This window comes from Anas platyrhynchos, chromosome 13, assembly GCF_047663525.1.
Source record: "Anas platyrhynchos isolate ZD024472 breed Pekin duck chromosome 13, IASCAAS_PekinDuck_T2T, whole genome shotgun sequence".
Lineage (NCBI taxonomy): Eukaryota > Metazoa > Chordata > Aves > Anseriformes > Anatidae > Anas > Anas platyrhynchos.
The window spans coordinates 7624913-7868705 of record NC_092599.1 but is presented as its reverse complement, the minus strand read 5'-3'; the positions used below and the strand labels follow the sequence as shown (position 1 = coordinate 7868705).

The 243793-nt window shown below is 48.4% G+C and overlaps 3 protein-coding genes across 14 annotated transcripts; 1 reads left to right on the top strand and 2 right to left on the bottom strand.

Annotated features, from left to right (window-relative positions):
* The first annotated feature begins 923 nt into the window (after window positions 1–923).
* CEP15 (centrosomal protein 15) lies at window positions 924–31155 on the top strand. 5 transcript variants are annotated; one of them, XM_072044202.1, is made up of 5 exons: window positions 924–1049; window positions 2235–2314; window positions 3022–3145; window positions 26782–27149; window positions 27715–31155. In XM_072044202.1, the coding sequence occupies exons 2-5, from the start codon at window positions 2262–2264 to the stop codon at window positions 27818–27820; spliced, it is 651 nt and encodes a 216-aa protein (XP_071900303.1). In that variant the 5' UTR covers window positions 924–1049; window positions 2235–2261; the 3' UTR covers window positions 27821–31155. The 5 variants fall into 5 exon arrangements, with proteins under 5 accessions (XP_071900303.1, XP_005011453.1, XP_012947419.1 ...); XM_005011396.6 differs by lacking the exons at window positions 26782–27149; window positions 27715–31155 and adding exons at window positions 7715–7789; window positions 10443–14752; XM_072044203.1 differs by having other exon boundaries at window positions 937–1049; window positions 2230–2314.
* FEZF2 (FEZ family zinc finger 2) lies at window positions 18857–23383 on the bottom strand. Of its 2 annotated transcripts, XM_027467986.3 has the most exons (5): window positions 22413–23383; window positions 21171–22012; window positions 20911–21045; window positions 20672–20804; window positions 18857–20234 (listed from the first exon to the last, which is right to left on the bottom strand). In XM_027467986.3, exons 2-5 carry the CDS (start codon window positions 21954–21956, stop codon window positions 19972–19974), a joined length of 1317 nt encoding a protein of 438 aa, XP_027323787.1. In that variant the 5' UTR covers window positions 21957–22012; window positions 22413–23383; the 3' UTR covers window positions 18857–19971. The 2 variants fall into 2 exon arrangements, with proteins under 2 accessions (XP_027323787.1, XP_027323788.1); XM_027467987.3 differs by lacking the exon at window positions 22413–23383 and having other exon boundaries at window positions 21171–22093.
* Window positions 31156–32278: 1123 nt separating the features above from the next.
* Window positions 32279–228759, bottom strand: CADPS (calcium dependent secretion activator). 7 transcript variants are annotated; one of them, XM_072044196.1, is made up of 30 exons: window positions 228182–228759; window positions 194377–194490; window positions 190888–191220; window positions 162050–162130; window positions 157962–158198; window positions 155976–156097; window positions 140343–140454; window positions 135802–135941; window positions 133491–133557; window positions 125205–125313; window positions 124150–124362; window positions 113542–113678; window positions 108081–108268; window positions 97709–97810; window positions 96731–96794; window positions 95972–96095; window positions 93504–93572; window positions 92628–92645; window positions 84646–84752; window positions 78973–79129; window positions 77795–77936; window positions 71284–71430; window positions 68009–68164; window positions 64957–65104; window positions 59795–59869; window positions 58672–58755; window positions 54540–54572; window positions 51646–51753; window positions 35274–35378; window positions 32279–33629 (listed from the first exon to the last, which is right to left on the bottom strand). In XM_072044196.1, the coding sequence occupies exons 1-30, from the start codon at window positions 228635–228637 to the stop codon at window positions 33450–33452; spliced, it is 4128 nt and encodes a 1375-aa protein (XP_071900297.1). In that variant the 5' UTR covers window positions 228638–228759; the 3' UTR covers window positions 32279–33449. The 7 variants fall into 7 exon arrangements, with proteins under 7 accessions (XP_071900297.1, XP_071900300.1, XP_071900298.1 ...); XM_072044199.1 differs by lacking the exon at window positions 71284–71430 and having other exon boundaries at window positions 228182–228758; XM_072044197.1 differs by lacking the exon at window positions 92628–92645 and having other exon boundaries at window positions 228182–228758.
* Between the last annotated feature and the right edge of the window lie 15034 nt (window positions 228760–243793).

Sequence of the window (243793 nt, the reverse complement as noted above, 5' to 3'; positions counted from 1 at the left end):
TATATGTCACAAAGTGAAATGTGAATTTGTTCCAGAAATATAAAATTAGGGAACAAAAAAGAGATAAAGCTGAAGGATCAGAACAAAAACCTTCCGATTAGCAGTCAGGAAGGCCTGCCATGAGCCATCTTAAAAGGATTAGATAATATTTTAGAAGAAGGCAGTGAAGATGAGCTCTTTCAGAGCAACTTTTAGGTATAACCTGCACCTTCAAATGTGCATAGATCTATCAGGCAACAATGCAGAAAGTGAAGAAAAAATGTACTTTCAATTGCACTTCGGCTCACAATTTTCTGGTTTGTGTTTTCTTTAAAGATGTTCACAAGAAGTAGAATAATCGGGCCTTTTTATAAAGTACATTTTGTCAGAGGTTTGAATAGAAGGCCAAGTCCGCCTCAGCAATTCTTTGAGCTCTGAGGCGTGGAAGAAATTCTGCTCTCAGGCAGAGGGCAAGCTCTCACCACAGGATTTGAAATCCCATGCCAAGAATCTGGCTGTAATTTACAGTATGCTTTCTGGGCCAAAAATCTGATGCTATGCCTTGCGTAGGCAAGTAATATTTGCCTCAAACACACAGGTACGTCACTACAGATCCCGGCGCCGGGATGAGTAGGCCCTGAGGAACAGGCAGTGCTAACCCACGGCAACCGCTCCGTGCCACTTTTGGGCTCGCTCTTCCTTGCCATACTCGGGCTGCGAAGTCTATAAAGTTTATTGAAACTGCTGCCGAGTGTTTCACTCGGTGGATATCGCCGGACAGCGCCCCACACACGACGACCCGATCCGCTCACCCTCCCGCCTCAGTGTCCCCTCAGCAATAACGGTCACTGCGCGCGACCGCTCGGAACCGCCCCCTCAGCCCGCCCGCCGTCCCTGATTGGCCCCCGCCCCTGTCACTCTTCCGATCCCCCAGTCAAATGGGGAGCCGAGGGCCGGGGCGCGGTTCCGCCTTTCCGGCCGTTTCCATGGCAGCGGGAGGGGGGAGGCCGAGGCGTCGCGGAGGCCATGGTGGGTGGTTGCTTCGCTTTTGGAAACCGCCAAAGCTGAAGGTAACCGAAGTTCGGGGGCTTTTTTTCTCATTTTCCCTTGTTTCTCGCCTTCCCCTCCCGCGCTTTTACGGAGTGGCACATGCCGACGGGCTCTCGGATCCTCCCCCCTACCTAATGGTAGGGGCGGCTCCCCCTGAGGCAGCGCCCTTCCCGCCAATTCTGGGCGCCCCTCCCTCCTCCCCCCCCCCCCCCCAGGGCAGCTCCTGAGGAGAGAGGGCCATGGGGGGGGGGGGTGCGGGGGGATCATCGCCACAGGGCGGTGTCTGCTGAAGTTGCAGTCCTCATGTAAATAACTTGCTCCAAAGCTATGTGTGAACCTCTGGCAGAGTCCCCTAAATGGTCAAATTTCTTGATCTTTTATCTCTCCCATCCTTCATGTGGTGGTTTCTCCTCTTTAGGTTTATTTCCATGACAGAAATGTGGTCACATCTGAGGGGGAAATCATTAATTGGCTGTAAAACGCTTCCATCCTTCTGAAAAGTGCTGTAGGCTCTTGACTTGGGTGTGGGCTGGGCACGTGATCTCCTTTACACCTCAAAAAAATCATGAAGTTGTAAAGAATTTAACTTTATGTTCGGTCATCTGATGTACTACTACTGTTACGTCTACCGTACGGTCATCTGCCTTGCTGAAGAGCTGAGCTCAAGGTTTTCCCTGTTTTTTCAAGTACTCAAAAATGAAACTGGTTTACTAACTTCAGTTATTTGTCAGTACTTTCCCATATTGCCCTATGAATAAGGCACTGAGTGTGTGAGAAGTTGCTATAAACATTAATTAAAACTCCAACTTTGTGTTTGGAATAACATGACAGAAGCCAGAAATCGCTGTTGTAAGGAGTAATACACGAATTACACAAGCACTAAGTTTGCGTGTGGTTGTAAGCAACTGAAACTCGGGACCGCTTAACACTAAATGTGAAACCTGAAAGCCAAATTTGAGTTACCCCAAAGTATTAGAATTCCACAAGATTTTACTAAAATGTGTTGCGGGCACTAGTAGTGTGTGTATTCAAACTACAACGTCTTGTGGTGGGCATTAAAATTTATAAGCAGATTTTATTTACAGAGCTGATAAATTATCTAAATATTGTGCATGCAACTGTTAACTTGGAGTGCTTTACTACTGAAAAGTAAATGTTGTGTCTTTGGAAAACCTGAATTTCACTTGGTTTTCCTTTTAATACAGTGATAAACGGGGGCAAGCAACCTGAAAATGTCTTCCTATTTGGCTCAGGAGGTTCACCTTGCTAGAAGACACGAAGAGATGTAAGTAATGGCTTCAGTGGCATGGCAGGCCTCAGGTCAGTTTGCCTTGTGGTTTTAGGAGGTCTCCCCGGCCATCCTGTGAGCATCAAATCGTACCTTTAGAGAGCACAGCAGTATTTAACAAGGGGTCGGTGTTCCAGGAGGTGGCACTCTTCCTTCATGAACTACTGGAATTAGCATCCTTGACTGCTGTTATGAGTATTGAGATTGATGAGGTTTTTGACTTCCAGTGGTGGTACTGGTTTAAGATCTCTCTTCAACCTCTTATCGCCATTGAATTCTTAGCTGGTTTCTGTCACTCTGTGCCTCAATTACAGAACTGCTTCTTTGTTGCCCTGTAAATGCAGATTGTGAAGCGAATACAGTAATGATTCAGAAAAATCTGCTTTTCTTATAACAATTAGCACTTGCTGATGAGCAAGAGTAGTACTGATCAAGTCACCCCAACCCACCCTGTCTTTCCTGTTCTGAGAGATTCGGTGCTTCTAAGCACCTTAGCATATGAGGACTGCTGGTTGCAATGCTATAGCTTCATGCAAGCACAGCAGGTGGTGTCTGCCTGTACCTTTTCCCTCCCCCAGCACACCCACCCTACAGCCGGCTTAATTAGCCCCATAGTTTTGAGAAAACTGGGTAAGGTAAAAAGGTTATTTTCTAGCTCCTGAGCAAAATGTTCTACCCACTTAGCAAAATGTTTTCCTTTGTAGACTGTCTCAGAGATCAGTGCTGCTACAGCAGATGGAGACTTATCTAGGAGACAAAAAGACTAAAAAGACATGGCAAACTCAAGCAGCTGATGCAGCTCGTAAAAGGAATGCAGCACTTTTAAATGTAAGTTTCTGCAACTGAATTGAAATGTCATAGTTTTGTAGCTCAGAGAACTGAAAAAAGAAAGTGTTTGCTCCATTGTTATCATTAGAGTTCCTTTTCTCGAACTTGACCCAAAGTACGTCTCTATTATCTGATGACACCACTACCTGTTTTACATGCCCTTCTTATATGAGCCTCGCGGTGGCAGCTGCTGCTATTTTCTTTGAAGTACACATAAAGATCCAGCACATGCTTACATAGATGTCTGCCTAAGACAGCCTCTGAGTCTTGTCAGACTCAGAGCACCTTTACACCTTTTACCCAGTTCCAGAGATGGGGATATATTTGGGAATCGGGGCTGACCAATCTAGCATGCTGTTAAGCCAGGGTAGGAACCTGGTTGTGTGAAGCTGTGGGAGAAGATCAGTTAGATGCTGGCTTTAAGGAGGTGTAGAGTGACTTCAAGAATCTTACCTGCAAGTCTGTAAAAGCTGTGTTTGGTATTCCTGGCTCTTCCTAGTGGTGATACTGTTAGTAATGTTAATAGCTGTTCTACGTACCAGTTATCATATTTAGGCAAGATTTGTTTCCTAGGTAAATTCAGTGGATGTTTGAGAATTAGCAACTAAAATATGTGAGTTTGATGGCAGGGCCTAGAATGCTGAAACCTCTTCTGCAGCACCTCACTTACGCATCTGAGTTGCGTGTATTTTATCTCTTGAAATTAAAAGTTTTACTCTAGAAAATAAAAAGACTTATTTGAACCTTCAAAGATTTTGTTTCTTCATGCAGAACCTAGTGAAGGTTAAAAACGTTCACATTTCAGCTAGGTACAATTCTGAAGCAAGTGCTCTTTGTATTTAAATGGCAGCTATATTTAGGGAGTGGCAGACGAGGCAGAACACACAATGTGGGATTTCTTCTTACCAATTGTGTGATGAGGAGGATGTTGCAGCTTAGGCTCTGCTAAACTGCTGCAGACTGAGCTGGGGCAATCAAACTCCTCTGTGGGTATAGACAAGTGTGGGTGCTTCAGTGGGAGGCTGGGTAGAAGGAGATGGCTTGCTTATTTCTTTGTTCCATAGTTCGTGTTTGACTGATTTAGTAATCTCACCTAGTATAACTAATGTTTTTCTATGTGCATTTTATAATTAAAATAGATTTATTTTTCACATATGTAGTTTTTCATAAACAAGTTGTATCTTACAAATGCAGTCTCAGCTAACATACACAGACAAACATAATAAAGGCAAGATATATTTCTGCATGCTGAAAGCTTGTTGTATTGGAAATGTTAACAATAGCTTAGACATATACAGAGTGTAAATATTTTTGCAGTTACACAGATATTTGCCATCTTCTGTCACATCCTCAAAATTGTTCCTTTCAAGTGTCAAAAATGTTGGTGTTTGTACAGGAAAAAAGCAAAAACATATGTATCAAAACAAATTCTGTTGCAGGATAAAGTAGCATAAATCAGTTTAAATCTATTAATTTTATACTGGTTTTAACAGACATGCATTCCTGCAGATGCTTTCTGATAACAGAATAGAAAAGAAAAAAAAAATCTATGCAGAATAATATATGAGAAGCTTGAAAACAAGACTGATTAATGTGCCAGCTTCAGAATATTGTTCCTGATACCAGGCACTGTACATTTCACAGTTACCATGTGGAGAGTTGTTGATTTGGCCTACTCAAAAATACATGGACATGATGAAGTGTTATTTTTTTATTTGCATTTCTTTTTTTCTGCATGTAAGCAAAATCAGTTGTTTTCAGTATGTGATCATAGCAAAAGACGTTTTTGTTTCTCTGTGCTAGTTGGTATTTATGCACAGGAAAGCATTTCAAAATAAATTAATTTTCTAATCGGTAGGAAGCAGGGAACTAAACATTTTTTAATTAAAATTTTAGCATTATAAGCACTTGTTCAGCATTTTAACATAATTACCAGAATATTTTATTGATGCAATTAGGTTGCTATAGATCAGAGAAATCTGTGTCACTTGGTGCCCATATAGTGTTATCATAAAAGCAGAAATTCAACCAGAATTTCTAATCTAACCTATGAGCTTTTTTGTCAGTAACATTTCTTGTGTTTAGATATTTTTTTTGGTATTACGGTGCACCATCTTATAGCATATGCTTTATTTTCTATTTCACGTTATTTAGTGGTACTGACTATATAGGTAACTTAAACTGAATTTGCTTTCCTGTACATCATGCAATTCTAGAATTATTTAAGTGGGATTCAGCCAGGCTGTTACCAATATAAGTGACAGCTGAATTTGGTCCCCTAAAAGTGATGCATGTGTCATGCCTTCCATTTTACCTCTAGGGAAGGGTCTTGAACTGTTTTTGTTCCAGTCCTTGTAGTTTCAGGGAAAGCGCTGTAAGATGCTCTCTTTTTTTCCCTCTATGCTGTGACATACTAAATTTGCTGCTTTTATTTCCAAAGTTCACACTGCTGATGTATTTATTTTTATATTGATGATGGGGATTTTGTTTCCCTACAAAGTTTACCAGTTGCAGAGACATGAAAGAAGTGCCATCTAATCTTAGTTATTTTCTAAAGCGTCCTACACCTTCCAGCAAAAATTTTGTTCACTGTCTGTCATTAAATCGGTATTCTGAATGACAATAGACTGCACAACATACAAACTCGAGTGAGCAACAAAAAGACACGTCCAATATCTAGGCTATGCCAAAGTGACCTTTTCTACTAAACATATATGCACAACTGCTGTCTCCTTTTTTTGGCTGAAATGCATTAATTTCCTGTCACCATAAACATTCCAATGCCTTAACTGAGTGGATGAAAAAAAATAATGATTTTAATTGATAGTCTTCCTTCCTGTGAGAATTTCTATGGGAATTAGGAAGAAGGGGATCAAAAGGGGGAAAATCCTATGGAAGGATGTGAAATGAACGTTAGTGATTGATTCTGCTCTTCAGTATGGTGATAACTTCTCCAGGCTTGGTATGAGCCATGCTGATAAGAGTTTCACTTGGTGCTATTGAGGTTATATCTGCTCCAAGCACATGCAACAGAAAAATACCTTACTTAGGTTAATAAATTCAGTATTGTCTTCTGTTGTTTTGACATTATGACTCCAAACTGCTTCCAGTTTTGTTCACATTTCCCCCCCCTGCTAAGTTGATTCCCTTTTACTCCTCTCTCACCTGAAAAGAGGCAGCCACTTGCTACTTGCCAGGATTTGGATAAATCCAAGACTGAGCTTGCTCTTTCTCAGACATCCCTTAGCTTCCTGCAAGGATGTGCCCTTCCCTGCAGGAAAGGGGGGAACAGTTTTACCTAGATAAGATTCTCCTGAAAGTTATTACAAATATAGTCACGGTATAAAAAGAGTTCGTGAAATAGAATTAAGATGAACATCGTAGAGTGACTGAACCAAGTGCATCTGTATTACTAAACTGAACTTGAGTTAGCAGTAAGGCTGTGTTTTGCTTTTATTAATCATATCTGACTGAATTTGTGCCATATTTGTCCAACTAAACTTGAGTTGAGCGCTGTTTGCTTTTGATATATTCAGATTGGCTATTATTCAATGCGAGTAATCATGTTTGGTCTCTCTTGTGGATATGCTCCTCCAGAATCTCACTCTTCTTTTCGGCAGCAGTGGTGGTGAATATTTGGGAAGTCCCTTTGGGGAATTTCCTCTCTCATTTAGTTTTTCTGTTGTACTCTTCACACCCGCTCTCTGCTCCCAACTCTGCCATCTGCTATACTTTCTTTCCCCCTCCACTCTGTTCAGCTTTGGCTTCTTCACACCCCACTCCCACGTCCCTTTCTGTCTCTCTTCATCTGCCCACCACTCAATCTCTTCAATGTTTGGGTATGGAACTAAGCCCACAAGGATGGGTCAGAACTTTAAAAGGGGAGGGGGGCTAATTTGGCGTGGTGTTTTTATTTGTTTGTTGCTGCTGTTTGCAGTTTTTAAATTTATTTAGGCCTTTGTGAATCCAGCACGCATCCACTGGACAAGCAGAAACCCAAATACTGATTTTTGTAAGAAAGCTATGTGAGGTGCATTGTCATCCAAGTTTGTCTGGTGAACAGCTTGCTGCAGCTCTACATTTTTGTGCACATGTTATGCATGCATATTAGCAAGTCATCTTTGTCTTGAGGAGTAAAGATCTTGCACACAATTTGCCTAGTTACTTTACAGTTACAGTAGCTAAAGTACAGACTTCAGTTTCCATGCAGCACAGAGCAAACTATTGTGTCATCTCCCTCCCCATTTTCATAAGTTACAGAGAACAGAATTTAACTGTAATTTATACCAGTGTCCAGGGAGAATAAGTTATACAGCAACAGACTTATGCAGTAATAAAATGTATTCCTGTATCAGAAAGTTACAGTGAATGTATTTAGAAACAATAGGATATTATTCTCACAAGCTGGATTTCAGAATGACTAAATAAAGGTTTGAACCTCCAGTGTTGTTATGTGAATGCTGTTTAAGCTTAATGTTCATTTAATTAATTTAAATGCCTTTATGTGAGTGTGTATTATCTTTTTAATATTCCCAGAGTGTTTTTAAATGTGCTTTGCCTGTGTTTTAGGATATAGAAGCAGCAGAAAAAAAGCTGCAAGAAAGAATGTGTTTACTTCCACATCCTGATACTGTTAACTTAGAAGTAAGTCCTAGAACTCTGTCTTTTTGTTTGCTGTTTATGAAACATTTTGCTTTTTTTTTTCCCCCCCGAAGCATGTTCTTAAAGTGAAAATAATTGATTTTAAAATCCAGTGACTGGTATAGCCAAAGGCCTGTGTACTGTGCAGCAAGCTGAACCTAACTTCAGGGGCAAGGTCCCTAGATTCTAGAGCACTGTGGTGGAAATATTTTGCAGCTTTCAGGTTCTTATAAACTTAAAATTTATAATGAAAAATACTAAAAATCGAATATTGTGAATATAGAGACTACTCTATGTCAGTGCTACTTTGTTTTATATGTTCTTGGGTATGCTGCAGAGCGTCATCTTGACATTTCAGAATCAGCAGTTGATCAACTTGAACAGAGAAGTTTTTACTTCGGTTATTTTATCAGATAGTACGGGATCTCAGGGAAAGTAGCACTAAACCAGGAATTCTGCTTCTCACCTGTAGTCCCTGGAGCATGATTTAAGGATATCCTTAAAGGATATGATTTAAGCAATCTTGAAGAATCGTTGCCTGAGAGCTGAGTATTGTCCTGATCCAACATATCGATTTCAGTTCCCTGATCTAAGGACTGTTTTCTCAGTGTTATGCAGTGATGAATGAATAAAGAGGACAGGAGCAGTCCTGGAAATGGATATAGGGACACAGCTCTGATACAGACTAAGCATCCAACCACAAGGCCACTGAATCAGATTCCCGCTTGTGTTTTTTGGACCAACAGTTTGTGGGTGCAACACTGCATGGTGGTTTAGTTTCCACAGGCAATACAGAATGCTCCATGCTGATCTGGGTGCTAGGGTGCTGTCAAAGGATGGAAAAGGCATGAATTGTAGCGGATGAGGAGAGGTGTGTTGTATGTTGTTCTCACACCTGCTGGGCAAGTGTTTGAATACTTAGGCTGTTACTTAAATGAGAGACATCACTTCTTGGTTTGGTTGCTGTTAAAAGTTTGTCATTGTATTTTGTAAATGGCTTCCTGTCACTGTCACAGGGTACGTGCTCAGAATGCTGTCAGTGTTTTTTAGAGGTTTTAGAAAAAAAGCATACATTTTTCCTAGATACCTCTATGTCTTGAATCGTGCTGAGAAAGATGCCAAGCTACTTGGTTGAGCCTGTTTTGTCAGTGCTCAGAAACACTTCTAGACTCCTAGAGGACTTTCAAGGCACCTCTATAGATGTCTGGATCAGTTTAGGACTAGGCAATTTTGCTTCTCTCTGTCCTGTGTTAGGTGGCTAAGCTGCTTACGGGACGTAGACCAAAGTCTATGCACACTGGAGAGTGCAGAGCAATTGCTGATGGCTGCAGAGATCTGTGCTCTTCAGCAGTGGTGGAATTTTAGAGAGAATGGAGTTACTATTTGAAGCAGAAGATCCTATTTCAGCCTTTTTTATACTTCTAGTGCAGAGTGCTATAAATAGTAGAAAAAAGAAAACTTTCTTTCATGGTACAAAATTCTGGTGCATGCTTTGCTCCAAAACACTTCTGAGCATATTTCACTCAGCCATCTATGTGTCTGTATTAATATACTTTGAAAGTTATGGCTATAATGGATCCCCAGCTTGCTAAGTCAGAGTAGTTTTGTGTGACAGCACATATGCTTGTCAAAAAAGATTCTTTGAGTAAATCTGTTGAAGAAAATATTTTTGTAAATCTGCAAGAGCTGTAATTATATCTGAGTTACATGTAAGGATCAGAATGATTAGCCAGGAATCTAATTCTCTGTAGAGAGATGTTCAGTTCTGTGGTATACTACTTCTACGTTATATATTTAAACAAGTAAAAAAAAAAAAGGTTTAATACATATGTACCGTACATGTTTTCTACTATAAATTACTTTTTTTTCTGAATGAGCATAGGTATCTAAAAATACCTATACTTGGTTTAATCCAGCTCTTGATCACAGTATTTGGGGGGAAGGGAGGAGGAGGTGGCACTTTATAATTTCTTCTTCAAAATTCTACAAACAACCAAGTTATCCTTAGGATACTGACACCACAAATCATGAATGGTATTTCCATTCCGCAAATAAAATGGAAGTCAAGTTTCTTTCTTAGAGGTACAAAGTAATGCAAAGTGTTAGATAAAACAGATTTTTTCCGACCACAAGATAACCATATAGCCTCTTTTCCTTTCATGATTCAAATACTGGTTATTATTTTGAATAGTAACCTAGTGGGTTAGCACATAAATTTTACTCAAAACAATTAATTGCCTTATTGCAAACTTTCCCAGGAAAAACAATTTATGCAGCACTCCTTGTTTATAATATTAAACGTTTTTTTTCCACTTTAGAATTTTAATGTCACTGACTTACATATTTAAATATGAAAGGTGATTTGGAAAAGCTTACAGTCACAAAGTATTTTTCTTAAAGCTGTGGTGGGGATTTAAACTAATCTGTTGCTTACCACAAGAGGGCATATTCAGTCACTTCGCAGTTTATGATACAGAATGAAATCCTTCCAGGCTGGTGTTCTGTGCTATAGGAGAGACTTGAAATTTCATGCATAAGTTTGTTCTTTTGTGGATTGTTTCACTTATAAGGCAAGACTTAATAATTCATTGTCTGTCTATATTGTTTTTAAACATGTGGTGCAGATTAAGTTAAGCTGATTTTTTTTCTTTCTCAGACTCTCTATTGGGCATCAGTAGAAGAGTCTCTTCCCAAGTGGGAACAGTTCCTTTTAGGAAGAGCAGAAGCTCCTGTTGGTTTTAAGAAACTGAAAACTACAAAACAGAACCTAAGCTACTCAGAAGAAGACTCACAAAATTAAACACTCTGACTTTGTTTTGTAACTTCCTGCTGATGTGGGCAAGATTGTCCAGGTTATATAATAAAACATATCACTAAATTGTAATGTACATTACTTATGAAATGAAAATGAGGTACATGGGAGAGTTTGCTTTTGTCTCGTGCCTAACACTTTACATTTAAACAGTGTTATTTTTGCTTTAGGAGAGCTTAGACTAGCATTCCTTACAACGAGAGAAGCAATCCTTCTTGAAGGGACTTTGAGAATCAAAAGTGAGAAACACTGGTTAAGAAACCCACTGAAGTGATTACTTCTCAGTGTAAGAAAAGTCTTAGGTTATTTGTAACCCTCTGTTTTTCCACGTAAGTGTGAGAAGTAAAGACAAATTCATACATTATCTTTCTTCACTCTAGTCATCTGTGCTGTGTGCCTCTTTGTGGATCAAGGAGAAGGGAGGAATTCACTGTTAACAGGGGAGGCAGGCTCTTTGCGTCAGAGTAGTCCCAGTTTAGCACTAGAAATCTGTGTAAAAACCTTCATGGCAGCAGATGTAGAAAGAACACCTTGAATTTGTGCTTTTTGCTTTCCCTGATTTTTTTTTGCAATTGCTACTTTCGTTGCTTCTACAGCTTGCTCCAGTAACCGTTTCTGCTTTTCCCAGCCTCTTGCTGCCTACTTTATATTTCCTGTCTAATGGGTTGTTAAAGACAAGAAAAAGTAAACAAATATCTAGGCTATTTTTTGCTACTCCCAGGCTGCTCTTAGTGCTATTTTCTTTATGTTGACAATCTATAAGTGAGATCTCTTACTTAGGCATGAAAAGTTTGAAAGAAGCGAGCAGAGAGGTAGCCTGCAGCAAATGTCAAAAAACCCAAGCATATAGAAGTCTCGGAGATAACACTTTCTTTCTCAGCCACTGAACTGCTCCTCAGCATCCTCCTACAGAGGTGCAGTATTGGTGAGTTCTGACTGTACAGTCAGCTAACTCTATGCAGCTTTCACTATTCATGCATGTGTGCTTTTTAAAGTACCAGTTCAGTGGAAGATTCTTCTGGGTGTGTGACTTGGCCTGAAGGAACTGCACCCTTCTGAAGCAAAGGATGTCTAGGAAAAAAAAAAGTTTTGCATTAAGAACCTCAGCTGGAGTCTGTTAAATTTTAATCTTACACACAACATTCTCCTACCTCCTGACCTGGAAAAGGAAGGGGAAAAAAAAAAGACCTTTGCCAGTGTTTGAGGGTATCAATGTGTAGTAATTACTAATTTTACTAGGCTCAGAGATGCAGATTATTTTTATACTAGGGATGTTTGAAGGACTTCTTGAAACTGAGGTAGTTTTTAGCAACATTAATAAGTGTCCAGATTGCTTCAGATCTATGCACTTAAAACTGTGTTCACTTAATTAAACATAATTGAATTATTCACTGATTAGCAGGTGGTGGGGAGTTCATGGTCCAGTCAAAGCTGGAGAACAGACTTCTAGCTGGAAACTATAGGAAGTCTGGGTAGCCTCAGAGGATCAACATCTGCAGCCAGTGGTCTTCCTGAAAGTAGGCACTCAGTTTTGTCTGAATTTAAATTAGCTGAAGTATCACTCACAAGAAAATAAATAAATAAAAACTTCATCTCTAATATAAAAATGATTTTACATTTTCAACGGGAATATTAAGAGTTCATTTAAAACTTTTCTATTGAAGTGTCCATTAAACTGATAAGTTTTTACAGAAACTGCCATCTTAGAAATATCCTGTTGAGTGGGTGTTGGTGTTTGTAACAATAACGTTGTTTTCATAATATGTGATGGCAGATTAGCACGCTTCTCTGCAGTGTTGTTAACAGTTGTAATTAAGGAATAAACAGTAAAGGGTGTCAGTCCGATGACAATTTCATCTATAGTGTCACAATACAAAATGTCACAAAATATTAGAACTGTTATATAACTACAAAAATATCAAATTAGGCTTTCATCTTACAAGCAGAGAGCTTAAAAAAACCTGGCAGAGAGACCATTGCAATTTTATACCTACTCAGTGTTCTGTCACAAAGACAACTTGGTAATATTTTCTTCTGTAAGATCACAATGTGGTACTCGGTCTGATTTAGCGGGAATGTGTATGTATCTCAGACTTACAGAGCTCAAATTTAAAAAGGAAATAATTGGAGCCAGTTGATCAGACAAGAAGGATAAAGCACATGCAGTGCCCCCCTCCCAGGGGATGGGTGAAAAGGGATGGGTGAGCAGTTACTTGCTGACAAAGACTGGGACTCATCCCGGTCTTCGCATCCAAAGGGAAATCACTTAAACTGAAATCTGGGCCCCTAAGTACTTTCTACGTGTGAATAATCTGGGTCTTTATCTCTTTGGGCTCCGCCTAAACACTAGGACACAATGCAGATGCTTGCATCTCCTTGCTGCTTTTGATTTTTCCCATGGAAGGAAAGCAAAGTGTGGGCTGTGGGGGCATGGCAGCTTGGTGCAGGAGGATTTTATGGTGTGCAGTGGAAGGCACCTGCAGGCAGCGTTGGTCTGGCTGCTGTGCCTCTGTTTAACTGCTGTGAAAGTGAAGACAAACACTTTCCTTAGTCACAAGTGTGCTTTGAAGGTAATTGTATCAAACGTTATTAGATAATCAATACTGTATTTCTGATATTTTTTGTTGTATTGGGCTGAGAGGTGAGGATGAAAATCAAATTGTCTTCTGTTCAAAGAAGGAAATTATTTTTTCCTCTGTGTTATAGTTGTAGAAGCAATAGGACAGGTAGTGCAATGAAAATTATATATGCCCAGAAAAGCGAAATGCTGCTGAGTGAAATAAATGCAATTGCATATGACTAAAGCAGCAACGTAGTAGGGCATGGAGGCATACAGCAGAGCCGCTAAGGTAGAAGCTTGTGTCCTGATTAGTCACAGACCTTGGGGCAAGCAGCAGCAGGGTGCATAATTATGTGGTGTCTCCCGTTACATCTGTCAAGTGCACAACTTCTACTACAACTTCTACTGTGACTGAGCTAGCTTGCCACCTGCCTTTTGTATAGATACAAAATTGAGAAAGCACCTTAATGTTAGCTTAAATGTGTTTAAACCCAAAGCAACAGAACAAAAAACTGAGTGATACCAATATGGTTTAATACTGGCATTAAACGAGATCTTGAATGGGTATTCTTCACTGAGTCAAAGCTGTTACTTCAAAAATACAAATTCAGTGCAGTTATCCCCCACCTCGTCCCAGTTTGTTTGTTTTTAATCGTATGTAGTTTCCTACCCATTCCTGGGTGCATGTTTTTTCCTTTATAACATAACCCGTTACTCTGTATTCTTGACTTGCTGCTTGCCCTTTTGTGCTAAAGTGTGTATGTGTGCATAAGCTGCAGTGGTCCTGCCTCTTGCTTGTTGTGCTCTCCTGGTGGGTGGGGGAAAGCAATTGAGAGAGGAGCAGTGGGGGAAATAAATGGCTTTGCCTTTATGTAAGTTAATGCTCGAGTATCTTAGAAGAAGAGCTAATTAATCACCCTTTTTTAGGTTTATGCGCAGATGAGTAACCACCGTACTAGCCTAGGAGCACAGCCTGTTCACCCATCTTGTCACCTCTACCGTCACATTCCCCAGCTTTTGCTTTCTCAGTTATTCTGGCTGTGGGGGCAGTAGCAGAAGGCATGTTAGTTTTCCCAAGGATAAGAAATTTCTTACTCCACAGAATCTTTCTGAAGCCTATTAATTTCATTTGAGAGTATATATGAAATAGAAGGGCTTAGAGACACGATATTTGACACTTACTGGAGTGTCCTCTTGAATGCATTTATTCGAGGTCATGTTTTCACAGGAGTTGGGAGCTAGATTAAAGATGAGTTTATGGTTCCTCCTTCCTTATTCATTCACATTGTGTAGTCAGGGATGTAGGTGCTCAATTTGAGCTTGTTGATACTGAAAAATAAGACAAAATATTAAATGGGATGTAGTTTGAGAGGTTATGTCTGAAAGAAAACATTATTTACTCCATAATGGTAAGTTTCATAATATTTTAATAGTTGTGTTCAGATACAACTTGACCTTAAATACCACCCCAAATGCAAGCTGTTTTAACATATTTGTAATGCTAAGATCTTCATTACTGTAATACTCTGTTTGCTCAAGGATTATTATCCATTGCTATAACGTGTTACGGCTGAAATAAAGCTTTGATCTTGTATTCACCGACTCTTGGATTTTGGTGTTAGATTGCACGGACAAGTTGTGTGTGAATTGGTGCTCGCTGGAGCCAAGTGTGTGGACAGCGAGTCTGTCGGTGGTAGCTGCTTCGCTTAGGTGTGCTGTTTATTTTTTGTCATTTTCCTGTGACACTGATCTGAAATATTAATCTGCTGAGTGAAGATTAGAATCCCAGAAGTTTATCGCTGAAAATTGAAACGTAATAAATCCTCGGTGGATTATTTGCGCTCTTCCTATTGTTTCACAATAACCGTGTGCTAAATTACTCCAAATACGTGATTACTAGCAAGATATGGATAGAGAGAAATCTTAAGCCCTTGCAAAGGAAATATAGGTAGGGAGAAGGGGGCAAGAAAGGTTATTTGGGGAATTCTCCTGCTGGGTGAGCTCTTTGTCTTTGTGGTAAATAGGGTCATTTAATTTGGGAATTTGCTACTTCTTAGAAACATGGTTGAAATAGCTCTTTAAAATGCCCTAAACTGCATCTGCGGTGTATGTTTCCTCCCAACTGCATCTTTTTCGTTTGAGTTACTTTGCATACGTTTGTCATTACTGCATACAAATAGGACGTATGATCGTTTCTTCCCATAAGTTTTATCACTAGTGATGATGATCTTAAAAATAAATGTGTGGTGTTCTTTCTCCTCTCAGTCGTATCACCTACCAGAAAGCCCTAATAGGCTACAGAACAGTGTGAGACGGTATTTACATCACACTTTTGAAACAGATTCAAGCAGAGCCAGCTGCCGTAAGATTATTTTACAAATATATTGCAAATTAATAAAAAGAAAATTTCACCGTCCTGTAAGTAAATTACAGTCTCCTTGACTAATACCTAGCTTGAAGCCCCGGTAAATTAGCACCTGCCTCACGGCGGTGCTGGAAAACATAATTTCGGTTTCCAGCTTAGCATTTCTTTGCCCATTTATGTTGCAGGTGTCCCCCGTGCTCCGAGCGGTGCCCGGCGGGAGCTGCCGGAGGCCGGGATGCTGCGGGGACAGAGCTGCTGCAGGTCGGGCTCTCGGCGTGAGGACAGCCCCAGGCTGTGTGGCAGGGAGGAAGGAGGGGGAAGAGCAGCCCTCTGTCGTTTTCTGTTTTTGGGATGGGGTCGCTCTGGAGGCACAGAGCCTCACGCGGCCGTAGAGGGACACGGGGGTCGTTTTGGGGCGCTCGGGCTGGCGGCGTGAGCTGCAAACCCTTGCAAGCGAAGTTGGACTCCTGAGAAACATTCCTAGTAGTAACCGGGAAGGTGGAAAACCTACCCGTAAATCCGCAGGGGAAAGGGGCGGTGTGTGAACGAGACGGTCGCATCCCCCCCCCCCATCAGTTGGGAACAGGGTTTGGGGTGAGCTGAACCGGCTTGAGGTGCTTTGCCCTATTTCTCGGACGTTTCTTTTTGTTAAGTTTCTGGGTACGGTTGGCGTTTTCCTCTGTAATCAGCTTGCTTTTGCTGGATTCATTCAGTTACGCGATAATCCAATGTTGGTAATATCTCAATTCATTACCATAATGAATCAGAAGGAAGAGGCTGATTATAAACCAGAAAGCTTCTATTTCTGTGAAATAGCTTGGCAACTGGCGCCGGGGAGGGAGGCGGCAGGAGGGTGCCGGGCACCTCGCGGGACTTGGGGACGGGGCTCGGCTGCTCGGTGCGCATCCCCAAACCGAAACCTGGAGGGACAAACGGGCGAGATTTGGGGCTGTAGCCCCTGCTCCCTGCCCTTCGCCTCCGCCTGACAAAACTTGGCAGGAGAGAAGTCAAGTTTTGTGGTGGCTCGGGTTTGTCATCCCCATGCTGGGCTCTGGGACCTGCCCTCCCTTTCTCCGCGCTTTGACGGCGTTTTGGTCCCGGCCATGCCGGGGGGGAGAGCTGGAGGTGCGGGAGGGAGCAGAGAGGTGCCAGGGGCTGGGGGTGCAATGTAAAGGGCCGGGGGGCGACACGGGGGGGTGACACTCCCCAGGGGACCCCGGTGGGCGACCCACGGGGCTGACAAGCCCGGGGAGCGCGGCTGGAAGCAGGAGGAGGAGGGCACCTGGGCTGGGGCAGGCATGTGTCAATTCAGCCGGCGTGTTGACTTAAGCGAAAGTGCTAAGCCATTCCTAAGGCTAAGTCAATACAGACTTAAGCCAAAATTGTTATTAACGAGCTCTAAGCTGATTTAAGAGCCCCCGGGCCAGCCGTGTCTACACGGGAGGGTCGGGGGCGCGGTGCCCCGGCAGGAGCCGGCCCCGCTGCGCTTCCTCCACGGGAAAACTCCCCCAAAACCCGGCCCGGCTCGGCCGCCTCGGTGTCCCCAAGCCGGGCCGGGGCCGGGACAGCCCCGGGCTGTGCAAACAGCCCCGGGGGGCCGCGGGGCCGGGCAGCCCCGCTCGGCGGCAGGGGGACACGGGCACACCGCAGCGCCTGTCCCGGCCCGGCGGGGCAGTTGAGCCCCTGCGCTCCGCTCTCTCTTTCCCCCCACCCCCCCGGCGGGGGCCTTTCTTTTCTTCCCCACCAGCTTTGAGCAGCCCTGTTTCAGATTGGCCTTTTTATGTTTGATATAAAGAATAGTTGTTGGCCAATTCCATCTTTTCAGCGCTGCTCTCCAGGCCCGGGTCCAAGCGGCTTGTCAGATGCTCATTAACTCCCCCTTTGGCTCTTTCCAGTGTGTCTCCTAAGCTCATTGTGCCAAGAACTAGCGCTTCTTTCTCTTTACACGGCTCCCTTTCTCTGCTCCATCAGGGAGACAAATTACTTTCCAAAAGGGATCGCCAGGGATGGTTTAATGAGAATTTCTCTAGGGCTGGCCGTGGAAATCAATGTAGTTAACATTCGGTGCACTTAATTGGACTTTTCTCTTCTGCCTCCTTCAAAAAAACTCTGAAGCTATCCTGTTAATCTCTCATTTGTAATCAATTGTGTTGACTAAACAAAAGTCTAGGTCGTCCTTTCTTCCTGTCCCAGACAATCCTTTGTTGCCTCTAAATGCCTCATTCTTGAGTGCTCCTGGTCGTGTAGATGGGTTCGATTGTTGACAGTTCATTATTGCGCTTTTGTCCATTTAATCTCCCTCGCTGTGTTTTGCATGTGCATGCCTTAATGAGCTCCGTTGGCAATTAACATGTTTCTAGCAGCAAACTGGTTGCTCAGACGTTTGGAGAGCGGAGTGCAGGGAAAAGGGCAACGCAGCTGCCTTTGGCTTGGTCGCTTCCCAGTGCCCGGCGCCGTGCCTGGCCCCGCCGGGACGCACCTGGGCGAGCCGTGCCGGGCTGAGCCGAGCCGTGCCGAGCCCCCCGTCCCTCCCTGAGCCCCCCCCGAGGCACCGGCACGGCTCAATCTGTCGTGTGCGCGGCTGCGGCGCCGGGAGAGGGGCTGCGTGCGGGTTTTGTGCTCGCAGTGAGGCTTGCTGGCAAGAGTGCTGAAGTGTGAGCAGTCGTGGACAGCAGAAACATCTTGTGAGGGAGAGGATAATTGGAGTCTCTGGCGTGTGTGTGTGTGTGTGTGTGTGTCTGACAGAGCCACCCTCCCCCGCCATCCGCCGCCTGGGTGTGTGCGGGGAGCCGGGGGGCGGGCAGGGCTCCCCCCTCCGCTCCCGGCCGGCCCGGGGAGCTCTGCCCGCCGCCCCCGAGAGGGCCGAGGGGACAAAAAACTCCCCCCAGGACCGGCCGGGGCTGCCCTTTGGAGCGCGCCGAGCTGCGCCGAGGCTCCCGCTGCCCCTCCGACAGCTCCGCAAACACCAGCGAAAACCCCGAAAAAAAAAAAAAAAAAGAAAACCGCATTCTTCCTCGGCTTTCGGCCCCGTCCCGCAGCCCCGGGGGTGGGGGACACCCCGCTGTCCCCGGGACCCTCCCGCACACCCCGGGGGTCCCTGGCGCTGCTGCCGCCCCCCGCACGCCCCGCTCCGTCCCCCGCACGCCCCGCTCCGTCCCGGCGGCCGCTTTTTGCTTGGGGTCGAGCTGCAGCCCCTTTCCTCGGGGACGGATCAGCCCCCTCCCAGGTCCCCAACCGCGGTGACTTACGGCGACGGGGCTTGCTTATTTTTTTTTTAATTCCTTTTTAACCCGAAACTCTCCCCAAATCTCTCTTTTTTTTTTTCTTTTTTTTTTTTCCCCCCCCAACAAACGGTACCACGGTGCCGGGCTCGCTGCGCGTCGCTTCCCGCGCCTCACCCGGCCCCGAAGCGTCAAAACTCTAACTTTTGGCACCGCCAAAATCCCAAAGCCGAGCAAGGACGAAAGCCCCGCGGTGGTCTGTGGGGCCAGCCAAGCTCTCTGGGCTCCAGCGTCGCCGCCCGGTAACGAATCCCAAAAGGCGGTGCGAGGGGTCGGCTCCCGTCCGTGCGCTCGGCGGCGAGCTGCGCTTGTCCTCGCCTCCTGCCGCGGAACGAAGCGGGGAGAGGTGAGCTCCCGGCACGGCGTCCCCGGGCACTTGGGGCTCGCTCCTTCCCCTCTTCATTGGCAAGCCCGGCCCCAGCAGCACGCACGCTCCCGGCCACCCCGGTCTCGTTTCTCCGCTAGGATAATATTGTTCCTAACGACGTGGCCGGAATAGACACTTGCATATTAAAGGTAGGGGAAGGGGGGAGCCGAGAAGGGGATATTTAGTGTAATCCAAGTGCTTGATTATCCATATTCTGATCAAAAAGAGTTTCTGAGGCCTGCTGGGAGTGATTAGATTAATGTAATGCGCTTTGAAGGGTCTGTGTTTTCTCTCTTAATTTGGGTCATTACTCGGAAAGCAAGCGTGAGATCGTTTCATCTGCATGCAGGGAAGGACGGGCACTCGGGAGCGGCCGAAACACGCCGGAACGAGCCGGGCCCTTCGGGGGGGCTCCGGGCCCTTCGGGGGGCGCCCCGGCCCTCCCCGCCGCTCCTGGGGGGCCCGGACAGCGCCGTGCCGCCCGCTCCCGGCTCGGAGCCGGGGCCGAGGAGGGAAATGAGACACCTACGAAGGGCCGGTTTATTGTCCCGGGCTAGGTTAGATATATAGATATATTCCTCACTTATTCGAGCGTACATTTAAAGTGGAGATTTACAGACACGTATAAAGAGCGCTGTCCTGGCGCCGGCCCCTCCTGCAGCTCGGGGGGCTCCTCGTATGTACAGCTGCGGCCCGGGGCCGATGGCTGCCGGCGGCTGAGCTCGCTGGGGAAGAGACAGAAGCAAAAGGCTGGCTCGGATAAATAGTGCTGGCCCGGGGAGCGGGGCCGAGAGGGGCCCTTAGCTCTGCCCGCTGCGCGCAGGGTCCCGGGGCGGCGGCGGCGGCGCGCTGGAGACGCTGTCGTGCAACTTTCGGACGTGCTTCTTTAAATCAAAGTTTCTGCAAAATCCTTTCCCGCAAGTGACGCACGTGAAGGGCTTCTTGTCGTTGTGGGTGTGCATGTGGAAAGTCAAGTTATAGATCTGGTGGAAGGCTTTGTTGCAAATCGTGCACTTGTACTGCTTCTCGCCGCTGTGGGTCAGCTTGTGGTTCTTGTAGTTGCCTGTGGGAGAGGAGAGAGGGGGACGAGGGGGTTACCCGAGGGTGCCCGGGCACACAGGTGAGGGGGGGGCGGCAGGAAGCGGCCCCCAGCTCCCCCCGGCCCCCTGTCAAAGCCGCTCCGCATCACCGCGGGGCAGCGCGCAACCGGCACGGCACAAATGAGGGGCAGGGGCGGCGCGGTGACCCGCGGCAAATGGAGGGCCCGGGATTAGGACCGGGGCCCGGCACCTCTCATTTAAAAAGCATTTATAGGGACGAGCCGCCGGCGGGCCCTGGCGATGCGGCCCGGGGCTCGGGGAGAAAGTAATTGGGAACGGCGGCGGCGGCTCGGCCCGCGCCCCTCGCATCCCCCGGCCGGGCAGGGCTCGCCCCGCTTCGTCCCCATAAGGATGGGCGAGGGGACCCGACCCCGGCCCGGCTCGGCTCGGCCCGGCTCACCTTTCTGGTGGAAGCCCTTGCCGCAGAACTCGCAGACGAAGGGCTTGTAGCCGGCGTGGATGCGGATGTGGGTGTTGAGCGTGGAGCTCCTGTTGAACGCCTTCCCGCACTGGTTGCACTTGTGGGGTTTCTCCTGCACCGGGGGGCGAGAGGCCCGTTAGGGGGCTGCGGGGAGGGGTGCAGGGGGTTGGGAGGGAGGGGTAACCGCCCCCCCCGCGGCCCGGCTGCCCCCCACCTACCTGCGTGTGGATGATTTTGTGCCGGCACAGGGTGCTGGCCTGGCGGAAGCCCTTCCCGCACACCTTGCAGACGAACGGCCTGGCCCCCGTGTGCACCGGCATGTGGCGGGTGAGGTTGTAGTGCGCGTTGAACACCTGCGGGAAGCGCCGGCACGGCCAGGTTAGGACCTGGGGGGGGACACACACCTCTCCCACCTCCCCGTATCCCTCTCCTCAGAGCCTCGTCTCCCCCCGGGAACCCTTTTCAACCCTCTTTTTACCTTGCCGCAGACCTCGCAGGTGAAGTTCTTGGGCTTGCCCTCCGCCGCCCCGCCGCCTCCCAGCTTGGCGTGGCCTTTGGGGGGGCCCCCGCGCTCCGCCGCCTCCTTCATCACCTGGTCCAGGTGGCCGGGCAGCCTCTCCTTGTGCGCCAGGGGGGGAGGCGGCGGCGGCAGCTTCTCGGCCGCCAGCCCCGCCAGCTTGGCGTTTTCCAGCAGGAAAAGCTTCTGGTGAGCGGAGAGCCCCCCCGGCGGCGGGGCGCCCAGCAGGCCGGCGGGGAAGAGCTGTCCGTGCAGCAGGTCGGCCGGGTGGTACGCGGCGTCCAGGTAATTGAAGTAGTAAAGGGAGCGGGGGGCGGCCGGCACGGCCCCCGCCTGGTGGATGACCTGCGGCTTGATGAGCCGGCCGCTGGGCTGGCCCAGGGCGAGCTCTGCCTTGCAGCACACGCCGCAGTTGGCTTTGCAGAGCCCCCCGCCGCCCCGCAGGCTGCTCTTCCACAGCTCCGAGTAATTGAGGAGAGTCTTGGAGGGCACCTCGTAGCCCAGCGGCGGGATGGGGATCACGCAGGGCAGGGGCGAGCACAGGCTCAGCGGCTTCTTGCCCGGCTCCGGCTCCGGCCCCGGGCCGCCTTGCCTCTGCTCGAAGGCCGGCTTGGGTTCCGACGTCTTGGCCATGATCCGCTCGATGGAGAAGGCCAGGCTCTTGGAGGGGTTAGCGGCGGCGGCCCTGCCGTCGTGCCGGGGGCAGGAGGAAGGCATGACCGTCTCCAGCGACCCCGAGCTCGCCATGGCGCTGCGCCGCCCGAGGACTCGGGGTGAGCAGCCGCTCGCTCCTGCGCTCGGCTCTGCATTCCAGAAAAGCCAGGAGACAAATCAATTTAATAAGCACCTTGTTCTTCCCCCCCCTCCTCTCCCGCCCCCCCCCCCCCCCACCGGCACCCCCTCCCTATTTACATTCAAATGAACATATCCCAGAACAATGGCACGTAGGGTACCAGATTACTGCTCATTAAGCGGAACGCGCTAAAGTAACATGCGAGCTAGACCTTGTTAGTATTTAAAAGAAAAAAAAAAAAAAGGGGGGGGGAAGGAAAGGAAAGGGGAAAAAAAAAAAAAAAAGAAAAGAAAACCCTCCCCCAGGCATTGCCACCCTGCCCAGCCCCGCCGATGGCTGCGGGAGACGCCGGGGCGGGGGGCACGGCGAGGGGCAGGGGGTCGCCGCGGGACCGGTGGCCACTCACCTACCTAGCCGTGGCTAGCGCCGGCGAGACGCATCCGAGCAGCGCGCTGCGGCCACAGTCACATTTTGACGGCAAACATCTTCCCGAGCGCCAGCTCCCCGTCTCGTACATTTAAGGCTGACATCACATGAAGTCACTCGGAGCAGAATGACACGGGGATGCCACCATGGAGCTTCCCCGAGCCCCGGCGCCGGGCTGGAGCGCGGTGGGCTGGGGCAGGGAGAGGAAGAGGAGCCCCCCCCCGCCCCCTCCACGTACAATTTCCTTCCAGTTTAAGACGCACAAATCGCTCGTGTGCGAGCTGTTTTTTTTTTTTCTTCTTTTTTTCCCTCTCTCTCTCTCCCTTCTTAAAAAGCAACTTGCAAAGCAGAGGAATCGTTTTGCATGTGGCAAATTAGAAGGCAAGTGCGATTCACAAGTTGGGTGGAAAAGAGTGCTCCAGTTCTTGCTGGGGTTAGAAGAGCCACTCGGAGTGAGCGTGAGGATTTTTTATTTTTTTTTTTTAAGAAGGGGGAGAATGATTTTTTTTTTTTCCTAAAGCAACTACCACGCAACCATGCTCGAGTTATTTTGGCAACCCATCTGCAATCAGCTCCGTTGCAACCGAGCTGGAAGATAATTAATAAATTGTCACTTATCTGCGAGCCTCCCCAGCATGTATAAATTAATAGCCAACCCATTAATTAGGACAGTGTATTAATGTTAATTAAACTAAGTTTAATTCCACCCCCCTCCCCTCGCAGGGTAGCTGGTGATTAGCCTTAAATAAACGCGGAGGGAGTCGAGTCCGGGGCTGGGTTTTCTTGGAAAAAAAAAAAAAAAAAGGAAAGAAAATGGGGAGAAAAAAAAAAAAAAAGGCAGCCGAGCGCTGCGATCGGGAGTTTTGCGGCTTGTCACCCCGCGAGCTGCCCGCTCCTCCGGCCGTGCGGGCGGGCGGCTCTCCCCATCTCCCGTCCCCTTTTCATCCTTTTCGTGCCCCCCTCCGGCTCCCCCCCCCCTTCTCCAAACAGGAGGCTCCGCATTATCGCGCCCGGGTGCCGGGGTTTCTCCCCTGCCTGCCTCTAATTAAAACGACTTGGTGCGGGAGGGGAGGCTTCGCAGGCAGCTCAGCTGCGGGGACGCGGTAATTGGGGGAGCCCCGTGCCCACCTGGGTTTTGGGGGGGCCCGGCCGCCGCCCCTCTCCTGGCCCCATTCACCCCGAGCAATTTTCCCCGGCGATTCAGGGCGCTCGCTCCTTTCACTCGGAGCCACTATAGCGCTGCGTGAACCTGGTTTTGTGCGTCCCTAAAATAAAGGGGAGGATTAGCCGGGGGAGGCGGGGGAGCGGAGGGTTTAAGATTGAGCCTGGCCAGAGGTAAAGCAAGCAATGAAAAGGCCCCGATATATTATTATTTTATTTTTTTTTCCGCCTCCCTAGCACGCCTAAGAAAAGTTTGGAGGAATTCGGCGGTTTTGTGCGGCGCTGACAAAGCCGCGCCTCCTCTCCCCGCCGGGGCAGCTCGCCGGCGGCTGTTTGCAGGCAGGCTTTGTCACCTGCGAACCACAACACGCTGCCGAAACTAATTTGGGAATTTGGGGGAGCCACGGAGAAGGAGGAGGGAGCAGCCCCCCCCCCCCCCCTTCTGCGCCGCGCTCCCACCGCAGGTGGGCTCCGGGGAGGGGGACCCCCGGCCCTCGCCATCCTCCCAGCGGGGCAGCGAGGGAACCCCCCCCGCTTTTGGGGAGCTGGAGGGGAGGCGATGCCGAGCGCACCGGCACGAAGCACACCCGGGGTTTGGCTGCCGGAGAGCCCGGCCGAGCCGTGCCGAGCCGAGCCGTGCCGAGCCGGGCAGCGGGCAGGCGGCGGCTGGGCTCCCCGCTCGCTCCCGGGGCTCGCCGGCTTTAGCAAAGTATTTAATTAGCCTCCACAAACTTCTTTTTCCTCGCCTGCAGATTATACTGAGTGGAGGGTTGGGAACTATTTTACACCTTGCCACTCACATGTTAATTAATCTCTATCTAACCCTAATTGCAGTTTATTCAAGCACCGCTCAACAGCTCACCCACACAATAAACACTGGGGCTGCTTTTATCCATATTACTCCCCGCTCACACGTTGAGTAATTAACTCCAGTACCAACTAATAGTGCAAACAAATATTTTCTGTAAACGAGATGATTTCGGGCGGGATAAAAGAGGGCTGCGGAGCCGGGGCCGGGAGCTCGCTGCCAGCATCCCCGCGCCGCCCTCGCCCTGCCCGGGCTGCCGATGCTTGGCCCGGCTGCTTTCTGGCCCGGACCAGGGGGGTCTTGCAGACCCCCGGGAGGGGCAAGGATCCTCGGGGAGGACCCCCCAGCAGCAGCCCCAGGGCCTCCTCCTTCCCACGGCCCCGCAGGGAGCCCCCCCGTGCCCGGGTGCATCCGTGCTTTGGGCTGGCGGCTCCGAGCCGCCCGGCGGAGCTCAGGTTTTAATTGAAATCGCAGGTTTGGGCACAGCTGGGGGCTGTCTCTAGCGATCCCGCTTGTGCTGTGCCGGCAAGCGTGGTGGAAATGACTGGGTTTGGGACGGCTGCCCCAGCCGCAGCACTGCCCTGGGAGCTTCGGGATGGGGCTTTGAGAGGTTTTGGGGCGATTGGGCTGGAAGCCTTCGCCCCCCAGCTTCCCCCCCCGGCATTTGCGGCAGGGAGATGCTCCCAGGGCCGCTTTTTCCTGGCAGCACCGTGCCGCAGAGCCGCTCGCAGCGCACCCGTAATCACTTCTGCAGGTTTTTCTTCATTTTTTCCCCCCAAAAAACGAGTCCGGGTGCCCGTCCCGACAGGACTCCCCGATCCCTTGCGCCCCCCGCGTTTCCTCCCCCCATTTTTTTACCCCAGCGCCCACCTCCACCTTGGGCACAAGGCGCACCCGGCGACCCCAGCCCCAAATCCTCCCGGGGCGCTGATATCGAAAACCAGCCGGGGTTCCCCCTCCAGGCTCCGATAACCGGACCCCCGAGCCAGGGGGCTCCCGGGGGCCGTGCCGCAGCCCGGAGTGGGGGTTTGGGGCTGTGGGGAGGGGGCCCGGACCCGCTGCCCCTTGCCACCAGCCCCAACGGGGCGGCCGGGAGCTGGGCATTCCCCCGGTGCTCAACGAAATCCCTGTCCCGCACGGGTCCCCCCATCCCCGGGTCCCCTCGGCCCTTGTAGGGGGCACTGGGCGGCTGTGGGGCGCCGGGAGATAACTTTGGGCTCCTCCTGGTTATTTAACGTGGCAGCTGCTTAAACTCCCCAGTGGAAGCTGCCGAAAGTTGTTAGCGTTACGCTGCGGTCTCCCTCCCTCCGAAATGGTGGCTTTGATTTCTGTGCTGCTTTCTTTTGTATATCCATGTGTGTATATAAAATGCATTTTTTTTTTTTTAATATCAGAAGTTGAGGGGCAAGCGGGTGAACCCAGGCAGTCAGGATGGGGCTGCCTCTACAAGCCAGGGGCGGCTTCAGGAGTGGGGTCGTGGTGCTTCCTGATCTCTGGCCCCATGACCAAGGGCTCAGGGCTGGCTTGGAGCAAGGCGGCGACTTGGGCAGCCCGAGGTGTGTCTCTGCAGCTCAGTTTGCAGCCCTCAGAAACGCTCTTTTTGGACAAAATGGTGAGCAACGAATGGGGAAACTGTGAGAGGAAGATCTGGGGTAAGGCAGGCTGTTACCTCTTTGCCTGCTTCCTCTTTGAAACCGCGGTACCTTGTGTAGCAGGGGCAGCACACAGCCTTCCCGGGCTGTCCTCCCATCCTGTAGGGCCCTGAGTTTGGTGGGATGACCCCACAGGATCCTTGGGTCGCTGGGGTGACCCCGCTGCCACCACTGTGCCGCTGCAGGCTGAGGCCACCTGGGCTGGAGCAGAGGCGCCGAGTCCCTGCAGACTGTTGTTTCAGCCCGTTCACTGACTCATGCACACATCACTGCGTATACGTAGGCAGATATATTTTTTTTTAATTATTTTTTTAAGAAAAATAAAAATTGGCGTATTGAAGCACTGTACTGTGGAGCTAGGTTTTGGAGCACTGAATGGGGCCCGGAGCAAACACAACGGGATTTTGGGCACGCAGTGGCCCAGTGTCCCTGCATGGCTCTGCTGTGCAACTCTGTCAGTGATGGCAGGGGCAGCACTGACATTTTTAACCCGTGTCTCATTTTAAGAGCCTGAAATGTTTGAAATGTAGCCGTACTGAAGAGCAACCAGTAAGGCTCCGTGGCACGAGCTGCCCGAGGAGTGCCTCGATGGCAAGCAGGCTGGTTTATGTAAGTCTGAAAACGGCACCTCCTTGCTTGCCACGTCCCTTTCTGTGCACGCAGAGTCCTGCAGAGCTGCCAAACAGAAGCAATTGAATGAACTCTTTTCTCTGCTCATTCTTCCTTCCGCAGCTCGGAGAAAGTGAGCCAGAGCCTATTCTGGTTTGCCTGTCAACAGGAATGGCAGCGGATGGCTCCGTCCCCACCGGGCTTTGTGCCCCCAAGGCGCTGCCTGCCTGCGAGGCATGGCAACCTCACCAGAGAGACCAGGTCCTGCTGCTGGACCGCTCTGGTCTGGGAGTATTCAAGAGTCAGCAGGGTCCTCATCTTACCCAAAGCCCCTCGGCCACCAAGGCAAGTGAGAAAATGCTGAAGGGGCGGCTGCAGTTCTCCTGCCTCGCTGTTGGAAGCAGCCAGTCTTCGCGTCGCAGCGATGGAGCGATGCGGTGTTTCGTTGCTGAAAACCAAACCCGAGAGATGTCCCTTCTTCCTGGTTTGAGGTGGTGTACTTCTTCATTTTGAAAGAGTGGGAGCTCTCAAGTTTTTCTGGTTTTGTTGTGTGTTTTTTTCTTTTTTTTCTTTTCCCCCTTATTTTCTATTTAGGAGAAAAGGTGGGAGGAAGTAGAGAAGGAGAATATAATGGGGGGATGGCCTTGTTCTCACTTTCCTACTGAAAACATTTCAGAAAAAGGAGCAAAAAGCAGTGAAAATGGGTAGAAGCCCACTTCAGTTTTGCGTTCCCATTCCTTCCCTTTTTTGCTTGAAAGAAGGATGGCCAAAAAAAATAAGTGGGACAAACCCCACGTGTTTTGAATTATTCTCTTCTTAATGAGTTAGAAAAACATCTCATTTCCAAAAGTATGTGCTTTTTCCGTGAAAAAAATCAAATAGAGGAAGAACCTTTCCAAAGCCAATACCATTTGCCATTCCCAGTCATTTTACAACTCCCCACTCAGTGTTTTGCCATTTTTCTGGCTATGCCACGGCTCATATTGTTTGATGTTTGCATTTATCTTTGCTTGAAGGACATCATTTTTGTAGACATCTTTGTTCTCTGCAGAACAGGACTCCGCGGCGGTCTGCAAGGTACTGGGGGAGCAGTGGACGGCAGCACGTCACCTCCTTCCATCAGGACAAACCAGAGCCCCTCAATGCAAGAATCCCTTTTTAATTTTTTCATTTTATTTTGTATTTTTATGATTTCAGCCCCAGAAGATGCGATCTGAAAGAACCACTAAAAAATCCTCCCAACGATCAGAGCCCAAACTAAAAAGCCAGACCTAGTTCTTGCAGGAAAAAAACTTCCATGCGCGACCCAAGTATTCCCTGAATGTTCAAGAACACCCACAAATTCTATAAAAATAGCTGATAATTTATTTATTTGATTTAATTATGAGCCTAGCTTGTGATTTTGGGGTGGGGACGGGGGTGGGGCTGGAGTTAGTGATGCTGAAAAAACACTTTAGAGAGAAACCCAGGCGAGTCGTCAGCTCTGCGGTGCCGGCGAGCTGCCCGGGCTCCTCCCGAAGGCACGCAGAGCTTTGTGGTGCCCACCGAGGGCCCTCAGACCCCTTGGGTGAGGAGGTGGCCACTTCTGGGTGAAGCTACGTGTCTTTGGTCCCACGGTCTGTGGATGAGGCTGGTGTCCCGTGGCCGGCATGCTTTCGAGGGACGGGCTCATCTGTCCCTGCTGGTGTTAGTGAGGGTGGATGCATGGCAGCGAGCATTAGCCCACTGGGCTGTGTGGCTGGATGAGCCCTGGCACTGGAAGGGGGCTGTGGGACATGTTCCTGACCCTTATGGGAGGGTCTAGAGAGGGTCAGGGTACCGTGTGCTCTGCCCCCAGCATGTCACGGGACCAACCCCTCAGTCCTCGCTGGTTCAGCGGGATAGGAAGAAATACCAGGCTCAATATCTCATCGGCATTCCCAGCCCTGTTCACTTCAAGCCTCCGAGCTCCTTCTCTCCTCCTTCCTTCCTTCCCCCAGGCTCTCCTGTCCAGCTGAAAGCCGGCGACAGGCCCCGACATCAGCTGCTTTCGGAGCCCCCTCTCTGCCGAAAGCGCTCCTAAATGGTGCGGCCTTTGTTCCCCCCAGCTGTCGCATCCTCCGGGATCGGCAACAAGTCCTCGCTTTGCAGACCCCGTCTTGTCAGTCCCCAGGCTGATCTGACCACCTGGTTTGTTTTTGAAGCGAGCGCTCGAGTCATAACATTTCTGTTTATTTCAACAACTGTATTCCTTGCATAGGAAATGAGCCAAGATGGTCTAAGGCGGGGAGAGCGACGCATGTCGTGGTTGTAATTGCTTTTGCTCTCCCAATATCAAATTTTACGGTATAATCAAAATCTTATTTTTGTACTACTGGACTCTGTTATTGACTTAATCTTCTTAAGTGCTCCTATTATTCCAGTGATTTCATCGTTGCATGTTGATTTTAATCTTTTGATCTCCATATTAGCTACTGCCTGCAACTAATTTGTTGCTCAGTGTTTTTCTTTGTTTTGACCTGTGAGGCATTTTCCTCATGGCACACAACTCTGCTGGCAGATTGCATATAATCTCTGCACTTTTTTTCTCCCATATTTTGCATAGTTACAACAAATGCAGATTTACAACTTGAAACGGAATATGTATCTTCTGGGGAGGCTGAGCAAAATGCCACTTAGCGCCTTCAGCTCGGGAGCCCGAATGCGCTCGACCAGAGGAAATGCCACCGGACGCAGCTCACCGGAGAGAGGTGTCGCTCAGGCTTCCGAGCCAAACAAGTTCAGAGCTGTTGGCACCTGCAGTATTTGTAGCTTAAATCATACGCAGTCAGGTACCAAACAGTTTCTGGAGGCATTGCAGGGTGAAGAGGAGGAAGGCTGGTTTTTGTGAATGGTTTAGCTGGCCTCAGCTTGGCATGGTGGAGGCTCTGTTGCATCCTGACACCACGGAGCATTTTTTACAATAAAAACTGGTGGCGGTGGTGCTGGTGCAGTCTTGAACTTCACAAAGTGCAGAGGGTGAGATACGGCTCAGCTGTGTTTCGTTTGGCCGCTATACCAGCCCTTTTCCCTTGGTAGCTGCTGGTTTAACCTGTGCTGGTTTACTGGGGGCTTTGTTTGCTTTAGCTTCTTCTTTTAAAGCTTCGAGGAGTAATTTTTGCCTTAGGTTTGCCGTGACTTTTTTTTTTTTTTTAAAGAACACAGACTGAACACTGACAAAATCATCTTTGCTTTGCTGCATGCCTATTTATGCTTCTGAAACCAAATTGTCTCCTAATATTTTTGACGTTTTGGTCACCAGAGAGGCAGAAAAGCAATTTCTAAGATGCCTATGGGCCAGGAGACATGCTTTACAGCAGAGGGGAAAGAATCTGTTAGTTGCTGAGATATAAAACAAATTGGATGAACAGCTGCTGACACTTGTCAGTCAAATAGTTGATAGCATTTTCAGTCTCCATGCCACATGCTTTAAGTAAGTCTGTCAAAAAAAGGATATTTTCGCTGGACTTCCCTGTAAATATGAGAGAAGTTTTGGCCTGATCTATCATTTAAAATTTTGCTGGCAGAGGAATGAAATTTTCCTCTTTTCCCCAAACTGATTGACATAACTGTACTGGCAGATCCTTCATCTAGGTGCAGTTGTACTGGCAGGAAGTCCTTTGACTGTTGGAGCTCGTTCCACTGCAGCAGCGGGTTGAAGTGAAGCCGGCAGCAGCTTCAGCAGAGGAGACCTTTGCGGCTCCTCGGCAGGGTTTGCCAGAGCGCTCCTGGCCACCAGCAAACCCTTTCAGAAGCTGCCCGAGGTGTAGCTTTGCCCTACGCGAGCCCGAGCCCCATCCAAAGGATATCATGTGGCTGAGGGGGCTGTAAACCCAGATTTGTGTTGTTCAGGCAGCACCAGACCATTTGGGGTGATTCCTGCAGGATTTAACCAAGAGGGCACTCGGTGCTCCTGGTGCAGCACCCACAGGGGACGGGGTCAGGCTGCCAGCACCACGTAACCATCTGCAGGGGGGCTGGGGGTGCACCAGGCTCCTTCTCTTGCCTTCATGCTGCAGGACTGGGAGGTTCAATCCTGCCTTGCAGCTTCGCTTGTGCACGAGTTCTTCACACCAAAGTTTGTAACTCGACGCTCATTTGGGTCCAAACTCCCAAAAAGAAACGATCTGCCTACTGCTGCCTCTCTTAGGACACGCGGTCAGGCCTGGCAGAGCCTCAGGGCTGTTACAGAGTCCCTGAGCTGCTTTGCTGGGGTCTGAGGCCATGTGAAAAGCTGTCACGGGCTGCAGGGTCGCTGCTGCTGACAGGGAAACTCCGAGGAGCGCGGCCGTCCCCGCCGCTGCAGGGCGGCACCTCGGCGTGCTGGTGGTGCGCCGCCAGGGCTCAGCTCCCGAAGGCTGCGCCCACACGGCTTCATTCAAAAAACTGAGCAGGGCTCACTATTTTGAAAGGTGGCAGGTGGAAGTGGGCTGTGTTTTCACCCAATAAATATTTCATGTTAAAAAAAAAAAAAAAAAAGGGGGAGCCTGTTCCAGAGCGGAGTCAAGCTGTTTCTCTAGCTCTGCTCTGCCTGACGGGGAGCGGAGCTACCAATTTGGGTTTTCCTCGGTGCTTTTTTGCTCCCACCCTGGTGCCCACCCCAGCTGAGGCTTTCCCAGTGCCCTCCTCTTGGAGGTGTTGCAGGTCGTATCTGTGTCTGGGGCAGGAGAGGGAGAGGAAGATGAGGATGTGAGCGTGCATATGCATAGCTCAGGAGCCTGGCTTCTGGTTGTGGCTGCAGGCTCCAAGCACAGAGATGTCGGGATATAGGAATTCTTTATATATATCCCACCGACAGGCCTGCAGAGGCACCTCCCCTGGTCTCAGAGGACTTAACTCTGCCTAAACCATTCAATTGCTGCCTCCATTCCTCTGGGGCCTTAGGACCGAGCACTTGCACAGCTGTAGGGTGGGAAAGAGCTGTGTCGGTGGCCACATTTCTGCCGAGGTCCCCAGAGGCTCCTCTCCCTGTCAGTGCTTCTGCCTACCAGCACTGTGGGCTGAGACAGGAACCAAGATGTGATCTGCAGGGTTACAGTAAGGGTTCGTAGCTTGCCTGTGCCCGTGCATCAAGTGGCTTACACAATGTAAAGGGTGCTAAATGTGCCCACCACCCGCGTCTAGAGCAGAGCCCGCTGATGCCCTTGGCTCACCATGCGTACACGATGGGGCTGCAGGGCACCTCCAGAGCCAGGGGATGAACTGCCAGGGTCCCCAAATCAGGCACTGAGCTCCCGGCTCTGCAGCCATCCCGGGACCCAGCACCCCACCCGGGCTGTTCCCAGAGCCCCCCCTTCCTTCCATTCCTCCCTTGGCTTCTTTGGGAGAAGACAAAATAAAACTGAAGCCTTTTTTTTTTGCAGAAGGCAAGTGTCGGGTAAAGCTAATTGCCGTGTAATAACAGGGCTGTACCAGAGCAGGCCATCAATTAGATGCCCAAGGCCAGCTGACAGGGTGCAGTCCCAGATAGTGGTGGAAATGAGCGGGGCGATGACAGCCCACGTGCCCTTGTACCTGGGGAATGTAGGGTCCAGGCCCAGCCTGACCTCTGGGAACAAGTCTGGAAACCAGCTTCTAAATTAATAAACTGTAAAAACACCCATGAGAAAAGAAAATGCCTTTATTCTGAGAGGTGGGGGCTCTTACATCTCAGCTTGTAATTTCTTTTTTTTTTTTCTAAGGCAGACATAAAAAGACTCCATAATTTATTCTTAGGACATCTGAATAGTTATTTATTGAGAAGCCACAGTTCTCACACTTTTACAACTGTCGGCTTGTATAAGGCAAAAAAAGCAAGATGGATCACTATTTTACACAGAAAGTAAAAGCTCTGGAAGGGGGACTGATGGACATGCAGTTACCGGTCAAAATGCAATGTACATGACATATATAAAAACCATTGTGAAACAGAGGAATTGTAAATTATGGTTACAATCTACCGAAATAAATATTCAATATATTATTATAAACACATTTGTATAGTCTAAGATTGTAATTAAAGTTGTCTTTGTACATACACGGTTATTGGAAATTTGAACAAAAATGTAACATTTAGAGGAGCAAACGTCAACATAAAACAACTGCTTTGGACTTGTAATGTGGCATGATATATCCATAATGATAGGATTAATCTGGTGTGGCAATTAGAATGACTAATCCTCTGGGATGTAGCCTCTATGGAGTTAACTGCATATTGAAGGGAAGAGCCTGATATATTAACAGGGATGCAGAATGATTCAAACGGCTGTCTGGGTTTGTTTGTTTTCTGTTTTTTAAATGAACAGAGAGAACAAAAAAATCATTTGTAATTGCCTCGTTTTTCTTTTAAAAACAAAGCTGTTTTTTTAATTAATTTTAAGCAGTTGGCATCCACAGAAGAGAAACAAAGAAATGAAAGGACTCGATTCACTCATCTTCACAACAATTTACCATCAATGTATATACAGTACATTAATGAAGCATTGTTTAAACTTTAATTATAACAGGGACACACCTAGTATGTTTTCTATGTAGTTCTCCAGTAACAGTATTAAACAACGGTGCTCCATATTGCTTATGAACATATAGATATGAAACCAGGAAACCAATGAATCAAAGAGAGGTGCTAACCTTATTACCACACAGCTAACATGGCATTTGTATTGGTAAACTTCTCATGGGCGTTTAGAGCTGACAGAAAAATTCCTAATGTGGCTAACTGAGTTACAGACGAGGTACATGCACGGACACCAGGCGAGCCCCGGGCGGTCCTGCAGGCCAGCTCCCCTAGTCCCCTAGTCATCCTCTTCATCCTCCTCATCGCTGTCCTTCATGGTGATGCCCTGGAGCCCTCCGCCCTCGCTGACCGACGCCGTGGCCTCCTCTACCGTCAGCCGGTTCCGAATGGTCTCGTAGGTTTTGCTGTTCAGGGTGGAGTCCAGCACGCCTTGCAATCGGAAATCCCGGTAGGTTTTCTAAAGCAGGGGGAAGGAGGAGACAGAAGAGAGGTCAAGGCTGGTTTGGGAGCCACTCATGGAAGAGGCTGGGGTGCCAAGGAAATCCCAGCCTCACTGGGCACAGCGCAGAGCCTCTGTGCAGTAGCAGGGGTCCCTCTAGGGCAACCATGAGCCCCCTCAGAGCAACAAATTGTGTCTGTCTGACAGCCCTGCCTTTGTGGGACCTGCAGGTGGGCTGGCTGCAGGGCTGCACAGGGGCTTCAGAGCAGTGAGGACCAGAGAGAGCTTCAAAAAACGTATGCTGGGGTCTAAAAGCACATCCAAGCAGCAGAGGGAGGCTCTATTGGACTCACTTTCCTGGCTTTAGATGCATTCATCTGCCTGCAAGCGAAGTTATTTTTCTTCATGCAGCAGAATGCCTATCGCCTGTAGCTGTGGACATGATTACACGTTCCTGGAACGCTCTGTGGTAAATAATCCTACCTACAGGATTGGGATTAAATACGCTAAGTCCGGGATACGGGAGAAAATTGTTCATGTATAAAGATAAGCACATGGCATGTATTTCTTAAATCTCTTTTTCTTCACCTGATTCTGAAACTGGAGTTGCATTTCCACAGCTAGCTGTACTTCCCTTGTTATCACGGTTAATTTCCTTGCATGTGAATTTATGTTTAAAAACTTCTTGACTCTGTGTGATAAAAACTCTGGTCCCATAGTTCATGTAATTGTGCTCTGTGCTCTGCATGGGAACTATTTACTGTTCTGCTGTTTCAGAAAGTCATTGGATTTGTTGTAGCTGCTTCTGAAAGTAATATTGGTTTAAATAAAGCACAAGGAAGAAAGCTTTCCTCAGCTAACTGACAAGTAGAAATAATTTGCCTGTGCCTGTTGTTTTCAGTTATGAAAAGCACATTTAATACATTTCAGTTTTAATTTATTCATGCCTTCAATGTGTTCACTGCGCACAAGACCATAAACATTATAAAATACTAGACAAAAAAGCATTAGATAGAACCTAAAATGATCAAAAATATATTTACCCCCTTCTGTGATCTTATTATTTCATGTAAACCACTGTGATTTCACACTGAAATAATTATCATTAGTCCAAGGCATGCACACACACACATATACACATACACGTGCACTCGTGGAAAAAAATGTTACTTTCAGGGTATGTTATCTCACCTTTGGGATCTCTTAGAGTTGATTATACACACCCATTGTAAAGGAAACAACTTCAATTAACTACGAGAACAATCCTCATTTGCATTCTGATGATAATCACAAGCCAGAGCTGGGCTTAAATATTTCTAGTAAAACAGTGCTAAAAAACTTCTGGTTTGATTTAACCCATTTTAACACGAGTTCATGGGTGTGATCGACTGTAAAAAGGCTAATTTTGGCGTGCTTATTGTACAGGTAGGACTGAATAAACAATATTTCCCCTTTTTTTCAGGCAGGTAGTTACTTTCTTATTTACACATGTACTTTGCACCTCTGTGCATTTTAAGTTCCTGTTTACCCATCTGATAAAAAGCTTCATTTTGAAGCATTTCAGTGAAGGGCTGAATTTATTTGCCTAGGAGGACACGCCGCACACATGCACTCGCCCCTCTCAGCAGCAAGGCGTTCGCGAAAAACCCGGCGGGCGATTACCTTAACTATCCTAATGAGGGTTTTCAGCTGGTAGATGTGAAGCTGCAGGTCCATGCGGTCCGTCAGCCAGGTGCAGACGACATTCATCGAGCTGGTGTACCATTGCTGCAAGAGAGACAGGACTTCTCCAGCAACCACGTTACGTGCGCGCACCGTGCCTTGCACACGCTGGCATGCGGTGGGACCAAGCTACCCCCCGGTAATGGGACGTGGCAGGCTTCGGGGGGGAGGCCAGCACCCTCTTTTACGCAGAATTTCCATGCACGAGCCTCTAACTTTTCACAACGACAGCAATCTTACTCGGAGGGGTCCCGGCCACCGGCGGCGCCGCCAGGTTTTTGTAATCCTGTTTTGCCATTGACTTGACTTGGCAGCCGTGGCGGGAGTTTTGGCCTGGTCCAGCTTTTAACCCGTTCCCCGCCCCAGTGAGAGCACAGCCCTGCCTTTAGCACCACACTCGAACTACTTACCGGCTTGAAATCAAACGCGACCGGCCACGGGGAGAGTCTGCTTCGGGGCAAGGGTTGGCTGCGGGTGAGGATGCGCAGGCGTGAGCACCCACGGGCGCTGCACTGCGCGGGAAACGCTTTGGTTTCAACCTCGCAGTTAGGAAAAGATGGAAAAGCAGCAAGCGAATGAGCTCGTTGCAAGCTGCCGAATTCGCAGGGCCCCTCCAGGGGCTAGAAATTTTGCTGCTTGCCTGTGAAAAAGGCTTGCAGCTGTGTGGCAGCAGACTGCCAGCCCTGCAGCGCAGGAAGGCTCCGGCGGGCTGCGGATCAGCGCCCTGCTCACGCAGGGCTGGCACTGCTCGTCTGACGCCACGGAGCGAGGAGCGAGCCCTCGAGAGAGGCAGAAGCAGGGGCTGTGTGCGGCGGGGGATCACAAAACCTCCCTGCTGCACTCAGCGCCACGGCCGAATCCCGAGTGGGTCCAGAACCCCATCGTGGGCTCAGGCTCTGTGCACAGGCACAGCATCTCGCTTGGTCGCTCCGGTTTACTCTTACACATGCACAGAGCAAAACCTGTGCTGTGGAAATTTATCTAAAACCAGTTAAAGAGAAAAAACAGCCCACAGATCAATTTATAAAAACACTGATCGAGCCCCATCCAGGTTAATCTGCAACACAGCTTCCTCCCAGCAAGACTAAAACCTTGCATCTGTCAAACTCAGGTATTTTTCCTCTCTCCACCACTCCTTTTTTTCCTGGGCACCAGCATTTGCCATCCAAGCACACGAGCTGACACGAGGCTGAGCGAGGCAAACCCGCGTGTCCGAGCTAATGGCACACAGCGTAACACCAACGGGGGCTCAGCACAGATTACCCGACCATAAGGCAACACAGCCAGGGGCTGCTGCCCTCCAGCAGGACCCCGCACGCTGTCTGGGGAAGGGTTTAACCCCACTGTGGTACTTCATGGTGTAACAGCGGCGTGCCTTATCAGCCTATGGCATTACCAAGGGTATTGCAGTGGTATAGGACCTGGTCATCGTGAATGGTCACGATGATAAATCAGTATTAAACTCTTATTGCTACAAATGCTGTTCTAACTGTGCCCAGGCACGGCAGGCCAAGTGAAACCTAAATAAAACACGGGATCTGGACACCCAGAGGAAGCAGCCGCTGCTGTTTGCTGCTTGGTGCTGTCAGGGGGCTGTGCCCCGGGCACAGCGGGACAGAGCGAGGCCACACATCCCTGGAGGGAGAGCTGCAGGGCTGAGCTTGGCACCGGCAGGGGAGCAACACCGAGGGCTCCTGCATCCCACAGCCCCTTTCCAGAAGTCCATGGACTTCACTGTGTGGCTGGGGAGGGTGAGGAGGGCAGCTCCTCTCCTCTCCTGGCTGCTGGGAGGATGACAGCAGAGGGCCGGGCGGCCTCTGCCAGTAATCACTGCAGCCTGTTCTGGGCCAAGGGACGATTCAGTGAAGATGCCCCTCTACTGCTAGCTCTAGAATAAGTTCCAGATCTTAATAAAATGGAGGAAACAAAGGGATGGAAGAGTCACCAAGTAAATGTCAAGTGGTGATCTTGTGCTTGAGGCTTACACCTTGGGCAACTTGTGGCAGAGACTGGCCCCTCGCCTCCAGGACAGAGGTCTGGCAAGAGCTAAGAGTGAAAACAAAACTAATTTGGACAGGAAAGGAGCTCTGTCAGTGACAGAAATCAAGCTCGGCTACGGTTAGCTGTCCCCTGGCCAAAAGAGCAGCCAGGAAGGCCCAGTGGGACCCTGTGCTGGGCCGACCGCTCCAGGTGGCCAGCCAGGAGGGTCACAAAGGGACTGCCTGGGGTCTTTAAATCAGAACCCACAGAGGAACAACGCAAAGGTGTGTTGCAGGCCCTCTCCCTTCCACTGCTGCCTCTCATCTTCCATGAAATGACCTGCTTCTGGGTGCCTCTGCCTCCCCCGGCTGAGTGAGATGAGGGCCGGGCCTGCCAGCCCTGTGCCATGCACACCTGCACTGCTGTCCTACAGATACAAAATAGAAATAACACTTTCTGCCCAGAGGTTATCAGCAAGGTGACACCGAAATGGTCACGCCATGGCCTGTGCCCACTTCAGCAGGGCCAAGGGAAGGCACCTGAGGGAGCTGCTTGCACACAGCAGCGCCACAGCAGCACGTCCCGTAACTCCCATCAGCCCTAATAACGTCCAGCTGCCTTTTAATGAGCACACACAATTCTGCCGCTCTGAGACCTTCAGCTTCAGCTAAATTAAACGTTTGGTTGTGTTTCTGGTAGCTGAACTGTGGGGAGATGGGCTCAGCCGCTTCGGGACCGTGGAAGGAGCGCTCCTCCCCAGGGCTAAGTTACTCCAAAGACTTTCTGCTTCATGAAAAAAAAAAAAAAAAAAAAGACAAAGTGTAATTCATTGATCTTGATACACAAAACCGTCACGTCACTTCATAGAGCACACACCAACTGCTGAATTTCAGCCCTGCATATTCATAAAAATAAGTTAGCCCATAAATTAAATGTTCCCTTTAGCTAGCACTAGTGTTGATGTGCTATAAGACGCACGAGCCCTCTGATTCATGACTAACCCACCAAAGAGGATAACATTTGCATATGATTATATTATTAAAAAAAAACAACAACAAAGCCAAATGCTCCCGAATGGGAACGTGATCGCTTCAGACAAAAGAGCGCGGCGCGGTCCTGGCGTGACACCCGGCGGCTCTGCCCTTCCCAGAAGGGCCAAGGGGCTCCTCGGGGCTTGTCCCCGTGCACAAGGTGCAGCAGGCAGGGCCCTAAACGTGCCCACAGGCTCTGCCACGGGGCCACAACACATCTCAGGCACATTTCTGGAGTCTGAGTGCCAGCTGAGCTGTGGCATGGGCACACTGAAGTAGCTAATAGAGATGTATTTTCTCAAAACTCATCACACCTGGTTATAAAGAACCTCAGCACTGCTCCCAGCTCCACGGACCCCAGCTTCACATATTGCTCCCCGCCACGCACACATTACTGAGGGCACCTCACATCCCTCCCAGCCACCCACGGATAATCTGAACTCACTCAAAGGGCACGGGGCAAGGGATAGCACAGCATGACCTGGGTAACAGCTGGGGAAATGCACACAAAGCTCTTAGGATGGCATCAGAGCCCAGGAACAGTAAGCAGGCACCCTATTCGCACAGCTAGGGATGAAATTCCTCTTTGCTGCTGCTCACCTGGGGGGACGAGGTGGCCATGGGCAGCTGGGATGCTCCTGGACAGGCCTTAGAGGAGCAGAAGCACACCGTGGGGCTGGGTTGAGGGCTGCCCATGCAATGCCCCAACCAGAGCCATAGGCTGGCTCATTCTTTTTTTCTTTTCTTTCTTTCTTTTTTTTTTTTTTCCTTTCCCCTTTCTTGAATGCAAATGCATGATCAATAAGTTGCTGAAATAGCAAGTTTATCTCTGAATATATAAATTGCAAAAATTGATATGAATAAATCTGCAAGTAACACACTGAGTGTGGCACATTTCAAAGAAAAAAAAAAAACAACACAAAACACCCAAAACCAAACCCACCAACAAAAAAACCCCCCGTGCTGGGTTCCTGCGCTTTCCGGGAGGTGGTGTCATTACACATACCCAGGAACATCTGCAAACCCCCGTCTTCTTTGGTGCGAGCTGAATGGAAGCCTGACCTCCTGTTCCTTGCCATGAACCTGGAGTTCACACTCATATTTTCCATGTTACAGGAAGCCGCAGCTCACCCCAGGGGTGCTGCAAACAGAATCTCGTAAGCCAGATGCAACACTGCTTCTTAAGGCACCTGAAGGAGCTGTGCTCTGCATTCAAAAGCTTACATACTAGTAGCTTAAGGTCACTTCAGCTTTTGTAAAGAGCGGGACAAAACCAGGAATGCTTATAGGGCTGGGTTGTCAGCAGGGTAGCAGAGGGATTACAAGGAACCTGTGACTCTGCCTCTTTCTGCCTTTACTGGTAGTTTTTTTGTGTGTGAACAAGTGCCATACAACAGATTGAGGCTGGTATAAAGGCCTGGGACTGTGCAAGAGCACCCCGCTGAGCCTCAGCTGTGCTTGCAATTAGCAATAGGCATGAAATGATTATTGTTGTGGTGGCTGATGGCAATCTGAAGTGACAAGTTTTATGGGGGAAGTTGTAGTAGGGATGTTCAGCAAGTTTCTGCAAACCATTAATCGAAGGCTGCTGCACGGTTTAGTCAAAGCTATTTTATGTCACTGCAAAGGTCTCCCAAGGATGCTGAAAGAATATTTTGCTGTTCTCAGTGCCTCGGAATGGAGTTTTTCTAGGTCAGGGATTCTTTACTGCCCTATTTAGTGTCAAAAATACCCATTTGCCTCAAATTAGCAGAAAGCTTGTAGTTAAGGGCTGGAGATTAGGCATACAAAATTACTCAGCAGGTGACTGCTGGGTGGATTTGGGGGTTGAGAAGTCTTTAAAACTGACTACAAGACATTATATACTTCTGACAAAAGAACATAGTAATCCTACCTGCTTGCTTTAACCACTGTTGTTTGTCTATTATGATGTGCTTTAATGCCCATAAGAGCAAAACTACTGGTGATACTACTCAATTACCATAGTAACTCTCCCCTGTGACCTCTCATTTCAGCCCTCGCTTTCCAACCAGAACCAATCCAAGCAGGGCAAATCTATTTAAAACTGTGACACACACGGCACAAGGGAACTCCGAACGCCGGCTGGCTCCCTCTCTTTGTCTGGGACACCGGCTTGTTTTGAAACGCTGAAAGGGAGCTTTGAAATGAAGCCTCGAATCCAAGGTGTTTCGAGGTACGCAGCTTGGTGCTGGGAGGCCGCCTCTGCCGCAGCCCCAGCCCGGCCAGCACGGGGCAAGGGGGAGGAGAGAGCAACCTGTGTGCTCCTATGGGCCTCAATTCCCCAAGGAAAGCTCAGTCTGCTCTCAGGCAAGAGCCCTTTCTCAAAGCGACTTGATGGGAAAGGAAAAAAAGTAAATTAGAAGCCACCAAACCTCGTGCCCCCTGCCCACGGGCCAGCAGCATGGCTGGGACGCGTGGTGGGGCTGCACCTACAGCTGCTGGCACACGACAGCTCACCGAGCCGTGTCCCTCCCGAGTCCAGGAGGCTCTGGGATCAAATTTGGGATTTGGTGTTGTCCAGGGATCAGCTTAGCTTGCACACATGGTCGCCAGCTCTGCAGTGTCCTGTGTGCCTCACAGCCGAGCTGCTCTGGCAAGGTCTGCCCCTGTAGCGTGTCCCCCGCTCACACTCAGCCTCGCTGGCACGCACGGAGCTGCCCACGGGCCTGACGTCCAGAGCCCAGGCTGCCTGACAGCAGCACTGAAGGACCTCTCCTGTCCCTCTGGAATTGTGTGACCACCAGGGCTTTCCTCTCCACCTTCCCTCAATGGCTTTGAGGCTGTTGCAGTCATTGCAATCCTAAAGACCTGGGAATGACAGCAAGGAAGAAGCGCAGAGACTCCCGGCAAATAGTTTCCTCCTCCTTTCTTTAAAAAAGGAGAGGCCAAATCTCACCATACACTACAGTGCACACAATCCTGACTTGAGAGCCTCCCAAAAACTTGCTGAGATGCCACAAGAGGATGACAGCAGTGGCCAGCCCCATGCTAACAAGGTCCGTGATGGCCCCGCAGGCACAGCCCCGCGGCTCGGAGATGGGCACAGCCCTTCTGCCACGCGAGGAAGGAGGGAGAGGCACACTTCTCCCCGGCAAACATATGTTTTCTGGATGGAAAGCTGAGACCTGCCCACACAGCGGTCCCTGCCACACTTGTTCATGAACTTCTCTTTCCACAGCTCAAGGAAAACTGCGCTCTGCTCCGGGCATCGCTACGCGCCGTCTGCGAGGGGACCCCTGAGCCTGCTCCTCCACGAGGCAGGACAAAATTTTGGCTACAAAATCTGCTCTGGCACAGGGGACCGAACCAGCCCCACAGGCTCAGCGCATCCATCTGAGTCGCATCCTGCCCATGTTGGTAACAAACCAGGGACTGTCCTGACACGGAGGTGCTGAGGATTTGGCCCACTCTGCCACATCTTGTACGGCCAAGGCTCAGGGACGCCGCCGGGTGCGCCCAGCCTTCCCCAAGCGAGGGCATCAGCACGGCCCCGCCGCGCTACGGGCATGAAGTTTGGCGGCACACAGCTAAACAGAAAATACGCCATGAGTTAATATCACGGGCATTGATCAGCTAGTCTTACAATTAATGCTTCCAATAAAAAAAAAAAAAAAGCTCCCCCTTTTTATTCAACAGAATAAGAAATTAAACACTTGTGGGCTCATTCTAAAGAATGAATGAAATTGAATAAGCTACCTAGCACTTGAGATTCCCAGCGAGTGCTTGAATAGAGCAAACCTCCTGAGTTGAATGGATTGCCTTTTGGGACCAATTTGTCTCTTTTCACTCTTTATTCCTCCTTTTTTGCTGACAGATGTACAAAGGCGGAACTGCGCTGTGCAGCTTAGCTACATGCACCCACAGCAGCTGTCACTTTTGTCGAGCAAGTTAATCAAGCAAATGCCACCATATCCCACTTTCTATAAGGAACAACATGTTATAGACAGTAGTCTTGGGAGACGGGGAGGGAGGGAGAGAGACTTTATTTTAACTTTGAGTAGCTGTTTTTTTTTTTTTCCCCCTCTGTGTGTAAAAAAAAAAAAAAAAAAAAAAAAAGGCAGCCAAACCTGGTAGCACAAGCTGACACTTTTGTTTTCCCGGAGAACAAATATTTAATATGATTTTAACTCTAATTTGTACTACGGGGAGAGCTGTCCGGTTTTAATTAAATTTAAGGGACTTAGGGGACGCGGTTGAAAAAGAAATGGAAGCTTTTTGTTTGTGTTAACGCTTGTTGATAATAATATATTGATTGTCAATCGCTAAGCCCAAAAGATTAGTGGAGCAAATACTATTATCTGAATGCCACAAGTGAAGTGCGAGCTTCCCTTCCCTGCTTGTCCCTTTGTGCGGCAGTTTGAATCGCGGCTTGTTATTTATACATTTTCTTTGATAAAACCAACTTGTGTGGCTGATTTTTTTTTTTGAAACCCTGCCTCATTAAGTGCATAATGGCATTTACGTGTGGGGCTTTCTGCTTTTTAGCCCGTCAGGCTTAAGCTGATATTCCTCTCTCACGAGCGTGTTTCAAAACTTGGGATGCTCGCAAACAATCGGGGACGCAGCAATATTGCAGCTATCAGCTGCTCTCCTGCCACTGCCACGGGCTCCAAAAGAGCAGAACATTATCTGCAGGGCGTAAATAAACAAGCAGGTATCTTCCCGCTATGCCTGACCGTAACGGGGCTGCTCGCTGGGTAGTTTTTCTGTCGCAGGCAAGGCTTTAAGTGGGCACACTTTGGGAAGTGTGCCTTCCCGTGCCGCTCTGCCGAAGGCACAAGGCGCAGCCCCGAGAGGTCTGCTGGCAGCCCGCTCTGCTCCTTCGAATCCACAGACTTCAGAAAGCATCTTTTCTTTCAGAAAATAAATCTAAGTTTTGGTAACAGACTGCGTCGTGCTGATTTAACATCCCTGGAGGGTCTTTAGTGGGGTTTGTTCGGGCGCAGAGCGCACAGGGCAGAAGGGTTTGGGGTACGTGAGCTCCCCAACACACTCTGGACCCGAGACCCCCAGGAGCAGATCCTCTCATCAGCACTGCTCTGGCACGGCTCGGCGTATGGGGGGCAAACGGGCCTCACGGGGGCAACATGCCTCCTATTTTCTGCATCAAAGCTCTCTATATTAAACTCTACATTAAATTCTAGAGGTCTAGAAAAGTGCTAACAATTTAATTAAAATCCCTTGAAACCCAGGATCTTAAAAAAAATAAGTATGTGTATATATTTATATATATATACATACATTACTTTATTCTGTTAAAACCTCATGAATGTGTCTGTAGTGCCCCAGGTCAGGAGCACACTGAGCTGTTACCGAAATAAATGGCTGTACATTTTTTCCAGCGTGACAGACTTCTACTCTGGCCCCGGATTTGTCGTGTCCCTGTACTGGTATCGGTACGGGCGCACGCAGCGTACTGAGCATCCGCCCAGCCCTGTGATTTCTGGATGCCTTTTACTCTATACTATATTTGTTAACCGTGAAATTTCATTCACATTGACAACGTAGCTATACGAGGGAGTTACAAAGTCAAAGGGGCTCGATATTAAAATAATCTGTAGTATTATTTAATAATGTCACAGTCCCAGCGTTGCATAATAGGGTTAAGCTGCTAGCCAGAGCGCCTCATCATCTGTCTAGGATGCAAATGGCATCACCGAATTACATTATCTTTTTTTTTTCTTTTTTTTTCCCCTTTCTCTTCCCAAAAATAAACCACAAAAAAACTTTGAATCGCGTAAGAGCTCTGCCTTCAAACAGAGAAGAGAATTCAGAATGAAAGCAGACCCGGGCGCGCCGAAGTGCCGCACGCTTTTTGCAGTACATATGGTACCTGCGCTCACCCACTGCTCGGGGATGGCAGCCCCAGGCTGGCGCTTCACCCTCAGCTGGAGCCACGGTGGGTGCGAAGGGGCTCAGGCACGGCCGTGCCACGGGGGCCAGGGTGCGGGTCAGCCCCTCGTGGGTACGGCTTCAGGCTGCACACAACTCATCCTGCGCGCTGCTCGCCGCAAATTTCTCCCCGCTCCTAACCCCGAAGCATTTTATTCCTTTCTGGGGAGGAAGAAGGAGGATGGGGCATCTGTGGTGCCAGTGGGGCCAGGGTCTCCAGCAGAGAAACAAGCCCAGGGACGGCACCTCTCGAGCTCCCTGCACTCGGTGCCACGCAGCACCAGGTAACCCCAGACGTGCTCTGCACAGCCACAACCCCACGCACCCGGCTGGCTGAGGGGCTGCTTGCTCTGAACACCAGCACTTCATGCTAGGAAGAAGAGCAGCCCCGTGCCTGCATGCATAGGACCGGCTCTAAGGGGACCCACCTCCACCGGCTCCAGGTGTGGGGCTGGCACTGGGGTCCTTGGTTCCCCCTCTGCAGCAGTGTGCCCCGCGCTCGCTGCAGAGCTGTCAGCCAAAACCCCAAACCTGCTGCTGACCTCAGTTTTCCTAAATAAAAGAGCTTCTGCTGAAAAGTGTCAAAAGCAATGCAAAGCCACTTCTGTACGGATGCCTGTGCTCAAATACTTTTTTTAACCTGTAAAATATTCTTTGCTTATTTCCATTTTTCAAAAAAGAAATGAAGTTGACATGTTAAAATCCAGGTTTCTATATAAAGAAGCGCGGTATAACACCGTATCCACACAGTGTGCTGCTTTTTTTCTGTCCTGATTGCAAGGCCTTAGGAGTGCAATGCTATCCCTGTGCCGCTGCGTGCAGGGCTGATCAACAAGGTGCACTCCGGTCCTAAAATGGAGTATTTTAATTACACCTGTTATTAGGTCAAATCAGAAGCTGTCCCAAAGTGGGATGTGGGAAACTTCAGCTGGCTCCTTCACAGCCTGCAAACTCCCCAGAGCAGCAAGTGGCTGCCCGGGTATCTCAGCCCTGGAGGCTTTGTGGGCACAGGAGGGAGCAGCTCTGCTCCCGATGGAGGGGACCTGCTCCCTCCCTGAGCCTTTTGCTGACAGCATAAGCCCTGGCTGAGGGCGAAACAGCACAGGAAAAGGGAAAAGCTGCAGATCAAGAGCAGCAAAGCGACCTGCAACAGCAACTAATCCCCCAGGCACCGCTGCCTGGTGCAGCAACAGCAGGGGCTGCGTGGGGCCGGGCTGCAGAGCGAGGAAACGGGAGCATGGGGCTGTTTGCACTTCCCTGTATGCACAGCTGGTCCCTTTAGGCAAACGGATGGAGGGTGCCTTCTCCCTGCAACACACCTCTTGCCCTAAATCTGCCTGGGGTACTCACTGCCAGGGGGGAGTAAATGCCCTTGCGCTCCGTGCCTGCCCCAATGCAAACAAGCCGAGCTCTCCGGTGCTCTGAAGTGCCGTGCGGATCATGCCAGCGAGCCTGTGCTGACCTCAGAGCAACGGAGCAATCAGTCTGCCTTCTTAGAATGATTAATGGAAAATCTCCTCTGGAAAAGAAATCAAATTAACTGTCTTCAACCAAATGTCTATTGGAACAGGAAAAGCTGTTCTGATAAAGACATTTAGGAGGAAAAAACCCTTACGAGCATTTAAAATCCAGTGACAGATCTAGGACTTATTTTATTAAGACTCTCCCCACAATAAATTACACGGAGCCTACTTAAAGGAGCACTTCATAAAGGAAATGCAGTGACGGGGATGTAGGAGAGGCCACTCGCAGCGTGTGCCTGCTGCCAGGACGCTCTCGGATGGGACCGCACGGGACAAGGGCAATGCAGGCGGTGATGGCCACACTCAGCTCTGCTCCAACAGGGACAGGGGAAGAAAAAGAGGCAGCCAGAGCAAAAGGTGCGTGCTGTGCTTCCTCACGGCAAAGGGAGTTTGTCCCCCTCCCTGAAAATACACAGAAAATCGCCATCACAATTTCAGAGCCTTTTTTCTTCCAGCAGCACAGGTACAGGTCCCTGCCGAGACCCGGGGAGACAAAACGCTGCGCTTCCTCGAGATCCCTCTGCTAATTGTCTTCGTTTCACAACTCACTCGGGGGAAAGAAAAAAAAAAAAAGGAAAAAAACAGTGAAGAAGAAGAAATAGCTCAGTGGAGGCCATATCAGGATGGGAGTGGGAGAGAGTTAGTGCCCTAATGAGCAGTCGAGCTGCGTAGGAGGGAAGCGGGTTGTTGTCTGTCTCAGAAAGCGCCGAGCGCGGCTGCAGGCAGCTCTCAGATGAGAGCCGAGCCCAGCGCGCAGCCTGATATCCGTTCTTCCCCTGATCCTGCAACCCGTCCTCCTATGAGTAATCCTAACTCACAGTGAGTAGCTCCGCTGACTCACGGCCAGGCTTTTGGGCTCGAGGACGGGAAGGCGAAGGTGGGGCGAGAAGGGCGCTCTTCTGGCATGTGGCTGTGCAGTGCGAGGCTGATGCACCGAATAAACGCCATGATCCTGCAAGCACTCCCTGAAGGAGCTGCCAAAATTCGAGTGGGTTACCCCGCTGAAGTCAAAGCTTTGATTTTAAGACCAGGCTAATGCCTGGCTGCCTGCACAGGGCTCGCTGGATTAACTGATGTAGCTGTCAGCCTGTGTTGGGTAATTTTCCTGGATGCTCAGGTGTGATATCAGCCTCCAAACAGCGGGTACTGAAACGTGCTGAGCTGCTGTGAATCCTCCAGTGAAGCAGCGAGAGGTGCCCAGCCAGCTCCCCGGACATCTGTATAAGGATGCTGTTGCAGACCGAGGCTCATGGGGCTCCCTGCATGCTCACGGCCTCTGACATTCCCAAGTCAGCTCCCAGCAGACAGCCTTGAGCAGTGACGGCAGGACCAGTGCTCCTGCTGGGCTCTTGGCTGGGGAAAAGCAACTGAAAAGCACTGGATGTCACCCTGGGAAGTCACCGCTGCTGCCTGAACAACCCTGCTGAGCACAGCACCTGCCCCAGCCTCCACCTGAGCCCTAGGGGTGGGACCTGGCCAGCGCCCCGGCTGGATCCCACCGATGCCACCCCGACGCCGAGCTACAAAACCGCCTTCGTCTTGCAGACACAGAGGGACCTGCTTGCTTGTTTCATGCGAACTGCTCCGTCTGCTATCCCGGCTGTGACACAGACCTTCGAGGAAGCAGAACATACACAGTGACAGTGAAGTGGTAAAACCGCCTTCTGCAGAAAGCAGCGCGCTCGGCGCTGCAACTCCTGCCGCCTCCCCGGGCGGTATCAGTGCTATCAGTGCGTGATTAAGTTCTTACCAGACTTTTTGGTAAAGGCAACCTCCCTGATCTGATAACTGCCAAGGACAAGCCAAATACGCAGGGTCAATCTATGCACGTTTAATCCCCAGCAGGCAGATTAAGTGTATAATTGACCCATATAATCCATGTATCATCTCCAGTGAAATGTTTTCTATGTCCGGTTTAGGCAGACGTGAGGCCCATAAGAAAGCTATCAGAGGCACAGAATTACCATGGCAGTGGATTTCATCAAAGTTGGAGATGGCTTTTTAATCACTGATCTCAGAGACTGCTAGATTTAAGCAGATGAACTGGCACTAAGCACATCTGTTTTAATCCTTATCTTCTACTCAGGCTGGTGTCTTCAAGAAGTACAAGGAGGAAAGAAATAAATTAATTTTTTTTTTAGGTCCTTGCAATCTTAGGAGCTTCTCTGGGTGTTTTGATCTCTCATATCAAAAGCGTGTTTTTGTTTTTTTTCGGTAAGATATTGAATTAATCATCAGAGAGAAAAATGCCATCTGCGCTATTTCGGGACTGCCTCGGGATGCTGGAATTCGCAGGATCTCGGGCAGCTCGCGCAGCGCTCGGTAGCCTTTTGCGTACACGATACTTGCCTGCGACCGGGTAGGAGCTATTCTGCTCTGGTTTACAGTAGTGTTTACCAATTTATCAGGAGGGAAGGTTGGCATTCACACTAGCTACTAGTCAGTCATTCACTCCCTGGATCACATATGTTCTGGCGGGCTGAAATCTATCCTGCGTGCACCTCAGGGCATGTGTAAAGGCACACACACGTACGCACGTATAAATAACTTCTACTAAAGCGAGCCTTTACAAGTGAAACTCCTGCTGCTTTCAGCAAAAATTATGGAGGCACAAACTCTGATCCTACCAAACATGAGTGCCCACGGGGAGCTGGATTTTGCAGGATTGGTCTGAAGACTCAAAATCCCTCTGCAGGCATTTTTCCAGGTTTAAAATACACCTGCCTGCCCCTGTCCGATCGTCCCTCCGAGCAGCCACATCCCGCATGTCAGCCCCCATCCTTCTGGGGAAAAAGGGATAAAATTGTGCTCTCCATCAGGCACTAAGGAGAGCTGGAGATCCGTCTGTGCCGCATGCAAAGCCTCGCAGTGGTTCAGATCACAAAGCACACAGACATGCACAGAACCACGGGGAAGGGACGCATGCCACGATGCTATTCTTAAACTCTTCTGTTACCAGTGCTCCGTACCAACGGGTCTTATTACAGTGTTTTAGCTTTAAATGTTATCAAATTAGTGAGCCAGGCCAAGTAAATAAGTCATGTTACTCTGCAGTAAACAGCACTGCCAAAAAGCTAGTTAGGTTTTGATTACCAGCAGAACTCCACGATCAATCTGTTCGTTCAATGATCCCAAGAATACAGATTTTTTAAAATTAAGATGATGACTCTATTTTGGGGGGATAAAAAAAAAAAAACCAACAACCAACAACCCTGACTAATTTGCAGAATTAAGAGGATTAACACACAGACCACACAAAAATACTACAATAATCTTCCCCAAACACCGTTATCCTCCAAAGGGCACAGTCCTGTACAGCAGGTGCAAAAAGGGGAAAGGGTGTGGGGAAGGAGACAGAGCTTCTGAGCTAAGAAATGCTATCAAATGCCAAAAGATATGCATTAACCCAGCTTCTGCTGGGAAATGGCCTGATGAGCACCCTGCAGCCTCTGCTGCGGGGAGGAAACAAAGAGGGGAAATGAATGGAAATGCTGAGCAGGGCTGTGGAGGGACGTGGGGGATCGGGAATAACCTGGGACTGCAAACCCCATTGAGCACACAAGAGGCAACCTCACCCTGCACAACGCTGCCCTTCCACTACTCTAAGCTAAAAAAAAATCAGAAGTCTTTCCCAGAGGGCACAGAAAGGTGATTTAGCCCTATGCTGTGACCAGAGGAGCCTTCTGGAGCTGTTTACCTGCCGCTGGAGCACACCTTGCCAGAGGACATCCCGACAGGACTGGGGTAAGCAGCACCGCTGCACTATGCCAGCTGGGGAGGTGCCCTCTGAAGTGCCAATAATCTCATCGCCTGGAGAAACTCCTCAGCTAAGAGGATTGCTCTGCAGCTACGCAGGAAAGAGCAAGAACAACCCCGACACAAGTCTAATTCAGCATCCTAAATAGCATTTTTGGCCATTGCTCTGCTCTTTCTTATTCAAAAGATAGCTGGTGCCTAAAACCCCGTAGGGAAAGGAGACCTACAGAGCTTGAGGGCTCCTTGGCTGCATCCCCCTCCCTCCTACAAGCCAAGGGCCCCCAGCCTGCCCCGCTCGAGGGAGCACACTTTGTGGGTAAAACACCTGCAAAGAGGGAGGCTGGCAGCACCGGGTCCCACCTTGCCCTGTCTCACTCCAGGGAAATTTGTGCGCAGCAGGGAGGGAAGGAAAGATTTTGCACTTTTCGCTTTCCACCAAGGTAGCTGCTCTTTTTTTTTGTTGTTGTCAACCGTTAATTTGCTTAAAACGCGCCTTGGTAAAACTAAGGACTGATCAAACTGAAACCAATATTTGCGCTAATTACAGCTTTTGGAAAATCGGCAATAATGGCCCAAAGGGTATAAACACACCAACTGTGAATCACAGGAAACCGATGAGGGAAAAGGCAGTGTGGGCATTGAAAAGAACAGTCCAGATGAGCTCTGGAAATCGAACTGCTCGCGGAATAAATTTCCCCACAAACGAGCAGTGCACTCGCAGGCCCGCTGCAGATGGAAGCGACAGTCTTTTGTTTTGTGTTTTGTTTTGATTTTTTTTTTTTTTTTTTTTGGTTTTTGTTCCTCCCCGTGCCTGCTCGATGGGTGATGTGCGGCTGGTGCTCAGCGCTGCGAACTCTCCCGAGAGGGGCCTGGGGAGGCAGCGGCGTGCTCCGTGCATGAATGAGGCGTTCTCAGTGGATATGGGTCATGCTAGTAGATGTACACAGTAAGATTATTTGACTCTAATTCATGCCACTTGATATAATGTGATAAAACATTTGACATGAGAGATAAGTTCCATTTTAATCCGATAGGGTGCGGAGGAAAGAAAGAGTGGGAATTAAGAAGGAGGAAGAGGTTTCCGAGGGAAAGGGGATGCGCAGAAAGAGAGGTTTTGAGTAAAAGAGGAGGTTGATTGGAAGGAAAGCAGCTTTCCCTACACACTGAGGAAGCAAACGAGCGAGTAGAGAAAGCGAGTCAGATTGTTACAGTGCCAGAGCCGGGTGCTGGAGATGGCACTGCTGAGAGATGAAAGGAAGGAGAGTGGGAACAGAAGCTGCTTCGAACAGAAATCGCTATATGGACAGATACCCTAAGAGAGACTGAGACACTAATGCTACAGGCTGGCCATTAGCAGAAAACCTTGGCTATAGAACAGCTACAAGGACAGAAAGGCTGTAACACAACAAGAGCAGCAGAAACAGATATACTGGTTAACATGCATCCAAATCCAAAACAAACAGGCAACACAGGTCACTGTTCTCCTAGAGTCCAATTCATTTATTTCATGCCAACAAAAATAACTTTGGACCTTTAGGTCAGCCTCCTGCCACGCCATTTTTGCCAAGGAGACCATGTTTGAACTTGACCTTTGGTGTCAGGCACCATCGCATGGACCTCTGGAAATGTGAAAGTCCATTCCTAACCAGCTCTGTTTTGGTTAGTTTTTAAAATTTACTATGCTTTAATATGCTGTCAGCTTTGGAGTGCTTGTCAGTGACAAACATTGCAAAATGTGCAGAGGAGATGGTCCTCAGCAAATGCATCCGCCAGAAAACTGGCTTAGATTTTAAAAACGAGAACAATGACCAAGATGTGTTGTTAACGAGAGATTTTCCACAAGCTTAAACATAGTGAGGGCTCTCTTAGAAGATGCTGTTCCCTTGAAATCCACGCACAGACAGACCAAGACACAGTACACTAGAGTAGAGATTTAAAGCAGGCAGAGAGCAGATACGAGCCTTAGTCAGAAAGAAAGGAAAGATTTATTTATTTTTTAAAGCTAAAACCAATAAATTTTCTCAAAATGTGACTTATCCTCCTGTCTTATTTTGTCACATTTTGGGTCTCTCCTGCTTGGTGTCCAAGGAGGAGAAGGCATTTACTTACATCAAATAACCTTTCTATATACATCTCCTCATTGACCTTATCACGCAGGACATCCTGAGAGTGGCGGACAAATGTCACATAGGCATCAGCAACATCCATCCCCGGCTTCTGCATGGGGGAGAGAAGAAGAAGAGAGAGAGAGAAACGTGAATAGGCTGCAGGAGCAGCTCCTCCGTGTACCCTCAGCGCTGCTTCTCCTTTTCCTCCGTCTCTCTCCTGCCGCCCTCGTGCAATTCACCCCTTCCTTACCTGCCGTGGTGAGAATGGACACGGTGTGCCCCGCACAGCCCTGTGCCCAGCACAGGACCACGCAGAGACACTGTCTCCATCTCTTCTTTTGCCTAGAGTGCAGCAGTCAGAGCACAGCTCTCCCTCACCACGCTGATGCCAAGAAGCTCTCCTGCTACGCTCGGTGCCGCTGACCTAATCAGCCCAACAGCCAGGCTGCAGATCTGCTGCTTGCTCCTGGCACCTGCCACACGCGAGCCCTCTGGGTTCTGAAGGCAGAAAGCCCAGAGCTGCCCTCGTGTTTTTTCTCCCGAGGTGTGGGGATGTGAGCAGCAAGCAGCTGGCGCTGCAGGAGGCATGCCAAAATCCCACCGCTTCACCTGCTCGGACCCTGCCTTCAACTCACACTGCTGCTCTTGGGGATAAATTGGGTAAATGTCAGGGATTTACGTCTACAGCAATGGTCAGGGCACTGCTAAATGCCAGGAATTCAGCTCTGCAAGATCAAGGGGATAGCAGTGTTTCTACACGGAAAGTGGGAACTGAGGCAGGCTGCAGGGAAAACACTTAAAAACAATTCCTGTTCGAGTTCATATCGCCTGTTACATTGAAATCCAACTTACCTCAAAGGAAACCCATTAAAATACTGTAACAGGAGTCATTACAAGAGCTGCCACAAAATCTTAAATTTCCATGGCACGTTGTAAGTTTGTTAATAACTAGTGTCATTAGTTTCCATTACTGTGATTTACCTCAGATCACAGAGTTATCGTTTCTCTGCAAGATACGATTGTCAGCCGCTGCAAATTGAAGTTAGTTAACACATCTGTGTAATTTCCAGGGTGAAAATGAGGACAGTTTGGAAAGCAGTAGGAAGGGAGTTTTTTAATACAAAGCAAACAATTATCAAGCAAAGGGCCAGTGCTTGGCCCTTGGGAAGCTAGTAACATTTCTTAACACCTACTGAAACAATGACAAGGTATTAATTTGAAAAACAATGAGGACAACACAAATGTGGCAGTAGTCAAGTGTTACACTTTCAAGCAATTTTCAGCACGCTGATCGTGCCCATTGCGAGGTGGCAGTGAAGGGATTGCTTTGTGGCAGGCAATCGCAGGAGTGCCTGGGGAATTAGATTTAGCCGGTGGGCATCTGCTCAGCCACACCGTTTCCCCTCTTTCCTCTAAAACGGGAACCCAAAGCAGTGTGACACAGCTTGCTGGCTGTGGGGTGGCCTCTAGCAAAAGCCTGGGAGTTGTGTGGGGCCAGCTGCTGATTTCATAAAAGCAGCGTAAAAATTCAGGAGAGCGAGCGGCTGAAAGGCGCTGTCAGTGCGAGAGGGGCCACCTGGATTTGGCATCGTCTCCTGCGATAGATACATCAGAGGAGGCCACGTTTGGCACAAAAGTTCCTTAAAATAGCTGTTCTGTGCTCAGGCTCCTGCTGACGAAATATTTTAAAGTCACTCACACGACCAGGAAATTCACCTAAAGGCTCTCCACGTTTTTCTAGGGTGAAAAATGAACTCTGAGCCTCCCTCTCTAATGCTCTCAGTAACTTGTTTGTGCTGCTCAGACATATCTCTGCACTGGGACATTTCAAAGCAAACAACACCTCTCACTTTTCAAGAGTTTGCCTTCTCCAGGCTGGACTAAAGGTATTTTGTGGGAAAAGTCTGTCTTGGGATAAAGGGATGGAAACACGGAGCGCAGATGACGCAGTCCATGATGTCCAATACATTTGTCAGGCTGTCATGTGGGAACATGCCGACCAATTGCATCCGCATTAAACGCCTGTACATTACACGTACAGGTCACCAGACACAACCCAGCTACTCTCCATTTAAATTGCCCAGACTATCTGAATGCAGGATTCGGTGTGGGATATTAAGGATTACTCTTTTTTATTTGTAATTTATTTGTAATTGCCTCTCTGCCCGTAACTGTAACAGTAACTCCCTATTCCATCCAACACTCACATATTACATTTCAACTCCATTTAGCTGTAAATTTCTGGCAAGTTAAGTGCTCTGTCTAAGGACATTAAGGGCTCTTTTCTCTGTGAATCAAGGTCTAATTAGAGGAGACGATGTACAATTTTCCTATACCAATTAGAGAAAAAAAAGGGGAAAAATTTCATTAACAATTTCCCAAACACATGTTGCTAACTCATCGCCATTTCCCCAAAGTAATGAAAAAGTCATTTTTCTGAGAGAGTAAAATAAACCAACAATTAGAAGAACAAAAATAAAATAGATTAGCTAATGTGTTAGATGTGTGTTGGCTCAGTTCTAACATGTCTGGACCTTTTTGTTTGGAAATTATTCTGTATTTGTACAAGTCCAAATGAAGAATTAACAGAATGAACTGCTCCTGTTTTTTTTCCTTTTTTTTTTTTTTTTGATGTGATTCAAGCCAATTGCATAAATGTGGTACTTTTTTTGACACCATCTGCAAATTATTGCCTTAAGAGCCTCGTAGGTCTCCGCAAGAGGGTAAGTGCTGATTATTAGCGTCATGGAGACATTCTTTCCAGTTCAAATGTTAGAAGTGCGAGGGCCCACGGTTCAATCTTGGCTGTTAATGCATAATGTGGGTTGCTACACATGCCATAAAACAAACCACGAAGCAAATTACTATGACAGAAGTTGTTTAAATTGCGCTTACGGGTACATCCACGTATTTGGAAGCAGCCTTCACCTGTAAAAGGAACAAGAACAGAGTTTCCACCGTCAGTACACTTTCAGGCTTTTCCTTTAAACATCAGCAGCAGCTTCTGCACCCGGACCCAGGGCAACATGCTGCTGAGTGGGGCAAAAAGGGCGACAAAAAGTACGTTTCCCATCTAAAAGAACAAGCAAGGGTGGTATTTTTGTTGTTGTTTTGGAGAGGTAACTTTGCTGCCGCTCAGGCTCTAATAGCAACAGATGATAGTGTGGGAGTTGCGCTTCTCCCTCTTCTCCTTAAGCGAGCGGGGGAAGACGGGGCTCATCAGGAGACATCGCTGCTTGCTTCGGAGGCCTCCTTCCCCACCTAACGCCACGTGTCGCCCCGGCAGCCCGTGTCTGTCCCCTGGGGAGCCACAGGCCAAGGACCGCGGGGACGGCCCCACCAAGCACCCTAAGGACCACGCTTCCCTTTGAGGGCTGGCACCGGTGATGGGCTCAGGGCACCTGTGCTCATCTTGGCTTAAAGATGTTATTTTCGGGAGGGTACCAGGGTGGGTGCAGCACACCGTGTGTCCTCACAAGCCCATAACCCCCGAATTTATGTGGTCTCTGCTTTGCCCCGGGGCAGAGCCCGCTGCCTGGCACGGAGGCAGGCGGCCCTGCCGCCAGGTCCAACTTTTCCAACTGAGCAGCTCCCAGCTGGCCAGAGAGACCCTTTTACCACTGCAGCAGAAGGCACCGTGTCTAGAAAGTGTACGGCTGGGATTTTCCACAACGCTTCTGCTTTTAATTAGGGTAAGCGTTGCCGGCCATCTTTGTTTGGGTGTAAAAGCTCACCTGCTTTTAAATATTTCTAAAGCTACCATTAAAACAGCCTAAATATAACACGCACACAGTTGCATCTTGGGATGAATAAATTATGTGTCCCGAATGAGAGAATGAATGTATGTGTGAGACAGAATGTGAGAGTGGGTGGAAGTACTCATATGGTGTGTGTGGGGGGTGCATAATTAAGCACAATGAGGCGATACAAAAGACCAGACTGGTGGTAATTGCCGAGGTGAACGCTGCGAGCGTTCGCAGCGCCCGGGCTGGAGGAGCAGAGGGGAGGGCAGGAGGGCGGCGTGGTGCTGCCTGTGGGCACAAGGGGCCACAGGGGGACGGGGCAGGTCCCCAGACACACGTTCAAGAAGCAAATGACAAAACTGATGCTGAGCCTCAGCTCCCCGTGAAGAAGCGGCGCTCGTCTCGCCTCCAGGTACCCCTGTGCCCAGCTGGCTGGATGCCTCGCCCTGGTGCTGCATTTATCCTCAAAACTCCTCGCCAGGCATTGAAGTGCTGTCCTTGCTCCTGCAAAGTGGGGGCAGAGCAGCCCTGTCCTCCCTGCATGAAGGAGCCCGGCCAGCGGTGCCAGCTCTGCACCCGCTGCCCCCGAAGGAAGGAGCTCCTTCCCTCCCGGACAGCACTGAGAGCACTGAAGCTCTGCAGCCTCAGCACCTCAAGTCCAGGACCACAACTGGGGCAAGCCATGCAGCCCACAGCTGGTGTCCTCAAGCATCAGTGTGCAAACACCACGGCTGGACCCTCACTTGCCCAGTTCCTGCAGGGGAAACCAGGAACCCGAGCGCTTTGGGTCCAGCTCGGTGCCACTGCCTCTTCTTCCCCCAAGCCACCAGGCAACAAGAATAACTCAGGCAACTTCCTGCCATCTCCCCCCACTCCACCCACAAAAAAACTGAGCTTCTTCTCCTGCCCACTCCCCTTTAATCAGAATAATTACTTGTTTTTCTTTAAACTCAGATTTGGCTACATTCAGTGAAATTTCCAAACTGCCGGATGTTGTGTGATTTTTGCTAGGCTGCCGTTTTTCACAAATTATGTGACTTTGCCATGAAACGTCTCAGTTTACCATACAAATTTTGTGCAGAACAAAAATAAGATCTTTTACTTCTGTCTCCCTCGGGTAATATGCAGTCTTTAGTTTTAATTACCGTAGGTGTAATTCTCCGCCTACAGAGGCCATCCAGATTAAAGGGAATTTTAGCAGCTGTCATTCCTGTGACTCAGTGGAGCTTCACATGCAGACACCCATCCAGGGCCTGGGCTGCTGCTGCTGAGATGCACTTAAATGTAGCAACAAACAGAAAAAAAAAAAAAAAAGTCTGGCCAAATTTAGAAGGGTATTTTCCTCCCAAAGTGCTCTGCAAGGAGAAGTGGCTAGTGAGAATTTATTAGGACAACAGATGCATTAATTTTATCTCGAATTTCGAGGCAGGAATTGGAAATGAGGATAGCCTACTAGGTGATAAAACTGTCTGTCACAAGACCCCCGATTACATGTCACTTGCCGAGAGCCTGGAAAACATGCGATGAAAGAAGTCGGTAGAAGGGGGTGGGAGACTAATGCTTTCTAGATCTCGGAGGCTTGGACCATAACACTTTGTTGTATTTGTTCAGACGGGGAAAACGTGGGAGGTGGTGCAAGCATGCTGTAACAAGAGAGAATTTCTCTATTTATCACTGCAAAGACTAAACACAGCGAGTCGCATTACTCCTGCAGGGAACGGTGCTGCTCAGCAGAGGCTTTCTAAGCCCGGCACTGAATGTTTTTTGGGGCTGTTTCTCAGCCTCCTCCTGCCCAGTGCATCCCAGCTGCCCTCCCAGCAAACACTGGGACCAAGCAAGAGATGTCCCTTGCCTGGCAAGCAGCAGCCCTGCTCCTCTGCAGTGCGCCACGACCTCTTGCAGGGGTGAGGGCTCAGCACTGTGCAGAGAGGGCAGGGCATCCTACAGCTCACCCAAGCAGGAAAATGTGGTAAATACCGTGCCCAAGAGGGAGGATGAGTGACCCCCATGCACCCACGTGCTGCCTCCTCAGGGGTGCTCAGAGCCTGACACGAGGTTGGCAATTGAAGGGAGCAGCACGGGGCCGTGTACACAGCAGGACACAGTGGGAGCAGCGCAGCAGCAGCTGAGGAACAGCTTGGCTTCACCGAGAAGGAAGGGTTGCACATCACTGCCTGCCCGGGCTGATGCTGGTATTTCCAATGCCTGAAAAGCTGCCACCTCCACGTCCCCTGCTGCTGGCACTCGGGCACCTCCTAACTCCCCATGGCAGCCACCCCAAGGCCTGCCCCAAACGCCCATGCGGCAATGCTGGGGTTATCCTGCAGAGGGGCTGTGCTGTGGGTTTGTGTGGGATCCCTCCCCTGCCTCTTGCTCTGGGAACAAAGTGCCTCCCGCACAGCTGAGCATCTGGGGTGCTTCGCTGGAACCCAGCACCCGTGGCAGAGCAGGTACGCAGCCAGAGCCTGTGCACAAAGTTTCTTGCCTCAGCTGGAAAGTCTTCTGACGTCTATCTTCACCACCCCTGCTTCCAAAGGGATGCTACAGAACTGCCTCACACCCATCAGAAAGCAGCCAAGAGCAGCCCAAGAACAACAGAAAACTACAAGGAGGTATGAGAACTCCTGAGAGGGGTTTTGGAAAGCCCTTCGAGCTTACAGAGCAGCGCCTTCTGCCTCCTGCCTGGTCTCTGAATGAGTGAGCACACGACAAGGCTGCACGTGTGAGGCCAGGCCAGTCAACAAGGGTTTTAATGCAGCTTTCCAAGCAACCCCAGACCCATGCATTTGGGTGCTCACCTCTTTGTGAGCCCAGATGAAAGAAGTCGGGCCTGCAAACAGGTGCTCTGGTAAATTCTGGGGCATTCATTCTCAGAAGGCCTCTGGAAATCAGCTGCTGCGTGTTTGTCCTAAGAAACTGTCAGGAATATTTTCTGGAATAAAGCTCAGATTGCTAAACTAGGGGAATTGGATTTACAGTGTTTTTTTTTTCTTTCAGCTTCATATGCTTCCTCAATAGGATAAACTCCACCAGCCTGAGTGATGACTGACCACAACTTTACACCGTGCTACAATACGATAGCCTATGCTTCTTGGGTGTCTGAGTACTGTGTAAGCAGGGTGTTTGCTTGTTTGTGTGGGGGTTACAGTGTCCAAATATCATAGAATAGCAGAATTATTATCATTATGTAGCTTCTCTAGTCCTGGGAGAGCAGGAGATTATAACTCAGAAAAAAAAAAAAAGAAAAAAAAAAAAAAAGAAAGGAAGATATGGTCTGTACTTACAGTAAATGACAGGAAAGAAGAAAACAAAGTTCCTTCATCGTATCTAGACAGTTTGGCCAGGACTCCTTCCAAAATGGTGACAAACTATGAACACAAAAAACACTGCAATTATTTTTAGTAATTGAACAAGGGTATAAAAACCAGCCTTGGCTTCAGGGAAGTGGAGCTCTCTGCATTGCCAGAGGAAGGGACAACATGCACCCAGCAGGCTGGGGAGCAGGGAGAAAGGAGCACTGCCTTTTGGGTGCAATGGGGTGCAGTGCCCTCGGAGTCTGGGGTGATGCTGGGGTCGGGAGGTGGGTGCAGGGGGTGTGGGAGCCAGCACGGCCCCTCCAGTGGGGGAAGCCGGTGGTCCTTGCTCCAGCACGCAGTGTCAAGCACGCAGCTCGCTGGGTATTCTCGCAGAAGAATTGAACTGGCATATGTTGGCAGAGTATGTTTAAAGGTCTCCACTGTATAATAGGGATGACTTGTTCTCAGAAAGTTTGAAACTATAGGAAAAAACACCCCACCATCCTTCTCCCTACCTCCCAGCTCCCCGTGTGTTAGCACAACACACCAGACCTACACAACACCCCTTGGGAAATGCTGGCAGCTGAACTAGAGGAGCTGAGTCTGATAAAAAAAAAAAACACACAACAATTTCCAAACAATTAAACCTGACATTTGGGAATGTACTTCCCACTACTGTCGCCTCTAAATTAATTTCTTAAGACGAGCATATGGTGATCTTGAGCAAGACAAGCTATTTTGTCCGCGCAACCTTCGGCGTAGGAGGGGTGACCACCTCTGAGCGCCACCCCAACGTCTACGCAGCCGCGCTTTGTAGTGCCACCCCACTGCAGTGGGGTGATGCTGGCCACGGGGTTGTACCCCACAAGCATAAACCCAATTCCTCAGTACCACTTCTGGCCCAGTGTGTCAATCCTGCTAACAGCGTACTGCATTGCATGCAGTTCCTAATCATCAAAGAGTCACCATGAAAGAACGGGGGGATGTATGATCTTTCCTGTGAGAAACGAGAAGCCAATTCACCATCTTAATGTGTCACATTTTAATGGAAACGCACGTATTAAAAAAGCAATGTTAACAGTGAATCACTTCACCTGAAGCTGAAGGTTACCTTTGCCACTAGGAGTGTTATCATTTCTTTGACGGTTTCCTCAATTAGTTCGTCTATTTTTGAATGGTACTGGTGCTAAAGAAAAATAAAAGGAGAGGCGGAGGAAAATATTAGCATTGATCACAGGCGAGAGCTCTACGGTTGTCAGCCTCTTCTCTTGGCAAACTACGCTGTGCAATAGTATTAATCTGAAGAATTACGCAGCTCGTTACTGTGTGCTCCACCACAGTGGCTGGCGATTACTTACACTCACAGGAGAGCCCTCGAATTCGGGAGAATCCTCCATCAGTTGGTGGAGCGTGGGCAAACCCTGCCCTTCTTCTGCGTGCTTGCAGCTCCAGGAGCCACAGCCACACACCGGAGGGGAGGCTTTTGCCACGCCTGAGAGCAAGCCCCAGGATGCTACAGATCCTCAAGTGCTTTTGCTTCCCCATCCCTTGCCTAGGGCACCATAAAACACACAGCCCTTCGGAAAGGGAGCAGAGAGCATTTTCTGCACTGGGGGAGTTTGCAGTGGGCTGAACCCCTGGGGAAGGCGCTCTGCACTTCCAGTCTGCTTCAGCAGAGCACCCAGAGGTGCGTTACGCATCGAGTTTGGCGGGCACACGGTTAAAATTAAGCACGTGTTCAAATGCTTTGCTCAGTGGCTCTAAAAAAGATCTTAAAGAAACCCAGCAGACTCGGATCGGTCTTTTTCCTTGTGCAGAAGATGGCAGCCAGCACAGCCCCGAGCCCTGCGCGTTAGCAGGCACCACGGCACGCGCTCAGCACCGCTGAGCACCGCCGCTGCCTGCAGCAGCAGCATCGCTTCTGTCTGCAACCCAGTCTCTGCACATGCCAAACCCTCCTTAGCTTGGGAGCTCTGATGCAATCAGCTGCAATATGGCTAGAATAGGTACTAAAATACAGTCTTCTACTAATTTAGAAAAGACCTGTTTCCAATACAAGATTTAATTAGTGAAAACATACAGTATATTCTTATTTTCAATGGACTGAGAAAATACTGATTATGACTGCTTTCCAACACAAAACATTTGATTTTTCAGTCAAACATTTCAAGCACTGGTGCTAGTCACTATATTCATTACCACTTGGCATTAATATTGTTTTAAAATGTTAACATCAAATCACATTGAAAGAGACAAATCTGCTTTAAATACTAATCAGACTTTGGGAACGAAGACTGCGAGGGCTTTACAAATGCTAGACGTTGGTCTCGGTGTCTGATCAGCAGTCTGAGCTGCTCTCTGGTTTCTTTTTTTTTCCTACGACAACAGCACATTAACACAGGAATTAGGAACAAAGAAAAAAAAGTCGGACACACTTACCCACTCTTTAGCAAACTTTTCAGATGATTGGGGACAGAAATAAAGAGGAAAGTGCGAAAGACAGGAAAAAGAAAATATGAAGATAAACAATAAATAAAACAAAATCTTAAAGAAAAGGGGGGACCTTTTAAATGTGGCTATGATAACAACAGCATCACGCACAGAAACAATAAGCAGGGGGAAATGAAACGTGATCAAAACCTCCTCTCACTGTAACGTCAGAGCTGGCTGCCTGTAGTATGTGCAGCAAGGAACATGGGGAAGGGGCAGGATGTTAGCTACCTGCTGGCAGACCCCTGAGGCTTTCTCTTACTCTGAAGGGGAAGGAGCCAGGTGGGTCCTACAGCAGGGCAGGGGCATGTGGTGCTGCCCCCACGTCCCCATGGGGCAGGACAGGAGTCCCTCTGGCCAGGCATGCAAACCAACAATGTTTGCTTTTGGAGATCCCCTTTCCATGTCCTGCTCTGCAGGTCCAGACGTATACGAGCGCCTTGCAGCAACCCCAGTTGTCTGTGGCTGAGCTCTTTAATGTAGGGTCAGGCCTCATCAGCTTCCAGATTGCCCTGGCACAGCGGGAGATGTGGCCCCCGGGTGAAAAGGATGGGTAACTGCTGGATATGGGGGAAGCCACCAACGTCCTCAGCACACACGGCCAGCACCTCCTAAGGAAGATGATGAAGGAGCTGCACGCATTGGGGTTGTCGTTCCCATGGGGTTTTCCTTCTGCAGCTACATTGCTGTGCGTGTGGGAGACCTTGGACTTGGCTGATTCCCTTCCCTGGGAAGCAGGCAGCGGGCAGGCAGATTGGGAAGACGAGGAGGAGAGGAAGAAAAAAGCAGGGCAGCTGAGGGGCTGCTGGGGCTCCGGGATGGAGGAGAGAAACGCAGGAGGGATGGGAGAGGGCTGCGAGGTGGCTGCATAGCCAGGACGGCCTGGCAGCGCACGCACTTTTGGAGATGGTTGCCCATTGTAAAGGACAATTTATGGAATCCAGAGCAAAATTCCCCTGACTCAATATCAAGTTCCATATTTTCCTCCAAAAGGATGCTTAATTCATTAGAGGGCATTGCCAACTGGGGTTTTTACATTGGATAAATCATGAGTTTTAACACAAAAATAGCTGGGTACATGCAAAACAGAGCATGAAAAGCCTTCACCAATGCGTTTTCACTTAAAAGCTTGTTTAAAAAGCAAGTAAGGGCACTGATGGAATAAGCAAGCATCTCTGAGAGCAGGAGAGGCCCTGTGCAAGCACCATGGTGGTGTCTGCAGGGCTCTGACTGCACCTTCCCACCAGGGTGCAAAACCCCTGGGGCAGCCCCGGGGCTGGGGACCCTGCGGGGTATGGCCTGAGCGGCCCCAGCTCCTTGCCCTGGTGAAAAGCAGTCCCTGCTAGGATGGGGCTGGGAGGACAGTGGGGTGAAAAATGGTGCTTGGGGGGGCATTCAGAGCTGGCTGGCTCCAAAACTAGCGGTTCTAGCAGCTCCCTCTGCGTCCCCTCGGAAAACACCCGGGGTTAAAGATCGCGGAGCCGGGTTGCTTCGCTCGGCGCAGCAACCGCTGCTGGTGGAGTTCATCACAGCTTTCTATTAGCTCGATTATTACAATCCCTAATCAGTGCACTACAATGATTCAACTTGACTTTATGTGATGAGTATCTTGCCTTGTCATGTAACAGATTGTGTGTACGTTGTATTTCTCTAAGGACCATCTGACCTTAGATATTAAATAGAAACATACTAGACCAACTGAGAAACATTTAATACATACATTTATCCCCTTAGATGTATTAAAAATTCAGAGGAAAAATAAATATTTAAGATGGTAAAGTATGTTTACCAAATGTTTTAACAGCTGCCTTTAGAGACAACGAAATGGAAATGAAATGATGGGTGTTTGTTTCACAGGGTACTGCTCTCAAAATGCATTCAAGTGTCTGCTGAAGTGCGTGGAGCCGAAGGTAGGCTTTGGAGAAAGGCCGTGGGGTGGGAGGGAGTCCCCGGGAGCGAGGTCAGATGATGCGCCAAGTTTGTCTTTGCCCACGTACAGCACTGACAGGGAGAAAAATCAGGGGCTCATTTCCCATCAAAATGTCATCCTTGGCACGGTCTGGGCAAACTGTGATGTGGGAACGGCGCCGCGGACAATTTTAGCCCTTTTTGCTGCTTTTGAACTCCCTGCAAAGGGACCTCGCCTTGCGGGAGCGTGGCTGCGGATGGTGCTGGGTGAAGGGGTGCAAGGTGCGCAGCAGCCCTGGGGACATGGGCTGCTGGCTGCGGCTCTGATGGGGGCTCCTGATGGTAAGGAGCATCCCTGCCTTACATCCCTGCCTCAAACCCTGTCTCTCATCTGTCTGCTGTCGATCTGTGCCATCGTTTCCACCAGGACTGGAAGAGTTGGGGTGGCATTTTGTCCTTCTGGCTGTAGGGAGAGCTCTGCTCCTGTACCACAACCCCCCAGCCCCCAGCCTGAGCATCTCATGGCATGAGCGAATGGAGGGGGAGGTAGGAACACTCATTAAAAGGAAGAAAAGAAAAAGGGAGGGTGTATAAAATGCTGCAGCCCTAAACGGTAACTTATGCACCGATAATTTACATCTGCTTTGCAACTCTGTTAGTTCAGTTATCTGTTAAAATCCTCGTACCCCAGCAAGTGCTGCTTGCCACTGGAGCTGCGCTCGCTCAGGGCTGCTGTACCAAACACCTCCTGGAAGCAGCCCAGGCAGATTTGCAAAGATGAGCACTCAGCCCTGGCACAATTGAGATGTGCCTGTGCTGCTGCCTGCTCTCCTTGTGCTCGCCACCCAACTGTGTGCACAGTGACCGATGCTCAAAATTTGGAGGAAGCTATGGGAACCCCCGAGCACCACATGTAGATGCAGTGAGTGCCTGGACACACGATTTACAGATAGAGCTAACATCAGCCTCCTGCCATCCTAATACTTAACCTGGTGATTTTCTGAATGCCACAAGCTTGCTCTGTCACAATACTGCAGTTGGTTTGATCTCCAAAACGCCGCCGTAAATAAAGCAAACCAGTAACTTGCAAGGGCTGACTGTAAAACCTGACCACTCAAAGTTGTACGAGAGGGCTTACCTAGCAAATGCTGACAAGCAGCAGGATAGGAGAGCCAGACAGTATTTGTGAATTTATTCTAGGCTGGTTTATGAATATTTAATTTGGCTTTGAGCCACTATAACAAAATGATCATTATGATGCATTTAATCAAATCCAATTTAGCGTGTCTTTCTAATTCACAGAAACTTCAACCTGCAGCTATGGCTTCAGAAGAAAAACTACAGCAGTGGTTAATTAAAACAGGTTTGTTGTGGGGAAACTTGAATCATTAAGAACCTGGAAAGCCAGGATCATCAGGCTTGCTGATTTTAGCCCATATTCGAGGAAGTTGAATTTCAATCTACTTTTGTAAGTCTTTTCTTTTCCTTACAAGAATCTCAGCAACAACTTGGCACTTCTGTTTTCCGTGTTTGTCTCCAGAAAACAGTCATACACAAGAAGTCTGTTGCCTACACCTGGCTCCAAAATGTGGTTAATGACTTAATATATGTGGTCAGCACCCATCGAACAAGCTCTAGAGGTACCTTATGCACACCACAGCCCTTGCAAAAAATCTCTCCTAAGTGGCTGGGATTCTGAATGTTCATATTCATTGGGTTTATTTGAGAGCAACACCCTGCATATTCATCTGCACGCTCTATATGGAAGGCTAAATCCACAAGTGCTAACATGCCTCTTAACTTAGCACAGAGCAAGATAGGAAATTTCATTACATTGCCTTTAAAAGCTGTGAAAGGAAGAACCTGCATTTTTACCTCTTGGCCCATTTCCATGCTGCAAAGCTTTGTTGACTGAGCTTTGGCATCTACCATGACATTAAACATGGTGCATATTGATTGAGGGACTCGGAAATCTGTTGATCGGCTGGTTTTTTGCAGTTTTACTTCAAACGCAATCCTGGTTCTGTTAAGGGAAGTAGAAAAAGATGCTTCAGTTACTTTTTAAAATACTGAAGCTAATAATAATGTGAAACACACGGCTCCGAAGAGTTCAACAAAACAGAAAGCTGAGTGCTACTGGGAGCGTTCCAGTACAATTGTTACAAACGTGCTCTTACTAAAAATGATTCCCCAGTTTAAAAAGAAACGCGCTCCCCAGAGTACACACTATTTATAAAGTGTGCAACGGTTTCAGAGAAACTATGACTTTCTCGTGCTTGATAAACAGTGTGATGATGTTGCAAACAGCAGTGTCAATGTACACCTATAATTTGGTTGCATTAGCTGATTTGTAACCACAGGCAAATAGCAAGGCTGGTGCGTTCAAGGGAGCTCCTATTACTCCCTAATACCCACTACAAAAGCCAGGAACTACTTCATTGCTCCACTGAAAGGACACCAGATCATTGTGGGTTTAGGTCTGCACAACTTTCTTTGCTTGCCAAAACTTTCTGATTGTCTCGTAAGCTCACAGGAGTGGTTTGTCCAAGGCACACACACTCCCCACAGTACATCTGCACCACGTGCACACATGCAATCGTGCATGGGTGAACACACACATTGCACGAGTCCACACAGAGCTTTTTTGGAGCAAAGGCTACAGAATGTGATCCTGTGTAGTATTTATAATACTGAGATGTTTGTAACTCCAGCGTTGGGAAGCTTTGCAGATCAGTGGGCACTGTCTTGCCTTTCTCTTGAGCCCCTCTGCAGATTCCTGAGGTACTTCTCTAACCTAACCTAGCACAGAACAATTATCACATCCGACAGAACCCGCCAACAAATTAACATAGGAGCTTCAATTTAGAAATAACAAATAATATCAGCTGCAGCTCAGGAATAACTCTGATCTTGAAAGATCCCCCAAGGGTTATGCAAATGGAAACTAATTTACAAATGTGAAGCTCCAGTTCTTGGGCTCAGATCCGGGCTGGTGCAGAGGTCCTCCTGCCTGGATGTATTAGCAGAACAGGCCTGCCTTGCAAGGGCTGCTTTCCTGACAGCCCCGAAATACAACCAAGTGTGGAAGGCGGGGTGGCTCCTCCATGGCATTCAACGGTTCAGAGACAGACGCGAAGAAAAATGTTGTGTCAAACTGAAATTGCTAAAGAAACCTTAGCCAGGCCCTGTTTGCAGGTGATATAAATAGGGAAAGCAGCATATTGGTTTACATCAGCAGTGGCATTTGAACTGATTTAATTACCAGTGCCAGATTTAGCCTGGACTCGGGGACTAGAATCTTGATAATTACTGAAAGGACCAAAAGTGACTGGGATTTTCCATCTCCTCGCAGAGATGAGCATGTTCCTACTTACTTATGCTCAGAACCATTATATATAGTCACACCATCGCAAGCTAGGCCAGGTTTTTGTAGAGGGGCAATATATTTGTAGAAAGGTTGGAGCAGTTGGGAAAAAAAGCCAGCTTTCAGGCACAAAAACCCTTCTTCAGATGTACCTGGAAAATGGCTTATTTTTCCCTGTTATCTCAGCCAACCTAACCCAGTCTCATTTCTGCAGATCATCGCAGCTACAACTGCACCACAGGTGCAGTAACAGTGTCCAGTTTCAAGTGTTTAAAAAAAACAGAGAAAAATCAGTATTTTGCTAGCGGTGCTGGGGACACAGTGGAGAGCAGAGCTCCACTGAACACGCTGCTGGCCTTCAGTGAGGCTGGTGGAGGCAAAGCACTGAGGAGCAGAGCCCAAGGACGCCGCCGATCACTTCAGATTGCAAACCAGCACCTGTGCTGCTGCAGGAGGATCCCTGCACTGCCTCACCTGGAGCATTTGCAGCTTACAGCACTGCATTTGTTTTTAAAGAACGGCCTGGCAGCTGGAGCTCAGCTGCCGTGCCAGCCAAGGACATCACGGCCATCTCACTGCACTTCCAGTGCCCAGGGTTTTACCTCAGAAGGGTGCCAGAGCAAGCCTCGAGCTGCCCGCTGCCAGCAGGCGAGCCTACTGCCTCCATCTCGGGGACCAAACGTGCCTCCTCGTGCAGTGACGTTGAATATCCAGCCTGCGAGGACGTGCGAACAACAAATCCCAGCTCGCGCTTGCAGAGCGGCCAGGCAACTGCGGTACAGAACAGCCACATCGCACATTGCGGCTATTATTAGCATGTACCAGCTGTATTTGGCACTCATTTTTCCTTTGGTCTGTCTCTTTGTCTATTAATTTTTGCACGATGGAATGCAAAGTTCATTTCTTCCTCCTGCCTGAACAGCTCTGACACCAAATGAACATGAATTGCTGTGGGAAGTTTGACAATTTAACCGTAACATTTTGTTTTCAAAGTGACGGCTGTCTGTATGTTTGCGAGTTTTTAAAGAAACCTCTCTCTTTTGTGAGATCTGCAGGTGAGTATCCTGTGATGATACGGTGCCTTTTCTCTTTCAACAGCAGATGTGAAGCCTGTGTGCCAAGCTACACTATCGACCTTTTTGGAATCGCTTTTTTTGCTTGTTTATTTTTTTCCTGGATCTGTGTTTTCTGGTTGCTTGCTGGGATATGCCTTGGGGCTGTGCCTTCAGCACTCGGCCTCGCTAACAAGAAGCTGATTTTACAAAGATTCAACCTCAGGTGCAGCATCAACAATAAGCTGACAGTCCATAAAGCTCAAAATAGTGGGTGATTTCCTGCCTCAGTGCGAATAGGCTCTCCCCAGAGTCTCACAAACAGACAAACCATTGGGTGGGAAGCCCACAGTTCGCAGCAAGGAGGTGGCTTTCCACCCCGTGTGTGCTGAGCTGGGGCCGTGAATAAATGACGGTGGGAGTGATGCTGAAAGGCAAAGCACAGCACTGATACCGAGACAGAGACAAATGCTGCCCCCAGTGAGCTCCTGCCTTGCTCGCGCACACGTACCTCTTCACGCAGGACTCGATCATGTCACTTGCCATCAGCTTCAAGCGCTGCTCCAAGTGTTTCCCAAACTCCTCCTCAGGCCAGTGCAAATCCCGAATGAAAGTCTGTAGGGCGTCCAGCTTCCAGAACAGATCTTCCGAGGTGCCTGATCCATTGCTGGCAGGGCAGAATGAGAACACAAGTCATAAGCGGCATCAGACTCTTTGCCACCTGATGTGGAGACCATTCCTGCAACAAGTGTGGAGCAGACAGTAGTTTCATACACAGGACAACGCTGGCAATCTCCACCATCAGGATTTTGAGTTTTACCATACAGTTGCCTAATCTACCTTGCTGTCATAACCCACGAAACTCTCCAGACCAGATGAGTAAGACAACATTATGAGTTACACATATTAACAGGAAGAACGTGTGTATGGTAAAAATCAGCCTTAGTTAATAACCACATCAACGCATGTGGTTATTAAAAATTAAGGCCAGGAATCGTGGTAGAAAATCCTCGACCAGTAATAACTACCATACTGGAATGTATGCAGTTATTAAGATTTGGTTTCATGCAATCGTCCCCCCTCCGAATTGTATCTTTAGGTGGCCTTGTCCCTCCCGCCGAGGCCCCGGTTCCAGGGAAGGGACAGTGCTAACAAGTGGTGAGCGAGGACACGCGTTAGCTCTTGAACAGCTGGAAAAAAATGGGGGTAAGTCAATTGAGCTAAGGGCACTGGGCATCTCACATCCAGACCTTCTGGCTGGATTGACTGCTGCACCTTTCCGCAGAGCTGCCTCTTGCAAAGGCATCTAGAGGATGACAGATTTCCATTTTCCAAAAAAAAATGATTTTACAACTTCTTTGGTCTGTCACAAAACTCTGAATTTCTTTCCAAAGCTTGCGTTCTCGAACCCACACCCTTGCCCAGATGGAAGTCTTTGGTCCTGCAGTGTGTAGCTACACCGGCTCTTTTCACAGTATAATTATATCCCAAACCTCCACTGATGGAATAAAAATACAGAACTCGATTGTGCTCCGCTTGTGCAGAGAAATTTATGCATCCATAACCCTTTTCTCTCCCTCTCTCCTTCTCCCTTTTTTTTTTTTTTTTTCAGAACAATTACCAAGGGAGCTTCAAGAGATCCAACCCCCTCCTCGCGTACCACTAATGCTAACACGGTAATTTAGAAGATATTTAACACACCATGCATTACCACTTGTGCCGACATCATCTATAGAAACAGGTGAGGGAGGGTGTTTCTATTGTGACAGATGCCAGCTGCATTGAGTTAATGCTAGAGGAGACCGGAGCTAAATGCATACACGTGGGCTACTGCGAGGTGAAAACCGTGTCCCCAACATGCCAGGGGCCCTGCGGGTCCTGTGCCAACGGGGAGAACGATATCAAGGATGGGTCATCTCCATTGTAAGAGAAACGAGTCTGACACTAAGCGACAGGTAACACGTCCTCGATGGAGTGGGAAGGGTGAGGAAAAGGAAACCAGGGAAGTGAAAAGATAAAGAATCAGGCATTTCCTCTGACCAGGGGACAAGTTGGCAGAAGTCTCCAGTGCTGCTCCAGCCACCAGTTTGTAGCTTCTCCTGGTTCAAACCTGTGCTTGGGTATAAGTAAGCTTTAACAGTCTAGACCCAGTTTTAGAAATGCAAGAATTTATGTCTGAAATAATTAAATACGTGCAAATACAGTAATTGGTATTTACTACAGCAACATTATGACACCCATTTGCTTTCAAAATTTCAGAATTATTATTTTTGGTCTTTTTCTCACTTTTGATTAGGGCTTCAGGCGAGTAAACAATGTATTAGATTTATTTCCAAGTTGCACTGTTAATATTTTGCTTGTGAGCACTGCACTTAGCTCTAATCGCCAGGCAGCTTGCAATACACCATTTATGTTCAAGTTTTCAGAGGGATTATCCAATTTTCTGTCATGACATGATTCTTATCTTTTCAAGGGTAATACCACAAAGCATGCACAGAGAAAAAGACTAAAACTTTCAAGTACTCTTTACAGGCAACTGCCTAATCTAGCCTTTAATACAGCTATCTTAGCATGAATATGAGTTGTATACTTTGAAACATAAATGACCGTGATAATAGTTAAAATGTTTTAAAACTCTATAAAAAAATAAATATTGGTGTTTTCTTTATTTCTGGTTCATTACCATTGCTCTGCAATAAAGTCTGGGCATGGCAGAGGCATTTTGGTGGACCCCAGGTGTAGATGTAATCAAGGGTGTTTCAGTAACAGTGATGGGGAGAAAAAAAATGTGGGAGGCTTCTTCGGTTTTATCTTTTAGGAGAGAGGGGGTAGTAAGGAAAAAACAACACAAATGTGCAGAACTGGCTGAGACCATCCCAGGATGGTCTTAAATGGCCCAGGGGAACGGGGAAGATCTCAGGTCCTGTGCTAGGACATCTTGTGAGACCTGCTGCCTCCAACGCAGATTGGGATTTAGCCACCTGTACCTCTCTTTGCATTGCTTGGTGGCTGGGACTTGTAGGGGGAATCTGCTCAAAGAGCTGACAGTGCCTGATGTGTGCTCAGCTGGGGATGTGCAGTTCCACCCTCCTGAGCACACACCTTGGTCTCACACGGGGAGCCTGAGATAAGAGCCCGAGGCTCCTATGGAGCGACTGTGCTGACACAGTGTCTGATTTCTCCAGCCACAATCAAAAGCTCATGCTGAAAGGATCTTTCTTTAGTTGGTCATGGGATTATCCAGCCTGTAAAGATGGATGTGGAGTTTCAAATGGGCCTCCCACAACCCGAATAAGGATCATTGCAGGGTGTTTCTCTGTGTTAAACTGTTTCATCAAAATCAAGACAAAATTATTATCTGGGGAATGAGGAGCTCACATTAAAGAAAATTTACTTTTAGATCTACATCTGGTCCACAGAAATTGGTTGACTGGTATTGAAATTGGTTCATCTTCTCTTTTGGACAGAACTCTTTGCTGAGACACAGCAGCTCACATTAAACGCTCTGCGGTTCATATGTTGGCCAGGCCGTGTCCCGCTGGTGACGGCTATTTTGTAAAGCAATGTACTTGCTCAAATTCTCAGTGGGAGAAAGAAAATTTTTCAAGATTTATACAAGACACCCTCAAAATGCACATGCCAGAAATTCACTAGTGTCTCATTCAGAAAATGTCTAATTAACTGTACCACTCTTTAAAGTTTTATATAATGCAGAAACAAACAATACATATCCATGCCAAGATGACTTTAAATTTAAATGAGATCTAATTTGAACTGAATACACACTCAGAATCATAAATAGCAGCCATCCATGACGGTGCAGAAAAGCTAGGCATTTGTGGGATGCCTAGCGGGATGTTAACTGGTAGATTTGGTACTTTAGGGAGATTCACATTTGGTAGATTCACATTGGGCAGATTACTTGTTAAACTCCTGTGGAAGAAACAGACAGAAAGAAAAAATACCATAACAGTGACAATGCAGATGTAGCAGAAGCACATGACACTCATAAACAAATCTGCAGAGTTCACAGCACGACGACAGTTAAAAAACTAAAGCAAAACATTTCAGAAAGAAGCATGGGTATGGAAGCTTAAGTGTACTGTTTTGCAGTCTGCAATAAAAAGCAAGTTACTTAAAGAAACAGAATGAAAGAAGAATCACAAAGTAGCAAATTAGCAGAGTACTCAAACACCCACACAAAATAAATTAACCTTCAAGTCCTGATACCAAAGTGCAGAGAGCAGCCTTTGCTTGTAAAAATCTACCTCGTAAGGAAGCGAGTCTCGGTTCAGCATTCTCAGGTTGGAGGGATCCATGAAACCGCTAAGCTAAGCCAGCTACTGGAAAAGTCAGGGAGCTTTTTTTGGAATCAGGACTCAAAATAATACACATGGGTTGAAATTCTAGCTCTGCTCAAGCCCTTAACAGTATTTGCCACCAAATTCAATGGAGTCAGGATTTTACTCCAAAAACTCTGTTTATCTTGTGCTGTACAAATAATAAAAGTGTGCTAATCGGGATCAACTGATGGGTTCTTCCTAAATGAAGACTTGTGTCCTGAGCCTGCCCTTGTGTTTCTGTATGGAGTCAAAATGTGTCCCTGGTCTACGTATGTGTAGTGAATGAGTTGCATTCAGTAAATCCAGGACTGGTGTGTGAATGTTGTTTAGCTGGAAATGGGCCGTGGAGTGATTAAGATATTCAAAGATTAATTTATGAAGCAAGTGTACTTGGGCATTGTGACTTTAATAAACATTTTCAGATATGCAACTGTTATGCAGAAGGAGATCTTTTAAAAATGGGCTAATGTATTAATTTAATCCAAAATCTTGTTTCTCCTGAAACGTGTGGTATAGCAACACCGCATGCCTAAAGTTTTCAAAACATCATCTTTACCGGACCATTGTTTGGGCTCAGTAAAAATAGAATCAGGACTTCAGGATTTCAGCTTCATCCTGTACTGCTGAAGTTCCTGGAAGTTTCTCTGCTGATGCACAAGGACTCAACTTCAGTGTTCAAACTTCCCTTGGTCCTGATGACCATACCAGAAGATGCCACCTTGAAAGGTCTCCCCCATTCCCCTGGATGAAATTAGAAGGTGCTGTACAGGCAGCTTTATCAGGAGTCTTGGAAAACTATCAAATTGCATATTTTGTGTTTCAAGGAATGTTAAAATTTTAACAACTTTTTCGAGTCATATTTTGAGGTGTATTTCTTAAGTTTTATGCATAAAAAATCCAAAGTAATGGAATTGAGCTGGCTATACTGAATAAACGTTTCCTAATGCAATAGAAGATGTGAACTCCATCTCCACAAGAGCTGTTTGTCTTTGGTGGCAACTCTTAGGGAACAGACTGGGACTTAGAACCTCATTCTCCCTTTGTGAATACAATCCCTTGTCTGGGAAAAAAAAAAATCTATATACTTTTTCTAGTGAAAAAAAAATGTATGTTTTTGTTTGCTTTTGTTTCTATGCCTCTTAGTAGATTTGACTTCACTTTATCTGCTTGTTGTCTTTGTTAGGCAGCAAGGACATAGGAGAATTTACTAATGCAACAAAGCCATCCATTGTTTCCATTCATACGGTGTCTGCCTATTAAGATGGTATGATTGCTGAATGAGACACAGACTCCACAGTGATTGAGAGAGTGTTAAATCTTCAGAAATGGCAGTGCATGTGGTTAAATACTGATATGGAATAAATAAAGAAATAGCAAGAGGTGGACAACATATAAATGTATAAGGGAAAGCAACTTAAATAACTTAGCCAGATGGTAAATACATAAATCAGAGGACCTTTGGTTTTAATATTAAAATTCAAGAAGTGACAGTGTTATATTAATAAAAACACTGTATTAATAAAATATGACTTCTAGAGTAAACAGTATACTATATTCACACGGAAACATATTTCTTTTATACAACACATTATTTTGCTGATGCAAGGATATGTTGCAAGAATAAGTTAGTACTCTTAAAAGAAAACAAAACAGCAAAATAATGGAGTATAATATGTTAACATACAGTAACTAATTTTAAAAATATTCTCCTGAATTGACATGCACAGTTTTGCAGGTTCAACTGATCTAATTATCTGACTAACAGTTGCAGTGAGACCTGTAAAAAATGATTAATATTACCAACAAATGTTCCAGCCTGCAGTTGCTCAGACCATAAAAACTACAGGTCCAAGATGAGAAACTGTTTCTAAAAGCCAGCCGTGCCTATTTAATATAGACGGCTAAATATAACCTCAGCCATCAGGCAGGGAATGTGGGCATTTGGATCAACAAGATGAGGGCTGTCTGATTTAAGAAGCTTTGGGACTGGCTCCTGATACGTTTGATAAAAGACGTACGCCCTGGAGCTATACTGCTTGGTTTCTTGGTTTCTTCTCATTCACCCCCATTTGTGTCTGATGGCGATGTAAATGGCTCTCACCTGCACTGCCTGCTAGGAAATTCTTGGTGCAAGCAGACTGGCAGCATCCCCACACTCATGCTGTACCATGGTACTGGTCAGAGTTGCCCCAGTACGGGAAGGAGGGCAGAAAAATCACCGTGTTTTTACTGGGGAGTCTCCCGTTTCAGGACAGAGCTAACCGAGAGCCTGGTCTGTACTGAAGTGCTTGGTTCCTACGTGATCCCTGAGATGATTTACTGATGGCAGAGGCAGACGCCTGTCTCTTCCATCACTAGAAATGCTCGCTACCTTACTGCCTAGGCTGAACAAATGCTCGAGAGCAAATCTTTTCACAAAAGCCTTGATGGGAAGCAGAGAGCTTGATAGTGAAGTAGGCAGTCAAATCTGTGTTCTTCCTCTGACTGACACCCAGAATAGTAACAAAAATACTCATGTTCACTACACCAGTGCTTCTTGTAAGGGGAAACGTTTTTCACTAGCATCTTATAGCAGTGCAACCTCTTCAAATGGTTAATATAATCACACTGTTCAATTTCTTACATCTTAAATGAATGATACGTTTATAAATAGTTTGCAAAGGGTTAGTGAGCAATCAGTCGATGTTAAAGCCAGGACTACAGTGTGGTAGAGACAGCCATAGGTCAGTGAGTAACTTCCTAGTCAAGCAATTGAGACTGGTTGTCGCTGCACCGGCTTTAGCATTTGCTCAGAAAGATCTTTCAACACAGACACACACAGAGAGACGCACACACACACGTACGTGTCTGCTGGCTGCGAGATAAATCAGCGTTCTCTGAGAAGCTAGCACGAAAAAATAAAAAAAAACACACCACCCATTGCACAACCCTACTTTTCCAAGACCTCTCAACTCACCAGAGAACAGACCTGCTCTGTAGCCTCCGTACTTGGATGACTGTGCGAGGGACAAGTGTTCCACGCTTCTCGGCGTGGATTCATGCGAGCACACCAGCTGCTCTAGCGATAGGGCAAGGACCCCCTGCAAATTCAGCAGCTCTGCAGAGGCAGCTTACAGAGCCCTCATGAGCACATTACCTCGGTGCTTTTTCCCCCATGTTTTCAATACTTAACAGCATCTCCCTCGCTGTTTGTGATTTCTATACCTAACTCCTCGTAGCATAAGGTGCAGAGTATTCAGCAATGAAAATAGAAGAAATACATGCTTGCAAACTGCCATCTGGTCAGGTTATGGAGGGCTACGTATTTCAGCCTTGATTGCAAGCATGAGTGCAGAGAAACCCTTTCAAAAGACTCTGTGCTGTGGAATAATTTCCTGCCTTAGAGGAGATAATGAGACTTCTTCCTTCTTGCAGTTGACTGTAATGATCCACAGTGGGACAGCAGCAGGCTCAGTGGAACAGCCATCCACGACGATCTGCCTTTTCGGGCCAACCCGAAGGCCTTTCTTCAAAGCAGAGGAAAGCCGTGGAGCCACATGCTGCGGTGTGCCCAGTTCCAGAAAAGCTCGGCTGGAGAGCCTGCAGAAGGCCGTGACTTGGATAGGAATTGGCTGGTCCAAGATATTTGAGAGTCAATGGCCTAAAAGCTCAACTGTGCTGCAGTCGGACACGTAGGGGAAGAAGGAAGCAGATACAGGAGGGCAGATCAAACCGAACACGCCTCTGACCTGAGTTCGTCTGCAAGTTCACTGTAGATCAGCCAAGGAATAGCAGGTGGTCTGCCCAGGAGGCAAAAGACGAAGACGCCTTAACATTTAGTTCTGAACAGTGCATCAACACCGTCATATGAGCGACTCCCCTCTTCTCCTTCACACAGCATGTGCCACCCTCTGTGCATTCGCCGGTACCTCCCTGTGCTGGGTCTGATCAAGTGAAGCCAGCATTTGCAGCTCGCACTTCTGTGTGCGAGACACAAGAACAAAATACCGACTAGTGAAAAAAAACCCAGAGTGCATCTTTTCACCAGATGGACACAAGCTTCTTGTGAAAAGCACCCACTTTCCTGCTGGAACAAATTTTGTAAATTCTCGGGTCTGTACGACATCTAATCATCTAACCGTAACCCACCCCGGGCTTTCGCTTGAATCTGTGATGCTCAAAGTGCTCTGCAACTGAAGCTCCCCAAAGGGCAAAGACACTAGAAGATAACTAAGAAAAGACGTAAAAAGTATCAAAGATAACTTGAAAATGATAGATTTTGGCATACCCTGAAACAAGGCATTTTTACAGGCAAGTACCACAGCCAAGTACTCATGTACGTCTATAGTTATGCCACGGAAGTCAATGAATGCCAAAATAATATCAGCTTCTGAAAAAAGAAAAATCAGAATGAATTGATTATTGACTGCCCGACTCAGGTAGGCAGTTGCACTGAGTTCACTGCCTCTGTTTCATAACAACAAGGAAATACAAACAGATTCATTGCTAAAGCAGAGCTCTGAAACTCGAGTTAATGCTAACTTCGAAGTGCAATTCTGCTTGAAGGAGTGGCTGTAAAAATGGCATTCTCCTACTCGAAAGATCTATTTCTTCTATGTTTTCTGGGTCACATCTGCTTATTTGAAACAAGATTTTTTAGGATTTTTAATCCTGTTAGCCTGCAGACCAAAGACAGCAAATGGAAAGTGAGAGAGACTCCTGAACGCCAGCCACTTAACCCCACTCAGAACAGAGGGGATGATCAGGTGTCAAGAAAAGGCCCGCGATTTGGCAGGCACAATCCTTATGGATGCTGAGGATGCACAAGAAAGAAAGGAGAAAACCTGGGTAATCAGATTCCAGGTTGCATATGGGAGGCTGGCTGCTGAACAAATTCTCTTTTCCTTGTAAATTGAACATATTTGGTGTGAAAAGCCCTGAAAGACCACACGTTCTTTTACACAGCAACCTCAGAGCGCAGTGCCACTTAACTTTGCTTAGAGAATGAGGAAAAAGCAGGGAAAATAACCTCTATAGAAGCCATCTGGTCAAAATCCCTGGTCTGAGACACTGTCAGACTCACTGTGCTTGCACAGAGTCAACCCTTCTCTTTTAAGTCCTTTATTAGAAGGAAAAGTTGGTTCTTTTCCTTCATAGGAACCGACTTGGGCTTTTACAGCAAGCACAGCAGGGTTCAGCAGTGCTTCAAAACCTGTCAAATAACAACAGCAATCTAAAGCAAATGTCATGTGTTCACCATCCACTCGCTCTTGGGTTCAGTATGGGCTTCTCTCAGGCTCCTTATTTCTCGCTGGCCAACCCCTAGTCCTCCACATCTATACCTGATTCTGCTTCATTCACCTCCCCTAGGTCTCACTCGGGTTTCTGCATGCTGGTGGCCTGTTGGGTCACCACGTCCCCGCTGGGCTGCTCCCTGCTGCATCTCCTTGAGCTGGTTGGGGTTGGGACCCCTTCGGGCTGCCCGGGGACACAGCCCACAGCCACCAGCCGTGGGGATGATGTGCCATCCTTCCACGGGGTGGGTGGAAAAAAATGAGTACGGGGAAGAATAAATACAGCAATGACTCACTCAGGTTACAGGGCTGGACTGAACGCAGGAAAACAAGGGTTTTGTTCTGAAAAGGAGCTGTTTGAGTTCAAAAGCAGCATCGGGGAAGGCCTTTTAGGATGGGATCCAAAAAGCCATGCCAGCTAAGAAGGTTTTCACATTTTCATGCTTCCATGTCCAAAGGCACACGGTTTGAACTGAGGCAGCAATGCATTTCAAAAAGCAAATACCATTTCCTTCATTAACTTGAAAACCCTGAAGAGATCAGGCCTTCTATTTTTAGCATTCAACTAGAAAATATAAAGCACTTTCTGCACGTCCAATCTAATGGTTGCTAATTCATCTCTGCATGAATCTCCATCCATTTGCACCCAAATTCCGATTGTATCAAAGGAGGTTTCCTTACTTTACTGGCTCCCATGACTCCCGCTCAAAGCCCCTGTGAATTGACTGTGCAATTGAGGACTCCATCAGATCGACATATCTAACAACAAGTGGAGCAAACAGGTCTTGGAGGTGTTTGTGGAATTTTCCATTGCACAAATTATCTAGAATAGATAAATAAAAGTATAGTAAGAAACTACTGTTACTAGAAGCTCTGTAACAAGCCACAGCGTGGCACTTCATCACACAATGAATTTGTCAGCACACAGAAAGAAACTCCAAGAACAAAACAGGAGCTGGCATCAGGCACTGATGCTCACGACAAAGACAGGAATGGCTTCTTATTCAAAACAAGTAAACAAACAATGAATCTTCTTTTCCATTAATGTCAAACTTACAGGTTACAAATACATTATTACTTCCTGTGAATAAAATGGGTGTAAGAAATACAGCATGGCAAACATTAGGACTTTGGCAGGTAGGAGGATCGTTTCTTATTCAGTTACTCACTACCATGACACTGGAAATTGCTTTTGGAGGATAAGTCCCTGGCTTTTTTATGTGGTGTCAGAAAGCTGGTGGGGCCCTGGCCGAGGATGTAAATCAAGGAAAGAGCCAGCTCAGCCACCAGCTCCCCGGCAGCAGTCACACCACCCTGGGGAGTGCCAAGTCCCCAAGGGTTTTGAAGGTGTGAGCCCATGTGTGCTTTGAAAAAGAGCCTTATTTCACAAAGCACTCAGCTTCTGAATTACTTTATGCTCTCATTGACTTTAATTTAAATCTTTTCCTCCCTTCAATAAAGTCTTTTAAAAGCAGGGACTGGTTTACTCCATGCTAAATAAATGCAGTACACACATATAAAACAACACACACATTTAATGACAGTGAGATAGGGTACAAAATTCCCTGCTTGTCAGGCAGCCATTACCAAGAGACTTGAGAAGATGAAGCCAAATAAAAGTTCAACTTCTCACCTTCAGCTGGGGCATTTGATTTAAGGGGTGTTTGTGTGTGCATCAGAGAATTGCTTTTTTTTTTTTTTTTTCTAGCGGAAATGGAACAAAATCAAGCCGATGCTACAAGAGGCTGTCCTGTGCATCTCTACCCATCTCAGTTCTCTGTGCAGTGCGGAGAGGCTGAAAGTGTTAGCAGTAACCTGAGCTGCCCACTGAAAAGAAACGATCAAAATACAATACATACAGTCACTACGGAGGAAATCGTTTAGAAGCTGAAAGAGCGGGAAGCTGTCCCATGTGTCTGGGGGTTGCACCTCTAACGCAGCATCCATATCCACTGCAAACAGTGACAGGAAGGTCTCCGCGTGCTCGACCATTAAGTCTGACCACCAAGCAAAGGCCTTCAGGGTTGGTAGAAAAAGATAACAGAACAGTATGTTAGTTCTAATAAAGCACAGTCAAAGATGCTAGGCCACATACCTTAAACAAATGTGCATCCCCTGGAAACTACCTTTATTGTAAAGAGAACAGTGCTTTGAAGTGCTGGCTGCACGTACAGCGCTAATCACGGGAATTAGGCACTGCTGTTTTCATACAAAGGCTTCTTGCAGAGGATCTATTCAGAGCTCCACCGTAAAGGCAGGCAGTTGTAACATGGCCGAGAAGGTTTCATCTGTTCAATTTACAATAAATGACTTAACTCGTCTTTAGTTATGCTAATTATCAGAAAGATCAACTAATCGTTATTCTGAAGTACAGAAATTGGGGACTTTCTTCACTATTTGTGGGTTTTCTGCTGTGTTTTTCAACAGTTTAATTTTTATTTGGATTCTCTACTTCTATTTGTCTTGAAAAACTAGAAGCCTAAGACATTAGGATCTGTCCTAAATCTTTCACACTCTTATTTGCAAATATTTCAAGCATCACCTGTGCGAGTTATTAGAGCACTGTTCATTTTACATGGTCAGCTACACACACCCATCTAAACACACTACCACCTTCGTTAACGCTACTTATCAGGAAACAAAGCTCTATCATCAACATGCCAAGATAAAAAAAAAATCTACAACAAGCCTGTATTTTCACAGAGGCAGGAAAAAAATATATCTAATCTTGAAAGCCAAAAAATATCAGTGAAGTAACTCATTCTCATGCACACGGGTCCTTAAAATTCACTGGCCGGGCCCTGTGACGTGACATTCACATCGTACACGGCTCAGATGTGAATGTTCCCGACGCATGCATGCGTGTTTAGTAATCACTTCTGGCTGGGCACATGCAGTGTGAGAAGTGCTGCCGTTAGGGCCATGTGCTGTAATTTGTAAGGGAGAGGAAATTACTCAGTGACTTAAAGGATCTGAGAAATGTCTTTCCAGCACTCTGCAAGAGAAGGAAACCTCTAGCATAGGGACGGGACTAGAGATGGAAAGGAAAAGACTGAGAATAAAGAAATCGGTTCAAAGAGGAATTGCTGGTCAGGAGGGGTATTTTTTGCCTCCTGGAAGGAAGTTTTTGGCAGACATGAATAAGCAAAATGGACTTCAATTTTCTTAGGGTTCAGCTTTGATTCACTGATGTTTTCCTGCTGATGCTGATGACAACAGCAGGATGCCTTTGATGAATCCTGTTATAGATGGCTGCAGAGAACAACGCCAGCTCTTGGTTCTCCTGGCCATGGAGAGGGATGCTGGCAGGAGGACTTCGGGACTAGTTCCACTCCTTTGCTCCCCCAAAATGCAAAGCAGGCTGACATTATCCTGCTATTATTCCATGAGTTGATATCAACTGGTGTTGAGACATGCAGAGGTAGGATGCGACACAGGGCATTATGCATCCAGTGCACATCCAAGATGTAAAATAACCAAAATAACCAAATAACCCCCAAGGAGGCACAGCTTTGGAGTGCCCAGCCATGGAGGTGCAGGGGTGCCAGGGCAGGCTGGGCCATGCTCTGCCCGGAGAGGCAATGCCACCAGGTTACAGCATCCCTGTGGTCATAGCATGGGGGCGAGGTGGGTAAGTTGGGCTCCTTCATCTACAAACCATCCCCAGCCCCACGCACATGGAGGAAACTGTCAGGCATCGCTGCAGCAATGCCTCCCCTGGGATGCTTGGACAGCCCAGGGGCAGCTATGATGGAGAGTTTGTTATTCAGAAAAAGCCAAATTTGAAGCAAGGGAGTCTGACAGGGCTGCGGGCATGGCAATGCTCTTCAGTGCTTCCTTCTGCATCCAGCCCAGCCCATGTACATCTGTGAGTGCTGTGACAAGAGGTGTGGTGTCCCTGCGAAATCACGCAGGAACCAAAAACATCAAGAATCAGGTCTGCTTCGGATGCCTGCCCAAACCTCCTCCCCAAAAAATGTTGGGAAACGAGTGGACGTTGAGAAATGTGGCTGTTGAGGGTCCTCTGAAAATTAGCAGCTTTTGTCCATGCTTTTGAAGGAGGGTGATGAGGCTGTCCTTGCACAGATGTGGTTCTCTGGCTGCTCCTCTGCCTGCCAAGAGCCTGCCACGCTGCCTCCCCACGTCTGTGCCCAAAAAGCGATCACTACAAACGGCCAGCAGCAGCCAGTATTTGGGGAGATGGCAAAGGGGAGGCCAAAGAGTATCTTCTGCAACAAATCCCACATAATCACTGCAGAGTCCTGCAATAAAAACCTGCTTCCATGAAAAAGGAAAAAAAAATGCTATTTTAAAAGAATGAGGAAGAAAAGCATATGATCATTTGTGGAAAAAAAAAGCCCAAACCAGTCATAGTTTCCCTTTTGCTGGAAAAGTAAAACTTTAGCTGCACAAGTCTGTAATTAATGCCAGACTCCTCAACCTCCTCCTCCCTACTCTCAGTGAACAGGACCTTCCTGCAGTGGGAGCATAACACCACGCTTTGAGGAACTCCTTCATGATGGTAACATTTCCTTTATTTACCATCTACTTACCTGCTTCACTCAGAACACGATGTGAAGGCAAAACAAAGTGTTCTTTCTAGCCAAACACACCTATTAGTGTATGTTTTACACATGGATACACATGTATATATGTATGACCTCAAGGAGTTAAAATACATATATACATATACACATACGTATACATAGAGAGAGAACACGGGTTCCAAAAGACTTGAAGACCACGGTCTCTGGCGTGTGCCATCAGTCATCCAGGGGAAGGAGAGCAGAGCTGGAGACATCTGAGCAGCGAGGTGACACACGGCAGAGACCTCCTGCTCTACACAGCACCTACCAAGCACCACTGATTCTCCTGCATTTTTGTCTCTGCTGCTTTGCCTCTTTCTGATGGGTGAGGCAAACCCAGCTGACAAGGCACGATGCTCCTGCTCTAATGGTTTTTGACTCCATGCTCTGAGTTTTGGTTTCTGGGTCCCCATTTGTGTGCCTGCCTGGATGGCCATGTTGGGAAAAAAGGGGTGTGTTTTCATTGCAAAAACTGTTGGTTTTCAGAAAATAAGGCATTCCTTCAGTAACCGATGCCATTTAATTCTGCTGAACATCCAAAGCAGACCGGAGAGTCACACCTTGCAGGCTGAACTTTTTCACCCCCAGGTGAATGGACAAGAAGACAAAAAAATCTCACCTGGAATAATATATAAAAAAAAAGTGCAGTACCTCAGCGATTCTCATTGCACAGGAACAGAATAATGTGGCCATGACGCATAATAAAAACGATGTGATAAATCCGCCAGCCTCTTGCCTCTCTGCTCCTTTGGGTGCAATTCCAAGTGTGCAGAGAGCTGGCCAACTGCCTGAGCACTGCTGAAGTGCCACAGAAAGCCTCGGGACAGGAATTCAGTAATGTTCTGACAGTATCCGGGGCTTTTGGACAGAGATGAATTTCACCCTTCCAGGTCACCCTTCGGAACAAGGGACCAGGAAGCCTCCTATCCCTGTTGGCATTAACCTTCTGTCTCTAATCACAGCCTTGTGACACTGAAGATGCTGAAGAACAGCTTTAACATTTGTCCTTGTGGAGAGCAGCACAGCTGGCTGAACACCACGGCCCTGTAACTGCCTGCTTCAGAAGTCTACTGTTTTCAAAATTACTTGTACTTTAAAATCAGCTCTTTCCAGGCTGGTTGCACAAACAGCCTGTGCTGGTGATGAGTGGAATAAAATACTCGTTAGCCTTGGGCAAGTTATAGTGGTGCTCTCAGGCACCTCCTCATTTTTGCAAAAAAAAAAAGAAGTTTATTTCACTCTTCACCACGTTTATTCTCTCTCTACATATAAATACTGTATATCCAGTACAAGGCACATACAGACAAAACCAGAGGAAGAACACTACCATTCTAGTCACTTGTGTAGAACTCAGTCCATCTCCACCACAGTGTACTATAGGTCGGGTGAATGCAAAACAACAGAGGTAACAACAGGCTGAGGAGAGATTCCAGGCAGGTAGGGTTGTGTTGGGATGTAACTGCAGCGCTCGTAAAAGATACCCATTGCTACATGCATGGACTGGACTGCTACGCCACATTGACCCTCCTGTGTAAGGCTACCAGCTCCACAAGCAGCCGACTGGGAGTTGCTGTTACATTCCTCGGTTAAAGTTACGGAAGCGAGGGCAACCCAGGTAAAATCCCGGGAGGAAACATGGCACTGAGAGGGCATGCACGAAATATGACAGGAGTGACTCGTGTCATTCAGTTTAGTCACATACCTCTTTCCCCTGCCAGGATCATCCAAGATTGAATGAACAGTAGAAAAACAGGGAGGAAATTTAAATATGCAAGCAGGCATTAGTTGGGTGTCGTGGATTGTTGTGTATTATCAATAAGTTAAGTTATACTGCAAGTTTAATATACACTGGAATGATTTTTAGGTGATTGTGAAATTAGTTATCAAATGCTTTTAATGCAAAATATAGTGAGTATATATAAAAATGGGAAGGAAAAGAGAAAAGAGTGCATGAGTGTTACAATACCTACAGGCATAAACAATAACTGTTCACTCTGAATTTTAGAAATGATTCATTTTCCAACACTTAGCCAAGAGCACCAGATTTACAGAGAACACAGGGCTCAATCCTGCAAACACTCACACAGGTGGGCAAGTCCCCATGGGTAGCCCCGTCCAGGCGTGCTGACGGCGAGGCTATACCCAGCACTGCCAGCGGCCTCAGGATCAGTGTTTCCAGGATCAAGCCTCAGGATTTTCTGAAATATACCTGACTCTAATATAGTTTCAGTGTTTTTAAAGCACGATTCTTTCCATTAAAGTGCTCTGAAGAGTTAAGAGTAGTTTATCAGGCATTAGGTACCTCAAATAATTAGTAACAGAGAGTAATTCATTCTGATCTCCACGCTAGTAATTGAAGTATTCCCAATAAACCAAGACAGAAGCGGCCAACAGAAAACCAAGCGAGCTAAAACAGCAGTTTATCATGTACCACAGGGGCAAAGGGAAACCCCTGGAAACAACCTGAATGCTCAGGAAGGGACCAAAAATCCTTGTTTTGCTTTGTGATGGTTTTACTTGCCACAGCTCTCAACAGCAGGAGCGGTTTGCTGCTGGCAGTGACCGCTGCTAATGCTGTCTGGAGGTACAAACTCAGGACATTTGGGGCAATACGACCTTTCTCAAAAGTGGACGGGCTTGGTCTTGCACGTAGCTGGTGGTGAATATATTGGGCTCTTGCTGGCACTGCATGAAAGGCTGCAGACTGATGTAGACGACAGCAGGATTTAATTCATTCCTCCTTTAGCCCCCCCTCCCCTCTGAAAAGCAATCTTCCTGACCTGTCCCCGTGCCTTCAGCAACCCTTTTACCACCACTATTGGCTTCTAAAAAAGATAACCCAGCACCTGTTCGGAAGACATCCCATAAGTACACAGAGCCACCAGCAACCGACCAGACCCTGCTCGAGCCCTGCGGGGCACAAGCTCGCAGGGCGCCGCTGCTCACCTCTGCATGGTGTTCTTCGTTTTGTTGGAGGACTTCAATTACCAATTCTGCCAGACGTATTGTGTCTTCTAACTTTTTAGCTGGTGTGACTAACCGGCCTACATTTTCTGTAGTACAAGAACTCGAGTTAAAAGGCAGGCAGAGTGAAAAAGCTAGATGCACAGTAAGTAATTTTAGAGGTTTAAGAAATCCCATAATATTCTACAGCTTTAAAGATCTTTTCATGCATATGTTAAATGCTTATATAATTAGTACTGAGCAAACCAGAAAGCCACATTCGTTATAATACTATGAAAATACAGTGCTCCAGCTCCAAATCTCACAATACTGTCAGAGTTGTTTTGCGTTATGGTGAGGTGGTGGCACTTTATTAGCTCAAATAGGAACATTACATTCCCTAAAGACAGCATCTGGCCACTAATGTATGAACAATATGTGTCCTTCAACGTAGATGATGCATTACAAATCACGTCTGCACGATTTTAACGTTCTTTTAAGATCAATTTAAACAAATCTCTCTGCACTTTTAATAAATCGTCAAACTCGAGCAATTTAAATGTCACCTGCTACTGAAAGCAAAGACTGCAGGTCTGACCTGCTCCAGGATTTAACTTCACAAAGGTCAAGGAGTTACGCATGCTGGAGGGAGTGGAAAGTGGTAAATCCCACTAGGTGTTCATACCAAAGATTTATATGGGAAAAGAGATGCAACTTTACAGCAAAAACCCCGCAAACAAACCAAGGAGTTTAAATCCTGGAGCTTGCTGTTACTTTGCAGCATTTTCTAAAGATTTTTCAGAACAACCAAATCATATTCTTCCAGGTAACATATTTCTATTAGCATATTAAACATCTGAGGTGCAAACAATCTGGACCATGTAGAGTATTTCAATAGAAATAATAGAGAAAAAAAACACAAAATAGACACATTTTCATCGAACGGCAGCTTCCGCAGAGCTGGCTAGGTGCAACCAAGGAGGCTCCTGTGACCTGACCCCGTGGCTCACCTGCACTGGTCACCCTGGGGAGAAGCAGAGCAGCAGCCCTGCTTCCTGGGGACCCACCTGTGCTGCAGTGTCACCACCTGCAACTACAGATGTGTCCCTCTGGCTAACGACTGGGTACCAAACCTGGCTCTAGCGTAGCTAGGGGGAAGGAGAGGATCACACTTCGGTGCTACATCCTCTGGTTCATCCCTCTCCACCTATTTATATTTTGGTCTGTCCATGATATTAAAGCTGGAGACTTTGCAAATAGGTGAAGTACCAAAAAAAAACCACAAAAGCCAAATCAGTCTGCTGCAATTATATAGTATACAATAGACTGTTTGAGCTCAACAAAACAAAATGGGAGACGTGCATGAATTAAAGCTCCTTTACTAGCAAGGTGTTCACCTTGGGATGCCCAGAGCTAAGCCCAACAGCTTGGGTTGTGCTGCAATGCGAGGCAGCTGCGCATCTTGCTCCAGGCTCCTGCATGCATTAGCATTTTGTTAGTGCTTAGATTTTCCTTTCTGACAGAGCAGAAACTTGGGGTTGCACACAGATGCCACCACTCTGCTCTGCTGGGTCCCACGCTGAGTACCGGGGCAGAAATCCCTGCCTTGCTGAAGGCTCGTGAACTCTGAGGACTCAGCTCTCCACCTCAACACCATGCCTGCTCCTACTTTTCCCTGAATGTAATTCTACAGGCAGTAATTTCCCATGAAAAGGCAAGGCATGTTTTTCAGAACTGCCACACTCTGGCTGTGTGAGGGCACACGGTGCTGTTTTCGGAGGAGCTGAGCAGCCAGGCCAGCTGAAACCTGGCACTGCAGGTGCTTTTGGCTCAGCGGAGAGATGCAGCATGGCATTCACTCTACATTTTTCCTGACTGATACCATGGACAGGGGCTGTGAGCTCTCTTCTCTGCCTTCCATCTCTTGTATCACTGGAAACAAAAAGAAATCCAGGTTCCCCTCATCCTACTCTATTGGGCAAATACTGATACTGGTTAACTCGTCCTTCCTTCTATTAAAACCAGCACCTGGCTGGCTACAACAAAAAGAAACTTGTTCCTTTTACGCAAAGAGAGTCCCAAGGAGTGTCCCTCAGTAAGCTCTGGTTGCTTCTGCACCTCCAAAGCCAGGGGGAAGCTTTTCCATTGATCAGAGCAGCATCAGACCCATTCTCATTTGCAACACTGATCTGCTCTCAAATACAACTAAAAGACAAAAGTGTTAATAAGAACAACTGCTCAGAGATGCTGTCTTTAAAGAAAATATTGATGCTTATACAACTTTGGCAGCCAGCAGATGTCAATCTTAATTTTTTTTCTTCTTATTTTAAATATTTCCCTGGTTAAGTTACTATACATCAGAATATTCTGCTAAGATAGCTGGAGCACTGACAGTTACATCAAACGTATACGATATACTTATCAAACATTTCATCCAACATCATGTAAAGCTCATACATATTTATAGTTTTCATGCAAAATGTTATGCAACAACAATGTTATTTTGTGCTGACGTTGATATTTGAAAATGTTGCATATGTCAGACATTGCTAGACAAAAAAATGTGGACATTTTGAAATAAACGCTACCTCTAAATCTCTAAAAACCTACCACGTCGCGCTAGGTGTTTCGTAAAGCTGCACATGAGAACTAGCTCCCTAATGCTAAACAAGCAACTGCTTAATACTAAACAAGCAACTGCTAGACTAGGAAAGCACTGAATAAAAGGAAGGAAGACTATTACAGTACTTGGCGTCTGTTTGGCCATGCCTTTGAGCATATGATTTATCATGTTAGTCTGCGTTTGAGGAGATGACGGTGGCCCAGCCGGTGGCTTAGGCTTGGATGGACGGGCTGCTTGTGCGTGACGGAGAGACGCCAAAAGTAAAGAGACAAGGGACGTCATAAACAGTGACAAAAAGATGAAAACTTTTGACAGGAACATAAGCAGGAATGGTCAAATACACATGGAATAAGCTGCTGGGTTTTTGCTCATTGGTACTCGAGGTATTACACGGGAATGACACCGTTTAACAACAAATATCCTAGAAGTCAGAAGGTTCTTACATCCTACAGCAGTGTGCAATCAGAAAGCTAAAAACTCAACACAAGTGTGGAACTGCCTTTCGTGCAGCCACGTGACAAACCTGACTTTGGGCAATCCAGCTAAAACTCCAGAAATCAGAGCAGGTGACTAAAAACCATCGCTTTAAGTCAGCGCTCCAGTGCTTAGGTACATTTAGCAATAGAATAATGAGCCACATGAATTAATTGCTTTACAAATATCAATTACACATTTTAGAATTAAACGTCACTGTTGGTTAAAGGGAGCTATAAAATATTCTTGTGCAATTTAAACATGTAAAAAAATCTGTCACTTAAAAATGTGTGGTTCCTGATCGTTTCCAGCTCATTTAATTATTTTCAACTTGGAATTCTAGTGGCTTTTATATTCTGGGTTGAATCATATATAAAAACTTGCCAGCTCTATCAAATATGTTACTTGCTATTCCAAATGTTAGAATACTGCAATCAGGACTTGACCCATCTGTCATATAGTTTACAATATCAGCATAGGAAAAATTCAAAGAAAATAGCCTTTCCTTTTACATACACTCAGAGAATAAATTACATACTGTGCATATATTAACACAATAGTTTCTATTACATTTAATATCAGTTTTTAGCAGCATTGTGACTATTTTTAATAATGCCATTTGCAAGGATTCTGGCATATTTATCTGGACATTCTATTGCCAAAAGTCCTTGCCATTTTGATTGCATTTTCCAGTGGAAAAAAAAAAAATCGGTTGGCTTGTGCAAAGTAGATTTCTGATTGCTTTTAATTCTCACAGAATTACAACACTTATCAGAGTGTAATAAAGAATATTCGAGTAAACCCTATGTTAAAGAGGATGAGTTAGGTTTGTTGCCTCTCTCCATACACAGAGGTACACACGTACACGAACACACACACAATGCACAACTGTGCACACACATGCACACACACACACACACACACACACATTTTTAGTCTTTTAAGCTGTAACGATTTAATTCAGACTCTTAGATTCAAGCCACTGGCTTCCGGCTTTCTTTTTTCGTTTGTTTTGTTTTGTTTTCTGCTAACAAGAAAAACAAATCTATTTGCTTATCTCTGGAGTCGCCCTGATCCTTGTTCAATGTTTACCCAGGGTGGCTTTGTCCCCAGAAATTGTACCTCTCAGCCTCAAGTGACAAAAACACCAGCTTTTTGGGCATTGGCCTAATGACTTTCAGTCTCATTTAAAACATAAGCAAGAATTCAATTTGGCTACTCGCTGACGGCTCCTGAGCCCGGCACATAATGGTTCGGAAGGATTTTTTACTGCTCACCACTAGGACGAACAGTTTGTGCCACGGTCCCAGCGCGGGCAGGGGTTGTGGCACATCTCCTCCCACCTGTGTGTGGCAGCCAAGTGAGAGGAATGCCTCCCAAAAGGAATGCCAGTCCTGCTGGCTCTGATGTTGGGGAGTCCGAGAGGGAGAGCTCCTCCTAGCAGTGCCAGAGCCAAGGAAATCTGCACCCCATCGTGGCTCTGTGCGCTGTGACCCTAAATCGCCCCTAAATGCGAGCCCAGCCTCTGCATCGCCAACCACTCATGCTAAGGAGGGGGGTGCCCATGCAAACCCTGGCAGAAAGCAGATTTCAGTCCTCGCTGACCCCCAGCTCCTGCAGCAGCCTGACCTGTGCAAGTGATTTCTGTCCTGGGTAAAGCCATGAGAGGTGAAGGATGAGGAGGAAGCAGCAAGAGATGCAGCACCTCCGTAACTTCAACATTCAAAGGGGACAGGGCACTGGGGCAGAGGCACTCCTCTGGGAGTGATGCTGAGAGCTGTGGGCAGCACACCCTGTCCTGCCCAGCTGCTGTCCTGATTGAGATTTATGTGTGTCTGGAAGGGATTTCAGTGAGGATAACACTTTTTTCTCCCAAACCAAGATGCATTATCTTCAAACTAAGACAAATTCACGGATTTTTTTTTTTTTCAACTCAGGAGACTCGACTCCAGCTCTCAAAAATTCAACATTCTGCAAAGAAATCTGATCTCCTGACTTTTTATTATTTAGCCTCGTGATTATTTAGCCTCGTGAAGAATTTTTGCACATCTGAATTACATCTCACGCCTCAGGCAGCAAGTGGCTTTGCAGTTGGTAAGAGCTCTGTGGAAGGGTAAGGGCACAGTGCAGAGCATCGTGTAACAACCTCAACACTGCTCCGAACACCGGCTTCTAAAGGACAACAGGAAATTTAGGAAGCTGCGTAATGACTCTGCCAAACGCAGCTGAATGCCACTTCAAGGAACGAAGCAAATAACGCAGCAGTTCAGCAAGCAAACAAACACAGGTTGCATTTACATCTGAGTTACAGTCATAGTAAAGTAAATGATTTATTAATGACTTCAGTCTCTGTTCCTGCCTCAAAGACTGATGGTTTCGTATATTTTGCACCCCTGTTTATTTGGGGAATGTCATTTGATTTTCTTGATGAGCTCTGCGCTTTATGGCAGATGCTGGGGGTGATTGCGTAGAGGTGGCTGGGCTAATAAATCCCACGGGACCTCTCCTTGTCTCAGGTTGGATTAATAAACAAGCAGCTGAGCCCCCACGGCTTCGGTGCGCTCTGTAAAGATGCCGGGTACGCGCACGGAGCTTCCCAGGCTGAGATCCAGAAATAGGCAACGCGAGTGACGTAAAGTGAGCGCGGGGACTGTGACAAGGGGCAGCACGAGTGCCTTGACAAATACCACTGCTTGTCAGCAACCTGCTGCATCGCTCCGCTCACACACCGACCTCTCCCGCACCCGCTCCCCCAGCCCAGCACGCTTTCTGTGCCTGCCGGGGCGAGCGCTTTGCTCAAGATGCTCGGTGCCAGGGATGAGAAAAAAATCGCATTTTTGGTCCTAAAATGGCCCAAGACAAACTGATTTCCCCTAGGGACAGAGCAATGGGATGTCACTGGGTCTATCTCAAGTTGCTTTCTGCCTGCAGAGCTGCCCTGCTGGTGGTCCTTGCCCCGTGCACCGAGGCACCAGCTGTCCCCAGCCCTACATCTCCTTCACTTCTCATCTTCATGCAGCAGCTCAGGGGGACCACGGGAAGCCTCTTTTTTATAGAGGCCAAAACCAGGTCACTACATGAGATATAATCTGAAACCTAAAGACCAAAAGTCTTACACTAAGCACAATGAACGGCCACACTGACAGCTATCACTGTGGCTGGCACCAGCTCCAAAGTTGCCTGTACTCAGCTCCAGCAGAGCGAAGTGGCATTTGTGTTCATGGGAATGGGATCCCTTAATGCCACCACCCTCAAACACAGTGCAGTGCATTTCTCAATTCCTGGGCATAAGGGACAGAGCAATTCTTTTCTAAAGGAAGGATGGACTCCCAGCTTACATAAATATGCCTTCAAACCCTTATTAAAAGGTTGCACTTATTAATGTGAGTGTTAGTAGTTTTGTGTGATTAATAATTAAAACAAGCCATTAATCTTTAATTATTGTAATGTTCTGTTTAGCGTTCTATTTTAAGTCCATATTTTTAGGAGACTACAAGCTTCTCAGGGGAAAGGAGAACGAGGGGTGACATTTGGGTGTTTAAGAAGTTGTTTTCAATATCTTATTTTTATTCTTGCTTTTGGCAAAATAAATAAAAAGTCAGGCCAAAACCCAGTCACTTTTGACTCCACTTAAGCTGAGGAACTGATTTCAAGTTGAGTCCTGCTGCACTTGCCTGAAAATTTTTCGTTTAAGACACTGGTAGGGTTGTGGGCACAAAGCAGGGCAGTCACGGCTCGCTGTGTCCTCTTGCTCGCTCCCAGCATCCAGAACCAGTTTTATTTTTAAACGAGCTGGGCCAAAGAAACGTCCTTCTGAGTTCCCCAACTTGCAGCACGTGACAAGCCTTTGCCAGCAAGAGCAATGCCCAGTGCTTGCATTGTGCTTAACGCACAACAGCATCATTGGAAATAGCTGCACGTGCTGTGGTTACGTCTGCAATTTGTGTACCTGCACCTCTCGCCGCTGTAGGGAAGAATTAATCTCTGTTGCTTAAATATTGCTAGTCAAAATTGGTTTTAGTGCCATGCTCTAGATCCTGGGCCAAATTTGAGCTGCGGGAGCCTGGGGAAGCCTGGGCAGAACAAGCTTGGTCCCTTTTCTGCTTTAAAAAAGCAATTTCCCTTTGCAAACAGCTGAAATCAACTGAATCCTGTTATTATTATTATTATTTTTTCCACAAAACATAACAATCTACTCACAAAAAGAGATGAACAGTTCAGGTTTCAAGGACTTTCAAACCAGGACTCTGGTGTACAACAGAAACGAGAACAGGGGGCTGCAGACCTCCGAAACCCCTTCTGAAGAGACAGGCACTTCGGGCATTTTGGTCTGCGCTGAACCTTTGCCTCATCACATGTCACCACAGGTTATAAATGAGAGACAAACACGACTTCTGTCTGACCGGATTGTTTGTCACACATTAACGAAAAAATTGAAAATAAAAAAAAAAAATTAAAAAACCAGTCCTCCCAATAGGGCATAAAACAGAAGATATGAAAAACAAAAATGAACAGTAGTTTCGTCATTAATGTGCTTGTTGGGTGTGTTAAATTAATGGCCAGATCACCAACATTTCTGCGCCAAAAATGAGCCGCAGTTCTTTTGGAAAACAAGAAACTTTCTCTTTCCAAAGGCCAGGTTCTCCATTAAAACTGTCTCTTAAGAAGACACTCGATTTCTATGAGGTATTTCTAATCTACACTCTATTCTAAGGAAGGAGGCAAAAGAGGTTACGTAGACAGCACAAATTAACTCCTTAAGTATCAATGCATCTCCATTTTCAGCCTGAAGGAGTACATATCTTAAGGAGCTATGAAAAAAAAAATTAAACAAAATAAATATAACTCAACAGTCCTAGTAATTTATAATGCATATACAATAGTTCACCTGCATCCTTTTGATTCTCTATATGAAAGAGAGAAAGCGACAAGGAGAGAAAAGAGAGAAACAAGAACAGATAGGCAGGATTAATGAGCAAGTGGACCGCACAGCCCCCCAGTTATGCGTGATATATGACATTTGAAAAGAAGAAAAGTTGCCCCGTCTCGCCCCCCCGCCCAGCAGCATGGTGTTACCAAAAGAAGCTCCTTTCAAAGAGGTGAAAGAAAGTGCTGCACAAATAGAAAATCGGAGAGCGCGAGCTCTGCGAACGTGCAGGGGCTCCCCAAGCGGCACCTGGGCTCCTGTGTCCCCTCCGGAGCTCGGCGGAGAGGAGCAAACCAAAAAATCCAGGAGGAGAGCAAGTACAGCGCTTCCGCTCGAGAGAACGGACAGGAGACATGTAAGATCTGATGTACAGAGGAAGGACAGCCTCACAGGGTCTTATACACAGGATTGGTTACAGATCGTGTACGCAGGAGAAGGGACGGCTTTTCCCCGCGTCCTTTATCTGACCGCTAGCTCGTTTCTCCCCGGTGTAGCTGCTGCCCTTTGATTGTGTACCAGTGACAAGCACTTTACAAATTGGGGTTACACGGAAGCAAAGTAAAAATGCATTCAGGTCACAGACATAAAGAGTAACTGAAAAAACTTACAGACAGTCTGAGTTTACCACAAACAAATGGCTAAATTGTCTAACCTGGTTTAGGCTGATAAAAAGTGACTGGACTTCTCACACTGGGTTTCACAGACAGAAGCAACAGACAAGCCAATGCTAAAAGACTTGAAGCAAGGAGAGTGAGTTGGTTTGGATCTGGACTTTCTTGAGGTAATGAGAACAGAAAGAGTGAGGACAGCATGGAGAGGAGGGTGGTAGGTACTCACGAATGGTTAAATCCATCACTTGAGAGGCCAAGCAGAAGACAGGATGCTCATACATTTCTCTCTTTTTCCCTATAAAAGAGGATTTGGGCATGCAAGAGGCTTAGGTCAGAGGTAAAGAGGTTATAGGTTATAGGTCAGAGGAAAACTTTATATTAGGTTAAAAGGAAAATAGCCGTAGAGTATTTTGGGATACACACAGGATAAAAGGAAAAAAAAAGGGGGGAGAGGGAAAGGAGGGTTCAAATCGGAGGTCTACTGGATTAACCATTCAGCATGCCCATGAGTCACAAGAGAGGTTGTGACCATGACTCTAGAGGTTTGTTCGGAACTGTTTGCAAGAATATGGTCAAAACGTCATGAATAGAGGAAAATAGATTTTCATTAGTTTAAGGCTCCGAGATACTAAGGATTTCAGCCTTCAGTATCTAAGGCTCTTGCAGGTATTTCTTCATAAACATAGCCGCAAGCACTGCCGCCACTGATTTTGTTTTGCATCTCTGAGAAAACTCTTTTAAACGTGGCTGTTCAGGTATCAGCGTTTGAGAGCAGGATTTCAAAACCATGCACGGCACATAGAGATGCACCTTGCCAAGGCAAATTTGTCCTTTGCTCTTCTAAGGAGCTATTTGAACGCGTAGTGGACTATGCTCATGAGAGAAAACCTGATGCATGCAGCTGGCGGATGTTGGGTTGTTTGAACTAACAAGCCCAGCATGCTTCGAAATTGGTGTTACAACCACTTTTACAGAGATAGGATAAAAAAGTGGCTGTGGCCAATCACGGATAAAAGAGGAGAAAAGCAGAAGAGAGCAGGTAGTGTGGAATGAACTATTTCTCTGAAAAGGTAGCTGGAAAAAAAGTTTGTTGCTTCAAAGTATTCCCAGACCTACAAGTCACAGTGCAAAAAGAGGGCAGATAATTAACACAACCAAGAAGAATTGAGGCACAAAAGGAAAAGTACACACTAACTGTTCTACTTTGGAAATGAATGCATTTTTACTTACAGATCATAAAGTTTGTTTTTGCATAGATTTATCTGAAAGAAGAGAGCAAATCTTACCAACGAGTTAGTGATATTTACACAGAGAACCTAAGGGAGCCAGCACTGGGTAGAAGCATCCATCACAGAAAAGCTGCTTTTGATTCTCAGTCCTTCTCCAGCCTTGTCAAGTATATTTAAACATTGCATTTTACAGAATACACCAATTAAAATATCCTGTGAAGTTGAGTACTTCGATAAATTGCCTGATAATACAGTGCTTATGAAACCTTCGTTCCTACTCTATTTTTGTCACTCATTACCAAGTCAAGAGTTGATAAACATCCTTTTAGTGCCCAATTCTTAAGTGTTTCTCACTGGATGCATAACAATGAATTCATTACCACTGGTACACAATTTGCATCGTTAGACAGAAAAAAATGGAAAAAGAGAGGACATGTCATGTACAGAACCTGGACAATTTGTCATATAACAACCCAATTTTTCATGTAAACAAGAACTATGAAAAGATCAGAGGGAGCTGTTTTTTTTTTCTCCTCTCAATATTGTCCTAGAGGCATACAATGATAATCTCAGCTGTAGGAAAGCTTCACATCACACATGACAGAAACCCAAACTCTGGAGCAGAACATACCATTCATCTGGAACATACGGGTTTAAGCAATTGCAAACTTGGATACAGTTGGGTAGGAGTTTCAAGTTGGGGACAGCAGCCCACAAGGTAGCAACGTAAACTGATCAACATGTAAAGAGCTACTGGATCAGAGAGCTTCAGCTAACACGTATCCTCCAGCAAGCTTTAAAATGTCTTTTTGATGGCTACATGTGTCTCTGGTCACTGGTTATTATTCTCCCATAACTTAAAAGGTCAATAATATCAGCTGTGCCGGATTTAGAGTGACAAGAAAGAAATCTGATGCAAGTATGGGACCGACTGATCGATGCCTGCTATGCAAAGTGCAAAGACAATGAAACACTCCCAGAAAAAGACATTTTAAATTGGCTACAAACGATTAAGCATAGATTAAACAGTTTTTCAGCTTCTTATTTTTCATTTGTTTCCTGAACTCCACTGTCACAAGCAATTAGCTGCGCTATACCTTCAGCTGCAAAGATGACATCCCAAGTATTTTTCAATTTGTTTTTTAAAACCACGACATGAATCTGAATACTACACCACTGGCCAAATGCACTAACGATCAAATGAAAAAAAAAGAGAGAGAAAAAAAAAAAAAAAAGCTACAGTTCCTTTTAACTGTTTCCTCTCTCTTATCTAGAAAAAGAAACGTTTTACATAGCTTCCACTCTTTACTGCTTCAAAAGCCAACACTACAAAAATGATTCATAATCACATCAATTTTATTGACAAGTGAATAAATCATAAATGAATTTCTCTCAAATAGCTCCCAGCCACAGTTGCCACCTAGAAATATAACAAAATTGTAATTTCACAAAGAAAGAGCCTTACCTTCAATTTTGGCATACTCTGATAGTCGAGTATAATTGACTAGAGCTGCTTGCTCCAAGCATTTACGGATGACTGTTTTTACCTCCTCTTGAGGGACTGGAGTAACTATGTCTTTCATCAGGACCTTGACACAAGAAAATCTGATTTGTTGTGGCATCAGGCGCACATAACTGTTTTTTTTTTCTCCAAGCCCAACAAACACAGCCATTCCTACTCTAGCGCTGCATGGCTCTCGGGGTAAGCGTGCAATAGGCAGGATTTGCAACAGGGTCACCTTGGCCAGCCTGAGACGTGGGACCTACCCCTTCCCTAGTGCTCTCTGTATCCACAACCTATATGGCATGCCCCAAAATCTGTGCTTCCCATTTCTTAGGGCAAGACACTAAGACCTATTGCAACTTCCCCAGGGCTGGGCAAAGTTATGCCATTCCCAGGCTCTGCTGATGACTTGGGTTTGTGTCCGGGCTGGGCTGTGCTGCAGGTTAGCAGCAAGGTATCACTTTACGAAGGGTCTGCAGTGCCAATGCTTGTCAGTGAGGTAGCTGACCCATAACTCTAACACAGATAGGCTGTGCTGCTGTTTGTGCCAGGCTGCACCTGGCCTCCAGGCTGAAGCAGGAGAAATCAAAAGCCCCACTTAATATTCCAATATTAACTACCACTGATTACATATAAAACAGTAGTTCTTTAAACTCTTCTGGATGGAAAGACACATGACTGCAGGTAATTTCAACAACTCTTTGTTATTCTTATGCTTACCCTTTCCAGCAGCGAGAGAGTAGCTTTTAGAGCACCTTCTGGACGGCCAAATGGAAAGCAGTACCTAGAAAAAACACATCCTGTTAACATTAGGTGCTTGTCAATATGACTTTCCAGTCCTATAAAGATCCTTTCCTGAACAGGACCAAGTGATTCTCTGTTCCCTCTGCCTGGTATTAGCGTTCTTTCCATGAGGCAATTTTCAGAAAGGCTCTGATAAGGCAGCAGAACAGAGTAAGGGGCAGTTGGGAAGGTCAGCCAGTTTTAGCTTACTAAATCTGGGTGTCACCTGGGGAGTTTTTAGGTCTGCTGGGAGAGAATTAACCATCATCTCTTCACAAAAATGAAACAAAGCCCCCTGGAGAGGACAGCACCAGTTACCTACAGCCAGGGACCTGGTAATGCACAGGGCTGAAGCAGCCACTGTCCCAGCAGGGTGCAGGTCTGAGAGCCACAGACCCTCCATACAAACCCATGTCACCCACCTGTGTGCACGTGTGCGTGATTCACGTAGGGCCAGGCTGGTGTGCTGTGAGCAGCTCATTTTTACGGGGGCAACATCCTTTTACATCCTTTTTACGGGGGCAACATCCAGCATTTCTGTAGTTATGTCACCCCCCCCCCTCAAAAAAAATGCTGCCTATCTGTATGCTAGGAAGCATTAAAAATAAATGGGTAATAACTGAGCAAAGAAATAATAAGACAAGGGATTTCTTTTTTTTTTGGGTGGGGGGAGTTAAATTTCAGAAAAAATTCACAGCATTACCGTGCGTATGGAAGCAGGAGTTCTGAAATACCCTTTAAAGGTTGTTTCTTTCAAATCCTTTTTCAGCTACAAACACTGCCCTGCTTAGATCTGTGCCACTCATGCAGGATTCCCGCATGCATTCAAAACCTGCCTTTTGGCTTTGCTGGTTATAGGAGGGAGTTTGGAGGAAATCAGTCCTCTCCCCTTCAGCCTGGGGTCTCTGCCTTTACCTAAAATGCGTGATCTGATTCTCCAGAAGCAAACGCAGCCGCTCCTTGATCTCTTCGAATCGCTCTTTCTCATCTACGGTTACCGTTCCTATCCCGTCCGGCCTGAAGGAGAAATGCCGTGAATGACTCAGGCTCCACCTCACGACCCTGGGAAATCATCTGCACAGCAAAGCACATGCTGCAGGTTGGGACGCAGATGTCACCAGCCATTAGACCCAGGACAGGGCATGTGCCAAGCCGAGACGCGGCGGTCACAGCAGCATGACCGCAAAGGTATCAGAAAGCAAGAAAGCAAGAAACAGCCCCCCTCTCAGAATGATAATCTGTACGTGGATTCCCCCCCACACCCTCCTCTTTCTTTTATTTTTATATTTTTTTTTTCTGTGACAGGAAAACCTTAAAAACCAGAATCCCCTCTTAAATGTAGGTATATAACAAGGAGCACAATGCCAGCTTCCACCGCAGGATTGGGCCCACTGCTGGCAAAATGTGGACTTCATTTCTGCAGAAAAATTCAGCTGCTAATTTAACACAATTCACAGTGTAAAGAATATCGACAACAGCCTTATATATGAACAGACTGTAAAATCCTGCGCTCCTTCAGAACCACTGAATCACCTTATTACAATAATTTCCCGAAGCGAACCATCTTCAATAGACTCTGCTGAAATGCACCTAGAGAACGGTGAGTATTTGATACCTGAAAACGCCTTCTCATTCATTTCAGCGTGAGGGATAAAAATCAACACGCGATACCACCGAATTTCAGGGAGTACGAGTTACTACTCTCTGGCATTTGGTGCGTGCACAGGAGTGCATTGTAAGACCCCAGGCTCCGCTGCCTCGGGTGCTCCTCGTCCGTCACCGAGCACAGTGTGCAGCGGGCGCTGCCGGGGCCGTGACGGGTGTCCCCGTGCTCCCACGCCCCGTCCCTCCGCCGATGCAGCCCCAGCCGTGAGCTGAAAGCAGCCGTGCCCTCCTTCCCCCCGCAGCCCCACGGCAAAGCTCACTGCAGAGGAAGGCAGGGAGAGGAGCGCGCCTAATCCAGCCGCCAAAGGGACCGGCGAGCCAGACAATCGGCAGCGCCGCTCCCCATTCCCGACGAGCAAAGTCTACGGATTTGTGTACTCCTGGGCAACTCTGCTGGCACAGGCTCTCCGTAGGTAATGTAAGGCGTCTTAAAATTGAACAAATGTTCTTACTTAAAGGCCTCCTCCAGTGTTCAGCCTAAGCTGCATAAATCCTCAGCACTAGACTGGTTTGGTTATACAAAAGACTTGGCAAGGGATTACAAAGCTTCTAATGAACCTCCTGTCAGGGGTTAATTGGTTGGCTTTATTTTCCTCTTAAAGAATCAAAGGCCCTAAACTTAGGAGGAAAAAAAAAAAAAACGATAAAAATGAAAAGCAATAAAATCTGTACAATCACTTCTCCTTGACCCTGTATTTAGTAAGCTCTCAATATCATAAATACAAACTCTGGTATTCCAGTACAGGTGAATAAATGATTAAAACATTTCAGGAGAGTAACTAGCAAACCTTACACGATATTCACGGCATATTCTTAAATCTAAATATACATTAAATAAAACTTACAATATGGACATAAAAAATACTTGAATATCAGGGGATGTATTTAAATTTAAATAGCATTTCATCAGAAATTGTTATTTGACTGTTTGCCAAATTCAGTTGTGCATTAAGAAAAAAAAAAAAAGGAAAAAGATTTAGGCTAAAACTTAGATAAAATGTCTTATCTAGGGAATACATTTCATAAACATTTTTGGAAGTATGGATCTGGTCTCATTAGTACCTAATTAGGACCGGTTATTTTGAAGAAATGAGCAAGCCACAAGAAAAAAATTAAAAATAATAATAATAAAAAAAATTAGATATTGAGCAAAATTTAATGTCTGAAGATGCTTAATATATTTTTTTTCCAAAATTCCATAAGATATTTAACACTCAGACAGATATGTCCCTGCCTTTTGTTATGCTGTGCACCTCGTAGCGCCGGGTTTGCTGCCAAGCAGAGGAGCAGGTAATTCAGGACAGACAGCGATAAACGCTGTGCACCAAGGGGCAAGGTTGAAACCCTCATTTGACTTTTGGCACCCGGTTCTCGCCCCGTACCCGTAACAACTCGCGGTGTCACTGGGTTAATTGTGTCAGCGCTGACAAACGAGGCAGTGAAAGCCGCCTGCCCTGGCAGTGATTTGCTGGTGGACTGGAAATGGTCTGAAAGTTGTGTTACCCTTTGCAGGGTCAGCAACCTCCGACGGCGAGATTTACTGACAGGCTGGAGGGAGCTGCGGTTACCTACGTGGGTCTGGATGAAGTCTTCTCCCAGAGAGGACAGTAAGCATCCAGGCTGCTTTTAAAATCATCGTCAGCTTTAAAAATGTATATTCAAGGGATTTAATTGAAAGCAGTGTGCAGTGGTGTGTGAAAAAAAAAAAACAAAAAACAAAACACAAACAGCTCTGTATGCAAAGATCTGGGCAACTCACTGCTGATGCTGATGAAGGCAGGATCAAGCCCATATCTGACAGCTCAGGTTGGGTCACAGCCCGTCCACCCAAATCATAGCTTCTCACTGTTATTTAAGGGCTTCAGTTTTGTCAGAACTGGCTATTAGCACGTAACAAGTGGTGTGGGGCACCTGACGCCTGCTGACATACCACCATGGGCTGTGTCGGGGTTGAGCGGTGTGGCTCTGGAAGCACTGGTTTTAAAGCACTGACCCACACAAAGAAGAAGGAAGGGTTTGGGGAATGAAGTCCCGGCCAAAACAGCTCTGTCACCACGTCCCTCCACCTTCACAGAGATGCAAACCCAGCCCAGGCAGGCGAGCGGCCTGCTCCCCCCGCGCTCAGCCCACGGCCGCCGGCTCGCCGTGAGGCAGTGAGATGTCCAGCCCGGTGGCCCTGGCCACCTCTCTGTCACGCAGGGCCTGCCGTGCGGTGTAAGTGGCACGCCGCCCTCCCGTATCATGCTCCTGCAAAGTTGAGACAATCTACAGGTCAGCTGTAGCCATTTTTGGAGCAGCGCGGATGTCTGGAAGGGCCTGCCAACCGAGAGCCATCACCACTGCAAGGACTCCCTTTCTCACCCAGCTGTGGACTATATTGCATCTGACATGATGAGCATCTCTTGAATCTACCTTTCAAATTTTCGGCAAACCATTTTCTCACTGTCCTTCACAAAGTTGACATTTTCGGCAGCATGATAGGAAAGATGTCATGTCGGCTGCTTTTCAAGTTGTTGTCACAGTGGTTAGCACCAGTTCTGTCATCTCTGCTTTCCTCACAATCCCCCATCTTGAGCCATGTCACAAATAATAATACTTCCCATGTTTTTGTCAAATTTCAAATACTATAACCCAGCTGCACATCTTCGGATTTACTAGTTATGTTAATCTTTGTTGCTCATCTTCCCAGAAGCTGAAGCATTAGGGACTCATTAATTAGTGACAAATGCAGGATATACATAGAACTGGAAAAACACCACCAAAAGCCTTGCACTTAATTTATTAGCTGGATAATTTTGAAACCTAATTAAATATGCAAGTCAAATATACTTTGAAAATGCAATCTTTTTGAGGGAACATATTTATTTTCCCTTCGCAAGAACACAAAGGGTATATAGCTTAGCATTGCGATAATTTAAGATTCACTTCTGTGCTCTAGACAATTCGAGTACATGGCTGATAGGGCTGAAAAAAATCTGCAAGAGAAGTTTAGGTCTCACCAGCTCGTCCTGATGCTTACTGGTGATTTTCTTTTCAACAGAGATCTCCAGCTCAACTTTTCTATTTGATACTTGATCTGGTGGGCAGCCTCACCAACTCCTCCAGCAGGCAGCATTTCTGCGGCAGGCTGGCTCGAACGCAGCCACGGGAAACGAACGTGCTCACACACAGAGCACAGCCACGTCCTCCTAGCACTGGGCTAAACAGTGATGGGCAATGAGGTAAGAGCAAAATGGTGAAAAATAGCTCTGCTCTCGTACGTGGTATGTGCAGAGGCACAAATGGGTCTGGGTCTATGAGCTCAGGTCCACAAACAGCACAAACGTCCCCATCTGAGTGGAGACACCATTTCGTCTGGTTATCTACAGCTCCTGTTCACGGACACTTGAGGTGCACGGCATAAGTTGTGGGCAGAGAGGAAAGCAGAAGGGCAAAAAAGGCAAGAAAAATAAATAAGGAAAATTTTAATTATAAGTAAACAAGTTTCAGATCACTCCTTCTGCTGCGGATTCATTATGTTGGCTCAAACCTAGTCAACTCAGAACGTAAATATTTCATATGAAAACTTTTAAATGCTGCTTTCCTAATCCCTCCTTGTTTTTAAGTTTTAAGCCACGAAAACAACAACATCAACAAAGCAGGTGGTGAAATTAGAAAAGGGGTTGCAATTTAAACAGCGAAAACGATAGTCCTTGTTTAGCTTGGATGGTTTGTGCAAATTCCAGGGTTAATTATAAATTATAATTAGGACCTGTGATCCTAAGGCCACTGCTTTATTCTACAAGCCCCGCCTCCCCCCATGCCCTTTTCTAATTATACCCAGTGCCCCCAGGGCTAGTTATGCTGCTAAAACAAATATATCAAAATGATTTTTAACAAAGACTAATCTATGAAGCAATAGCATGCATTTGTATGCAATTATAAATATACAGTATAGCTCCAGTGGGTTAATCTCTTTGACATAAGCCTGCATGAAATACCATGGCGGCTTACAACTGAAAAGACAGATCATCTTTTACACCTTTTATGTTTAACTTGTCTACACTTTTTCTACTGGGGAAAATATTGCTTACACGTAGCAAACAGATCTTTGCATGCACTGTGAGCCCTGGCATTCAGAGCCAACGAAAAAAAAACAATGTCAAAAACTGATGCAAATAATTTGATTTTTTAAGTAACAACTCAAATATAAAACACGTGCTGCCTTCAGCTCCCTTGCCGCTTGCCAGGTGCAGCACATATGAGCTATACAGTAAACATGGATGATTAGTGCCTTGGACGGCGTGTGTCAGGAATGGCTTTCGGAGGCTGCCTCGCGGGAGGACTCGCCCGCGCCAGCCCCACCGGCCGCACGGGGACCAGTCCAGCCGCAGCACTGGCTGCACTGGGATGCGGGTGGGAGCACCCTGCCTGTCCTGCCCTCCTTCATCACCCCGTGCAAAGCTGATCTGAACGAATCCACCTGGTTAGACCCCTTGAAAACGCTTATTCAGCGAACACCAGTTGTGCCTGACGTCCCTTTCTTCTGGGAATTCACGCCGCGCGCCCAACGCCGGTTGAAAGCCCTTTGTTAGGCTCAGCCCTCCGCCTGCTCTCCTCGGGGCTTCCCTTGACGCTGCCCAAGGTGTGAGCCGCTTTGCCCAGCCATCCTTGCCTTCGTCCCGCTCCTGCTCCCCTCCACGCCAGCGCCGAGTCACGGCTCATCGCTCCTCACGTGCCATCCACAGCCCTGACGCCGCGCGGCTGAACCGAATGGCTTCTGAGCACTGCCATCCTACACCTATTGCAACGAATCACGTCAGCCCGAGCCGGTTGTCTGCCGGTCGCGGGCGATGCCGGATTGTATCCGACAGACGGCCGCAACGCATGCCGTGTCATCACGGGTCTGGCTGCGATACGGAGCCGGCACCTAACGAGGGGTTACGGCGCTACGCCCCGCGAGGTCTGCAGTCAGGGCTGCTCATCTGAGCGCAGGGACGTGTTGATGGATTTATCACTTCTTTTATAGGACCAAAAATACCCCCCCTCCTTTTTTTTTTTTTTTATGTTTTTTTTTTTTAACTAGCTGTATGGAAATCTTGCCTTTATGTGGAATAGCCAGAGAGGCAATTAGAATATAAAAGGAAATGTTATAAATACGTTATGCAGACTTTTCAATTCCTCGAGGTCTATGACAATGATATTATTTCTGGTGGCTTTCAGCTGATGAAAACTAAGGGGGGCTCATGCTAATGCTCACTAATGAGAGAGCTATTTCTTGAAAACAAGTTTTATGCTGCAAAGCATAACACAGCTCAGAGGGCAAAGGGCAGGTCACTGACATACCAAGAGACTTAACAGAGAGATCGCAGTTGTTCGCACTTTGGGCAAAAGTCACCGAACAACTCACAAAGAATAATGCTATCAGACTTCAGGGGATCCAGGCTGGCATCCTGATTTTGATAAGCTCCATGTCTGCTAATACTGCACATTCTACACATTCAATATTTTCGAATTATTTTTAAAAGACTGAAATTAGCAAAGATGGAAAGAGTCTCTTTTGGTGCCAACTTGAACATTTAAAGAGAAAGCAAAATGGCTAAATCCAAACAAGCCACATGTGGAACCAAGGTCACCCCCAGGTGACATTGCTTCCAAAGGGACAGAAACGGAGGTTGGAGGGCTCAGCACTGACTTGGGCCTGGGAAAGCTGAGCTTGGTTCTCTGCTCTGTAATGCCTCTCGTGCACAGACAGGGAGGAACAAGGCTCCTCCACCATACCAGCTCCATGCGTGTCAGACGGTGCAGGAGCACTGCCGTCCCCCTTGAAAGCCAGGGAGGAGACGAACATGGAAACAGAAGGCAGAAGACCTGGGGGTCATGTAAACCCTTTCGTTATTTTAGCTAAAGCTATGTCTTCTTAAAACCCTGCCTGTTTTTGCCTCCGCTGCTTTTTTGAGGACTGTTGATAAAGGCAAGCGACAGCCTCAATACTGTCGTAATGGTACCAGAAGCACACAGACATCAATAAACACACAGCCGGTGCTGTTGGGTGTCTGAATGCTACGTGTTTCTTGCCTTTCGTGTAGGTACAGACATCAGAAATCCTAACAGCATAACAGCAGAACTTTCAAAAAGGCAGCCAGTGATACCTAGTTGAGAAAACCCTTCTATGAAATCGCCGGTGGCCACAATAGCGAAAAGCCTCCAGTTCTTCAGCTTTGGTAAATAGCAAGGAACTGGGACCAGCAAATTGTTCAGGTATTTAGCAGTCTTGGCTTGCTCACTGCTTGCCCCTGCCCCTCCAACAGCCTGTGCATAGCACATGCAGGTACCTGCAGGAGGTAAGGCTCAGGAGAAGCAATTTCCATTTAACCACGTTTTTTACTCCGAAAAGGATGAAATGAACAGAAAAAATAAGGGGACTGTGATGCAAATGGCAGTGATTTACAGCCCCCCCCTTTTTTTTTGGAGAGATTATGTCAGGCTTTCAGGGCTCTGAATAAGCTACAGGAGCCCAAAGGGAGGGAAAGAAAAAAATAAATCCTTATATCTAAAGCACCAGGGCTCCACACCAGCCCCAAAATCTTGCTTTGACCGCATCACCTGCCTCGGCGGCGGGGTCAGCCTGAAGCTGGAGGTGCATTTCCACCAGCAGCCACCCTGCTGCCGTCCCGGGTGCCGCGGTGCCGGACAGGCGAAGCAGCGTCCCCGCGCTGACGCCTGTCATCCTGTCAGCCCCGACCTCCGGGCTGTCCCCGGCATCCGAGCGCAGCCTCCCCGCACCTCCCCGCTGACTGCGAGCGACTGGTGTCTGGCCGCCTGACCTTCCACAAACGCGATGCAAACAGACAGCCCACCTCAGCTCCATCACTGTCTGCCGCTAATACCGGAGATTGATAGCCACATGGAGTGCTCTCCCTGCTCGACCTTCGTTACTGGGTGGCATATTCTGACTGACAGCCAACCTCCTTCTGGAGAAAGCTGAACTACCCGACGTTTGTGGGTTTTGGTTGTTTTGTTGTTTTTTTTTTACTGTCGAAAAGTGGAATAACTTCCTCTTATGGAGACAATCAAATCAACACTTTCTTGGGTTGGACAGAAAAAAAAAGAAGCCTTTGTTAAACAGAAAGACATCTCCTGACTTGAATCTGCTGGGAGATGCTGTCGGATGCGGTGCTGGGTGCTGTCCCAAGCACGGGCACGTTCCTGCGTCTACAGAACACATGGGAACTTTTCTGCTCTGCAGTGAGCTACACGTCTGCGGGGCAGAGGATGGCCCCCAGCTAGCCCTAAGGTGATGAGCAATGCGTGGACGTGGGAGGTGGGAGAAAGGGACGCAGTGAAAGTGAGCCCAGCTTTACGCACACCCCACAACTGCCCATGAGCACCGCACAGATAAATACTGGCTTCCCTGCGCTCTGCCAGCCAGCTCTCCAGTGCATGATGCAAGTGGCCTAAGCAGCTTTCCGAAAAGAAATCACGACTCTTCCACTTCGCCATTCCGATTTCTATTAGTAGAAATGGAAGACACGGAGTCACATTTTCTCCTGCAGACCCCCTGCGGTTCTTTATGGCTTCCTGGTGGCAGAGGCCAGGAAGCACAGCACCCCGCTGCCTCCACACCAAACTCTTGCCATGTGCGCCCACGGTCCCGGGGAGAAGCGCAATGCTGCAGCCCCACAATGCTCAGGTCCCGACCGAGAGGGAGCACGTCCCTTCAGCTTTCTGGCCTGGAGTCAGCCAACGGCTAAAGACAGCTAAGTCAGGGTGAAGCACATCTTTCTTTTTTTGGAATATTTTAACCAAATTTAACAGCCCAGCTGTCCATTTGGAAGCACCTGGCTGTGTCCCAGTGAGGCACAGCCCCCACCCACAGCTCCAGGGACCAGCACAGGCACAGCACTGGGCTCTGCGCATCCCATGAGGCTGGAAGCAGGACGGATTCGCCAAGCTCTCAGCTCTCCAGCCCCAGTGGGAAGGCATCCCCATGGCACCACCAGATACCTCCTGCCACTGACCCGATGAAGAGGAGGCTGTGGTTGTGCTGGACCCTGTGAAGAGGCACACGGGGTAGCTGTGACCAGCAGCCACCCTCCTCTCCATTACACACTCCCAGAAAGTGGGCTTTGAACCAGGTGGCATCCCCAAAGCAGCCTCCCTCCTGACTATGGATGGGAGCTTTATGGGCGGCCAGGTCTGCGCACAGTCCCCTGAACATGCCGGGAACACACTGGTCCCTGGTGCCTGGGGGACAAGGGCACCCAAAGGCGTCCCAGCAGAGGCTGACCCTGGCTGCTGCCGCCCCGCAGCCTGCCCAGTGTGCTCGGTGACCAAGGAGCCCGGCGCCAGCTACAACGCACTGCTGTGCACTGCGCGCTTCGCTTACCTTTTCGGCTCTGGATTCGGCTGGGATTTGGAATCTTTCCTTTTTTTGGACTCCTTTTTGGAATCCTTTTTTGTCTCCACTTCAGCGGCAGAGGCATGAGACACTTTGCCCCCCTCACCGTCTGCGCTTGGCTGTGACCCGCCAAGCAACTCTGCCATGTGGTGGCTTTGGGGAGTGATTGGGACAGGCGGGGGGAGGCCAGCAGCAAACGTGGAAGAAACAGAAAAAAGCATGAAATAAAAAGCACAAAACAAGACAAAAGGAAAATAAACCAAAGGCAAACAACTGAAATCAAAGAACAATTGGCAAAGAAGGAACAAACGAGCAAAAGAAAGTCATAACTAAAAAAGAAACTAAGGAAGCAAGGACTCGGTTTCCATGACAAGATGTATGAAACTAACTGCAAAGCAAGCAGCAGCCTTGCAACGTGAAACCTGGGCAATGCGTGTCATAAATCAGGGTGCTATTTACCACAGGGCTTATGAAAACACATAATTATTTTATAACACTCCTTTCTTCAGCAGCATTTGCAGGATAGAGAGCAATATCTCCAAGTGTACAGTGCAACTTAGCAGAAAAGACAACAAAACCAAACCAGAAAAAGAAGCTGCAATACATACCACAGCTGTCAACGAAATCAATAGGAAAGGGAAAAGCATAGCTCCGCTCCCTACCACCAAAGATTTGCCACATTTGAGAGAAAGGAATAGGCTGCTTCTGGAACTGGAATTCCTTTGCAACAGCAGCAAGACAAAATTTCCAATTATGCCTAAGCATAATTGCATAATGCCCAAGGCTGACGTCAGGCCGCCTGCCGAAGAGACAGAGGTGCCCGAGGGCTTCGAGCACTTCTGTGCACTGAAGTTTGATACTACTGAAAATTTCACTGCTGCAACTTGTCAGCTCCTCTCACGCAGCAATTAAATCAGCGCAGTATATTGTTTACTTCCATTATATTCAACCCGTGACAGTCACATGTACGTCAACTCTAGTTTGCCCAGAACTGCATCTAGCAGGTGCCTGGGTAAGAAAGTTAAAAACCCCGATTTCTGGATCCCCTACGTGCATTTTTCTTGCTTACATTAAACAAGCCACGAAACAAACAAACAAACCGACTATGCCACTAGAAGCGCTGCTGCCAAACATCCAATGTGAAAACAAATTGGGGACTGTTGTGCATTATCCAAGGAAACCTATATCTGACAAAGTCATCCCTTGCTGGCAGGGAGCTGCTAGCCAAAAATAATTCCTTACCTGTTGCCATGAACATGTGATGCACAAAAGGCAAAGCTGTAGTGAAGTAAGGTGGGGTCAATCATAGCTCCATTTTCTGCGCGCTCTAGCAAATCTCTGAGGTAGCAGAGATGTCTGTGACAGCCTCTCACTCCATTACGTGCACAATACTCATCTAGCACAAAGACCTGGCCAGGACTAAACCAGCCCTGTTTAGAAATAAAGAGACTTGATTTTAAATATAGGTTATTAAATACAAATGCTATCAGCTGTGGAGGTGTAGTGGTCAACTGTTCTAATAAAGAAATACAAACCTAAGGCTACATTAAGGAAAAAGGAGAGAGGTCACTCTTAAACAATACAGTATGCATATCATCACCTAATCACAGCATATACTCAGTGCAACTGTTAACAGAAATACATTATGCTACCATTAACACAAAATGTCATTTAAAATGCTGAAAAGTGAGGCCAGTTCATGTCAGTGTCTAGCAAAAAAAAAAAAAAAGGAAAAAAGAAAAAAAAAGATTCACACCTTTAAAGAGATGACAAAGATTTGATTATTTAAGCAACATGAAACAGTGATCTCATTCTGGGGAAGGGACTGCACATTTGGCCAGGACGGAGAAGAGTGATCTGGGGGAGAACAGGGAGGATTACACTGAACAACGGCTTCTCTTGCATCTGGCACGTAGGCACATCCTGAAGACGGAGGAAGGCAGCTCCACGGCATCACACGGGGACGTTTCACATCGTCCTTGTTGTGTACCCTCGGCGCTGCGCTCTGAGATCGCCCACCAGCCGGCAGGTCAGTGCTCCTTGGTGTCGCAGCAAACATGAGCTCGGCTCACGAGCACGGTTTCTTTACACATCCTGAAACCTCCAACGACTGCTGTCTGTGAGTCCTAAAGGCCTGGTGACACACGGTGCAACGTCCATGCTCCCGAGGAGGACATGGTGCCCTGTGAGGGGACGGCACGGCGCTCCGGCGAGTGTCCCAGGACAGCTGGGGCTGAGCGCGCCTCTGCCTTCAGCGAAGGCGCTAGTGAGAACGAGAATATTCTTGTAGATCGTAGATTTTCAAAATGCTGCAAAACCGTCAATATTTACATGGAAATTTGGGTGCTAAACAATTGCTAAGACGCAGCTCTGGAATGCATCAAGCTGCAAAATCTTTCATCGTTTAATTGAAAAGTTCCTGCAGCGGGCGGGAGAGTAGTTGAGGCAGAGCACTGCCCCTATAGGCAACTTCTTTGCCACCCCATCTGTTACCCCAAATGCTACATCTTAGAAACAACACTGCTGTGAAAGATTAAAATATATTTTCTACCACTCAGATGACACCAAATCTTTTCTAGATGCCAAAATAGCTGCTTTGAAAAGAGTTGAAGAAATATCAATTAAGAGCTCAAAGACATAGAGAAGGATTTGCTCATCCTTATTGGGCCAACTCCAAAACAGATTGAGAAAAGAATTAAAATAATGAGGGGAAAATGATAGATATAGGGAGTAGCTACAGTTCTGGGATCACTGGAAGTGCACATTTCAAAATGAAGACACAGAACAATGCAGATGGGACAGCACTCTGGAAGGCTATTTTTTGGGAGGGGTATATTTGCTTTCACTGCTTTTAGTGATATTTTTGTTTGCTTTTTGGTTAGTGGTATTGTGCTTGATTCTGGACTTCTTTATGTTGCCTGTTTGCTACATCCTTGGACCTCCTCTTCACCTTGTGTCTTTTCACACAAGTCTTTGGTGATTTGGTATGATAAAAATATAGAAATGCTGCAACTGCTCTGAAATAAAAAGATGTGTGCATTTGGTTACTGGGGTAGAAATGAGGTTTAAATTCTTCTATTCACATAATATATATACAAAGGACTTTGTCCTTCCTACAGGGTGAAATCTTGGCACCACTGACATCAGTGGGAAGGCTGGCACTAACTCCCCTGGAGTCAGGCATCAAGCCTGGAGTTTGGGGTGAAGGAAACAGGACGCTACACCTGGTGAGCAGGAGTGCTTCTCATTGCTCCCCTGCACCAGGCTCTGAGAAGTGCTGCTCCTAGGTCGGACAGAAGGGACTGGGGCAAACACTTAAGATCGCTCCCATGGCTCAGCAAAGGGAAGCCTGAGCAGAAGCTCAGAGGTTCACTAATAAACCTCATACCTTGACACCTCATGAGAGCACACCCAAGGAAACTACAAGTAGATTTGGAGCCCAGGAAGACCAGAAGGTTTCCTTTTGCATGGCAGAGGTATGAAATAAAAATCCTGAACAGAGCTACAAAGGAGCCATAAAAACTGCTCCCCATGGACCCAGAAAAGAATTTAAGGTTTGAATAAAAGGCTGTATTCAGACAAATCCCCCACATCTTTAGGCAGATCCTGGCTCTTGATTAAGATTTGCCTGGCACAACCAACTGACAACCAGCCAGTCTGGCAAACGCAACTGATAGTGACGCACGGGGTGTTTCAACCCAACACAGCTAGGTGTAGCTCAGTTTGGGCTCCCAGATGGTCTTCAGTGGCATGGAGAAATGTAGAGGGGACATTGGAAGAAGGCTGTAGAGTGCAGGGAGCTCAGCTGACTGTTTGAGAAGCTGATCTGCATTGAGATGATGCCATGTGCTCCTGGCCCCAGTGGGGAGTGCAGTGGGAGCTTTTCAGCTAGGTAAGGCAAGACTTGGTCAATCACTGGAGATTTTTCCAATGCAAAATGCAGTTTCTGTGAAAACCAGGATTTCTGAGAAAAAAATTTCACTTCTCAATAGCTGTATTTTCTCATTTACCAGGGGAAGAAACAGACAGTATAATTTTGGTAACCTGCTTTCTGGGCCTTTTCATGTGACCCCTTCACGCATCATCTCTGCTAGACCAGGCTCTCCAGAAGACCACCTCTTGGTAAATGCGGTGTGGTGTGATATGAATCCCACAAATACTGACACATCGTGGGAAATACTGCTCCAGTAGGCATCTCGTTGCACAAGCCAAATGCTGGCAGTAGGTTGGGATGTCTTGGGAAGAGTTGAAGGGCAGTCTCAGAAATAACACGAGTGTCCAAGCAGAAATCCATGCATGTGTGGGGTTGGTATTAAGCTGGAAGAGCTGCACACTCCTTCCCGATCAGAAAGTCCAGGAAGAGCTGTGAAAGCAATTGTGCATTCAGCTTGAGGATGATGGGCAAGAGCCTCGGAAAGCAATGCCGACGACGCTCTTCCCCTTTCCCAGCACGGTGCTCTCTGCCAGCAAACATCACTTCTGCACTAGCTGAGATTAGTCAGACAGCCTGTTTGTTTTCATAGGGATGCCTGGCTCAGCCAGCGAGTGGGCTCACAATAACATTGTTTAACCTGGTTCCACGGAAAGGAGGCAAAGCTGAGCTATTCTCTGTGTCAGGGTAAGCCACCGTGTCTGGCTAAGTCTTCCCTGGCACTTCCATGTCCGCAGCAGAAAATAAGACGTGTGACAAGACAAAACTCTTCAGGACCTTGCATGTGAACATCCTGTAGGAAGAATAACAATCGCCCAGCAGCACACAGAGGGGACAAGGCAGGCTTACCACAGGCTCCCAGCTCATACAGGCAAGCCAGCACAAGGGTATCACCAGCTTCCCACAAGCACCTCAAGAGCAGAGGGGTTGCACTCAACTTGCAGTTGCACTCAAATTTTGTGGTCAGTCTGATTTAGCTTCAAAATTAGGACAAAACCATACTAAAATAGATTAAAGAAGCAGGTGAGATCCAAGAGGCGGTGAGCACAGCCCATTATTCTCTTCTTCACAACACTCTGTAATGGGTGATTTGAAAGAAGACGGTTAATTGGTGATGCTCTGCTCTGAGGAGGCACAAATCTTGGTGCTGAGGGGAGCTCCTTCACTCCAGTAGTTTCTAGCAAGGGTCTAAACATCTTGATCACAAGCAGAAGTATGGCTGGTGGGTGTCTTGAAGAGAAACATTATTAATAATTTCCAGTGGCGGCCTCGTGACTCTCCTTCAGCCATGACTTTAATTCAAAGGCCTCAGCTCTCCCACCAGGCCCGAGGCTGCACAGAGACACACCAGCTGCAAGCCAACCTGTCAGGCATGCATGGATGGGGATGGTCTTCCTAGTGCCAGCCATGCGTGGGAAGCAGAAGCCGCATGCCAAACCCATTGCCTGCTGGAGCAAAGACCTCGATGGAACCGGTGAGAAACTCGTGGCAGGTCAGCCAATGCTCCCACCGAGCCTACTTGTAGCACCTGGGGATCTGCAGGTCAGGTGCACACTGCAGCCTTCCCCCAGCCCATCCTTACCTCAGGGGACATCCACAACCGCTCCTCCTTGCCCTGCCTCTCACTAGGAAGGTGATAACTCACTGCTGCTGCTGGCATTTACGGGATCTTTCTGAGATCAACCCTTGTGTGCGGTGCAAGGAGCTGAGCAGATGGGAGGAGCACCTGATGGAGGGGCACTTGGAGGACGAGGTTGGAGCCTGACAGGCTTACTGGCTCAGCTGAGTTCTCATTTTGCTGCTTTTAATGTAAAGCCACTCAACTGGGCCAGCTCCAGGAACTGCACAGCTGGCAAAAGGTGGAGACTACTGGCACGGGGTGGTCCTTCTGCTGAAGAAGCCAGTGATGACACCCCAGTGTGGAGATTTCTGTGCAGCATGAGGAGGGCAGCAGGTCGGGATCTGTCCCACGCCTTTCAGGCCTCATCCAACCCCTCTATAAAGGTTTCAACCTGTTATTTTCTCAAAGACTAGGAGTTTCTTCATTCTTCTCACCAAAACCACTGGAAATTCATCGTTCAACTTGTAGTGGTGAAGGTTATTTGTCATTTAAATCCTCACACTGCCTTGCAGCCCCCAAGCACTGCATCCCAGCCAAAGACTACAAGCTTTCCTGGAGCACCTCAGTGCCACCAACATACAGAGCACGTTGTATGGCAGTGGCCTGAGAGCTGTGACCTGTGCTCATGGAATAATCAGGATGGGCATGCGACTGCGTGAGCAAGGACTGACCGCTGGATCCCTGCAGTTATCCACCTAGTCCCACCTGTTACCTGCTCAGGATCCCTGCCCATACACAGACACAAAGCTGGGCCATGGTTATTCCTGTAGTGACTCCACTAACATGGGAGGTGGTACCAGACCTTCATCTTTCCCCTGCAATTTCATCCATAAGACTCTGGAAGGCAGCATGGGAAGCTGCAAAACACTGCTTCTGCTCTCTACTGCACGTCCCCACACAGGAGTTTGTCTTTGCAGGAGGAAACATTTTAAACATTGCAAACAGAAACGATAAAGACAGTGCTACTGGAGAAGAACAGCAGTCAGATCACTGGAGGTAGCCTCCCAAAAAGAAAATACCTCTGGCCCAAATTCAAACCTGGTGTAAACAGAAGTCAATCTTCCAGCAACAGGGGGATTAGCCCCCACTCGCACTAGCTTTGACTTTGCTGCTTGGTGTTTATATCACTAGAGACCAAAGAATATACTTGCCAGACAAGAATAGGAATCATTAAGTCTGTGGTCCAAAGTGAGGCGCTGAACCATCTCAAAGAGTGAAGCGTGGTCAAAGTTACAGGGATTGGAAGAGATAAATTCATCCATGCCATGCTTTTGAGCTCTATCTGCATCTGTTCATTTATACATATAGAGAAAGACACCATTTAGAGAGATATAACATATTTCAGTTGACAAATACAACAGAAAAATATACAGTATGAAGCATGAAAGCTAAATATCTCTTCTTCCCTACATTGCCATTAACATTTCTCTTTGCAGGCTACATATACGATCTTCACCTCCCATTGTCAACTTGCATCAGTTATGGACGATCTTATTGCATTTAGGCAAAAGATTTTAGAATTAACATCGTGTCAACGGCTCGTTATAGTGCATTTATTCTGTACTTAAAACCAGAACACAAACCAAATAACTTACTCTGTATCTTACAATGCGCTATCAGTTAACAGAGTTTTGGCTCACAGAAGTAAATTAGTTCCTATTTAGTTAGTTGTGGTTAATTATAATAGATTCTGCCATTCTAGTGAAGTTATAGCTGTAGCATTTTTTCTCTAAATTTACTAGGTTTTCTAGGTATCAAAACATTTACATTGTTCTTTTTCCAAATGCCAATGTTTGCCTCCCAGGGCAATTTTTTCTAACGGCAACTTTAAATGCTACCTCCAAGAAATAAAAAGACACTCTTTTAAGCATTGCTAATAAGTTAAATTGATGTGTAGTTCGTTATCACTGAGGAGGTAACCTGATAGCACGCTGGAGCTGCCAGTCATCCTGACAGGGACACGATTTCCTCTGCTTGGATTACGAGCTGCCATTTTTTTTGTGAATTAACAGCCTCACCGTATTCACACATCTCTGCTTTGGGTGACGTTTACAGGCACTAACTCCTAGGGGCTAATTAATTAATCTCAACATGGTTAACTAAAAATACACCAAATTCACCGGTTGAAATGAAGCCGCCGATGCAGCCTGGGTGCGGCCAGCCGGGACCCCGCTGGGAGCAGGCTTTGTTCCACCAGCGACCGGGGAATTAAAAGACACCTTTCACTCGGTTTTGTCCGTGCTCAGCTTCCTACTATATGGGTTCTTGCCAAATCCTCGACAAATAGAATGGGATTTAAATCCTTCCCCTGTTTATAGCCTCCTAGGGGAACTGGGTGGCCTTGAAACAATGTGGCTGAAAGGACACAAAAATGCAGTTTTCTGCAGTAGTACTAAAAGGTAACTGTATTTGTTTTAAAACAAAATCGCTCTTTACCAGAAGAAACAGAAATCCTTAATTAAAAAGAAAAGAATAAAAGGAGCTTTAAATGATAATGAGATAGCATTCTTTTATGTATGTTTTATTTAACTATTTATATTAATCTGTGAAGGATGGCATGGCTTCCTAATACCTCGTTCATGTCTGTGCTCTCACATATTGCTGATCATTGAAAGCAATCTTTGCATTTTCTGTATAGTCTGTCGTTAGCTATATACAAACTATATAAATAACATCACCCACTGGAAGGAAATCAGACAAATTAAAACATGTAACATTTCAATTAGCTGCTAGCAATACTTAATTCAGCAGTGGCTGGCAATTTTCCTCATTAAAACCCTGCTGAATAAACGCTGTGTATTTTATTTTTTTTTAAAACAGGTTCTACACTTTTTGAGGGTCCTTTCCTCTCTGTCGCTTCATGTAATGGCTCCTGCCTGCCTCCCCTCTGCCTCTCTCCCTCCGGTCCCAAATCCCCCCCTCTGCCTCCGCCGGCGGCTCCGTGCATTCAGTGCAGGGACAGGAAAGCAGCCGGCGGTGCCGAGCGAGATGGCAGCAGCAGGGCTGGCTCTGGGGACGGGGAGAATCTCCCTGGCCACAGCATCACCTCTACGGCACAGACAGTCTCTGGCACCCTTGGGTGGAAGGCATGAAGCCCACCCAGCCCCGGGTCTCGCAGCAGCAGGCCGCATCCTGCCCGTTTCGACAGCTTTCTGCCCGTTATCTCTGCCCCTTTGGGCCAGGATCGATCTGATGGAGCTCCCAAAGAGTTCGTCTCTGCTGCTCCTGAGTCCATCCCTAGCGCCCACAAAATGCTTTAGCAGATATTAAAAATAGCCTGATAATGGATTGTTGCTCTCCCGGGTTCCTCTGAGTTGACTGCAAGCTGACAAATTGGCTGGAGGCCTTAATTTGCCAGCTTCACTCAGAGATTTTATTACTTTTCAATTAGGAGCCCTGATACACTGTCAATCCTCTTGCTCTGCAAGCAAGGCTCTGCGATTTGAGTAAATCAGCTGGAAACGTGAAGAGTCCCCTAGCCCTTTAGCTGGTGAACTTCTCTGAGCAGATGTGTGAGGAAGCATGTTGGAAATGATTTTTTTTAACTCCAAACTAATCAACTTTCCCCACTTTGTGCTCTCAGAAGAAGGCGGACACGGAGCACACCTCTGGGTGTGTGAGTAGGCCGAAGCTCTGTGGTGCTGGTGGAGCAGAGGCTCTGGCTTGTGCTTGCTAAAATCTCTCTGCTCAGGGCAGGAGCATGGAAAATTTCTGGCAATTGCTAAGAACTGGCAGAGCACTTGACTGGCCTTCACAACTGCCCACGCTCAGGGGAAATTTTACTTGTGGGCATCACCGTGTTGGATGCCTGCTGGAAAATCCCTTTTCCCAAACCTCCCCATCTCAGAACAACCACGGAAGAGGGAAGTAGCAGGCATGGCACCGCATGAGCCTGCAACACCAAAATGCTTTTCAAGGAAATATGAGCAAGAACTCTGCTCAGTTGGTGATTTAAAGTGTGGTTTTCTGACATAAAAAGGAAGACAAACAGCTGCAGTTCCCCCCACACCGGCCCAGTGCCACAGATCCCGTGTCTCCAAACCAACTGGGATAAACCAGGCGTGGCTGGAACTAGAGCTATCTCCACAGGACGATGACACACACATGTATTTCTCTTCAATGTCACACCTGCACTGGTCTAGAGGCTTAAAATTCTTAAGAATAGCTAGGAGAAGGTTAAAAAAGGACAGCACTACACTAAACTTAGCTTCTCTTAATTATTAGAAGATAAACACATAATTTGTAATTTATTTTTGCATTTTGATTTTTCTAAGGGACTCACTTTTAAAAATGAAATTTAAATATCAAATAGGTACCAAATTAGGTACCAAAAATAGGCATCAATTTAGGTACCAAAAACATTAAACTTCCTAGAAAACACAAAAAGACAAGGATAGATCTAAATATATTGTTCCTCTACTCCAGACAGCTGATCTGTGATTTAAAATAATCCTGACATCTGCATATAAAATTTTATCTATAATTGTCCTCTTTCAAAATGGTTTGCCCAGTCTCATGATATTTTAAATAAAGTACAAAGTGCGAGTGGCTAATATTCGTACCCAAATTGTACAGCTAATTTGTAAGTACTTTAAATTAATTGTTTCAGTCAAATACAGCTGCTTTTTTGACCCTGTTCTGTTATTCCAGTCAAAAAGAAAGGAGAGACCAAAGAAAGAAAGTTATATGATGCTCCAGTAACTTACAATCCCTTTCCAAGGTGCCGTGCCAAGCTAGCTGGTGCTTCTTTGTTCAGGCCCCAGACAAAATGCTGCTGCAGGCCTCCAGAAGTTATCTTACATATTTAGACAAGCTGCACACAAGTGCAGCTGAAAGGTGTTCGATGGTGGTCTCAGAAGGGAGGCTGCGAGGAGAGGTAAATTGGCAGCACAGACTCCACAAACCTTTCTTCTTGAAAACTACAGACTCCGGCCTTTTGTGCAACACTCGGGGGCTTACATTATTGTCTGCTCTTAACTACTGCCTTTTTCATTTTGTTCATCTTTATCCAGTTTGCGTTTTCCACTGACTCCATTAACTAGCCCTCCGCCAAACACGCACCCTGTGCAAGTGTTTGAAATCAGACCCTTCAAGGTTTGCCAGTGTCGGGAACACAAAGACTGCAACAACAACAACAACAACAACAATGAACAACAAAGGACTGTCCCACCATTTTGTCCTACGTCCTCTCTTCCTCTTTATCTAGCTGTTGTTTAAAAAGGAAGAGACAAAACGGTCAAATATCTCATTCTTGTTTTTTTGTCTGTTTGTTTGCTAGTTTGTTTTTAAATGTATTTCACTGCTCTCTGCATTTCTTTGGCTAGAGTAATAATTTTGGCAGATTTTGCTCTGCGAGTGATGAAGTTAATGTTGGGGGACAAGCTCCATAAAAGAATTCTTGTTATAAAAGGCTGTAGGTAGCCATTTTATTGTAAGAATTTTTTACTCCAGATTTCTTTCTTTTCGTTAATGAATGACTTTTAGTACCAAAGGCAACTTAAAAATCCAGTAAATTTTACGACGTTTGTTTATTAAAACAAAAAACAAAACAAAAAAAAAATAAAACCAAAACCAAACAAGTGTAAATTAAAAGGTGACTTTGTATCTTACTCATCTGGAAAATGTGTGCTTGTCATATCTGCTTGACATTACAAGAATGAAGATGTGGTTTGGACAGTAACAAACAATGACACTAGTCAACCTCATCAGGAGACATGAAATAAAGGAATGACAATGATTGATGGCAGCTATTCATTTACAGATACGTCTAGAAAAGTCTTCACTGGCATGGTCGGGCAAGTGGGAGAAGTTCTCCCGTCCCGGGGGCGAGGGGTGGCGGCGTGCCCACCCTCGACTGGGTGCTCTAAGGGGCGGTGAGGTCCCCTCGTGCTCTGGCTGCCTGCACAGGGCTAGCTACACGCTCGGGCTGCAACTTGTGAAAGACATTCGGAGGGGAAGAGCTTGGAACCTCGTTTTGTTTGGCCGTGTGGAGCGAGAGGCTTTACGAGCAGATAGCGGTGTTCTGGGGGAAAGATAACGTGCTGGGCTTCAACATGCCAAGAGCGTTGCTTACGAGCGAGCTGCTGGCAATGACGGCTGGTGACTTACCCGTCCCCTCCTCGGGTGCACCGTGGCACTGCCACGGCCGAAAGGGGACCATGCGTGTCCCAGGCTGCGCCCCCTGCGCACAGCACGGCGAGCGGCATCGCGGCGAGCAGCATCACGGGGAGCTGCATCGCGGGGAGCTGCATCCCAGCGCCGCCCTGCCAGCAGCCCCGGCTCTCAGCCGGCTCAGCTCGCCCCTCAGCTGGGTGCCTACGGCCTCCTCTTTCATTTTGTTCCGACTTAGAAGGTAGCTTGAGATTTAATCGGCTGCTTGTTCCTTTGTTTTATTGCTTTTCCCCTGCTGCAAACCAATTCCTTCCTGCTCGAGTTGCACTTTTAAGAAACGGTTAAGAATTCCCCTGTATATCACCAGACACACTGTGCACTGAACTGAAACCTACGTTACCTGACGTTTGGTAGTTAAATGAGTAAGAATTTGTACTACGCACTTATATAATTCCTCATGTAGTAAGTTAAAAGCACATTTTTAGAACAGCTATTTATAATAGAGAGCATTGTTTTGCAGCTTTTTTATAACTATTTAAAAATATTTTGAATTGGATGACTGTGGAACCCTGCGAATTTATATTTCATAAGTTAGAGCCCCATGCTTCTTACAGCATGTTGAAGTGATTTACAGGCTATATTTCAAATTCATGCAAGTTGTGTGAGAACTGAAGTAACATTTTAATTCTGCATTCCTGCAATGAAGCCTCTGCAAGTTGACAATACAGAAGACACAGCAGCGTTCTCATGATATCTCTATCTATCTAACAAAAATAAAGCAATTAAAGCACAAAAACAATAAAAAAATCTAACAGGATAGCAATGCATTGTAGTGCAAATACATGTAATGTTGCCAGACCCAAGTTCATTCATTCGTTCACTCTTTCTTTCTTTCTTTCAAAGTGGCAAAAATCTGTATTTCCATCAAATTAAACTTTTTGCGGTAAAGTCTGGTAAGAATCCTCTTTGGAAATCCAAACATTTGAGAAAAGAAAAAAGAAAGAAAAAAGGAAGTGTCTGCTGAGAAGGAATTCTGCCTGCTACCCAGGGGTATAGTTACACACACGCACATACTCACACACAGAAAAAAAAAAAGAAGAAAAAGAAACAAAAGGCGAAAGGAGAAAAAAAGGAGTCTCGATTGATGGCCAGGAGGGATGACACCACCTGTTCCTTCTCATAATTGCATTCAGATACTCTGGATACATATTTGCCAGCTCTCATGACCCACTGATGCTATTCCCTCCTAAGGAAAGCAGGCACTCACCAGGTATTAGAGAAGCAAGCTTTTGGCACCAATAGAGGATTTGTGTATTTAAGTATGTGTTTACGCCTGAACAAAGACTAAAGGGAAGCTCTTTTACAGCACGAGTTTGTGCTTTTAGCTTTTCGAAAGCAGGTGTCCCAGTAGGTAAAGGTAACGATACAGGACAAAATAGTATTTCCTCTGCCTTATCCTTTAGCAAACGTTGCTTTGATTGCTGGCTGAGACCCCGAATAAAAGATGTTTTTACAATTATCTGGGGGAGCAGCAGCAGCCCCTCCGTGCCTGACGTATTTCGCTGCCAAAATCATCCCCTGCTGTGTTGACGTGAGAGGAAACTACCAAACCTGGGTGACTCAGGCTTGCTCTCACAAGGCATGCGTGCAGGCGGAGGGGCATTTTTTGGCTTCTGTGGAGTCCTGCACCTTGTCTAGACCTTGTCGGGCCTCCTGCCCTACCTTGCTAGGCTTTGAGGAGTCCGTGGTTAGCCCCGCACGCTGGTGCGCTGCACCAAGCTTGGCATCGGAACGGAAGGAAAGGAAATTGTGAGAGTGCAAAATGATCTGTTTTCAGGCAGTAAGCAGTCAACTAGATGTAAATTCCATGAAACAAAAGAAGGTATTATTTACAGTTTTATTGTGATGTTAATTGATATTTACATCTCGGAATGAAAAATAGAAATGTTAATGATTGGCTTTACTAAGAGGATCACTTGATGCCAATGTGAAAGCCAGGGAGAGAAGGCAATTATGCAAACATCACATGCATCCTAATTTCAGTATGGAAACTTACATTTCAAACCTAAATTCAGGAAAATAACATGGAAAGTTTGTACTACAAAATCTAAACATGAGAAAGATTTAAGAGAAGAAAAAGCACATTGCATATGTCAGATAATCTAGTCTGATTATCTGAGCTGTGCTAGCTACAGGGAAGCACTTACCCTTGAGTCCAGCTAGAAGTTAGCAGGGTAAGAAGGAACAAACCAGAATAACATAAAGACTAGCAACAAGGCTCAGGAAAGCAGACAGGAGCCCTAACCTAGCAGCTAAATATTTGGGTTCAAGCAAAGAATGAAAAAGAAACTTAAAGAAAACCAAACCAACCAAAAATAAAACACAGCTGAAAAATTTCTTATGAAGCTCAATAAACCTAGCTACTTATTATGGGGGAACAAATCATTAAAAATTCGCAAAACAACCAACTCTTTGTATATGGTGTATATGGTCATTAAATATAAACAGACATTAAAAATGAAATATAACCACAAGTGATAGGTAAGACAATTACTGACCAATCTTCAATGTTAAAAAGAAAACGGTTTCAAAAAAAAATGAATGTTGAGCATGTTTGGGAATTTTGTTCAATGCATCACTAACACAGAACGAACAAAGATTGGTGCTTTCAGACAAGTGACCACTTTTATGAAGCTTAAATATTGCCAAAAGGTGTAGTATGTATTGGCAGCATTATTGACCATAATACTGTGCATGATTTCAACAGTAAACAAGAACAGTTTTTTTTTTTCTTTTATAATGCAAATATTGGAGAAAAGCACAACTTTGCGGTAATGGATTTTTTCTTTCAAATTGTAGCAAAATAAAAAAGCAAAACTTTTCACTCTAACAGGGATTGTTCACCCACATAAAAAGGACTGTAGTCATACAAAAATTAATGAATAGCAGGATCTATTTTTTCAGTACTTCAAACGCAAATAAAATATATTCCACCCTTGTTCGGAGCTGTCTGCTTACTTCCAAGACAAGTGTTGCTATCGGATGCCTGATGAGAATTTCAGCAGTGCTCTGAGTTTGTCTTTACTAATTCAAATGAGGCGGGAACCTCATGAATTCACTATTGCTCCCAGGTTTCTCAAACAGCAAAATACGTTCTTCTCAAGTTTGTTTAACAGACAGCTCCATTACAGGAGTGGAAGGCTGGATTTTCTCTGCATGTGCATGCATGCGCATGTGCCATCTCGGACTGCTACAACATGAATGCTAGGACAACGGTTACTCATCAAACTGCTTAACATTTACTTCTTTGCAAATCCTTCATTTATCACAGCCTCTAATAAGCACAAAAATATGACACATATAAAGATAAACGAAATGTCTTGCAAAAGTCCTTACCTTTCTGCAGGTCGAAAAATAAAAATAATTTAAAGAAAACAAAAACAAAAAACAAAACCAACAAAAAACAGTAACAAACCAAGACCCTTTAAAAATGCAATACTTGATAAGATTGAATTTCAAGACTGAAGGAGCTGAGATGTGTATTTGTGTATTTAAGACTCGTGATAAGCCATCATGTGTGGCATGCATGATTCACTTCTGCTGCTTCTTATTAAACTGCTGTGCCCAATGACTTTTTTCAATGAGTATCGCTGCATACATACATTAAAATATGAAAAACGAGCAGGCCTTGCTGTTGAGATGAAGGGAGACTGCGGCATGCATCCCTCCTTCTCCTGCAGGATGAAGACTTGGTGCACCAAGAGGTTCCACAGGGATCCTGATCCCAGGCAGGAGGAGGAAGGAATACTGAGGAACAAATGCACTATTTGCATGGCCTGGGGGCTGCTGAAGAAGCAAGTAATGACCAGGGTGAGGAGCTGAGTGGTTTCCATGCTTTGTGGCACAACACAGCTGGAAGGGCTTCCCAGCAAAAAGGGGAGCCTGAAGCCACCCAGCTTGTGAGGAAGACACATTGCTGATGGAAAGAGGCAATGAAGAGGCTGAATGATCTGGATTTGGAGCTGCTATCGAGTGAGGGAAACAGGTCAGATCCTGACCCCCAGATGCCCTGCAGGTCCAGGGGTGAAATCTCCCAGGGAACCTAAGTCTGGGTTTGGCTCTCCTCACTCACACAGCACTTGGCTGTGCAGGGTGACAACACCTCATGGCCCTGAGCACCTCCTTTCCTCCCCCAAAATCCTGGCAGGCTTTTTTCTGTGGGTGCTGCCAGGCAATTACCATGTGTCTGGGAAAGAGGACTCCTCTCTTCACCCAGGAGACCCCACATATGGGTCTGGCAAAATGAAAACTCCATAAACTCCAGCACAAAGTGCCTGGTATTTCCTACAACTTTTTGACTCAACATTTTGGGTAGAGGTAAACACAGCCCACTTGTAGGAAGCCAATGCCTACCTCCCATCTTGGCTTTCTGAGAGGCGTTCTTCCCCCCTGATCCCAATCCTTTACACCTTTTGCCCCCCCCAAACCAGTTACTTGAATGGGATGAACAGGATGAGGGGCACTGAAATGGAAACACTGTCTATGTGTCTACCAAGCTGCATCATGCTACATCCTCATTCACAGCAGCAGCAACACGGGGCAGACAGAAGTCCAAAATAAGCAGGCATGTGGAGGACACACACACAAAAAGGGCAAACAGCTGTTTTCTGCTGTAAACTTGATTGTATAGATATATGTCTTGCATTGTTATTATAAAAAATATTGACATGAAGAAGTTAAACCCATAAAAAGATGCTTTAATATTTGTAAGTCAGGGGTAGATTTTCTGGGTTCCTTATAACAACGGATTAAGAATCGTAACAGCCTCATAGTGACTATTTTAACTGTTAAAATCTGATCTAATTAGAATTTACTAATATTTGCACTTTTCCTTATTTTAATTCTATTTTATCATACTAATTCCTCACTTTTGCTGAAATGAATGAGAACTGCTGTATGTTACACCACAAAGGGATGTGAGATGTGCTATCAAGGTACCATCAAAAAAAAAATGAGCAAAGAGAACACTACATTTTCAAGACAAAAGAAATTGGTCTAAATTTGAAATTAACAGAACTGGGTATAACTGCACAGGACATGCTGCATAACTACAACTTAAAAGATGATTGCTTTAAATTCACATCTAACTGGCCTGCAAAGCAACCTGTTAAAAATACCATATGTTTTCCTACAGTTGAATATTCAACAGTAGACCTCTTTTTTTTTGTGCGCATTTCATACTTGCGAGATTTGCACCTGTAGTTCTGAGCACGTGATACATTTGATAGACAACTAATGGCACTAATGAATTGCTCTGATCTCGGTCTGCAGTTATTGTGTGGGGTAAAACGGGTGTCTGCAGAAAGCAAGTGGGGTCTTGGGCTCTCAGATCTGAGTCTCTTATTTATCAAGTATTGCACTTTCAAATAATCATTGATAATTTCCCAAGGAATTTTGTTTTATTGGGCTTGGTTTTGTTAAACACACACATTAACTGGTTCTGGATCCACTGATGTAAAAAGCAGCTTAATGATAATGAAAAAGAACTGTTTTGGAATCAAAAACACGTGCGTGAATACTGATTTATATCAATGCAGAAAATCTTTCCATCAAAGACTTCTGCCCTCTAAGAGAACTTAGTTACTTACAAAATTGAGAGATTGGGGCGTCTAGCTGGGGAACATTTCCTCCTTTAGCATTTAGCTTTTGCACTTGGGTAGGCGGCACAGGTTTGTGAGACTGTCCTGTGGCTCGGTACATGGCTTGGACCCACAGGATGCGGTCCTGCTCATCGTCACTTGCAAAAATCACCGTGTCTCCTTCCTTCACAGCGTTGAAGAATGCTCTGCCGCCTTCCAAACCTGCCAGGAGAGGAAGGCAGGCTTTGAAAGTGGCACCAAATTTCCACAGACTTTAGGCTGGCAATGGGCATTCCCCGGCCACCCACAGCCCCACCGCTCTGGGTGCCCCCCACCGAACCCAGGGCTTGCCCTGCACGAGAACTGCTTGGCTGGGTGCTCGTTTCCATCTCTGCCCCAATTCAATGCCCTTCTTCCCATCCCCCCACCATCAGAATAAAGCTGGAATCAAGGTCTTGACCACAAACCTACTACGTCTATCATCGTCTCCTCTGGGGGACACCATTATCCAGGACATGGGGAGGATCAACACACTCAGTGTTGCCCCACTGAAATAAAAGAAACGTGGTGCTCCTCCACTTGAAGGAGTGTCCCAGCACCACGTACACAAGCAGGTACCTCCAGGTACCAGGGGCCTTCCTGCCCCTTCCCCTCACATGCATCTACCAGAGGGAAAACAGGACAGCCAAAAATGCTGGGTTGGTCCTAAAAATATTTTCTACAGAATGGACAGGCATAGCTGCTAACCTTTTATTTAGAAATATAATCTGGAGGCAGAGGTTGGGATTATCACTCAATCTGTGCGTTCAGTTCCCAGCCAAATTGCACTGGGATGTACGCATCTAATTCACTTGGGCTCCCCAGAAAAGACGAGTCTTCCCCTCCTCTTGTGCAACTCCTTCCATCTATTTATAGGAAAGTCATGCATAGCTAATGATCAGTCTAAACACAAACATATTTACAATAAATGCTGATCGCAGTTCAGCAGCAAGCAGGGAGGGAGGATCCCAGCTGGGGAGCTGCATTCAGCGCCGCGAGCGGCAGCAAGCGACCGGCCGCCCTACCTGGCTGCGGGTCGGTGTAGTCCACAGTGTATCCGTCGAGCTGCAGCAGCTCTTGAGGTTCGGCTTTTTTCTCCCGGTAGCTGCACATAGCAAACGTATATTGACTAACCTGAAGGAAATCACAAAGCTAAGATGGCACCGGGTGACCACGGCAAGGCAATCCGAGCTGCTTATGAACGTGTTTTACGGGGACTGGGGGGTGTGGGGTCATTTCAGTGGTCATTGCTGATGAGACACACTAAACTTTTACCACGCTTTCTCGAAGCACTCTCTTACCATCCCCTGCCGAGGCAGGCACCTAATTCCCCGCATCGGTGCATACAGGGGTTTAATTTCCTCCCGACGAGGGAGCGCCACGCTTTAAAAAACTCTATCACTCATCCCCAGACAAGTGCAAGAGTGACACCCTGTCACAAACAATGCGAGCTAAATTGCTAGGTGCCAGTCATATTAAAGCAATCTTAAGATCCCACTGATCTCGGCAGTTGTTGTCATCAGTGCTGTAAATGGCAGCTCTCACTCCTCTGAGGTACCATCTGCATGACACGACGCATTCAATGTCAAGCTCTTGACGGAAGCCGACTGGGCTGCGGGGTTTCTGCCAGGCCCTCCCATCGCCGTCGGGAGGCCATCAGCCCGCATCAAGGCCCCGCTCGCGCTCCCCGCGATCTGGATGGGCGGCGAGGAGCCCGGCCGGAGAGGAGAGAAGAGGAGAGAGAGAGGGGAGGAGAGGATTCTCCGTGCTCCAGGCTAGGAACTCACGGGGGGAATTTACTGTCAAATGATTTCAAGTGACTTCGGGAAGGTTGTGTCACATCTCGGACGCCTTACGTAATTTTATTAGGGTGGACATCTTCTTGACCTCTGGAGGAAACTTTGGCTTCCGAGGGGGTCTTTAAAACTCTGGTGGGTGGCAGAGGATCGTACTCGTCATTTTTTGGGAGTCGGGAAAGATCCTGAAAGATGGGCTTCACGTGAGCAGCTGCTCCCTCTGCACCAAGCAAGCAGCTGGGGGATTTTGCCTCCAAACTCCAGAGGAACCGTTCTGTTATAAATACACATCCAGCATATATTTTGGTGGCATCTATCGCTAATAAAATGCCATTTATTTAAATCGGGGGAGCCGTCTATTGGCTCAGCATCCCCAGCCGCCGCTCGGTATCTTGCTGCCCTCTACGGGCCTCCGCTAGCTGCCAGCCTGCTCTCGGCAGCCCCTGCCTGCGCCGTGCCTTCCTCCAGGAACAGCTCCAGAAACCACCTAAGAATAAACCCTATCATTAACACGTCTGTGGGAGTAGGACTGAAAGTGATGCTTTCAGCATCTTGCATCTTCCTCAGAGCTACCAGCTCGGCTGAAGGACTGACACGTAGCAGGCCAACAGCAGGAGCACACCTGCACATCGCGTGCTCTGAACCCTGCGTGCATACCCTCGTGCCGGCAACACGAAAATTAAAAAGATTAACGGGAAGAAATCTAAAAATAACCTAGTGCCCCTCAGCACAACGTTCAGGCGACTCCTGCTCAGTCAGTCAGACTTGCAGTGTATTGCTGCCATCTCCTGGACAAACTCCTGAATGAGTTTTATTTACGACAGGCTCCTGCTGCTTTCCTCTGAATGGCAGGGGTTTGGTTTCTCTGCGTTAGACAGCCTGAACTTCAGGGACTGCAAGATAAATTCAATTCCTGAAACCATTCACTGCTAATCTACGCTGACATTGATGGAAAACATTGATACAAGTAATGCTTTTTTAATCCTGTCAACTTTTAGCAACAGGTAAAGTCCTTTCAGTAGGTCAGTTTCTTCCGCTCTGGCTCTGAAGATGAAGTCTGAATTTCCAGCTCCTCCTCATGTACAAATCTCATTTTTGGACCCAGCAAATACTATTCATCTCTGTCAATAAGGCAGCCAGACCAGCACAACCATAATGGACAGAAACACACACAGGCTTTTCACAGCTTACACCTCTCATGTTAAAAGTTACAGAAGAGAGATGTCGATGGAAGACTGGCAGAGCCACGCTGGGATAGGTGCAAAGCAAGCTGCCCTCTCCTGCTAGCATTCACCTGGTTTCCTTGGAAGAAGCTGGTCTACATCGTTACTACAAGAAATCTCCAACAGAGACCTACAGGCCAGTCTACAACATGTGTGGAGTCAGGGCTCCTCTGGGATCACGTCCAACTGCTGCTCCACTAACGCAGCTCGAGCACAAAGCCCAAGCCCCAGGTTGCCCAAGCTCACGAGCCTGGCAGTAGGCTTGGATCAGGCTGGAGGGAGGAGCCAGCTGTTTGCTGCTGCTGTCCTCTGGAAAAGGAGCCAGTTCTGCCATGCAGAGTGCCCGCACCGAAACAACTCGAGCTAGCAGCTTCAAGGGCTGACACGCCACATCCTGCAGCCTAGAGCTTTACTGCTTGGGGTCAGAAGTGATGCCCTGGCTACCAGAGAGATGTGGCTCTGTCCATTTCTGAGTGATGTTAACAAAAAATCCTACAAAATGAGATCCTAGGAGGTACGTCCCAATCTCACTTTGCTGCTGAGCAGTGCTGCAGGGTCAAGTGGAGATTGCAGCTTGCCTCTCATCAGTCCCCTAAAATACCGCGCGTTACAGAGCCTGCCTTCGGCAGCAGCTTAGAAGTGGCCAGACAAGTGAAACAGTTAATAGCAGAAATTAATCTTACAGCCTGCTGAGTTCACACTGAACCATAGCTGAGTATGAGAGCGAGCAGATGGGATGGGCGAGATGAATGGTTTGAGTAATTGAAAAAAACACGGGTAGAGAGGAAACCGAAGGAAGACAGAGGAGAAATCTCTGCCCAGGGAGGGACAAACTCTCAAAGCAACTGGGATTTCATCCAGGGACTAGATGAGGGCCAGGAAAGGAGCATCTAGGGAAGCTGAACTGAACGAAACTAAGAGAAGGGAAACAATCCAAGGCTGCCCTGGCTGGTTCCTTACAAAAAGAGGGAAAATGCTTTGAAGAATAATTTGAGACAGAAGAACAGAAGGAACAAAGTGGGAAAAAAAAAAAAAAAGAAAAAGACAAAGAAATTGAGAAAAGGGGAAACAGACAGCTGGAGACAAATGCCAAAGTTCACTATTCCCAGACTGCTAAATTAGATCTGACTTTCTTGGCACTTGACCATATTCTGTCACCAGCTATATAACCCGACTGATTAATGCATACAGTAGATATGTATTAACCAGTACTGACTTCGTCCCCGTTTTTCCACCAAGTACTCCTGCCCTAGCCAGCACCACGTGCCCGAGAATCCTGCTCAGACCTGTTAATTGTCATCCCTCGCACTGCGAGCACCACACAGCTCAGTCATTCGCTTCCCCCTTTCCCCGTGTTGACATAACACCGCCCCGCTTGGGTTAAATTCTTAAATGGACCTTTCCTAGATTAACAGCATGCATTTTGTCCCAAGGGAGAGAAACTGTGCTAAGATACTGCCAGTTGTAATACAGCTTTCCACTTTGATGGGAGGCTCTCGTCCTCTGGTTGCAGCTGTATGTTGCCTCCCGAGCCCTTTACTGACACAAATGAGCAGAGGAAATGATCTGGCTTAAAGAAACAAATGTGAAAACAACAGTTTTCGCATCTCAGCACATCCGTTCATCCCTAAACAATTGCACATAGCAGTTGCCCTAGCCTCCAAGCGGGAGGGGTGCGTGTTTTGTCCTCGGGCAGGTCTGTGGGATGGGAAGCCATGCCCGCTACAGCAGCTCGCCCCGTGCAGACGGGACAGCAGGATCTGCTTCAGCCAGGTGTAACCAGCCGTGTGGCTGTTTAACCAGCAGTTCCCAAACATTTTGTATCATCAACACCCAAGGGTTTCTCAGGAATCACCACTTACGCCCACTTCTTAGTGAGGGTCTTACTGAAAACATGATTTAATAAGATTATGGGGACCACTATGGGTCATTCACCTTCACCTGAGGACCACCGTCTAGGACTGCTGGTGTAGCATACTGCAATTCTGCCGAATTATTTTCCTGTTCTGCTGGTTATTTGGAGTTACTGAGTACTTACTTCATTTCATTTTATCCCAAGTTAGCTGCGTTTTGCTAAAAGCAGGAGCTGTCACCATTAGTCTAAATTATAATGAGCGCAGGGAGTCTGTCACCAGAACAATAGATCCGGGCGAAGACACTGCAACTGGTTCTAATCTGCAGAGAGCTGAGCTGCTTCCAACAGCATTCTGCAAACACCATCAGACACAATCAGCTGAAAACTGCTTCAAGCTACTCAGCAGACATGTCATCCAGGTACCATGGAGTGTTACTTCCCATATGCTGCCAGAGCACAGAAACGGGGTTATGACAAGAGTAAAACAGATTCAGTCTGAAATCTCAATGTAATTAATTCATTTGCCCTCAAGAATCATTAAAGATTTCCTATTGCAAAGCTGGCAAGCCCACCAAAAGCAGCAGTAGTGTTGTTGCCAGCAGAGGACATTAGACCTTGCAAAGAATTAATACAGGCTCTGTCAGCTCCCAGAAATCCCAGCTTTCGTGTGATCAAGGGTCCAATTGACAAACTGGCTGAAAATTGTATCTTGTGCTCAGGCAGCCGATATAGCAACTCAGGAAACAATCGTAACATCTGTGCTGGATGCACATCTTCTTTCCTAACCAGTCACAGAGAACGCTGCCCTAAATTGTCCCACTGCTTTCGCTTACCACCGCCACTGGCATGACTGCTGCCTTTACGAAGCATTTTCCTCACTTGCGATGCTGCGGACCATTTCCATCCAAGCTCAGGGCCATATTCTGCCATCGCTTTCACGCTGCATATCTCAGGATTTAAAATTAGGCAAGTAACGAGTCTCTGCCATGTAATTTACATCTAATCAGTATTCTGCTCTTCTGCTGCTCATCTCAAAGGGTGTCTACGAGAAGGGTGGGCAGCGTGCAGAGAGGACTGCGATTCATTCGAAAGAGGAAACTATCCCCTCCGTCGCATGGGTGCAGGCTGGAGGAGCGCATGCACCGGCTCTGCAAGCTGCTCCGTGCTGCCCACCCTCACCGGGGGGCGAATGAAGCCCACCCAGCAAGGCATGTGCTGAAGAGGTAGGGCCCAGCTCCAGCAGTGGCACAAAGGAACTGCTCTCACCCACTACACCCAAACAAACCATCTCCTGTGCTGCCTTCTCAGCTACACAGACACAGAAGGTGCGAGGGATTATTCCACCCAAATTACAAGTGAGTTATTGCTCCTTTCCCCTTCTCTCCAGGGCTTACAGAAGCCAAGTCGCAGTGGGAACGCTCCCCATAGAGCTCCTTTTTCCATGTACGTGTGCAAAGCCCCCGTTCATCCCGGCGAGGCATCACTGACAGAAAAGAGCCAAACTGCCATCAACACCTTCCTCCACGGTGCCGCCTATGCAGCTTGGCACCTTTGAGCCTTGCTTAGATGGCTAGGAAGAGTCTGAGCATTTATTACCGTGAATCTCTTAACCTCTGGCACAAGACACCACTGCACAGCACTGAAGGAACCGAGGCTGGACCAGCTGCCTCCACCTGAAATAGGGAAAGTGGGGCAGGAGAGGACACGGGACCTGCAGGTTACTCCACAAGGGAGGGGAGAGGAGATGGAGCTGCAGCAGAAGATGCTACAGGTAAGGGATAGAGATAAGGGATGAGAAAGGAAACATTTATTCATCCAGACTTAGGTCCCTGTCCTCTTGGCTGTGTCACGCACAGACCACAACATCCCACAGGGACTCTATGGGATCTAACTCTTGGCTCTGGTGCCAGCAGGAGCCTGGTGTTGATGCCTGAGCTCCTGAAACGCAGGCTGCTCCTCACCCATTCTTTCTGTAAGTAAGCCAGCTCACCTTCCTGCCAGGGTTATTCCCTGTCTGTGCTTCGGCAGAGTTCAGAGCATTCTGGACATCAACACCTTTGCTGCCAATCCCTGTTCATATCAGCACCCATCCTTTGCATTGCATGAAAAGCAAATGACAAACATACGGACAGCAAAGTATTTTTATTCCATCTTTATTGCCTGCTGACATGTTCAATATGCTCAAACTACATCTGAGGGACTGCATAGAGAGTGTTTCTTGTTTATATTTGATGTACGGCAGAACACTTTACATTGCACCAAATGTTGAGCAAACGGTAACATAACAGAGAAGCTGCAGCGGCAGCTGGAATTTCTGAGGTGGGCTACAGAGACTCTCTGGGGGCAAAAGTCTGCTCATCTTATTCAAATGAACTGCTTTCCTGGCCAAATTCTGCTCGTATATGCCAACTGACGAATACAGACCTAGTAACAGGAGAAAACATGGAATAACTGAGCAGTTAAATTTCACTGCAAGCTGAGAAATATATGGCAGCTAAAAAAGAGAGCTGTAACTGCAGCCCCACAGAAAGGCTGGACAAAAGGCTCCTGAGAGAGACGTGGGGATTAATGCCCAAACCTGCAAACCCTCACACACGGGAGTATTGATATATTTATTTATGGGGAAGCTATTTGAGGAAAGAGGAATTGTCCTGTCACACACAGGCCCTCTCTGAAGAAGGGCCCTGCCCTGGAGAACCCTGCTCACAGGGAAAAGGCCCTGAGAGCCTGTTTTACAGGACATGAGTTATCTCCCAGGTACAAGCCATACCAGCTGCTTTACAGGTGATCACACTCTGTCACAGCACTTTTAACTTCAGCACAGACCTTAATAAAGACAAGCAATCCCTCAGCTCCTGCACAAGAACAGGGTCATTGTACAACACTCCCCAAAGGCTCCTCCTAAATTATGGCTTCTGCTGGCTCTTTGGGATCCCCTTCTGGCAGCCTAGCCCTGAGAGATGTTGGGTTCCCCCACAAGGTGCCAAGCACCCACCCAGGATCTAGCTGGTCCCTGCAGGGGGACCATTTGCAAACCAGGTGTCGCTGGGAATGGATTACAACAACCCCACACCCACCATTTTTACCTCAATGCAAATATACTTCCTGGGCACATAAAGGCATCTCCTGTGGCTCTTTACCCTAACTCCCTCACTTTTGAGGCCATCCCTACCCCACCTGGAGTACAAAGCAAGCACTTCAACTGGCCCTGCTGACTGAACTTGGTTGTTGCACTAGGTACGCAGCTGGTCGGTCCAAGCAGGCTTCTGTTTGTGTGGGTCATGCAGTCACACATCCCTTTTGCCACCCCAGGATGGATTTCCTTATCTGCCACATGGATTAGGGCTACGGAAGCCAGCAGTGATGGAGAAACCGCAAGTGAGCTTCCTACTGATACAACTGAACTTGGAGTTAAAACTAACTCCAGCCAAACTCACCAGTTTGCACCAGGTGGTTCATGGTTCAGGACCATGTGGTCCTGCATCTGGTTTGCACCTTCCCTGATCTTATGCACGGATCCCACATTATTGTGGGATCTTGCACCCAGTGGTACTTGCACCCAGGACCCCGCACAAAGTTTTCATTTCATGTACTTGGAGACAACACACCCTGGGGAACTCAGAGAGAAAGGAGGGAGAAAAGGACCCCAGAATACCCCGTGGGTTGTTTATCAGGCTGCTGTGAAGATAGAGCCACCCAAACCAGGACCCCACACTTCTGTCATTTACGCAGTGCTTTCAGCTGCCCTTTGAAAGGTGAAGGAAGATCCAACATGCCAAGTACAGATCAGATCCTTTTAGCTTGTATAAGACATCTTCTGCCTGTTTACCTGAAGTTATTAACCAGGGTCAAATATACAGGTATACTAGAACCGGGAGGGAAGAAGTAAAAAAACAAACAAACAAAAAAAAACAAAATCCAAAAAAAATGAGAAGAGAGGAAAAAGGGAGAAAGACATTGCAAAATGATCAATGATAGCTGCAGACAATGAGAGGCAGCAATGAATGTATGAGTATGAGGACAAGATAACCATCAAGAATGAAATACTGACTTCTGTCGTAGACAATGATGAAACTTCTGTAGACTTCGAGGGACTTGAAATTTTACCTGGAGGCTCAAAAGAGAGCATTCACACCCAAGTACCTCCAGCCAAGACATAATTTCCTCCTCACGTCACTAAATTTCTCACTAAAATTGATTCTCCATTTCACTGAGTGTTGCGTTGCATCAGGAAACTAGCTAGAGACTGCAACTGAGCTATCCTTGAGATGTACATATTTAAGAGAAAAAAGATCTATGAATTAACAAAGAACCTGTGCTGAAACACAGTTCTGCATCAGTTACTCGGCAGTGAAAATGGTCAGGATAAACAAATAACAAATAAGAATTAACTATTTCTTGTTGTAATTTAAGATCACTTCTAGTTAAAGCTGTTACCTGGACCAGGACAAAGAAGCGTTTCTTCCATCTCTTCCAAACGTTTTTACCAATGGCCCATAAATATCTAGGAGAAAAGAATCGGTGAATTCAGTACACAAGTGACAAGATGTTGTTTACGGTATCTTTTCTTTATAACTCGAAACTGAAGTTAATGCAGAAGCAGGAGTAATTACAAGACTCTCAAGCTTGGCAGCATTACTGAGTGTGTTTACTTCTAGCCTGAACGAATAACCTGTAAAGAAAGAGACATAAAAAACTCCCAGAGTCTTGATGTTACACAGTATTATTTTTCTGTTCTTTTTTGTCTCTTACAGCTTGCTCAGAATTCAGAAGCCCTTTAATGCCAGTGAATAGCCACTATGTGGTCAGATGGGCGCAGAATACATTTGCAACGGAAGAATTGAGTGAAGGAAGCCCAAGTGTTGCTTTAAGCCTTCACAAAACCATTTGGCTGAGGGGAGGTGTCAAACAGAGGGCACCTTACTGCAGCAAAACCAGCGCCAAGGACCCCAGCACACAGCAGACTGACTAAAGCAGGTCACTTCGCTGAACAGCTGAAGATGAATTCCTTGAAATCGCTTGGCTACGAGCAAACTGAATAATTTCTAAGGAGGAGGGAATTTACTGTGTTTTACAAAGGAAGAATTAACTTTTAAAATTAATGTCAAAATTAGCATTTAATCTCTGTGATGAAGCAGCTGCTGTGACACTGTAATACAAACACTGGCAAAAACAGCAGCAGCACCAGAGTAATAGTAATTACAAAGACATTGTTCAACACTAATACGTTTTATGTATCATTATAATTACTTTGGTTCTGGCTCAATAAATAGAAAAACAATTCCTTTTTGGTTATGCTAGTGTTTTTTATGCAGGAAGAGATCCAACATATGTACATAGTCTTAGTGAATGTTCAAGCCACAAAACTCCAAGTATTGTGCTAATGTGGGCACTGAGTCCTTGGCTTAGAGTTCAAGAACAGGGAAATAATTGTCTGTCTTACTATTGCCACTAAACCCAGCAGAAAAATAACTTCAGTTACAAAAGCAAGCTAATAGTACAACCCATGTAGTTTTCAGCACCATCTTGTTAATTAAATGTTAGTTGAAAACAGTATGAGAAAAGTCAGGAGTGCTCAGCCCTATTGCTATTAGATGTGGTCAAAGAAATAGGTATAACAGGTGAACTGTTCTTTTTTGCTTTTGGTGCCTGTGTTCACGGTGGAAAAATTAAACTGGCCAAATCTGGCTCCTGACTCTGATCTCATTAGCAGAAAAGACAGGAAGATGAGGAAAAGGAACTAAAAGAAAGATGAGTGTTTTAATCCATCTAATAATGGATTGAACCTAACAAAACATTCTGAAAGCAAAAATGAAGTAGTTACTTTTATAGCACCAAAAACACACTGGAGAAAGAGTTAATCAAAGCAGTGACTTTCCTAGATAGTTTCTATTTTTTATCACATCCTCAGCTCTGAAGAGTAAACAGAGAAAAGCCTTGCCAATGGCATTAGCTAGATCTTCCCAAGGATGATCTAATTTGTAATTGCATTACCAGTGAAAAGCTTATATCAGTGTTTGCTTTTGGGCACCAGGAAAAGATAGGAATGATTCCCTTTTGGCCAACTCGGGACAAGTTAAAGTGCACAGGAATTACATAATCCTGAATTTCAAAATTTCCTTTCTGCTCTGCAATGTAACAACATCTTCTGCCCCTGCGTGGAATGAAGAGGGAGGCCAGGGGAGGCAGTTCGGGATCCCCTGGCCCCAAATCCTCTGATACTGACATATGGAGGGGAGAGGTTTCCCTTTTAACATCCCACTTCATTAGTCCTACTTACACTCTCTTGACCTGCTGCAGGCAACTGCTGTTCAGTTGTACTGTGCATCTCTGTATAAATAATGATGATCACTTTGGAGTTTATTTCAAGCGGAAGGTGCACTGACTTTTTAGTTCTGAGAAGTCAGTGCAGGGAAACACAGAATAATTTAGGAAATTATACCAACCTATCAATAAGGGAGGCAGGCAGTTTGCTTCTTATTTCCTTACAGGAAGAAAACAACCCAGCAATTTCCTGGGGAATGCTGTTTAAAATTTAAATTGTTTGACTGACATGCATTAAAAAGACTAGCTAAGAATATGGAAAATGCATTATAAATGACTGAACTAATGCTGATTCTGTATTTAAATTTCTTTTGACCTCCTGTGATCTTGAGAAAAAAATAGAATTCCTCTTGCAGAATCTTAAAAAAAGAGAATTTTTCTAATGCACATGCAAAACAAATTGAGTTCGGATCAAGACACTTACCCAGAGTGCTTCATGTTTTGAGGTTTATCCATTCGTACAGCAAGCTTGATCTTCAGATCCTGATCCGGGCAGTTTTTGGAAACTGTCATTTTGTGCCACTCTGATTGCTTTGGGCTGTTGGGAGTAGGGTGGAGAACAACCTGCAAGCGTCAAAATCAACAACATTAAAAATTGCTCATAAAGTGGGTTTTACTGGGTAACAACAGCACAGCAGATGAGCTACCTTCCTCCTAGAAGTCAGTGTGGAAATGACTACACACATCACTGAGATTAGCTTTTCTTTATTGTTTAGTTCAGTTTATTATTTTGACATGAGTTCATATATTCTCTGGCTCCTCTATCTGCTGTGCTGCTGTTCATAGGCTTGTGCAGAACAGAACTGCATTATCAGTTCCCATCTTGCAGTCATTTAAGGAAAGAGAACAATAAACGAGCTTGCAGCTGTGCAGGTAAACCAGCTTAGAAGTGATGGTGGAGTGATCTGATGAGCAAACCAGCAACAAGTTTTTGCTGAGGTTACCCCCTACAATACTCCACTGTCAGAGCCAGACTGTCAGCTGCTAGGCTTCCTGACATTTCCATCTGAAGTGTATTGTTTCAAGGCTTCACAAAATTTTACCTAAAATGGTTCAGCAATTGCTACCTTCTGTAGATCAGATGATCGAATTTTTTGCTTACTGGTCTGCAGTGGGCAGCACTGTAGATGGGTCGGTTTGTCTGCACTGCAAGAACAGATCAAACGTGCATCACATATCACGACAGTGGTTGTTGCAGGACTTTCTGCTTCCATTTTGTGCTGAGAGGAAATGATGGGGCAGTCTCCAGCTGGGATAAATCAATGCGACAGCAGTGACTTCAGTGGAGCTGTGCAGATGAATACCAATGGAAGTGCCTGGCAAATCAAAGAAACTAAAAGGCTCCAAGAGGCAAGTAATCCCTTCCGATCATAGCTGTGCTTTTCCTCTCACTCATTACCCCCCAAAGCAGGGCATCCCCCTCAGCCAGCGAGCCACAGAATATTCTTCGAGAACTACACAGCATTCCCAGTTTTCTCCTCGTGCTTCCTCATGTGTCCTCTGATGTGGCTTACCCCTGGGACTGTGGGACGTGTGTCCGTGTGTGAAGGAAAGCACAGCAGAGCTTTAACTGTCTTCACACCAGAATGATGCCCTCTCCCTCCTATGCCCATTCCTCTTCCAACACCTTCACTCTCAGAGGTGACTTTGCCTGGAGCAAATTTATTAGTCTCCACTGTCCTGCAGTGAGATGAATCTCCTTTAAATCCATTAACCTTTACGCAAGCACGCTCTTTTACAAATGACAGCATTCATCCTTGTTATTTGCTGTGCTTCCATCGCTCCGTGCTCCTGCCAAACGCCAGCCAGGCTATAATGTTATATCCAGATGCTCAACTTCACTGCAGAGTCAACAAAGTAGTTATTTTTTTTTTTCCTGCCACCAAAATATTCTTGACACTATTACCCTCTGATAAATGATTTTAAAAACTATTTCATTGTCTCCTCCAAGGCCTGAGGTTAACATCAGTAGATTTTGGAGTTTGTCCTTACTCATCAACATTATTTAACACATCTTATTGGAATACATTCATGCTTTCTCTGGCAGGAACCTGTTACTAGTTACCTAGATTAACTGGGCAATGCTGGCCTCTAACTCCTGGAAAAAAAACAACTGTATTTAAGTAAAACCTGAAGAAAAGAAGCAAGTCCTGTACACTGGGTGTTGTTAGAGAAGTGGCAGCTGAAGTTGGATGCCCAGAGCCTGGGCATCATACAGGCATCCCCACTGCAAGGCAGGCCGGGCAAGCACACAGACCATGGCCTTGCATTAAACCTCATCTCTCTGCGAGGCAGCAGCCACTCAGGGTGTTTGGGATACTCGTTACTTTGATTTCTAACTCTTTTTCATCAAAAGGCGCATAAACTTTGAGCGGTGCTGTTGTAATTCATGGCTCTTCCCCTCCTTGCTCTCGGTGGATGAAGCCTTGGCTTGGCTGAAGTCCACGGGCACTTTGCCACTGGCCTCAATAGGGCCAGGATGGATTCCCATGGCTTCAGCTGCCCGTCCAGCAGTTTGGGGCTTGGGAGCGATTTCCAGCTCTCCCTTTGACACAAGTGGTGCAATGAGGAGCGCCGGCCGGCTGCCAGCTCAACACTCGCAATAGAAAGTGAGCATTGTGCGCGCCTGGCAGCGCACAAAGCTGCTTCTCAAAAGGGCGGCTAAGCATGGGCTGTTTTTGTGTAGAAACGCTCCTTGGAGCCTTGCTTCTCTCCTCTCTCCGCATACAGGTTTGCGCCCATTTGAACAGCTAAATCAGGGGCTTAACACGCTCCTGATTTCTTTATCTCGTTAAAAAGGAATCCCGATGTAGCCCGATCGGACACGCGGCATCTCGGCCGCTTCGGGCACCCCGAGCGTCCCTTTGAAGTTCGGCCGCCTCAAAGCACCGCTGGCAGCTGGCCAGAGGAAATGGTTGCCCCGTGCCTGCTGCTGCTGGCCCGCATTCCTTGGGGTTTCAGGAGCTTACCCTGGGTGATGGCTCCCCGCGGCACTGGGAATCCAAGCGCGTTGGCACGGCCAGCTCTTCGGCATCTCAGGGCCAGGGGGGTTGCGTTGGGGCCTGACATCTTCCTCAGAACAAGGCACGGGGCTAATTGCTTCCCCGGAGCAGCAAAGTCAGCGCTGCTCACGGCTGCCAGCGGGAACAAGGCCTACAAAGCAAGTGGGTCCTCCAGCCAGCGTAAGCACTCGGGGGAAAAAGGCCTGAATGGCATTGAGGACGGCTGGGTGAAAAGCCCCGCTCAGCGTGCTGCAGTGGATAAAGGGAGGTACCGGGCTGTTTGAAGAATGTGGGTTTGAAAATAATCCTGAAAATATTATGATGCTGTGCCGCAAAGCAAAGGGAGGCCTGCGGCTGGAGTGCTGCAGCCTGGTGGGGTCACCCTCATTTGGAAAAAGAAACGGGACGGGGAGAAAGGCAGGATCGTGCTGTGCATGAGGGAAGTCTGGAGGGGCTGTGACTCTCTTTGAAGAGAAAACTGAGATGAGGAAAGGAGGGGTAGCTCTGCTTTTCTCTCTCTCGAGTGCAAGAACAAAGGATTTACGTGAATGTGAAAAGACAAACAGTCAAAACTAATGCAAATTATATGAGACAAAAACACCTGTGGTACTCTCCACCATAAAGATATAAATTAGATCAACAACTCAGTAGTACCTAAAAGGATGTTTGGCATTTGCATGAACAACATGATTTAAAAAATCATGTTAATTAGGACAAACTTTGTTTTACAAAGAAAGACTCTTCTGTGTCAAGGCCCAAAAAGCCATGGACTGTAGGGTCAGCACGAAACATCCCAACAAGAGGTTAGTCCGTAACTGGAAATGTCACACTTGCACTTCTTGGGGTCTTCACCATGCAGTTCAGAAGGACAGATCTGCTTTCTACTCCCTTACTGATTAAACATCTTTTGCTCTTCATTTTGCTGGTTCCTGGTCTCTTCGATAATGTTATGAAGCCACAAGGTGGCTGTGAAGCCTCCTTCATGATGCCAGCCCTGGGAAACCCATATCAGGCTTGGTGTGGTTTCTGCCAGAGCTCCCAGCTTTGCATACCCAGTTTGCGGGATGTCTCTGGACTGGGGCTTTTCTTCCTTGGTAGGATTAAAAGGCTGCACTCTGCATGGGTTGCACAGGCTCCCAGATGCTACTGGGGACACCAGCCCAGGCCACTGAGGGGGCCTCCCTTGTTGAGAGAGCTGAGGAAGACCTGGCAGAGAGCTTGGGGCTAAGACAGCTGCAGGATGCAGAAGTCCACGGAGATGAGCTGAAGTGTCCTAGTGCCCCAGAAAACTGCTGCCCACAGATTTGTGGAGCTGTGGGCTTCAGTCCTGGAGGGTCACCAGCTCCAGGGCCTGGGATGGGGCAGGAAGGTTGGCTCTGATGCTGGTCCCAGGGCAATCTGAGCTCTTTGCTATTAAAACCACTGCTAGGGGCAGTGGAACCCCCCATTTCACCCCTTAGCCCAGCCCCAATGAAGCCACGGCTCAGCCACAGTTCCTGGGGGAGCCAGGATTTCAAGCTTTTTGCCATGAGAACTGCTGTCAGCGCTTTCAAATGCTCAAGCCGTGCACTGGCTGTTCAGCAGATATGAGAGCAGCTTAACACACTCCTGCCAAACTTAAATCCTCTCTTTTTGCTTCAGCATAATCCCCTTTTCTGCCTCAGGAATGTCCATTTCCGTAAGCAACTTCTAAAGCTTTCCGGACTGCCAATATCGCACACAAGATCCTCTGCCTTTGCTCAGTGCAGGCACAGCCAGCTGAAATGCTGCCATTAAAAACTAACAACAAAGACAGCATGCGAGGTGCATTACTTTCCAGCAGTGCAGAGCTTGCTTTCTTTCTCTCCTGAAGCTTGGCAAAAAAGCAGAGCACGTTGTGCTCCAAAGATATTTCCGTACAGGAGAGATTTCTCTAGAAAAGCAGGGCCAGAAGGAAAAATTACTGCACTCCAAATCTCCTTACCCTCCCAAGCTCTTTGTCCTCCAGTGCCAGCACGCCCGTGCTCTCCGTGAACAGCTTCACCTTCACTGCAGGAAGCGCGTGTGTTGTCGTGAAGTCTCCTTGGGTGCCCCAGCTGCAAAGACAGAGACATGCTCAGCTCCAGCAGCAGCCCAGCAGCGCTACTGCTCGGGTGAGCAATGGTTAACAGAAAATGTCGTGCCTGGCACAGGCTGGGCTGAGTGACAAGGGCATTAATTATCTTCTTAGGGAAATGCAGGACAGATGTTTGGAAAAACCATGATGTCTCTTTGGGGAGAAAAGAGGATATTTGGGAGCAGCATGAAACCAAATTTAAGGGAACTTATTTAGAAGGAAAGAACAATACATCTCTGGCAGTGACAGCCTGTGTAGTTACAGCAGAATCCGAGGATCGAGAACACCTGCACCTAGGACATCTGCGATCGCTCGTGCCTCTGCTCTTCTCCTGGCTAGTTAACCTCTCCTTTCCAGGTTTATAGTGAGGCTTGCTTTCCCTAAAGAAACCCCACAATTAACCTGAGTCCTCTTCTGAGTCCCAACCTGGTCCTCCAGCCCAGGTTGAGGTTCAAGCCACAGTGTCTGGAGTAAGCCTGATTAGGTGGGTCTGCAGAGCAGGACACCAGCTCCTTGGGGGGTGGGATGGCAGTGGCCAGGAAATGTCCACCTCTGCAGCCTCTCAATGAACTGGAACTGCCAGCCACTATTTGCACTCCACGAGTTATGCCCCTGGCTGGTACCGTGGCTTGGAAAGCAGTGCTATGGAAGCTGAATGACCCACAGGGTAAGGCAAACTAGAGCAACCAAGGACCATTCCTGAAAAGTCTGGTACACTTCAGGCTATTTGCCTCAAGCAGCAGTACGAGAGGAAGATGTTAGCAGCCAGCAGTTCCTTGGGGAGTACAACCCCATGAGCTCCAGTGAGGCTGCAGGCATGGGGCCCAACCCGCAGCCTGCTGACATGGATGGCCGAATTTGCCATTTTGAGCCTTCCACGGGGAGCCCCCCCTGCAGCTGACCTTCCTCAAATCCTCAGCAAAGAAGCCTGCACACGCTGTGGGACTGAGGGGGTCACTTGTGCTGGGCACACAGAGGGTGCTGGAGGTGCCCTGCTGGAGCCACAGCCCTGCACCCAACGGTGCTGCTGCGCTGGGCAAGTTGGAGAGCGGCCGGGGCTCTCCATGCTGCCCCGTGAGCGCAGCGTGTGGCAGGGAAAGGTCGCCCCTTTCCACCCTGCCTGGATTAGCAGCTTTCCTGCTATGATTTCTAAACGGATCCCTCTAGTTCACTTACTCCCTTTCTTCAGCTAATCAGCGGTGACAACCTGCCGGTCTCTAGGGAGCCTTGCCAGACTCTGGACCCACTGCTAATCCTCCTTGCAACTTCTGGGGTTTCCGTGCGCCCAGCACTCCCCCAGACCTGCAGAACACGAACAGTGAGTGAACTTCAGAGGCCTCGTCCCCTCCTCTCACGAAGCAATATATTAATTTAGTCTCGGGTTGCTTCTATTCCTTACCACCCCCAGTTCTGCTCTATTTCAGTTACAAGAGGACTTTTCTTTTAAAGGTACCCAGAACAGCCAGCTTTGATTTAGAAAGATCATAGGCAAAGGAAACCTGTGAAATGCCAAGTCTCTTCAACATCCTAAAGGCTTCAGCTTTTCCAGTAGGCTCACTAGTGGTACCACTCACACCAACAAGTCAAATTATTCACCTGTGCTAAGGTTTTTGAGATACAGTAAATCTCCCCTCTGGCAAACAAGAACAGACTGAAGAGGGTCATGGAACAAAAATTAAGTGGAACTTGAACTGATGTCTATTTGCAAGCTTTAGACAAGTTTGAAAGGAGTGGAGAAAAGAAAAAAAATACTTTATACACTAAGAGGTAAAAAAGCACACGGTGCTTTTATATTTTAGAGTTTGCAGCTATGTTTCAAGATTTGTTTCTACTTCTTAGACAGTTAGAAACTTATTAAAATAAAGTGAGACACTCACTTCCAAGAAAAAGGTGAGCAAAGCACTCCTAAAGTGGCACTTGCTCTCGTTAGCAGACAGCAGCTCAGCTGAACACCAAGGGCATATGGAGGACTGAGGAAGAATGCACGGCTGCAAGGAGGACACTGCTGAACATCTGACCGTGCAGAAGCCTGCTGTGAAGCTAGTAGATAAGATCTGCTCGGTTTTCTTGTTGTATTTTTTTTTTTTTAATTCATTGTGAACTGGATTTCCATGTTGTTTCCGGAGACCCTGAATATTCATCACACTTCAAAGCTCATGCAAAGTGTACAAGCCAGCTTGAAGGATAATCACAGGGAAGGTGCTTTCTACAAACTAAAAGCAACAAACAGCATGCCACGAGCAACACATCAGGGCGACATGGCAGAATGCACAATACAACCCAAAATACTGCAAGTCAGATGAGAGATTATGCTGTATCTTCCTAACCACTGTATTCCTCCTCACCCTATAAATGACTTTCTCTTTCACATTGACCTCAGACTAGATCCTCTCCTGAAGAAGGGCAGTTCCCTTGAATTGACTGGGAAAGGCTCAGACTACGCATGTCCAGAACATACACTTTCCTCAAACATAAATACCAAAGAGCAGCTTTTGTGTTTGGAAGTTTATTGGGAAAAACCCTTTACCCCTTTTTTGCACGAGGATTATGGTTTATGCTTTGCTCTCTGAGCAAATCTAGTCCAACTGAGCTTAGCAGATGAGCACGTTCAGCACGGAGCTGATTAACAAACTGGGTTTCCTCATCAGCTTTGCTCCGATATCCTCTCTTCCCGTGTCCCTATTCCACGTTTCATCTTGTATGGCGATGCACCCAACTGCCACCAGCGCAGGGAGCAGAGGTTTGGCATGAATTACCTACAGCCCCGCAGTTCAGTCAGATGCCCCAACGTTACATCTTTTTTGTGTCTTACCCCTCAGCTTCCTAATAAATGTTTTAAACATGAGAACCAAGAAAGAGCCTTATTTTCTAATTACAGATTCAGGTCACAGATTATGTTTTCTCTCTTAAAAAAACCTGCATTGTCACCAGCAGGGAAAATTAGAGCGATAATCTTGCTTTGGATAAGAGGAGAAAGTAAGAAAATATCGAACCTTACGCTGTGTATTTTGACAGCATCTGCTTTATAGAACTCATATCTCTGTTTACTATTAAAAAGCTCTTATTTGCTGAAGCATTCCCAGACCATATGTTATCAACAAATGTTACTAACCAAATACAAACAGTAATTTTCATTAGGTTTCCTTCATGAGAACAACATTAGCCACAAAGGGAATAAATGTTTCAAATGACAGTAAACATACATAGCAAACCCTTGACAACACCGTGGTGCTTGCTTATTTATCCCCCCAAAAGCCATGAAAAGATCCATGCCAACGAGCAGAGACCCTCCGAAGTTGGGTTTTGTGCAGGTTGGAGCCTGCGGTGATGTCATTAGTTGCCATAGAGATGCTCAGCATAAGGCCATAATTCATGGCACCGAAACATCATTGGTATTCAATCTAAGTAGGCAGTTTATCTGTGCCGCGTATTAAATTATCGGCCATAAAATTAGCTCTGGACAGTCGTCAGGTATTCGGATCTTTTGAGGGAATAGCAAGGTAGCGGTTTCATTTCCGCGTTTAATAATTAAGCACGTTATCCCTGCAGGAGCTGCTTTGTTGGGAAAGTGCCCTGGGATCCATCCTGGGCAAATCCTCTCATGAACTACCCACACTGTCTTGTCCCCATGTCACACAGCCCATGCTTACACTTCAAAGCAATAATTCACTTGCAAACCAGGAGAAATAATATCATTATACCCCAAAGGATATATATAAATGTGTATGTATACACAGGTATACACACACCACAGAAAAGAAGTATTACGGGGAGAAAAATCCTGGCAGTACTTTCTCAGTTAGGACCATATTCATTATCCGAATCCCACCTGAAACCCTCAGCCCAGCATTTCTTACTGCTTAATGCATCCCAAAGCCTGAAGCTAGCCAGGAAATCATGCCATGCCTCGGGACTCTACTAGAATTACAGCCCGATTTATGCCATCTCTGCTGCTCCGGTAATATAATTTGGATCTCCTTGTGTCTCCAGGGTTTCTCGTTAGGCATCAAACTCAGGATCAAACTCTTCTGGCTGCAAAGAGCCAAAGGATGATGCATGCCCCAGGTGCTATCCTGAGAACTTGTTTTACCTTCTATGAGCTTAACTTAACTTGTTTTACTTTTTACATCAGCACTTTTTTACTTTTTAGATCAGCACTGTTGGCTGTGTGCAAGCTTTAGGAACCAAAATTTACTGAAAGGCACCATCATGATAGTTAACTGAACAGCCTAGAGCACTGAGAGATATTTATGTGAATGAAACATAAGATGACGTATCCAGAAGCGACTGGACTACAAGGGAGGGAGGTTCTCCCTGGTCCCCAAGCCTCTGTGGGCTCACGTACCACGGAGCACTCTCAGGACAGGCTTACCTCAAGGTAAGGAGCAGCCAGAAGCTCTCACGGGTGCTGTCCTGCCCAGCACCCGAAGGGAACGTGTTGCCATTGCTGACGCAGAAGCCAAGCTACTCAGACCAAGCTGCTGAGAGGTGTTTCAAGCTACACACTGGCAATCTTCTAGCAAACCCTCAGGGTGATGTTTCCTAGCCCTTCCCAACTTACAGGCAGAACAAGTAAGACCACCCGGTCTCCTCACCATGCCCTGCACCATGCTCTTACGCATTCCTGCCATAGACTCCGCAAAAACAACTCTCCCCAACAAACCACTTACATGGCCTGATCTAGAAATTTCTCAGCTGTTTTTGCGAGACATTGACTTCATCCTTGTACCAATGGCCTTCCAAGTGCTGAACATACATACGAATACCCAGGGGTATTCAATTCTTCAGCTGAGAGGTATCTAGATTAGGCTGTGTAAGTGGTTTGTTGGGAGAGTTGTTTCCCATTCACTTCTTTCATTTGTGTCCTGTTGTATCCAGCAAGCCCACTTAGCCCCTGCCTAATTTAAAACAGAGCCTCCCTCCATCCTCGGCCTTGTAACTAGATCTAGCAGAACATCGATGCCTGTGATTTCTCTAAACAATGAACAAGTGCAACTGAATTATACCACCGGGCCATGAATCAGCCCTGCTAAGCAGCTCGGCCTGTCGGCAGGCTAACATGGGAGCAGCTGGAGAGTGATGTGCTTTAGACAGGGCTGACATTTAAATATGATCTACGACCAGTTTTCATGGGCTTCAAAACTGCTGGAGGACACCTTTTCTCTCTCTCCAGATATATTTGCTGAAAATCATTTGAAAATGATTTTAAGTGGTTTCTCTGCTTACCGCTGTGCCTGGCTGGAGCACTTGCTGGAGCCCATCTCAATCTGAGGACGGAGAGGTCCGATCACGCATCACTGAAATGCTACAGGCAGTCTTGAATTACTTCTTCCAAAAATCCTGCCTAACAAACGATGGCTTTTCTTCTTCAGCCCACACCCCACCTCCCAGCAGAGACCTTTCCAGGCAGCAGCCTTAACTCTGGGGCCATAAATCACCTGTGTCTGCAGCTCAGGAACTGGGACAGCAACACTAGACAGGGGCACACCAGGCACAGAGCTGACCTTTCGTGCAGCTGATGGGACAGGCAATACCTGCTTCCCTACCTGTGATGCTAAGGTTTGTTTTTACATATTTCTTGGGATAACATCAAGAAAATAAACAGTTCTTATAAGGTTTTAACGGTGTTTAGCTGTTACCTGTATGTGAAGAAGCCTGCAGTAAAGCTTTTTGTTATGTTCTCTAACACATTACATATACCAGTGGGTTGAAACCAGCAAATAGAGGCCAGTGACCAAGGTTATGGCTGTTGGTGATCTCCCTGAGCTCCCCTCCCACATCTCTCCAAAGCAGCAGCTCATTATAGCACAGATTTACTCAGCACAGCAGGGAAACCTGGCGCAGGGACGGCATTAATTCCACCAGGCTGAAAATGCTAATTTCATTTTCAGAAACGAGTCTTTGTGAATTTCTAGGAACAAGGGAGATCAGCCAGCAGTGCCCAGCAATGCTGGGGGAGCAGAGAGCTCGCTCCTCTTCGGGAGAGGTGTCAGCGGGGCAGGGCAGGGGATGTGGCAGCGTGGATGTGTCTGCAACACCTGGCAGAGGCTGGCGCCCACACCTTCAGCAGCTGGCTCACAAAGAGGTGATAAAAAGAAGCAGGGCATTCTGATAGAGCAGCCTTCCAGCCCCCTTGCCATGGAATAAGCTACAAACTCCTGGGCTTTCCTGATGAGGTGAGACCTTCTGCCTCTGCAAGTGACAAAGTGAACACCCCGGTACGCCCAGAGGCTGGGGCCGTGCCTGCCCTGAGCTGTGCTGTGTCAGGCCAAGCAGGGCCAGTTCTCTGCCTGGATCACTGTTTGCGTCCCACACTGTTTTATGTCCCACAGACCCTGCTCCTGTGCCAGGACCGCATCAGACGGCTGCCGGGGCACAGCAGCCAAGAGGAGCTGACGAGGCCGATGGCACGACTTCAGCAGCTCAGGAAAGGATGGTCTTCATTATACAGAAAATAAGGTGCTTGGTTTCAGCACAAAGTGCTTCCTGAGCCCAGCTGATATGCACAGTTATGGGGAAGCTGTAAGAAGGGATGGGAGATGGATTGAATCACATAATAGCTATTTACGGCCACGAGATGGCATTCCTGCCCCAGCGATGTCCCCCTGACATGCCTATGCACAGCACAGCATCACCAGGACCTCGCCGTCCTGCAGCCGGCTTCACCCCAGGCCCTGCTTTACTGCAGGACCGCTGTGGCTGGTTGGGAGGAGGATTTACAGCAAGGCTGTTCACCACAATCTTCGGGGTATTTACAGGAAAAATAAGCAGCGCGATTACTTAGCGTGATTTAAATGATGACTGCTTTTAAAATGCCCTGTGCTTTCGCTTAATACTATGATTTTACAATTAGAGGCAAACTGCTCAGCAGGAGGACATGGGAATGTAAGCCCAGCAACCTTTCACTGGGAGGTCTGAACTGAAAGAGTAATTGCTTTACAAGGGCTGCCTTGCGTATGTACTTCACAATACTTCATCAGTGTGTCAGCTACGGATACAGCAGGAATGAAGGCTTCATTCATGAAATCAGCCTGCGTGCATTTACTGCCTGCGGTTACCAGCACTGCCTGTGGAAGTCCATCACAGCACCGCTCATGGTCTGGCTGCAGCGCCACACACCTGCCAACCAAAGAGTCCTCGTGCCAAACCAGAGCAAAGATGCCCCACTGAATCAGCCACAAAACCACCACCCTTCTCCCACAACAACTATTTAATTGAGATGTGGTTCATCACTTCTAATGGACTCTTAACACCCTAGATAAAACCAAACTGCAGAGGGGTGAAAAAAGGGGTGAAAAAACAACCTTCAGGCCTGGTGAGGATTTACACTGCCAGCTCTGCAGAAACACCCCCTGTGATGGGGTGAGCTGCCCTTGAAGGTGAGCCCTTTCTCTACATTGATTACTGAGGAACTTTCCTGAGCAACCAGCTTGTCCTTAAGCAGCTCTTTTCCAAGGGATGCTCTGGAGGTGTCTCATTAGGCAGCTGTTAGGTGAGCATTTTCTTTGCTGTGAAACACAAGTGTTGCCCTAGTTTTATGGCCAGCAAACTCGAGGTAAGGATACGCAGCCACTGGGAATAGCTGGAGCAAACATGCTAACACCACATCCTTCATTTCCCTGTAAGGTCTGTCCCAAGACAGGCATTTTGCTTATCTGGTCAGACAGACAGGAGGGCTCAGCAACCCCTGGCTGCAGGAGTTTGTCCTCCTGCACACACCACAAGGGGCTGTTGAGCCCTCTTCCCACCTCTGGAGGGGTCCCACAGCTGCTGCGATCCTCTTCTCTAAGCCAGGGAGAGAAAGTTGCTCCAGATGCTCTCAGCTGTGTTTGTCTAGAAGACCTTTTGGTAAAGGTGAGAAATACAGCAAGCCAGGCAAGATGCTCCTGTGTGCTGTGTCCTGCCCTTCAGGGACTTCTTCAATCTGAAACACCTTGGAGTTGCTGTGGAAAGGGTTCAAGAAAATGTTGCTGCATCCTTCTGGCCTCCTTTGCAAGCCCCTCTTTCCATGAGCATGTCTTGCAGTCTTTGCCCACGTAGCAACAACAGTGCACAGCTCCCCTCAAGTGCTTGCTGTTCATCAGGAAACCTCAGCATGTTCACACAGAGAACAGGACCCTACCTTCATTTCACAGAGAACACAACTAAAATGTTGAGAAATGACAGCCAAAGTTTGCCAACCCATGAAACTATTCCCGCATCGAGAGCTCTGTCCAAGCAAGAGCGGGCCCAGCAGCAAAAATGCTCTGTACCTCCCTACAGTGCTCTGCAACAGCAATAGCAGTCCCCCTCGTTAAACGATAATGTGCTCTACTTGTACACAGCACCTAATAAATAAACCAACAACCAGGCTCTTCCACATGTCTCATCCCTGCCTTTCGCCTGGTGACGTGCAGAACTTGGGCAAAGGCATGGCTTGAGGTTTTTATTTTTTTTTCCAGAACATCAACCACGGATATTAAGTAAGAAGACTGCATGTACTCCAGGACTTTTGTTATGCAGCCCTCTTCTTAATTTAGCAATTATTTCACCTCACTGGATCGCAGTCTCATTTCAATGTCCTTTTGGTCTTCGTTGGCCCATCTTAAGGTTGGTTGCACACATGGGAGTGATGCAGCAGACGGGTGTAGATGAAAATTGCCTTGGGCATCATCACACCTTCTGGACTACTTAAATTTGAATGTATGTGCTATCACAGGAATACGTAATTCCCCAATGCATAGAACAGTTGAGAATTCAGACAGTTGGCTAGAAAAGGGAGACATTCTGCTGTGAAAGAAAAGGTGAAGGAGCTCAACCCTTCGTAGAGACCCAAGCATCCATGTGAAATCCATGCTATGCACATCCCAAAGGTCAGGGAAAACAGCCAGAGCCTGAATTGACTTGCTACCACAGGTAAGTGAATAGAAATAACTACAAGAGGTAAGTCTGTAGGAACAAGCCTTCGTTATTCTTCAACACAGATTCTAGTGTAGCAGCTGCTGCTAGCACACGGGTGGGACCATGGGTGCACTTTGCAGAAAACAGCCATTATGAGCAGCGCCTGCTGTGTGAATGACTTCCCCTTGTTGCCCCAGGATGAACAAAAAAAATAACCAAACCCAAACTGCAACCAGGACTAAATCATGGAGGCCACCTGCACGCCTGCCACACAGCCAGCTGGTGCTGTGAGGGAGGACGGAGACACGGGCAGGACTAAGCCTTTGAGCTCTTCCCACATAGTGAACACCCCCACGCTCCTCTCAAAAAACCTCTTCAGAGGGAGGAAGCACACGAGAAGGAGCAGTGGTTAACAACGTGGGGGCACCAGGAGGGAAAAAAGAGGGAAGGAAAGCTGCCCAGGGCTTACACCACACCACTGCATCTGTCTGAGCGATGCTCAGTGTAGGGGAATTGCGGTGAAGCCTCGTGTTTATTCTGGGGAAAAACTAAAGTGCTTAAACTAAACCAGTTTCTTCCATCCTCCTGTGAACCATATAAATACCACTGGTTCCTCAAATGCTGCAAACCTAGGAGAGAAAAGGGAATTTCCCACCCAGAGCTTGTAGGAAGAAGCAGCGCTTCCTGTAGGAGGCTCAGGCAGATGGAAACAATTCCCCAGAACGACAGCTTGGTAAATTTACCTGGCTAATAACCTCTTAGAGCATTTTTTTTGCTGTGCTTAATGACTTGTCCACAGCCTCCATTTTCAAAACTGGGAATGTCATAACAAATCTCAGGAGCACTATGGAAATAGGATCACGCACATGGGTGTTTGAAACGCAGCTCATACAGAACTAACAGCAGGATCCTACAGGAGCAAAGCCACATGTGGTCTCATCGGAAAATAAAAAAAAAAAGGGTTCCTAGGCATGCTAAATAATTGTATATGAAGAAACCATGTGCAGGGACTTGGATGCCACTCTGTACACTTCAGTCCTAGACGGAGGTGGCTTAAAAACAAACCACCTGATGGCGTTTGTGTCCCTGCCACTGTCACCTCTTGGCCCAGCAGCAGCAGCACGGGCTCGGAGCAGCTGCACTCAACAAAGCTGAAGATGTCTCCTGGAAGACATTTCCCCCTGGGGCAGACTGACTCTGCTCAGCGCCTCACCCACGGGGCCAGGTGTGCGGCTCAGAAGCGGTGGTGTCTGACGTTAGCGGTACCCAGGGCTCCATCACCTACTTTTACACAGTTGTAAGGCTCCTGGAGGCTTCCTGAGGGAAAAAGAGCTGTAAACATCTGCACAGCTATGAAACAAAACCATGCAAGTGGAAAGGGAAGCCAATCAGTCTGGGTAATTACAGCAGCTTATATTTAATGCTGAAGCAAACTCAAAGAGGGAGGGGAGAAGAAAAATAGCAACGCAGCCTCCTTCTAAATTTTCCTATTGCTTTTTTTTTTAACCCAGAATCATGAATTTTGCTTACACAGGGCTTAGCTAGGGATGAAAACCTAAATGTGGATGACTGCTTAAACCCACGTAGGCACACAGGTCCTCCTGAGCACTGGCAATACCTCTGCAACGCCGCGATAGATGAGGATGTAGCACGGGCTGGGAGCACACGGGTTATGCAGCTGGGTGTTCAGCAGCTGCTCCTCCTGCCTGGCTCTGCCATCCCAGCAGCGAGATAGCAAAGCCATGAACTGCACAGCCCCCGGGCTACAGGACTGCACCCGTCTGAGAGTCACCCACTGCATGGGGGATGCACAATGGAAATCAGGGGCTCTGCTCCTGCACACATTCATATAAACCCCTTCAGTTTAGCAGAGTTAAATTTGTTCTACAGCACACAGGATGTTTATTTGTCATCTATACATGAGAGCTCATCTCTAAAGGACCGTTCTGATTTCACCATGGGGAAGTGCTCACGGCATCTCCCAGCCAGCCGCGGCGAGCAAACACCGACTGCAGCACAATGCTCTTATCACGCTCCTACTCCACGCAAAGCCACTGAGCCTCCCTTCAAACTGTGGGGCCTGAGGCAGGGGATTCCTGCAAGAAAAGCCCTGATTTTCCCCTGCTGCAGAGAGAGAGGGCATCCCTGCTCTGCAGCCTCTCTTCCTGCAGGACTTCTCATTTGGCTGCCCTGTGCCAAGAGAGAAGCAGCCAAGCCACCGGGGCACCCTGAAAGCAAATCGGGGAGCAGCATCGGGAGCAAGGACAAAGGTAAAGCAGGGCTCCTGTCTCCTGGCACAATAGCCAAGGGAAGGGAAGGGGGCAGAGATGAAGAGGTTTAAAAGTTTACCAAAAAACATTGCTTTATTCTGACATGGAGTCAGAAGAGCTGTGTCCTCTCTCCAGCACTGCCCCACAGCACACACATAAGAAAAATGCATGAAATAAAAACAAGGCAATAAAGAGTGATCTTTTTTCCTCCCAAAATACTAAGCTCCACACAAAATAATAAGCTTCTCATGCTCTGAGCACAACACTTGAACTAGTCCTGAAGAGGCCACGCAGCAAGGAGGAAGATTTAAGCTCAGAATGAGACCACGTCCAGAGCCAGGGGAGCAACGCTGAGTTCCAAGCAGGTGCACCTGACTTTCACCACTGTACACATGGGGAAAACAAGACTTATCTCCATGCTGAAGTATGCCCAGGTGACCATGCAGTGTTTGTTTACAAGGCACGTAGGACCTCCTTGTTGTTTTGGTCTTTGTTTTCTTTCGTTCTGCTCACGTCAGAGAATTGCGGTACCGTAAGTTGATGAATCACTGGTACAGCCCGTGAGCACTGCTACAGGCACAGGTCAGTGATTAAATATATCCAGCAGCCTTGCTGGATGCTGTAGGACAGGGGTGCTGTCACCAGACCTTGTATGCAGTTCCCAGCCCCTCGGTCACCTCGCTCTTTGGCCGCAGAAACAGCAGCATCAAAGTCGCAGCAGCTGGCAGGGCGCTGCTGGAGATGTGCAGGAGCCACTTCACCCTCTGGGCTTTGCAGAGGGCAGCCATCAAGATAACAGGCAGGGAAGTAAAACCCTCCAATATCTGCAAGAATAAAGATCCAGCACAAAAAGCAATAAAATCCTGCTTGGCCTGGGATTTCGGATATTATGTAGAGGCATTTGCGGGTTAGGGCATAATACAAAGGCTTTTTCTTACACAACTTATTAAAAGCACTACTAATAATACACTGCAAGCCTGATCTGAAATAACCCTTGCTATTTCAGGTCTGGCTCTCTCTAGAACTGTGCCATCCTCAGTACCCGTGCTGAGGCAGATAATCCTTACATGAAGGGATTGTGCTTAAAATGTCAGGAATCCAACGTGGAGTCTGAGAAGGAAAAAGGGACAAGCAGTTAATGCCAGCCCGAGAGCCAAACCCCTCACACACGGCCAATTTGACTGCTTGGTACCCTTCACTGCCCACCCTGCCTCTTTCAAGATCTACAAACACCATTCAAGCTCCAAAAGCACTATGATGTTTTTGAACATCTTATTCTCTAAAACTGCTGGATTTGCAGTAGCAGAGCAAATCTCTCACAGAACTGGATGGCAGATGAGCTGGACCGGTGCTTTTGGAAATCCTTCCCTGGTTGGGAGATTGTCCTTCTCCACGAGGTGTGCGGGTGCCAGCCTGAGGCATGGAGCCCAGCAGCGAGGTGTGGAGCTGTCCCTGCCTCCCGTGTCTGCAGCCCAAGTGTCTCAGCTGAGGGCTGGCACTTCGAGCACACAGGGGAATACAGGGAACAACTCCAGGAGTCACTCTTAAGCAAAAAGGAGATGTCTGACATGGTTCCCTGGCCCTGCGAGGCTCTCCTTTCCAGCTCCCCAGACACAGGGTTGTCACAAAGAATGGACGTTTTCCAGTGAATCTGGCTATTCAAATGTAATGTGTTTTTTTTTCCTTTTTTTTTTTTTTCCTTTGAGAGTAAGTATGAGAAATTTAGTCTTCTGTACCTCAGGCAGCCTCCAGAATGATGGCAAACCAGAATTTAGAGCAGTTTGAAGAGCTGCAATTTAACCTAAGACAATCCTGCCTGTTTTCAGAACTGCTTTCAGCTCTTTCTCACTGACCGCAGACACTCAGAGCTGCAGCTCTATTTTTAGAGCCTCTGAGATACAGAAGTGTTAGGATACACAGGGGTAAACCTCCCTGCTACCACACTCACACTTTATAGCACTGAGGCTCAGCACAGCCCAGTTGCTCGGCAGCACCCAGTGCAAAACACCCAAAAACTTCAGGTCTGGGGGACACTTCAGGGAGCAATCTTAGCATGTGTTGGCTGACCTAGTTCCTTTACCCATGGCTGTTTCTCTTACAATAAAAAGTACCCGAGCAGCTGCGGTGTGAACGACCTCAGTGAGAGTGACGTTGGCATCTGAGAGACACTTCACAAGCCTGCAACACAGCGCAGCTCTAAAATGCACCACGGACCTTTCCGAGCTGCTTCTATCACTGCCTCATCACCACAATACCTGAGGGCCTCCAAGTCCTGTATTAAGCAACATGACAAACACGTCACATCTCGTTCATTTTCTCTTTTCCTTCTTGTCAGAAGAGGAGAAGGTAAGTGCAGTGAATTGCTTTCAAGAGACCTTGCTGCTCCCCGTCTGTGCTGTTGTGTCTGGCAGAGGAAGCAAGGTGAACGACATGCTTCTGATGCAGACAAGAAAAAAGTCAAGGTTTTCTGTGATGGTTTCTGTGGAAGGTTTTTCCAGAGTTTTGGCTTGGGTGGCCTTTAATTTTGGAAGGAAAACGTCCCTAGACCTTTGGGGAATGGAACCATCAGGCCCTTTCAAGGCTTTTTCTTATATTTTGGCCAAAGGGTGGAGCAACCTGGAAGACTTCAAACCCGACCTGCACCTCTGTGGGAAGCCAGCGCAGGGAGGATGAGTGTGATGGACTTACGTAACAGACCATGCTGTAGTATGTTGGCTGCATGTTCCTCAGGGCTGATGGCTTTCTGCCCAGGCACTGTACATTTCATTATGATAAAAAGAGCCATTCAATTAAAGAGCTCACTCCTGCATCCCTTATTTTCCAAACAACACTTGTACACACAGATCTATTGCTTACAGCAAGAAGGCTTGAGTAAGTAAGGACAGATCCTTTGAGCAAAAGTAGAATGAGCAGGCTAAAAAAGTGCATGTAACCCAGCAGAAGTACACTATTCAGTATGGGTAACAGTAATTTCCCCTAAATAGAGCCCAACTTTCCCTGTGAAGCAACAAAAATACCTAAAATAGTGACAACCGCAGGTTCTTATGGAAATTTTCTTCCATGTACAGTTCTCCTACTTCCTTCTCTGAAGCAGATTTTAGAGCAATTTGAAAAGTAAGGCAGGCTGCAGCACTTCCCCTGATTGGGAATATTGTTTTTAAATTGCTTACAGCAGATTCCTATTCTGCCGGTGCCGTGCAGGGTGCAAGGCATCAGCATTTTCTGTGCCTCCGCGGGAGGACAGCAGCTGATGGAAGACGTTATCTGACACCTCCTCGAGAGCACTGGTCTTGAGCCATTCGCATGCAGTACTTGTGCACTTGCACATGACGGAACTGTGCAGGTTCAGCTGGTTCGCAGCTTCCCTCCCACAAGCTTGGGAAGCTCCTGGGGAAATGCCACTGGGGGCCTGTCCCTCAGAGGAGATGGGACACGGGACCAGAGAGGGAACATCCCAACAGCAGCCCCTCTGCACCACTCAGCATCTTTGGAAGAGGCTTTATTTCACCCCAGGAGTTATATGCTGTGAGGATGTGCACTGAGAATTTCATTAGGGTGTGAAATCTTTGCAGTGGACCAGAGGAAAATGGTCTCACATCCACATGAAGAGTGCTGCAAGTCACTAATCTACCAAATCAGAAAGGAAATAAACTGTTCATGATCTTCTCCTTCCAAACTAACAAAGATTAATGACCACTAGCAGTCTAATGCAACAACAGAAGACAGGAAAAGCAAAGTATTGGGCTGCAGAAAGGCATTTGGGGTCCAGGTCAAAGAGGACAGAACAACACTCTGCCCTTGAACCGAACACAGACAATGTGGCCTCAGATAAAGCTTTGACCAAGCAACTTGGAGCCTTCCACTCCTCTTCTGTCCCACCTCTGGCTGTGGCTGCCAGAGCATGTCTCCGCCAGCCATTCCCCTTCCTTGTAGGACTGCTAAAACCCTGCCAGCAAGGAGGCGATTATGTACCCACACCTGACGGCGCCAGTTCAGATGGACACTCAGACGAGTATTTATCTAAGCAGCTGCTTAACTCCATCCCTATTTAGCAAAGCACTTACGTATAGGCACAAATTTATGTCTCTATGGCTACAAGGAGACATAAGCCTGTCATTAACACTTTTTTTCCTTCTCAATCAGGGCTTACGTGCCATTCTTAGTCGTGGGGTGATGCTCTGTGTACATGGAAGGCGTTTCTCCTCTGCAGAAGGAAGCCCTCACCACAAGTTCTCACAGACCCCTCTGGCCTCTCCAGGCAGGAGCCAGAGTTATCTGTAGCTCCTCAGAGCAGCAGCAACTTGATCGAGAAGAGCATGGTGGAGAGAGCAAAAGGCAAACTGAGACTTACGTCGGCTTCGAGGCTTCAGCCTGGTCAGTCTGCAGCTTCTCCCCACCTTCCACCTCCATGGTGCAGTACACGATGCGGTTGGGGGCCAGCGACTTCAGCCCCTGCACCTCCATGATGACAACCTGCAGGGCAAAGAAAAGTGGTGGAAGAGGAGCAGCCTCCTTCAGACCCCGCTCTGCTGATCCCGAGGGGTCATACATCCAGCCACCCACTCTGTGCCAAAAGCCTACTTTCAAGATTAAGAAATTGCCATCAAAGTGGTTGCAGGAAATTTCTCCTTAACTTTAAAGTTGGCTAACCCTGTTAACCACGTACCTTGAACATTTCTTCAGGAAACACTGTGGGAGTTGCTGCTCATGTCTTATTACATCTACCTATGAAATACATACACACGATTTAAAACTCCTCTCCTTGAGTCTTCTGATGTGCCCTGGCACCGAGGAGCCCTTCTCTCAAACACAGAACTCCGCCAACCCTCTGATGAGCAAAAACTCTCTTGCAGCAAGAGTTTCACGCACAGAGCAGTGAAGAGACCTGCCAGCTCCTGAAGTCAGTGCTTCACTCGGCTCCTGCTTCCCACCAGATGGGGTTCAGCTGGAGCAAAGTGTTTCAGACATCCCATTGCAAGGACAAGTCCCTTTTTGTATGGCTATAGGCACTGCACAGGCTTTTTGTACAGAGAGGTCTAGGGCTTTGTGATCGTTCCCTCTGTATGGAGACACTCAGAAGTCAGGCTTTGTTTGATGCTGCCACTGAAGGCACTGTCTCTGGGTCCACAGCTCTATTTTTAGTGAGAATGAGCTGAGTATTAGAGAGATGGTTTCAGACATCTGTTGAGTTAAACTGAATCTGGACAACCAGCATTATAAGTTTGCATTGGCACAATATACATGTATATAACAAGAGACTTAGGGAGAGAAATAAACGGGAAACCACACAAAAATAGAAGTTTCTGATTTCTCTGCATCCTACATTTTTGACCCCATCCTAATAGTTGTTTTGACAACGTAACAAACCCACTCTTTGACAGTCAACAACTCTGTACGGGTGTGTCTGAAATGCTGATGACTCTGTGGAGTAAATGGCTTTTCTAGACTACCAAGATGTTTACAGAGAACAATTAACCCAGCTGAAGACAGCCACGGCAGCAGCAGTGCTTCCAGGACTGACAGCCTATTTGGATGTAACGTGGGTCCCTGCAGCACCCTGCTTTCCCCTGGGTGCACGGACAAACCCCTGAATGCAGGAACTCTGCTCGACACATAGCAGACAGCGAGCCAGCAAAGCCCAGCACTTCCCCACAATCTGTTGGGTGCATTCAAAGCCCAGCAATTTTTAACAATTCTCCAAAGAGAAAGCACGGCGTGCAGAGAAATAAAGTGACACCTCTAAGTGGCAATAATTAAACACTGACATTTACAGTGCGTTTCAGTACATCGGGAACTAGGCGTGCCAACGAGGAACCTCTGTAATGTTATGCAGGCAGACTTGCCAGCCTGAAGTTCTGGTTTTGTTCCCTTCGTGCTGCAGAAAACAAACTGTGAAGTAGCCAGGCAAGTGTGAGAACATAAAAATTAGAGTCTGGATCAAACCCTGCATTACTGTGGTGGTTTCAGAGACAATACAGGGAGATGGGTTTTGCCCAGGGTTATAGGGTACACTCAGAATCAAGCCTTAAGAAGAGGCTGGTGAAATACACAGATTACCAAGCCATCCAATATACAGCAATAGGAAATTCCAGATGGTTTATCTTACACTGTTTTTTTCCAACAAGATGGTAAGAAAACAGAAAGGACATAGAGCTTGACTGCAGGCAAAGCTCCTGGTAACTCAGAGAGGAGCTGTTCCTCATGGAGATCAGAAAATGACTTCTACTGACCTCTCTCCCTCTAACTGTTACGCTTGAACCCAGCAGAAGCTGCTGCTGAGATTTTTAATCCCAGCTCTACAGGCTGTCTGCTGGAGCAGAGACAGCAGGAAGCTTACCTCCAGGGAGAACGACAACACCACGTCCGACTTGGAAAGCTGGTTCTCGTTTTCTTCTCCCATGTCAATTATTGAGGTGTTGTGGCTACGTTTCAGCTTCTGCAGCTTGAACTCGGAGCCTCCTTTAGACACGGGCATGCTCTCTAAGTTTGCCATCAGGAGATTGACGGACGACTTCAGCTCCTCGATGTACATGTTCTCCATTTCTTTGGACACAAACTTCGGAAACTTGCGCTCCTTGGATTCAAAAACAAAAGCAACAGGATGAGTTGTGGTGAGGAGCAGCAACCACTTGCTGCACTGGGAGAACCCCCCAGGAGCATCTACAGAGAGGTCGGCGGGCAGGGAACAGCCACAAACCAGCTGACAAATTGCAGCTTCCCCCTGTGCAATGCAGAACCATTACTGTTAGCTTCCCAAAGAATTACTGCTTGGTACTTCTCCAACTTTACTGTTTCTTGCATGCACTTACATGCCATTGCTTTTCTGTCTGCACGTGGCCTCCTTCATATAAGTTTATTCACAATTACAAAACCCCAGACCTGATCTCAGCTGAGCTTTGTGACCGACAGCAATTTACTAACGAGTCAAAGGGTGCTCATGTTCTGCGGCTTGTTTCCCAGTCTCTCAGATGTGCCAGCTCTATGTGAAAACATTGCTGAGCAGTTGTTCCATTGGTTTTCTAGAGGTGAGAGGAGCCTAAGAAGGCAAAACTGACAACGTGTGGGCTGGAAGGCATAGTCCCAACTGCAAGGAGGGGTAAAACACCCTTTGAACTTCACAAATTGGACTACACTGGATGGTTAAAGATTAGAACCAAGCTGACACTTAGAGCAAAATGTGATGTTCCCCAAAACATCAGCGTTGAATCGCTTCCCACACTGGTCTAAGCCCTATGTCTTCTGACAGGTCTGCCCATCCCCAAGCCTCCCCAGGCTCTGAACACCTCACAGCGGGTGATGAGGCTGCACCAGGTGCACGACAGCAAAGCAGCATCTGCAGCCTGAGAACTCGATGCTGACATGCAAAGTATCTTCTCAGTGGCAATTCATAAAAAAGCAGTTCGTAAAGTGTATGCTAGAGAAGAAAACAAGGTCATGTTTCTTCCACAAGGCTGTCATAAGCCTGCTGAAAAAAATACTCCACGGCACTAGTCCTTGCATCAATCCTCAGCAGCTTACCCATTACAAGCCCCACTCATGGCTGCACTCACACCAAGCAGTTAAAATACAGTCTCATGCTTCCAGCCTCCATCTCAGGAAGCAATCCTCTCATGTAAATTAGACCTTGTGTGAGAAGCTACCTGATGGGTCTGTGTTACTGCATATGCATTACAAAAGGTGCAAGCCACTTATAGGAAAAGGAAAAAAAAAAACAACAACAACAACAAAACACAACTGGTTTAGGTTTTGAGAACTACTGCTGAAGCAATGATGTTCAAACATCACTGCTTGCTCACCCTGCTGCTACCGGTCTCTCCAGGGACTCGGTTTTGGCACGGCCCCCACAAACCTCTTCACCAATGCAGCAAGGACTGATGTTTCTTTGCGTGCTACCAGCAGCTTCTCCTACTGAGGCTAAAACCAGGTAGCTCAAAGTGCTGCCTAACAGTTCACCGGGGATTGGGTCTGATGAGGGAAATGCAGAGATGCAGGGCTGGTACCAAGTCACCCAGCTAACTGGGGGCCTGGAAGAATATAGATCAAGGGGTGGAGACAACAGCAAGAAAGAACGCCAGTCACCTCCATGAATACTTGGAGAAGGGAGAGGCCCAGAAATGGGGACAAATGCGGGCGAAAGTGTTAAGATAGTATAAGGAATAACCAGTCCAGCAGGCTGCAGCAGTCACAAGGTCTCTTTTAGTTGCCCCAAGACGTGCTCCTTCTTGCCCTCAAGGCCAGGTGTTTGGGTGGGAAAGCCACCACAGGACAGTGGCACACGTGGCTGCAGAGAAAAACAAACCTTGTTCTTGGCATCACCGAGCTCTCTGCTGCAAGTCTGCTTCTGTTTAGCTTCTGGAAAAATACAAGCAGAGTGAAAAGCCTGTCCAGAGTCAGCTTCACAACATCTGCTTAGCTTCGGGCACGATCCTCAAGGTCTCAGGCTGAAGGCCGTGTGTGTATGTGCGAGGGCCACCTCAGTGTCGGTTCCCTGAGCCCTGCAAGTCTCCCTGTGCAGCAAACCTGCAGTAAAAGCTGCGAAGTGGAGATGAAATTGCAAATGCTGTCCTTCTGCAGAGCCGAACTGAGTGCCTACCCTTTGCTAGAGAGAAAGCAGCCCAGCCCAGGGAGGAGGATATGGAGAAGGACTCAAAGGTCGTTTGGATGGCTCTGAAAGGCAGCGTCCGTGGGTCTGAAAGAAGAAGGATTCTTGTAGGCAGGCACTGGCGGGATCTGACATTCGGGAGAGAGGGCCCGCAGCACCAATGTGAATGAGAATAAATACCAATACCTGCCAAACGGATGAGAGGTAGGCTGTGTTTACCTCAAGTCTCCCCCCCAGCGGCACTGCTGTATTTCGAAGGTTGAGTTCTGCACTGGGAAATGTCAGGTTGCGTTCAGGACTTTCTCGTGACTGCCTCTCGCAAGGCCAGCAGTGGCACAGTTTGTTCTCAGCATCCTTGGGGGGGAGAGTGGAAATGGCAAATCCTTGTTTGCAAAAATAATTCACGAAGCTGCAGCCTTTGCTGGCTGCTGCTGAACCATACGTGCTGTTGTCCCACGTGCCATAAAGAGAAAATCTAACAACAAGATCAGGAGATCTCATTTTGGCACCCGGTGCCTGGCTGCCCACCTCAGAATCAGAGCAGTAGTGCACCACGCGGGGGCTTTACATTTCACTGCAAATAAAAAATCCCATAGATTGTCTTGAAAATAAAATGGCAGGGGGCCAAGTGCCGAACAAAGGAAAGGAGCTGCAGTTATTTGCTTCTTGGCCGTGCCATCATTTGGCTGCCTTGCTGCATTTATCAGTGAGGTGGGGGAAACCAGAACCTGCCTCCCCAGCAGCTCCCTAAGTGTCAGTGGGGAGTGAGCAAGCAGGTGCCATGGGCATCCTTGCAGACACCTGGCCGTAAATGAATGCGCTGTGCTTTTTACACTCGGTGATTTCAGTGAGGTGGCAAACAGCTCTGATATGACTTTGCCCATAAAAGCCTCAGCACTTGGGCTCAGCTCCTCACAGACTGCGCAGGGAGGCTGCCTGCTGGAGAGCAGCTCCCTAGCCTTGGGGGACCTTGGGGACCTTTTTTGTTTTCCTTCTGGGAATAGTTTCCCGATTATCAAGAAGCCAGATAGATCATTCCTAATGTCTTCAGCCCCATTATGGCTTTATTTGTGACTCAGGGCATCTGATTAGAGGCGAGGATAAAATCTTGGCCATGCTGATGTCAACAGGATCTCTGCATGTGGTCTATCAGAGGCCAGGTAAATCTGCACCATGTGAGGGTGCAATTTGCTACAAGGGAGATGTCTCCTTACAGAAGGTTCCTTGGGCAGTTTGCTGAGTGCTTGGTTACAAAAACTGTTTGGAGCTCCCCCATCTGCTGCTCTAGGTGGCGGTGATGCCCATAGGGGGGCAATGCTGGCCTCAATGTTCTCATGCAAAACATGAACACGTCTGGGACAGCAAATCTAAAGTACCTTTAGTGCGGCAGTGTCTACCTGCAGGCAGGGAACTGTGGCTCCCAGCAGCCCACTGAACAGCACAAACCCCTGCAGTGCAATTCCTGGCTTCCCGTTGCATGCCATCACCCGCCCTGTTACTCAGCATATAAATTTGACAAACAGGGCTCAGCTGTGCACTTGCACATCTAGCTGTCGCAGTTAAGGACATTTTCTTCCCCACTGCTGAGGACTCATCAGGCACCTAAACATTTTGTAGGCACCTGAACTTGCCCAGCTCATCAGGGATTTTCCAGCAAAGTCACAGAACAGCAGCATCTGCAATTGTTCTTTCTTTGCAGTTAAAGAAATGCTCACATCGAACTGGTGATTATTGGGAAAAGAAACATGTGAGGGAACGACAGGACCTGGGAACAGCAACAAACAACTTGTACACTTGTTAAAACAGAAGATTTTTTATTTTACCTTAGCAATTTGCTCTGCCATTTGGAGACGCCCATCTAACTCACGTCTGATCTGTGCCGCTTGCTCGTCCGGGTTGTCCAGCTGTACAAAAACAACAAAAAAAAACAAATCAAGGTTAAAAAGTCAACCCCTGCAGCACCTTCAGAAGCCGCTCAGTGTCTCCCGTTACTTGCGGTGCCCCTGTGAGCTGGTTCACCAGAGCTTGGAATTACGCAGTGGGGACTGAGGGGTGGAAGCCCTCAACCACGAGACCAGCCCTGCAGCCAGGAAGCCACAGCCTACCTGGGCGAGGACCTGCCTTCTTTTCTTCTTCAAGGTTAATTCCCCTCATTTCTTCCCTTTCTTACCAAGGATTAGACGAAGCAATTGTGATGAAGTACCCTGGCTAGGAATTTGGACTGAGGAGCGGTCGCGCAGCAACTCAGCAGCAATGCCCTGGTGCTGGGGCAGCTGCAGTTGTAGGCAGGACACACCACAACAAGCAGACACCCTCCTGCCCCTGCTTGGCATCCAGAGAAAGACAGAAACAGCCAGAAGACTCAGCAGAAATGAACAGAATTTGCTTATTTTTCTTTCCCTTTCCTCCCCGTTGCTACAGCCACGTGCTAGCACCTGATTCCTGCACCCAGCTTTCAGCACAGACCTCCGCAACACCACGCACAGCCCCGTGGTTTGGTGTGTGGCATCTGCCTGGCCCTGAAACGTTCTCTGAGGGCAAGAAGTAGTTTCTGCCTGCTAAGCTAGCAATGGCAGCACATGGGTAAGACACAGGTGACTGTAGCAAGCAGCTTGCCACTGATAGGACTCGGAGATAAATATGTTATTTTTAGGGGGAATGCACAGACGTAAATTACAGAAAAACAAAAAAGTACAAAATCAAAACGAGATCCCAAAGAAGCCGAGAGCTGCTGTAACGAAGCAGCAATTTTATAGCAGCTTTCCACTCCAAGCAGTCTCTAGACCCCTTCAGGGTCATTTTGGCCACAGCACAGGGCTAGGAAAGTGCAGCAGCAGCTGGCAGCAGGGCAGTCGTGGCACTGCTCCACCCGGGAGCTGCGAAACCACGCTCAGCCTGGTGAGAAACCTCACCGATTTGGTTCACCTCATCTTGCAAACACAACTCCACGAGGGAGGGCTGGCTCCCAAACCAAGCGCTGCTTCCTGGCTCCTGCTGGAGGAGACAGGCCACTCACAGACCCAAGCTCAGCGCTCACCAATCGCTTTCTGAAAGCTCCAAGTTCATCTTTGCCCCTTTCTAAAATCCTGCCTGCAGACAGCAGCCTCCTGACCTGTGCCTGGAGCAGCCGTGGGCTCTGAGGGGATCCCCCGTGGCTTCACAGGACTGACTCCTTCTGGCTACAGCACACAGAACAGCCACAGGCTGCTGTGTGTCAGCTCTCCAGCGACAGCCGCACGTCCATGAGGTTTTTACGCCGGCCTGGGGTCGCTCTCACCACCTCCCTGTGTTTTATCCTCCTTTGGAGACAAACTGCTTGGCAGAACAGCCGCTGGGCTGCTGCAGTGCAGTCTGCGAAGTTCCAGCCACGGCAATGACAGAAGTTTCTGTTCTCAGCCTGGCGAGTTACGAGCTCTTCTGTCCGAGGTTCCCAAGCACGTGCCAAAATACATTGATTCCCCCCAGACCCACAGCTGTCCATGGCACTTCTCGGCTGTCTGTGGAGGACATTCGCATATTGCTTCACCACAGCTGATTTTCCAGAGAGCTGACATTCGTTATGGCTGAGAGTGAGGGAAAATATATTTTTGGTTAGTTGTTGAAAGCCTCTGTTACAGGTTTAATTCAAGCTGGAAAGCTGCACAGTTTTAGATCCTGATCCAAATTCCACTGAAGCTTCAATGAGCTCTGGCTTGGCCACCCAGATCTCACTCACTCCAGCTGCACTTCCTAGCCTGCTGTCTTCATCTTTATATTCCTGATCCCAAGAGCAGCATGGAGCCAGGAACTACCAGCACCTTTTGGGATTAATCCCACCAGTAATTCCTCCACGAGCAAAAGCATCACACGACTGACTTCCCCTGCTGTGCGAGCACCTCAGAGCTGCTTAATTGAGGGTAGGAAATGCACGATCCCAGATTTCCATGGCTTTGCAGCTCTGAAAAAGGGGGCACTATTTGAATTCCATCCGAGCTGCAGTAATTGAGGCTAATCACACATTACCCAAAATAACTCCCAGGCTAAATTTAGAAACCAAGGATGCTGCAGGAGGAGAGATGTTGTTGCGGTATGATAACGAGCCAGCACGCTGTCTCACACTTCCCCGCACTATCTCGGTCTTGCAGATGTTTTCTAGCGATGCCACAGGTGTCAAAAACTGTGTCATGGAGAGATCTGACTGCGGAAGATTATTTTTCCTGGGAGGCAACAACCACCCCTGGCACCTGCTCAGCGGTGGTCCAGTGGCGAAGGCGCTCCTCTCCAGAGCTTCTCAGTGCAGCGATGTGGCCGAGCCTGATAACCCAGTGCTTAAAAGAAACCAAGAGCATCGCCAGGCTGTGTTTTCAATGACTGCATAACAGCTCCATGGCAAAAACTCATCAGAACATCTCCTCCTTGTTACACAACGAGCAGGACTAACGAGACAGCCCCCGCCTGCAGTCGGCGTGTGCGGTCCTGGTGTTTGCAGTCCTGGCCAGTTTGAGCTGAGCTCTCGTGACGAGGAGCAGCAGAGCCAGCAGCTCAGTCACTCGCTGCTCCTGCTGACATCAGAGCAAGCTGAGGAGGTTTTACACAGTCATAATGCTATATAGGGCCATTAAGAGAGCAGGGCTGGTGCCCATAAAACATGCTCTGCTTGCGAAATAAGGCAAGGGACAAATGTAATCCTTGCTATCTAAGCAATGCCAAATGTCCAAGGAGGGCAGTGTAGACCCTAACATCATTAAAACTCAATTTCTTAACTAGAGAATCAGCTATTTATTTTCTGCCGTATGCATGCCCACTTTATATTCAAATACTTGACAGCCAAATATATAAATGATTTACAAAGTCAAGGAGAAATTGAATTAGTTTCGTTCTGCATTATGACTATGTTATGGGTATGCTATGAATAAAGCAAAGATATAAATCATAAGGTTGCCCCAGTCAATTAAATGTGAAAAGTATTATAAATTTCAGTGTATATATGATTTGTCATATGCACCGGGCCTTTCTTCAGCAGCATGTCACAAATATATGACGTATATAATTTGCAATTCTCAACTGATCATTACCCAACTGCCTGCTGGTAAATTAGATGTTTTCATACGTCTACCCGCACACAATATTATTTCTCTCTGCTTGCCCTGCAGAGATTATCTACGTTGGTGTAACAGTTGTTAAAGTAAAACAATAAAAATAAAATAAAATTATGCAGATTAGATTCTGAGCGGAGCCCAAAACCTCCCAGAATCACAGCGAGTCTGTCACTGAATGCATCGCAGGGCATATGCCTGCTTTTAACCACATGGTGACTGCTCAACTGCAAGGAAAGGATGTTGCACAAGACAATTTCTTACATATAAACTGCTAATTGGGAATAAATTTTAATGGGCACTAGTAACATAAAAGAAGTTGAAGATGCTCATGATGTGATTTTGAATGCACGGCGGTAAAACCAGGCGCCCGTATGAGCCCCTTGGCTTCCTCCCCTCTGAAACAAAGACCTTTCCTCGTGGTATCCCAAAGGGGCAGCAGGTAATCCCTGTGCCTCTTAAAGGTGGAGGAGAAGGTAAACAAACCAGCCTAATGAAACTGTAAGACCTGCAGTAAGATGCACCAGCCCTACCCCATCCCTGCCTAAACCCTGTGCTTCCCCTCACCTCCCTGGAGCGCTGAGCCCTGGGAGTTTTAAAGCCGCAGCCCTGGCTTGCCCCAAAAAGAGCCATGGGCACTCCAAGGGCATTAACAGTTTAACGGGGACTGATTTTTACACGTGATTTTTATAAGCGTTAGGGGAGCAGACCAAAATACTGTGCTTTCAGCACCACGAAGCTTCTGAGCTTCAAGCCACCGCAGTGACAGAGCCAACAGAAAGAAGTTTGCAAGCTACAAGGACTGATAAGGACGGGACGCAACGCGCCGCGATTAGCCTGGCAGTTACAGCGCGCTGCCCAAGTGACAGGCACTGTCAGCGTCACTGTCACCAGCCACAGGAGAGGAGCCCAAAAGCACCGGGACCACGTAAGGGTCTAACCCCTCCCTGCCAGTCACTGCTAATGCCAACACCACTTCCTGGCACTGGGAGCAAATGTCACCAAGTCCCGATTGCTGGGGCCTGTTGGAAAGCATTTCCCCTCCCCTAGAGGATGGTTGTGCTGCCTCTGCAGAGCACAAACCAGTTGCTGATGGAAAACCACACTTTAAATCCACTGGCAACACATACACCATGTTACAGGAACCTCCTTTGTGCTTCATGGGGAACAGAAACAAAACCACGTCGATTTTCTAGGTGCCTGACCCGCCTGTGGCCTGGCTGAGCCCTGCTGGCACCCAGCGCTGCGCTGGTGCTGCTGCGGAGCTGGGCTTTGCCAAACCCTGACCAGCTGAAATAAGTGAAGGTTACTGACACAGAGAGCTGAACCTGCAGCTTAAGCCCTCCTAAAATCATTAACTAAAACTGGCTCAGTGGTCGCACTGATTTTCCAATGCACTGTTTTAATAATCCCAAAAATGCTTCCCCTAAAATGCTGAGCTTCTGGGAAGCCTCTGAAGCACTGGTGTGGTCACCCACCTGCCCAAAACACAGCCCAAAAGCTGTGCTGTGCGTGGCCACTGGTGCCAGAAGCCCCCAGGAGAAAGCTTCAGGGCTCTCGTCCGTTGCCGCGCCGGGAGCCATGTAGCTCAGCAAACGGCAGATTAAATATTTCAAAGCAAACACGCCGGATGTGAAGGCTGAACAAGATCACAATACGGGTGACAATTTTGCAGCTTTGATGTAGGGCTTTAGGAGAGATCTTTGTCTGAGGAAAGATGGTTTCGCTTTGTAATGCACAATCAGGGAAAATACTGAAAAATTCATAAGACCCCTTCAATTAATAATTAATCTCTCAGTCAAGGCGTGCTAGTAACTGTGGTATCTGGCACCACCGAGTGCTCCAGCTGGAAAACACGTGGCCCCCACAGTGATTCACTGCATGGAGGCCCTCCACTTCTTATCAGAAAACCACTTCTCTAGGAGATAAAGCAATGAGCCAGGACAAGCCCGCAGCCTGAACAGTCACGATGGACCCATAGCATCCTTTTCCCACAAACAATGCTGATGCTTGAGGAAATATTCTTCTGTACAAGTAAGGAAGGGACCTGGTCCTGAAAGCCCCCAGCTCTGGTGATGTCTCTGAACCAGAGCTGAAGGCTCTGTCCCTGCAGGAAGGCAGCACGCCGAGCTCCCTGTTCAATTGGGAACGTGAAGGACATTAAGCTGTCTGCGTAGCTTAAGTCACTAATACCCCAGGCACCATGCTAATCCTCTGTGCAGCAAATTACAACTCGAGGACCGCCAGCTGTCTTGGGATTTGAGATGAGAGAGGAAAAAGAAGCAAGGACAGAGTCCCAGGGGGTACCCACCTCTTGGGGCAGCAACATCAGGGCTGCTTGTAAGGGGCTGGGCAGCATCAGCATGGCCCCAGCATGGATGGAAGCATGGAGCATGTTTTCCTTCCTGTAATTTTGTTAGTTTTACAGTGCTGTTGGTTTCCAGCTTGTGGTGAGGCAGGGGGGTCATTACAGGGCTGTCTCCTGTTTGGAAGGGCTCTGCAATGGCCGTGCCTCGCTCTGCCCAGCTCACTGCACGCTCTTACTGCAGGAGGAGGCACTTGATGCGTACAGGCAATCCCTTCTTTCAGGGACTGCAGCCAAAAAACGGATTGCCAGAGAGCAGCTGAGCCTCACTTACCCTCTCCAGGCCGATGGATTAAAATGAAAAAGAGAGGTTTTTGTGGTGGGGCCTCTCCGAAACCCTCTGGATGCACCAATCTAACAGCAAAGGAGATGCTGGCCTTCCTCGCAGCTTGCTCGGGCGGGATGATCAGGGAGGATGCTCAGGGGATCAGTGTTCGCTCTGACCTGTCCAAGCCTTTCCTAGCCCACTGGGACAGCTCCAAGGATATCAAATGATCGTCGTCCAGAAGGGAAGAAATCATGGGGCAGAGCCAGAACAACCCTTCCCTGCAGCAAACCCCTCACTGAAAGAAGAGGCCAGGTGCAACACGAACAAGGCTGGTTGGGGCTGGTTGCAAGGAATTCCTGATGAGGGTTTTCTCTTCAAATCGCTCCCTGTGACCCTGACTGTTGAAGGGACAGAAGGAGGAGCTGGACACGGCTGCTGCCAAGGGGGAGAGGCTTTTAACAAAGCAGCAGCCTTCTGCAAGCTGTTCTAAGAAGGATGTGATTAGGTATCCGCACACATCCCAGCAGCAGGGTACTCCAAGTGCCGCCGTATGACAGATATGCTCTGGGCTGCCTCTCCTCTGGCCAGGCAGACTTGCTAAAATCAGTCCTTCAGCCTAAGAGTCACGCTGAGTATTTCTAGTACAATGTAAAATTTCCATTAATTCAATGAATTACTCTCTGTACCTATTACTGTGCCAAAATTTTCCTCTTCTAAGACACACAGTATTTTTGATCAGCAGCAGTAGCAGAAACAAGATTTCAAGCAGAAAAGCTCAAGTTTCCTGGGTGCTGTACCTTCGTTTGTTTTTTTTTTTTTTAAACACAAAAAGTTTAACAGCTCTGTTAAGAACATACATATTGTCTTATCAGCTAGAAAGCAATTTTCAAAAACTTTGGGAAAGGTGAAAGAAATCCATCAACCCCGTGAAAAAATTCCAATAAACTCATTGGATATTTGAGAGCAGGAGAGGCTTAACATTGATTTAATTCTTGGCCAGGCTGCATGGCGATGTAACTGCCAAGTGCCCAACTGGCCTTATGCTGGGCAAAAGCCATTCAGTGTAGGTTTTTCTCTATTTGTAAATGTTATAAAATTCATCAAGTAATCCAGCGTGCAGGCTCCCGAAAGTGACAAACGCCCTTGTCTTTGCTGAAAAGGAGCTCTGCACCATTTTGCTCTTACGTATGCAAAACCCGATCTTCGGCAGGATGCCCATCGCGTCCGAATCTGCGGACATTTGCTGAGCAGCTGCGGATCAGTGCCTGCTCCCTTCATCCCAGCAAGCTCCTGCTTTACCCAATGAGCCTCCGCTGCCGTAAGACAGCAGTCAGAGTGTCCTGGGGGGGAGTGATTTAAAACCACACAAAGGACTTGGACAATTCGGTTAGGGCCGGCGCTTCCTTCTCTACGAGAAATCTTATTTCACAGTTCATAAGCTTTGGGGCTGCGCTAGATCTGTCGGTAAAAATATTCCCTGGGATGTACGAGTGGCCCCTCCCTGCCCGAGTGCTGTCTCTCCTAACAGAGCTGTAAATCGCTGTATTTTAACAGCTGCCTGGCTGCTCGGGCTCTCACACTTCACATAAGCATCCAACGGCCGGAGCCAAAGGTGCTTCACCCAGTGAGGTCAAGAGGTCTGCCCTCATGCTAACTCCAGCCTAAATGCTTACCCCATGAGCTGAGCAGGTTTCCAACATATTTTGGGGGAGCACAGCATTGCTGTGTGCCCACATGTGAAGAACTGCTGGCACCTGAGCAGAGATTTCTCATGCCCTTCTTAGTGCTGGCGGCAGCACCCATGGGTGCCCACTGCTCACCTGCAGAGCACTGCAGGATAAATCAGTCCTTGTGGCCGTGTAAGGGGAGGTGGCAGCCAAGCTACCCACACAGTGGGCATTTGAAACGTGGAAATCCCCCCCTGCTGTCTCAGCTACCGATCCGTGTAGCAGCACACCCTGCTCACAGCTTTGCAAGGATGCACTGAGCTGCAGGGCTGGGGAGAGCTGAGGCAAGCAAACCCATCGTGCAGCTTTCCAGCAGGTCGTGCAGAGATACCTACAGATTTACGACTGGTGATAAATCAACATAAACGAAAAACAGATGAAGCAGAACGGAGAGGGGAAGAAAAAGCACCGTCTGCCTTTGCAAACCATGAAAAGGATGGCAAAACACTTAATTCAAAAGGCACTTTCTTTCAATTTGTCTCCGGAGAACTCCTGAACCCCACAAATCCCTCTGCAAGATCATCCATGAGAGATGTGCGACACCAAAAGGGCTTAAAAACTAAGCTGCCCACAATCTCCTGATCTCTGAGCACGCCTTCACACCCGCTGCTTATGGCATTGCATAAGGATGCTTTGAGGTGTGTGTGCGGCATACACTGAGCTACGGCACCACAAAATAAACCAGGGCTGTGGCTAGTTTGTGCGGCCCCAGGCACAGCACTGCACTTAGCTTGCTCCTGTTTCTTTAGTTTATCATATCCCAGTCTTCAATTGGGAAGTAAATCATCTGTATTTCCAACACGTGACACAGTACTATTGGCTTTCAAATAATTTGTATGGCTAGAATTAGCTGCATTAGCTCATCCCAAACTACATGGAAGAAAGATCTACGTATCCTCAAATCCCAATCCATTGATTAAAAGCTTAATGGTAAATACATTGGTCATATAACTTGAAATGGATTTCAGTCCATATCCAACTGGCCTAAGGACCTGCTCCAGCAAAGCCGCAGTATGTTGTCACTCTGTGGGATTACAAGTGACAGAATAAGACACGGGAACATTTCCAGAGGTGTTCACGTAACCTGAAAGGCCAGGCCATGGGCTCTGCATAAGAATCCAGGCCTCCTTCAAAAGTTTCTCCCTCCCTGCTGGAATGTGCTTGGGGCCTGGGTTTCAATTCCTATTGATTCAAGCAGAGACCTCGAAGTTTTTCTGCTCCTTCATCATCGACTGAGAGATTTTAGACTCAGCTGTGGGGCTGAAGCACCTGCAAGCCTTCCACACACAGGAGGAGGCAGTTCCTGACAGGCTTCTTCCAGTCACAGCACATTTACGTATTTCAAGGCAAAACCTCCACTTCCTGATGCTCGGCAGAGGTGGGGATGTGGGGACAGAAAGGAATCCTGACAGGACTGCTCCTGTGGGAGAAGTCTTTCTGAAGCACAGGTCTCCTGACTGGGCCGTGCAGCCCTCCCCATGGAGATCTTTGCTCTGCTGCTTCCTCTGGCCAAAAACCCTTCGTGCCCAGCTCTGGCAGGCTTCTGGGCTCTGTCGTGATGGCTCAGCGATCAAGTCTGAGCTATGACTTCTCAATTCTCAAGCTGGCCTCCCTGTTGACACAAAATCAGCCATCCTGCAGGGGCTGGGACCAGGCCTCTCCCCGGAGAGTGCAACCAGCACAGAGCTTGCTAGGGGTGATGGTAGGACCAACCAACACATCGATAGCTACAAATCACATCAGTGAGGATCATATTTGGTCTCTGAAAATAATTAAGATAAAATGGAAAGAAAAACCATATTCAGAACAGAAAGTTGCCTGCCACAGAGGTGCAGCTTGGAACTGGGCAGCCATTCTTCAAAATAATGCTCGCGGTCTGTGGGTACATGCCTTGGAAGGTGAGTTATGACCCTGGCTCCCGAAGCAGCATGACAAGGACTGAGTGCATTTCTCTTCTGCAGAAGCTCGGAGCAAAGCACAGAATGTGTTCATTGAGACCAAGGTTTTTGTTCCCTTTCAGGGCCAAACAACTGTGTATCAGCAGAAAAGGAAGGAAGGAAACGTAAAGGGAAGGTTACATCTCCCACTTTTTCAAGGACTAAGATTAGGAAGAAATGCCGTGCTGCCTGTTACAGTTCATTTTGGTATCCGTGAAGTTTAAATGATTACAGTCAGGGACCGCCCTGCTGAACAAGCTGCTGTCTTCCAGATTGGTTTGACAGAACAATCCGACTGCTTCACGGGCACTGACGGGGCAGACATCTCTCTGATAACAATTTGCTGGTTGCACCTGTGACTTGGCCCACCAGAAACCTGTGCGTGTTGCCTTCAGACCCCTTCCTATAAGGATGGGGAATCCCCATGGTTCAGAAGGGAGGGGACTTCCATGGTACTCCCCGATTTTTAGTCCCTCAGGGTTGCATCTAACAGCCCACTAAGTTGTGCCAATTCAAAGTCCAAAGCAAAAACACCACATTAGTAAGACCCTTCAGTCAGTGTATAATAATAATGATAACAACAAGGCTAATAGTTATTAATGATTAATATAATAAGCATCGCTATGCTAAATTATTATTACCAGGCTAATAAAAAGTTCAGTTCCTTGCCCTGTCATGCTGTGCTCTGACTCATTCAAAGGTTCCAGGGAGATCTGCATCTGGGGGAATTTCCTCCTCTTAAACAGAAGCTGCACTATTAGCCGTGCAATAATCACTAAATTAGTATTGCATTCCAGAAAAGACACCTCTTAGAAATAATTAGTACTCAACAACATGATGAAAAATGCCTGTGATACAGATGCTCCCCTTCCACCTCTCTGGAAACACCCTGGTGGGGGTGTTAAGACTGTATTTATGTAGGAAATGCGCTCATCCTTGGGAAGCCAGCACTGAAACAAAAGCAGCGGTTTGGACAAATCGCCTTCTGCTATGCAAACATTGACGTCGAAGCATGTAATGTTTCAAAAATAAACACAGAAAAAAAGCCAACACTTCTTAATAAAGGCAGGCTATATTACTTTTGGTGGGACAGAAAGATACTGAGAACCATAAAAAAAAATAAAAACAGAGAAAACCCCATCTGATCCCAAACCATGGCTGATCCAAGTCACAAGCCAGGAACAGCGACCAGCCCTCTCCCTGCCTGATCACCTGCAGCAGAGCCAGTTCCAGCCCCAAAGAACCAGTGGATGCACAAAATGTGTAACAGCACCTGTGAGAAGGGCCAAGCGGAGCCCTGAGGGCTGTGGGAGCACCCTAAGGACCACGACAAGCAGCTACAGAGCACTTGGCTGGTTAAAGAGCTTGCTGAGACGTTCAGCCTTTATCCTTCACTACATAAACCCTGCAGGAGCCCTGCCAAGACAAATATCCCTGTGGCTGGGCACGGCCTGCCCCCAACCCCACCTGGGCACCCCCCTGTGAGAACAGGAGGTGGGTTTCAGGGTCCCGGGCTTCAACAGCCAGCACAGAAGACTTCAGCATCTCTGAACAAAGGCTCCAGCCCCACACGGCGCTGCACACAGGCGCGGGGCCGACCTTGGTTCCTGATGTCGTCAAAGACAGAAGCCCTGAGATAAGGGGGTGCCGGGGCCTGGGCTTTCTGTATGCCTCGCCTAATAGGAAGTATTAACTCCCATTACAAATGTTTATAAAAAGTGAGATGCCATGAAGCGATTCGCAATTGAAAATTAACAACCTAAAAATTCAGCCACGTAGACGGCGCTAAATATAACTGCGGTTAACGTGCTCTAATTTAAATCGAGATGGTACAGCAGCACCAGCAAAAAGGCAATGGTTTTCCCCATCATTAGCATCCATCCCCATGGGGGCCATCGCCACGTGAAGCCCATGGGCTGCTCCTCACGGCCCCTGGGCTCACCTCACAGCCACAGGATGGCGGATGGAGTCAGCCTGCAGCACCCAAAGTATTGGGCAGCACTGTGAAATATTGCCTGCGAGCCCCACCGCCCCCTCCGAGGGTCTTTGAGGATGCTGTGCGATGCAACCAGGGAGTAAGACGGACCCCGTTGTCCCCTCCTGCAGATGGGAGGACCATGGTGGAAAGGAGACCGGTGCCTCTCCGAGGGACCTGCAGTGCTCGTGATCACACTGCTAACTCTGCCCTGGCTCCCCATCCAGCTTCCCCTACTGTCAGTAAATTATTTTCCCCTAACTTAGCACGGACAGAGCCCTCAGGCAAAGCCTTTCCATCCCAGTAGGGTGGAGAGCTGCTTTTCGTACTGTTAAACAAATTATCCTTTTAATGAAAATTAAACCAAAAGGATCCCCTCTTCACCAAAGAGAGCTCCGTGGACAGCAGATTGATTTAAGGATGGGACATGAGCTGGGCAGTGGGTCACCCCTCACCATAACTCCTCTAGATATCTCATCTGTCAGGAGCACTCATCTCCTGCTTTTTGAGGAAACAACGCTTATTTCAAACTACATTCAGCAAGGCGTGACCTCTTCCCTTTGAAAATGTCACCAGGGCAGGAGGCTTTTTGCTTACAGAGTTAGGGAAAATATATTGGACACCGAGAGTACGGCATGATAGTCCCTGCTGCTGTTGAGGTCTCCTGATGGCTTTCGAATGGCAGCGCATGACAAAGAGAAGGAGATAACCTGCTCTCCGATCCCACCTCATCTGTATTCCACCCTCAGTCTTCCCCTCTAAGCTTCCACCGAGGGCAGTGCACGGCACATGCAGTAAGGGCGTGCAGGAGGGCAGAAGGTGCAGCTGAAGTCTGGAGTGCACGGTGTTCGTACCTGCCCATCTCCAGTGGCAGACGCAGCTCTTCTCAGAAAGGAAAAAAAAAAAAGAATCACCAATGAAGAGATTAAAGAGAAATGCTTGGAGCACTCTCAGGGGATTCAGCACTTTTTGCATTCTGCTCCGTAACCGTGTCAAAATTGTGCTGCCAGAGCCAACCTGCTCCTCCAGCTCAAGGTGCCATCGGCAGCTACAGGCTCTGAAGCTATGGGAATGTGCACACACAGAGCCTGCAGCTCAAATCCCTTCCCTCCACGTCTCACTATTAATCAAGTTGTTTGCTACAGCAGATTTATGGAAACCAAGGGACTGCAACCAGTGCCCAGGGCGCTGGAAAAAAATATTGAGTGTGCGCAAGGACCTGTGGGGTCAGCTTGCTCCCCTTGCCACATAGCCATGCAGAAAATCAGCTCCCTCGGTGTCCTTCTCTCCCTCCAGCTGGAGTTGTGGGGAAAAACAACTGGAAAAAGCAGCCTCAGAGGGGACTGACAGCCCAAATGCTGCGAGCTGTTAAGGGCTGAGGGCAGGGAGAGAACTCTAGCTGAGAGCTGGCACAGCTGGAAAAGGATCTGGCACCTGCCCCTGCTGCCCCTCGGATGCAAGGGAATAAAGTGAGGCTCACCCCATGACCCTGCATGAAAGCCGAGGGAAGGACTGAATCATTTGGCTTACAGGCTGAGCGAAATCCAAAACCGTTCCCACCCCCTCAAAACGCATTCGTTTTCAGACAGTTTTCCTTACTATATTTTATGCAACCTAAAAAAAACTAATCTGGTCTGTTCCTAAAATGTTTAGATCAGTCCCTGGTTCACTTTTTTTTTTAATTTTTCTTTTTTTTTTTTTTTTTTTGTCTTCTGAGTGGTGGTGAAATATTCCTGAAAAAATTCAACCAGTTCCTTGAGAATCTGCGAAGTGCTTAATTCATCCCAAGTCTGCATGAGCTGCTACAAAGAAACCGTGCCTCCAGGGACCATTCCTCCCAGCTCTGCCCTCTGCATTTTAATGTCTCTGGATGCGTGGCTTTCCCCTATTCTCCTCCTGCTTTCCCTGCTATGCTGCTGAAAGGTCTACATGGGCTGTCCCTGCATGGGCAACCCTCCCTGGGGATGCAGGTGAGCGATGGAGAGCCCACAGGCTTGCAGTGCTGTGGAGATGTCCCTGGGCACCAGCAGTCCCCAGGGGCACAGAAACACCTTGGGGCTGGCAGGGAACAGAGGCTGCCTACCTTAGAAACCACTGCTGTGCCTGCTCTGCAGGAGGTGCTGCTGAAAGCAGAGATGCAAGACACTCCTCCAAAACCAGCATGGGCACACACATCACATCGTGGATGTGCTTGAAAGCACCTCCTGTCCCCACACCGCGCATCACGCAGAACTGCTGCCAGCTTCCAGAAATGTGTGCTTGGACTGGATTACATGTTTTCAAATGGATAAAAAATAATTATTTGTGCAGCACAAACCGTATAGCTTCTGCTTCCGAGCAGATGGGAATTTGCAACAAACTTTGGCAAAGTAGGGTCCCCTCACGTGCCGGCACCTCCTCTGCACCACACGAGGCTGTGTGTGCCCCGTGGAGCTGCCTGGTCCCCTGCACATCCCCGTCCTGCCCCATCCCCTGCACGTGCCAAAGGCTGCAGGTGACCGGGGAATGGCACAAAGCTGCCTGGTTGCATGGCATGGCTGGCACCTGCCTGCCTTCACCCTGCAGCATCACTGCTGGGTGTTACTGCACCCCTACAGGCAGTTAAAGATTGCTCCAACACAAATGCAAACAGATCAAATCACCTTGAACCATCTCCCCAGATCAGCCAAATTATCCTTCCTTGTTCTTCCACCTAACTCCTAAGATCTTTCCAACACTTTTCTATAACACAGGTCCCATACCTGGCTGCAGTAGAGGTCTTTCTGCTGCCTTACAGATGGCCAGTGGTATTCCCCAATGGTACCGAGGGCTCCTCTGCGTACCTAGCCAAGAACTGAGCAGCTATCACAGCTGCAGCATTGCCCATGAGTTCAATCCTCTTCATGCACAATTATTCTCACAGTTTTTTCAGATGCTCTGAAAGTTAAATTCTCCCTGGTCCATCCAGCAGCGCACGTGTGGTCAATACCTTACACTCACCAGACCCAAAGACATCCTCTTCATCCTCATCCCCTCCTTCAGCACACCTCCCCATCTTCAAAGACGTTCTCTTCCAACGAGTTGTTCAGTCTTTTCATCCTTGGCCCTGCCTTTGTCCTGGACCCACGCAGAGTTCAAAGCCTGGTGCTTCTTGCCTGCAAAAGCCAAGGCTTCTCACATCCTGGGGGCTTGGCAGCAGAGCCTGAGACCCCAGCACGCCCACCATGGCTGTAATACGTGCTCCTTGCTTGCACCAATGCTCTGGGATCACTCGGCTGATGCCCCTCGAGCATCACACACAAGCACCTTGAAAGCCCTTCACAACTCGGGCACCACCTCCCCTTGCATCCTGTTGCCCTACTCAAGTCTGACTCTTGCTTTACCAGCATTCAGGACAGGCTGTGCATCCCCTCACCCCACCTGCACGTTCTCTCCAGGCTCTGTGATACCTCTTTTGAAGCAGACAAAAAAGAAAAGGAAAAAAAAAAAAAAAGAGGAGAAAAAAAAAGAAAAGAGTATCTTCCTCTAAAGTTTGTTAGAAATTACCTTGGGGGTTACAGCCTTAAATCTGGAGAATAGCAGGGGTGCCACGGTTGTTTCAGACACACAGGGGAGCAGGCAAACTGCTGTAGCAGCACAGGACTGGCCCCACCTCCAGCTCACCTGTGCCCACACGTGCCCTCCAGGAGAGGCAGATGGGGTTTGAGGTTTCTTCACATTAAGACATCCAAGAGCAGCTGGAAAAGTTCTCCCCACGGATCAGTGCTATCAGACCGGAGGGAATGGCTTTTGGTCAGTCTCAAGGCAGGAGCGCAGGAAGCATTACACTCTTGGCCAGCTTTCCAGCAGACAGCTCATGTCATTTTTGAAAAGCAATCTTCTCATTTCACGCTGAACCTTCTTTGCTTGGTGAACTTCTCTTAGCCCTGCCCTTGCATTTGCTGTTGGCTGCTGCAGGAGCACTGCTGCTGCCTTCTGCAGGGGCCGTGCTGGGCACAAGCCAATTCCCATCCAGCAGAGTTTACAATCACAATCAGAGAACGGCTCGGGTTGGAGGGGACCTCAAAGATCACCTAGCTCCAACCCCCTGCCATAGGGTTTGTCCCTGTGGATTCCCATTTACATCTGATTTAATGCTATCCATGAGCATTTACTCCTTTTCCAGCAGGACTTTATTCAACCCATTTTTTTCCTCTGCTCACCCTGCTAGCAGCCCTACATAACCCTTCTGAGCAGCCTCCTCGAGCCTGCCCAGGACGTGACCCACCCCGACAGTTTTATCATTAACCATTCTTATGAACTCTCCATCTCTGAACAGCAGCAATTTGCTCCTGATTCATGCCTGGCATCCAACAATTTCATGCAACAATGAAAAGAGATCCCCTTCTGCTGTGGCAAGCTGGTGCAGCACAAAGCCTGTCGGAGACAGTCGTGCTTGCCCAGCTGCCCTGGGCCACCCTGCCCTGAGCCAGCGGGTGCCTCTGTCACCACCCCAGCTCCCCAAGGCCACTCACTGGAGGGCTACAGCCTCACCATGGGCCTGAACATTACAATTACGGTGGTTTTGCTGGTATATTTGGGAAAAAAATGGGTTTTGTTGTTGTTGCTCATTGATGCTGCTTACGGTTTTTGACATCCAAGGGATGAAACTGTGACTGGCATTACGATAGGGAAGTTTGATGATCCCAATTATCTCCTCAAATGCGTCTTTGGCTCTTTGCAGCCACAGAAATAAAATTTCTACCAGCTGCCAGGCACTCCCGGCTGTTTTACAATCACCATACACGATGGCAGAACAGACCAGGCAGTGACCCTGCACAGCCGCCGATGTCAGGGGTAAAGAAGAGGACCGGGAGGCGCAGGGCTGGCAGCAGGGAAGCCGGGAAGGGGCAGGGCTGCGTGCTGGCAGGCAGCAGCAGGCTCCAGCGGTGCCTCCAGCAGCCAAGCCGCCTCCTCTCCCTTTCGAGGACCACGCTGCCAGCAGGACTTCCCGAGGGAAGCCGTGGTACCCACCTCGATGGAACTGCGCCGGCCTCCTCGTAACGCTGCAGATGTTAATGGGACCAGATGCTGCTGGGTACTTGCAAGCCATCACCATCACCTATTATGGATCTTTGATAGCGTATAACCCCATATTTATAGTGTTTTGCTCTTCTGCTAATCTAACCTGTATTGCCCTCTCCAGCTCCGTCGGCCCTAAGCAGGTCCAAAACATGCTGCTCTCTCTCCCCGGCCCTGACGGCTGCTCTCCTCCACCAAGTTATTCTGGAATCACTCAGGCAGTGGCAGGCACAGCTCCTTCAGCTGATTTACACTCGATTGCTGTTTAACCGTCTGAGCATGACTGTCCCCAGCCAAAATCTACTGTTAGGAAGAAAAAGGCCAATGGAAGAGAAAATACACAAGCAGAAAGGTGAAAGAAGAACTGAATTACAAAGCGACAGAAAAGATCGCTTCATTTTTAGCACTTTCAAGAATCTGTATATGCACAGAGAAGAAACACAGGGAACGAGACTCCGAGCCACAAGGAGACAGCAGGTACTGTGATGAAGAAGCATTGCTGATATGCTCCACGTGTCAGAAATAAAGGAGACCAGGTTTTAAACTGAATTAAAAACACATTAAATGCTGTGATTGGCAAATAATATTCTCATCCAACAGCCCTCACCGATTTAATTAACGTGTCAATAATTTCTCTGTGAAGCTGCATCCCTGTTTTGCAGCTATTTTTCATCAGTTCAGGTCTCGGCTCTGCACACAGGCACGCAGGACTCCTGGAAATGGAAGTCAAGCTCACTGCCTGCAGTTATTTCACCAATGTTACAAAGTGTGAGCCTGCCAGCACACCAGCAGAAATGCCAGCAGGATAAATGACTGGTGTCAAGAGCAAAAAAGAGCCCATTTCATTGCTCCACTGCTACAACTTTCTATGTTAAACCATGCACGAGACTTTCTCCCTGCCGGCTCTGAACTTAGCGAGGTCACTAACGAAGCTGGGTAGGTTTGAAAAAACTTCCCCAAAAGCCAAGGGCTCACGGTCCTTAGCCTGGGAATGAGGAACCTCTTGACTGATGCTCCCCTGCAGTGGAACAAGAGTCGAGGCGCGCACACAGCCTGCGGTTAATGCCTCCCTCCGGCATCCTGCCGGCAAGCCGCCTCCTGCTGAGATCCCCCAGCCTTGTTCATGACCCTGTGTTTTGCTTTCTGTGCCCTGTGTTTTACCTTTGTCATGTTGATGCTCTGAGCAAAATACTGACACCGTAGATCTTGCCTGGTTTCCTTTCCTAAGGACTTAACGACAACTGGAGATCACTGGTCTGCAGAATTACTGCTGTTCCCAGCACAGCTGCAAGCAAGGTTGACGTTGCTCAGGATGCAGAAAAGAGCATGGGACACGCTCAGCACATGGCAGAACAAGCAGGCACATTTAACCAGACTCAGCAGGGCTTTGGACAAAGTCTGTGCTTTTCAATGGGTCACCGTCCTTCTGCTGTTATTGCTTCCTCCACAGCACCTTTCTTCATGGCAAGCCTCACTCAGCTGGCAGCATGCAGAAAATGACAGCAAAATTACACATCTGCACCGCGATTCTCTTTGTTGGGGGACTTGCCTCTGATTTGTGCTGGCCCTCTGCAGGTCAAGGTGGGAGCACACACGGGCGAGCACTGCAGCTCAGTGCCCAGGAGCTCGGAAAGCGCCCGTGCATGGTTGTGGTGGGAGCTTGGTCACTCAGAGACACCAGAGCGCCTGACACAAGCTGACTGCAGTGACTTTTGCACAAAGGCTTCACAGCTGAATGACAAAAAAGATTGTGCCATCACCACGGCCCTTCCCATCCCCTTATTGACATCTATTTCTGAAATGAAAGAACTGGACCAAAGGCTGCAGCACACGGAAAATCCGCGATCATTCTGGCTAGGAGGCATCACTGCCCTGCATTATGCACCAAAATCTGTGCCACAGAGGCCTGCAGAGTTTTATAGGGCATTATTAGGGCTGCCTTTTCAATGCACGAGAGGCTGCATTTTAATGTCTTGCATCCAAATCCCCACTGAGCTCACACTCTGTTTTCTCACAAAATGAGCAGAATCAGATGTTCCAGAAAAACATAGTATATTGAGTTTGAAAACTCAGCACTGAAAGAGAGGTAAAGAAAAGCTTACATAAGTTGTGTTCCCTGTGGGTAGGGATATTGACAGTGAGCCTTTGAAATGCATGAAATCTAGTTTGTTGATCATTTCCCAATTTGTAGTCAGCTCAGTGGGAACAAATATAAGCCTATTTAGATATCTTTTTGAAGAAATCCTTGGCATCTCATTTCTCTTAAGCAGTATACCTGTCCTCTATTTTTAACTCGCTCCTTTTGTTGGATGCAGAGGGGTAGGTTAACCTCGCAGTGCTTTATATTCCTGCAGTTCTTTCTGTGGTTGGATCTGATTTCCAAAGTTTCCCTTGAATTAAAATGCCATTGACCATCACATCGCAAGTTGTGTCGTCAAGTGTTTGTCAAGTAGCACAGACACGCTGGTAGTCTGAAGCCTGAGATGCAGAGAGGGGAGGACAGGACTGGTGACTAACTGGTATTTTATATATTCCACTGCAAAGTGGAAGAGGCAGCCATGGAGAAACTATTTCTCTCAGAAATGAGGATTAGAGAAAACTCAGTAAAATATTAATACGGAACTTTCAAAATATTCACTTAGGAGATGATGTATGTCACAAGAATGATCGCTCTATTTAAGACAATAAAAAGAGAATTAAGAGTAGCGTGAGACACTAGGCTAGCACAGCTCAGAGAAAACCAGGCTTGAATCTCAGAAAAGCTATTCCTGGTGGAAACAAAGACCCTGCAGCTGCGGTGCCAGCCTCCTGTACAGCCACATAGAACCACTGCTACACACCACTTCTGCTCAAGAGAAAGGCATTGAAAGTTCCCCGTGAACAGAACAGGATTTCAGTGATAAAATACGTGTGTGAGGGCTGAAAGAGCTGCAGAGCACTCAGGTTTTCATGGGGACTTCAAATTAAAGTCCTGTGAGCAAAATTAAATTCCAGCCGCTGCATTGTGTTTCAGTTAAAGGGAAGAGAAGGAGGCATTAACACGGTGCCGGGTCGTGCACCAGTTATGTCTTATTAAGTATTCCTGCCTTCCTCGAGATAAGCATCACATATGGGTTCCTTTGCAGTTAGCAGTTAGTTGCTTGAACAGAGATAGGTCTGGATAACACCCCTTCTGTCTCCGAGGGCCTCCTGGGCTGATTGACAGCAACATGTACCGCAGGCAACAAATACTGCTAAAATAAAAACGAGATTACTTTCTCTGAAGGGGGCCAGTGGGGTCACTTCTTTGTCACGTCTTCTGCTCGCCATCTCTGGTGGAGGGAAAGACAAAGAGGAGGGGTGATGTTTTCCTTTCCTAATAAAACACAGGACTTGCTGAGGCACTGGATTTTATTTCTGATGGCTTGCACTGAATTCAAAGTTAGGGCAACAAGAGATTGCTTGAAATAAACGTGGTATTTTGAGAGTTGAATCCCACCTCCGGGAACCACATGGAAGCCTAGCTCAGAATCTGCCCTACAGCTCCTCTCAGTTAGAGTTTAGGCTGCTTTCGGAGAGATCAGCAATAAAATGCCTACTTTTTATTAGCCACCTTTGGCTACCATACCCCAGCGATGGACAGCATTTGGTTTGGCTTCACCGTGGGCAGACCCACCAGATGCTTTGAGGCTGTGCAGTGGCAACGTGTCCCATGAGATCATTGGGGTTTTCAGTGCGAAGAGCCTGCCCTGAATTCAGCAATTGCTCCATTTGCTTCCCCACTTCTCATCAGTACTTTCTGCTTATACAAAGGGAACACCTCTGCAATTTCTATTTTGTGCCATCCCAAATCTTCTCTCCAACAAAACGCTTTCAAGCTATATTTCCCTTACATTGCCGCATTTAATGATGCTCAAGAATTTTTCTTATTTCATTAGCTCCTGCAAAACATTCCCTGGTGCTTCAGCATCACCGTCTGCCCGGCTGTGCCAGGGATGTTCTGTCCATCTCCCTGACTGCTGGCGGGCTCTGATCTGCTCCCGTAACAAAGCTGAGGGTGGAAGCAGCCAGGCACCAGCAGAGGCAGAAGACACCAGCATCAGCAGATCAGCACACCAGCAGCTACCGGGTGCTCTCGGTTCAGCCCTTTGGGCTTTTTCCCAGTTAGTCCTACCTGGTGCCAGGAATCTGCCGCTCAGCTTACTCCTGCCCAAGCACGAGGTGGTGGCAGGGACTCAGAATTGTATTAACAAATATCCATGTGAAATGAGGCTCCTGATCCGATGAAATAAATAAATCTGGCTGAGAAGCAGGAAAGTCATGCCAACAACTAGATTTTCCGTGAAAGAAGAGAATTAGCAGTGCCTAAACAGAGGGGTTAAGGTAGATTGAAAATGTCAAGTCATTGATATTTTATAAGGTAACCATGGTTATTTTTTACTCATTCCTTTGCAGCATGAATGCAGATGATGAAAAGTATTCATGGGCCAAATGAAAGAAAAAACTGAAGAGAGATCTTGATGGTAATTTAAACCTTAAAATGCGGAAATTAATCAGTCCACAAAGACAATGAAGAGCACTCAGCTGACGCTGCACCACAAAACCCCCCTCACTGAACAGAAGAATAAGAACCATTTCACAAAGGATGAACATCTTGAAAATCATCCTGGCTTTAGCCCTAACGTACCTGCAGGGATCAATATTGCTGAGCAAGATAGATCTGGTCTGATGCGTGAAGTTGCCCGTGCAGCCCTCTGGATAAAGCACACCAGTTTCTAATTTAATTTGTAGAGGCTGCAGGAAAAGCAGAGCAGCACTGGTTGTGGCCTGCTGCAGCCCCTCGGTGTGGGGTATGGGAAATGGCAAGGATGCCCAATTAACGAAGTGCTCTATTAAGCAAACCTAAAGAGAACTTGGGCTCGGATGAGTCCCTGTAGGTTTCTTCAGCAAATCAGGAATTAAATTCATCTCCAGAACCCCACGGTGGAGGGGTTCCCAGCAGCCAAAACGTTTTGCATGACAGCAGAGAGAGGAAACGAGAGGCTGTTCCTCCAGCGCAGAACCTGCCTGGATGCTGAAACCTTTCCCTTCCCTTAAGCCACATGCCCCAGCAAGCTGCCCCTGACTGCTGGTGGAACTGGTGACCCCTGGCTAGGCTGCAGAGAGGCATCCTCTCCCCTAAGCCAAAGGGAAGGCTGGCAGGAGGTAGTGTGGGAAGGACGGGGTGGGGTGCAGGATGAGTCTCCAGTCTGGTACACATCTCTGGTCAGTGTTAGAAGCAAGTGACTTACTCCTCGTCTGCGTGTCTTTCTCTGCTGTTGCATGACGTGATAATTTCTCTGCTGAACATCTGCTCTTTGGACGCACACCCTAGTCTGGCTTCTGTAAAGGGGCTGTAAAACCAGAAGTTGTCCGTAGTAGGGCCAGAACTTCAAGTTCCTAGTGCACAAAAACATACATTCCCAACTGGCAGCTAACAGGGTTAAAACACCCTCTGATTAAATGAAAGCATCTTTAATTAGTTTAATTGACCATGCCTCAGCCAAGACCATCTGCTCAGCAGCATTTGCCTGCTCTTTGCAGGAGCGATTGATCAGCCATAGCTACAGCATACAGCATTCGGCTGCATCAGATTTATTTTGTTTAATAGAAGAGCTAATTTGCTTTAAATTTAATTACAGGGGCCAAGATTGCTCTCTAAGTCCATACCAGCACAGCACATAAGCTGTCCTACAGCTAGTGAGCACACACAAGCGTCCCTACACGTCCTGCACAAACCCGACACCCGGTGCCGAAAGCTCGGTGGCACGGTTCCACCCGGACAAAGGCTGATTCCTGCATTTTCCTCCCCAAAAGGCAGGGGCAATGTGGCAAACACCAGCGGGCTGGCAGCGTTGCCCCTGCTGCCTCCACGTGCCTCCCCAGCCTGCATTACCCCTTCCTCCCAGCATCTTTTTTTTTCCCTCCTGTGCAAACGTAGCTCAAAATACCACTGAGCCGATGAAGAAGGGCAATTCCCCTCTCCCTGAATCTCTGCGTGGACCTGCACGGCGTTATTGTGAAGGGGGGAAATAGCACTCACTTCCCAGCCCTTTTTCCCTTCCTCAATTTCCCACCCGGTGCTAAATCACGGCCGTCTTTAGGAGACACTCGAGCGCTGACAGGCATGCTGCGGCTGCCACGGGCTGCTACAAGAGTAATTACAACCCTGCAGAAGGCTCCGGGCTGCCATTTCCGTTTCCATGGAAATAAATACTGAATTACTGAAAACAGAGTATGATGCTTTATGGATTTGGAGGCTTTTGATCATCCTGAAACCACCTCAGCCCGTTTTTGTTGGTGGTGGCTTTGTTCTAGGGGAGGGGCGGGTAACGTTCTCGGCGTGGAAATTGGTGGAAAGCCCAAAAGGTGTTTTGGAGGAGAGAAAAGGGTGGAAATAAAAATTTAAGGAGCTCCGGATGATGCTCTGGGGCTGGCATAGAGGTGCTGGACAAAGCCTCCCTCCCTTCACCTGCAGCAGCCAGGTCCCCAGGCCGGGGAGCCCTCAGGCGCTGGTGGCCAGCAGGGTCCACAGCTGCTGGTGGCCATTTCACTGGCTCGCAGCTTCAGGATTAAGCTAGAATCAAACAGAATCGCTTTTTGTTCATCAAAAATGATACACAGGGAGCAGAGGAGAATGATCTGATTCTAAAAATCCCCGGACTAAAGAGGCAGCGGCACGGGGACAGGTAACTCCATGCTGGGTGCGATGACCCTGGGCTCGGTTCTCATCATAAGGCGCAGCTGGGAATTTTTCATCAGAGAAAAAAAAAACAAAAAAACACAGCCTTGGCTTTGGGAGGATCCACACAAACCAAACTTTGATTTTGAGGTCAGCTTAACCTTCATCCCACTGTCCGAGTCGTTACAGTGCCTCACGGGAGTTTCTGTCCTTCCTTGTTTTTGCCCTGGACCAAACCGGACCGCGTCCCCCAGGTACCACCAGAGCATCTCCGCAAATAATTACAGCCTCTGGGTCTCAACACACCAAAGGGAATTGGGTTCAGGAAAGCCTCCTGAACTGCAGAGATGAAAGAGGGGCAGCAGGTGAGATACCACCGTAGTGAATTACCTCTAATACTGAACTGAGCTACAATCCAGCATTTGATTCAGGACAAAAATTGTAAATATCTTTCCTATTAGCAGCTCTGAAACCTTTTTTTTTTTTTTTTTGGCAAGGGAGCTTTCCCCTTTGTGAGAAATGTCAGCCTTTGGACACAGCATCCAAAGTCGGCTGCAAAAGTAAATGTCAGTACGGTGAATTCCAGTTTTAAACCGGCTCTGCTTGGCGAGATTTGAGTTGCAAAGTTTCCTAGCTAAACCCACAGGTCCTCCAAACTTGCAAAACCAATCGCAGCCATCAGTGGCTTTGATCCCTCCAGGTGATGCGGGGCCTCAGTCTGTACTGTACCACACACGTGCGTACATCTTGGATGTGTTACCTACAGCCCAGGTAACAGATGGAATAGATGCTGAATAGATGGAATAGATGCTGAAAAACGTGACCTTCAACCACATTACTGCGTCCTATCCAGCAGGTTTGACACGCTTAGATGTACAAACAAGTAGCTAAATCTAAGGGAATTAGATGAAATTGGGAGTTCAGCTCAGATGTTTTTCACACTTACCAGGAACGCCACAGGACGTGGGACACTTCAGGCCCAGGAAGAGAGAAAGCTGAATTTGCAGGCTGGGAATTGAGAGAACCCTGCAGGCCCAGCCCGAGGGGGCTTCCTTTCCTTCACAGGACGCCTAAAAGTGACTTTCAAACACGGTATGAGATAGAAAAGTACCTCACTGCCCTACAGATGGGGAATAGCGAGACCACAGGCTGACTTTCAGAGATGCTGCTGCAATTCAGCTATCGGTGGGAGACAGAGGGCTGTGCCCAGGGAGAAGCTGACTGCAAGGACTCAAGTCAGGAATTGCCCAGCACCTTAAAAAAAATAATAAAAATCTCTCCTGCATGACTCTGCCACAGTCACACGCTTGTTGCAGAGCAGAAAAACTAAACCCAAGCCTTGTCAAAGGGTTTAAGCCTTGTCTTGGGACCAGAAACCCAAGACTCAACACCCTTCTCCCTCCAGCACAGCAGAGGGGCCGGCGGGCACAGGCAGGGATGCTCAGCTCCCTCGCTGCCTCCAGCGGAGCAGAAACACCCATCCACACAGCATCTATTATGCACAAGTCAAAAACACAACAACGAGTGAAACCACGTTAACATCTCTGCATTATTTAAAATGCTCCAGTCATAGGCTGTGCGTAACAGCACCGCAATCTCCCACACCATCCTAGTACAGCACCAGTCCCATCTTTGTTTCCTAAGGGCCTTTCCAGGCACATCAATCCCTTCTGCTATCTCAGATCCTGCTGCATCACCACTATCGCATTAACGATACGCTTATCTCATTCCACCTGAGGATATTGTATTAAAAAAAAAAAATCCCTTTAGGAGTCATCATCCTCCTGCACAAGTAAAGTATTATTTCAGAAGGGAATGAGAACGCAGCCCCGGTGATGCAATCGTTATGCAATTACTGGGTGTGATGTAACGGGAGGGAGAAAAGCTCCCTCCTCCAGGCTGCACGAGAAGTTCAAGCAAGTGTTCAGGGCTCCATTCCTGCTCGTGCTTTGCAAGAGCAGTAACTGGGCGAGGTTTTCTTACCCCTTGCCTTCTTGCCCAGTCCCTGGGGTCTCACTGCACACCATGCCAAGGGAGAGGCACCCAGCCAGCCAGTGCCTGCTCCCACCTTGTGCACGTGCTGCTGAGGGGGCTCCGGGTCCATCCAGGGCACCCTTTGCATGGCACAGTCTGGGGAAAACAGACTTTTCCATATCCCTTTAAAAGCTGCTCCCCAGCAGCCAGCAATCTGGAGCCCACACCCAAAGGAGCTGCTGGATGGTGCGTGCTGGAGCTCACCCTGCCTGGGAGCAGGACTGCACGGCCCCAAAGGCAGCACCCGTCAGCAGGATAACGGCACAGAGCAGGGGTTTGGCTGAGCCTCAAAGCCAACAGAGGGGCTCTGGCTGCAGCCCCTCTGCTCCCAGATGGCCAGAGCAACATGAGGATGATCTGCTTTGCTTTCCAGGCCTGGGATTGATAAACTGCACTCACAGCGCCACGCCAATGCCTGTGACAAGCAGCAGCGCTCAGACAGCCTGTCAGGGGAAACACGCCCTCTCCTAATTCATCCCGTAGACAGCAGACAAGCAGAGGTCAAAAAGAAGCACAGCTTACACTGCACTGAACCACTGTGGGAAAGTTCATTATTGCCCCCAGATTCGTTTGCAAAGCTTGCTCAGCCTGGGTGCAAAGCCTGCAGCTGGCAGGAGCTACCAGAGCACTGCTCAAGGGAGGAAAGCAAATGCATCCATCCCAAGGTGTGCGCAGTGTGCTGCATGGCTGGGGATGTTATAATGCCAGCATGTCCAGGGAAACACCAGCCAATGTCTTCCTTTTACTTACAGCTTATCCACAAACAGAATATACGGCATATTTTGTTCTTCGGGAACAGGTGAGGGAAGCATCAATTGAGTTATTGAGATAAGGATTCAAGTTTTACTTCTAATTAACTCTGATGAGACAAGAGTCAGACCACAGTAATTTCACTCATTAGCCCAACAGTTGTACCCAGCCCGTGTCAGCGTGTCTTCATGGGGTAGCAAACGAACACTGACGGGCTCAAGCAGAACATCATGCTGCAAATCAATGCCATTTTCAGGTGTTGTGGGCCAGTGCCACGAAGGGCAAAGTGTGGGCTCTGTGCTGCAAGTACCGCTGTACGCTCAGGCTGAGAGGTGTTTGCAAACCCACCTGGAAAGGGAGCTCGCTGCTGATTTGCAGGACAGGCTGATGGGCTGGCAGAGGTGCTTACAAAAGAGTGCTTGTCACACAGATAAGGCAAATGAAAATTTATGAAAATTCAAAGCCGGTGGGGAGACAGAGAGAAGCTGGAAGGAAGGCAGACAGAAGCAATTCCCAGTCCTGACACAGCCGCAGCACACACAGTGCAAAACCTGGACCCATTCCTCTGCTCCTGACCAAAGCACAGAGCAGCTGCTGGTGCTCTCCTAAGGCTATGGCTGCAGATCTCAGAGGTCCTTGTGCTCACAGCAAGGGATGAGCATCGTGGAGACCTGCTGCAGGTAGCAGCAGGCTCCAGATTTTGCTGGATGCAAAGCCAGACACAAAGATATCATTAGCTTTTTCGCACAAGCTTAGCTGAATAGCAGAGCACAGTGGCCTTATCAGGGGGAAGGGGATCTTACAACACGAGGATCTTCCCCGGATGGGTATAGTTGGCCCAGACGACATAGCCACAGGTAGCACTGAAATAAGGGTCCCCATGGCACAGCGTGCAGTTTCCCTGGGTGCTCACTGCTCCTGCATTTGCTTTTATTCCACCAAAGCCCCAGCTCTCCCCAGGCTGAACAGCTGTGTAAACCTGCCTGGCCTCCAAAAAGGCTCCGCGTGAGGTTTCGAAGGACTTTTCTCCCTTGTGATGCACACAGAGAACAGGATGAGGTCTGAGCCATGTGAGGGGAGCGAGGCCACGGGGCCCCCATCCCAAAAAATGCCTCCTCCCAAAAAACGCCTCCTCCATCCGCTGGCACTGCCTCCCCTGCAGCCTAACGGAGAGCAAGGGGGAGGTGTGCTGAGCCCTGCCTCGTGCAAAGAGCTTCCCCTTCTACATAGCTAATCCTGCTACCAGGTACTGAAAACAGAGCGACTTCCATGCTAATACTCACTCCCAACAGAAATTATGTCACTCTCCAGAAGCTTAAATTACAGGTTTGCTGCCTCTGAGCATTAGAAAAGCCCCAGAATTAAATCCTTTGCTACTGGAGTACAACCAGGACCTACGGCAGGGAACGTGTTGCTTGATGCAACAGGGCAACCTGTGGGGAGCAGCCAGTACAAATTGCCACTGGGTTCAGGGTGGCAGCCAGAAAGGCTTTCATAAGCAGAGATCACCTACAGCGCAGCGCGGCAATGATTAAACACTGGTTTCTGCATCCCTGGGAACCATAAAGTGAGAGGGTAGGATCACACGGGCTCACACAAAACCGCCCGAGTTCCTTAGCTGAGCGTAGGTCAAGGGAGGATGAGAGAGCGAGGCCTCGGGTGGCTATCAGGTAAAAGGAAACAACAACTGCAGAACTGACTCAGCCCTCAATCGACGCTTTGGGTTTTAAAGAAGTCCTCCATCATGGGATGGAGGCACGAAATCTGGTTTGTAAACAGGATTTATGAGGACTGATGCAGTTCTCGCTGCCGCCTTTGCCACGAAGATGCCTTAGTCAGGGATGTTTATTATCCTCTCCCCACTCTGCCATAAAGGACTGCCATGAAGAAGAACAAATACAAGATAATGAAGCTCTTCACAGGATAAAAACCAAATCCAAAACAATTCTGTATCTCTTGAAAAAAAAAATTGGGAATGTCTAGACAGAAGGAAGACAGAATTGGTCTCAAATGTATTAATTCCAAAAAGAAGCTGTACCCCTTAATTCAGGGGAAGATACTGAAGTCTGCTCCTCCTCAAAAGACTTTCTCCAGCATTACCTCATGTTCCTCATGCCTCCGGCATCCTTTATCCCGCCTGCGATATTTATAACTGAGAGCAGGGGACTGAGATTTGGGTCATGGCCAGAGCTGCGGGCATTGCAAGGTGCCCCAGCACAGTGCTCCTGGGGAACTGGGCCTCACTGGGGGGAATGAAGAAAGGAATGGGAGAGGTTTTCATCGGTCTGGGAGCTCTGCAAATAGAGCAGACCTGAGGCGGTGGAGATTTGGGATGTTCTCTGCTTTGAGAAGTGACAGCCATGGGAACCGAGGTGCCGGCCCGCAGGCCCTCTCTGCTTCCCCTCTCCCCTAAATAAGCAAGTTAAAGCAAGTTAGCGTAAGACTTTCACTCTCAGGGCATCTGGGCTTCAAACCCATCTCAACAACTCTATGGGATTTCAGGAAAGAAAACTTCATAAAGACTGTCTGAAATAGCTACAGAGAACCTGAGGCAGCCAGAGAAAAACACAAGGGAAGGAAGCTCGCTTGGGTAGCCAGAACAGAATCGACAGTGCACAAAAATCCCTCTGTGAACCCAAACCCTCTTCTCCTTGATGGAGCTTGGGGAAGTTTCCTCAAAAACCACCGGGTCAGGCCCAGGGTTCCCAGTCTGTAACAGCAGTATTTTCCAGCAGCAACTGCCCCAAGCAGCCCCCTTCCATGCCCACCCAGCCTAGGGGAGGCCCTTACCTGACAAGCGTTGTAGAGCAGCTGATGCTCGAACTTCTTGATCCCCAGAATGTTCTGGAACATCTCGTAGAGCTGCTCCTTGCTGAGGATGAGCTCGGAGGCCGCGCTCGCTGTCATCCTGGCCTGCTGCTTGCGGGGATCCTCCTCGCCACGGTAAATGGCGTCGAACTTGGCCATCCAGGAGCTGAGCACCGTCTCCTTGCTGAGGCCGTCGATTTCGGGCAGGCTGCGCACCCTCTTCTCAATGTGCTTCTTGAAGACCTCTCGGGAGTCGTTTGCCGAGCACCCGCCGCTCTGCACCATCCTCGCCACGCGGTCGCTTTTCAAGAACACCTGCGACAAAAGGGGTGACTTAAAATGGTGTTGCTTAAAAAAATAAATCCCCCTCCTCACTGCAGAAGCAGCAAAAATTGGGTTTCGCTGCCGGGAAAAGCGCTACCTCATCACCAGGGCGCTTTCCCACTCAGCAACCAGATGTTGCCAGGCTGACAGAGGCTTCATCCGCACTTTGGGAAGCGTAATGAAATCAGGTGAAGCTTCTGCTTTGTGTCTGCTAAAATGGACACGCTGTGATGCAATTAAGACTTCGCACAACGTTACGGTCACACTTTGCCAGATACATAAATGCCCTTTGGGAAAGCAGGATTATATTTTGTTCTAGCAAATGTTTTAATAAGAAAGTTACCGTATAACAACATCCACCTGGCCAAATGCTGCCCTGTCACAGGGAGCCCCGTCAGCCTACTCAAGCTAACAGCATCGCATTGATCCACAGTGCCAGGCACAGGAGAGACCTCTGACATAAGGACCAGATTTCTATTTAACAACTCAACTGGAGGAGATCTTTGCAGACCGCCCGGCTGTTACAAGATGAGAGGAATAAATTAATTAGTCTAGTGTCAATGTTACCTTCAGTTAAATAATGTGCCCAAAGCTTCTCTCATTCCCTGCTCCTTCCAAGCCAGGCAATCAGCACTGGAAGAGCACCAACAAACCCCCAGAAGGACAGGGATGAACTGCCCGGTCTCTGCACGCTGCAGGTGAACATCAAGACAACTCAGATCATCACAAGGCACACAGCATGTGGCACGGCCACAGGTGGAGGAGGCCAAATCCATCCCAGCGCTGCTGAAGCAGCACAGGATGGGTCAGGGCAGCTGCAGGCTCCCTGGGGAGGCTGTGCAGAGGGAACTGCCTGCCAGACACAGGATGCTGACAGCAGGAGGCAGGGAGAAGGCATTCGGTGGAGGTGCTCTTTCTGCTGTGAGAACAGCAGAAGGGTTGAGACATAAAAGGGCCCTGCAGAGCAGGTGATCCCACGGGAACAACGGAGAGCCAAAGGATGAGAGAGGGACAGGGGGATATTGTGTTGGCTTTCCTCTCCCAAGCCCTGAACAGAGAAGAGCAATCAATGCCTAGCAAGAAGCGCTGTTTTATTAATGATGCTGAGAACTGATGAATGCGGCTGGCTGGAAGAAGCTGTGCCAGCACAGGGGTGGATCTGTCGGCTCTCAATAATTAAAGAGTTCAAGGATGACCTAAGGACATGGTAGATTTTTACACCACTCAGCAACATGGCACTCCGTGTTCCCGGATGCTTTCTGGGAACTTATTTAAGACCAACAATCCTATGTTTACCCCTCGATAGGAGACTTAACTGGGGAACATGGCCATGCAAACATGTTCAGGGCAAGAGCTTCAAACACAGCCCTGACCCAGCAGGTCATCTTTACCTCTTTCTTTCTCCAACAAAAAAATTAATTCCCTAGGCAATATTTGAAGAGAAGAGATCCTATTCTGCACTGATATCCTGAACAGAGATGTTCAGTTTCAACTGAGGAAAAAAAAAACAAAACCAAGTTCTAGTATTTTCCAAGCCCGAGGCTCATCATGCAGCTTCATAAGTCTGTACCTAAACACAGATTTCTAGATAGCATCCATCGAAGGGACAGGTACTTGCACAGAGCTCTGGTGCCAAGCAAGACATATGCAGCCATGCTACAACTGCACGCAAGCTGGCAGTAAACTGTTGTAAATGAAAGGAAACAGAGTTAAAAAGAAGTAAAAGTTGCACTAGGGGACAGAGCGATGCATCATGCTTTCTGTGGCCTGCATTAAGTAGGACAATGCCAGTGAAGTGTCCTGCTGAAAAGGGACAGTTTGCAGACATCTAGTTCTGATCAGCTGTTCTTTCTAAGTTTGATTACTTGATGTAATTACATAGCATAGGACTTCTGGAGCTGGTCAGGACATGCTTTTAGCCAGGGCCACCAGGGAAATGGAACGTATTTTGTCTGTTTTTAAGCAGTTTCATTTTCCTGCCCAATAACCTTATCTAAACAGATTATGCTGCTCTTATATCCTAAAGTGCAGCTCACGCCATCTTGAAAACTTTCTCTAAGAGCATCTGCTCAGCGAAGCCGTGATAAAATGATGATCCCTTGGCAATTTCTTTTCTGATAAGAGATGTAAATTACTCGCAGCTTCCTTCCTGTACAGAGAATGATGGAGCAGTAACTATTAGGCCAGTTTAATAGAGTTAATCCAGGGATAATTTGTGCTTTCCTAACACAGAAGCAGCCGTTACCATTTTTTGTTGTTGTTTTAGAGTTAAAATTCTCTTCAGTTTCAGTATCTGATTTTGGCTCTCTCTTAGATCCCACTTCCATGGAAATATTTTATGGAGACAATTCAAAATCTTCACCTTTTATGACAGAATAGCTCTAGGGAGAAAGAAAAATGGTTTGCAGAAAGGCTAGCAAAAAAAAATAATAAGCAGTGCTTCTCATACAAATTACAAGCACTGATTTCCTTCAAAAACATAAGTTCTTTCCTTCTGAGAAAAGATCTGAAAGGCAGCATTAAGGGCTGCATACAAAGAGGTGAAAAAAGAAAGACAGACATAATTATTCTTTTGCACAATTATGAAGGATGTTTCACATTATTTGGTGCCATCTAGTTTCTGTAAATGTACATCCCTGTTTCTCCCCCTTTGCTTTAGAGCACTTGTACGTGCATGCAAAGACTTAACAAAAAGAAAAGACTTTTGCTGAAAATCTCAAAATCTATTTGACACAACACAAAAGCTTCAGCAAGAACTGAATATGCTGCCCATTTTTAATTGGTGTTTTTCATAGAGAGCACACGACGTTTATTTCATATTGCGCTATCTTTCCTGTTTTTAAGTAGGCTGTTTAAAACATCAGGAAGGTATTTTTCAGCTTAAAAGGACGATCTTCTCCATAGACAAGCTATGACAAGCTACAACACAGAGAATGGGGTTGCCACTGTTGCCTTATGGATGACGCATCTCCAAATGCTCAACCTTACAAACCTTGTGATGTATCAGACATCAAACAGGAGAAGCCTTGCACTTGCCTTTTGTTTGTGCTTTGTTGACAAAGAATCCATCAGTTCAACATTTGACCCAGTCTGTGGGTAGAGGCGAGACCAGTGATTCACATGCATAGTGAAATCATCTCTCCTTACCTCATAGTAGCTCTGGACAGCGTTTATAAAGGCTTCATCTGCCACAATCTGGGTTTCTCCGTTGAGAAAGGCCTGGAAACGATCTTTGATTGTCTGGAGCTGCTGCTTACTTATCTGCAAAACATGCCAAAAGGACAAAATTAGTCAAGAAAGGTTTATGTACGAGGAAAGAACAAATGAGTTCTTCAACAATATCTTATCAGCATGCTTATGGTGCGCATTTTTGCTCTCCTTTGAGGAGAGCAGCGACAAGTGAGGAATCATCCGTGTGTCCATACACCTGTGTACTCTTCATCTTGTTCATTTAAGAATCATGAGCACCAAAATCGTCCTGAACATCGTTTCTAAACAACTCTGCCACCACAACATGCATACAAGTTACTACTTCAGTACTCTGAAGTCAAAAGCAGACCATTGTGTGTGTGCTTGGAAAAGCGTAAAGTTTTCACTGCAGTATTTTCCCCAGTTACCATCTCCTCCCCTTTCAGGAGATGAGGTTTAATCTCTGACCTGAAAGCCCTGCAATTTGGCTGCAAAAGACAGCACTCATCAGCACTCTGGGGTCTTGGCCTTTACTCTTGTGTTTTTTTTGTTTGCTCATTTCTACTGGCTTGTCATGTAGGAAACCCCCTTCAAAACCAACGGTGAAAGAATTTAATGCCATTTAGTGCCAATTCAAGGGCAAACCTGCTCTCCTTATCCAAGCGAGGACTTTCTTTACTGCTCAGAACAGTTTCTGTCCAGCACGCAGCTGGTACAACTCACAAGACAGTTCTAATTTTGGCACAACGACACCAACAGAAGGTTTACAGAGGTTTTTTTTCAGCCTTATAAGATAACATGCTATTATTTTGCCAATTTATCTGCTGGTTTAAAAACAGATACAGTAAAAAAAAAAAAAAAAAAAAAGGCTTTTTTAGCTTGTTGCACACAAAGCCACAGCAGGTATGTAAGCCATGTACCAGCCCTCCCAGCATAACCTCTTGAGATGCAGCTAACGCTCGTGCTGAAGGGCTGTAGGGATTTAGCTGTAGTTGCATCAGCTTTACTACATGGCTACTTCAGGCTTGACAATAAGAATTAACTTAGACAAAAGAGAAGGAACCAAACAAGATGTATATGTGACAACTTCGAACTGAAAGGAAAAAGAGCACAGCTAAAATCAGAACAATTATTTACTAATGACCAAAAGGTGTAGAAAAGGGTAAAAGGAGTGTTTTTTTCCTCACTCGTATGCCAGCAGAAGAAACAAGCCCATTAAAATGAAAGAAAAAAAATAATAATGGCTTTAATTGTCCAAATGGCTTTGAATAAAGTATTAAAAACTACAGAGCTCTAAATGACTAGAGCATAATGAAGCCTGGTAAACACCACTAGTGATGAAAAGCAGGAAAGGGACCACTTGGCAAACGCACCGATAAATAGCACTAGATCGAGACGATGCGCCATGCGGGGCATTTAGGGACCGTGGCAACGAACACCACGCATGCTGATAATTAATTCTGCAACCCCACGCTGAGGAGGGTTAGTGAGCAATGGCAATTTGATGCGATAATCTGGGATTAGTTCATCCTGGCACTTATGGAGAGGTGTTCATCAAAGTGACATAAAGCAAGACTCAGTATGCTCTGCTGCAGAAAACACGGAACAGCCTTTGCTGCCCTGTAGGAGCTGGTACTAAGGGTCATTCCTACCCGCAAAACAGCAGCCCAGGAAGCACCTGGACAAAATAGGGTCTGACACACGCAACGAGGCTCAGCAGCACTAGGGCTTGGGCAAGCATCCTCTCTCTAAACCAACCCACCTCGGTCTTGGTCGTGGTCTGCAACAAGCTCTGCACAAAAGCACTGCCAAAAGCCTCTGGCTTTAAGGCTGGCAGGATTTAATTTTTATATATAAGAGCATACCTGCCATGTCAGGCACTGAAAACCCTTTGTGGTATTGCCAGGAGCACGATAGACACCATGAGCTCTTGAGCAATGCACGTGGCGTCAGATGTAAAACAGGCTCCAAATCCATCTGAGCTGATGGAATTGAAAAGAAAATCGGGCCAGCAATAAGACAAGCCATAAACAATGTAGTGATCAAGTGGGAGATACCTGTGGGAAGGAGTTAGGTCTGTTTTTATTAAGCATTTAATTATCTGGAAGAGGAGAAAATCAGAATGTTAATTAAATGTATTGACGATATTGCATTAGCAACCCTTGTGAATGTCAAGCAGGAACGATGAAAGAAAAGAGGCCGTAAGAAACTAAGAAAAATAGGAAAAGTGCAGGTAACATTGAAGTCAGTGTATTGAGGCACAAGGGAAGATGTACTAAGACCAAAGATTTCCTGAGCTAAGGCTTTTCATAAGAGATTTTTTGACGATGTGCTTGACATTTTTATTATTTTTTTCCAGGTTATTTCTCAGGACAACCTCCACAAGACCTTGCGTGTTCAGTTTCCATAATAATATGCAGCAGCAATACTTTCTGCTCCTTCCTCAGTATTGAATGGGTACCTTCAAAACAAATGATGCTTCTTGAAATTCCTAGAAGCTCCCAATACTCATCTCGCACATCAACTCCCGGGGGTGGGGAAATGAATCACCGGGTTTTTCTCTCTCAGTGTCATTTGCCTCCTCCTCATCCCAAGCTCTAGGCAGATATTTTCCACATCCGTGGCAAAGAAAAGCCTCTCTGAGCACACCTTGCATGCAGCATGGACCGGTCCATTGCTAACAGGACCCTCGGATGTCCATCCCCGCCAGACTCTGAAACAGCACTTGTGTATCGATCTGTGTCCCGTCACTGTTAGGGATGTTAGCGAGAAAGTCAATTCCAGCCAGAATTAAATTGCTTTCATGCTAAATTTAGTTTCTGCAGCACTTTCTGTTGCAGAAAGTCAGCACAGGAGTGGATGGGGGTAAGACCTGCAGGAAAATAAGCCCTGTCTGACATGTTCCACATTCAACTTTCTGCCCACGCTCCCCCAATCCTCCTGTGTGGGCTGGCAGATTCCCTGTGCAAGAGTCGGTGGAAACCCTTGAACAGCCTTCCGGAGGTGCCACACGCCAGTGCCACCTGCTTGGACCATGCATCTGGTGCTGGGGGAGCTGCTCCGCGGCTGGAGGCTCCCCTGCACTGGCACAGCCCCAGCACCACACCTCAAAGCCCTCGAGCAGGGCATTCAGGCACAAACTGTGCCACCAACCCATCTGCAGACTTACAAGGGCACGTCCCTTGAACACTCACCTTGAGGCTGAAGCGCTTTTAATTCTTTATTATTTTAATTCTTACTATTAGAGGCCAAAGACCAGTTAGAAATCCATATACCAGAAGCCAACAGCTTCCACAGATCCAGTAAGACCACGAAGGGGCCAGCACGAAGCCCTTCTCACCTGGCTACCTTCCGTACCATGCTTGCAAATAGCAGAAAGCAGCAGAACGACATCTTCATTGAAGAACAGCAAGACAACATCACAGCCACCTGCACCACCTGAGCCAAGAGGTCAAACACTGCTTGGTTATAGCCTTAACATGTGTGAGGGCAGAGCCTCCCTGCAGCTGAAACAAATACAAACCCACGTGCCTTCACCCAGGAGAGACAGAGCCAGCAGTAAGCAGGAGCGCTGTAGTGGCCAGCAGAGATTTATTCTGATCACCCTCCCTCTTTTCCAGCCCTCACTGCTTTCCCCACACATTTGCAGTCTGCGACAGCCATCGAAGAAGAAATAGCAGTCGTTTCTGCATGACAGGAATTGCAGGACGCCCTGCTTGCATAGATTGACTCGGACCCAAGCGAACTCCCCCAGGTTACTGCTGCAGCGTGGTTATGCAGTACAGGATCTCACAGCCTTTATCTGTCTGAAGCACATGAGTACTTAGGTTGCCAGCCACACACGTGCGTATTAAAAATGCAACGAGTTGAGACAGTGATGATGAACTCCTGGCGCTGCTATCCGGCAGGGCACCCACAGAGCTCTGGCATCAGCAGGTAAATGCAGGGCTCTTACGAAAACACTTGGCTGAGATGTTCCCTGTAACAGTATCTGTTCTTGGGAAGATCTCATCAGAGACCAGATGATCGGAGCACCCAAATGCTTCTGACTGTCTTGGTCTGACTTTAAAGAAAGAGACACCATGTGCCCAGCACAACCCGGTGACCCCAGACACAGGGTGGAACAAATCTGGCACGTGCCATGTCCCTACCGTGGTCTTAAGCAAATCACAGACAACTTCTTGAATTTGCTTGGTGCAGACCTCAGCAAATGGCACACCAGCCTCCTCAGGACAAGCGGCGAGCAGCAGCTTGCTTTCTCCGTGTTATTTTTGCACATACTCCATCTGCCTCAGAGCTGAGCACAAACCTGAACGCGGGGAGCCAGGGCACCTTCTCCAGAGCTGTTCCAGCCAGCGAACAGCTGGCATTCAGCACCACGCGTTGTCTCCAGCCTCCTTCGCCTACACCGTGGGAGCACAAGCGTTGCAAAGAGGAGCTGTTTGCAACAGAAAAGTTCCCTGACAAGGAAGTTGCACATGGCAACATGTCCTGTGAATGCACACCCTCCCCAAAAGGCTTTGCTGTCTGAGCACACAGCAGGACAGCTCACCAAAGGTCTACAACACACCGTAACACATTGCACCTGGATTTGGGGTTTGAACCTCACACTGTGTCACGGATGGGTGTGAATCAGTCTGAGAGCTGCACGCCTTTGCGCTTTGAAAAGCCTCTGCACTACAACAAGCTCTGCAGATTTTCAGTTTTTTAAAGTGGATTCTGCAATCTGCATGTGCACAGAAACAGTGACTTGCACTCACGGGACAGTTGTCTTGCCAGGCTCTGCATGATAAACAGTATAAAGCATCCAAGAACCACAGGCAGCACGCCTTGAAAGCTGATGTAAAGGAGGGTTTGATAAGGCTTCATAAAAATCCAGCAGAACTGTATGCTGTGAGCTAGGCACCCACCTGATGAACTCGATGATGGCTTTGTACAAGCGCCTCTGAAACGAGTGTGCCACAGCCCCTGCTGCACAGCAAGGAGCCACAGCTCACCACAGCACACTGCTGGCTGGGGTAAGCATCAAACCACACAACACAGCTCCTCGCTAGTGTCGGTGAGGTGAGATCTGGCCAGTCCAAATCACCCCGAGGACCTGAACCAGCCCCTGTGGACCTGGGTGTTCCTGCATTTACCCGCTGGGTTTTACAGCCTGGGAGCCCTGCAGGCATCACCCGTGCCTTGCGAGAAGCAGCTCAGCCGAAGCCTGCAGGTAATTCCCTCTGGAAGCATCTCTGCCTTTTGTCTCGGAGAGATCAGCTTGCAGCACATGAGCAGCATAAAACTCTTTCTCCTTAGGCCGCCTGCTGTTTGGGTACCACTGCAAGGAGGCATAGTTAGCTGCTCAGCGTGCTGTTGTTCCGGGTTTGGTTTTGTAACATCCAATAAATATTTTATTACTCCTCAGCACCAGGTAATTTAGGAAAGAGCTAAAGCAAGCTTTTGAATGAGCATCCCTCAGCATCGCTGTTTCTGCAGTCAGAAAACCGGCCATGGCATGAACTCCAGGCAGGGCAGGAATGTGTTGGGGGGAAACCATCTGGGGGCAGCCCTGTCCTTCTCACAGCACCCCCTGAAGGGGTCAGACCAAGCACTTAACCTGGCTGAGCAGCAGGAAGATGCTCAAGAACACATCTGCCACCGCTCTTTTATCACATTTACACATGCCACTAAATCTCCAAACGCCTCCCCCGACACGTTGCCTCCAGCCTCTCCACCTGCCCTGCACCGATGGTGCCAGCACATCCACACAGCCCAGGAGAGCAGCATCTGAGCTTTGTTTCTGTGCCCCCTTCCTCCTCAGAGAGCCCTTTCCACACGCTGTATCGTCACTTCAGTTCTGATCCCTTTATAATTAGTTCACTATCAGGAGCATCACATTCTCTAAACGATTTCTGCTCGCACAGTGACGAGGAGAAGCATCACTCTGAGCTGTAGGTGCTTTACAACATTGCCAAGCTCTGCACAGTCAACTCCGAATCCCAGCAGCACCCCAAAAGGCACCCAGGGGCTCAGCAATGGGCACGACAAGGCAGGAACAACCCCAGTCGGCTGCTCTGCAGCAGGAAACCACAGCACGTTCTCCTGGCACTGCTGCTGCTCCCCCTCTGATGGGAGAGGGGACCCCAGGGGGGTGACTCACATTGCCAGCATTTGTCTCCTTAATTGCAAACCCTCCTGGGCAGCCGTGGCTGCTCTGCACGCTGCTGAACATCACTGGCTTTCTGCTGGCCCCGTAAGCGAGCAGCATTAACTGGCGGTCTCGGGGAACTTTTCCCATCTGCCCAGCGATGCATTTTCCTGTTGTTTCAGAGAAGTTTAATATTTGTTACCGGAGAGCTCGTTGTGCTTTGCCTCCTGACAGCCACAATCCGTCTTCCCAGGGACGCCAGGCTGGCACGTCCTCTTCCCTTGCAGGCTGTGTGGAACGCCGTGCGTGTGCCTGGCTGGCTGTACAATTCCCTGCTCATGGTCGCTTGATTTATCGGCTCCCCAGCACCGTGGCATAGAGGGGCTCCGCAGCACCGTCCCCAGGTGTCAGCCACTCACTTCTCTGGGCTCTTTCCTTTCTCTGAGATGAATGCCTGGAGATGGGGCTGAGGTGCTACGGGAGGGAACTGCATCAGTCTGCTCCCCTTGGCACCCATGTGATGCCACTCATTGCATCGAACAGCCCCAAACATTCCTCTGCAGGGGCATTTTCAAGTGCCTGCTCCGATTGCTCTGATATGCCTCTAGGAACATCCCAGGAGACCACTTTGGCCTCTCAGCAAGCTGCAAGTAAGCAGCCCTTGGTCTCCAGAGCAGACAGGGCTCACCCAGCTGCTGCGTCCCTCCTCGTCACAGCCTCAGAGGCAGAGGAGCAGGCAGGACCCCAGGAGGCTGCCGTGTGCTTGTGCCCTCCCCAGGAACCCCCCCTGGGTCCATCCAGCCTGCCTGCCCCCTCTCCATCCCTCCAGACGGATACACCAACCAGAGACTGAAGCAACCCCTGACAGGCAGCCCAGCAATATAAACATTACTTCCCAGCCCAACCATAAATGTCCACTTCAGCAACATGAGAAAATCCAGCAGCTGCCCCATGGAGCGCCCACCCAGCCACTGCCCTAGTACAGCACCTCCTTTCATCCTTGCCCTGAACCTCGCACCGCCTCCTGTTGTGGGCAAACTCCAGCAGCATTTCAGCACAGGTAAAAAGAGCTAACTGATTGCTGCCCCTGCTGGAACATTCTTTTTTGAAGAGGTATTGCTGGGGAAGCAGGGGGCAGGCAGGACACCCATCCCTTCAGCTGCAGACGGAGCCCCCAGGGGCAGCAGCGCACGGCCCCTGTCCCCTTTCCATCACACCACACTGTGCCCACAGCAGTGCCCCCCCTGCATGGGGCAGCCAGGGCTTACAAAGGCTTATCAGAGGAGATAAAGCACGGGCTCTGAGCAGCTCTTTGAAACGTGTGGATGCTTTTTCCTTCTCTCAAAGCCATTTCTTTTCTGTGATTCACCGTGCCAGCTAGGCATGCTCCTCAGACCCGTATGAATGACATCAAACATTGCTACGGCTGCTCCTGCTTCCTGAAGCACAGCGATGTGCCATGCTGTAAGGGGAAAGCAAAGCTGGGATTTGGGGCTTGCCCCGCTGACCTTCTCCCTGCTATTTCCAAGCTACACCTTCCATCTGCAGCCTGCTGCCACAGGGAAGGCTGGATGCAGGCAGGCCAGAAGATGCCTGCAGCCCCTTGCCACCGCCTGCTTCAGCTCCTACCTCTGCTTCCATCAGGTGTGCCCATCCGGCACTCACAGCAAACCCTGAAACGACCCCCAAAGGGCTCCCTTTTCCATTAAGGCTCATTGGGAAAAGCAGCTCTGGCAGCTTTGGGAGCTCCTGCCGCCTCCCCCTCTGGCCTACCGTGCTGGTGCCTTCTCTGCCCCCGGTGTGCAAGTAACCCCGAGCTGGAACCATCCAGAGCACAGAGAACCTGGATCCCCTCCCAGTCAGACCGTGGTTTACCCCGGCAAGCCCTGAGCAGAGCGAGCCTGCAGCGGATCCAGCGGGCCACACTAGCTCTACTGGGTATTTTCCTTTATACAATCGGATACATGCCCCTGTTTTTCACTGATAAAGAATATGACTTCGATCTCAGAAGAATTGAGAAGCCAGAGCAAAATACAAGCAAGAAATAGCAAAGACAAAGCACCGGGCAGTGACTGAGCAGAGGCTGAGGGGCGGCTGCTGCTCCAGGGAACCTCTGTGGCCTCGTCTGGTGAACTCTGCGGGGTGAAACACATCAGCCCGGAGTCAGGCCTCAGCAGAAAGCCCGGCTTCATCCTGCTTGTGGTAAAAATGTAGCTGCTCTGTTAATAAATCAGGAAAAATAACAGAAATACAGCTGGCAAATAAAGCCAGGAGGCAAAGAGCACGGAGGCTATCTGAGATGGGCAGAGACATGCAAATGGACCCCATGCTGGTCCCGCTGGGTGACCTAAAGGCAAAAGACAAATCCTTTCATTCCTACAAGGTCTCTTCCACGTTGGGCATTGCAGCCAGGTACTCTCCTCCCCTCTCCTGCCCCAAGTCCTTCCTCGCTCCCTCCCAAGCCCCATTCTCTCTGGTTAACCCCAAGTTTAAGGGATGTTTATGCAGCATCCTCTGGAAACTCCTACCAGCAAGGACCCTGGTCAGAGGTGCCGGGCAAGTCCTGCTTGCTTTGCCTGGTGCGGGAGCTCTCCATGAAGGCAGAGCTGACTCAGCCTGCCCTTGTACTCCTACAGCACAGAGCACGGCAGGCACAGCCCACTGCTGCCCCGAGACCTCAGCAAAACAAAACACCTTAGACCAGGAAGGGAAGGAAGATCTTCGCTATCCTCTGGAGCCTTCCAGGCAGCCTTGCCAAGTAACGTTTTCACTCCTGCTCTTTTTTCTCTGTGTGTAGAGCAGCACACTGTCTTCCACAGCTTATGAGTGCTGACACAACACAGCTCCTGGGACAGTGCATTGCATTTTGTTCCTACAGACCACGGCGTGCTGCATGGTGAATGTGGACAGTGTGGAGCTGGAGAACATCACGGTCACCTCCCCTCAGCCACCTGTGCTGCATCCCTCGGAAATACCCAGGACAGGCCGAGCTACAGAGCTGCTAGAATTTATACTTCTTTCTGAATACTCTGAGGACAGCTTGCAGGACGTGGATGCTTTACAGCCTTACTGACAAAGAAAGGGAAAAAAGGCAGTTTGGGTGGATGCTGCACTTCATTGCCTGGTGGTCGCACAATCCTAGCACTGATGCGCTGAGAAAGGCATTTCGTCTTTCAATCGATAGATCCTGCATTTATTTTAAAGAGTTTTGTGCAAAATAACCTACGAGCTCTACAAAGGTACTCACATATGATGCCCGGGTGCCCAGTGAGAAGAATTGTGTAAAAGTCAATGGTTTTACTCAGCTGATGAACGTGGCCGGAGTCCCTTTGCCCCAGGACATGCTGCCAGCCCCTCCTGATGGGTAACTGACACGGGACCATCTCTTCCCCCATCTGGGCAGTGTTATATGGACAGCACAGTGTGCAGGAGATCAGTAACCCGTACGGCTGCAGACACCACCCTGAGCACCTCACTTCTTGGACTGCCTCAGTGACTAGGCGAGGTTTGCTACAACCGATGTTTGGACTGAAGGCCACCAGCAGATCCAGGACAGCTCAAAACCCAGAAATTACAGGAGCTTCCCAAAAAGGGGGGGAAAGACAGGGTGGGAACACAGCCTGGTCTGTGCTGGCAGGTCCCTCAGAGCGAGCAGCATCCCAGGACTCAGGTGGATCCTTGCTCTCCAACAGCCCAACTGCGCATTTTGTGCCTCATCTCCCGCTTGTGAAAGGGGCACAGCAGCACTTCACTTTCCTCCAGAAGTGGCTACACGCAGGAGAAGACTGAAAGCCTCTCACAGACTAGGTATGGCTATCCGAGAAGAAAAGGCAGCTACTTTTAGAGAGACGCTTTCAGATCACTATTGGAACTATTTTCATCTCAATGTTCCCACTCCAGGCAGACCTCACGCACCGCAGAAGCTGATCATCCTTCCCGGTTCATGGATACAGCAGCTCACGCTGACTTGAAAACGTTAAACAATGTGAGCTAAAGATCTCCTACTGGCACTTCAGATCTGCAAACAAAAAACACAGTCTTGCCCCTTAAAAAAAAAAATAATAAAATGTCCATCCACCATCAGTGGAGTTATTTTCGTACCGTTTTCATCATTAGGCTCTGACTCCTCCGTGTCACAAGCTATTTTAAACCCACTTCTTGCCGAGCAGAAGGGACGGACAAATGAATGGAGGCTGAAGGGCTCCTGGCGTGTTCCAGCCTCTGTGGAAGTGCCGTTTGCAGCCCAGCACAGCTAGCAGGGGAGGAGATACCTTTGATGTGACTGAACAATACGGCAAGAAACGGCGAGAAGCTTCCAGGCACACAAGGCTGAAGTGCCAAGAGCTGCCTGTGCTCCCACGGAGAGGTGGGGAAACTGTCAAGTCCCAAATCAGAGCGCTGCCACCTACAGCAGCCCGGGACAGAGGTGGAAGGGGAAGCCCAAGGCTTCTTTCCCAAAGGCAGCCAGTTTTCAAAGCACATCATCAAGAGACCTGACCTACTACACGCTGCGGCTCCAGCTAAGTACAACTTGTTGTGCTTGAAATTCTCCCTTATTCTGTGCATGTGCTGTGATTTCCTGGAAGCAAACACAAAGAAAGAAAACATCCCCGGTTTTATGAAAATCTACGAGCCAAACAACATCTCCAATCCAGCAAAAGAAAACTTGTCTCCTTCAGACAACACTTGAAAAAGGTTCAGTCAATCACTCAAGCCAGAACAGAACTTGTTTCTAGATGAAAAAAGAGAAAAGGTGTGAAACTGGAGCGTACCTCCTCCTCCTCCTCACATTTCCTGCTAAAGTGAGTAATCTCAGGCTTTACAAGGGCATGTTGTTTGGAGCTGGAAGAAAAAAAGTTTGGTAAAAGGTAGTTTGTTCTGAGGCAGCAAGCTGCTGCTCGAAAACAGAGCACTTCAACTTCACGTCCCCATCGCTGCGCAGAGCCATGGGGCACGGGAACGTACGTTTGCACGGCTGCTGCTGCGTACCCAAACAGCTGAGCAAATGTCTGCGCCTCCAAAGACATCAGGATCCATTATTTGCAATAGTAATCACTTCCACCAGGAAGATTTATTATTATAATTATTTACTTTAAGGAAAGGCACTGTTAAAATTATCCCATTTTTCCAAGCCCTGGTTGTTGGCACAGTTTAGAAGAGGAGGCTGAGACGTGAAATGAATAAGTTTTGTGACTCTTCCCAGAGACGGGGCAAGAGCCAAACAGGTTCCCAGCTTTCCAGACTCAGAGCACGCTCACCCAAGATGGGAGGCTGGAGGAAGCTCCTTGGTTTTGTTCTGTAAATAAGAATGAAACAAAGGTGGCTATGGCAAACGGCACTGCGGTGCACACGAAGTGTGCGTGCAGCTCATCTGGGGTGCTTGCAAAGAGGGCAATTAGCTGCCTGCATGCAATCAGCCGTGGAGCTCAGCAATGGTCTTTAAGATAAGAGAACAGCCATTTGCTGCCTGACTGGCTTTGCAGCAAGGGTCTGAGCCCTGCTTGAACCACCCCTGGGGGCATCTGGCAAGGACGAGAGGGACATCACAGCTCCCCAAGTGAGCATCCCTCTTCCTTTGGCGCTTCTAGCTGGCTTCCTTTTGCCTTTCACCTCCTGCCCAGCTCAATCAGAGCTGAGTAACACCCCTCAGCACTTCTCTCCGTGACCCAGAACCAGAAATCCAGCCTCATGTGGCAAGACCCAGCTGCAAAAATACTTCATGTTTGCCCCATGGCACAAAGACCTACATGAGTAAACGCATCTTAACCTGGTCCAGTGCAATCAGCCTGCCCCATCCATAGCTCAGCCTGGAAACAAACAATCCTGGTAAGCTGGAGGTCAAAAACCACAAAGAGAACCTTTTGGGGTGACTTTGGTGGCGTGCAGTGCCTTTTCAGAGAAAAGTATCTCCCCTTTTCTGGCCACAGGTGAGATACTATGTGGAAATCCGCAGCTTTTCCAACAAACCCAGCAAAATACAAGTTTGGTATTATTATTATTCATTAAATACCTTAAGTATGGCAATTTTCAGCCTAGCGGTTGTTCATAAAGATCCTTTACAAAAACACAGCTAGGCACTAAAGACCTTCAGCCAACGCAACAAAAGCTGTTTAAGGATTCCTCTACTGTGGAGTATAAGGAGGGGCACCTGAAAACGAGACTCTTTTTTCTTCTTTGGGCTTGAGGTGGGGTATTTCTAAGGGCTTTGAGCTCCGGTCCCCTCTCCTGGGAGGTTGCTGTCCCCTGCTAGCACCTCGTTGCTGGCTGGAAGAGCCCAAGAGGAGGGCTGAGAGCAGGCTGCACGTGGAGCTGACGGAGCACATCCCTGCGGGGCTGGAGGAAGAAGTGCCTGTCGTTACATCTGGTAGGGAGCGTGTCTGTATTGCCAGAGTACGAGCTGAAACCCCCACAAAAAGCAACAGAGCTGCTGCGGGTTTGAAGCATGTAATTTCAGAGGAGTGATGGTAGGAGCAGAAAACACGTGGGCATGGAGAAGGAGGAAAAAAAAACAAAATCGGATTATTCTTCGCGAAAGGCAGCTGTGTTAGGATTTGCCTACGGCGTTCTCCATCCTCGAGCTGCCCTTCTGTTCCCAGGTTCCCTGCAAGAGGTGTTGGAAACCGTAAGAGTGAAAATCATGACAAAGGGGGAAAACAGAGCCTAAAAAACGCACACAGCGCATCCAATTGCTGCTCTCTCGCTTTCCTCCTCCCAGCGAGCACAAGGAAGGGCTGTGCCTTGGAAGCAGGCTGGGGCAGGCAGCAGGTCCCTGAGCACGGTGGCAGCTCCTGGATAGCACCGTGTGTGCTGTGACCCCACCGCCAGCAGAACAGATCCCACGACGTGTGTGCGTGGTTCCCAGCAGAGCTCAGCTCACCTCACCTCACTCTGTGCTTGAGCACTCCTCATAGAAGCCTCAGCCCACGCCAAACAATTAGAGATAACTGTTACCTGTGGAAGCTGGGAGGAAAAACACTAATTTTAAACGCTGCTCAGATGACTGAGCCGAGAGCGGGGCCGTTCACCTGAGAGTGCCCTTCCCGGACGAGCTGGGAGCCCGGCTGCGGGCGCTGAGCGCCGCGGTGCCAGCATCGCCTCCCCTGTGCCATATTGCAGGAGGGACCCACACAGGCGCCGCGGGAGGAGGCGGCGCTGATTGACGGCTGTCTCCAAGACAAATGCCTCCTCGGCCAGCTCGGGTGGCAGTGCCAGGCTCCCCTGGCAGCTGGGAGAGGACCCAGCGTGGCCGCAGCCAAGCTGTTGGGGAACAGAGCAGCATGACGGGGCCGTGCCTCTTCCACCCAGGGCAGCCCCGCTTTGCTGCTCAGCCCCGAAGCTCAGGGATCGGCACAAGATGGTTTGGTGAGTGGGCAAGCATCCTGCCCACGCTGACAGGGGAAGGACAAACTGGTGCAGAACTTTTGTTCCACCTCCGAGTTGTTCCCTACCAGCCCCCAGTGCCTGGCTTGACACACGTGGGAGAGGGAAATCCGCCGGCTCCAGCCCAAAGCCTGGCTGCAGGGAGAAAGGCAAGGCTGGTGGCAATGAAGGCACCTGGAACCTCAGTCCCACTGCTAGTGGGGAAGCAAACCCCAGTCCTGGTGCAGAGACTCGTTCCTTCGATGGGGAAAAAGCCAAAATCTTTGCTGGCCAGGCCCAGACGCAGAGTTCCTGGGCACACTTTGCTTTTCAGTCTCCTAAACCTCGCCGTTTCACCTCTCTCCTCCATGCCATCTTTGGGGGCATGCCTAAGCTCCTCCAAAATTTAGGGGGCAGAGAGAATTTCTCATTTCCCCTCCTACACTACGACCGTTTCTTTTCAAGCCATGCACTACTTCATTAAGCGTTGTGATTGATTTCTAAGAGCTTTCACAGAAATGTGATTTTAATGAGCAAAACTGATCTCAACTCATTCAGATACACCTGGGAACCAAAGCAACTGAAGATGGCATCAGGAAAATAAAAGCAAACCAAACTATGTGCCATCAGAAAGACAGCCTGCAACGTGGCAAAGGCATCTGACACCTAACAGATCCATGCAGAAAACACAGGAGAGAATAAAGACGTTTATCTTGAGCAACCCAGAGTCTGAGAGGAGTGAGTGAGAGCAAAGCACAACAACCCAACAGCAATAAGACTTTCCTTCCCTTATTCTTGGTGCCTGCAGAGCAAGGATCGACCCCTACCTCACTCTTCAATTTGATGGGCTCTTCCTGAGACTGGAAATAGCAGAACATGACGGCAGCACCGTGAGCACAATGTGACAGCGAGACCCCTGGCAGGAAAACCTTGGTGTGATGCCCGAGGAATTCCCTCCGTGCCCACGGGTCCTACAGCCTCAGTTATTTTCTTCAAAAAAGTTCAGCAAGCAGGCACTGAGCCTGCAGGGGCTGTTTATCAGGCGTGCCACATGAGGCAAGTCACTGGCACGTCCTTGGCCCGTGCAATTTGCAGCGAAATACCAGGTCCTGCAGCAGGTCCCTGCCCATGGCGAGCATCTCCTCACCACCCCCAGCACTCATTTCTCATCCGACAGCAGCAGATCATTTCATCCTGCTACCTGTGCCTTCGAAATTCAGACTGGGGGAAAAATAGGTGTAACAGCAGCGCATCACTTCAGCAGCCGGCGGAGCTGACTGCATCCAGCTCTGCCTCCGCTGCCGGCGGCTCAGACAAAGCAGGAGAGCTCTCATCAATCTCAGGAGCCCTGGGCCAGAAAAACTTTCTCAATCCTAATTCATTTGGTGTTAGGAGACAGTGCTGAGACCACTTGCACGAGGCAAAGCACCACCGAATGCTCCCTGCAGCCCCCTCCCTTTCCAACACCCCTGCCTCCCCTTAGGCCAAGTTGGGTTTGTTGCCTCGGAGCCGTTTGATTTTATTATCCTATTTTAGCTTCCCTGACCAAAAAGCAACCCCCTCCCCAACCACAACACCCACCAGCTCATGCCCCAGGGTGTTTGTAGCTCAGGTAATTTCCCGTGACAGGCTGTGGGAGCCCAGCATCACGCAGCCCCCATGCAAGCACTGTCCTCGCCCACTGCACGCTACCTTTTACTACACACTTAACCCAGCTGCCTTTTTTACTGCCTTTTTTTTTTCTCTCCACTCTCCCTCTCCTCCTAGAAAGGAGCTAATTAGAGTGGAAAAGGCTCTCTGTGACTCTCACACGTATGACTTTGGCACTTCAGAGTTTTTTATGTGTGTTATGCGGCTGCCACGCACACGCGGTGTGTGGAATTACAGAGCCCACACCCCAATCAGACCCCATTAACAGCGCCAGGTCGTTAGATCACGCTGTGATAAGCGAGGAAAACGACTTCGTGTAGGCATGGTGAATTCTCCCTCGTACCTCGGCCAGAGTGGCATCCAGTAGCAATTATCGGGTTGGCGCAGACTCCCCGTTAGCGAGGGTAATGGTTTAACTCCTCACTCGGAGCTGGGGGTGCATTAAGTCATTTGCACAGCGTTAACGCAGCTGTCAGGAGGGGGGGACACAAGCTGAACGCAACCAAACACAGCTGCCCTGTGTCGTAAGGGGGGAAAAAAGGAAAAAGTAGAAGCATCAGATAGATGGGTAGACAGGGGAGCAGGCAGAAGGGCCACTGCCCGCCCCAGGGCGGGGAAGGGGCTCTGGCATGGGGAGCAGCACGAGAAATGTGGGCACTGGGAAGGGCTGGGGAGCTGCAGAAGATGGGAGGGCTGAGAACACCCACAGAAGTCCTCTAAGAACAGGGAGATTGGCTGCAAAGAAAAGGATAATGTATTCCTTGTGTCCACAACAAGAAATTAAAGATGTCCATGAGAGTGAAGAAGCCAGGAGTGACCTGGGTGCCCCCCGTCCCATGCTGAGCAGGAGGCATCAGGCAGCCGTGGGTCCCTCCAGCCCTACTTTTGTAGGGCTCCTACTCTGGACCCCAGGCCAGCCACATCAGGGCAGCTCAGGCCATGCTCTCAGCTTCAAAACTTCTTCCTTCTCCACATGTCTGAGCAGAGTTCCTGCTCCAAGCGAGCTGATGCCTTCACTGGCTTGCAAGGGGCTGCCCTGCCAGCACGCTCCTTGGGCAGGCGAGAAGCCAGTGCCATGGTGAGCTCCTGCTGCAGATGCTCCTGCTTTCAAAAAGCCCAGCACATGGGAAAACACCATCCAATACTGAATTATTTTGCACTCCCAGTCCTGTGACATACTGTGAACTGCCCAGCAAACCCCTAGCCTGGTGACAATGTCGTGACATTGCCTGGTATCACGAGGTCAGCCGTGGCGTGCAGCCAGCACCACTCCTCCTGCCCAGGCCAGGCTGCAGCCGGGCGCAGCGCTGCAGCAGTCCCCGCGAGAGGCACAGACTGCATTTATTCTGGTACATTTCAGTGGGAAGCTTTAATCTGCGTAATCGCCTCAGAGAAGATTTCATTCAGCAAGGGGAAAGCAATTACCATTTCATCTGCAACCCGTTGCCTTCCCGGGGTCTTCATCCATCGGAGCTGGAGGGTCCGGGCAGCCCCCGTGCACCTGCCCGGACATTTCTGCGAGATGGGTTCGTGCCTCTGCCAAATGCATCTGCAGATGCTCGAGGTTTTTCAGCCACTGTTCAAAGACATTTTTCTCCTCCCAGCTGCTTTTGCTTTTATCTGACAGCCTGCATCCCGTATGAAGAAAACAACTGGATATAATCCTAGATTAAAGGGATTGTAGCGCCGAATTAAATACAAGCCATACCCTTGATAGAGCCTGCTGGCGTCATTCACCGGGCGCAGAGCTCGGACGGCTGGGAGGTGTGCAGATGGTGGCATTTCGGATACTCCCTGCAGCTGCCGATTTTCCTAGACAGGCATTTATGTCTCCCCACATAGGTGAAAGGGAAAAAAAAATAAATCAATCCTTCGTGCTTTTTCATGTGATGCTACATTATAATCCCACGGGGATTTCATTCTGAAAACTGGAAATTAAAATCCTGGTAGCTCTGAACCTTCAGCAGGGCCCTGCCCGTGCCAGCACCTCTGGAGCTCTGCACCTTGGTGCCAGGAGGGTTCCCAGAGCCAAGCAGCACTGCAGGAAGGTGCCCGTGCCTTGTAACAACCAAGCAGAGAGTCCCGAGGACAAGACACATTGTCTGCTGCAGCAAGGACCACAGGAGCTAAGCGATGGCAAAAGCCCACCAGGAAATCTTTGTGACTTGATCTTACCTCAGGAAAGCCACGATATTCTTACAGGCACAGCTGCGCATCTTCAAAAAATAAAAAGCACTTTAATCTTCTGCTCTTTCCAGCCTGGCAGCCAAAGCAGCTTGACTTGATAAAGAAACTTGAGAGCTATGAAAACTACTTATTAAAAGGAGAAAATTTCCAACTGTCTCTCTCTCGTAAATTGTGGCAGCCAAAAAATCCAACCCTAAAATAAAGACGTGCCTGAAGGTAGCAATTTTACAATCAGCAACATAATGATTTATATCACTGCTGTCATCTTTGTTGGGGAAAAGTAAGCCAGGTATTGTGATCATTAGCTTTTTGATACAGATGATCATTTTAAATGAGGAAAAACACATGCATTTTAATAAGGAGCTGAAGGAAATAGCCCCAAAATACTGACAGCGGGATCCGCAGCTGGTGCCAAGATTGAGGAACACGGGGGATGGCTGTGATGCCAGCTCCTTGCTGCACATCTCGCCAGCGGCGCACACACAGTGCACGGGGAGCCCAGCCCCACGGCATGGATCTACACGGCCCCACACGAGGGCTGAGGCTGCCCTCCCTCGTTTTTTTCCCCAAAAAAATCCCAGAGGCAAAACCCAGCCTTGCCGATGACGGATCTGCCAGCTCCTGCCTGCTTCTTGGTGGAGACATGCACGGGAGCATGAGATGGGAGGCTGCTGCTGCTGCTGTCAAAGGATTAAAAATCAGCGGAACTTGACCTTTAACGCTAAAATTTAAAGCGATGACCTGGCTCCTCGTGCTTCCATTCCCTAATGTAACCATAATCAGATTTGCGGCTGAGATCAGAAAACTGTTTCCAGCGACCAATTTACATGCAGCCTGCAACGAGGCCGGGTGACACGATGGAAAGGACACGAGCACAGGCTTCTCCGAGTCCCTGAGCGAGCAGGTTTGAAGCTGGGATGCATTTTAAGGTCAGGGAACAGGATCTTCTGCAGGTGACAGCAGCAGTACATCACCCCGCTGAACGCTCACAGAGAAAAATAGCACAGGAGTCAGCGAGGGCTCGGCTGGGACGGGAAGCCCTGGTACAACAACTCCAAGCAAACAGCACATCTCAGCTCGCTCAGCAGCCAAAACCATCCAGCCCTCAGAATGGGTAATGTAAGGAGGGTAGGGATCAAGTCTAAAAGGCTACAGCCCCCCTGTATTTTCATGGGATGAAGGGAGAGCTCAGACCACGCTGGAGTAAGTGGTTTGTAAATCCCATGAGATGCAAAGACCTCTCCTGCAGAGGAAAGCCACGCTGCCTCCCAGCGCATGGCTGGCATCGAGGACGTGTGCCTGAGCTGCCGGGCAGGGCAGCACCAGGACATCCCTCGTCCACCCTGTGCCACCAGGATGCGGGTCTCAGCCAGCCCCCGCTCCCCAGTGCCCTGTCCCATCCCCACCAGGGGGCTCGGGCACCCCGCACCCACCCGTGTCCCCTTTCTGAGGCTTCTCTGGGAATCTGGGGGGTGAGCGAAGCAGAGTCAGGGCTACAGCATCCTAGCAGCAGCACCTTCCCCTGCTGGGTACCAGCACCTTCCTGCTTTAATGCTTCAACAACAGCGCCTCGCAGGTCTCAGGTATTCACCCGGGAGCCCATCCTGCTCTGCGCACGGCTGCTAAGGGCCAGAGCTAGCGGCAAAACCTCCAGCGAGGCAACGAGAACCATAACACAGCCCCAAAACCTTGGTCACAGCAAACGCTCCGTACAACCTCAGCCTGAGCACACTCGGGGCGTGTTTTAATTTACCTTTAATTATATACAATGTGGTTTTATCTGGCATTTATTCCAGAACAAGAAATCTGGGCAAAATTATTAATTCCCCCCACAACAGGACATCTCCAGCAGACACCCATCTTACAAGCAACCACTGCGGCTGGATCAAGCAAGCAGAGAGACTTTTGGAGGCCAAGGGCTGACAATTTTCATGCATCAAAAGGAGACTTTCCTTACGTGATATCCTTACGTGCTGCTGTGTGAACTGCTGGGAGATGCCCACATACATCACCTTCACTTACTTACCCTTTTGCGTAACTTATTTATTAAAACAGAGGTTGGGAAGAAGGAAAAGGAAAGAGCTGGACTGGAGGGGCGCAGAAGCAGAGCAGAGCACTCGCGGCTCTCCAGAAGATGACCCGAAGTGCCCGCTCTAACAGGAGATCACTTTTTCCTGCTCACACCGGCCAGAAGGGCAAATGCTATCATTAAAGCCCACATTGCATCTCCAAAGTCCTCGGAGGGAAGGGAAAGTGGTACTTCATATTTCTATAAAACAATTAGTATTGACAGAACGGACTGCAAGCCCGCACTCAGCCCAGAAGAGTAATTAACTAGCGCTGCTGCTTGCTCACTGGATGCAGATAGGAGGCAGGCAGGAGGCAATTAGAGTGCAAGGAGGCAGGCCAGATGCATGGATCTGCTCTAACTGGATATTGACCCGCGAGCTCTCCGGGCAGGTGTCTGATGCAGCGTCAGCACCAAGCCCTGGGGAGAAGAGGAGGGAGAAAGGCAGCGGCTGCCCGCGGTCCCAGCATCGCCTCCCCGGCACGGTGGGGACACATGGCCCTGTCCCCAGCAAGGATGGCTGCAGTGCAGCACATCCCCTGTACGGGTTGTGCCCGGCCTCTGCTGCCTGCGTTGGTCCCTGGGCCTTAAGCAAGAGGATGGCTGGAAGCCAAGCACAGCCACCGAGAGCATCGGCGGTGGAAAAATACCCTGCACAAGCCATGTGAAATAGTGTCTGGGAAGCTGTCTGCACCATAGTGTGTATACCACCAAATACTTCTTCCCTGAAGCTCAAAGCAACTGGTTTTGGCACCCTTTGAATTTGCACATCTCCAAATCACCCTGGAGAGTGAAGCCTCAGAGCTCGGTACCCAGGGCTCCCTGCACGCGGCCTCACGATGCTTGGCTTTAAATAGCCTTCAAGGGAGAAGATCTCCATCTCGGTTTGGGGTCCACAAAATAAGGACAGGAAGTGCCCAAACCTTCATCACTTCTTCACCCTATACCTACAAGTACTGTGAATCCATCTCTAAAAGGCTTAGGGAAACCCACCTGGCAAATAGGCTTTTTAATACAAACTTGGTAATGGCCCTCTAAGCCCGTTCCTGCAAGAAGGCATTAATAAGATCACTGGTGCTCTCTAAGAAGGGAGGGCAGACAATTATGGTGCTGTTTTCAGCGTGGACCGAAGAACACTTCCTTTCCCGGTTGGTTTCTCTCCGAGATAAAATCCAAACCCCCAAACCCACAAAGACAACGTGGCACAAGGGCTCACCAGAGAGGAGAGCTGGGCGCTGATGCTGAGCTCCTGGGCAGCCTCGGCAGAAGCTCAGGGCCCTTTCCCAAAGCAAACACAGGCTCGCCCACCAGCATTGTGCCCTGACTGATGGGTTTACTGCCAGGCCACCTCCCACCTCTCCATGGCTCCCCCAGTCCCTTTCTCCTCATTTCTGCTCTACCTGCAGGCACCTCACCATTTCCAGCCCCTGATCCCCCCGCAGGGCAGCCCTCGGCTCAGGAAAACCAGCACAAAGCTGCTGCATTCAGACCCACGTGTGTGCTGCTGGCACGCAGCTCACGGGCTGCTCTGGCAAACCCGACAGCGTACGAGAAACAAAGCTCTTTCCTGCTGTGAAGTTTCAAAACAATCCGGCAGGCTTTCTGCATGCCCTGGATGATGCGAGGAAAGAGCCGGCGCTACGCGAGCTGCGAGGGATGAATGAGCACGGCTCCACGCAGCGCCCGTGGCAGAAAACCATATCCTGCAGGGAGGCCAGGGCTGTCTCCTTTGAGATATCCCCATGGGGAGGGCAAAGGGAGAAACTCACCCAGCAAGGCGTTCACAAGGACGCTCACCTGGATGTGCCAGTGCACTGTGGTGACAAAGGATGGCAAAGGAAGACAGAAGACATCGGGTGTTGCTTGGCCAGGATGAGCACCAGAATGACTAAGTCCTTCTCTCTGGCCAGCCTGAACCCTTACAGCACCATGACTGGTTCTTCAGGAAGCAGGCTGGGTGAGGTAAGGGGACAGAAGTTACTGGGAAGGGGAGCTGTGAGGTGAGGGAAGCAGGACAGATGCAGGTCAGCTGGGGGCCAGCAGCTTGGCCACAAGATCACCAAGAAATTGAGGCTTCACAGACCCTCTGGGGTCCTGTAAGACACAGAGCCACATGTTCACAGCACGGGCTTCACAAACATTTCTGCCTGGCTTCCCTCTCTTTGAGGACTTCTGACCTGGAGGCATCCCAAGCCTCCACAACCATTTTCCTCCTTTCTGCTGCACGCACGCTGCTACCCAGGAGAGCATCAGCAGAGCTGGGGATGAAGGGCTGTGTGCATTGCTCCTTCACACGGACAGCCCACCCAAACAGCATAAATCTGACCAGGAGTACATGGGAATTTAACACCAACAAGCCTAGGAAGGTGAGGCAGCTTCCAAGGAGCAGTGAGCCTGAACACGGTTGTACCACAGGTACAGGGCAGGAGCGCACCAGCCCCTAGGCAGAAGCAGCGCCAGTTTTCGCAGCACCATCAGCTGCAGCAGTGGGCAAGACACACAGCTCCTGCCAAAACAGAGGTGCTGGCTTCACCTCAGGACCTATTCCTTCACTGATATTGCTTGAAACTCCTCTACCAGCATCGATGCACAACGAGACAGATGAGGGCGATGGCAGGTGAGCCTGAGCTGCTGGCACCAAAGCAGAGCTAGGAGGCACCGCGGTCCTGCCGCAGCGGCTGCTCAGGTCACGCCTGGGTAGCACACCAGCTCTGAAGGGGAAGGCAAAGGAAGGCAGCAGGACATGGAATAAGGCCTGGAAGCTGTGATTCTGGTGCAGCAGGGGCAGGATTGCTGCCGGGCTGGGGGCATTCAGGTGCTCAGCTCCTCACCACTTTACTCCCGCACCCGGCTCCTCACCCAGGTGATGCTCACAAACGCAAAGACAACCCTGGAATACTTCCCCCGTGCAGACAAGGAACTACTCCCATCACAGAAAGCCTGATTTCAGTGTGTGTGTGTGTGTGCATGAATGCACAAGGTAAGGACTATAAATAGAAGTACCCTATTTTCATGCACCCAGTCAGCAGGTACAGAACCGGCGTAAACAGTGATTCAGCAGCAGCCCGCGTGATGCACAGGGCTGGCCCTCGCTCTGCCTCCCTGCTTGCAGCCCTTCCCTCCCCAGCTTGCTCCTGTGCTTCAGCAGCTGTGATGCCAGCCCCACGGTGACACCCCGACCTCAGGGCAGGACGATGTGGGGTGCTGAGCCCCCTCCAGGGAACGCAGACATCTGCAGAGCATCTCCACGTACAGCGGTTATCGCAGCGCTGCGTCCATACATGACCCTAATCAAGTGTTTTGCTATGAAAATAGCTGCGTAATTCCCATTTCTGCTATTTTTTCCTTTCAGCTTGTGAGCCTCGTATCTACAAATCTTAGTCATCCATGCTGGGGAAAAAAAAAAAGAGGCATGATGTATAATCACAGCGTATGCTTGCCATCCCTGGTGCAAAGCAGTGCTGCGACTCCACAAATACCATTGACAAATTGCACAGGACGACACCAAGGACATTTTTCAAGTCCTGTGAGATTTGCTACATAAACAGCTATGACCTTGTACACATGGTTTCAACAAAGAAGAGTTGTTATGTGTTTGTTTTTTTTTTTTTTTACTGATTCACACCCCCAACTTTTTCATTAATGTTTCCTGAGCAGCAGACACATGACACGGAGAAAGACCAAAGAGCAGAAATACCAGCTTTCATTTACCTTACATTTTCTAAAACTGCAACTTAGCTTCACGAGCAGAGGGTGAGGAAACATTTCACAGCCTTCCCACCACTTGAGCTCTTTCATTCAACCTCCCAAAGTCAAAGGGAAGAGCAGCTTCCGAAGCACAAACCCACTCCGCATGAGCGATTCCTCCCTGCAGCTCTCCAAGTCTCGGGACCAATGCTCTCTTTTTGTTTTCAACAAGCTGTGCTCTGGCTCCGGGCTCTGCCTCCCCAGGGCACGAGGGGCAGTGGGAAAACCTTCAGCCCCACTATTTAGTGATGCTCAGCACAGCATCACTGCCCCATCCCAGCCCCTGCCTTACCCTACCCGGGGCACCCATGGGATGGGAACACTACAAGTGCACGACCTCCTTGGATTAAAATCAGGGGGTTATCACTGCGGCTGCAAGTCTCTGAGTCTTTTTTCTGTTTGAGGGGTGAGAGCCCTCAGCACAAACAGGTTCTCCACGGGGACAAGTGCTGCAAGCCTTTGAACACACGAGAAACCCATCGAAAGGCTTTCCTGCACAACTCCGACTAGCCACCACGCAATTCCTAGCGAGCTTAATTGACTGGGAAGAATTAAAGCACCCAAAGGATTTCAACTTAATCTCCGACTGGATTGAAGTCCCCTCTAGCCTCACCTTGCCGCGCTCTGAAGTCTGAGTGATTTGCATTTGGACATCTAATTGCAGAGCGCGTTGCTGGCTGACAGGCCCTGATCTTCTCAACACCCCGGCCGTGCCTCCCTTCCCCAAGCAAGTATTTATTGCAAGGTTCACCTTGGAGATAGGTCACGGCATTGCAATGCGAGTGATCGAAGTGGTGAAAAAATAAATAAAAGGAGATTCTGCCTAGGTAAAAAATAAAAAAATAATCCAAAAGCCACATCTGTCCTCCTGAGCCGGAGCAAGGAAAGATTACGACCATTATTATGACCATTAGCAGCAAATGAAACAATTGGTTAAAGGAGAAAAAAAATCCCTCAGTGTCATCTTTCATCATTAAATTTTCATGGAAAAAACACCGCGATTTGCTTAGTCTGAACGTACACAAAATGTAAGGAGACCGTCTGACATCAGCGAGGCACAACAGCACAAGACAAATGGAGATGATTTGCCACACTCCTGGAGCAGCTGTAACTCCCTCCCAGACCCGCAGTAATAAAACCAGAGGACACAGAAATAGCAAGCCATCTGCTTCTGGCTGGCCACTGTGTCTCAGTGATGGGCTCTTGCTCTTCTCCTGCTCACATGGGTTTAAAGGGCCTTTTGGAGCAGGAGCCTCGCTCTGCAGCCTCCAGGCGATGCAAAAGCAGGTGGGGTGGGAGCACGGAGAGGTGCGTGGGACAGCTCAGGACCCTTGTTTGTCACCCCCAGGACACGCACAGCACCCCCAAGACGAGGGACTGGGGCACCAGGACCTGTCCTTTGCACCTCGCTGCCACCCCCCTCCCGCTGCCTTTCATCTCAGCCAGGGCTCGCGTAGCTGCAAGGTCCGTGCGAAGCCCCACGTGTGTAAATTAAACACCGGCTCCTTTTATCATCGAGTGTGTACAACTTGTCAGCATGAATTATGCAGGGCTATTAACTGCCTTCGCAATAAGCAGCGGCGGAGGCTGCTGGGAGGACAGACGGACACAGGAGGAGCAGCCTGTGGACGTTCAGTGCCTGAACCACGGCTCTGGGCCCAGTCCCAGTGCTCCTGGTGACCCCCACACCCTGCACTAACCAATTAACACAGCAGCTCATAAGCTCTCCCCATCTCCCAGCGCTAGAAACCCCGCAGACACAGCTAAGGGGCTGTTGGGGCCCATGGTACAGCCAGCCCGGTGCGTTCCCAGTTGTGTCCTCACCCATACTGGTGCCCAACTGGTGCCAAAAACTGCCAGCCGGGCACCTCGGGGGGTGCTGGGCAGGGGCTGCAGCGAGGGTCCACATCCCTGCCGAGCTGCAGGCTGGTGACCCAAGGCTGGCATCACGCTTAATAGATGTGCTGGACATGAAGTACCTACAGGCTGCGAGAGCTCGGGATACAATCCCGTATGAAATATTCATCTCTCCAGTCAATATGAATGCTATTAGGATGGAGTGGCTGGGCTGAACGCAGCTAGGAAGTGTTTAGGAGCTAAACAGGTGCCTACCGGGGAGGCACAGACTCGTATTAAGGCCGGTTTCATTTCTTGTGTATATCAGGGACTTGGGAGAGCAAACATCAAACACCCTGATCACATTTACTGATGATTCAGAGCTGTGTGGGCTCCTCGATACACAAGAGGAGGGCAATAAAGTCCCGGACAACTGTGAGCAAGCAGGCACCTCGGGGGATAATTAAATTAATTCAAGCTATGGAAATGCCACACAACGAGGCTGAAACATAAAGCAAATAACATTGGGGAGGACTTTGCACTCGCAGACCTCACCAGACAAAGCCAGGCACTGCCTGCTCCCCGTTACACAAAGCGTGCCCCGTGCTGCACAAGCACAAAGTCCCCCCTGCCGTGGCCTTTTGGGGAAGAAACATTAGGGATGCCCCACAGCAGCCTGGGGAGGCTGGCGAGGGTTTGTGCCATGCACAGGGCCCCTACCAGGAGACAGCCCTAACAGAGCATCTGGAGTAGCAGCACGAGAAAGGACACAGGGGAACAAGGGAGAAGTGGCAGAGCTGCACGAGGCCCTGGAGGCGAGGAGAAGATGCTCGATGTGATGAGGTTGAGGAAGGGAGCCAAAGGAGGAATAAATAGAGCTAATGAGAAAACGAGGCACGAGCATGCAGGAACTTTTCACACGCTGCTCCACAGCAATAAAAAGGCAATTAGAGTTCCGAGATGCGGGGAGGGTAATTGCACGCACTAAAAATAGGTGGTGGGAGGACTGTCCCACTCAGCGGGGCCTGATTCACATTTGGGGTGACTTCTGCACAGACAGGAATATTCTGGTGTGAGACACGCTGAGAGAGGAGAGTTTACAGGGAAATGTGATTACAGAAGGAATTTCTATCACACATCTCTGCGGGAAACAAGCACCGAGTGCGAGCTTTGCAACGGGGGCTCCGGAGGTCTGAGCCTGAGGAACTCCAAATAAAAGTTGCAGAGATGCAAAACAACCTTAGGAAAGACCAACCATTTTATGCCAGCCAGCAACCTGCAAGCCTCCAGAGTCTGGGCAGCAGCTGCCACTGATGCATGGAGAGAGAAAGGTCCTGAGCACACCGCCCTTCAGCACCCGAGGAGAGCTGGGCTGGAGCAAAGGCACCGAAGCGCCCAACCTGCCCCATATGCAGTGTGGGGTGCTGGGGAAGAGGGAGCACCCCACGAGAGCCCCACTGAAGGCAGCAGCAGCGTCCTTACAGCATTGTGACCAACACCTCTGAGAGCAGAAGGCAGCACTGAAGGCCAGGGAACGTGCCAACGCACAGACACTGTGCCGGGAAGAAGCCTGGCCCATGTAAACCAGTAGTGCACGATCGATCTGGGTGTTTGTAGGACAGCAGCTCAGCCTGGGAGAGGTGTGTAATCCTCTCCTTTTCTCTCTGGAGACAGCTGGAGGCCAGAAGAGGACAATCCAGGAGCACAAGGCACAGCTGTGACCCCAGGTGACTTCATAGCCCCTCTGACATCGGAGCCCCTCTCCATCCCAGGCCGCCTCCACCGCTCCCAGACCTGAGCACCCAGGACTAAAGCCTGCCCCGTGGCAGGGAGGGGGCAGGCAGGCTGCCACGTGCCAGCCCTCCCCAGCTCCCCTCTCCTTCCCGCAGAGCTCAGGCATCGATTCCCACCCGAGAGCCTCACGAACACCAAGTCTCCGCAGCCCGAACTCCAGCTAGGTCTTGGCTCAGCACCAAACCGAGCCCTTGCAGCTCTGCCAGCTGCACGTCCCCAGATAACAGCAGCAGATGGCCCCTGCCCGGGGGTCCTGCTGGCAGAGGGTGGGTGGGCTGTGGTGCTGGGGGCTCGGCGCTGCCTTTTGTGGCACAGAGCAGGCGCCGCCGGCGGGTCACGCAGCCCGGCCCGTGGCTGGAGCAGCGCTCGCTGTGTCCTTCCTTCATCCTTGCATCGTCACCGTGCAGGTAGCGAGGCAGCTGGCTCCTGCTGCGTCACCCCATTAGCTTCCTTCCGAGGCAGTGATGAGTCTGTAATCTCTGATTACAAGGGTGGGAGCAGTCAGCTAAGATGGAAGGTAAAGCTCGAGGTCTAGACGATAAATGTGAGCTCCACGCTTGCAATGCACAAACCATTTGTGCCCTCTTGGTACCAGGAAAGGACATTTAGCATCTTGGGGAAATTTCTTTTTTGCTCTGTTTTCACCACGTGATGTCCTCGTCACCTCCCAGCGCCTAAACCCTCTGGTACCCGGGTGCATGAGCAGCAAACCTCCTGCCTCCTCACCTCTCCATAGCACAGAGGCAACCAAAATGTCTTTGGCCAGCTGGTGGGACCGTGCCCGGCCACCCTGCTCTGGGAGGGGAGCTTGCTTCCAAGCAAAGCCATGGGCTGGCTGGACATGAGATGGGGGCAAAAGGAACAGCGAGGACACTTGCAGGACATCACATTCACTGCACGCAGAGTGTTGCAGCTCACGCTAGTGAGCACCAGCTAATATTCCCAACTAGCATCACCTGGACTTGCACAATGGAAAATTCCCTGGGGAAGGGAGATTCCTACAGGAGCCAGCATGCCTTGTACACCTAGTTGATTGCAAACCAAATCAACATCTGCACTTACTACCAGCTTACAGATCTGTGGGCTCCCAGTGCCATCCTCTCCAGCCCAGTGCGCACTCGGGATCGAATTCTGAAGCTACAGCAGCCAAAACTAAGGCAGCTCACAAGGCAGCAGTACAGACAGCCAGGGACTGGGTGCATTTCAATAAGCCATTTCTTAACTAATAGCTTTGTGGGCTGCTTCTTTACTGCCAAGAATTTAACCAAGTTCTGCCCCAAGATCCTCTCCCAGGCAGAAGGAAAACAGCCCGGGATGGGCTTGCAGGGATGGGGTCGCTCTGCTCCATGCCTGTTCAGGACCAGATCCAAGTCAGACCCAGCGACAGGTGATGCCTGCCCTAAATCATCGAGTAAATCCCACATGGTAAAAGGGAGTGGAGGTGGAAACAGGAATCTAACTACTGCAGACTGCAGTACCATAAGATAAACGCCGCAAAAAATAAAAAAGCAACACCCTTTGGACTCAGCAAAAATAACCCCCAAATGCGACTGAATCCAGGTTTTATTCAGTTTCCTCACCAGACGCCAACACCTGGGTGTGCCAGCCCAATTACACAGCTCAGGTGCAGTCTGTAACGATGGGTAATGACTGCCTGAGCTGATGCCCTCTTGCAGGGGTCCCTGTATTCATCCCACTCCTCAAGTCCAGGCTCTCACCCTTACTCTGAGCTGGGCAGGTTTTGAAGGATGATGCCTGAACTCTGCGCAGCTTACCCCAAGCTGAATAAACATTTACACGACATTTTGGCTCAGGTGTTTAAATTCTAGAAAAGGTCTAACAGTTTATCAGCCTGAATCACAGGCAAATAATGCAAAAATATTGTCACTAAAAGCACCTTTTCAAACAACGAGTGCACACACATCAAGCCCACAGACTGTGCTTGGACAGGGCTTTAAGAATTATGTCCCCCCAGTCCAGAAGAAAAGGCAGTCAGAGCAGCCTGAGCATCCCATCCCCACAAACAGCTGTATTGATTATCACGCTGTATCGATCAGACTTGGCATATTAATCACGTTTACATAATTAAGTGGGATGTTTGCCTTGTACCCCCCCGGACTAATGCACCGGCAGGAGCTAGCAGGGGTTTGTGTGTATTGCATGTACCAGCGTGGCAATGGCTGGGTTCCTACTGCTACACCGCACTGCAAAACAAATTAAATACTTCTTCAGCTAACAAAAAATTACCCAGGGGAATGACTTGCTGACCGCTTCCCGCTTAGGTGAACTGCGAGCGAGTGACTCATAACTCATCAGGAGGAATTAGGAGTTGTGCACAAGGCAAAGTGCTTCGGGGAGAGCGTCTAGACTACGCAAAGCGGGGCCATAAATTATACTTTTTGCAAGCGACGGGCTTTAGCAGAGGTTGCATCTGCATGATCTGATGAGTCTTCCCCACTGCTAGTTCACAACATCTCTGGCCTGAGAGGTGCCACCCACAGCAACTGAATCATTGGTCCAGATCAGAAGCTGCAAAGTTTTACAACAAGGACCGAGCTTACAGCCTATTTAATTACCTGCTTCCCGATTCAATAAGCTGCAAGTATATAAATAGCCCAGCTATGACAAATATTTAATATCTGCTGGAATTAAATTAAGATAAGGCACTGGCAAAATAAACGATAAGTGTTTTAACTGAAAATAACCATTTTCTGGGGATTCCAGACAACTCACTGAACACGACGCTCATGTTCTGTCCTCCGTGCTGCAGCTTGGACAAGCCGTACCTCCTTCCCCAGAGACAAAGCTCCCTGGGCAGCAGTGAAAGGCTTGTTCTCACCGCAGGACCAGCACGGATCTGCCCTGGGACCAACTCTCACCGAGCCCAGCCACTCACCCAGCTCTCACTGCTGGTGGCCGTGGCCACACTGAGCCAGCTGGGGACAGCCCCAGCTGCTCCGGGAGGTTTCTGTGGGCACAGAGCTGATTGTGACCTTGCTGCACCGTGGTGAGCCCTCCTGCAGCTACCGAGCTGCACGTGGGGTCCAGCTCGTGCTTGAGACCCATGTCTCCTCCTTCAGCAGCACTGGAGAGCAGCCAATGAACAGAAGAAAAATGAGCCCATCGCCTGCTTTCCTCTCCTGGCCTGAGGAGCTGAGAAACACACAGCCCCAAGGGCTTATTGGGGCCAGGAGAGCCGAATTTGCCCATAATATCACAGGTCCTCCAACAAGTCCCAACGCCACCTGAGCCACAGTCAGCCCCAGAAGAACATGCCAGCGGTTTTAAGAGAGAACTCGTGGAAATATAGTTTGAGAGTAGCAGCTCAGCCCTGGGTAGTGAAGAAATACAAGATTATTTGGAAGGCTGTTAGCTTTACTACATTCCTAACTGCTGTAGCACCTGCACCCATGCCAAAATGGCAGAAACGTTGTATTTCAGGATGCTTTGTAACTGATTTAACAGTTTCTGATCCCGCACACCTGCTCTGCATTAAGAGTGGTGCTTAAATCAATCACCATTCAGCAAAGCACAGGCTTAAGCCCTTTGCTGAATTTGACCGGAGAATTTTGCTAATGCACCCGACGTCACCCCGCAGGCTTACACAAGGGCCCAAATCCCAAGCTGCTTCTCCCAGGGCTGGCTCCAGCAACTCGCAGCAAAGCCAGACTTTCCCCTCCTGGTCACCCTCCCTCCTTCCACGGGGCAGAAAGTGGTGCTGGAAAAGCAAGGGCAACCACAGCTAGCGTGCTCTCCAGGTTTCATCACCCACCCAGTCCTCCACACCACCCCTTCCCAAGACACGTGCTCACAGGGATGCTGACATCCTGGAGCCGATCTCTCAGGTGATGCCACCTGGAAGGCACAGACACCCACCCCTGGGGGGCACCTCACAGCCCTCCTGCCCCAGCAGCATCCAGCACAGCCTGTGCCTGCCTGCCAGCAGGGCTTTCCTGGCAAAAATAGGTTTTCCTGCCCGCTGCCAAACCCTCTCCACTGGGGTACTTCTTTGCCGATCTCCCTGCTTTCGCCCAGCCTCAGGGACTGGCATCTTGCAGACCACTGTCTGCCTGCCAAGCATGCTCGGAATTCGTAAGTGGCTTAAAAAAGAAATCCAGGAGGGAAGTAAGACAGCAGAGGCAGGTATCTAACAAGCCTTCTTCCTCAGGAAGCGAGGCGAGTGAGCTGTAAATACCAAAACGGACAGGTAGACATCACAGATGTGCAGTTACTGAAGTGAAGCCTTTCCACCCAAACACCACGGTAAATCTGTAGCAGAGGTGTAAGCTTGAATGTGTGCTGATCTAAAGAACACTTTTTTACAGCATTTCTGAAATTTCTGGCGTGTCAGGATCAGGAAAAATACCAGCTCCGAGTGGCAAGAGCTTGAATTGTTCTTGGAATTTGAAACAGAGTTCGAGACGATTGTGCAGTGCTGTTGCGCCCATGTGCTGCACCCCCAGCTAAGCTGCCCATTCGCACATTTCCACTCTTCCCTTCACTCTCACATATGCTAAAACTTATCAGATGGCACGCAATTATCTCTCTGCTGTGCCCCTACCCCAAGAGCACACCTCGCTTCATCCCAAGGCGCTGATGAGTGCGGGGGAACAGCAGGCTGCCTGCTCCAGCCACCGCGCATCGCACAGCACCTGCCGCACAACCCAGCGCCCTCATCCCCATCACTGAGGCAATCACAGAGAATTAAACGAGGATGCAGAAGCAGACTTGGCAGGGTGTGCTTCTCAGGCCTCAAATTCCTCCCGTCAGGTTTATCACCCCCCTGTCAGGGGGAAACTGAGGCAACAGCTCCCACTGGGGCACGGCCAAAGCTCTGCTGTCACACATGTTCTCTCTGAGAACCAAAACCTATTTGCTCCACCCTGATGAGTCTTGAAGCATCTGGTATTTTCATCACCACGGAAAACACATCAATACATGGAGTTCCTATAAAGATTATTAAATCCAGCAGAGCCTTGGTGGCAATATCTCTGTGCCCATGAGGACGCAAAACCCACAGGCACCACACTTGGGTCTCCCGCACGCCAGGAAAGAAAGGGTGGGCTTTCCCACAGTGATCCGAGAGGAAAGCAGTGATCACGTGCAGTCCAACAACATGCTCTGGCAGGGCTTTAATTGACTTTAACAGGAGCTTAGGCTGAGGGAAACGGGCAAGGATTTACTCCCAGGAACCTCTGTGACAACTGAGCATGGGAATATACAGATGAAGAAAACCCAGAGTGAATTCACCTTTAAAAGGGTGAATTCAATTTGACACGTTGTCAGGTTACATTTAGCTTTCCAAATTCCATTTCACTGCTAACTTTGTGGGGAGACGCTAACCCCCGAGAGACACCTATTTTAGCTATTTGTATAAACAAGCCAGGCATATTTCCCAACATTACTCATTTCACACAGAAGGGATTATTTTCTCCCCAGGTCCTGTGCAACTTCCCCATTCCCTCGAGTACTGCTGCCAGTTTATCGTTGTTCTCTTTACTCCTCGTTTCTTTGTTTCACCTGCAGTTGGCTGCCTCCTTTTCTTGTCCTCCCCCTGTCTCATCACAGGGCAGTACCTGGATTTCACGGGCCATAAATCGCCCTTCTTCCCAGCCACCCATCTCCAGACCACACAGATGCTGCCTGTGCCTTTGGAAAAACTCCCTTCTGTTTGTTTGCTTGATATCCTTCAAAACAAGGAATTATGTAAATTCCCTTCGCTTAACATGAGTAAGTTTCAGAGAGAACAAAAGCCAAGATGACTTTGAAAATCCACAGTCTGATGAAAAGGTTTGTAGGTGAACAATGCATAAAAAGCAACTCTCCAAAGCCTCAGCCATGAACTTCACTCTCACAAAAGCAGACTGTTCAGCCTTCCAGCTACAGCAGATTGTCCTACATTGCCTTTAAACCGCGCGCAGAATTGATGCACTTTCCTACCTCCGTATGTTGCAATGACTAATAATAGTCCCGTGGTGTAGCAGAACTGAATGAACGCCGTTTGCAGCAGTACATCCAGGAGCCTTCCTGGCTTATAAAGGTCATTTGTGAACAAAGAACGGTACCGAGGCGAAAATCGCCATCTGTGAAACTCAACTAAAACCAGGGGAAAACAGCAGCCGGCCATCCCAGAGAGCCATGTCCCACCACGGACCTACCCTGAGTGCCACAGGGAGCGAGTTGGCTGCGTTTGGCTGACGTGTGCCTACGTCCCTGTGCTGGAGGGACTGGATTTCTGCTCCGGGCCACCAGCTCGTGCCTTGGCAGAGGGCAGACGGCCCGGTGCTGGACCCAGCATCACCGCAGCACCCTGGCGAGGTGCTGCTCCCCTGCCCGTGTCTGGAGCAGCTCGTGCCGTGCTCTGGTGATGCATTTGGGAGAAAGAGCGAGGAGCGTGCCAGCCGTTTTGTGGCAAAGCACCTCTGCCACGTTCTGCAGGGGAATAGGGGAAGCTCACCGCGTGCTAACATTTGGGAGAAGTTGGAAGGAGGCTCGGCAACTCCCTAAGCCAGCGCTGGCACTCCCGGCGAAGCGAACTTTGCAGCGAGCGTGAAGTTGCAAACTCCCTGAGCAGGAGGACAGAGCGCACGCCTGCTGCTTCCCAGCAGCACAACCCAAACAGCCCAAATCCCAAACTTCCCCAACGCCGACCTTGCATAACCGGGCGCGACGATGCCCCATGCCAGCCCTGGCTCCGCCTGGGCGGCAGCACGGCGAGGAGCGAGGCCGTGCACAGGGCTGGGGCCGCTGCTGCAACCCCTGCGGTGCGGGGCCAAGGTGCCCTGAGCCCAGGTTGCCCTTGGGGTGCCCGGCGAGTGGCAACCGAGCAGGAGGAGAGGCTGGGGAGCGGGTGGGCGAGTGTGCGAGCGAGAGGGCAGTGCGGGGAGATGGCTGGGGAGCAGGAGGGCAGGTTGGCGGGGTGCTGGGTGGGGATGGGGCAGCGGGGCCAGGCATGGGGCCAGCAGGGGAAGGTGAGGGGGTGGCGGTACCTTCTGCTGCCGGCGGGCCATGTCGGTGGGCTGCTTGGCGTTGAAGGGGTAGGCGATGCAGCGCATGACGAAGACGTAGAGCTGCAGCTTCCTCTTCCTCTCCTCCTCCTCGCGCTGCAGCCTCTCCAGCTCGTCCTTCTCCTTCTCGCTGGCCACCGAGGGGCTGGGGCTGGCGGGCCGAGCCGCGCCGCCAGCTCGCCCGCCCGGCTGCAGCCCACCGCTGCCGCTGCTTCCTCCACCTCCTCCTCCTCCTCCACCACCTCCACCACCACCTCCTCCTCCTCCACCTCCACCACCTCCTCCACCACCACCACCTCCTCCTCCTCCGGGGCCAGGGCCCTCTCCGGGGCGGCTTGGGGAGAGCCGGGCGGTGGCAGCGGGCGCCAGCACCTCCTTGCCGCTCTCCTCCTCCACCAGCTCCTCCGACTCCTCCTCGCTGGAAGACGGGTCCAGCATCGCGGCGGCCGGGCCGGGGCTGAGCCGCGCTTCCGAGGCTGCCGGGGCTGGGCTGGGCTCGGCTCCGCTCGGCTCTGCCCGGCTCCGCTCGCCGCCGCCGCCGCGCCCGCGCCCGCGCGCGCGCCCCCGCGCCGCGCGGCCCCGCCCTCGCCCCGCCCCGCGCGGCCCCGCCCCGCGCGCGCGCCCCCGGCCGGGCGCTGGCCGCGGTGCTGCACGGCGGGAAGCGGGCGCGCCCCCGGCCCCGCTGCGCATGCCCGCTGAGGGCAGCCGCCGCCATGGCGGGCGCCTCAGGAGGGTTGGGAAGGGACATGGGGAAGGGGGGGGGGGGGGTTGTGTCCACACAGCGCTGTCCCCGAGCACCCGCCGCTGAAAACGCGAATGTTGCTAATAAATATTTCACCTCAGTCACTAAGGAGTGACTCTAACGTGTTCCGTGTGCTGATTTTGGGGTATTTCCAGCTCGGATTGGGGCTTCGTTCCTGTGTGCGTGGTGTATTTGCGGTGGGTGGGTGGCTGTTTGCAAGGTTTCTTTCTGCTTCGTTGGTAGTGGTGCTGTTGTAAACGTCAAAATACCATCGCCTGTTCGGTGTGTTGACAAACCTTTTTGCTTTCATTTTTTTCCATTTTTCAGAGGGGGTGAGCGCCGATTCCTGGCGGTGGGGCACAAGGCAAGGGTTGGGTGCTGCCAGAGGCCACCTTTTGGGATTTTCACATCATCTGGGCTCCTGTGGCACCCTGATGACAAGCCTGGCATCACAAAAGAGTCCAGAAAAACTTCCACAGCTCTTTTAGGGCCCTGTGCTCCCACAAGAGGCTAACGCAACGATGGCAGCCACAGCGATGATGGGAACCTCTCAAGGATCTCCTCAGCAAAGTTCCCTCTCCCTCTCTCTTTTTTTAAATTATGCTGTTTTTACATCATTCATCAAAAAACCTCATTGCCCTGAGTCCACTTGTGCCAGCTGTGAAGGCAGAAAAAATAGAATAAATTACGCCAGCGTCTATAATGGTATTATCTATACATAATCCCCCAAGAAGCCTTTGGGATTTTCTGGAAATAAATGCTGTTTATCGCATTGGAGAACGGAGAAATTTCTTTCTTTCTCTCTCCCGTAGATGTCTGAAAGCTACATCTCTCTGTCCTCCCCGTCCCAGACGTGACAGCAATAAAACTCTCTGCGATGATCAGAAGAAAATTGAGCCATTTTTTTATGAAAGGTTTTCTTTCAGCTGTGATTGCTCCGAACTGGTTCAGTGGTTGGAAGTGCTACAGATAAGCCTGCAGAGGTGGATTTGCTGGGAAAAAAAAAATAATTAAAAAAAAAAGCAGCTGGGGATGACAGAAGCAACTTTTGCTGGTAGGAACATCACAGACATTGCGTGTCTATCTATAGAGACAGATTGACTTCTCTGACAGATTGTCAGAAAAGATTTCTTAAATTAATTGATGCAAAATAGATACACACAATCACCCAAAAAAAAAAAAAAAAAAAAAAAAGTGTTCTTCTTTAGGAGCTTTCAGAAATATATTTATCCTTCAGTGGGTGAGATTTTGCTCGCTGGAGAATTTTGAGCTTGGATGTGCTTGACAGGGCCTGACTAGACGTTCAGGCAAGGATTAAGCGAGTTCATCGGGAAGCGCTGCTGGTCCGGAGGAGCAGGGACACCTCCTCCTCAAAGCGAGATGCTTTCTCCCTCCTGATATCACACAGCCACCTTTTCCTGGTTGTTATGTCTGAGCACACAGCTACAACATCCGTGATTTTTCTTGAATAAAGAAAAGAACAGTCAGAAACTCTCAGGCCTGTTGCTTTCTGTTTCCAGATGCACACTTTAAGAAACGTTAAAAACACAAACGTCATGCAAATCCTGAATTTTTCGTCAAGAAACACGGCCCAAAAGATGGCTGGGTGAGCCAGCCCAGCAGCCTCACAGCAGCACGAGTGCCCTGCATGACGTGGGAAGGGAGGCAGCACGGGTGGAGCCGTGCAAATTGTGTGCGTGCACCTTCCAGCAGTAATATTTCATCGTGGGTAATTGTGCAATCACCTATAATGAGTGGGTAAATGTAGACAAATGGAAGCATTAGCTAAGTCGTTTTTGATATCATATCGGTGTGCATTTCTGTTTGCCCGGGATACTGTTTGGGTTAAAAGGATGCAGAATGCTGGGCAGCTCCTTTTCAAGGTGCAACAGAGCTGCAAAACCCACGGCCCTTTCTGGCTTAGCGCTTTGGAGCAGCCTTCAGGAGGCTTCAAGATATGCCCCCATCTATTTGTTCCTAGCATCATGAATTAATTGCTTCTTCTAAAACACTTTCCAGAATAATTACCTAATGAGTTCCAAAGTATCTGCATTTCCAACTCACTTGTTCCAGTAAGAGGAAAGGCACGCTGTGTGGGATTACTTGACCTCTGTGCCTGCTTGTATGGCAAACGAGCAGCACATGCACGTGTGCTTGGGAGCACTTGCACCGTCCCTCTCACCTCTCCTGGCTGGACACAGCGAGGCAGAGATCTCAGGTGGCCTCTGATGTTGGAAGCAGCACAGGTTGAGGAATATTCCAAGTATTTCCTGAAATGTTTCAAATTTATTTCCATTTCGTACAGTGTCAAATGGAAGAGCCTGCTGCTATTAGAAGAAATCACTGCCGTAATATTCGTATCCCTCTCCATTATTGCCATTAGACAGGGGAAATCAGTGTAAGTAATGATTTGTGGAAATGACTCTAAAGAAAAGCAGAGCTGAAGCTGAGGCCACAGCTTTGGAAACAAAGTGCCCGTGCACGAGGCACCGGAGCAGCGCTGCCTCTGCAAGCAGGCTGGCAGGACCGAATGGTGTGGAAGAAACCCTCAGAAGGAGTAAACTCCATTTATAGCAGCCGTTTGGGAGAGCTTAACTGAATAGCTCCCACAGGGAGGCTCACATTTGCATGAAAAACAAACAAACCCGCGCTCCTTTTATTAATCCTGGTTAAAGGCCTCAACCGGAATATTTACGGCAGCTGGGAGCAGTTAGTGCCTTTGTAAAACCTGCACGTGGCAGTGGCAGTGAGATGTGGAGATGGCCTGGAAGGGAAAAGAGAGGAAAGCGAATGTGCTGTTTAGCCTCACCTGAGCTCCCCCTTGGCCACGTGAAGTCCCTCGCACTGCACATTGCTGTGGGATTGGGAAGGTCCTGGGGGTGCTCGCCACTTCTCCCAGCCCAGCCACCTAACGCACCGCTGACCCTTACCCTCAGCCCAGCTCTGGATTTGGTTAAACCCAGAGGAAGCTTTGCCCTATGCCGGCAGCTCATGGGCAGCTGATCTGAAAATGCTGGAGCACAGTGTCCTCAGCTGGGGTTCACCCTCATCTTGAGGCGAGCTGGGGGAGCTGCCCTGCAGGTGGTTTCAGGTGATTTCAGGTGGTGGAGACATGGGCACGGTGCTGCCCAGTGCCAGCTGCTGAGCAATCAGCCGTTGCCTGCTGGCTGCTGCTCCCAGCACGTCGAGAAGTCAAACATCTGCGAGCATTTGTTCCTCTGGCTGCTACCACAACCCCGGACCTTTGGCACCGTGCCGCCGAAATGTGAAATAAATGTTTGCTCAGCTGTACCTCTCATCTTGGAACTGCAACTTTGCAAAACAAGTCTGGATTTTGTACAGTAGCAGGCGACATGGGAAGGCAAACAAAGAGCCAAAACAGGTGGCAAAAAATCCACTTAAGACCAGAAAGATCTTCCAGTTCGTACAAAGGAGAAATTTCAGCAGCGACTGAAAGAGGGGCTGCTGAGGGCCAGCCACGCTTTCGCTGTGCAACAAGTAGTAAATGATGCCTCCTCCCTGGGAGTCACTGTGATCTCCCTGGACACGCGTGGCGAGGGACTGGACAGTGTGCACCTTGCAGGCAGGTAGATTAAAGAGCAGGTGTCATGATGCTGAATAATGGGCAGGTTTGAGCAACGCACCCATGCTTTTAGGCATAAGCAGAGCCTGCTCTGAGGCTGCAGAGTGCCGCTGTGAAACGGCGCCGCTCAGCAATAACCCCAATTTACCGAAGGGAAATAGAGATCCTGGTGTGTCCGAGGCTCCGTGCAACGTTTCACGGTCTCCTAAAATAGAGCAGCAAACAATCCCCGTTTCTTGGTAACACCGGGATATAGATTGCTGCGTCTTCCGAGCAGAAGGGCTTAAAGCCCTCCCCGCCCATCCACGCGCACTCAGCTAATATTTGCACTGGGCTGCTGGCTGCCTCAGCAGCACGCGGGGAGCAGGGAGGGCTGCTGGCCTTGCTCAACCCCTCAGCAACGTGGTGGGGGACGTGGGACGGGGAAGGTGGCGGAGGAGACCCAGAGACCCAGCCGTAGCTGTGGCACCCCCGGCTCTTGCACCGGCCACAGCTGCGGCTCAGCGTTTCTCCCGCTGCTGCGTTTGCTCAGCTGCCTCCCTGCACGGATAGTTACAGCCAAGGGCTCGCTGATTTACAGCTCAGGCAATAAATGTTGCTTCCTTCAGCAAGCTGCCGTCTCAAAGGTCGGTCTCCGGTCTCCTTCCCGGTGTGCCCAGGTGGCCAGCAGGGGAGCAGGGCAGTGACACCTCCTTCACCGCAGCCAGCCCGCCGGCCCCCTGCGCTGGAGGGGGACCTCAGGGACACAGCTTGTGGCTCTAGGTGGCCAGGAAACTACAAGCCACCTGCCCCCGATTTCTGGTCTAGCTGATGCCAAACGCCGTCAATATGCTGCAACACGCCTGCAGCCCGAAAGCACTTGAGCGACATCATAAATTTCCCTTGCAAAGCCTCTGGCTGCGAGGCCAGGCAGCAGCACGGCTTGGCAATGCTATTTCCTACGATAAGGATAGGGGAGGTTATCTGCAGCCTGCTCCGCCGGGGAGGGGAGGTGGCGTGCCCCGCGCCGCACGCTGCCAGAAATCTGGGGCTTACAATGAGGTCACCTCCTAATCTATTTCTGGGTAGCGTGTTGGAAGATGCTTTGGGAAAGCATGTCAGTCTCTCCAAAATGCCTGCTGAGCTGCTGTTTTCCCTTGCCTCTCCCCACTGAGACCTCCCCCTTGGTGGGTGCTGCGTGCTGCTCTCTAGCCCTGAGGAGCATCTGCAATGACATGAGAGCTCCCGCAGCAGCCAGAGGCAGAAGCAGCCGCGTGTGCCGAGGTAGGAGTGCTTGTTCCACCGTGGGACTGTGTTTGGAGGCGCCACAGCCGCTGCTGTGCGGGTGCTGGTGGCTGCTCCCTGGAGGCAGTGATGCTGCTGCCCCGTCCTGAGCCTTCCGCTGGCCTGCAGGAAGGGGCAACCAGGGCAGCAAGCACATCCTCAGATGAGGAATAAAAAAGGTGATGGATTTCGTTCCTCCTGCGCCTGAAGGGAGGTGCATGTGAGGATCCACCCACTGGGTTTCTCCCGGGCACTGGGTTTTGCTCCGAGGTTCTGGGAGAGCAAACAGTGCAGGGAGAGAGGGGATGGAGCGTGATGAGAGGCACCTCAGGGCTGAGGAGAAGAGGTTCTCTGATAGCACGAGGCACGAGGTAGGGAAGTTTGGCCACTGCACGGTGGGAAAAGTGCTGCATGCCCTGGCCCCCTGCCCCAGTGCTGCCCCGCCGGGATGCAGGGGATCCAAGGTGCTTAGCCCTGGCACTGAGTCGGGTCTTTGCAGCCTCTTCATAGGGTTTGTTACAGCAGGTGTTACAATAAATAACACCAAATTAGCCTCAGCCAGCAGGCTCTGAGCGAGGGCAGACCCGCTGTCTGCGGCCACTCGGCAAAATCCACAAACGAGCCGTTCGTCTCCGCTCCCTGGCCAGACTGGCAGCATCACGTCCATGGTGGGTTCGGCACCAAAATCCTTTCCAAACACCAGCGAGAGGATCGTAGCAATATTTTGCTGCCCAATCAGCGCTGGCTCCCAGCTTTCCAGTCAGCTATAATTAAAAACGACCGAGTCTTATTGCAGGAGGAGGAACAAGGAGCTCTATTAAATGCACCCTACTCTGCTAGCCCAGAGCCTGGAAATAATTGCAGCTGAGCTATTCCAGCACGCACAGGGCTCCTACAAAACCCGGCGTGGATCGCTGCTGCCATGCAGTGCCTGACTGCGATCCCCAGGGTCGCTGCAGGGTGTGTTTTTTAACTATTTTTTAACTTTCTCGGGGTAGTTTTTCCACTGCTCCTCGCATTTCAGGAAAGCACCTGGAGAAGGCGGTAATCGATCTGGAGCAATTATGCTCCAGCCGAGTGATTGCTTCTCTGAATGTCCATCCTCCTACTGCTGGGGAAATAACTTGTAATTTCTGCTAGGCTTTGAAGTGCCTTTATTCTGGAAAGGCTGATTTTACTGGTCCGCAACGGATCACTAAAAACTTCCCGCTAGTGCTTCCCCCCCCCCACCACCCAGTAATTACGAACCTTTGAATTTCCCTTTGCACAAGCCACTTCCTCGGGTTTACAGACCCGACGAGATGGGGTTCCTCTGGGGACACGGATCTCGCCTCTTATTAAACAGCACACGCGTAATGAATGCCTCAGAGCCGCCACTTTTAAATAAACGCATTACCACTTCGGCAAAATCTACGTGAATTAATATGTAATATCAGTAAGTAGGGCGCTTGGGCGGTATTTTAGGCCCACAATAAATATTTAATGCTTTCTGCTCCAAACTTGGTGTGAAAGTGATGTAAACGCGCGGCACGCTCCCTGCTTACACATCAACAACTGGATACAAACGCCAGCCGGCTGCTCGCGCGCAGCACGGAGACACCGCTGGTGCATGGCCACAGCTCACAGCACTCGGAAATTTCTCTGCTATTCCTTCAGCAAGGGCTCAGGTGGGCAAGCAGACTCGGTGCTGTTCACAAGGACTTTGCTGTTGACATCAGGCAGGGTGCGAGTAACATCCAGCCCCTTTGTGCCCCATCCAGGAGCTCGGCTGGGGCTGGCTGGAGCCAAGGAGATTGTAGAGGGGAATTCTTCCAGCTGTGAGTTCACACGCCTTGAGAGGGGCTGTTTCGCCTCTCCTCTGCTTATTTTGGGAGTGCTGGTCCCACAAATACACATTGAGAGGAGAGCCCGTGGGTCGCCTCTGGAGCCGCTTAGCAATTGCTCACTTTGGCTGAGTTTGCCCGCAGGACTTCCCCGGTGACATCTCCAGGGGATCATTTTTTGGTTATTCACATGTGGACAGCTCGCCATGGGGGAGCCCTCCCTCTGTCCTGCAGGCCCCGCAGCCCCTGCTCAGACCTCCAGCCTGCACATTTCCGTGACAAGTCCCAGCCACGGGCGGGTTTTTAGGGATGAGCTTGGAAAGGCAGCACTGGGGAATGTCAGTCTGAGCAAGCCCTCAGCAGTGGTGGCACTGGTAGGGGCTGCTGCGTGCGGGGGCCCTGGGGCGATGTTGGAAATTCAGTGTCGAGCCATGTTGGACTTTTTCCTCTCCATTTGCTGCAGGCAGACAGCTGTGATGGGGGCTGCCACCTCCAGAGCAGCATCTCCTAAAGCCCAGCTCCGATTAAATATCCCTTTGCAGCCCCCTGCCCTGAGCTGGGGATGTGCTCACTGGGATGGGAAGCCGCTGATCCAGGCTCGTGGGGAGACACAGCCCAAGGCAGAGCCCTGGTGACATTGCAGACTGATAGCTGCTGAAGTTGGCACGGAGAAAGTGGATCCTGTGAGCAACGAGGTGCAGGGCTTCACAGCCTGCGTGCTGGCTGTGCTTGCTCTGCACATTTTACAGGCTGCTAAAACACATACTGGATGATTTTGTCTCTTAAGAGCGCATTAATAGGGGGAAATATTTCATTTTATGCCATGAAAATCTTCTTTAAGAGTTTGATTCCACTTTGATTCTCTAATTTGCTGACAGAAAGGGTGCTGAGCTGCACGGATTTCAGCCTTCTGAGTAATTTGACATCCCGGTACATGATATCACACAGCAGCAGCAACAGGACTGCGAGTTCTGATCTAAGTTTTTTAAGCATTGGCTTGGATCTCTTCCAAGTGTTTGTGCAGTGTTGGCACTTCCCATTCCTTCCCAGATATTCTTGTTGTGAGCAGTACCTTCCAGGTTAGATGCAAAATTCTCTCCTTCGGTAAGAAATGTGATGCTAAGCTGATGCCAAGCACTGTGTATACACGTACACATGCACATAAATGAGTATTTCTACATGTAAGTGGTGGTTAAGAGGGTAAAAATAGCAAGCGATCCTAGGAGACTACTAATTTTAAATAACTTACATCCTACTTCTAAATAATGCGAGCGGTCAGATCGCTTAACCAAAGCTGTTCTCCTGGGCATTGGTTTCTGGGTTCACGGGAGCATCTTGCTGCCGTGCTCTTGGGTGGTGCTCTGAACTGCACGCTGCTTGCAGAGGTATTACACAGAAACAGAAAAGACCACATTTATCTGCAAATAAAGCTCCAACAGGCAGTCAAGACCATAGAGCTTTTTTTTTTTTTTTCATATTGCAGACATTCTGAGTTGCTTCCACCGCTATCCATGGCCGGGGCACGGCGTGTCCTACACAAAAATCCCATTTCAGCAGGTGGTACGCAGCAGCTGCTTTGTGATACCAGCAAAAAAAAAAAAAAAAAAAAAAAAAAAAAAAAAAAAAAAAGCTTTAGCATCAAACAGATGCAGCAGCTCTGCTCTCCCAGGGATAACACACTTCTCCCCACCTCCCACCTGGTAATGCCCCAGGGACCACACATTTTGGGTGTGGGGTCACCCAGATGCCCACCAGCTCCCCACCAGTCTCAGTGGGAGTTTCCCCACCTGGACCCTCTCTGCCCTCTGCGTATCAATCACTCAGTCACAGCTTTAGGACACGTCCCGAATTTCAGCAGCAGTTTCGCGGAGCTGGGCTTCATTTCTCCAGCAGGATCATGCCTACCGAGACAGAGTTTATTTCCTCTAAACACCAGGTTTCGGAGAGCGGGGCTGCGAGGCTGTTTGAACACTCCCTGCTTTATTGGCCTCTCCGGCATAATCCCTGGCAAGCTGATTTACTGCAACCATTTTATCGCGTGTAGAGCAGAGGGACCGGGCCTGTATGCCTCCCCTGGCAGCTCTTCAGGCTGCACAGGTAGCACAGAATGGCTCCAGTAGCTCTGCATTATCCCAGTGCAGCTGGGGGGGGGGGAAGGAGGAACTGGGAACGTGGTTCTGGGGTGGGCTGGGAGCGAGGTGGAGACACCCCAGCACCCTGAGCAGCCTGGCTCCATCAGCACCGGGTCTGCTGGGGAGTTCTGCTCCTTCAGAGCCTCTCTGGTGCCTCCTCACCAGGCTCTCAAAGGGGCTGGTGGTGACTGGGGACCTTGGGGACTGTGCTGTGAGGGCTCCGTGCAGGGTCTGCTCGGCGCTGGCTGCACACTGTGGGGTACGGGTAGCAGGTTGGATGTGCACGGTGCTGTCTGCAGCCTGCCTAAACACAACGTGAAAAACACAAGCAGCTCCTCATCCTAATGAGGACCAGCCACAGGAGGGTTAGCACCACTGAGGAGGGCAGGGCAGTGCTTTGCCAGCAGTACACGGAGATGGAAATAGCTGTGAAGAACGATGACTTTAGTGGCATTTGCAAGGAGAGTAAAAGGGTGAATTTGCTCCCTGGATTCATCCAGATTTCCAAACACATCTTCAGATGCAAAAGCAGCCAAAACATTCCCCCCAAGGAGGCCAGCAATGGCAGGGGAAAGCAGCATCACTTGCTGGATTTCAAATGGCTGAGGGGAAAAAAAGGCTAATATCAGCTAAAGCCCTGGGGCTCCAAGTGCAGTGGAAATCGAGGAGCTCTTCCCTGGAAAAAAAAACATAACTGCCGAAATTTGCCAGCGGATTCCCTGGTCCCCACAGGAGCCAGCACTCATATCACCAGGGCAAGCTGTCCCTGAGCAGGCTTTGCTCTGTGCCTTTTCCCTGCAGGATCCTGGTGATGCTTGGCAGTGTTCTGCAGGAGCGTGGTGGTCACCGCACAGAAGGGACGAGCCACAGAAGGTTTCGTGGTTCTGCGGGACGTGCCAGGCTGGTACACACTCCTGCGTGGTCAGACAAGCAGGGCAGGTAGGCAGGGACAGCCCCTGCAGAGGAAGAGGAAGATGACAGACCTCTCCTGCCCTGTGCCAACACTGCCCAAGCTGAAAACAAAGGATGCAATCAAGTATTTTTTGGCCACAAGCGATGGGAAGGGGTTTTTGAGGCTGACTGCAGCTTATTGCTGAATCCCGCCCAATAATTCCTGACTGAACATGCCCGTGCTTCAGGATCCCCAGTCCTGGTGCAAAGCTCTCCAGAGGGGGAAGCTGGTGTCTGTACGTAACTTACTAAATATTGTCTCTATTTAACATTTTGTGCTGTCTTTTCACCCTCCTGTCTGCGCTCAGCTCCCGTTTCACTGCACCTTTTCCTGCTGGGTGACAGCACGGTGTACTCCCCCTGCACAGACTCAGGTAGGCTTTGGCTGAGCCGCCTCGTAAGAAGCAATAAATTATACCAAGGTACCAAAGGAGCTAAGCTCAGGACTGTTCATTGAATGCTTGCAGAGCTTCCTTGCACTGTTTTATGTGAAGCTCTACAGCAGCGCCAGTGCACCTTTCTTTTATATAATTCTTCCTATATCCGAGATAGCATGTTTCTCCGTCTAAAAATATATAAGCCAATAAAGGTGTCATGTTTATTTCTAGCCTTCCTACTGTCCCTCGTCTCTTAAAATTCCTGCAGTTGTGGAGGAGTGAGAGAAAGAAAGCTCTCACAGGACCACTTCGCTTAATATTTGCTGCCCTTTTTCCCTCTGAAATAGGAAGTGGGTGACTAGGTAAATACTGCGGCAGTTTAGCAAGTCCTCCAAGAGCGTATGTCACAGCATCCATAAGCTGCCTGCCTCTTGCTGTCCAACATCTCCTGATAACTCATGTCGGAGGAGCTGCTGCCCCTGCTCCTGGCAGCAGAGCACCATCCCCAGAGCCCCTCACAAAGTCATGGCCACAAGAAGGGTTTGTTTGGGGGAAGACTTCAATATATCACCATCCCCGGCATTTACTGGGATTTACTGCCTTCTGTTCATGCATATACTGCCCATAACACCTATATTTACAACCTTTTTTCTTCTCAGACCATGCATCTCCTTGTACTTTGAGAGCACCTCCAGTTTCTGAGCGCTTTCCTGCTTTGCTCCAGTCAAAGAACCACACAGGGCCATTTTTCTTGCCATTTCTCTAACTTAGCTCATGGATTTTTATTTCTTCTCCTTTTGCCTGCCAGTCACACAAAGTGCTGTGCCTCGCCGTGCTGAGACAGCTGCCTCTGCCGCGTGGGACTGGACGCGGGGCTTGGAAATGGTGACTTGGCACTTGACAAGTCACGGAAACAGCTGAGACCACAAACATTTCCGAGGCCCATGGGGGAAAAAAGCAATTGCTTCTGACTGTGATTTACAGGTAAAAAGGAGCACGTTCGCCTTGTCTGTAGGAGTAGCGCCGTGACACAGTAATCACGGAATGAGCCAGGCTCTGCAAACACGAGCACAACAGATATTCTGCAAAGACATGGCACTGCTCTCCGCTTGTTTTTCTTTAAACATAAATCCCCGCACTTCTGTATATTAACAAAAAATGGTTTGATTGCAGCCCATTAGAGGTTTCATTAGCGTTCCTGGTACAGAAAAGCTCTAGCTAATTGACTTATGAAAAACTGGTACTAAAAAGGTATGAGATACAAGTTTAATAACGCTACAAATGTAATAAATCTCCCCCTAGTGATGTACTGAACTTGTTCAATATTTTTAAAGCATTTTCAAGCATAATTTAACCTGATAGGGATGAATATAAGTAAAGAAAACAAGAAATGTTGGGAGCAGTTGCCAGTCACACAAACACGCCAGTAGCTTCATGCCTCAGTTGTGTCACTGCTCTCAGCAGGCACTTGAGCTGTCTGGGGGCTGCACAGGCTCGGTTCACGCTGCCTGGGTGATGCTGAGGCATGAGAGGGTAGGACCACTGAAGCACTCACTTTTTCCTTTTAATTTCCATCTTATTCCATAACATCGTGATATTTGAAGCTGTGCATTTGAGTGTGTGGATTATCCTTAGTACACTGCACCGCAAGTATAGTGCACAAGCAAAATCTCAGGGGTTTCTTCAGGTTTTGGGGTATGGAAGTCAAACCCATAGGCTGGTTTGGGGCACTGAAGCAGAGCAGAAGAAATCCCTGAGCTTTTATGCTTCCACGTCTCCAGCCCATGTGCCCCTGATGGAAAACCACAGTGACAGCAATCCTGGCACAGGGGACACTTTGGGGCAGGGAAGCGATGGAGGAAGAGGGGGACTGACCTGCAGACATGAGTCTGCAAAGAGAGAAAAAGTGGAAGGGCTCACAGGCCATGGGCATGCCTCTAATGCTGCAGCAAGCAACCTCTGAGCCATCGATCACCAAAACAGCTGAATCCTTACGAACAAGGACCATCTTTTGTAGAGATCACAGCCTGACAGGCACTTTCAGGTTACAGTCCATCCCATTTTATGTTAGGTGTCTTAAATGTGTCTGCCATCTTGTGCCCTGGCAGTATTGAGCGGTCTCCTGAGCTACGGAAAGGAACCCATGCCCCCAGTGGAGATGGAGATGTTTATAATAATGTCTCTAATGTCAGCGGAGATGGATTGCATCCCAACAGCCACTGCATTTCACTCCCTTCTGTGTTGTGCTCAGGCACTTTATCTGACAAAACCTTTCTGCTAATCACCGAGCACATCCTGTATTGCATCCGTAGCTTGAGGTGCCTTGGGAGGAATATCAATGGCAAGAGCTTCGTAAAACCACAAGATATGATCCATTTATGTTTGACTTCTCCAGTGACTCTAGATTTTTGGACTACAGCCATGCTGACATTTATTTCTGCAAGAAATCTCCAGTAAAATAGAGTATCTGATATTAATGTGATTGACCTGCTGGCCTTGCTGAAGCTGCAGGGAAGTAGGTGTACATTTAATCAATTTTGCTGTCTATTGTAGAGGTCATTGCTGTGAGTGGGCTCCTAGAGATGCTATTCAGTTACTTCTTCTCTATAGAAAAGCAGATTTTAGATTCCAAGATCATCCAAAGAATGTAAAATGTCCAGGAAACTTGATGCTGCAGTGCCTCGTGCTTTGGAAACACAGCTGCTTCCCTGGCCCTGGGTACCACGAGCATCCCTTCATCTGGCAGTTGGTCACTGGAGAGAGCACACTCGATGCTACTGGCTGCAGAGCAAGCTGTAGCTGGCAATAGTTTGGTCTAAATAAAGAAGAGCAGAATTCCCAAGAAGCTCAAAGGTTGGGAAATGCATGGACTGGTGAAAAAGAAGAGGAAGATGCTAGCAAGATTCTACTTTAATAGAACACTTCTGTATTTTGCAATAAAGTAAAATTAACAGCGCTTTTTTGCCCCTTAATTAAATGTGACACTGTAGCAATTTTAATGTGAGAAGAGCTGATATGAAGTAATTTTATCTAATATCAGTCTGATCTGACAGCTAGCTATGAATAGATAAGGCCCACCATCATCCTATGGTCGTTCACATGACACTGCTTTCTGTGTCATTCGAGCTGAAAGTTCCTAGCACAGGGGCTATTTTTATGTTCTGTATTTATACAGAGCCTCACACAAGAGAATTACTAGAAACTAATTACAACCTAGTGATGTAAATTAGCAGAGAACTACTTATTTGGTGGCTGTGCAGAACGTGAAGTCATTAAAGCGGGTAGCCAGATCCTGGAGGACTGAAGCTTCTCAGGAAAATAGAACAATTTATTCTCCATTTATTCATACCTCAGTGTGCTAGGTTTTAAGATTCAGACTGCACGGTGTGAAGGAAATTGATACAATTTGTTTTAAACAATCTGATCAAAATGCAAAGAAAGGTATCTCCATCAGAGAGATGCTGTCTTCACAGCTTGCTGGCCTTCATCTTCCCAAGAAATCATCCACAGGGTGTGCGATCAACCTGTGTGCGTTCCAGGTGTGCTGGATTTTGCTTTGGGAGCTCATTATTTGAGGAATGCACAGCAACTTGACATACCTACATTTAAGGAGGTGGTTAAAAAGGAGATCCATTAAGGCAGGCATCTCATTGAACACACGTCCCTGGAGTGGGGCTGAGATGGGTGGCACCCACTGAGGCTCTAGAGCTTATTTCAGTCCACCTCATGCAAAAACAAGCAGCATCCAACAGGGTAGCCTTTGATTTCAGACCTCATCCTAACAGGCAGAGAGGAATCATTTCCAGGACAGAGCAGGAGCCGTTCCTCTGGGAGCACAAGATCAAGTGTTGGTGATAACTCATGGAAATCCAGAGAAAATCTCAGCTAGCCGTACGTCCATTGGGTTTCACAATGTGAAACAATTATGTAGCAGGGCAAAATGTGAAACAGAACTCAGAAATTCCGGAAAAGCCTTCTTAGGGTATTACACTAACGCCTCTGAAAGCCCCAGTCTCTCAGCTGGTGAAGGCTCGCTAAAATGGTTACAGAAGTCAGATGTGTCTCAGAGGAGCAATGAAAGAAGCAGCATTTGCATCCAAAGAGAAAACAAACAGAAAAGGGTAAAGTTGCAATTAATGTAATTTGGAAATCAGAAATTGGATAAATTAGATAAAGGAAGCAAAAAATAAATACAAGAGACAGACTACAGCTACAGAGAAAAGAGCAATAAGAAAAGGTCTTTAAAACATATTAGGAATGAAGAGAAGCCAAACAATGTCTCTGGACTATTACCAAATTGAAATTATAGAAATGGCAATAATTATGCAGAAAGGCAAATGTTTCTTAATGAACAAATATTCCTGTTCTGAACCTGTGGAGAAAAACAACCACAAATGATGCATTCCCATCAGATGATGATGATACAACAATTTGCATAACAGCAGAAGTTCAGGAGGGCAGTAAGCAATAGTTATAACAGCTTAAGCATCTTCAAATTAGCAGGCTAAATAATTTGCATACAAGGGTTTTTAAGGGAACTTGCTGGATGGCTAATGCTGTTTTTACAAGGATCGTGGTGCACAGGCAAAATTACAGCAGGAGAAGAAAAGCTGCTATTTAGGGGAAAGTCGAATGATTTGGATATCAATAGGCCTGCTGAGCTTTGATCCTGGGGAGATAATGGATCCTCGGCAATGAGAAACAACTGCAGAAATTAAAAAAT

Bases quoted from the DNA above. Each gene is read 5' to 3' on its own strand.
- CEP15 (XM_072044202.1), top strand. From the start codon at position 2,262: ATGTCTTCCTATTTGGCTCAGGAGGTTCACCTTGCTAGAAGACACGAA. The intron at 2,315-3,021 runs GTAAGTAATGGC...TTTCCTTTGTAG, and splicing joins GCTAGAAGACACGAAGAGAT to ACTGTCTCAGAGATCAGTGC. The intron at 3,146-26,781 runs GTAAGTTTCTGC...TTCCTTCCGCAG, and splicing joins GGAATGCAGCACTTTTAAAT to CTCGGAGAAAGTGAGCCAGA.
- CADPS (XM_072044196.1), bottom strand. From the start codon at position 228,637: ATGCTGGACCCGTCTTCCAGCGAGGAGGAGTCGGAGGAGCTGGTGGAG. The intron at 113,679-124,149 runs GTAAGTAACTAA...ATAAATGAACAG, and splicing joins CGCCCCAATCTCTCAATTTT to ATGCAGATAGAGCTCAAAAG. The intron at 54,573-58,671 runs GTAAGTACAGAC...TTCCTTTTACAG, and splicing joins CTTCTTTCCTGTCATTTACT to GTGAAGGCTGCTTCCAAATA.
- FEZF2 (XM_027467986.3), bottom strand. From the start codon at position 21,956: ATGGCGAGCTCGGGGTCGCTGGAGACGGTCATGCCTTCCTCCTGCCCC. The intron at 21,046-21,170 runs GTAAAAAGAGGG...CGCTTCCCGCAG, and splicing joins CCTGCGAGGTCTGCGGCAAG to GTGTTCAACGCGCACTACAA. The intron at 20,805-20,910 runs GTAGGTGGGGGG...CCCCCGGTGCAG, and splicing joins ACAAAATCATCCACACGCAG to GAGAAACCCCACAAGTGCAA.